This window comes from Lissotriton vulgaris, chromosome 3_1 (genome assembly GCF_964263255.1).
Source record: "Lissotriton vulgaris chromosome 3_1, aLisVul1.2, whole genome shotgun sequence".
Lineage (NCBI taxonomy): Eukaryota > Metazoa > Chordata > Amphibia > Caudata > Salamandridae > Lissotriton > Lissotriton vulgaris.
Window position 1 is genome coordinate 568,342,289 of NC_141689.1, and position 288,358 is coordinate 568,630,646.

At 46.0% G+C, this 288,358-nt stretch overlaps 1 protein-coding gene across 1 annotated transcript; it reads right to left on the reverse strand.

The window, feature by feature from the left end:
• Positions 1-86,223: 86,223 nt before the first annotated feature.
• TMEM167A (transmembrane protein 167A) lies at positions 86,224-227,813 on the reverse strand. Its single transcript, XM_086962993.1, has 4 exons — positions 227,683-227,813; positions 165,144-165,253; positions 106,866-106,900; positions 86,224-86,651 (listed from the first exon to the last, which is right to left on the reverse strand). The coding sequence occupies exons 1-4, from the start codon at positions 227,683-227,685 to the stop codon at positions 86,581-86,583; spliced, it is 219 nt and encodes a 72-aa protein (XP_086819119.1). The 5' UTR covers positions 227,686-227,813; the 3' UTR covers positions 86,224-86,580.
• Between the last annotated feature and the right edge of the window lie 60,545 nt (positions 227,814-288,358).

Consider the following 288,358-nt stretch of genomic DNA (forward strand, 5'->3'; position numbering starts at 1 on the left):
GGAGAGGTCAGATCTGAGTCCACCAGTACTGGTGCAGTTGCTGATTTTTGACAGTTATTAAGGATGTGCTTGCTCACAATCATGCACATTACTTCTATGAAGCCAGCCTCCCAGAGCCTTAATAGCACTATATACAACATCTACCCAGTCTTAAGTGTTTGCCTTTTGTGTGTCCCTAAACTTAACCCTGTATTGCTCAGTGGTTAACCCAAACCCACTTATGATGGCACTCTTCCAGACTTTGTTATTGTCTGCATCTTCTTACTTCACAGTTGAGTTTATCTCTATCTTTGTTAGCAAAGGAGAGCCACAGAATAGCTGCCCACTTGTCCTGAGGAACCTTCTGAACTACACAGGCCCTCTCTAAAGCAGAAATCCACTTATGAATGTCATCACCTGCTGGTAAGGAGGGACAATCCTGCTCAAGTTCCTAGTGTCAAAGGAGGGTTCCCTAACTCTAGGTTCACTAGTGCTGCCACCATGGGATGATTCTAATACCAAATTCTTCTAAGCCCTCTGGACTTCTAGGGTTTCCTTATCTAGGGCCAAATGTTCTTTCTTGATTCTGAGCTTTGCTCTCTCATAGTTGAACAGGTGGTATTCCATTTCTAAAGAATAATCTCTCTTGCTAGAGATGGAGGTCTCTATTGCAGTGGCAGAGGAGGGACCTCCCCTGAGCACTTTGTACCCCCCAGGAGGAACAAAGGGGGTCCTACCTCAAGGGCATCCCTCTGTGTCACTAGATATATTCCATGGGGACTAGAGTTCTCCAGTAAGGGGTCTTCAGACTCCTCTTGGACATGCTCAGAAGCAGAGTCATTGGTGTTGGACACCCCGGGTCATCTTCTGAAGCATCACCACCCATATCCAAGTTATCCTGCCCATCTGATCTTTTTCTTTGCAGCAATAACTATTCTCCAAAGATTACTTCACTGTTAATATGCAACTCTCCAAATGTCACTTGTAAATAAACATCATAGTCGTGAGCAAGGTCTCCGCGCTTTCAATTAAATGCTCAATATTTTAGCTCGAATAATCCTAGCACAAGGCATATTTGCTTGTTTTGAGCATTTTATAGTTTTTGTGAGCCTCCCATATAACAAAGTTTTTGTACTTTACTGCATTCCATGCACTACTCATGTGTGCACTGCTAAACAAGGGGTTTCCAAAAGGGATCCAACTGACTTCAGTACTCAGACACACAGAATCCTATACCATGCTATTAAACCTGCCAGCCTTGTGTGGTCTTCCCCCAAACATTTTGCCTGCTTAACTTCTCTTTTTACTGATTCTTTTCGTTGGCCTTAGGACTCTGAGCACTTTACCGCAGCTGACCATTGCTAAAATGCGAGTGCTTCTCCCCCAAACATGGTAACATTGGTGTATACACAACTAGCATGTTTAATTTACTTACAAGTATCTTATTACAGTGGTATACCATATACCCAGGGCCTGTAAATTAAATGCTACATGTGGGTCTGCAGCACTGACTGTGCCACCCACACAGGTAGCCCTTTAACCATGTCTCATGCCTGCCAATGCAGAGCAGCCTGTGTGTGCAATTTTACTGCCATGTCGACTTGGTATTCAAAACCCCTTGCCAAGCCTTAAACGTCTCTTTTATTACACATAAGTCACCCTTAAGGTAGGCCCTAGGTAGCCCATAGACCAGGGTGATATGTTACTAAAAGGTAGGGCATGTACATTTAAGTTTTGCATGTCCTTGTAGTGAAAAACACCTACATTTGTTTTTCACTTCTGTGAAGCCTACTCCTCTCATAGATGAACATTGGGAATTCCTCTGTATACTCTTTTGAGCTGTAATTCCTATTTAGAAAAGAGAAGCTGTGTCATGTTTTGCATCTTTGGAATGGCAATGATAAATCCTCTTTACCGGTAAGATTGGATTTCATATTACTACTTGACATATGCCACTTTTACAAAGTGGACATTTCTCTGCTCTTACAGCTCTGTGTGCTTTTATCCTGTCTCCGATACACTCCAATATTACTCCAGTTGCATTTTGAGGTTTAGGAATGTTGCAAAGAGAATTCAGTTTATTCTTCCTTTTTCTTCCCACCTTTGTTTGCTTGGTGCATGAAGATGTACGTTTCAAAAACATGTTTTTTCACATTTGGTCTATAACGCATATTAGCAAGCCCATTATCGCCGTTTTAGCGGCAGTTTCCTGTAGCTAAACTGCGATAATTTTAACGAGCTTCCTTGCTAATATGCCCCTATGTGATTATATTTGTTTAACGTAGTGTACGGTTCTCAGACAATGGTCGATTTGTATCGGGTCACTGGAAACTCCAAAAGGTTGTCCTTGTCCCCCCCAGAAATTGAGTGTCTCCTACGCCCCTGGGCGTCTGTCCCCTGGAGGTGGTGCGGGGGCCGGAACAAGCCGGCGCTGTTGCGCCTCTTGCTTCAATTGGCACGTGGAGTGAGGCGGACTACATTGACTGGCGGGAATGACATCGCAATTTTGTGGATTCTGGCCTGCGGCGCCCCGGAGGAAACCAGCTCTGATTAGCGACCACCGACCGGGGATTGCAGGCGACAACAGGAGCACTTGGGCAGCCAAGGTACAGGGGTTGGGGAGCACCGGCCTCAATAATCGGGGCGTGCCTTGCCAGGCTGTGACCTGCCTGACCGCCATCTTAGGCCTCCATAGCTTGAATAACTCACAGGGCCTGGCTGGATTTGCTTATTCGCCAGCAGAGGTGCCCCCCGGTCAGCGGGACCCCCACACCCCATGAGCTGCCCTGGTTGGAGGAGATAATCAGCAGGCTGGGAGGGTTCTACAAGTGACCCACTACACTTGAGCTTGGTTCGCCCCCATCTCCTGACTCTCATCGCCCACCTGCACTAGTCCGTGTGGGCCCCGACACACAATCTATCCGCCCTGGTGAGGCCTTTCTAACTGTGGTTCGGTTCTGGGGCACCCCTGCTGATGCTATCATGGACATCGGGTACTACACAGTGGGACGCTGGGACATTGCTGGACTGCGCCTCAGCTGGGGCGTGGCATTGGATGTTTTTGTCCTAAATGGATCCCCCAAACACGGCTGCATCCTTGGGACACCCCCGCTGGCCCTGCTGAGGATCCGGGCCTCTACGCAGCAGGGCACGGGACGCCACCAGTCTGGGGCCGGACCGGAGACGAGGTATCAATCAATCAATCATAGGCATTTATATAGCGCACTACATAGTGGGGGAGTGCTGCTACTGCTCGAATAGCCAGGTCTTGAGCTTCTTCCTGAAGGAGAGGTGGTCTTGGGTCAGGCGCAGGTCGGTCGGTAGGGATTTCCAGGTCTTGGCGGCCAGGTAGGAGAAGGATCTTCCTCCTGTTGTCATTCTTCGGATGCGGGGGACGGCGGCGAGGGCGTGGCTGGCTGATCGGAGATGTCGTTTGGGAGCGTAGAAGTTGATGCGGTTGTTGAGGTAGCTGGGGCCTTGATCGTGTAGGGCTTTGTGTGCGTGGGTGAGGAGGCGGAAGGTGATTCTTTTGTTGACGGGAAGCCAATGCAGGTCTCTCAGATGTCCGGAGATGTGGCTATGTCGTGGGATGTCGAGGATGAGTCTGGCTGAGGCGTTCTGGATCCGCTGGAGTCTCTTCTGGAGCTTGGCGGTGGTTCCGGCGTAGAGGGCGTTGCCGTAGTCCAGTCGGCTGGTGACGAGGGCCTGGGTGACCGTCTTCCTGGTCTCGGTGGGGATCCACCGGAAGATCTTCCGTAGCATGCGCAGGATGTTGAAGCATGACGAGGAGACGGCGTTGACTTGTCTGGTCATGGTGAGGGAGGAGTCCAAGATGAAGACCAGGTTGCGTGCGTGGTCTGTCGGTTTGGGTGCGCTGCCCAGGGCGGGGGGCCACCAGGAGTCGTCCCAGGCGGAGGGTGAAGAGCCCAGGATGAGGACCTCCGTCTTGTCTGAGTTCAGTTTCAGGCGGCTGGTCGTCATCCACTCGGCTACGTCTTTCATTCCTTCGTGAAGGTTGGCTCTGGCGGCGGTGGGGTCGTTGGTCAGGGAGAGGATCAGCTGGGTGTCGTCAGCGTAGGAGATGATGTTCAGGTTGTGTTGGCGTGCGATGGCCGCGAGGGGGCTCATGTAGACGTTGAAGAGGGTGGGGCTCAGCGAGGATCCTTGAGGGACGCCGCAGATGACTTCGGTGGCCTCTGACTTGTACAGTGGTAGGCGGACTCTCTGTGTTCTTCCGTTGAGGAAGGAGATGATCCAATCCAGTGCCTTCTCCTGGATTCCGACGTTGCTGAGGCGTTGCACTAGGGTGCGGTGGCAGACAGTGTCGAATGCCGCGGAGAGGTCTAGTGTGGAAAATAAATACGAACTTGGTGAACATTATCGGCGCCATCTTGCCCCTTTCCAAGCCCATTCGTGCGCGTAAGCGGCAGCCATTTTGAGCACCATGGCCTCCCTGCCCCTCGCTGATAGCCAGCGCGTCTCTCTCTCTCTCTTAACCTCGCCAGCATTCCCCCGCACGCTGACAACCCCCGCTCTCTCATGCCTTGGGTCATAAACCCCTCTTCAGTGCAGCTTCACCACGGAATCCCATCCTGTTCCCAGCGCGACACCTCCCCTCATTCCTTTCATGGCCTCAAACCCTTCTGATGCAAACCCCCTTTTCCTGTGTCCCCGTTTGTCTTCCCTGTTCCCAGGCTGCCACCTGGCTCTGCGGATACTGTTTATTACCCCGTACAGTAGGAAGCTTCCCCTCCCCATCAAAAGACCCCCGAATCGATCAAAGCCCCCACCCCATGAGATCCGACCAACCCCATGCATTCCGTGAATCGGCGGAATGCCCTGCTGTGCGGCAACCATCACCTGTTGTGACCGGGGTGGGGAATCCAACTGTAAATGTATGTGGGAACGGGTCTGAAGGGGAGATTCCGAGGATGTTCTTTCAAGTACTAAAGTATTGCGAGAATGTGTTATGTGCAATAAAGGTCATAAACCCTAGTATAAGAGGCCAGGCCTCAGAGATGTGGTTAGAGCACCTCGTGACGATACTTGCTGTCTGAATTGATGTGTTCTCCTCCGGAGAGAATAAAATCCTCGTTTCCTGCCTTCCAGTCTCCAGCGCCTGCTTCTTCATTGATTAATATTGGTGGGTCATAGAGGCGATACCGCCGGGCAACATAAAAGGGTCTTTGGTTACCGGTTGTCTTTGGAACCCTTTTTAACAATTGGCGTCCCAAACGTGGGGCCCATCAGCGGCTCGTGGATCCAGTGGGAGAGGTCCCGACGACAGAGTGAACGACTGCAACGATCGGAAGGTACCCTGTCCGATAGACCCTCGTCTGACAGCCGATCATCCGAACTTCACTGGTTCCGAACAGACCTCTCTCGAGTGATCTGCGGTCCTGACTGGGAACCATCAGGAAGTGCCACGAGAAGTACGAAGAGAAGAGGACGATCGGGCGCTGGATTCGGAAGACGAGAAACTGTCCATGCGGTCCGGGTAAGGTCGTGTAAACACGACGAATTGCGAAAGTGATAGATAATTGTTGAGAAAATACTAGTATTACTTTTTGTTAATTTATTGGAGATTCACTGTCTACAAACGGAGAAACAACAGGCTCTCCCTTTATAAACAGCGAAGGATAGGTACGCACCCATCGGACCCATCTTTCTCCCCCATTGATTAACTGTTATAGACTGTTTTCTGGAGATTCTCTGTCTGCAAACAGGGAAAAATAGGTCCCCTCTTTGCAGATAGTGAAAGGGTAGGTGACGCGAACCTTTGCGAGCCTACTTATTCTCCCCATTGACCATATTGATTTTTTATTTTTGACCTAAACATTGATTAACTGTTATAGATTGTTTTCTGGAGATTCTCTGTCTGCAAACAGGGAAAAATAGGTCCCCTCTTTACAGATAGTGAAAGGGTAGGTGACGCGAACCTTTGCGAGCCTACTTATTCTCCCCATTGACCATATTGATTTTTTATTTTTGACCTAACATTGATTGCTCAGAATTGGTTCATGAGGTATTCACTACGTGCAAACAACGTAGAATAGAAATATTCTGTCTAGTCTTTGCGCGCAGTGATAAGATAGGTAGTGCTGACTATTATCCCATTGCGATCCGTCATGCCTGTCTTCTCCCCACTGGTTAGTAGCCTGTTTTACCCGGACCGCTTATTAGAGATGAACCATCCGGCTCCGCTGGAAGGCACCCCTAATAAGGACATGTTCATGAAGCATGGATTAATCGCTATAGCCTACAGTGAACTATGGCATAAATATACGAAAAAGGATCGAGAAAGTCAGTGGCCACTGAGAGGATCCTTTGATCTTGACAAAATAGAAACGGTAGAAATAGCCCTTCGTAGGAATGAAACAACACCTATTATGCTCGATAGTCTCGGTATGTGGCGCAAAGAAGCTGCCCGACGAAGGGAAGGCGACGAATTTAGAAAAGGTGAAGGGACACGACGGACAACCCTCCAAACGTCTAGTAGGCAAAGGGAAGGGCCAGCGATGGCACAGTCCCGAGGAGTAGACATGAAAAGCGAACGGTGTAAAGGGATGTGCCGACAAGCCAACCCCGGAACACAACGACCCGAAGGTAATCCCCCGGCACTATGCACAGGACGAACAGATGTAAAACAAAACCAATGTGCTTTCTGTAAATGTCTTGGACACTGGAAAGCCCAATGTCCGACTTTGCAGAGCATAGGTAAGAATGGAGGGTCGACAGAAAGGACAGGCCGACAGAAAGGAAAAAGGCGTGAGATAAAAACCAATCAGACTAGTATGGACAGGACAGATAGGACCACCACGTTTGATTATGCTCGGTGGCACAGATTTCGCCAGACCAATTTTAACGACATGTTAGAGTTCTGGGACTGATTGCTCTCTGTTGCTCCCCCACTCTGAAAAACAAACACAACTGCAGGTCAGTGTAAACAACCCCCCCGTTAGAGAAAAGACTCAAGGAAGCCAAGCGTCTATTATATAACTTAGGATTTAATTACGGTAAAACACACAACCAACAGTAAATAGAATAACTAGTAGAACTCTCTAAAGAAAACAAACTTTACTAATAGAAAAAAAAAATACAAAACATATTATGCTCACTCCGGAAGTCTTCCAATGTAACAGTTCGATGGTCCCGCCCATCCGAAACACATAGCACGTGTGGGGCGGGGCCTGCCAGCAACCATGGGCCAAAAAGAGATCGCTGGCGAGAAGGTACTGGAGACTCCACACAGCAGGCAATGAAATGGTCTTCCCATACTGCCCTTCCAGGGATGGCGTCCCCCGGACCGCGAGTAGGGAGGGGGCGGATGAAAATGACCCCCTCCCTTGTATCTCCTGGTCCGGCCATCACGAATTCCTCCATCGAACGGATGCAGGGTGGGCAGGGAGGAAGAGGCGACGCGGACGAGCCTCTTCCACCTCCACAGGTAGGAGGCTTCCCTGCCCTGGCCCGACGCCGATGTCCTCCAGCCGGGCGACGGCCATATTTCCGCAACACAGGACACACAATGCCCGACTGGTATATTTTCTCAGTACAGGACATACAAGACCCGGCTGGTATACTTGCGTAGTACAGGACATACAATGTCCGACGGGCATATTTACGGAGCACCGGATGTACAGTGGTCCCCCAAGAGTCGGAATCAGGGGTGTAGGGTGGTCATCATGTGCGCCCCTGATTCAAAGGGACGGCGTAGGATGCGCCGGGAGAGGAAGGCGGCACGGGCGAGCCTCCCTCACCTCCCCAGATGAAGGCTCCACTGCTGCACCCTGGGGCCCCGAACCAAAATGTCCTGCTCCAGCAACATGATGCTCCGTCTTTCGCCATCACAAGAAGTTTCTTCCTCTCCTGATAGATACAACGAAGGGCGGTTGTTGCAGGATCTCAAAATGGCGTCTGGGCCCTCGAAAGGCGGGTCTAGGCCGCTGGAGTAACTTTGTCCGAAATTGCAACTCGGGCACTTGCCCACCTGGGCGCAAGCCCCCACCATCGACAAACATCCCCTCGACTTTGAAGATTCTACCAAAGTCCCAAGAGCCCTCGGCCCCTTCAGGCTTCCGGTGAGGAACAGTTGCATTGATCTCAAATGAAATAACCACGGCACAGCAACAAGATGGCGGTGCTCTCGTGTCTGCATCAGCTTCCGTCTGAACCACCCAGGAACATTACGGGCTAACGAACTCGAGCAAGTTCCGGCTGAACATCAACATGACCCGGTAAGAGAGACTCTACCCCCTCCCTCTCTTGATTGACGGTCCACACCACCAGCCCCTCTGTTAGCACAGTTTTCTTTTGAACTGCCGAAAGGGACTCTGGTCCAACCGCCAATTGTCGGGGATATTTTGCCCCTGATGCTACTTCCGGACTAAACCGGCCTCGCCCAAAATGGCGCTGGTATCAATGGAAACTAACGGATGCCTCGTGGTGTTCCTTAGCTAATGAAACTTGATGTACTAAGATATATATATATATACGAACCATTGCGCACTCGATGTTAAAGGGAGGAGGGTTCACTTGGCGAACATTTAAGAAGGGTTCCGTAAAATGTTGATTTCAATGAACAATTTATTTTTGATATTTGTTGTAACTGATACATAACGTCGCTCATGATGCACACCCGCGGTTTACATCTAGGAAATGTGATTACGATGAGCTTGACTGTGTTTCCATTTATGAACTGAAATGCCCCTGATTCCTTCGTCACGCAATGAAATGTTTTTGGTTACTTGCAAATAATTAATTAGACCTTTTTACATGTTCTTGTGCTACAAAATAACCCCCTACTGTATGTGCTTCCATCGACGACATGTCAGACCAAAATATGAATTGCGCTCTCACATTTTACGTACTGAATAATTCTACAAATAAAGGTCTTAAAAAGCTATGGATAGGCATCGCATACTTTTGTAAATGCGGGTATCGGTGGGAGGGTTTTTCTGTGCGCAACTGTTCTGCTCTTTTTTTAAGGTTATCCGAGAAATGGTTGTTCGGCCCTGGGTTGATGGTCGAATCAAAGGTATGATACGCTGCCTCCAAGATATGCACTAAGCTCAGGAACTGACGTATGAAGAAGGACCTCGACTTCTGAGAATGGGTAAAGTAAAACGGTGTGATCGATAAAATGTTATAAAGATATGGTGGTCGAAGGTACTAAGGTACAGGGTTGAACGAAGAACTGATATGTCTTAGAACCTCACAGCTTTGGGAATGATTTAAGGATCCCGAAGGCCGGATACATCTACAAAACCGGGTACCTCACGCTAGGCACCTCTGATTCCTCTTTTTAAGCGTTTTCACTACACACGATCCTTAATGCCATCCTCGAACCTCCCCATGAACCACCTATCACATTGCCTGCCCCCATGACTTTAGGAAACCAAAACCCTAAGGGATTATATCCCGAAGAGATAAGTACGAGTATGTGGTAAGTAAAGGACTTTTGTGCCCATACATTTGATGTGTTCGAATGATGTCCCCCTACCTCCCCTTTTTTCCCCCTTTTTCCCTCTGCAGGTTACATTAGAATCCCGATTAGAGTATCATAAGGGATCTGGAACCACGTCACGCCCGATGCATGAAAACGGACTACCGCTGCAAGACGACACAAAAAGGACGCCCTACCCAATGCACGACCTTTTTGTACTAGATCTAATGCTTTTCTGTCCCAAAACTGCATGCTTTTTTTACATCCTAACACAGACCCGAAACGTCTAACGTTGGGTAACGCACTGAATAGCCCAAACAATACACGGTCATTCTCTATGTCCCATGTGTACTGTTTTGCCTATTCTCTCTCTCTCTCTCTCTTTCTCTCTTTCTCTCTTTCTCTCTTTCTCTCTCTCTCTCTCTCTCACTCTTTCACCCCTCCACACTTTCCCTCTTCCTAGCGACTGGCACCTAATTGGCGAACCTGGTGCACCTCCTGATTGGCCCCAAATACCACAAGTATTTGCACAAATTTGTCCTAAATAAAATTGTATCGGTACCACGTTACTACCTCTCCTTTTCTACTAAAATATGGATGAAATTTAAATTGGCCGATAGGAAAGGGACAGGTAAGACGACTAAGGTTCCCTAAATTTGACCCACTCTCAGGGAACTATTTGTCAGTGGCTTCTATGATAAAATGTGTCTGTGGTAATGCGACCATCCCCATTGAAAATTGTCTCCGTACCCCAAGCTGTAAGAAATGATCGAGACACCCCCATCTACCCAAAATGCCCCCAGTTTGGTATCAGCTGCCCTGAACGAGAACTTGAAAAACGCCCCTTGCTCCGATTCGCTGTGCTCCTAATCGTTTTTCATAAGATCCCACCTTCCCCGAGGATAAGTTTAATAATTATCGCAAACCACCCCCCGAGTTTTTGTAGTAACCAGGTTGCGAGGATTTATATAGAAAGTTAGAAAGATGTATGCAAAGTTAAAAATTAGATCGAAAACCGAAAGACCCTGTTGCTGTAAGCCTTGCTGAAAATAAGATGTTTTGATGTAATGAAGACTTGTTTAGCCTATGTTCATCCCTCAGAAGGATGCCTATCAGACTATGGTGAATAGCACGTTGCACTTTTTGTAAAATACAAGGCCCTGAAGACCAGCCTAGCCTTGCAAGACTCGTACTAGGGAAATGGGTCTCTGCCAGAAGAACTGACATCTACTATAATAGACATATGACAAATGAACGTTATAATCATCAAAGCGTCAAAGAATTAGCCAACAAAAGGAAGTTGTAAGGAATCCAGCAAATCCATCATCAATTGTTTATACGTAAGCCGCAAAAATCTCAAATGTAGCGAGTGCTTACCCCAGTTGCTTGGTGTTGGGAGAGAAAATAGATTTATGTAATTACCTTTTTCTGCAAAATCTCTAAAGACTGTCTTTTCAACACTCATTTAAGGGTATCACTGTCGGAGGGGAAAGAGACCGGATGTGGGAGCACGCGGCCTGACTGCGGATTGTGGAACATCAGCGACGGAGGCCGAGGCGAGACCACAGCAGTAAGGAGTCGCAGGACGGGGCACTGTTTCAAACAAAGCTAAGGAAAGGGCTGACCTGAAGCCCCTGCTCTATGATCAACGTGTGCCAAAAAGTCCCCGCTCTCTGAACATGGTTACGGACCCGCCTGTCGCAAACCCTCCGTCCCCCCTGATCTGTTCCCGACTTGGCCTTGCTCCATCCCCTCCTCCTCCGACCTACCATAAGGACTGTTCACACCCGCACCTTTCCACCCGAACTCCCAAGTTCCTCCAAATCCTACTGAGCTACCCAGAGAAGAGTACTCCCTGCGTCAGAAGGGAGGGAGCTACGACTAAGTAGACCACGAACTATGTTAAATCCCAGAACGGTGACCTACGACTCCACCAAGGGTCGCCCCCGAAGAAAAGATAAACAAAGTCTGTGGTTCTGCCCGCTACCAAGCACCCTGAAGATGATGGAAGCAACAGGAAATGCCCACCACAGAGACTCAAGAAACGAACAGATCTCACAATTCTGGAACAATTGCACTTTCCATTGCAAAATCTATGCTCTGCATTACGGAGGAAGATGCACCTGCTCCAAAACCGTAACGCATTTCTCCTACGAGGTCTGACGAAAACCAAACAGAATGCACCCCTACCCGCAGACCCCCAACGACTCAATCCACATGAACATTTCTGTTGATAGGTAATCCAGGTGCTCAACAGTGCCGACAGAAGACGACAAAGGACAACGAGAACTCTGATATATATATTTTTTACTGTATCTCATTTCTCTCCCAACCACCATTGAACTGACTATGCACCCGCCGTATACAAAAAGGACTTACTTATATGATAACTTACCAGTTCTTATTCTATGATCTGTACCCAACGCCCTCGCTACATAATTCTAGTCTGATATCGCATTACGATGACTTTTTCTGCAACCAACTTAACGATGAACCCGCCTACTAAATGATGAGATTTTTTAATATGATGTTTATAATGTGATGTTTATGTACAGTTCTTTCGCCTAAGTCTCCTCTCCCTTACTTATGATCGCTGCATATAGGTATAGATAGGAAATAGGCCAGCAAGATGTCTTGGAAATGTTAAAGGGAGGACTGTGGAAAATAAATACGAACTTGGTGAACATTATCGGCGCCATCTTGCCCCTTTCCAAGCCCATTCGTGCGCGTAAGCGGCAGCCATTTTGAGCACCATGGCCTCCCTGCCCCTCGCTGATAGCCAGCGCGTCTCTCTCTCTCTCTTAACCTCGCCAGCATTCCCCCGTACGCTGACAACCCCCGCTCTCTCATGCCTTGGGTCATAAACCCCTCTTCAGTGCAGCTTCACCACGGAATCCCATCCTGTTCCCAGCGCGACACCTCCCCTCATTCCTTTCATGGCCTCAAACCCTTCTGATGCAAACCCCCTTTTCCTGTGTCCCCGTTTGTCTTCCCTGTTCCCAGGCTGCCACCTGGCTCTGCGGATACTGTTTATTACCCCGTACAGTAGGAAGCTTCCCCTCCCCATCAAAAGACCCCCGAATCGATCAAAGCCCCCACCCCATGAGATCCGACCAACCCCATGCATTCCGTGAATCGGCGGAATGCCCTGCTGTGCGGCAACCATCACCTGTTGTGACCGGGGTGGGGAATCCAACTGTAAATGTATGTGGGAACGGGTCTGAAGGGGAGATTCCGAGGATGTTCTTTCAAGTACTAAAGTATTGCGAGAATGTGTTATGTGCAATAAAGGTCATAAACCCTAGTATAAGAGGCCAGGCCTCAGAGATGTGGTTAGAGCACCTCGTGACGATACTTGCTGTCTGAATTGATGTGTTCTCCTCCGGAGAGAATAAAATCCTCGTTTCCTGCCTTCCAGTCTCCAGCGCCTGCTTCTTCATTGATTAATATTGGTGGGTCATAGAGGCGATACCGCCGGGCAACATAAAAGGGTCTTTGGTTACCGGTTGTCTTTGGAACCCTTTTTAACACTAGGAGGATGAGGGCCGCTGTTTCTCCGTTGTCCATCAGGGCTCGGATGTAATCGGTAGCAGCGATGAGTGCGGTCTCGGTGCTGTGGTTGGCTCGGAAGTCCGACTGTGAGGGGTCGAGGGATCCATTCGTCTCGAGGAAGGCGGCCAGCTGCTTGTTGACTGACTTCTCGATGACTTTGGCTGGGCACGGGAGGAGCGAGATGGGGCAGTAATTCTTGAGTTCGGTGGGGTCCGCTGTAGGTTTCTTGAGTAGAGCGCTGAGTTCGGCGTGCTTCCAGCTCTCCGGGAAGGTGGCGGCGTCGAAGGAGGTGTTGATGATGTCCCGCAGGTGGGGTGCGATGACAGCGTCGGCCTTGTTGAAGACGTGGTGAGGGCAGGGGTCGGTTGGAGATCCGGAGTGGATGGAGTTCATCATGCGGACGGTGTCTTCCGTGCTGATCGTAGTCCAGGCGCGGAGGGTGGTGGTGGGGGGCGGTGGTTCGGTCGTGGCGGGCGTCGGTTGAGTGCTTAAGCTGTTGTGTATGTCCGCGATCTTGTTGTGGAAGTAGGAGGCGAGGGAGTTGCAGAGGTCTTGCGATGGGGTGATGTCGTTGTTTCCGGCGTTGGGGTTGGAGAGCTCTTTGACGATGTTGAAGAGTTCCTTGCAGTTGTGTGCGTTGTTGTCCAGCCGGTCCTTGAATGCAGTTTTCTTAGTGCTGGATGAGAAGATGGCGTCGAGTGTGTGTCCGGCGAGGTGGGTGGGGGTGGACACCAGCTGCTTGAGTCCGAGGTTGGCGAGGTTGTCGAGCAGGGTGATGGTGTTGCGGTCGTTGTTGTTCTCCAGGTGGAAGTTGAGGTCCCCCAGGAGGATGTAGTCAGCGGAGGGGAGGGCATGCGGGCTGACGAAGTCGGCGATGTCCTCGCTGAATTGTGTGCGTGGTCCCGGGGGTCGGTAGATCAGGGTGCCTCTGAGGGTGGTCTTCGGGTCGGTACGGATCTGGAAGTGTAGGTGTTCGGCGGTTATCAGGGTGTCGTCGATGTTGGTCGTGATGTGGATGGTGTCCCTGTGGATGATGGCGATGCCTCCTCCCATCTGGTTGGCGGAGCGGTCCCTCCGGGTGATCTTGTAGCCCTCTGGGATGGCGATGGCGATGTCGGGCGCTGAGGAGTCGTTCATCCAGGTTTCCGTGAGGAAGGCGACGTCAGGAGATGTGGTGTCGAGGAGGTTCCAAAGTTCGACGGCGTGCCTGTGGACGGAGCGGGTGTTGAGCAGGATGCACTTGAGGTGGTTGCTGCTGGTGTTCGGCTTGGCGGTTGCAGGTGTGGGGCAGGTCCGGATGCAGGTGAACTTGCAGGCGTGGCAGCTGAAGGGTCCGTGGGTGCGCCTCGGGGTGGCACGGTAGCATCCAGGGATCCCGCCGGTGTTGAGAGCGATGAGTTCGGTGGCGTTGTAGGAGAGTCGGGTCGTCATCCGTCGGTGGGGGCCAGGGGTCCTGGCGCTGGGCGCGGTCCAGTCACGGACGGGCGCAGACGGGCTTACCTTTGGCGCGCCTTCGGCGCACAGTCGGCGCGCCCGCTGCGCGTGACCGCTGCGCGTTCGCACGGTCGCCATATATGGCGAAGTGCGAGGGAGGGCGGAGCAGCTGGGAGGCGGGAGCGGGGAGGTTACAGAAGAAAAAGGGGCGTAGTTAGCGGCGGTGGCGGGAAGCGGGCAGGGAGGACAACGAGAGACAGGGGGACCGGCGAACAACGAATACAGTACAAATTAACAAAGTAAAGACCACAATTGCACACAGAGATACTCAGCAGTCAGGGGGCACACAACAGGAGAGCAAGGTACAGGAGCACAGCGCTATCACGTAGGAGACCACGCCGCTCGGTGGCAGGAGGCGAGGTCACACGGCGGCAGCAGGGGCAGCGAGGAGGCACATGCAGCAGCTGGTGGCCGTGCGGCGCGGGGGTGTCCTAGATTAGGTCACACTCACCTGCGTCGCACGGTCGCCATATATGGCCAAGTGCGAGGGACGGCGGAGCAGCTGGGAGGCGGGAGCGGGGAGGTTACAGAAGAAAAAGGGGCGTGGTTAGCGGCGGTGGCGGGAAGCGGGCAGGGAGGACAACGAGAGACAGGGGGACCGGCGAACAACGAATACAGTACAAATTAACAAAGTAAAGACCACAATTGAACACAGAGATACTCAGCAGTCAGGGGGCACACAACAGGAGAGCAAGGTACAGGAGCACAGCGCTATCACGTAGGAGACCACGCCGCTCAGTGGCAGGGGGCGTGGTCACACGGCGGCAGCAGGGGCAGCGAGGAGGCACACGCAGCAGCTGGTGGCCGTGCGGCGCGGGGGTGTCCTAGATTAGGTCACACTCACCTGCGTCGCACGGTCGCCATATATGGCCAAGTGCGAGGGAGGGCGGAGCAGCTGGGAGGCGGGAGCGGGGAGGTTACAGAAGAAAAAGGGGTGTGGTTAGCGGTGGTGGCGGGAAGCGGGCAGGGAGGACAAAGAGAGACAGGGGGACCGGCGAACAACGAATACAGTACAAATTAACAAAGTAAAGACCACAATTGCACACAGAGATACTCAGCAGTCAGGGGGCACACAACAGGAGAGCAAGGTACAGGAGCACAGCGCTATCACGTGGGAGACCACGCCGCTCGGTGGCAGGGGGCGTGGTCACACGGCGGCAGCAGGGGCAGCGAGGAGGCACACGCAGCAGCTGGTGGCCGTGCGGCGCGGGGGTGTCCTAGATTAGGTACTGGTCACATGGGGTCCTGATGAGCTTGGAGGGGTGCCTAGTGGATTTTGTTCTCCCTAAACAGCTCACACACGGCGCTGGGTTGCTCCTTATCACACTGACAACCTGGATTGTCTAGGAAAGAATGGTGGTAGTGTTTCTCTAATAAAAGAGAAAACGTCCGCACATGATGTTAGTACATATCTCAACAGGAATATTCTACGTGAAGTATAATGTACACTGTTAAATCAGAGTCATCAAAAGAGGTGCTCGTATGGCCTGGTGTACACCCACCACCTGGGGTGTCATATAGCACAAAGTGCCAATATTCAAGGAAAGAGAAACAGGTCAATACAGCACTCTCAAAGTCTATTGTGTTGATTCTATTAGTATAGAATGTCCTGAGCTCGTATCGTGGATCAATCAATCAAAAAAGCCAAAATATATATTTTGGATTAGTTCCCACTCAATGATATACTGGATTCAAGATAGCCTGGCTGATGAGGGTTATGAACCCGAAACCGGTCCCAGGATGCTTCTTTCCGGTCCAAGGAAGACATGGCTTTGCAGTTCTGGCTAGACTGTTCCCATGAGGCACGGTCTCACACTGATTTGCATATGGCCATGTCTGCACCGGGGTGGTGGAGTGAGCTAAAGAATGGTGATGGATTAAACGCAGATCAGTTGACTGGGGGTGAGTGTTTGATTTGCTCAAACGCTCTGCCCATCATCCCCTTTGGTATCACCTTCATGCACAAACGCAAATCTGAAATCAGTTCTCTTCGATCAGAGGTCCAGGCCTGTATCAAAGAACTCCGGAGAGACGTGATGGAGCTAGGAGGGAGAGTAGACGACCTTGAAAAGACACTTGATGCCCTTTCGGAGGATCAGGAACACCTCGAGGAATAGCACATTGAGTTGCAGATCAAGCAGGAGGACCTAGAAAATAAGGGACGTCGAAACAACCTGTGCTTGCTAGGAGTTACGCTTGGGGCAGAAGGCTCTGACATTATGACTTTTGTGGCAGATCTGTTTCAGGACATCAGGGGAGACTAGGATGCATCTCCAACAGCCTTGGACCGTGCAATTCTAGTGTCTGGCCCACCTGGACGGCCGGGCCACATGCCTGAAATCTTGGCCCGGTCCATTTTTTTACAGAGAAGGAGGCCATCCTCTAAGCAGCTCGAGACAAACCAGTGCTCACCTTCAAGGGCACCCCATCCAACTGTTTCAGGACCCTGCTCCCATGACCCTCCGCCGCCGCAGGGATTTCCGGCCTATAACAGATGAGCTCCAGGAACTGGGTATCCGCTACCAATGGGGACACCCTTTTGCATTCATCTTCTAGTGGGAATCCAAGAGCTGGGTGCTACGGTCCTTCCGAGAAGCTGCCCAACTACTCCAGATCCCCGACACGCCACCCACGAGCCCCTCGCACATACCTCCCAGGGACCACGAACCGGCGAAACCCCAATTGACCATGGTACATAGCGCCAGACGACCTTCCTCCAGGGGAGCCTACACTTCATCCCAAGAGAACCAAGACATTATACAGCATATCCGCTCCTTGGAGGGTGGTCATTCGCACCCAGGATCTCAACCATCTGACAAATAGTTGGACGCTACATCCGCTGACTGTCTGGTTGCTTTTCTCTACTCCCTGAGTAGGTTCCTTGCGGAAATGGGATCAACGCTCCACTCCCTCATGGACACTCTATGGACATCGCTACCCTGTGCCTGAATCGCATTCTGGCGGCCCTGGACCCTGCTCCTGGAGGGCGATATCGATCTCTGAAGGCCCGCCTCTGCTTCTATTCCTTGGAGAGTGACATCTCCGTGATTGCCTGTGCCTGGCCTGTCTCCAGACTGGAATAGACTTTGTTGGGAATGTTAGCCATTGTTTTGCTTGAAATGTTATGCTATCTTGTTCTTCTCTTTCTCTCACCCCTCAGAATATGGGGGTCTCTCTTTGGACAGGTTGCCCTTCTTCCATCCAGCACTCTACAGCGAACACTATAGCCTTGGGGCTCTCTAGACCTCCTTTGGGGGTAGAAGAACTGCCCTACATTCCACTCCAGCCCTTCTGCCTGGGTTAGCACGCGCTTCTGACCAAGATCCACCGAGATCATGACCTCCGTACCCTGAGTGAAACTTCTTTCCATCAATGTGAAGGGTCTCAACTCCCCAAATAAGCGTTGCCAGATATGGCGATATTTTCTATTGCAAAGTCCGGATATCATGTTTCTGCAAGAAACCCACCTCCTAAGAGATGACGTCTCTTGCATGATGCATCCTGGATACCTTCTTCAATTTTGGGCCTCTGCGACCACCAGGTCGTCGGGAGTAGCAGTCCTCTGTTGGGCGGGTCTCCACCAGGGGGATTCCAGAATAGTTCATAGCAAAGATGGCAAATTTCTCAAAGTAATGGTCAAGATTGGGCACCGCACTCTCACCTTATGCAACACTTACGCACTGAACCAGGCTCAAGACTCATTCTTGCAGGGGGTGCTGCTAGAGCACATAACACACAATGACTCCGATCTCATTCTGGGGGGCGATTTTGATTTGGTAAGGGAGGCGGGACTCGACCGCAGCGAGGGCTCATTCCACTAGACGGGGCCATGTCAGCGGCCTTAAAGAGACAGCTAACTACACTAGGTATTATAGATATCTGGCGCTACCATTCCCAGGACATACGCAATTAATCCTATTACTCCCATGTCCACCGCTCCTATTCACACACAGACTACCTCTTCTTCTCACACTCCCTCTTCAAGGATACCCTCTCTGCATCTATGCCTGATATCTCAGTCTCTGAACACGCTCATGTGGAACTCTTTATTCACGAACGTTTTTCTCGCCCCAAACGTCCCGCCCGGTGGCGTTTCTCCCCTCATATACTCAGAGACCCCATGGACATGTTGGAACTTAGAACCGCCATCACGTTCTTCTTTGAGACCAATGACCTCCCGGAGACCCCACTCCCTGTACTCTGGGACACATTGAAGGCTACGATTCGCTGCAGCATCACGTCCATCGCTATTGCTCAGGAAGCTCGCTTGTTTGAAGACAAACTTTCACGTGACAAAGGCACTGGAGAGGTTAGACAAGGAGTGTCCTTTGGTGAATTATAAGAGGTGCCTAGCCATGCTCCAAGGCCAGCTCGGGGTGCATTGAAACCAACAAGGCCGAACATGCCCTTCTCGCCCTGCGACAGTGGTACTATGATGGGGAGACAAGGTGGGCACAATCCTGGCATGCCGCCTTCGAACGTGGGCAGCCAAAGCACACATTGCTAAACTTAAACTAGGAGACAGGACTTGGGCCTCTACCGAGGCTGCCAAGGTCCAAGCATTCCAGAATCATTACTCCTCTATGCCCAGGAGTCGCCTGACCCGGACCAGGTATTGGCCATCTTGGAGGCCTGTGAGTGGTCCCCGATTACCAAGTATCATTCTCAACTGCTAGAGGAGCCTATCACTCCAAAAGAGCTCGTCGGCACTCTAAAGGATCTCCCTCTATGAAAAACCCGGGCCCAGACGGATTGCCTGTCTTGTTCTACCACGCCTTTTTACTGCAGCTTCAATCTCATATACTTCGCCTCTTTAATTATTTTTCAGATGAAATAGGACCCTCCATGGATATGTGTAGAAAAAGGTAGGGCTAGGACCTTTCTCAAGATTTGCCCGGCGCTAACCGCCCTTGTACCATTCAAGTTTACCAAGCAATGAGGCAGGCGCCGGAGACCAGAAGGCAGGAAACAGAAGTTTATTCCGACGGAGCAGAACACATCAGATCAGACAACAAGGTATCGTCTCGAGGTGCTCTAACAGCCACTCAGAGGCCTGGCCTCTTATACACTGGTTTATGGCATGTGACCTTCTTTTAATACAATCACAACTTTGTAAGGCATGGGAAAAGACATCCCCGTAATCCTCGTGTTAATCCCACCCCCATATACATTCACAATGGAGGTCCTCAACCTGCTGATAAGAGAGAGGGTCATCACGCAGCTGAGTGTTCCGTCGGGTCTTAGGGTGTGTGCGCCTGATCATGTCACAGGGGGTGGGGAGGCCTGGATCAATAGAGGGTCCTTTGAAGGAGAGCGACCTCATACAATAAGGGCAGTAAATGGTATCTCTCGGCTTAGGCAATGGCCTCGGACCCGTGCGGACAGTCGGACACGGGGCGAGGGGCCATCAATGGAGTGGTATTCATGCCGCATGAACAATCCAGCGCAGAGGGGAGGTTTATCAACAGAGGGGCATTCATGGGAGGAGAGGAGGTGTTGGTCAGGCGCTGGCGTGACTCCCAAGGACAGGGTCATGCAGAAGGGTCATGCTCATAAAGAGGAGGGAGGGGGAGCCAGGGTGCGCGGAGGATGCTTGCTGGGTCACAGGGGCGCGCTGGTGATCGATCGTGGGCAGGGAGACCATGATATCTAAGATGGCTGCCGTGCACGTAATACATAGGTGACCCACAATGGCTGCCGTGCGCGTAGTGCATAGGTGACAAGCTGGCGCAGATGATGTTCAGATCGCAAACTAAAATTCCACAGTCCTCCCTTTTAACATGTCTCGCCAACTTGTCAGTTCGGATTTATCCCCATAAGACCACGTATCTCTACCTCATAGAGGGGGCTCATGTGCTCATTTCGGAAGTCCAAAGTCTTTGGGCACATGTAGCCAGAAAGAAGGCCGAACAATGGTGGCAGACATTGGATACCTAAACAACACCCACATAATATTACAATAGGTATCAGCACGAAGGAAAACAACTTCCAACCCCAATTTTTCAAAGTGTCCCAAAACCAGCTCCCAAGCGACCATCCTTCCTGTTCTTGGTGAACCTCTGAGGTCAGTCTGTGGAGGTGTTCAATGGCTTTGTAGACTGAAGGCGAGTTGTCAGGCACGTAGGTGCAGCAGCTGGATCCGATGATGCGGCATGCTCCTCCTCGGTCGGCCAGGACCACGTCTAAGACAAGACGATTTTGGAGGGTCACGAGGCGGACCGCCTGAAGCTCCGCAGTGTTGTTGGCGAGGATGCCAGCCGTGATGTTGATCGTTGTTTCTACTGCCTGGGTCAGGTGTCGGATAGCACGGCTGTTTGCCATTGGGCCCCACAGAGGAACAAGTCCCTTTGCTGCATCCAGGAACTGTGCTCCAGCGGAGTCGGCTTGCCCAAGGTCGTCTGCACGCCTCTGCCGGTGGTGGTTGGCAGGGGCTACATATGTGGGTGGAAGAACGAAGGCAATATAACAGGTGCCCTTCCAGCCTTTCGGGAGCCAGGTGTAAGCCTTGGTGCCACACACAAAGTACATGTTCGGAGAAGCAACAAAGGAAGGGGGGTCAGCTGAGTCCAATGTTCTGGTGATTCGGCAGGCGCTGTGACCCACCAGCTGCGTTCCATGGCCTTCGAGACACACGAGACCTGTGACATTGATAACGGACAGGGCCACAGTTAGAGTGGCAGTAGATTGCTTTTGCAGATGAGTGAAGGTGGTTCTGGCTGGATTGTGGAGCACCTGTACTTCGACTCGTTCTTTGGCCGGAATGTCTTTGATGAAGGTGGCGCCTGCGAGCGCAGGACACAGGGCAGCTGGGGTCTTTCCTGTTTTGTTCAGCCAAAACCCAGAGTAGAAGTGTGACACTGTCCGGCTGGAGGTGGCGTTGTCCCTGTGGCTCTCTTGCATGAGGATCAACCAGGCGAGGCAAAAGCCGTGAACTGAGAAGGGTGAAGGGATGAAGGGGATGGAGTGTCCAGTGGCATGCGGGAGCAACCCACAGATCCAACAGTTCGTAGCATTTGCAGCAAGGTTATGTTGGTGCAACAGTTGCACGAAGGAATTGTTCCAGAATTCCCTGCGCCTTTCTCGGAGCTGAGGCGACAGAGAGATTAGGTGATGCTCTTTCAAAGGTGTTGGCTGTGCAGTAGGTAGCAATGTTTCATGAGCCGGTGTGCTCTCTTCCAGAATCCAGAAGGAGGTCATGAGAAGGAGGCAGAAGAGGAAGACAATGAAGAGTGCAATTGTCTTCGGTTTGTGCAGGTTGTCAGTCTTTGGATTTCTATACTGGGTATTTCCCGTTGCTTCCATCATCTTCTTATCTGGCGCTTCCATCATCTTCTTATTTGGCGCTTCCATCACCTTCAAGGGGCTCGGTAGTGGGCAGAACCACAGACCTTGTTTAGCCTCTCTCCCGGCAACCCTTGATTGTGTGTGGGTCACCGTTCTGAGATTTTAACTTAGTCCGTGGCCTACTTAGCCGAGACTCCCTCCTTTCGACGCAGGAAATACCCTTCTCTGGATGGCACAGTAGGATCAGAGAATTTTGCAAGTTCGAGTGCCCCAGTATCTGAATAACAGTCCAATATCGGTCGGTCTTTGTTCAGGAGCTCTTCTTGGGTGCTGACGTTTTCTGTTGTGGCCAGGTTTTCAGGGACCTTCCGACAATGATGCGCGTGCAGCCAGTGCTTCTTCCCCTCCACTCGGAGTGCCGTTCGGGTGGTGATCAGCACTTGCCAGGGGCCCGTCCACCGAGGTTCCAGACTCTTGGTTCGCTGGAAATTTCGTATCAATACGAAATTTCCCGGTTGGATGTCGTGACCGGGGCCCCTGGAAGCATCGGGGATGGCCTGCTGCACCTGTTGATGAATGACAGACAACGTTTTAGTCAACTTGCACAAATAATCAGATAGTAGGACGTCTGGGACGTCATGAATGGAGGTCGGTTTGGGAGCAGTCCAGAGATTCATAGGCCGCCCAAACACGACCTCGTAGGGGGTCAAATGGTGCTTGGTGGGAGTGGAGCGCATTGATAACAAAGCCAGTGGGAGGGCATCCGGCCAGTTAAGTCCAGTGGTGGCCACGATTTTTGACAATTTCAGCTTCAGTGTGGCATTATGGCGCTCCACTAGACCGGCGGATTGGGGGTGGAAGACCGCATGGAATCGTTGCTTCACCCCCAACCCTTTCAGGATTAGCTGGATAACCTCAGCTATGAAGTGAGGGCCATTGTCGCTCCATAAAATTCGGCAAAGGCCATAGCGAGGGAAGAATTCCTTCAGTAGTACTTTGGCAGTAGTCATGGCAGTGTTGTCACGGGTTGGATAGGCTTCTACCCATTTGCTGAAGGCACATACGATGACTAGTACATACTTCAGGTTTTGGCATCTCTCTAGTTGGATGTAATCCATCTGAAGGACCTCAAAGGGGTGATTGGGGGTCCCGAACCCTCCCCGGGGCACTACAGTCCCTTTCCCGGGGTTGTGTTGCAGGCAGATAAGGCACTGCTGAACTAGGCGTCTGGCTGAGTCAGGGATTTTGTCGTTATGCCAGACTTTGGAAATGAGTTCGATCATGGGTGCAGATCCTATGTGTGCGGGGGAGTGGGCCATGGTCAGTATGGGAATCAGATATGAGTCGGGCAGCATCCATTTGCTTGCATCCTTCGTTCGCCAACAACCTTCCTCATCCTTCAAACCCACCCCTGCCCACTTAGTCAGCTCGTGAGGGGTGCTGGCCGATTGTATGTCTCTGATCATTGTCCTTGTGTCACTCCATGTTTCTGCTTGTGACCTGGTCACGTACATGCGTGTCACCGTCCTGTTCTCGGCTGTGGTTCGTGCAGTAATGTCGGCCAATGCATTCCCTTGTCCAACTAAGTCTGTCACCCTTTTGTGTGCCTGACATTTTATCACCGCTAATCGTTTGGGGAGGAGAACTGCTTCAATCAGGGCGGAGACTAAATCTCCGTGGAGGATCGGGGTGCCGTGGGACGTCAGGAATCCCCTCTCCCTCCACAGGAGCCCAAAATGGTGGACCACTCCGAAGGCATACTGGCTGTCCGTATATACGTTCGTGGTGGTCCCTGCGGCTATGATGCATGCTCGAGTGAGGGCTATCAGCTCTGCTGCTTGGGCAGATCGTTGTGTGATGCAGGCTGTCTCAACTACTGTTCGGGCTGTCGTTACTGCATAGGCAGCTGAAGTGGTGCCATCTGGGAGTTTGATGCAAGAGCCGTCTACCCATAGCTCTCCATCGGGGTCAGGGAAAGCAGTGTCTCGGAGGTCAATCCTACTCCTAGTTTGTTCGTCCGTGAGGGTCACACAGTCGTGGATGGGAGGAATGTCAGGGTCATTTTCAGGCAGGGGTAACAATGTGGCAGGATTCAAAGTCGTGCATCTTTTTAGGGTGATGTGGGGTGCAAGTAGCGTCAGTTCATACCCTGTCAGTCGTGCGCTAGTCAGGTGCTGGGTCTTTGTCTGATTCAAGAGGGTGTCGACTGCATGGGGTACTAGCACTGTGAGGGAGTTGGAAAGTACAATTCCCTCGCTCTGACGGATAGAGACAGCAGCGGCGGCTACTGCTCGAAGGCAGGCAGGCAAAGCTCTGGCTACAGGATCAAGAGTGGCGGAGAAGTAGGCACAAGGGCGCTGCTTAGGACCAATTGATTGAGTTAGGACAGACAATGCGCATCCCTCCCTTTCGTGGGTGAAGAGGGAGAAGGGTTTGGAGTAATCCGGCGTTCCGAGGACGGGCGCTGAGCAGAGTGCATCCCGTAATTCCTTAAAGGAGGCTTGACACTCAGCGGTCCAAGGAAACGGGGAGGGGGCATCCTTGGTCAGTAGGGCAAGTAATGGTTTCACAATGAGGCTGTAATTAGGCAACCACTGTCTGCAAAAAGATGTCAGGCCAACCAAAGAGCGGACCTGCTTTTGTGTTTTCGGGATGGGGGTATCTAGGATGGTTTGGATTCGGTCGGGTGTAAGTTTTCTCCCTTCTTTGGACAGAAGATGGCCTAGGTAAGTCACCTGTGGCTGGCAGAACTGTAACTTCTTTTTGGAGACTTTATGGCCATTTTCTGCAAGAAAGTGTAGGAGTTGAACGGTGGCTGTCGTTGCAAGCGGGGTGGTGTCAGCCGCCAAAAGGATATCATCGACATATTGGATCAACACCACTCCCTCTGGTAGCTGGAAGGCATCCAGCTGTCTTTTGAGGGCCTGGCTGTAAATGCTGGGACTTTCAGTGTACCCCTGGGGAGCTCTACAGAATCGGTACGAACGGGATTTTAAAGTGAAGCCGAAGAGATAACGGCTGTCTGGATGGATGGGGATAGAGAAAAACGCGTTCTTAAGGTCGATAACAGTGAAGGTGGTGGCAGTGGACGGGATGAGGGTCAGAATGGTGGTGATATCAGAGACCACAGGATATTGGGGTACAACCACTTTGTTAATCTCTCGCAAGTCGATGATGAAGCGGTACGCTTTCTCATCTCCTTCACCTTGCTTCTTAACAATAGGTAGGATTGGGCTGTTGCAGACGTTGCTAACCACTTCTTCAACCACTCCTGCGTCTACCAGAGACTGAATGATCGCTACCAGTGCCTTCTCACCCTCTGGCGATATCCGATACTGCGGGAGTTTCGGGAGCATAGCGTCCTGTCGTACAGTTATGTGAATAGGGTCAATCATCATCCGCCCCACATCAGAGTCATTTTTGGCCCACAGGTACGAAGGTAGGGTGTCAAGCAGGGATAGGTCAGCATCAGTTATAGAGCACATGTGTCGTGGGGGACGGGATCTGGGCATGTCTGGGTTGTCGTACAGGATGACTCGTATTCCATCTGGGGAACACCTAATGGTAGCTCGAAAATGCTTCAGTAAGTCAATGCCCATAATGGCGTCAGGGGAGTTGGAGGAGAGGAGAAATGTCGCGTCAGTAGTGTTGTTTTCTAGGTCGAAGGTAATAGGTACGGACAGGGGGTTAGTGGAGGGCGTCCCATCGAAACCTATCGACGTTATGTGTGAGCCAGACAAGGGTGCCCTTGGAATCAGTCGTTTTGATAACACACTGCGTGTCGCCCCAGTGTCTACCAAGAATGGAGACTCTGTACCCAAGACCTTAGCGGTGACATAAGGACCTTGCTGGTCAACACAGAGCTCGACTGGATCCCTCCCTTGCCCCTGGCAGTCCTATGCAAAGTCGGGGGCATGTTCACCTTCGGATAGCTGATATTGGTTCTGTCGGGGACGGTCAAATGTGTTCAGTCTTCCTGATCTGTCATTATTGGTGTCGTTGGGGTTCCCTCGTCCCTGTATTCTATTCCTCGGACCACCCGCCACATCCCTGGAATCCCTACTTCTATTCATCTCTAGCAGAACCGGACACTGGGATTTCCAATGGCCGATCCCTTTGCAGAAGGCGCATTGGTCATTGCTAATGTCTCTCCGTCCAGTGTGGGATGTTGGGGTGTGATCTTTAGGAGGTAGATCTCTGGGGGTGGTTGATTGGTAGTTCCCCCTTTGGTGTTCCCGTCCTAGCGCTATACCCTGTATCTGGGCTATCATTACCCTTTCCTTCAAATCTTTCTTCTTTTTCTCGGACGCCCTATCATTCTCATTCCTTTGGTGCTCGTAATACTGAGCCATCTGAAGGATGGCTGCGGGTTTGGAGGCTCCCCAACTACTCTCACTCGTCTGCAGTTTTTGGGAGACTTCTTGTGTTAGTCCCTTTACATAATTTTGCACAAACAGGTGTTGTCCGGTTGCGGTGGTCATGTCTTGGCCACTGTAGTCGGAGAACACTGTCTCGAATCGGGAGAAGTATTCTGACACATCCTCCTGGGGTTTCTGTCGACAGGCCGTGACTATCGACCAGTCTACTTTTCTTTCCGGGACCAGGGTTTTTAACTTCTGAACCAGTTTGTCTGGGAGTTCCAGTATGTCCTTCACTGGTTTACTCCCTGGCTCTCGCTGTCTATCGAGTTTACTGAGTTGGTCCCAGGTATGTCCAAACAGATCCGTGTGGTCGACTTTCCGGATTTGCTTCCACACATCAGCTGGCAGGCATAACCCAAAGAACAAGTCAATATCTGCTAAAGTCATTATTGTCGAACCCAAAGCTGTGCCTAATTCAGTATAAAATGCCGTCGGGTTCTTTCTTAAGTCGGGCAAGGTTTGCTTGAAGGTTAGGATGTCTTGTCGGTCCCATGGTTGGTAAACCCAATTGTACACAACCCTTCCCTTTGCATGTTCATTATTAATATCATCGCTCGTTCCCTGGCCCCGTGGCGGGATCCAGTAAGGAGCTGCTTCTCTGATAGGCATCATAGTATTGGCTACCTCTGCCGAGGTTGTTTCAGGGGGCGTAACCTTTGTTTCTGGTTTCTGTTCGGCGAGGTGGCGGAAGACCTCGAGCATTTGCATGAAGAGCTCCGTCGCCTCACGTTCAGTCCCATCTCCGACATCAATCTTCCTATACAGTGCTGTTAGTCTAGCGGGACCCTTACTCTGATACCTATCTTCATACGCGTTCAGGGTGTGGAAGCTGAATCGCAAAATGAAATGCCGTCTGTGGCTGTCGGCATGTGAATTATACACGCTCATTGTGTATTCTTCGCTCTCCCTTCGTTTTACCAATGTCTTTGCTATTTTGTCGATCCCATCCCGCTCATCTTTGCTTAACCTATTTAACCTGGCTGATGATTGTTTGCTAGCCTCGGGGTCGCCTAATGAAGTTGTTAATGCGGCTGGTGCGGAGGCCGTGAGGGCCGGTGCACTAGCACTAGGGTCACTTTCACTCACACTCGGGGCTTGCAGGTTTTGTTGGCTGGGAGCATATGGAGGGGGCATGTAGATGATTGGGGGACCTAGCAATAACTCATCGTTTGCCCGTTGTTTGGAGGGTAGTTCAGGGTAGAGCGCAGAGGGGGTCCTAACAGGACATTGGCCTGTTGACCCCGATTCTTGGTTTTGTGTAGCTTCGTTTCTTTCTTTTATTTCCTCTTCTAGTTGCTTTGCGGCTAGGTGGGCTGCCTTTCGTAATTCTTTCCCTACTTTTGCTTCTTCTCTTTTCTTTCGTTGTTCCGTTTCTTTGCGCCACATGCCGATACTGTCGAGCATGGTGGGCGTGGTCTTATTTTTCTGGAGCGCTATTTCTAATGTTTTTATTTTATTTTCACTAAAGGAACCTATCAGTGGCCACTGACTTTCAGGGTTCTTTTTCGTGTATTTATGCCATAGTCTAGTGTAAGCTATAGCGACTAGTCCATACTTAGTGAACATGTCCTTATTAGGGGTGCCCTCCAGTGGAGCTGGATGGTTCATCTCTAATAAGCGGTCCGGGCTAAACAGGCTACCAACCAGTGGGGAGAAGATAGGCATGACGGTTTACACCGGGGACAAAAGTCTGCACTACCTATCTTATCACAGCGGGCAAAGACTAGGCAGAATATTTCTATTCTCCGTTGTTTGGCGGCGGTGAATACCTCGAACGAACCAATACCGAATAATCGGCCAATCAAACAATTCAGTGGGGAGAATAAGTGGGCACGAAAAGTTATCGCTACCCACTCTTTCTCTACCTGCAAAGAGAGACCTTGTTCTTCCCTGTTTGCAGACAAAGAATCTCCAGACAATAATCCACGAACGACAGTTCGGGAAACAGTGGGGGAGGAAGATAGGTACGACGGATTACAATGGGGACAAAAGTCTGCGTTACCTATCCTTCACTGTTTGCAAAGAGAGAGCCTGTTTGTTTTTCCCCGTTTGCAGACAGCGAATCTCCAGAGGTTTCAACAAAGCGTAATACTAGTATTATCCAAACAAAAACAATTTTCCTCAATTCGTCGTGTTTACACGACCTTACCCGGACCGCATGGACGGTTTCCTGTCCTCTGAATCCAGCGCCCGATCGTCCTCTCTCCTTCGTGATGTTCGCGGCACTCCTGATGGTTCCCAGTCAGGACCGTAGATCACTCGAGAGAGGTCTGTTCAGAACTAGTGAAGGTCGGATGATCGGCTGTCAGACGAGGGTCTATCGGACATGAGCTCTTCCCGATCGTTGCAGTCGTTCACTCTGTCATCGGGACCTCTCCCACTGGATCCACGTGTCGCTGATGGGCCCCACGCTTTGGGACGCCAATTTGTAGAAAAAGGTAGGGCTAGGACCTTTCTCAAGATTTGCCCGGCGCTAACCGCCCTTGTACCATTCAAGTTTACCAAGCAATGAGGCAGGCGCCGGAGACCAGAAGGCAGGAAACAGAAGTTTATTCCGACGGAGCAGAACACATCAGATCAGACAACAAGGTATCGTCTCGAGGTGCTCTAACAGCCACTCAGAGGCCTGGCCTCTTATACACTGGTTTATGGCATGTGACCTTCTTTTAATACAATCACAACTTTGTAAGGCATGGGAAAAGACATCCCCGTAATCCTCGTGTTAATCCCACCCCCATATACATTCACAATGGAGGTCCTCAACCTGCTGATAAGAGAGAGGGTCATCACGCAGCTGAGTGTTCCGTCGGGTCTTAGGGTGTGTGCGCCTGATCATGTCACAGGGGGTGGGGAGGCCTGGATCAATAGAGGGTCCTTTGAAGGAGAGCGACCTCATACAATAAGGGCAGTAAATGGTATCTCTCGGCTTAGGCAATGGCCTCGGACCCGTGCGGACAGTCGGACACGGGGCGAGGGGCCATCAATGGAGTGGTATTCATGCCGCATGAACAATCCAGCGCAGAGGGGAGGTTTATCAACAGAGGGGCATTCATGGGAGGAGAGGAGGTGTTGGTCAGGCGCTGGCGTGACTCCCAAGGACAGGGTCATGCAGAAGGGTCATGCTCATAAAGAGGAGGGAGGGGGAGCCAGGGTGCGCGGAGGATGCTTGCTGGGTCACAGGGGCGCGCTGGTGATCGATCGTGGGCAGGGAGACCATGATATCTAAGATGGCTGCCGTGCACGTAATACATAGGTGACCCACAATGGCTGCCGTGCGCGTAGTGCATAGGTGACAAGCTGGCGCAGATGATGTTCAGATCGCAAACTAAAATTCCACATATGGGTATGGCCGAAATTGCCCCAACTCCCAAGCCGGGGAAAGACCTTACGCTCTGTTCCTCCTTTCACCCCATCACACTCCTAAACATAGATATCAAAATGTACACGAAAAATGTAGCTTAAAGTCTCAGCACGCACCTCCCAGGCCTGATTGAGCCAGATCAAGTGGGCTTTATTCACCAACTCCAAGGGGCAGACAACGTACGGCGCATTGCACACTTAGTTGGGAAGACACACCATTGGAAGATACCCTCCTGCTCGTTATTGCTCGATGCTGAGAAAGCATTTGACCGAGTAGACTGGGTATTTCTCCGAGCCGTCTTGCAGAAAATAGGCTTAGGTCCGCAGATGATTACTCGAATTATGGCCCCTTACATCTCCCAGCTTGCCCCCGATGCGGGTCAACGGCCAGCTCGCACAACCCATCTCCATTCTCAGGGGCATCTGTCAGGGGTGGCCCTTATCCCCTCTTTTAATTGCTCTCGTAGTGGAGCCACTGGCCATCATGATCCTCCAATCTCCTGACATTCATGGCATCAAACTTGGGGGCCTGGAACACAAAATAGCCCTGTTTGCGGACGACCTCCTTCTCACACTGTCAAGCCCAAGTTCCTTTCTGCCTGCCTTGCACAAGTTGCTCCAATTGTTTGAACGGGTCTCGGGGCTTAAAATTAACCTATCAATATCGTGGCCTCTCAATCTCACGATCCCTGCGGACGAGATTGCCGAACTACAATCTCTCGTTCCCTATCAATGGGCATCTCGCTCCATTCGATACCTGGGGCTCAATCTAACCCCTAATCTGACTCCATGATCCCAGGCCAATTGGCAGGAGTGTAAAACGGCCGTAATAGCTGACTTAAGAGCGTGGAAGTCCCTACCACTGCCCTGGCTGGGGTGCTTGAACACAGTTAAAATGTCAATCCTTCTAAAGATACTCTACCTTTTCCAGACACTGCCCACACCCATCCCGGAATATCATATTCAAGGCCTTCAGCGTGAGCTAATCGCGTTTATATGGGGAGGGAATAGGCCGGGTTTCTCTAATAAAATTCTCATGCTCCGTGACAGGGGAGGGTTGGCCTGCCCCAACCTGTTGGAATATTATTGGGCATCGCACCTCCGCTTTATCTCGGAGTGGATGGCGTGGGAGAGTGAGAAAGTATGGTTTCACATTGACAGGGCAGTAACCTGCCACCCCATCTGGGACCTCGCATGGCTCTCTTATGATGCACGCTCTCGAAGCGCTAATATTGCGGTCCTTACTAAGACTGTGCTCGAGATATGAGACACATTGGCAACACACAAAGGCCATACATCCTTACCATCTCCCCACACTCCTATCACCCGTTACTCTCACTTCCCGCCGGCCCTCCACCCGCCTTATTTCTCAGAGTGGGCGGAAGGGGGATGTAGGAGACAATTCAGGATCGCTTTGCGGGGGATACTCTCAAACCTTTTGAACAATGCAAGTGGGATTTCTAGTTATCGGAGGAGGCGCAGTTTCAGTATATTCAACTTCAACACTGGGTACAGGCGTCTCTTCTGACACAAGCAGCCACTCGACCTTTCACCTTGTTTGAACAACTGGTACGTGCATTCGATAACTCTAGGGTACTAATATCTCGTACATATCAAGTTCTCCAACATTCACAACAAACCACTCCATACCCCTATCAGCTGCGGTAGCAGTCAGTCCCCGACACGGATATCGTGCTCACCCAATGGGAACACCTCTGGCGTGACATCCCGATGGTCTTCCGTAGCATACCCCAACAGGAATCCGCCTATAAGGTAATAGCACAATGGTACTATACCCCTCAAAAGTTACATAAAATGTTCCCCACCTCTTTGCCTTTATGTTGGCATGGCACTAGCGCCCCGCGGGATTTCATACACATTTGGTGGATGTGCCCACTCTTGACCATCTATTGGAAGGAAGTTCTCAGCCATATTTGACTTGTATTAGGCTACCAGCTACCTGAAAACCCGCCTACGATTGTCTTAGGCCTCCGGCAGGTGAACCTGTGTGCCATGACCCGCCACAATCGGCACCTCAGCCTTCACATGATTGGAGCTACTAAACAAACCATTGCTCCTTATTGGAAAAAAGCTGTAACGCCTCCGATTAACGTGTGGTTCACCCGCCTGTGGCATACAGTGGCAATGGAGCTACTTACAACACGCTTGCAACTCCAGGACACAAAATGTACTAAACCATGGAAACCACTGGTGGACAATTTAGGCTGACTGGAACATGATCAACTGCAACCACCAAGGTTGCAGGCCCTACACCTCTTTAAGGATGCAGTATGCCCCCCAGACCCAGATAGTTTCTAGAAACCCACAAATGGACCAATTCGAACTGCACCCGCAGATGGCCTTACACTCCAGAGCCCGAGACCCCGTCAGTCCTGTCGCCATAGTTGGCCTTGATGCTTTCTCACATGCCATTAGAGACAACCTGCGGCTCTAGCTGCGGTAGCGCCTGCACCCTTTTGAATCACCTTCCTCGTCCCCTCATACCTCTCTCTCTCTTTTCCTTCCTTTCTGCTCATTCTTTTCTTACTTCATTGTTTTTATTATAGATATACTGTTCTCAGCTGCAATTGGGATGCTCACATACAGATCCGAAATGTGTGCCTCTAGGACTGAGTCTCGATGGGTTGGAACCCAGTCTCGTGCACTGGTGGCTTGGTAAAACTCTCACGAACATTGAAACTTTAGGCTGTCCACACGAGAGGTCTGACCGTGAGGTAATGTTCTTCTCTACAATCACTATGTGTTGCTACACGAACTGCTCCTGATACTACTTTTGTTGAACTGTGCAGATGACAGCAATGGGTACTGTATAATGGTCACAGATTTCAGATTGGACTTAAATGGTATAACACTGTGAAACGTGCTTAATTGTAGTAATGAGAACTGCATTATGGAATTCTCTTAAATGTTGATAAAAACAAGGTTTTAAAAAAAGAAAGGAAAACTCAAACGTCTACGTGAGAAAAAAACAGGGCTTGATGTTTCCAAATAAATAGGAGCATGGATAACCCAAAAATGTTATCATGGCATCAAATGTTAGGTGCAATTCTCTAATAGAAATGAAAGTAACTTATCAATGAAGGCATGGAAAGAGAAAAAAAGGAAACGACCCGTGAGACTGGCCGCCATGTTGGCGCTAACTATTCAGTCAGCAAATATCTGACTAAGAATGAATAGGAATCAAGAAAGGGAAATAAATGGATTTACAGATTCATGTATGCGTAACACATTTCTTGGTCAGAGAAGGAGAACGCCATAGAAAGAACAAAAATTATGATCCGATAAATACAGCTGGCCTCATATTTATGAGACACAACAAAAATGCAAAAACTGTAAATACAGATGTCCTCAAAGGGATGGCTTATATCAAAAGGTTCTTTTCATCCAAGGCATTGGGTTGTTGCTGCCAATGTCATGATCCACCTAGTTGCACTCCTGTTTAATAGTACTTGGATGTCCTCCCTTCTGGGAGTCTAAAAGTAATTTTAACAAGATCAATCACTCGCCATTTGAGATGCCTCTGGGTTGGACATATTGGTGAAGTCCCTCTAGGAGACAATTTAATGTGATCAATCTCTTGCCACTTAAGAGACATCTCTGAGTGGGACATATTTGTGAAGTGAGCAACCAAAGGGGCATTCACAGCTTGTCATTTGATCTGTCTTTCGTGTTGTACGACTCTGTCTTTTATTTTCTTTGTTGTTTGTCCTATAAAACGTTGCATGGACATTTGATGGCATAAACTACATTGTTTGAATTACAGTTTGTGAACTCGATGAGCATGTGTGATGTTGTTGTGTTCAAATGTTTTTGTGCCTAAACTGGGTCAAAAGTTTGATTACATAGAGATCAATTACCATTAACTTACTAAGGGCATGAAAATCCTTTGATTCCTTCCCTCAAACACACTCATTCCAATCATGCAACACATCATGAATCCATTTTTCTAGCTGACCACCATCTTTTCTCTCGCTTTCTTTGAATTTTTGAAGGAACTAAGCCGGTTGCAACCCCAACCGCCTTATTAAAGCATGCTTCATTTGCTCATAGATCCATCACAGGCACCCATCTAATGAATGTGTTCATTTTGTGGGCAAACAACTCATTAACATGGTTGATTTAGACATATCTTTCAAAGCCTGTACTCTACAAGCAATGTCAAAAAACATTCCAAATTACCCTCGCCTTCCACATACACAGGATGTTTTGAAACTTTGGCAGGTACTCCTTTTGAGGTGGATGTGGAATAGCCTTTCCAAGATGTAGCTGTCTCTGCCATCATCCTGAGCTTTAACTTCTTTAGGGTTATAACCCCTCTCTCCAGTCTCTCTAACCACTTTTCGTTGTGTTCCTGGTGCACGAATCTTAACTTCTCCTTCTCAGACTCCATGGCCCTCTTCTCATACTCAGTCTAAGCTTTCTGAAAAGCCCAATGCAAGTTCAGGTACTCAGACAAACTTAAGGCACTAAAGGAAATGACTTTGGGAGTCGTTGATAGTGGTATCCTTAAAAACGGGGAAGGGGCAGTGGTATTTCTCAGGGAAACCATGGAATCCCAATTTGGAGATACAAGTGGGAGGTGTCTGGGGAAATACCTGTCCTAAGGGGATAAGACAGCTTGACACTAAAGCACTCCCTTGCTAGATTCCTAACATGGTACTTTCCCCAGAGTCTAACACAGTTTCTTCCCTACTGCTCGGTTTCTTTAACTAGTCCTTACCAAAACTTACAAGGATTTCCTTGTCCTTCTTTCTTTGAGTCCTTCACTCTTTCTTCAAACACAAATCCCTTAAATACTCCCAGTGCAGGGTATCCACTCCCACCAAATGTGTATCTGCATTTATACAGTGCAGGTAAAGTTGTGTTTATTATTCTTTTCAAGATATTTAAAACTGGAACTTGTAGTTCATAAATCACTTTCCAGCAATTGTAAGATCCCATTGTAAGGGGCACAGGGCAGACAGGACTACTAGGCCCCAACTGTGGTAGTTGAAGTAGTTTTTCACTGATGTCCTGGGGCCGTCCTGCTATGGCTCTGTACAACCCTTTCGACACTTGATTTGCAGGGTAGTGAGCATTCAAAGGCTTTTAATGAAGGTTGTGTGGGGGACAAGAGCTAACAACTCGATAGTCAACCAGCAGACACAATAATGTGTTGTCCAACCCAGTTATAATCTTTTAGTTAAAAAAAAGTACTTTAGTCTCACAGCAAAGAAAAATACTAGGCAATTCAATTGGAATTGCAATGCAAGGGGTGTTATCCCAGTTATGATGTTCAGTAAGGTGCTACACCCCCTCCTGGTTGCCTCTCCCCATTCTAAGATATCTCTAATGTCTACTGAGCCCTAGAAGATAGGAGCTTGGGTGTTAACTAGATACAGGGGCAGATCACTTCTATTTACCCCACTGGTTAGATGAACAACTAAATTCAACAGTTCTCACCTCAGTTCACTCAGGCAAAAAGTCTCCAGTCCATGTACCAGATTCCTCTGCACTCTTCAAGTCCCTTGTTGGTTTGCAGGCTACGCTCATTTCACCTGCTTGTTAATTATTGCACAGCTAGAGAGCAAGTGGTTTGGTGTGTGCAGCCTGTGTCCCTCTCTTAACATCAGAAGCTTCCTACTGCGGGAGCCTCAGCGGCTGCTGTATTTGGAATAGGAATGCTTCAAAGAGTCAGAGTGGCATGTCCTGTGCAGCAACATGAGGTCTTTGGCTGTTCTCTGAGCTGAGTGCAGACAGGTACCCAAAAAATGTAGTTGCAGCCTCTGTGCTTATTCATCAGCAGTGATGTGTCAGGATTCTGGTTTCACAGGCAGTCGGGCTCTCAGAACAGGGGTCTGTTTGCTATGCATGCGACTCTCCTGTTTCTACAGTACAGTAGTGCACTTCAAATTTCTCGCAGTCTTTAAAACGTTAAGGCGCCATATAAAAACATAAAAGAGATAAAACCCATTTGGATCTGTAACCCAGAACCCCTTATTTTGTGAGGATTATACCTTCAGTCTATTGACTTATTCCTACTGAGGGCACAAAGGAACCACTTACTGTCTCATAAGCTAAACTGCATTATTATTGAGAATTTGGATTATACATTTTCAAAAGTACAAGCTACTTACCTTTGGCAACATATTTTCTGCAGGATACTCCACCGAACCAAAGATTTGCCACCTTTTGAATTTTCCCAGGTGCCAGATAGGATCTGTAAAACTCTGCAACAGTTTCCGTAGGCTGGCAGCTGCCTTCTTTGGCCTCTGTCCCCACCTTTACACATAACGAAAATGAGAATCATAAAAGTGTCACCCATGTCCACACTTCCTCATTGATAATTCCCTCGCTTGCATATGCAGAGCAACTCACAATATAGACCGCATACGATATCTAGCATGGGACATTATTACCTATGAAAGGCCTCTGGTCAGAATGAGGAGGAGGGCGGGAGGGGGTGAATCTGCGGTCATAGTATCCACCATAAAGGGCATTACAAAAATTAAGTAATTTATTCTTCTGATGAATACTTCAAACTGCAGATTCCTTACATTCTGAATTGATACAAAGGTGATAGGTCTGATGATTAAACTTCATACCAGGAAGTCCTACAGGACCATGTGGGCCTGAGAATCAATACAGTAATGGCTGGTTAAGGTATGGACAGATGCCAGCATAGCAGCTTGGCATATTCCAATACAAGAACAACCCTTGCTAGACCTATAGTGCCTACAGTGTTCGCCCTGGTCAAATGAGTCAAAAGGCCTTCAAGAGACTTTTTTCTTGACCAAAGCTTAGCACATTCTGATACAAAGGATACTCAACCTTAAGAAGATCTGTTTCTGGACTACTTTCCCTTTCTTAATGGCGAATCCAACAAAAAGATAATCATCCACTCAATTGTCTTAGTCCTGTCAATTAAGTATTTAGGACCTATTTGGTATCCAGCCAGAAAGTGATGGCAGAGTGCCCCATATGAAAAAGTGTCATCATTCTCTTTAGAAAGGATGCAAGGGTACAAAAAACCATCTTGTTGTGGAAAAAGGCAATAAATGTGAGCTGAACAGATTACACCTGCAGCTTGATGGCACAATGGCATTAAGACAAACAGCCATGGTAGTCACAAATCTCATGCTATAACAGTGTATATGCCCAAAGGAAGCACACATCAGAAAGATAATTAATATTTCACTGCATCATAATTTATGGAGCAGAGGAAAACACACCAGAATGCTTTAAGTAAATAATCACAATGGGTCACCTAAATAAAGAAGAATGATCATGTAAATGTTGAAAGGCTAAAAGGCCAACAGATAACCATTAACAGTGCCCAAAACAAGGCCTTGCTGGGCAAAAGATAAAACAAACACAAGAACATCAGTTTTCCTCCCATTTACACTAAGGGCCGGTATAGATGGACTTTGTGTGTGCGAACAACCAAAATAACGTGTACTACCTCCGACAGAAGATCAGAGACCTTAGATGACCCTGCTTAATCTCCACGCATGGAGGAGGCATAGGTTGTTGAGATTTTTATGGAGAACTGTTCCCTGCTGCTGGGGGCACAGACACGCCTGAAAAGGCAGTTGAAGTGGAGGGCATAAGTTCTTGATGAACATGCCAGAGCACCAGACTCTCCAAGTCCAGTCCAGTGCTCTGAGGATGAATTATCCCTCGTCCCTCCTTACCTTCTGTAGTACCTGAATCAAAGCGGGAATGCATGCAGAAGACTGGTGCCTCAAAGGGAGAAAAGATCATGGCCCATATCACAAACGTCTTCAGAATCCATACACAGGCCAGATAGAGTCTATCCAATGGTTTTGATGGAACTGTGCTGCTTTTACTACATATATTAACCCAGAAAATCTGAGCTTAAACCGTGCAAATGAAAAATATGAATAGGCAGCCACCATTCTGTGTTTCCTAGTTTGATATGCAGGCAGTGCAATTTTAGCAAAACAGGTGCTTAGACCCACTATGAGCCTGTGCACTCATGTCAGATGTGTTCATAATAAAGCCCCAGGATCACCTCGCTCAGCTTTCATTCCAAATGCCCCCATAACTCCATGTCAAAATATAGTGCGGAAACGAGGCTTGACACTTGGCATCACCCAGAAACAGTAAATACGATGCTACTTCGTGAAAAGTAGAGTTTGCAGACTTCTCCCCTATGACTAAGTATAGTAGGAATAAGCCCAGATTAGACAGTATTAATACACTTGTGGGAGCAGGGAACACCAAAAATTGTATACCCCAAAATATTACCATAACAGTACGCCCAAGAATTTATGAATTGGAGACTGCGTTAAACCTCAATTTTTTGTGGCAATATATCCCCGAAAAAAGGCGCCTTACAGCATGTCAAAATACAGTAAGTTAAGTAAGGACAGACTCAATGATTGTGTTCTAGATCAGGAATAGAAATGTTAAAGATTTATTGCATAAAATTAAATGGTTTCGTGCAGAAATCGAAAATACAAAGGCATAAAGTAATTGCTATAAAGGTTCTCAGTATATAGATCAATACAAATTAATGTGCAAATAAGGAAACATTTCAATTATCAAATGAGCAGCAGAATCAGTAAGAAATCAGTCAGCATTCCTAGTAGCATCCAAGAGTCTTTTGTCTGACCCCCCAAATCAAGGCTTTATACACAGCTTTCTTACACAGGAAATCCTTAATTCTGCTAAATCCTAATAGTGTAAGTAAAATAATTACATTCTCAGCAAATCAGAACACTATTCTATGAAACTTATATTGCTTTAGCATCTAAGCACTATCCCACTACATGAATATTGATTCTGTCCACTCTATTTTAAAGTCATCTGGAGAATGCAGGACAAACTGTTTACATGAACAACATCAAACTATTATGAATAAATATTGTACAGTGAACTAGCGCAAGGGTCTTGGGAAATGCAACATTTATGTAACCATTGGAAACTTTTCTATGAGAACAGCAAGAGCAACGCAATAAAAATATACTTGACTCTACTTGAGTGTGTGCTGCAGAAAAGATAAACAGTGAACAAATAAGAGGAAGCATCCAGTTTGAACAAGATAGCGTTGAGTCCTAAATTTAGGTCTGGTTAACATAGGCCAGAAACACAAAGTGTAAAATGACATCTAAAATGTATTCCAATCCAATAGCATCATAATCAGTGTGTACGTGTAAATTCGAAAGTGAATCCTCTTCTGCATGTTCTTAAAAATGCACCAAAATATGAAATGCACAAAAGTTGAACTCATTTATTAGCACCGTTCTATCTTAATGTATCGAGGCATAGTACATGACAGTGTGAACTGTCTTGCAGTAAGCGATCACCTTGTAATATGTGCAGTGGAGAGGTGTGGTGCAGCGGCCAGGGCAGCTGACTTCGGAACGTAGGGCCCACGGTTCGATCCCCGGCTACAGTGACAGCTCAAGCCAGCTCAGCACATGTGACTATGGGCAATAGCTCACCTAATTTCCACGACGGCCCCCAGCGCCTTGAAACCCGTAAGGGTGAGTAGTTCGCACTTTACAAATACAGATTTCTTTTTTGAAGGCGAAAATCTTCATTCAGCAGAACTTTTCCATTTGCCCGAATAAAAGAGCAACAGGAAAGTGCGTTAAATGCCCGTTGTTAAACTTATCTGCTACAAGCAAATCTTAATGTGGTTCAGATATATCTTCATCCCTTAATATTCTTGACATGGATAGGAACTAGACTGCTGGGAGAGGAATTGAGTACTAAGAAATTAGACAGGATAATAATCACAGATTTTTACAGTTTTGGAAAACAAAATTACTAAAAAAAACTCCAACAGAATTCACAACAAATAGAAACTAAAACAGGAAGCCTAATCATGATCCGGAAGATGGCATCTGGTAAACTCTTCTATTCTGAAATTCAGAAAGTCTTTAGGGAGCCAGCCACCTCCACATCCTGAGCACCTCCAGACAGATGATACAGGACACCATGCCTCTCTGCTTGTTGAGGTACCACATGCCGCTTGTGTTATCCATCAGCATCTAGAGAACATGTCCTTGATGGATGGCAGACATACTATGAGGCTCAAATGAACGACATGTACCTGCTGCAGATTGAGGTAGTGGGACTGCTCCACTGGAGACTAGAGGACCTGATCTCCACTTCTTCCAGGTGACTGCTCCAGCCCAGAGATGCCACTTATGCCACTAGTGTGAGCACTGTTGTCGATAAGGACAATGGCCAGTCAAGCGTCAAGTTGGTATCCCCCATCCACCACTGTTTTGTCTTTAAGAGCATGCCTTCCGAATGGAATGCCCAGACGTAAAGGCACAGCTTGCCTGTGCCAACACGTAAAAGGCACAAGTAGAATGGATGAGGCTAGGAGGACAAGAAGCCTCACAATCATCTGGGATGGAACCAAAGCTCATGCTTAAAAACACTTGGATCAAAGCCACTATTTCCAGAATGGTCTTCCAAAAGGAATCCTCTTCACGGGCAAAAGTTATAGATTTGTTATTGCATTGAGAATTCCAGGTTGAAGTGCAATGCAGCTATTTTCTGCAGGTGTTCTGAGATTATTTTGTGTTTAGATATCAGCCAATGAGGTATGGGTATACATACATCCTTGACCTCTGAAGATGGGCCATGACCACAGACATGACTTTTTGAACACCAGGTGAGCCGAGATAAGGTAGAGTGACAGGAAGTTGATTGGAAATGTTGTAACCCCACCACAAAACAAAGGTATCACCTGTGGAACTGGAAGCGTGGCATGTGAAGGTACACATTTCGCAATTCCAAGGACACCTCCTACATTTCAGGTTCTAACAATTGCAGGTTCTGGCCAAGCATCAACAGCTTGAACTTTCCTCTTGGGGAAGGCATCAGAAACCTGATGTCTAAGATTAGCTTCAAGGCTTCCTCCTTCTTAGGGACCAGGAAATAGCTTTCTTTGCCTCAGGCTTGACCTCAAGCGTGTTCTTGGCAAGCAGCATCAGAACTTCTCTGGAGGGAATATCGGCATGGTATGCAAATATCTGACTAAATAAACGGTGGTCGTCCGGGAGGGGTCAACATAAAAAGGAAAGGCATAAGCAGACTGACTCGCTTGAAGTAATCACTCACCAGCTGGGTAAATAAAAACAAATTCTGCCACCTGCTTGTGCCAGATGTCAGATGGAGGGGGAAGTTAAATGGCTTAGTGGTCGTTGCGGCAGGCAAGGAGGAAGAGGACTGATGCATCTGCTGGTGGGCAGCCTCTCTGTCACCTCCTCTCCTTTTGAAGCAACACAAAGTTCATTGGTTGTTGGACATAATGCAGTTGCTATCTCTGGTGGTAGATGCGGCTCCTTAAGTAACCCTAAAATATCAAATACTGCTGGTGGAACTGACAAGCAGGGGAAAATAGGGCCACGGGACAAGCCATAGTTCTATAATCATTAAAACATTCCAGGTTCACATCTGCTTTTTCACCAAAGATTCAGTCACCATCGAAAGACTTGGACATCACCTGGTAGTGCATCAATCTGTGGTGCCATATAACGATGCTGGTGCACATGACTTCAGAAACATATCTGTAGCATTTAAATCAGCTCTCAGGATATATATATATAATTAGCTACATCTTGACATTATGGACTGTTTGGGCAAAGGTGTTCCAAGGTCTTAAGGGAGGCCAGGCAAGAACTATCTAATCATATCCCATAAGGCAGGAGTGTAGTGGCCCTAGAGACAAACCGTGTTCAAGGGCCAGAGAGAAAGACTGGCAGACAAACACCCTTGCCCAAGGGATCATTCTTCATTGACTATCTGGTAAAACAGTGAGGAAAGCATTAGGCTTCAGCATGCTTGTTGAGGTTTACATGGTAAGGCTCTCAGGAGTCAGATGTTGCGTTAGGAAGGAAATGTTCTGTGGTGTAAGTCTGTGAATCTGGAAAGTTAAAGGAGGGCACGACAAAGGTTTGAAATGGGTGGCCATGGGGACTCCATTGGAGCTTTGTTAAATGCTAATAATGTTTCTTATGTTGATGGCCCAGACAGTAGAATTTTAGTCAACAGGATTACTTTAGTCTCCAATAAGGGCAACTGCAACTCCAAGAAGTACGTGGCCCTGTGCATGACCACAGCAAAAAGGCCCTTTCCTCTGTAGGGGCCACAAGTCGATGTCTGACGAGGTATCAACGTTACTGGCATTTTGAGCTTCAAGTTATAAGCCAGCAGCAATGTAATTATGAGGAGTACAATATTTGAATCCTCTGGGGTACAGAGGCCTCACAACACCAGGGGTGGAAGACCCTCATTGACAGAATCAGAACTGGAAATGTGAAATCTCAAATAGATCATGAAAGGGTTTTCATTGACAAATACAATAGATAGGGATTTTGCAGTGCAAAGCCTCTTCCTTGCAATACATCATTTGAAGAGGTTTTAGATTATGAACTCTCTGATAAATGTAATAGGAAGGTTTTTTTATTGTGAACTTACACAAATGCAATAGCAAGAGGTTTTACATTGTGAACCCACTGTCAAATACAATAAAAATGGGACATTACAATGTGAACATCCTGAAAAACACCACATGTAGGGGGCTTTACATTGTTAACTAGTAAACAAATACAATAAGAAATAGCCCTCATCGTGGTTACTGACGACAACCGAGTCATACTGGACTGAGGAGAGACTGCGGCTCTCATCCTCCTAGACCTCTCGGCAGCCTTCGATATGGTCTCCCACCACATACTCATAACAAGGCTACACAACATAAGCATAAAAGGAGCCGCTCTCAGATGGAGTGCCTCTTTCCTCATTGGAAGAACACAAAATGTCCACCTTTTCCCATTCTCCTCCAAACCCAAGGAAATCATTTGTGGAGTACCCCAAGGATCCTCGCTCAGCCCTGCCCTCTTCAACCCTTATTTGACACCTGTGGCCTGCTTTGCCAAACCCTATGGACTCAACATCATATCCTATACCAGCGAAACACAACTCATCCTATCTCTCTTCGAAGACACCATGAACACCAAGACCAGCTTCCACAACTGCATGACTGATGTCGCCAAATGGATAAAGGACAACAGCCTGAAGCTCAACACAGATAATACATAGGTACTGATTTCCAGAAACAAAAGCTACCCATGAGATGCATACTGGTAGCCCTCAGAACTCTGACCTACTCCTACCACCACTGACCACATTAGGAACCTAGGCATCATTCGGGGCAACATGCTAACCATGAGGGCCCAGGTCAACTCTGTCTCCTCCTCCTTCTTCATCCTCTGCATGCTTTGTAAGACATTCAAATGGCTACCCCAAAGCTCAAGATGCATAATCACCCATGCCCTCATCTCCAACCGACTGGACTGCAGCAACGCTCAAGACACAGGATTCATTGTTCACCTCCTTAGACGACTACAGACCATACAGATGCCGCAGCCAGACTCGTCCTGCATCTCTCGAGACAAACCGACATCATCCCCTATCTCAGGGATCTCCGCTGGCTCACTGTACAGAAAAGATGCCATTTCAAGCTCTAGACCCATGCATACAAGGCCCTACACAACTGTGGCACCACCTACTTGAACCACCGCCTGAACTTCCATCAGTCCACTAGACAACACCGCACCATGTCCCTTTCTCTAACCCTCACACCCCCATCCGACATAGCAGATATGGAGGTCGAGCCTTCTCCTTCCTAGAAGTGAAGAAAGGGAACAAGCTACACGTTAATCTATGGACCTCCCGATCTCTTCCAGAGAGTCCCTGGAGACCTGGCTATTCAGCTAATCAGCAGGACCTTGCCAGGGCCTGGATACCCACACAGGTGATAAGTAGCGCTCTATAAATCTACTGATTGATTGAATAAGAAGGGGGTTAGTCCAAAGTCTTTCTAGGTCTGGCAACAGTAAACATTTGATGCTAGATAGATTGACTTAAGTTCATGTCAATAAATAATTTGGATCTCCTTAAAATGTTTGATTGTTCCACTAGACAAAGACCACCTGGTCATTTCTATCTTTATGTTACAGTACAATAGGCTAATTTTACTTTTAAATAAGTCGAAAAAGGGAGCAGGTCTCTCCGTTTATATTGTGAATGACTTGACAAAGCCTGTAGTCAACTTTTTTATTGCAAAAAGCATCATGATTTCCGATTGGCTCCTACAGAATCATTGCTGTATTTATGATTAGAAATTCTGGTGCACAAACTGTCACATGTTACCCCACAGATGATGGAAGTAGGTTACAATTACCGGGTTATTTTCCTCCTATTTCTTTATGGGGTAAGTGATTTGCAACCGAGTTGATGTGCAGGGTGCTTAAAGGAAGTGCTCCAATTTTTTATGCCACTGGAAACCTTGTAAACATTGAGAATTTTATTTATAGTATTTAGTTGCATGTATGTAAAATAACTTTTCCTGTTTAAAGGAAAAGCACTGGCTGGACATGAGTGATACTATTGTGCATTGCTGTATTCTAAATGTCTAGTCTATAGCACATCCCTGCAGAAGCTTAATACTGCCCTTGGACCTCCTGAAATCATTTCTCAAATACAGTAAGAAGGGGGTTTTCACTGTGAACCTATTGATAAATGCAATAGGAAGGGGTGTTCCCTTTTTAGGTCTGGACACAGTAAATGATTGGTGTCTTCAGACAGATCTTTATGTTCATGCCAATGTAAACTTTGGATCTAGCTAAAATGTTTGACGGGTCTCTACTGAATACCACATGGCCATGTTTATGTTAAAGCCAATAAGTTTACTTTATGATTTTTAAATGTGTGGACAAAGGCAGTAGGTATCCAGTATAGATTGTTAATGACTTGAGATAGCCATAGGCCTCAGCTTGGTAATTGTGGAAGGATTACAGCCTGTTGGTAAACAGACTGCCATCTGCTACCTCAGAGACAACGGGAACTCTCTACATGAACCAGGTTAGTTGACCCCTGTGATATTCCTTGGTGTTATAATGTGTACCATACAATTGTGCAAGGCCCCTTTTGGAATCAACTGGGGCCCAGTAATTACCGGCCACCCTGGGCTATCCCAAACAGGGTTTCACAGATACAATAGGAATGGGGTTTGCAATGGGAACTCTGATAAATACAATAAGAAGGGATTTTACATTGTGAACTTATTGACAAAAAGATGAATGGTAAACTCTGACAAATACAATAGGAATGAGTTTTGCATTGTGAGTACTCTGATAAATGCAATATGAATTACTTGTACACTGTGAGCTCTATGACAAATAACATAGGAAGTGGCTACATAATGTGAATTCTCTGACAAGTGCAACAGGAACGGGTTTTATATTGGTAACTCTGACAAATATAATAAAAAAAATGTCTAATACCAGTACACCTGAGATAAAAGAATGTCCATTTGAGGGCAGGATGAGCAGTGTCCATAGGTGGGTGAAGCACATAAAAACTAGACCTATTGGCATTGTCAATGGTTGAAAGTTGGAGTAGAGCTCTGAAAACATACAGAAGGGCACAGAAAAGAAAGATCTGAGGTCAGCACGTAGGGTGGAGCCTTTATGCCACCTGTCGGCATGTGGGAGCTACTACAGTTTGTGCAACCAGTCTGGCATCTGGAGAGATACAAAAGGTGAGCAATCTGTGGTTAGAAGTATAAATCAGAAATTATTATATAGATCTCAGCATTCATCTGTCTATTAGTTGCATTTCGAAGGGGACTTGAATTAATGGAGGTTTTAATCAAGACAATGATCCTTAGTGCTTGTCTAACGTTGTGTACTTTGTAACAGCACAATGCATATCACATTTCATTTTGGTCATTATGGTTCAGTATATCAGTATATTTAAATGTAGTTCCCTGGTAACTATGCATTTTTACAGACTAATGAAGCTATTTAACATTGATTTCTGTAACCGGGGTTTCTTTTCTTTTTTCTTGTTGGATCTAACCTAGTCTTCCGTCTGTTAGTTTTGTTGTTCAATGTTATGTCACATATTAAGAATGTGATTCCTTCTGTATTGTGGATACCTGTAAAGTTTCCCTGCGGGTATGTTATGTTGTCGTAATGGCTCTATTCAGGAGTCGTGTAGCCTCTCTCTCTCAGTTTCTCTACTAAGCCTCATGCATCAGGGAAACTTTCAGGAACAGTTTGTGTTATCCGTATAAACTGTCCAAATTGCCCTCAAACTCGTTTAAGGGAGCAACAAGTTTGCCACTACAGATAGGGATCACCAATATGCCAATCAGATTTGATCTTGCCCCTAGAAACATACAACTGTAAGAATTCCCAGGCCACAGACCCTCTGAATGGTTTAGGACAGTGAGTAAAAAGAGATGGGTAGAAAGCGGTGCAGAGTAATTGCTAGTAGCTCAGATGAATCAAATAATTTCACGTATCACTTTTTCAAAAACTTAGTGTCAAAAGCGATAAAGATGTGGGTTCAGAGGAAAACAAAAATAAGCAATGGGTTGAATGCATCAGCCACTGGTAATTAAACCGGCACTATCCTAGTACATTTTCTTTCCTTACTATGCCACCTCAGGCAGGAAGCAGACTTAATCAAATCAACCTTTGATTCTGCTCCAATAGGAACAGTAAGAGCAACATAATTTGGCTCTTTGGAGCGTTGTTGGCAGCTGTGAGGGTGGATGTTGGGGTGAGGAGCGGACTGTGCGGTTCCTGGCCGCTTTTAACAGTTTATTTTGCCTGTATTTTTTTTAAACATAAAATATTAAAAGCTCATTTACCTGTTGTATTTTTGAGGCACAGGGGTGACTAGCTCTCCTCCCTCTGGCTAGTTCCCGCTTGCTCTCCCCGATTTGCGGGCCCGTCCGTGCAAGCAGACCCTCCATGTTGGGAGTAGCGGAGTTGCGGTCTAGCTTCTCTCGTGCTCCTCGGCTCCGCTGAGTTAAATTCTGACGCTGGCGCGAGCGCGCAGCGTTATTGGCAGCTGTAAGGCTGGATGTTTGGGTGAGGAGCCGACTGTGCGGTTCCTGGCCACTTTTAACAATTTATTTCGCCTGTATTTTTTAAACATAAAATATGAAAAGCTCATTTACCTGTTGTATTTTTGAGGCACAGAGGGTGACTAGCTCTATTCCCTCTGGTTAGTTGCCGGCGTGCCAAAGCAAGCCCGTCTGCGCCCGTCCGCACCAAGGATGCGCCCAGTGCCAGCCATGCTGCCCCTTCCGGGTTGTCCCTGGGCCTAGGCAATGGGAGCAGTCCAAGACGCTACTCCAGTGAAGAATTGCATTACATTGAAGAGCAGGGTAGTATTAAGGGGGCTCACTGGTTCGCTGACTCTGCCTTTCCTCTAACAGACTTTCTGGTTAGTGGTCTTCTTGCTTGTGGGCTCCTTAATGTGAGATCATTGCCTAAGCACAGTGTGGAGATACAGCTGTTGCATGAATCTCATGAGCTTGATGCCTTGTTCATGACGGAAACTTGGACTCAGCCTGACTGTGAGGTCGACTCTGGCAGGGCCTGTCCGCCCGGCTACAAAAGAAAACCAGCCACAAAATCAAACGGAATGGTAGGGGTGGCGGGGTTGGTGTGATCTTTAAAAGACACGCTGGATCTGGTCGCCTTTGATATTAATGCAGACGCAGGATGTGAATTATTTGGGTTTGCCATTAAGAATGCACATGGTCATCTCTTAACTGGGATTATTTGTTATAGACCCCCTGGCATTTTCACTGCACTCCAACAGCAGCTGTTACTGGAAACGTTTATTAATATGGTCACCACTCACCGTAAATTGGTGATCCTGGGAGATTTTAATCTTTGGTTGAACGGTTTCCTTGATTTAGTTTTTTTTAATGTTCTTCATTCGTGCGAAGGCCTTGGCTTTTCAGCTGGTGTCTAAGGCCACCCATATAGGCGGCCACCTGCTGGACTTAATCTTCTCTGAGGCCAATCTTCTTACTATTGGGGAAATTTTACCTATGGATTGGACTGGTCATTTTTTTTTTATAATTGTTTGTGTGAACTCTACTACTTACAATACTAGGGCACTTGGCCCTATGAGGGAGTATGTCAGTAGGGACTGGAAGACTCTTGTATGGAAAAAACGCTTGGTTCCTTTGTTCCAGGCTGAAGAGTGTTTCTCACCTGACATGCAGATAGAGGAGAACTATGCTTCTCTCTGCTCTAAGACAACTTCGGTCTTAGACTCTTTCGCCCCTTTAAGAATTCATAGGAGCAGGGGAAGACCTTTGGCCCCCTGGTTTACAGAGAGTCATAAGAACCTGAAATCAGAATGTAAACATGCTGAGAGGAGGTGGAGACGAGGTTACCTGGACAAGGACAGGCATATTTGGAAATCCAAGATTGTGGGCTATAAAAGGGAAATTCACAGGGTTAAGGCGGAATACTTTTCTAAGGTGATTCCTAATGCCCCTAACAGCTCCAGAAGTATCTTTAACATCCTGAACAGCCTTACCAGTCCTGACTGCTCTAAGAACGAGATACCCCCCTCTCAAGAACTCTGTGAGAACCTGGCTATGTTCTTTCAAGATAAAATCAAAACCATTATTGATGACTTGGGGGGGTGGGGGTGGAGCAGCAACAGACTGGGGCTAAATCCTTCGGGGTTAGTGGCAGTGGGGACACTCTGGAGAAGGGCTTGGTGGATCTCGGCGCCACCTTTGAACAGGTGGGAGCTAAGTTTCTCTCGGAGTTTGTGCCTTTGACTCTAGAGGACTTTACTAGGCTAGCACTTGGTATTCCGCCCGGGTCTCCGCTTGATCTGATCCCTCTAAAAATCTGGAAAGAGTTTGAGTTAAAGTTATTTCCCACGCTCCGAATGGTCTGTAACCAGTCTCTCTTCACCGGAGTGGTTCCACCTCAATGGAAACAAGCATTGGTCACTCCTCTGCTAAAAAAGTCCTCTCTCTATCCTGAGTGCTTGAAGAACTTTAGGCCCATCTCTCTTCTGCCCTTTCCTGCCAAAATTGTAGAACGAGTGGTTGCTAGTACTCCCTCCAAGTACTTGGAACAGCATAAACTCTGGGGGGGAAGTCCAGTTTGGTCTCCAGCCAGCCCATGGCACCGAGACGGCCTTGGTGAGCGTGTTGGATGAGCTGCGATGGCGGGCAGACAGGGGTCAGGCAGCTGTGCTGATCCTGCTTAACCTGTCTGCCACCTTCGACACGGTTAACCATGGGACCTTGCTGAGAAGGCTGAGAGAGGTGGGGTTTCCGGGCTGTGCTTTTAGGTGGTTCCAGTCTTTTCTTCTGGACAGACAGCAAGCTGTGTCCCTGCCTTCTTACCAATCCGCCTTTACTAACATCTAGCATGGCGTTCCACAGGGCTCGGCAATCAGCCCTATTTTATTCAACATCTATATGAAACCCCTGATTGCGGTCATTACATCACATAACATTGACATAGTTAATTATGCGGATGATACACAGTTGATCCTCCCCCTTGAGGGAGATCAATTGACTTCTTTGTAAGTGTTTCACAACTGCCTGCAAGACACGGCGCACTGGATACTCTGCAATTTAATGCAGGTAAAACAGGAGAGCTTTTTTTGCCCAAGGGACAGGGTCCGGTCTGTGCTGCCTAGCCATTTCTGGCCTACTGACTCCTCCTCTTCGGTTCAGTCAGTGAATACAGTCCGTAACCTGGGCGTTATGTTTAATAGCAAACTTACTTTGGAAGCTCAGGTTTCGGAAACAGTGGCAGGCTGCCTTGCCATTATTAGACTGCTTAGGAAAATTCTCTCTTTGCTGCCTCTCCCAGCCCGGGCAGTAGTGGTGCGTAGCACCGTGCTCAGTAGAATAAATTACTGTAACGCTCTGTTGCTTGAGTCCCCGAAATATCTTTTTGACAGACTTCCAAGAATCCAGTCGGCCGCGGCCAAGTTATCCCTTGGGTGGCCTAGATGGTCATCCTCCTCTATGGATTTGGCTCAGTTTCACTGGCTCCCATTGAGACAGAGAGTCCACTTTAAGTCTCTCCAAGTCTCTGTCTGGTGTTTAAAGCCCTTCATGGGCTGGGCCCCGTTCCTTTGCAGAGAAAGTTTGCGTGGTACGTGCCTGTGCGAAACCTTCGGTCCTTATCGGCCAGACTGGTGAGGATACCTAGGTTTAAGAAAGTAAAGGCAGGGGTTAAATCTTTTGGGGGTGCTGCAGCTAAACTGTGGAATGTACTGCCGTCGGAGCTTAGGCACGCCACTGACCTACCTTTCAGAAGGAGATTAAAAACCTGGTTGTTTCCTATGATTTAGTTGTTTAGTCACGGTTCTTCTTTCTGTCTGAGTGCCAGGATGCCTGCTAGATGACAGTGCGCTCTATAAGTCAATAAATAAATAAAATAAATACACTTACACGTCACAGATCAATAATGATGGTGTGCAGTTAGCACTCTGAATACACCTTGTGGTCTAATAATATTAATAAAATGGAGTTTCAAATGTATTTCTGAAATGTTCTTTTAGTATAATAGAACATTGCGCCTGTTTACTAATGTTTATGATTTCTAACAAAAATGTAGTTCTCATTCATAGTTACTCAAATAATTTAAAATGTAACAGTTAAGTTTACATTTATGTAATCATGATTATGTGCATTTATAACTGTTTTGCTAACTTAGCCCGACAAAAGGCCTTAAGCTTTTTGGATTTCAATGTCTAACAGTTAAACCTGGGAAGTGCTTGTCTGTATGTTTCTTTCCTCTGCAGGGGCAGAACTAAGCCTTCATTAGTTAGAGAAAGGCATTGTTTCTTGTAGCGATAGTAAGGTACTGGAGGAAACTTTTGGCAAGAAGAATTTGTTGGAAAAAATTAAATTGAACTGCATACTTTGCTGTCCAAGGGGTATAGGACTTCATACTAATGATGAGGAGATTGCATTCAAAATGGCTCTACATCTGGCTGCTACGATGTTCCCAGTGATGATGGCTGAAGAGCTACCATGGATCTCAGAGATAATGTGAGGGTGGAAGTTTGGTATTTTTCAGGAAAAGACATTGGACTCATTAAAGGAGTTGAGCCTGCCCATATATAAGTGAAGCAAAATAGTGAGTACCCAAGAACACCGCAATATAATCTGCCCCCCAAAACAATCGCTGGTATCCCTCCAGTGATTGAGAACATTATGGGCCTGCAGAAGCCAAGCGGTAAGTACCACATTGTGCAGGACCTGCAAAAGATCAATAGTAATGCAGTTCCTTGTTGTCACACAGTACCGAATTCAGCTGTGATTTTATTTCAAATTCCATGTGCGGCTGAATGGTTCACTGTCATTGATCCTGTCCGTATCGTTGCATGAGGACAGTCAGTTCCTCTTTGTTTTTCGGTTCAGCAGTTGTGTTTTGGCAACATGTTCCTCAAAGGTACACAGAGAGTCTGTGCATCTTCAACCATATCTTGAAAAAGAGTCTGGAGTCTCCGATCATGCCCTGCAATTCGGTATTGGCACAGTACATTGAAGACCTACTGATTGTGTCAAACTCTTGAGAAGCTTCTTGCAAAAGTGACACTATTGCCCTGTTGTATTGAATTTAACTTTATTGTACAGTTAATAAAAACCATTACAAAAACCGACAGAAATAAAAAGTTAAGAACATTTTTGAGACAAGAGCTTCATTTTTGATAATAGTAAAAATTGGATTAAAATTTGTTAAAAAAAAAAAAAAGAAAAGGAAGTGTTTGTCTGCCACTGGGAACTTCTGCGTTTCCTCGGAGAAGGTTCCTTTTGTCAGTCCTTGCCTCCTTTCCCGTTCAAGGGCCTATTTGAGGTCCGCATTCCTTATGGAAGTAAGCCCATCCTTTTCCCTGTGTGCTCGTAACTTCTAGTGATCCGCAGTTGTTTAGTTTCGTTAGCCGGTTATGACTCTATGCAGTCTTAATGTTTTGTTTCTAGGAGTATGGAGGGGCCACTGTCTTTGTCCGTTTGTTCTTTCCTTGTATTAATTCTGGTTTCTACGGCTTTGAAGTATTTTACCAGTCGGCAGGCCAATTGGACATCATCGCCCGAGAAGCCCTGTTGAACCATTTGGCTGAGAATGGACATAAAGTGTCTCTGAATAAGTTACATTATTGTTTGACAGAAGTGCTCTATCTGGGACATTACATTGTGGGAGGTGCATGCAAGGTGTCACAAGAATGGATCTCGGTGATCATGCAGATAAATCCGCTAACGACAGAGACGGAGGTCAGGATATTTTTGGGAATGGTGGGTTACTGTTGCAAGTGGATACCAACTTTTCCTTAGTGGCTAAACATTTACAGAGGCTGACACACTATGATGCATCTGAACCGGTGTGCTGGGACAATAACTGTTTAGTTGCATTCCTAGAGTTGAGAGAAAGCCTCTGCAGTGCCCCGGCACTAGGCATGGGCGGAAAATCCGTTCCGCTCGCGGATTTTGCGGATTTTCGGGAAATCCGCAATCCGCGAGATTTGCGAATTTCCTGAAAAATCCGCAAATCCGCGAGCAGCGGATTTTGCTCGCACTGCTCGCACTGTTCGCGTGAGTTCGCGCCCCGCGAATAAGTGCGAAATTGCAGAAATACGATTTTAGCAAAACTGAAAGTAACTACTTACCAGGTTCAAAAGTTCAGGCTCATCATTAGTAGCCATTTCCTGTAGTGCTTCCTGAGGGGCCCCTCCAGAGTTCAGTTGCCAGTTGCAACTATTATGTGACCCTGCTCTGAACCTCAGAATAGTTACACATATGCCACAAAGGTCCTGAATTACAGCTAAGGGAGACAAGCAGGAGCCAGGCTGGAAGTTAAAATCCATTAATCAGCCCCTAATTCATTATTGTCAGTTGGGGCAGGGCAGGTGTTGTAACTAATTTTGCAACAATGAAAGCACTTAGCAAGTGCAAAAGATCACTAATCAGGGCGCACTAAGGAAGCAGGTGCCAGCTAAAAAAATATTCTGTGACACATTAATCAGCCCCAAATTAATTCAGGTCACTTGAGGCAGGGAAGGTGTGCTTTGCTTTGCCAAAAATAATGTACACTGGACAACCAGAGGGTGTGGTGATGAAACAGAGGGTGGCATGGGTGGGCCAGAGGGTGGCATGAGTAGTCAGAGAGTGGCAGTGGTGACAGAGAGTGGCAGTGATGAAGAAGAGTGTCCCAAACAGGTTGGACACGTAGAAACAACAAGTTCGCAAAACTTGCGACCCGACAGGTAAGTTCGCAAATTGCGAAATTGTAAAAACCCTCGCGAACTGGCAGAAACACGGGCGAACACAAAAAAAAAAAAAATCCGCAAATTCGCGGGAATTCGCGGATTTTGCGGATTGCGAGTTTGCAAATCCGCAAATTCGCGGATTGCCAATCCGCAAAATCCGCTCATGCTTACCCGGCACTAGGAGTGTCTGATTATAATAAAGCGCTTTCGCTTTTCTGCAGTGGGAGGGAGGGCTCCACGGTCTCAGTAGTAATGCAAATTCACGGAAATACCCATAAGTCTGTCACCTACTTCTCAGTTTGATCCAGTAACCTCAGCATTGTTTGAATGTCTCAAATCTGTGGCAGCCATAGGTATCAGTATCGAGAGGTGCAAAAGCATTGTGATGGGTTCTCCACAACTGCTTACGTTCCCCATTCTGTTGAAATTCTGTTGACCAGAACCCATACACAACACATTACCAAAAGCTGCCTCACTAAATACGAACAGGTTATTTTTGCAGCTGAAAATGTAACATTAAGGCGTTGTGCTATATTAAATCCTGCTACTGCGTTACCCCTTCCTGATTGGGAAGTAGAAAATGGTGAAGTAGAACATGAGTGTCTCGAGGTTACTGAACTGTGCACCAAGCCAAGACCAGAAATACAAGAGGAGCCACTACCTGAATCTGACTATGCATTGTTTGTGAATGGCTCATGCTTACACGAGCAAGAGGGGACCCTGAGAGCTGCTTATGCAATTTAACTGTTTTGGGAGTAGAGAAAGCAGTATTCTCTGCTCAGGTGGCTGAATTAACTGCCCTGACCAGAGCATGCTGTGTTTCAGACTAGCTGAAGGTAACTATTTTCAAAGATAATCAGTATGGCTTTGGCGTCATGCATGATTTTGGACAGTTATGGTCTTAAAGGGGGTTCATGACCTCATCAGGTTCTCTCATTCACAATGGAGAGCAAGTATAAAAGCTTCTGGTAGAATTGCAAATACTGCCTCCATTTGCAGGTGCAAAATGTTCCACAAGGGAGACAATTATGTGACTGTTGGCAACAGATATGCAGATGACATCACAAAGGATTGTGCTCATAATGCTTGTACTTTCAATGGAGAGTACACGAATGAGGGAGCAGATAAAACCAATTACAACCTTTTGCTAACAATTGCTGATACCTGGGAGGAAGTTCAAAAGTAGGAAGAAGTTACTGAGACAGAACAGCACAGTTGGGTCAAGTTAGGTTGTGTGAAGAGGGATGATGGCATTTGGATTTCAGGAGTTGGAAGACCTGTGTTGGCCAACAGCTTGTTGCCCATATGGATAGGCATTCTCATGGACCAATGCATGCTGGTAGGACACCATGGTTCATTTGTTTCATCAGATGTAGTTCATTCCAGAGTTCAGGTTGATAGTGATGCTCTGGGCCACAAGTGTGTTGTTTGTTAACAGATGAATGTAGGGAAGAGAACTGTAGTTACATCGCACCATATAGATAGGTCAGTAAGTCGCTTTAATAGGATGTAGCTAGACTTCATTTAGATACCTGGGTGCAACAGACTGAGATACGACTTGGTGGTTGGGTGCATTTTTTTTCAATGATGGTTTGAAGCCTACCCCACTAGGAGAAATAACAGTCTTTATGTAGCTAAGCTGTTGTTGAGGACTCGTTGCAAAGGGAGCAGAGGCCTCTGGAATTGTGGAGTAGATCAATGGCATTTTTCAAGCTGTAGGGAACCAGTCAGAACCGGACGCTGCACTTGATCGGTCTGAGAGGGGGTCTTGAGGCGACAGGTGGAGGTGAAACAGGAGAAATCTGTCCAGAGGTGGTAAATGAGACAGATTTAGTCCCCAACAAAGGACATAGGGCCATATGTAGGTAACTTGGAAATACCGATTCCTAAATACCGAATTTTACCGAATCGGTGTTTAGAAATCGGTATTTCCGATGTATGTAAAAAAATAAAATAAAAAAAAACGGTAAATTTGACTAAATTGGTAAAAATCGGTAAATATTTACCGATTCCACAATACCGATCAGTATATCCGAATCGGTAAATACCAAATTGGTAAATATTACCGAATTGGAAATTCAGAACAACAGCAATTGCAGAATCAGCCAATCCTGGGCATCCACCACCCCTCCCAACCAGGAAGTGGCCACACCCAGGCAGGTACACACAATCAGAACCTTCTGGAGAGGCTGGGAGTGCAGAGGAGAGCAACAGAGCCACTGCCTGAACTGTTCCAGGAAACCTTGCACAATGGCTAGCCAGGACACAGAAAGAGAAGGAGGTGAAAGGAAGAGGAAACTGAAATTCAGCCAAAAGGAACTACAGGTCCTTGTGGAGGAGGTAGTAAAACAGCATACAAAGTTGTTTGGAAAGCAGTCCCTGCCAGTGGCTGAATCGGAAAAACGAAAAATCTGGCTTGGAATCCAGTCACAGGTGAATGCCATAGGAGTGACCCGCCGGGACATTGAAGTGCTCAAGAAACGGTGGTATGATATCAGGAGCATCATCAAAAAGAAGTTGGCTGATCTAAAAAACAAGCCAGCCAGACAGGAGGAGGAGGAACAGGGCACCTGCCCTGACTGAACTTGAGCAGCTTGTGGAGTCCACGACAGAGCCAGAAAGTGTCTGTGGAATCGGGAATGCAGAAGGTTCTGCCAGAGCTGCTACCAAACAAGGTAAGAAGCATGCACAGCATTGTGCACCCCCCCTTCCCCTATCCCAAATCCCCTATTGGGCTGTGTGAATCCAACTCCAGTACAGGTTCGTATTAAGACCAGCAATGCATTATGGGAGATGTAGTCAGTGAAACCCCTATCATGACAGTAATCGCACTGAACAACAAGGCATGTGACACACATCAGCGATAAGCAGGCAGAGGACAATGAGATAGTGTGGCAGCAGGAACACTGAGCTAATGTACAATTTCTGTCCACAGGCGAGACATCGCGCAGGACTGCTCTGGACAATGAAGAAAAGGCACCCCGGAAGGACAGAACTGAGAAGGCCAGCACAAGTGCAGGGCACACTACACCACCACAGCCAGCCTCGCCACCACAGCCAGCCTCGCAACTACTGCCAGCCTTGCCACTACTGCCAACCTCGTCACTACTGCTAGCCTCACCAGCAGCAACACGACCTGCAGTGGCAGTGCTGTTACCACACTGCAGGAGTTTGAGTCGTCCTCAGAAGAAACGAGGGGGGGGGGGGGGAACACATCAACTGTGCCACTGGATGGCAGTAAAGCTGGTTTGCTGTCCTCCTCTGAGGGAGCACACACAGGTGCCAGACGCTGCCGCAGGGCTCGGGAAAGCAGTCCACCTCTACAGGGTGAGGGTCATGGTGTCTTTGCAGGGATGGAGGCCAACATGGTGAAGGTGCAGCGCCGGCAAGGCAATTCAGTCGGTACAGCGACAAATGAAGCCCCTCAATAACAACATGGTTAACATTGAGAAGGGCATTAGGTCAATGGCTGCGGGCATGCGGGACAAGTCCCAGTCTGTGATGCTGCTGTGCAGCAAAATGGATGAGGACAGGGTAACACGGCGCAGGGAGAGGCAGAAAATGGAATACCATACGAGGGCAGTGAACCGCCTAGCAACTGCCACTTCTCTGCTCTGCAGGCGCTCCGTGGCCATGCAGGAGGGGCTGGCGCACTGCAGCACTGATGTCTCTAGGGGGCTGGAAAAGGTAACCACTGCACTTGAAGTGCTGCTGACGACTCAGTCTGCCACTATTGGTGCTGTGGAATTTGAGGACAGCCAGGACACAACCAGTCAGAGCAGCATTCCCCCCCCTGTAACGGAGGAGCAGCAGACGGCATGGGCTGGCACTGGTCGCACAGCCAGTGATGACCGTCAGCTGATGGCATCCAGCAATGTTTTGCGTAGCCGCAGACGCTGATGCAGCCCACACTATCAGAACTAATTTGGGTGAAGTAACCCATGACTTCCTTTTATTGATGTCCCAAATTGGACTGCCAAGTTTGTCAGTTTGTGTTGTGGAGTAGTGCCCAGATATTAAAACTACGTCATTACATACAAGAACTGGCTGGGTATCCTTACTTAACCCTTTCGATGCTCATGACGAGCTCAGCTCGTCATGATGCACAGTTGAGCTGTGCTGATGACGAGCTGAGCTCGTCATGACACCAGCAAAATGGCAATTTCCAGCACAGGAGGGGGAAAACGCCTAGCAGCCAAGGTGTTAATTAAAAATAGTTGCGTGTGATCTCTGCCCGTCTCGGTCTCCCATCTGTTGCTGGCGCCACTCCTGCTGCGTTGGGCTCTGGCTGTGCAAATTCATCATCGTTGTCCTCAAAATCAGTTAATTCCACTTCTGTACCTTTCTTTGTGGCAAGGTTGTGCAGCATAGCACAAGTTGCAATGATTTTGTAGCAGATGATGGGTGTGTACTGACGTGCGCCTTCGCTTTTGTGGAGGCAGCGGAACCTGCTTTTCAATAGTCCAAATGTGCGCTCCACAATGTTGTGTGTTGATTTGTGTGCCACATTGAATCGTCTCTCACTTGAGTTTGATGAGTTTAGGTAGGGAGTGAGGATAAATGACCGCACTGCATATGCACTATCGGCTAGGTGAGAAAGAGTGCCATTAGTTACATACACCGAAACACATTCATCTGCAGTAACTAGAAGGGTGTGTCACAGTGAGGTATCCTTCTCCAAATTCTCCCGCAGCCAGGCGTGTGTGGATCCCACTGTTCTGGAAGATGTATGAGTTGTGGGTGCTCCCAGGAAATTTGGCCACTATGTCAGTGATTATGTTGGCAGCATCGCAGATTACCTGCACATTTATGGAGTGGGTGGACTTTCTGTTAATGTAGATATACTCATTGGCTGCAGGTGGGCAGATTGGAAGGTGTGTGCCATCAATACACCCTATGACACGCGGGAACTGTGCCATCTGGTAAAAGTCTGCCTTGGTTTTCAGCAGTTCCGCCTGTGTGTTTGGGAAGCTAATGTAGTGATGCATTCTCTACATCATGGCATCCAGGAACTTTATGAAGAAACGGGACAGGCAACTCTGAGACACCCCGCCTACCGCAGCTATCACCCCCTGGTAACTGCCAGATGCATGTAGATGTAGGCTACAGAGCACCTGCACATGTGGTGGTATGGCGTACGCCCTTGGTGGTGGGTGCTCAAGGAGTGGCTGCAGGTCCCTTATCAAGTCTAGGATGGTGTGGGGGTGTAGCCTGTACCTTTCATGGATCTCAGCCTCAGTGTGATGCAGTCTATAAATGCACTCCTCCCGTCTCCAGATCCTCACTCCTGCTGCCTGTAGCTGTAGCCACCTTGCAATCACATAGAAAGCCGCCATAGTGATCACACTGTTGCATTTTGGGATTACTTACATACACTGTAGCTGATTACCACCTGCCTCAGTCAGTGTTAATTACCAACTCCTAAATACCGAATTTCATGAAATTCGGTATTCCCGATTTTTCCTACACCTCTTTTCTCGTTTTTACCGTTTCTTATTTACCGAGTCGGTAAATAAGGAATCGGTGTTTCCGATTCAGTAATTTTGAATTCGATAATGATGAATCGGTATTTAATGATTCATAATTACCGAATCCTTACCTACATCTCAATTGCCTAAATACTGGTTGGTGACGGTGAAATTTACTGAATTTCACCCTTACAGACCGGTATTGGCCCACCTATATATGGCCCATAGTGCTATAGAACTACGACTGGCAGGCTAGAGAATGTTGGCAGAGAAAGCAAGAAAGAGGGAGACTGAATCTGCGGACGGAACATGAACGTCCAACTATTCCCGAAAATGCCTGAAGAATCTGACCTAAGTGGTGATGAGGATGAAGGGTCTGCTTTGAGGAGATCAAAAAGATCAAAGTGCCTTATCGGAGGTACTCTTCTCCTGAGTGGACATATATTGCTACAAAGGACTGAGAGTGAGGAGTCTGGAAGTTCATATGTAACAGTGAACATCCAGTTGAAACTTCTGGAACTTAACCTACACTTTCACCTTAAATTTAAACTTCCTTTGTGGATAAGATTAAGTGCTTTGAGGCATTTTATCCTGGATGTAGCTGAATTTCTCTTTCTGAATTAGAGGGAATTCCTGGTGCTAGTTGATGAATTGTAATAGCTCATACTGGAACTTGTTATTACTGAACTTGGGCATTATATTTTGAGAGACACTGAATGTACTTTGTGATAATAGATAAAAGATTACTTAGGCCCGAGTGAAAGAAGAAATATAGGGTTGCTACAGGAAGAACACGGAGTAGGGCTAGTAAAGTCCAACGAAGATTTGTATAAAAAGTTGTTCTATTTCTTGTGAAGCACAAGTTACTACTTGTGTAACGATATATCTGTAAGAGACATTAGTTAGTGATAGATTCCTTACCTTAGAATATCCCCAGGCGTCAGACTGGATCCGGAAAGTTTTGCGTAGCAGTACCCTTGCGCGTCGGTAGGCGTAGTCTGCGGCTCCGCGTCCGTCGTGGGCGCCGTGATGACGTCGTCGGAGTACTTAGACGCCGCCTCCGCGTGCTGACGTCAGTTCTTAGCCACAGCTTTTCCGCGCCAGAAGCGCAGAGCCATGACAAAAACCGACACTGGTGCCAAGAAACTAGGGCCCTGAAAGGGGATGACCTTAACCCTAGATATCGGTTCGCTGAACGGGGAGGATGGGTGGGTCGGTAAGGAATCTATCACTAACTAATGTCTCTTACAGATATATCGTTACACAAGTAGTAACTTGTGCATCTGAAAGAGACACGTTAGTGATAGATTCCTTACCTTAGAATAGATACCCCAGCAATACCATCCCCGTGGTGGTGGGTCTGCGAACCAATATTCACACCAGAAAGTCCTGGAGAACGGAACGGCCGAAGTAGCCATCCCTCCGGACTTGACTGTCCAGGCAGTAGTGCCTCGCAAACGTGTGCAACGAAGCCCACGTAGCAGCCTGGCAAATGTCCTGCAAGGGCACACCTCGGCCCAAGGCAGTTGTAGTGGCCGTGGCTCGAGTGGAATGAGCCCACAGCCCAACAGGTGGTTCCTTCTTTGCCAAGGAGTAACACGCCTGGATGCACATGATAATCCATCGAGAAATGGTCCTCTTGTGCACCGCTTTCCCTTTCTTAGCGCCCGCGTACCCAACAAAGAGTTGATCATCCACCCGGAACTGGCGTGTGTGATCCAGATAGAACGAGAGCGCACGTTTTGGGTCCAGACGGTGGAGCCTCTCCTCTCTCGAGGGGTGCGGAGGCGGAAAGAAGGTGGGCAATGTGATGGACTGCCCCATGTGGAGGGCCGTGACCACCTTAGGCAAGAAGGAGGGCCTAGTCCTCAAAACAACCTTGTCCGGATGGACTGAAAGGAAAGGAGGCTTACATGAGAGGGCCTGGAGCTCACTCACTCTCCTGGCAGAGGTGATGGCTACCAGGAAGGCAGTCTTCAAAGAAAGAAGGCGAAGTGAACAGTTATGAAGTGGCTCAAAGGGAGCGCACATCAGAAATGTTAGAACCAGGTTCAAGTCCCACTGAGGCATCACGAAAGGAACAGGAGGAAAGGTATGAGTGATGCCTTTCAGAAATCTGTTTACTATAGGTGACTTGAACAAAGAAGGTTGGTCAGGCAGCCTCAGAAAGGCTGAAAGAGCCGAAAGATAGCCCTTGATAGTGCCCAGAGCAGAGCCCTGCTGGGCAAGAGAAAGAAGGAAGAGAAGAATCTCAGAGAGAGGGGCATTGAGAGGATCCACAGCCTTTGCTGTGCACCATGCCACAAATCTGTTCCACCTGCAGGCGTATACCGTTTTTGTGGAGGGACGCCTGGCTGCCAGAATGATGTTGCAAACTTCAGGAGGCAAGTCAAATGGCTCCAACTGTCGCAGCTCAATCTCCATGCATGGAGGTGGAGACTGGACAGGTTCGGGTGGAGGACCGTCCCCTGCTGCTGCGACAGAAGGTCCTCCTGAAGAGGCAGACGAACCGGGGGATCGACTGACATACTGAGTAGCTCGGGATACCAGTACCTTCGTGCCCAGTCCGGAGCCACAAGGATGACTTGTGCCCGGTCGCGCTTGAACTTCTTCAGCACTCTGGGCAGAAGAGGTATAGGCGGAAAGGCATACAACAGACCGCAGCTCCACTCGCAACGAAAAGCGTCTCCGAGCGAGTGCCGCCTTGGAAATTCCAACGCGCAGAACTGATGACATTGCGCGTTCTCTTCGGTGGCGAATAGATCTAACCAAGGCTCTCCCCAACGCAGAAAGAGGCCTTGCGCCACGTCCGAGTTCAGACGCCATTCGTGATCCATCGAGCACCGACGGCTGAGTTCGTCCGCCCTGGCGTTCAGAGAACCTGCCAGGTGTTGAACCACCAGAGTCACGCCCTGATGTTCCAGCCATTGCCAGAGGCGCAGAGCCTCCTGGCATAGGGTCCACGACCCCACACCGCCCTGTTTGTTGCAGTACCACATGGCGGTGGTGTTGTCCGTGAACACCTGCACTGCACTCCCTCGGACAGACGGGAGGAATGCTTTCAGTGCCAGACGAATCGCCCGCAGCTCCAACAGATTGATATGGAGACCAGAGACCAGAGACCGCCGGAGACCAGAGTCCTCTGATCTCCGCCTCTCCCAAGTGGCCACCCCAGCCCTGGAGGGACGCGTCCGTCACAACTACGTGCTCCGGTTGGGGGAGGGAGAGGGATCTGCCGCTGACCCAATCGCGGTCCGTGAGCCACCACTTCAGCTGTCTCGCAGTGCCCTCCGAGATCAGGACATGGTCGGACAGGTTGCCCCGGTGCTGGGCCCACTGAAACTTCAGGTCCCACTGCAGAGCCCGCATCCGCCACCGCGCGTGATGCACCAGAAGGATGCAGGAGGCCATCAGCCCCAGAAGCCGCAGCGTCAACCTGACCGAAACCTAGGATAACGGCCCGAAGATCGGAATCAGGGCCTGTATATCCCGAACCCGCTGTTCGGGCGGATAAACCCGAAACTGCGCCGAGTCGAGAACTGCTCCGATGAAAAGGAGCTTCTGAGAGGGGCACAGGTGTGACTTCGGCACATTGATGGAAAATCCCAGCCGGTGCAGGAGATCCGCCGTAGTCTGGAGGTGGTTGACGACTGCCTGGGGCGAGCCCGCCTTCAACAACCAGTCGTCTAGGTAGGGGAAGACTGAAACCCCTAACCTGCGCAGGTGAGCTGCGACCACCGCCATCACCTTCGTGAACACCCGTGGGGCGCTGGTAAGGCCGAAGGGGAGCACGGTAAACTGAAAGTGCTCGAGGCCTACCGTGAACCGCAGGTAACGCCGGTGGGCCGGCAGGACGGGGATGTGGAAATACGCATCCTGCAAGTCCAACGCTACCATTCAGTCTCCTGGGTCTAGGGCAGCCAAGACCTGAGCCAGTGTCAGCATTTTGAACTTCTCCTTCCGGAGGAAGCTGTTGACGTTCCTCAGATCCAAGATAGGGCGTAGGCCCCCTTTGCCCTTCTTGGGTACCAGGAAGTAGTGGGAGTAGCAACCACAACCTACTTCTGGCCCAGGAACGCGCTCGAAGGCCCCCTTGGCCAAGAGGGCCGAAACTTCCTCCTGCAGGAGCCGCAAATGATCCCCCGATACGCGGTGGTGTTGCGGTGGCATGGCTTGAGGGGTCGTCTCGAAGGGGAGGGAGTAGCCCCTTCGGACGATCTGCAGCACCCACCTGTCCGAAGTGACTGTGCACCAGTGAGAGTGGTGATGGCGAACCCTGCCCCCCACTGGCGTCACATGGGCCGAAAAGCACGGACTAGGAGGGTTTAGAGGCGGATGCTGCGGCGGCAGGTGTGGACTGGCTCCGCTTGCCTCCCCGACCGCCTCCACGGCGGTTTCCACGGCCGCCGCCGCGCTGGATGACATTTTGCGGCGAGTGGCTGGCGGCACGCGTGGGGACGCCCCTTCCTTGGCCACGAAAGGAGCGAAAGGCACCCACTTGCTGGCGCGGGGCAGAGAGGCCCAAGGACTTGGCCGTAGCCCTGGAGTCCTTAAAGCGCTCAAGCGCGTGGTCTGCCTTGTCGCCAAAGAGGCGACGGCCATCGAACGGCATGTCCATGAGGGTATTCTGGACATCAGCCGAGAAGTTGGCGGATCTGAGCCAGGCGTGGCGTCGAATCGCCACCGTCGTAGCCATCGCTCTGCCCAGCGAGTCAGTTGTATCCAGTCCGCACCTGATCGAATACTTCGCTGCGTCCCGGCCCTCCACTAGGGCTTGGCCGAGTTTGGCCCGTACCTCCAACGGACACTCTGGCAGCAAGTCTGCCACCGTTTCCCATATAGAATGGGTGTAATGGCCCAAGAGGCATGCGGTGTTGGAAGACCGCAGTCCCAAGCTAAGGGACAAGAACACCTTTTTGCCATAGGCCTCGTACCTCTTGGATTCCCGATCGGGGGGAGCCGTCGGGAAGGCGGTCTGGGAGTTAGAGGCCTGGATAACCAGACTCTCAGGGTGGGGTGGGTGGACAGGAAACATGGGTCGTCCGGGGCTAGGCGGTGGCGTCTGGCCACGTTCCTATCTACAGGCGAACCTGTAGCGGGCCTGGACCAAGTGCCCAAAAGAACGTCCGACAAGGCCTCATTAAACGGCAGCATAGGCTCCATGGAGCATGACTGCGGCTTAAGGACCTCAGTGAGGAGGTTAGTCCTCACGGCCGCGACGGGGAGCTCAAGGCCCAACGCCTTAGCAGCCCTCATCAACACCACACTATATGTCGCGCCCTCCTCCGAAGCCACGGAAGGAGGAGAGACGAATCCAGGGTCTGGAGAGGTGTCCAGGCCACTGGCCTCCCCAAGGTCTCCTGTCCAGTCCATGTTAGACTGACATTCCCTTGTCAGAGGGTCCTCAGACCCCTCCCAATCCTCCTCTTCCCCCATCTCCTGAGACTCAGGGTCGTAAGTGAATGAGGATGGATCATAGGGATGGAATTCCCCGACCGGCGTCGATATCGGCGCAGACAGGCTCCGTCCCGACGCCGGAACCCATAGAGAGGAGGCATTGGGGACCGGAGGGGACACCACACGGACCGACCCCGGGGGGGTCGTAAGGTCCACCGGGGACGGTCCAGCGCCCGACGAGGGCCGAACGGCACCCTGCGGCGTCGGGCCCGAAGGCACGGACGACGCCGGGACCGCTGAACCCTGCGGCGCCGAGCCCGAGGGCAGCGGCGGCGTCGGGATCGTGGAGCCCTGCGGCGCCGGCGCGAAGACGCCGGCGGCGTCGAGGCCGAAGCACCCGATAGCGTCGGGGTCGCAGCCCCCGACCCACTAGGGCCCCCAGATGGGTTCGCTGGGCCCGAAGGCGCCGCGGAACCCGTCGGAGAAGAAAGGGACCTCATGGCCATGAGGAAGCGCTCGATCTCCTCCGGCGTCACGTTCAGCCCAGGGACCGGGGGGTATGGAGCCGAACGCGGCGCCCGCGACTCCTGAGGAGCCGCGTGGGCGGTGTCACCCGAACCCCCGGCCGCATCGCGCGAGCGTCGGGGGGAGTCGGAAGAGCGATGATGTCTCTTCGACTTCTTATGCTTCTTACCGGACGACTTGGACCCGGAGGAGTGGCACCGACTCCCGGAGCTGTGACGGCTCCGCCCCCGCGACCTGTCCCTCGACCTCCCGTGGGACCGGGACCGGATCTCGAGTCGCCTGCGGGACCGCTCCCGCCTGGCATTCCTCGAGAGGGCCCGACAGTCGGAGCAGGCCTTGTCGTCATGGTCGACACCCAAACACGTCAGGCACAGGCGGTGCGGATCCGTAATCGACATGAGGCGTTCGCACTCGTCGCAGTGCTTGAAGCCGGGCATCCCTAACGGCACCGTCGGAGTCGTGAAGACTTCGAAATAGATCAAAAGATCCAAAAAGTTAGTCAAAAAATGACTAGGGAACTGCTTTTTCCAAATCTGCGATGGCTGGCGCGGAAAAAAGAACTGACGTCAGCACGCGGAGGCGGCGTCTAAGTACTCCGACGACGTCATCACGGCGCCCACGACGCCGACGACGGACGCGGAGCCGCAGACGACGCCTACCGACGCGCAAGGGTACTGCTACGCAAAACTTTCCGGATCCAGTCTGACGCCTGGGGATATTCTAAGGTAAGGAATCTATCACTAACGTGTCTCTTTCAGATCTGTGGTTTTGCACTATGCACAGGTGGAGACAGACAGAGTAGATTCTGCTGCTGCTATTCTTCACCCAGTGGTCTGACTTAAGTGACGTTATGGAAACTAACCTTTATTCTTGCAGACATAGGTACATACAAAGAGATACCTTATTAGTTGTAGTATCAGTATTAATTGCATTGCTCGTAGGATTATATTCCTCTACAGCAAGTGTAGTAAATGAGAAGTCTAAGGCTAAATCTAAATCATCACATGTAGCTGATAAACATATATTCATTAGAGGATTAAGATTCACATACATATTTATCTAGAGGAGATTACACACTGAATGCATATACAAGGATACTCTATGGGTATGTTGATACTATGGATGCAAGCGACTGCTATCTCTGTATGCAGTTCCCTGCGTCAGTGGCATTAGGCATACCTTACCAGCATAGACCTTTAACATATAGTGTTTCTTGTAGGCTCCTATTGAGTCTTTACTATAGACAGGGTCAATCCCAATATCATTTGAATTATGATTTAGTCTTTCAGAATGTCCTATGTTACATTTTTTTAATAAACATGCCTATTATCAAATAAGTGACATGGTCCGATGATACTTTGTCCCTACCAAAACATTAGACACTGCTTATGCCCATAGGCATAATTTAACTTGCTTATTGACTGATGGTGAGAAGAAATCCTCAGATTTAGTGGAAGATAGGTTCTGAATAGTATTAGCTAATGTCACTGGATTAACAAGGATGCCTAAATGGTCACAAGAAGAAATGAATCATCTGACAGTACAGGAGCACTGACCTTAGACTGGCAAAATACAGGGAAATTGTGCATAAAGAATGACAAGAATTAATTAGATACTTTATTTGTAGGACAGAGTGAATGTGATCATACATTAGAAGCTAGAGCATGATGGGAATTATATCTAGATGGCGAGGATCCTGTAATTCCTAGAGTTTACTTTTTTGTGGAAAGAATTTTTACTTTAAATTGCCCAAGAAATGGGTTGGCACATTTAGGTTTAGTTTTCCCCAAATATTCAATGTAGAGAATTTTGATCATCCTGTATGAGAACAGAAGAATAGACCCAAACGAGGAGCTAGGGCTGGAGAGATCGTGGGTGAAATTTTTGGTGCAATAATCTTCAATGTAGTAGTAATACTGAATGACATTACGATTAGAAAATTGTCCACTATAGTTGACAAACTGCCTAGTAGTACGGCAGGAGCTTTGTTGCTTGTAGTTACTGAAATGGTTGCTATTAGGTCTGTGGTTTTGTAAAATAGATTTGGGCTAGACATTTTTGTAGCAAAAGAGGGCAGAGTCTGCCAAATGTTGAAAGTTCAGCAGTGGTGCACTTACATTCCTGATAATAGACTATTAAGAATATTACTGACTTACAGAAAGGTTTGAGTAGATTGAGTAGGTTTGAGTAGATTGACGGAGACAGGGGCGTGGGAAGCCATTGGAAATTTGGGAAGTGAAGTAATGTGTTCTATCTTGAAAACTCATGTGATTATTGCTCTTTGTGAAACACCCGATTGGCCTGCTCGTACGCTGTCCCTAATCGAAGTCCCTCTTTGCCCCAGTAGCTAACATTGGGCCCCTGCACTCCGTGCCAGGCCGCCCCGGTGCATCTGCTGGTGCCACTAGAGTGCCCAATTAGACCTTGGACCTAACCCCCAAAACTCCCACTCTTACATCCTGTACTTGCCTGAGAACCTGCTAACACTTTTTCTCCCTTGGAACAGTCGTAGTTGTTTCTTTTAAGGTATACAGAAGGATAAAAGCAAAGAAAGGAGTGGAAACAAAAAGAGCGGACATGGAACTAAAAGATCAAATCAATTACTATGATGACATGAAGTGTCTACAAGAACTTAGATGTAAGGCAATGAGATTTTGATCAGTTCATCTAATAAACATCTAGAGATCAGTGTGGTGGTTTGATTTGCCATCAGAGTGGGATTGGAGCAGCATAATTTGTCTCTACCCCTAACACGTCACAGATTTATAATGGTGTGCTGTTAGCACTATGAATACACAGTGTGGTCTAATAATATTAATAAAACTATGGAGTTTAAAATGTATTTCTGAAATGTTCCATAGTAGAATAATCAAATATAAAATGTGTGCTTACTAATGTTTGTGATTTCTCATAAAAATGTAGTTCTCATTCATAGTTACTTGAATGTTTTAAAATGTAGCACTTAGTTAAGCTGACACTTATGTAATCAAGATTACTTATATAAAGTGTATTCATACTGTCGTCCTTAGAGTTTCATGAGCTGCAGACCTCTTTGCCATTCCTCTCACTGTTTGGCTTTGTGCTATACATTATTTAGACTTGAAGCACTTGTACTGAAGAATTCAAAATGTTGATACCTTTTGCACATGTTACTTACAGGTGTACCGATAGATCTGTAAGGGACATTAGTTAGTGATAGATTCCTTACCTTAAAATATCCCCAGGCATCAGACTGGATCCCGAAAGTTATTCGTCAGCAGTACCCCTACACGTATGAAGGTGGCATTGTGCAACTCTGCGTCCGTCGCTGGCATCGTAGGCGCCGAGATGATGTCATGGAGACTACTTAGGCGCCACCCACGCGCGCTGACGTCAGTTCTGTAGACTACTTTCTGCGCCAGGAACGCAGAGCCATGCAAGAAACTGACCACTGGTGCCATGAAACTAGGTCCCTGAAAGGGAGGACCATAACCCTAGAAATCAGTTTGCAGAACGGGAAGGATGGGTGGGGTGAAAAGGAATCTATCACTAACTAATGTCTCTTACAGATATATCGTTACACAAGTAAGTAACTTGTGCATCTGAAAGAGACATGTTAGTGATAGATACCTTACCTTAGGATAGATACTCTAGCAATACCAACCCCGGTGGTGCGTCTGAGAACAGAGAACACACCAGAAAGTCACGGAGAACAGAACGGCCAAAGAAGCCGTTTCTTCAGACTTGACTGTCAAGGCAATAATGTTTGGTAAACGTGTGCAGCGAGGCCTACGTAGCTGCTTGACAGATGTCCTGCAAGGGAATGCCGCGTTCTAAGGCAGTAGTGGCTGCTGTTGTCCAGGTAGAATGGGCATGCAGCCCCACAGGAGGCTCCTTCTTAGCCAACGAGTAACAGGCTTTGATGCACAGAAGGACCCACTGAGAGATGGTCCGTTTGTGCACGGCCTGAACTTTTTTGGCACCCACGTAGCCAACAAAAAGTTGGTCATCCACCCGGGACTGTTGTGTGCGTTTCAGATAGAGAGCGCACATTTTGGGTCCAGACGGTGGAGCCTCTTTTCCTCTTTTGAAGGATGCAGAGCCGGAAAGAAGGTGGGCAAAGTGATGGCCAGCCTGATGTGGAAGGGCGTGACAACCTTTGGCAAGAAAAAAGGACGAATCCTTAAAATTACCTTCTCCGGTTGAACAGAGAGAAAAGGAGGTTTAGAAGAAAGAGCCTGGGGCTCACTCACTCTTCTGGCAGAGGTGATAGCTACCAGGAAAGCCGTCTTTAGAGTGAGAGTAAGGGACAGTTATGAAGGGGCTCAAAGGAAGCGCACATCAGAAAGGTCAAGACAAGATTTAAATCCCATTGAGGCATTATGAAAGGCACAGCAGGAAACGTGTGTTTCCTTTCAGGAAGCGATTAACAACCGGGGACGTAAAAAGAGAAGGCTGATCTGGAAGCCGTGGAAAGGCAGAAATAGCCGAGAGATAACCCTTGATAGCGCCCAGAGCAGAGCCCTGCTGGGCCAAAGAGAGAAGGAACAGAAGAACCTCGGAAAGAGCGGCCGAAAGGGGATCCACAGTCTTTGGTATGCACCTCGCCACAAATTTGTTTCACCGGCAGGCGTATACTGTCTTAGTGGAGGGACGCCTGGCTGCCAGAATAATATCACAGACTTCGGAAGGAAGGTGGAAAGTTGTCAACTGTCGCCGGTCAATCCCCACACATGGAGGTGGAGGACCATCCCCTGCTGCTGCGACAGAAGATCCTCTCGATGAGGCAGTCGGATCGGGGGGATCGATCACCATGCTGAGTAGCTCGGGATACCAGTATCTTCGTGCCCAATCCGGAGCCACAAGAAGGACATGGGCCTGGTCGCACCGGATCTTCTTCAGCAATCTGGGCAGACATGATATAGGCGTAAAGGTGTACAACAGACCGCAGCTCCACTCGTGACGAAAGGCGTTGCCGAGCGAGCGCCGCCTTGGAAATTCCAACGCGCAGAACTGATGACTTAGATCTATTCACCACCGAAGAGAATGCGCAAACCAAGGCTCTCCCCACTGCAGAAAGAGACCTTGCGCCACGTCCGAGATCAGATGCCATTCTTGATATATCATGCACCGGCGGCCGAGTTCATCCGCTCACGTGTTCAAAGAATCGTCCAGGTGTTGAAATGCCTTGATGTTCCAGCCATGTCCAAGGGCGGAAAGCCTCCTGACAAAGGGTTTACGAGCCCACCCACCCTGTTTGTTGCAGTACCACATGGCAATGGTGTTGTCCATCAACACCTGCACTACACTTCCCCGGACAGAGGGAAGGAATGCTTTTAGTGCAAGTCGGATCGCCCGAAGCTCCAGAAGGTTGGGACTCCACTGGAGACCAGAGGCCTCTGATCTTCGCCTCTTCCATGTGGCCGCCCCAACACAGGAGGGATGCATCTGTCACCACTGTGTGCTCCGGTTGGGGGAGGTAGAGGGATCGGCCATTGACCCAATCGCAATTCGTGACCCACCACTGCAATTGTTGTGAAATGCCCTCCCAGATCTAGACGTGATCAGACAGGTTGCCCTGATGCTGTGCCCACTGGAACTTCAGGTCCCACTGCAGAGCCCGCATATGCCATCTGGCATGTTGCACTAGCAGGATGCCAGAGGCCATTAGGCCCAGAGCCGGAGGGTCATCCAGACTGAAAACCTGGATAGAGGCTGAAAGATCAGAATCATATTCTGAATATCCCGGACTCGCTGCTCGGGAGGATAAACCCGAAACTGCGTCAAATCCAGAATCGCTCGATGAAGGAGAGGTTCTGAGAGGGACTCAGGTGCGACTTCTGCACATTGATAGAGAACCCCAGCAAATGCAGGAGGTCGGCCATAGTCTGGAGGTGGGAGACGACTGCCTGGGGCGAACTGGCCATTAACAACCATTCGATGAGATAGGGGAAGACTGGAACCCCTGATCTACGCAGATGAGCTGCGACCACCGCCATTACTTTCGTGAACACCCGAGGATCACTGGTAAGGCCGAAGGGGAGCACGGCAAACAAAGTGCTCTTGGCAACCGCCACCGCCATCACTTTCGTGAACACCCGAGGGGCACTGGTAAGGCCGAAGGGAAGCACGGCAAACAAAGTGCTCTTGGCCTACCGTAAACCGCAGGTATCGCTGGTGGGCTGGCAGGACGGGGATATGAAAATATGCGTCCTGCAAGTCCAACTCTACCATCCAGTCTCCAGGGTCGAGAACAGCCAAGACCTGAGCTAGAGTCAACATCCTGAACTTCTCCTTCTGGCCCAGGAACGCGCTCGATGGCCCCCTTGGCCAAGAGGGCCATGACTTCCTTCAGGAGAAGCACAAAATGGTCCCCCGACATGCGGTGGTACTGAGGTGGCATGGCTGGAGGGGCAGTCTCGAAGGGGAGGGAGTAGCCCCTTAGGACAATTTGAGCACCCACCTGTCTGAGGTAATGGAACGCCAGTGGAGAAGGTGATGGCAAATCCTGCCTCCCACCGGCATGGGGTTCGCCCCAAAGCTTGGCCTAGGAAGGCTTTGAGGCGGATGCTGCGGGAGTGGAGGTGGACCCCTGTCCCGCCCCAGCGGAAACCACATCCGTGGCCGCACTGAGGTTGGTTCTGCGCAGGCTTGTGGCTGAACGATTGTGTCAGGCGCCACTTCCGTGGCCACGAAAGGAACGAAAAGCAGACGTGGCCGGGCGAATGGTGGAGAGACCTAAGGACTTCGTTGAAGCTCGGGAGTCCTTAAAACGCTCCAGCGCACTATCTGCCTTATCGCCAAACAAGCGAGTGCCATCACAGGGAATGTCCAAAAGAGAACTTTGTACATCCCCAGAAAAACTAGTGGACCGCAATTAGGCGTGGCGACTGAGGGCCACTGTCGTGGAAATCGCCCTACCCAGTGAGTTTGCGTTGTCCAGTCCACACCTGATGGCGAACTTTGCTGCATCTTTCCCCTCATACTTATATAAATAGGGGGGTTTTGTCCTACGGGTCCTGGCTGGACAATAACATTAGTAAAGAGAAAAAGAGAGGTGCCAGGGCTCGAAATTGAAACACCAAAACTTGTTTATTCAGCTGGTGTAAACCTTCCTTTCAACGATTCAGGAGGCTGTGTATTTATCATTTGTTACCGTATTCAAAATATGCTCAATCTTATACAATTTTCAGAGTGAGAAAACATTCCTTAAGCTGTGGAAACAGTTTAAACACATTTTTACATCCATTACAATACTTTCATTATAATCAAAAACAAAACAAAGCAGAAAAGATTCTTCATCAATGTTTACATTCAAAACTTTTTGGTACATAAAATAAAGAACTGCGAATCATGTACACCTAGGTTCATTCGGGTACATTTGATTGTGAATACATTGCCCTATTTGATTTATGCGTCTCTTTTAGACAGCCAGATAGCCGACGCGTTTCCAAACCCTTCTCTCTAATCAATGGGGTTCTTCATCAGGGCTGGGCTGTGTACCTGGTTTCGCATTATTCTTAGGCGGTGCTTTTCTGAGCGGGGCATCGAGTAAAACTTAAATTTTTCACCATTGGCGTGGTAATCCGCCCAGAAGATTAACAAACGGAGTGAGATTCACGCGGCGTGCAGACCCCAATTTGCGGCGTCTAAAGACACTAATCAGGAAACTTGAATTATCGTCGAGCGGTAATAGCGCAACCAGGCAGAAACATAGCAACGCTTGGGTCTTCCACCGCTATGCGCACAAACAAACAAGCACCGCGGAACGCGCAGCTAAATTCTTAAACATGGTGATAATGACGTAGTGAAGGACCACACGAACAGACATAAAAGTATTGTAATGGATGTAAAAATGTGTTTAAACTGTTTCCACAGCTTAAGGAATGTTTTCTCACTCTGAAAATTGTATAAGATTGAGCATATTTTGAATACGGTAACAAATGATAAATACACAGCCTCCTGAATCGTTGAAAGGAAGGTTTACACCAGCTGAATAAACAAGTTTTGGTGTTTCAATTTCGAGCCCTGGCACCTCTCTTTTTCTCTTTACTAGCATCTTTCCCCTCAGCAACAGCTTAGGAAAGCACTGTCCGAGCCTCCTCCCGACAGTGAGGCATCACCTGCGCAACCGTGTCCCGGAGAGCGTGGATGACCAGGCTCTCCGGGGTTGGGTGGGTAGACAGAAAAGCAGGGTCACCCTGGTCCAGGTTATGGCGCCTGGCTACCTTCCTATCCATGGGAACCCCTCTGGCTGGTCTAGACCAGGTACCCATCAAGACATCATTTAAGGCCTCATTAAACGGCAGCAGGGTCTCCAAAATTTGCCGCCAGCTGAAGCACTTCAGTGAGGAGATTAGTCTTGAGGGTCACTGTAGGCAAGTCGAGGTCAAGGGCCTCATCTGCTCTACGGAGCACCACAGTGTATGTAGCCCCCTCTATGGAAAAGCAGCCCCCTTTGAGACCCCCAAAACTGCTTGGCTTGTCACCTTTAATTCACCACAGACTATGAAAATAACGAGGCAGGCGCTGGGAACTGAAAGACAAGAACAAGGTTTATTTCTCCAGAGGGGAGCACGTCTACTGGAGACACCGGGATGTCTCTAAGGGAGGTGTTCCAACTTCAATGGGCCACTTTTGTACAGTGTTTCTACAATACAATCTTTATGAGCGGTGTCATGTAAACTTAGTACCCCTCGCCCCGGACAAGATGCCATACATTCCGGACAAGTTGGTTCGTACCCTCCCAATCATAAACAGTCAGACGTATGATGCTTATCGGGCAGCTGGCCTTTGCCTCAGGGTCGAGAACATGCGAGGTTGGTCAGGTTTTAACGTTTTTTACTGTTGATAGGGAAACCAGTTCTATTGTCCATCGGGAGGTGCATTCTTCGGGGTGCAATAAACCAGGTTAGTGCGGGACCTTTTGGCATCTACAATCTTTGGTTATCTGCACAGGGATGGGGAGGAACAAGAAGGGCCGAGCTTTGTGGTGGCAATAGAATGTTCCTTTGAAGCCGAGGACATGTCCGCTAGATTATGGCCCTTAGCACACATAACAAGTCGGTCAGAGGTTCATACAGATACTTGTGGGAGTGCAGGTGAAACAGAGGTGAACAACAGAGCACAAAATGGTTGTGGTCGATCAAAATGGCTGCGGCCTATGTGTGCGTAGAAAAGGATCATCGAGCAAGATGGCGCAGGTAATGTTCACGATTATCGGCCCAGGTTTCACACCTTCTCCATAGCCACAGCAGGAGGAGAAAGAAAACTAGGGTCAGAGGAAGGAGAGGTCAAAGCCACCGGCATCCTCTAGCTCTTCTGTCCATTCCTGTTTCGACCCGCACTGCCATGCGAGAGGGTCCTCAGATCCCCTCCCTGTCGTCCCCTTCCTCCACTGCCTGTGGAACAGGCTGAGGAGGTGATAGAGGGACCAGGGAATACAAATGGTCAACTGGCGCCGGAAATAGCGCTGGATGGCGTCCGTCCGGCTCCGTGTCCCAATTAGGTTCCCAACTAGGGGCAAAAGGGTCCGGAAACCGGGGCAAAGTTGGTGGTGGAACGAACAGAACCTTCTGCTGCCCGGGATTGGAGCCGCGGGCGGCACCGGGGCCAGAGCCACCAGAGGTCCCTGAGACGCCGGGGCCGGAGCCGGAGCCGCTAGCAGCAAGGGAGGACCCTCAACCGGGACCGCGGGGCCCGAAGGTGCACCGGCAGGAGCCCGAGGCCTGAACAGGTGGTCCATGGCTGCAAGAAAATCTTGCACCTGGGCAGGAGTCGCTGATGGACCTGGATAGGTCCGGTAGGCTGCGGAACTTTCAGGCTCCAAAGGAGCCAGGGGGGGATCCCTGGTCCCCTCGTCCGTGCCCGCAGACCGACGTGGGGACTACAGAGAGCAGAAACGTTTCTTCTACTTCTTATGTCATCTCTTACCCGATTACAAGTGGGAAGACTTCGACCCCTGGACCTCGAATGGAGCGGAGACAACTACCGGACCTCTAGCAGCTTACAGGACCGCTCCCGTAAGTACTTCGGAGCCATGGCCAGACATTCGGAACGTGACTGGGAGTCATGGTTGCGCTCCAGACAGTAGAGACAGACGCCATGGGGGTCAGCCACCGACATCGTGTGGCGACAGGCCGCGCAGGAATTAAACCCAGGCATCCCTACATGGCAGCAGGAGTAAAACTCTCAAAAGGAGAAGACAAAAAGTCTCAAAAAGGATAGTCAAAAATTGACTAGGGTACGTGCTCTAACAGGATCTGTGCTTGCGGACACGGAAAAGGAAAGAACTGACGTCAGCGCGCATGGGTGGCACCTAAGTAGTCTCCGTGACGTCATCTTGGCGCCTACGACACCAGCGACGCACAAGGAGCCGCACGACGCAACCTTCCGACACGCAGGGGTACTACTGACGAAAAACTTTCCAGATCCAGTCTGACGCCTGGGGATGTTCTAAGGTAAGGAATCTATAACTAAGGTGTCTCTTTCAGATTCTTGCTTCCTTTAAATTAATTAAGTTTTCCCCAAATTTATAATAGAGTAGGATAAGACAGAATTCTTATATTTACTAATAATTAGACAGGAGGACCGAATTCTGCAAATCAGTCTTCAGATCCTTTTTCTTATCTTTAGCATAGCGGCTACTGAGTTTATCGTGTGCTACTTACTGCTTAGACTGAATTTCATTAAGAGATTCGGATTTATTCTGGTTAGCTTATATTTTTATAATATGCTCTTGAGACTCATTTATATTACCTTGTTTCTGGGTCTGTAATAAACTCTTTAACTTTATACAGTAGTCCTGGGCTTATTGTGTGACTAATTGGTTACACTGTTATTGTGCTTAAAATGTATGCTAACTCCCTCTTACCTCTCATGCAACTATACAAGGTTCACCAAAAAGTAGATTTATAGAAGGGCTCAGAGCTAACTCACAGTCCAGCCTCAAGTGCAAGGCAATGCCTCCACTCAACAGGAAGACAAGCAACCACTGATCTGTTTCAGCCTAGTTGGCCTGGCCAGTGAGGTACAGCTTGAGTTCCATGGCACAGAGTGAATGGGACCAAAGACTGGGCCCATCAGTCACACAGGGCATCGAAAAAAAGGAAACATTTTGGAGTATACCGGTCTAAACTGGCATTGTGGGTGACAAACGAACTGTAATGCATCACAGTCGCTAGCCGTTGATATTAATTCAAGCCGATGATATTAATTCAAGCATATATTATATCATTTTAGTGATCTTTGCAGAGTGTGTTCAATACTGGCTATGCCAGATGACTCATATAGCGCCTCACAAACAGGCAAAGGGAAAATAGTCCTAGGTTGTTTTTGCTATATTAAGAGAGGATGTGGCCTCACGGGAGGCACTGATCTCATTGGAGCAGAATCAATGCTGATTTGCATTCAATTGGTAAAGGTTGGTCCCTATTTGGCATGTCAGTGAGCAAGAAACTATGGACTGGAATGAAGCACCCATTAATTACTTACCAGGGCAGCATAATTCTTATGTTTCATACGGGTACCCCGTTATAGTAACCATATGTTTCACCTCTATTTCCCCTGCCATTACACTACATAATAGTTCTTGGTATTGACCTTTTACCTAGTTACGGTACTGCTTAAATGACGTGGGGTTTTCTCCTAAAACTAGAATCATTCATTATGCAGGAGGATTCTTGGAATCTAACCAGGACTACCATCTCCTGCACAATAACTATGTATATGGGTCATTCCCTCCATCATCCTAGTCCGAAATGACACAGCAAAGTAGATCCCCTGAGGGTACCACTTAGGGTATATAAACACCATATCTTTGCTGAGGCAAATAGAGGAGAAAAAGGACTTCCATGTTAACACACTGTTCCAGCACGCAAACACACGAGCTCGCAGTGGTCCAACATCCTCTCGGAGTGTCAATCTATAGACGACGGGGTCCCCCAGTCTCTCACTTCAGGTAATGGAGTTTGCTTCTGCATAGGGGGATTTTTGGCTCCACACCTACATACATGCTAGGTACACGTAGGCACATCTGGTTGGGGTTGCATCGTAGGAGTACACATTATTTCTATCATGTATTTATATACCTGCCTGTATTCATTGTTTTAGCACTATGGTAGAAATCTACCATCTTTTTGCTCTGGTGGTGCTTATAATAATTTATATCTAATTCTGTCTTATGGTTGTTTCAGTACACCTATTTTAAACTAGAATGACACTGGTTCAATAAATGCTTATTGAAAATGTCCCCACTGTTTTTTCTGTGTATCTTCCTGAAACAAAGTGAGCACGAGTGACGCAGCGAAAAATAATGTACTGTTTCCACGTCCCAGATGGGACAGAGTTGTAATGTTCGATAGTTGCCTAGAACTATTCTCTCCTTGATAAGAAGAGTAGACAGTGGTACTGTGAGCTAGCTGGCATACAGGCGAACATACTCGGTGGGGGTGTCTGGAATCAGTCTGGATACCAATCCCATAGTCTATGTTTCTAAACATGCAGATCTTATATAGGTTTATAGGAACTACACGACAAATAGTTTGCTTTGAGGGGAGGTGGATATGGATTACTGGCTTTAATGGAAGACAGTAATAGGTGGAATCGGCCTCACACACTGATCATGATGTTCTACTGTCACAACACCCTTTTGTCACAGTCACCCATCCAGAAAAGCGGAAGAATTATGCATGTTGAGAAGCAGGACAGAGCAGTGCATATTAGGCAAGGGAATATATAGTGGCTCCATGAAAAAAATATTTAAGAGTGGGATCAGTTAAAGTGTTACATTTTGGATCGGTCATGCTGTAGGATGAACTTTTGGCCTGAAGGACAACACCTTTGGTGGTTGTAAACTCTACGATTTTACATTCTAGAAATGTAGTGCCATCTTGTAAAAGGGCTTTTGCAGCCCTTACTAAACTGCGACTAAAAGGGGGCAAAAAGGGCGTTTTGCCCTATTTGTGATTTTGAAAAGGATGTTTTAATGGTATGTGACCACAATTGCAGTTGCAAACTACTCATCAGATACTGACGCATCAAAGGGATTGGTATCTGATTCGCAAAGGGGAAGCTGTCCACAGGCCCCCGCGACCACTATGAATGAACAATTATTGATTTACCTAAGAGTTCCTAAGTCGCACTGCAATTCTCAGCACACTGCATTTACCACTGTTGCCTATCCTAAAATTATGGGGTTCTGAATATAAGGAGGGAAAGGGTAAATAATCGATACTGAGGTCTGACAGCACATGGACAAAGGGCTATTAGCTCCAGTTTTCCTAAATTTACTCAGCAGAAGTAAATAATCACGTCATTGTCTTGCTAATTCTGGCAACTCCTGTGCCCTTAACAGTAAGCTATTTAGCTGGAGACAGACCTCTCAATCTGTTTAAGGGCCCTGCTACTTGATAATCCATCAATATCAAGTGCACCATCTGAACCAGGAATATAAGAGAGTGATAGTTGGAGTGTGAAGTGCCTGTACACATACTACGTAATTAGAATACAAATACATATGCAGTGATGTACAACACCTGACCCGAGGTATGGGGATTGATGCAATGTTGTTATATACTAGTCATTCTACCATGTCTAATTCTTCTTGTTCAAGCTTATTCTCTGGAGTGGTTTATAAACAAATGCCCACTAACACTTGCTCTTGACACATTTCTTGATATACCAACCAAGAAACATGGCTCTTGAATGATTCCTTAATACATTGTCATTTATTGGTTTAAACCACAACTACCGGGGGATGTGGCCAAGATGGCGAGGTGAGCGGACGCACTCTCCGTGAGCTCCTCCGACCTCGGAGCCCAAGACCGTGAAAAAGCTGCCGATCTCCCCCTGTTTGGCGCTGGGGCGACGGTGGATGAGGGGGGACCAGAATCCGCACTTCTGCTGACCCCCGGAGCTGCGTTTGGACTGCCTTTTTGAGTTTATAGGAGTAGGGACGCCGAGGGTCGGCCATCTTAGCGGCCTACTTGGCGGCTGTCCAGAGCGCTGCAGCGCTCTCTCCCCGGTGGGGCAGCGGTGGAACGCCTTTCTGGCCCGGAAGCGGTGAGTGACGGCTGTTGGTGTGGCCCCAAGTGGAACACAGGAGTGTGCTGGTGCCCTGAGCGGAGCGGGGACCGTCCGTAAGAGAGGACGGAGGCGGAGTCCCGGCAAGCTGACTTAACTAAGGGAGACCGGGGACGCGGCCTAGTCCAAGAATTCCTCCGACCGTTTCTGAAGCTTGGACCTCGGGGCGACGTCGGAGGCCGAGGTTGGATGGTAGCCGAACCACACTGAACATTGGGGCTCAAGTTAGGACTGCAAGCTGAAGACGGCTGGGAGGTGGCCGACAGAGCCCACGTTAGGCAGGCAGCGGAGGAGCGGAAGCGCAGGCCTGAGACCGCAGCCTGAGCGCCGAACACGCGCGGCCCCATAAAGTCTGAACTGCCAAGGCGGGCCGAGCAGGGGAGAGGCCCGGGAGTTCTGGGGTCGTAGGAGGAGGCTGGTGACCGTAGTGGCGGCCTGCGTCATACGGACGGCCCGCCATATTTGACCGGGGAGCAGAGCTGGCGGTGTTCTGTTGTGAGGAGAAGACGCCCGAGCGAACCCGGGAGTAACATCAGGACTGTGGTCTGGCGACAGGACACTCCTGACAAGGGGTCAACGGGCGGGAGCCCGAAAGCGCGCAACGGTCTCTGTGAAAGATCAGAAATTGTGAACCTCAACTCAATGGAGTAGCGGAGGAGAAGCACAGCGGGGGTACCGGAGCCTGGTGAGTGGACAGGACACTTTTACACTGTTACACTCTCCTTCGAGTCGCGGCGCTCCCGCAAGCCCGGTGCCTCACAGGGCGTGGACGGTGTGGTTTGCCTGATCCCGGCGCCCTACAGCCGAACCCTTGGGACGCGCTCCCGACTCCCGGGCCGGGAAGAGGAGCTCGGTGAGACGAGGAGGAGGGATACCGCAGCTCTACCCCCTACGGGACGGGCCGGATTAGCTTTTCCTGGGCAGCCCCAAGTGTGCACTTGTGGATGTGACATGGCCGGCAACAGAGGAAACAAGAAGGGAGATTGAACTCTGCAGGACATGCTAACGAGGGGCCCAGCGAGGCAGGATAGGGGGCAACAATCATCGAGCCCCGCGAGCAGCTCCCAGGGGGCAGTGGGAAGCGAGCCCCCAGTGACCAGATCTTTCCTGGAATCTCTCATTAGCTCGCTCAGGGATGATTTCCAAGCACTGAAACAGGAGGTGGCCGGAGAAGTGCGGGAGGTGCGCAGAGAGGTCGATGGATTGGGCGAGAGAGTGGCCACGGTAGAGGCGGCGGGACATACCAGGGACGTGGAGATAACGCAACTACAGCAGGAGGTCCTGCGCCTGCAAGACCAGCAGCTTGACCTCCAAGCACACAATGAGGATCTTGAAAACCGTTCTCGCCGGAACAATATTAGGGTCCGCGGCGTTCCATCCGGAGAAGAGGGTGAGGACGCGACGGGTTACCTGCAGGACCTCTTCAGAGAGATTTTGGGCGAGCCGACAGACTTTGTCATTAGGATAGACAGAGCACACAGGGTGGGACCGCCACGCCGGGCCTCAGCGCCCCCGCCAGATGTCTTGGCCTTCCTGCCGGACTATCCTTTGAAGGAGCAGATTCTCCGTGAGGCTCGACGACAGCAGTCTCTAAGCTTCAGGGGACACCGGATCGCCCTTTTCCAAGATCTCTCGGTGATCACGCTTCAGAAGCGCAAAACTTTCAAAATTGCCACAGACTTCCTGAGGGACCACGACACGCAATATTCCTGGGGCCACCCTTTCCGGCTCATCTTCAGGTGGAATGGAACATTCCACCAGCTCCGCTCCTTGCAGGATGTTTGTAGCGTCTTGGGGATCACCGCGACAGACGATGCAGTGCCTACTCCCCGCAGACGTCGGACCACCAAGGATGGTTGGCAATCGGTGCCCCGGAGACGCCCTTCTGCGTCCACAGCGCGACCGGACTCGCCCACGATCAGAGCGGACATGGCTGAGCCGATCCAGGAGGTGGACAGGTCCACTGCGACCGGCGAAGTCGCTCTGACAGCTTGAGTGAACTTCGGGGGGAGATCGATGAAGCACCACTGACATAGCAAGTATGAGGATCCGGGGGAGGGGGGGGGCGGAGGGTGAGTGGGTTGTGGCCGGACGTCCACTTGAATACTTTTCCACAGACTTGTCCGTTCGGGATCGGACTGGGACAATTGGTCTTCGGGCCCGACTGGAGGAAGGGGGGGAAACAGAGGGGAACAGTAGGGGTGGGGTTGGTTGTGGCTTGCAAAGGGGGGGTGGTGGGAGGCGGTTGGGGAGTTTTGGGCGGGGTTTGGGGGTCTGGTCAGGGAGTTGGGGGCAGTTTGAGGGTAGGGGAGGGGGGCTCCATCCAGTGTTCTTGGTGTGTACATGCTACCCCGGAGGGGGATCCCGTACTCATCGGGCCACGGCTATGCCATCTACTGCTGTTGCTCATTTGCTCTGTCCACTTTGGTTTGATTACTTATGGGGACCCTTAAAGTGGTGACTCTGAACGTTAAGGGGCTCAATAATCCGGTTAAAAGAAAAGCTATCTTGTCTCTACTAGAGGGTACGCAGGTGGACGTCTGTTTCCTGCAGGAGACCCATTTGCTGGCGCAGGACTGCCATAGGATGCGCTCACGCAAGTTCCCCACACAGTTTTTCTCATCGAACAACTCTAAAACAGCGGGGGTGGCAATCTTGGTGTCTGGGTCCTTCAGAGGGGAGGTTCTCCACAAACTCGCAGAACAGAAAGGGAGGCTTTTGGCGTACAGGTTCAAACTGGGGTCACTGACGCTCACTATAGGGACAGTATATAGCCCGAATGACCATCAGGAGCGCTTCCTTCACTCTGCACTTGTGGACATAACAGCTTCCCCGGACAGGTATATTATCATAGGGGGGGGACCTGAACATGGTGCGCGATTCCTCTATGGACAGATCAACACAACGATACCCACAGGCGGGGGAACTGTCGCACAATGGAAAGGGTCAATTAGCGGATCTTGAGCTCCATGACCTATGGCGCCACCTCCACCCCACAGATAGGGACTACTCCTACTATTCTCATGCACATAAAACTTACGCGAGACTGGACCATATCTTAGTCACTGGGCCAGTCCGGGACTTAGCCGCAGCATCTGAAATTGGGGTCCTCTCTCTGTCAGATCACGCACCAGTTTTGGGCGTTTTTACACTGCCGTCGACACAGGCTCCCTGCGGGGTGTGGCGACTCAGAGATACACTCTTGCATAGGAGAACGGTAGTGACACGCATAACAGAGTCGATCAAAGACTATCAGGCTCATAATGACAACGGAGAGACCTCGCTAGCTACTCAATGGGCAGCACTCAAAGCGGTCCTGAGGGGTGAATTCATTGTCGTCTCCTCAGCAGAGAATAGGGAACGGCGTCAGAAGCGTGATGAACTGACGCAAAAGGTCCGGGAACTTGAGCAGGTGCACCGCCGTACGGGGGCCCCTAGAATTTGGAAGCAGTTGAAGGCGGCGAGGAAAGTCCTGTCAGCGTTGGACATGGATAGAGCCGAATATGCTGCTCTGAGGTTGCGGCATGCGTATTACACAGGAGGGGACAGATGTGGTCGACTTCTAGCACATAAATTGAGAGAGTCTCACCAGTGTCGTCGAGTGAAAGAGATTGAGGCTGGGGACGGAGTGGTGGTTTCTGATGACGGTCAGATAGCAGAGGCCTTCCGGCGTTTCTATGCAACGCTATATACGGAAGATCTCCTTGGGGAGGGAAACGCGGAGGAGTATCTAGACACGATCACCCTCCCATATTTGGCGCCGATACAAACAGAGTACTTAGAGAGAGAAATCAGGATTGAAGAGGTGATTACAGCCATCTCCAGACTTAAGCATGGCAAGGCTCCGGGCCCTGACGGGTACTCCGCACTCTTTTATAAGACGTTTAGTGACGTACTGGCGCCCATTCTGACCAGACTCTTTAATTCCTTCGCCACCTCGGGAGCCATTCCGCCCGATCTTCTACAGGCGACGGTGTCCGTTATCCCTAAGCCTGGAAAGGATAGGACCAGATGCAGTTCCTATCGGCCGATCTCTCTCCTCAATGTTGACCTAAAATTATATACAGGGATCCTGGCGGCAAGGCTGGCACTCCACCTGCCGGGATTAGTAGAATCAGATCAAGCGGGCTTTATACCGGGGAGGCAAACGGTGGATAACACCAAGCGGTTAATCCACATTTTGGAGAAAGCCTCCAGAATCCCCGGAGAGCGAATGTTACTATCTGTCGACGTTGAGAAAGCGTTTGACCGGGTGCATTGGCCCTACCTGGAGAGAGTGTTGGAGAGAATGGGAATTGGAGAAAAGTTCCGCACTATGGTATTTAACTGCTATAGGTTTCCAACTGCGGCGGTGCGGGTGAACGGTTGTAGCTCCCAGGGATTTGACATCGAGAGAGGGACCAGACAGGGTAGCCCACTGTCGCCACTTCTCTTTGCCTTATACATGGAACCATTCGCCCAGCGGATACGCCAAAACCCGGACGCGACAGGTGTGAAAATGGGAGGATACGTCAGCCTTTATGCGGATGACATGATTTTCTCCTTGGAACATCCTAGGAGAGCTCTCCCAGCGTGTATTAGCGAACTGGAGGCATTCTCGTCAGTGGCTGGCTTCCGCATGAACATGAGGATGTCGGTGGCCTTGGATCTTTCTCTAACGGCTGCCACTCGTTCGGAGCTGCAGGGGCTTTTCCCTATGCACTGGTCATCACACCAAGTACAGTATCTGGGTATACTGTTAGTCCCCACGTTACCGGCAACGGTTACAGCTAATTATGAGGCTCTGAGCAAAAAGATCAGGGAGGAGCTGGGTAGATGGGGCAAAGGCATAATATCTTGGCTTGGCAGAGTTGCGGCGGTCAAGATGACAATCCTCCCCCAGGTTTTGTATCTGTTTCGGGCACTGCCACTACAGCCGCCTAAGGGTTGGATCCAGCAGACTCAAGCAGATCTGGCCCGTTTCATCTGGCAAGGTCGCAAACCTCGAATTAGGAGAGTTCTCACGATGTTGGCTCCGGAGTCGGGGGGACTGGGCGTTCCGGATCTGCGCAAGTACTTTCAAGCGGCGCAATTGCGGTATCTGGTGGAGTGGAGTAGGTGGGAGTCGGACAAGTCCTGGCTCTTCCAGGACCAGGCGGTTGCAGGTCGCCCGCTACAGGAGGTGCCCTTTCTGCGTAGGGCTCACCGCCCTCCTAATCTTTATGCATCCTTTGTCACGCGGGTCCCTCTAAAAGTGTGGGATACCACTTGCAGGATCCGCGAACTCACTACATTCCCTTCCCCGTTTACGCCAATAGTGGACAACCCGGACTTTACACCGGGGATGGAACCAGGGGCCTTCACACACTGGCGCACGGCCGGTTGCAGGGCGCTCTCACAATTGTATGACACGACTGGGGTGATCCCCTTTCGGAGCCTAAAAGAGGAATTCCGGTTGTCTGAATCGGACAGGATGCGTTACTGGCAAGTGAGGCACTGGGCGTTACAACCACAGGTGCGGGAGTTAGCGGACAGGAGGATGACACCATACGAGAAGTGGCTGATAACGCGCACGTCCGACACTAAACACAGCTCTGATCTTTACAAACTGTTGCAGCCGCCACCCTTTCACTTTCACAACCCAGGCAGGGAGCGGTGGAACCGAGAACTAGGCAGGACGCTGAGCCATAAGGAATGGGACCAGATCTCGTATCGGGCTAGACATTCTGCATATCATATAGGGCTCACTGAGACGTTCACCAAAGTATCAACTTATTGGTACTATACCCCAGAAAGGTTACACGAGATGAATCATAACGTTGCGAACACCTGTTGGCGAGAATGTGGACAGATAGGCACCTTGACACATGTACTATGGGACTGTCCCCTGCTAGAATCCTACTGGAAAGAGGTGATTGATGAGATTGACACGCACTTTGGTATAGAACTCCCCTGCTTCCCAGCTTACACACTGTTAGGCCTCCCAAATGGGCTGATGTACCCCTTGAAGTCACGTAGAGGAAGACAGATAGCAATAGCATTGGGCTCAGCGGTGGAGAACATTTTAATACACTGGCGCTCGACTGTCATCCCCTCTACCGTGGGTTGGCTTCATAGATTGTGGCATGTCCTGGGTATGGAAAAACTATCACTTATGGTGGCGGGGGAAGTGGAACAATTTGAGGAACTGTGGCAACCATTCCATGCTCTACTAACCACGGAATTCAGGGAGCTCACATGTCCAAGGTATCTCAGACTGCTGAGGCTCACTCCGCCGATGGCACACATGGCTTGAGTACACACTATCTGAGTATGGGTAGCGCCGATGGGCAGCGTTGGGGGCATGATGTATAAGGAAGGACAGATGCTGGATGGGGGGGGGTGGGGACTGGGGGGGTTAGGGTGGGCGTTGGGTGGGTCATTTTGTAAAATTTGAAAGAGCACTGAGAGACTGCACCATCTTTGTTTTGTATCATAATGGTATTTGCTGATTCTTCGCTGAAGGAGGCTACGTTGCATGGAGCTAATGCACAGCGTACTCATCTGGATAACCTCCTGGGATACTGCGCAATCACTCTAGCCTGTATGTTTAATTTTCTTTCTCTGTACTCATTCAATAAAATACTTTAAACATAAACCACAACTACCCCAATTGGTTAACATCAGCTTACTAAAAGTTATTGAAATATTATCCAGGGAGTGTTTTGGGTGCTGGCTGAACCACATTTTTTTCTTGTAGGTCAATCATACCACCATAGTAACAGACCTGTAATTTGGAAAAGCACACCTGTCAGAAAGTCTCACCAATTATTGTGGGATGGGTTATTTACCTCTTCACCTTATTTCTTCCTTTTCAGCTTTAGGACCAGGAGTGACTATGACATCAACCTTTGAGAGGCATTAAAACAGCTTTTCTTGCACAGGTTTTATACTCCGGTCATCCATCCCCAATCAAGACCATATATTTGCTGTGGGAAGACATCTTGTTATAAAAAAATGCATCACAGCCTACGAGAATTCTGAGCTGCACATGCAAACGTATTTATGTACCAATGATGGAGAGATTAGTGAACAGAGACATTTATGACAGAAAATAAAGAGCAAAAGAGATCAAGAAAGCATAAAGTGTGTGTTACATTTTACCATGAAAAAATACATTAACTGTTGAGGGTGTGTGAGACAAGAGAAAGATTCATGTGAACAGAGCAAGTATTCATAGAATTCTATACGTGCAATCTAACTCGATGAAAATCCCCCTTATCAATTATAAAAGTCTATATTTTCAATATATTTTATGTGCAGACTGTTCTTATAGTTGCTCTACAGTGGTCATTGAAAGCACTCAGATGTTTGAACTTGCTTGCATAACACATCCATACTTAGGAAGAGTCTTGGCATTTCAGCACTCCACATTAACAGGCCCTACATAAAATGCCCTAAAGAGATCCATAGCAGGATCTAGCCGGCTTCTATGAAATGTAATCTATTTGTAAGCAATATATGAGCCTATTTAAACTTTTCTTGTTGCCATCCAATGTGATGCAACCTTAAGCAATATGAAAAACAAAGATGCCATGTAAATAGATCACTTCTCCCCTATTCAACACAAATTCCAAAACTGTAAATTGTCCAAGATTCTGAAAGCCCTAAGGAGTCCTACAAATGAAGAATGGTTTTGTGGATGTTCAGCAGATACTTTGGATAGTACAGGGAGAAGAAACACACAATCAGTAACTGTCTTAAAACGTAGACCAATGTCCAGAGGATTCAGATACAGCCTTAATAAGAGATGAAAGAGATATCAAATCACATTTGAAGAGTGAATTTGAACTAATCTTAGCACCAAAAGGAATATGGGTAGATATAAAGAGTACGGCTATTGAAGGGAAGGCAGTATATGTCCATTGTGAGCAACCCCCCCCCTTTCTCCACCCATTAGTATATCTACTACTGCTCCATTTATGATGCTCAAATAGTTATTTGATGGAAATTCAATTGATATAAAATCCTACATTAGACATTATGACTGATAATCTTTGTTCAAATTTTGTGAAACATGTTTAAACATTCTTATGTTAACACTTCAGTGCTGGGTCCTACACATGCACAAACATTCTTCAATTAATGACTACTAGGAAGAAAACGATTTTCTAAAGAAACAATGTTTATTTAGAAGGGCATTTATTTGTCTTCACGTTACATAGACAGCTCTTCCAACCTTTTCAGTTCAGTTGTAGAAATGTGCGTTAAAACTCAATGAACATCAAATAATGTTTCCAGAATTTGCAGCAAGATACATTGACATAAAGGATATATGCTGCACCTTTATATAGCTCGTTCTTCTTGGTCCACTAAGGTACACAAAAGACAAGAGCGGACAGTATGTCCATATCATCCTCAAAAACAAAAAAAACACAAAAGAGAGGCAGACAATTATTTTTAACTGCCTCTATACAAGTCCAAAGGTGGCGAAGAGCAGTGCAGAACGGTCACATCCCAAATATTACTGCGCAAAGAGAATACTGAAAGCCATCACTATACAGCATACAGCTACGTATGGACTCTTCCGTTCACCTGTTTGTGAAAAAAAAAACATTAGATAAAAACAACTACAAATTGGGAGGATAGTCAAAAATAAGTCACATACTAGTTAAGCAAGTACTCCTATGGGCAGTGGACATCAAGTATTGTCTGATACGCACAAGGAGAAAACAATACCAACAGCAAAATACTGGCCAATGTAATAGAAGAAATAAGAAAACGCCTTTGTTTACATATTAAGATCATTTACAGCTCATTTACCTTTAATTATGATTATTATTTAAAAGTTAGTAGTACACAACATACACCCACTAAGAGTTTATTTGCACCATTGGACATTAAAATAGACAGAAAGAAGAATATGAACTAGGAGTAACTGATTGTAATTATAATGGATACTGTTAAGTTTTTAGTGTCTGCTAGATTCTACTTAAGAAAGGTTCCACTCAAAGAAAAAGTAGACTTTGATTCAACAGTTCTGTCGTAGCCACTCGAACAGATCTTCCTCTAAGCTTTTTGTATTTATATTTAGGGATATTGTACAAAGCACAAGATTTTGAATTGAGTCTCAAGTAGGGGTCTACTTTTGAGAACTTCGTAGTTATGTAGAAAAGTCCAGTGTTGGGGAGGCAGGCCACAGGGAAGCTCTCCAAAGACTTCTTTTGGAAAATACTAGGATAATTTCTTGTTAAATTGTACTTAATTTTAGAAGGTTATAGCCCATCAGCTTCTTATGCAATTAAACGTTCCTAAAACACCCCTAGACCCTGTCTTCAGATAGCCTCCAAAACTGATGACAAGCTGTGTTCCGTAAGTATACATATAGGTTGTGACCTGGAACTCATTAAGGTTGAGAGCCATTAGTGTTAGATACATATGAAGTACGATGAGGGGCTCAGAAAAGCACTAGGGTACTCCCTAGATATGCTCTTTGGGCTCTAAATTAAAAGGAGTCAATGTGAACCACTTGGCTAAAGTTGATCAATAAAGTTGCAATCAAGGCAGGTGTGCAGTCTGTCTGCAGTTGCTATATCCTCGAGTTGCTTAGTCAGGACGATGTTATCAATGGTATCAACATCGACAGACAGATCTAATAGTACAACCCCTCTGGAATCCCCCATTTCTGGCATCATTCTCAGGTCATCAACCATTAAAGTCACCATTAGTATCAGGCCAAGCGCAGGACAAAATGCTGCTTAGGATGAGTTTAAGATGGCATTTGACTCTAGAAACTCCTGTAGCTGTTTCACAATAACATCTTACAACAGTTTCACCCAGTGGAGTACCAAGAACATAGACATTGGTTTGCAGGGCCATCTATAGCAAGAACTGTTTTTTTAAAATAGGGGACAAAACAGTGCATTTAGCCCTCTGTGGAACACTACCGGATTTATTATTTTGATACTAGTGGCACAACTTTACCACTTTTAGAATGTGGGTTAAGCGAATATCTGTTAGGAAACCCACCAGTTTGCTATGAAGCATCAACATTTCAGTTTCCTCCTTAGAAAGAGACTCAAACTCAAAACGTTTGTTTATTTTCAGTCATTGGGGAGATCAAGCTCTCTGAAGCAATAACCATTGTTGAAAAACTGGCAATTCCTTGGTTAGATCTTTAGACTGACATAGCACAGGTTTTCGCATAAAAGTGTTTCTAGCTGCAGCTCAGTGGTGACCAGTTTAGTTGGCTAAAGATGAACCTTTGTAAAGTTTCAACATGAGGTTATTGCCACAAGGCATATATCATAGCATGGCTTAGTAGAGTTAGTAATTAACAGGCAAAGAACATGAAATTAATATCTGAAAGAAGCTGGCTCTGTATATAGTATTACCACTAGGGAGTTATACCATCCTCAAAAGTAACACAGGGCTAAATGTAAAACCTAAAGTGCTCTATTAGTAGTAGTGTGGGCGAGCAGCCTTAGGCCTAACACAGAGGAGTGCAAGACATTTATTGCACAACATTGACCAATAATGGACACACGACTCAATAAGGAGATCCAGACCAATTTTAGAAAAATATACTTTGTATTTTTTTTATTTTTAAGACCAAGATCTTTGCAATAAGGTAAGTATGTTTTTACAGAAAAAGACTTTTTACTTTGAAAAATCGACACTTAAAAACTTTTCAGAACAGTTTAATGTTATCCTAAGGGGAAAACAATATCACAGTTTTACAGGTAAGTAATACACTTACAACTACAGTATTTGGCACCAAAGTTTAGCAAGGGGCATGGGCCAGGTGAACACTGAAACTGCACAACGAGCAGCATAGGGGCGGCTAGGTGCAGAGGTCAAAGTTGGAGTTCGGCCCAATGCTTTTCAATGGACACTGGGGCTGCATGGAGCCACAGTGCTTGCAGGTTAGTAGATTGGTTGCAGTGGCCAGGTTTTGGGTGAGCACAAGCAGAGAAGGGGCCATACAGCAGCACCAAACATACAACACCAGTGGCACAGGGGCAGGAGGGTGCAAAATCAGCATCTTGAGCCCAATGCTTTTCAACTGAGGGTCTTCATTTGGCAAACAGGCTGCAGGCGTTGAACCGGAGGCTGCAGGAGGGAGACCAACAATAGTAGAGGTAAGTATAGATGTAGGGGGTCGTAGGGCACTGTTGGTTAAGCTCACCAAGGTCCAGGGGCTTCGGGTGTAGGGATGCCTTTCAATATCAGGTCGTGGTGAGGGGAGCCCCATGATCCAGAATGCAGGCATCGCCGTGGAGATCAGGAGAGGCCAGCCAATGCTCGGCTCAAGGTCAAACTCGCAAGGGAGACGTCACCACACACATGAGCCACTCAGGCTCTGCCCGTGGGCGTCGGGTCCAGGGTGGGCAGGGATTGCTGTTCCAGCTGGATCCGGAGCCCTTGAAGACAGTTTTTCATGACAGGTCTGCTGTAAACCGAAGATTGGAGTCTTTTTCAAAGGCAGGAGTCCTCCCAGGGTTTTGAGAGATCGCTAACTGCAAGACAGGTCAGAGGTTCAAAGAAGCGGGAGACAGGCCGGTAGGGCTGGGGCAAAGGCTGTCATAGTCTTCAGTCTTCTCTGCAGGGATATCTTCTGTCTTCTTAGGTCATCACAGATCTAGTTTCCAGGTCTGAGGGAGCCACCTAAATACTAAATGTTGGGGCATTTTAAATGGAGGAGCAGGAAGGGCCAATGGGCAACTTACCCGAGTGACTAAACCCTCTATTATACCACCCTCTTGTGGGAGTGGGCATAGACCTAGCCCTGATTGGAGGGGTCCCTCCAACTTCAAGATGGCAGGGACTGAAAGGTGGGCTTCACCTCGCCTCCCCACCATAGGGGAGAAGTTTGTAGAGGTGGGCACACCTCTTATTCTCTCAAGTTTTCCCGCCGGTTTTCCCACCCAAAGTGGGGGTGTAAACCAGGGGCTGCAATCTGCTGCTAGCAGGAGAGGCTGGGGGTCACATTACAAAGGCCGCAAACCTTTGAAGCTTCTCCCTACGAGCACTGGCCCATCCTGGGGGAGTAGATGTAACACCTCTGCCAAAGATGTGCATTGTTTTGGGCCCCAGTGAGCAGGGCCTCAGGCTGATGAGGGTTATGAACCCGAAACCGGTCCCAGGATGCTGGTTTCCGGTCCAAGGAAGACATGGCTTGGCAGTTCGGGCTGGACTGTTTCCAGGAGGCACAGGGTCAGAGTGATTTGCATATGGCCATGTCTGAACTGGGGTGGTGGAGTGATCTAAAGAAGGATGATGGATTAAACCCAGATCAGTTGACTGGGGGTAAGTGATGTGCTCAAGCGCTCCGTCCATCATCCCCTTTGGTATCGCTTCAACTCTTTCCTAAGCTGGAGAGAAGGTGGGGTGGTTCGGATAGATACAGGGATATTGTTTGAGATCTTGGATGCACAGGGAGAAAAGACCAGCTGCCTTGTTGCTTTCTTTTTCGCACTTCTCGTCCTGCATTCTGATGTGGTTCTGGCTTGTAAAAACCCACCAGAGGAGCACTATAAGCAGGATTGCTGACCATGATAAATTTTGACATGATGCACCTGGTTTTGAAAATGATGCAGGCCGGCAAGTGAAGCACACCTAGGATCAGAAATATACACAAAATCAAGCTCAGAAGGGAAATCACCCGTCTGACTGAAGCTTCTATTGTAGCAAGAGCTATAAGTTCTTTTTCTGAAATGACTGGCACTTCTCCAGTAAAAGGAACAATCTAATTTACAAACTAGAGATGAATCAGATATCACTTCCTTTTCTGAAGGTGCTCTTAGCAGCTTTGTCCAGGTAAGGGCTGACCAGAAGCCTTGACCACAAAAAGAGCTGCTCCTCTGCTAATCACCTGTTGAATAGTTTTTGTGCAGATTTTAAACTGAAAGGAAGCACGAATTGGAAAAGGGAGTATCCCACTACAAAAAAACAATAACTGAATAAACTTGAGGTTTAGTTCAGATCTATATTCTATAGCATCCAGGAATTGGACATTATTTCTTCCCATTAGAGGAATGTATTGCACCCTCCCTCACACTGGGGTCCTTAAAGGGAGGGAGGCTCAGAGAGACAGTCTTTAGGATCTGTTCTTTTAGCAGTAGTGGGAGTTACACATGAGCTCTACCTCTCCCCTTACCTCAGCCTATGATGTATGAATGCAAAGGGTAACTCTTTCTACTTTTGCGTTTACCATGTTGGTTATGCTTTCTTACCCTAGTGCCATGAAAAATCTTTAAAGCTGGGGGCTGTCTCTGTTACAGGTCTACCGTTCGTTTTGTTGCACAGCCTCATTATCTACTTATAAATAAAAAATAAAAAAAAGATGTTCCAAAAAAGGCTAATTATTAACTGGAGGAAGCAACTGCGGTCTCATGCTAGAAACATACACTCATGAATGCCTGTGCAGCATTATACTATGCAATACTTGCTGCACTGTTAAAATAGCCGTGTGATGTCTTCGGAGTCTCAATTATTGGAAATTCCACCTCTGTTTTCCTTACTTTACCCGTTCATTCCATCTTGTCATTCTGGCCGCCATCCTATCTACTTAAAAATAACCAATGTCTGCGGCTCTAATTGTGAATGCTTGCAATATGTCATCAAATCATCTCCACCATGTTCCATGTACGAGTTTCCCTGTCTGAGGAAGCTGTGGTGCTGACTGACCAGCAATCTCTATGTGGTGCTCATTGACCAGAAATATATTTGTGATGGTAGCCACCACTAATGAATCAGCAAATGTCTACATTTTCCATTAGGCTTTTTATTTCAATGGTTGCTTTATGGTGGTCTTATAATATGGGTGAGACTTAGGGCAATGTAATTTCTCTCAATTCTTGTCATAACCAGTTTAGTGGCTGCCTAGGTCTAGAAATTAGAGCGTAGATCATGAGAACTAATGGATTCAAAGAGAAAGGATTCTTGTGGCTCCAACTGATGTAAGGGAATGCCAAATTCCTTAGTTGCTAGTGTCATCAGGTATAATGGAGACAGAGTCATCTGGAGGTGTCTTAAATTCCAGTGACTAATTCACAAATTCCTGAAGTGAAACAGATTAGTCCATCGGCTCTGAGATGTCTCATGGTGCAATGCACGATAGTAAGAGAACCTCACTTAGTGCTGATGTATTGATTTTGAGTCTTTGAAACTCACTATTCTTGTCGTTTGTCCTATTGCTGAAAGGAGCCTTGGCTTTGAAAAAGACAGCTAAACAGGAAACTGGAAGAGTGGAGGGCATAAATCAACATTGCAAGGAGTTTGACGGCCACACCCGATGTAGTAAATAAAGAGAGTTCCTCCTGGATAACATTTTGAAGAACACCTCCACCTCTCTCCCCCTCCCCCCCCCCCCCCGATAATGCCTGCTTAAGCAAAGAAAGAAGTTTCAGGAAAGAATCATATTTCCTTTCCAAAATGGCTGCAAGCCCCATTGTCAAATATTTTGGGCTTACGGACAAGTCATGAATCAGTAGCAGCTGTGCAGAAATTTGAAGTGCCCATCTTCTGCTCACAATTTCTTATCATATTGCAAACAGTATTTGCAGAATCCTGTCAAAGAGAAATAATCATTTTCTCGCAGGTATAAAAGCTACTCACACAGCCTTCTCAATAGTATTTAAAGGAACTGATATGACAGAATGGAAAAACCAAGATAGAATGATTCCTGAGGGAGAGCTCTCTTAAAAAGGGAGCAACGTTTTCCTCTGAGGTATACTGTGGTATATACTAAGTAGCTATTTTATTTTGATTTTCTAATTTCTAAAGATTATTTCAAAATATGGAAATGTGCATACTGATAGGGGTAAAACAAAAAAAAGTTTTTTTTATTGGGTCCAGCATGGCGCCGAAATTATGCGGAGGATGACTCTCCCAGGGATCTTCGATGCAGCAAATGAATCTAGCAGAGGAATGATTAGAAATGTATAACCCTTGTATAATAAACTTTGCGCAGTAGAGATCTAAACACTATTCAAACAAAAAGCAAGGCACCAAAGGGTGCACTACTTGGACACTGGTTCTCCAACTTATTTTAGGTCACTTGTGGTACAATTCAAATTAGAATATTTATAGTATAGTAGCCATCAAATTGGCAATAAACTCTGGTCTCTCATGGACCAGTGACATTCCATACCTATTTAGATTTAAAGCAAACCAAACCAGCTTATTTATTTATTTTATTTATGTAGTTTCTTATATCGCGCCAGAATCGACCCCAACGGGGTATCTCCGCGCTTTGCACGCCAGGATGGTAAAGTATGTACCTCTGTAGATAAGTTATGGGCCATTATTCTTCCAGGAACAAGGTTGTCTTGAGCATTTTCCTGAAGGATATATGGTTGGTGTTTTGCCTGAGACTAAGGGGCAGATTATTCCACAAGGTCGGCCCCACAAGGGAGAGGGCACGGCCTCCTTGCCTGGTCTTTTTAATAGCAGTTGGTTACTTGATCGGAGAAGGCGATCAGGATTATAGAACTGGAATTTTTGGGCCAGATATTTAGGGCCATCTCCAAAAAGGCATTTATGAACAGTGCAACAGATTTTGAACTTGATACGTTGCCGTATCGGTAGCCAGTGGAGTTCTCTCAATAGGGGCTTAGAGGGGGTTCTTGTGGGAGCGTTCAGAATTAGTCTTGCCGCCGTATTTTGGACCACCTGTAGCCGGTTTAGAGCATCCTCATTAGCTAGTATCAGGAGCCCATTACAATAATCCAACCGGCTTATCACCAGGGCCTGTACAAGGGTCTTTCTATACATATCAGGCAAGAGAGGGAAGACTCGTCTTAACAGGCCAATGGTGCGGAAACATGCTCCAAAAATGACATTTGCCTGTTCCTTTAAGGTTAAATTTTGATCTAGCTTCACACCCAGGTTTTTTACGGTCAGCTTTGGGCAGGGCACTGGTCCCAAGTCCAGAGGCCACCAGTCGGGAGACCAGAATATGGTGGCTTTCCCAAAAAGCATTACCTCCGTCTTCCCGACATTGCATTGGAGGCAGTTGGAGGCCATCCAATGTGACACTGCCCTCAGCAAAATTTTCCTTAACACTCGTGTTAAGAGAGTGGAAAGGGTAGAGGAGTTGAGTGTCGTCAGCATAAGACACCGGTGTGAATCCATACTTCCTCACAATCTCAGCAAGGGGGGCCACGTACACATTGAACAATGTGGGGCTTAGGCATGAGCCCTGTGGCACCCCCTTCGTGGGCACCCTTGAGGTGGAACGATAGGGGCCCAAGCTGACAGATTGTGATCGCCCGGAAAGGAAACTCTCCAGCCATGACAGAGCCTGTCCTCCAATACCCACTCCCTGCAAACGGTCCAGAAGTATTTTATGCAACACAGTATCAAAAGCGGCCGACAGGTCTAACAGCACCAGAATCATTGAGCCTCCTCTATCCTATGACATCTTGATGTTATCAGTCACGGAGAGGAGTGCTGATTCGGTGCTGTAGTTGGGCCTGAACCCAGATTGTGAGTGGTCCAGGCCCCCTGTCGCCTCTATGAAACTGGAGACATGGGTGTTAACATGTTTCTCAGCCAGTTTGCTCAGGAGGGGTAATAGAGAGATGGGACGAAGGTTAGAGAGTTCCGTCCAAGGTAAAGCTGAGTAGCTCATCAACTAGTCTTAAGAATATGTGCAGGAGCCCAACGGTTAGGGCGGTGGACTTCAAATCTAGGGAACCTGGTTTGTGTCTCGGCAACGACGCTCAACATCCTGTGATTCTGGGCAAATTACTTTATCTCCCTGTGCCTAACAAAAATGAATGTGTCCTCATGTAAAGCAACTTGTGCTGATGTAAAATGCTCTGATACCTGATTTCGGGTCAAGTTTGCGCTATATAAAACTTCGAGAAAAATAAATAAAAAATTACACCTTTCCAATAACAACCCACTGGACTTGAGAACAAAATCTGCCAAGTCCGTTACTAAGATAGAATCACTGGAAGAAACTTCCTGGAGGATTGGCATCTGGGAACTGAGTCACTAGAATGGAAGGCAGGAACATTTACCCTGGAAAGGCGGGGAGGAGGTTAGATGTCGGACTAAAAATGTATGATCCATTTCTATATATTAATCTCCTGTTAACACAAGCCCAGCATGAGTCCATAGTCTTATAGCTTAAGAAGTGATATACACTTTTAAGTAGACTAGAACCTTGACATGGGTGCGCAGAAGCTCTATAATGGCAATAGAAAGAAGTTTCTAAGCAAGGTTGTGGTGTTATGTTTTCTCAGGAGATGGTCCCTTACTTTCTTTTCATGACATATCCTAGAAATGGTAAAAATTCCAAAAGGATGGATTAGGGACGTACTTTTGTGAAAAGCTTAAGGGTAGTGATGGTCTAGAGCACTGTCTGAACTACCCTCAAATGTTTTGAACTACCTTGGTATCTTAGAGCAGAAATTTGATGGGGCAGATCAGGTAAAGGAAGGGGCCTTGGATTTGAGGACTCCCACCAAGAAAGAGATCTCTGCTTAATTCAGAGGTAAAAACTGCTGTCTTATAGTTTTGTGTATGTTAATGACTTTTTTTGCTATTCACAGACTCTACTGCAGTCTCCACAGTTAGATTTCAATTGTACAAAACCACTGAAATTCAGCAGTTATAGTTACCTAAGCTAACTATAACTTACGCCCATGCAATGCACTACTTATGACCTCACACATTACATCACTCATGACATGGTCAGTGACATCAGTCCTTCACCCCCACATCCCTTAGCCACTTCACTAACACTGCGTGATTCACAATGTCAAATGCATCCAGGAGCACGAGGACCACTGACCCCCCAACCCCCCGCTCACCACCCTGCGAATCTCTTCGGTTGCAGTGATAAGGGCTGATTCAGTGGAGTGGCAGGGCCGGAAACCATGCTGTGTGGTAGCCAGTAGATTATTGGCATCTAAATAGTCAGTCAGTACTTTGTTTACTGATTTATCCAGAAATTTTGCAGCTATCGGCAGACCAGCAATAGGGCGATAGTTTTTTAATTCGGTTGGGTCCAAGTTCGTTTTTTTGAGAATGGTTCTGATGGATACTTTTTTCCAGGCTTCTGGATAGTTGCCCGATTCCAGAACTTGGTTAAAAAGAGGTGTGAGATTGTCACATATCTTCTTGGCGGCCAGATGCATGATGGCAGGGGGGCAGGGATCAATGGGTGAGCCAGATTTTATAGAAAGGAGGAGTTTTTGTACCTCAGCGTTAGAAATTTTCTGTAAACAGGATAGTTGGCAGTGAGTTGAATGTACTGCTTGCAGTTATTCTTGTTTATCCTGAATCACCGGTGTGCTCAGAAGGTCATTATAGACCCCTTGCACCTTTTCCTGAAAAAATAGGGCCAGTTTGTTACACATAGCTTGGTCTGGTTTAAAAGCATTGTCTTGCTGCGGTTTGGCCAATAAGTTGACCGATTAAAAAAGTTCTTTAGTGGAGTTTCCCGCTTCCTTTATCTTGGTTGTGAAAAATAGATTTTTTGTGGCAGTAATTACTTCCTTGTATTATTGGATAGCTAGATTATATGTTTTTTCTCATTAATGTAGTCCTATCTCTAAAAACGCTCAGCTTTCCTACAGTTAACTTTTAGGCACTTGAGCTCAGGGCTATACCAAGGGGACGATATCTTAGATCTCTTTACGGTCACCAGTTTTTCAGGCACAACACGTTCGGCCGCTGTCAATAGCCAGTCATTGAACTGCGAGGCTGCTTCAGTGTTGTCCTTAACTTGCGGGGTAGGGAAATGGCGAGGGCCAACTCTAAGTCGTTGCCTTCAACTTTGTTCCAGCGCCAACTCTTTACCTTGGATGGCTTAGTTTATATGCGGTGATGTGGCTGCATAACCTTGAAATTAAAGTGGATAGCCTTATGATCTGTCAATGGAAGGGTTAGTGTTTTGGTCAGATTAATGTCAAGGTTGTTTGTAGAAATGCTATCCAGGGTATGTCCCGGCTGATGGGTGGGTTTAGTTAATAGTTGAGTTAGGTTAAAAGCCACTAGATTGTCCAGTAGCCTAATTGTATCAGAGTTGCTTTTTAATTCTCAATGGTAGTTAAAGTCACCCAGGATTGTAAGAAAGTGGGGGTCAGTGTAGAACTCCAGAAGCGTCAGCAGCACCTGGGAGAAAGCTGCTTTGGGCCCAGGTGGGCGGTAAATTAATAACCCTTGAATGGTCGAGAGATTGTTTAGTTTAATGCGGAAATGGAGCGCCTCTGCAGGTAGAAATGGCTTCCACCAGCACCTTTAGGTAGTCTCGATAAATGATCACTATACCCCCCCCTTTACCTTTCTCCCTATATTGCGAGATGACAGCATAGCCCGTTGGTAACGCAATGTTCCAGTCAGGGCATGATGTATTGTCTGTCCAGGTTTCAGTCACAAAGACTATATCTGGCGTGAATAGTTGAATTAGATCTTCCAGCTGGTATTTGTGCTTTACCACAGAGCGCACGTTTAGCAGAAGGCACTGCACATGCTGCTTGTGTATTGCCTTGGGATCTCTAATGGGCGTGCTTGTATTACTCTTACTCTTTCTCTTGAGAGCCCAGGCTCATCTACTCCTGACCGTTCCTCTGCGTTTTTTGTAAGCATAGATTAGTTATAGATGTCAAGATTGAGCCGAAAGGGGGATTTAGCGCAAAGGGCCTCACCTCCGTGTAGGTTTTGCAGGGATATATCATGTGACATGCAAGTACCTCTCCCCAAATCGAATAGTTGTTTCCTACTGTATGCTTGGAGCATTGAACGACCAGGGGTTCTGGCACTGGTTGCTCTCCGGGCGCCGTTGAGCGCAGACGGATTTGCCGGTGGCGCGTCCGCTGCACGTATGGGAAGTCATGTGGTATTTATGTAATTAAGCAGCTAGACTGCTGTCTGACTCCACCCCCTCCACTCCCACGGTGATGCCGCTCCTAAAAGCCCCTGCTCCCTCCACTCAAACAGGACAACCCGCAGTGGACCGGGGAGCGGGCGGTGAGAGGCTACTGGATGGAAGACAGTACTGAGGTAGAAGTGCGCAGTTGTGCAAATGTGCGGTTTAAAGTTTTTTAAAATCAAAGAACGGTGCAAAAATTACAGAATAAAATCTTAGCTTGGCGCTCCCCAGTCTAGGTTGCGCGTACTCTGCGCGTACGGGTAGTCATGTGGTATTTATGCAATTAAGCAGCAAGACTGCTGACTCTGGCTCCACCCACTCCACTCCCATGGTGAGGCCGCTTCTAAAAGTCCCTGCTCCCTCCACTCACATGGGACAACCCGCGGTGGACCGGGAAGCAGGCGGTGAGATGCTACTGTATAGAAGGCAACACCGAGGTAGAAGTGCGTAGTTATGCAAAGGTGCGTTTTAAAGTTTTTTTAAATCAAAGAACGGTGATATATATATATTATATTACACCACAATTTCTCAGGTAGAGGGAAAACGGGACGCACTCCTGTAATCGTTTTCAGCATGCGTTGTTTTTTGCCATATTTGCATCTTCTCAAGGGGAAAAGCGAGCAGATCTACGCGTTTCTGTATCCCCGATACCTTGCTCACGATCAACTGGACGCTCATTACCACGATGTTTAAATGCATTTCAAACACACAATTACATCATTTCCTGTCATGTGGTTTAAGCATCAAGGTGCATTATAGATGCTGTAGTTTTTGTTATATATAAAAACAAACTGAAACTTAATGTGACTTTATAGCACATGAAATAATAAAGTGATCAGTAATAATCATAAGGGAAGCGGTTCCATGATGATTATGTAAGGTTCCAATGATGAAAAGAGTCTCACTATCCTATTATTTTCCATCTTTTTGTCTTTTGAATACCCAATCATAACCTCCAGTGGGGCGTCATATCAAATTATTACTATCTTTTTCTGTCTCTTATTATTCTTCCTCCATTTCCCCCTCCAGTGGGGCATACTGTTTTGTATTGTTAATGTTCCTCGGTGTATTCACTCTTTATATTTCATCTCTCATTCGCTTCACTTTTTTAAATTTCTTTTATTTGTGTATTTTACCTTTTGTGACGATTTTTTCATTATGTTTCATATTTATAAATTAATATATAACTCCTCTGACTGATTAAGACCGTGTGGACTCAATGTTCACAATTTTAAGATGTGGCAGGATTCCTTCTGACGTAGAAGTTTCTCCCTGTCTCCACCACATTCTTTTTTGGGCACTGTCTCAATACCATAGAATTTTAGCAATTTCCAATCTCTTCCATGATGTTGTTCCATATGCTTGGCGATTGAGTTTGATCTGTCCTTCTGTATTGTAGCTCTCACGTGCTCCATTATTCGTTTTTTCAGTTCACTGTTGGTACTACCTACATACAATAACAGGCACGGACATTCCACCACATTCACAGTGTATTGTGTTTTACAAGTTATTAGTTGGCGTTTTGCTGTTGGCCATTTGGACTTCTTTTGTCTGTTTAGCAATTTGACAGACTTTACATCCATGACATTTCAAGAAACCTTTTGTTTTTAGCCATGTTTCCTCTTTTTTTGGGGTTTTGAAATGGCTATTAATTAAATTATCTTTTAGGTTCTTTGCTCTTCGATAGGTTATTGTTGGATGTTTTCCTACTATTTTACTCACAGTGTCATCCAGATGCAAAATTGTCCAATTTTTCTTAGGATTTGCACAATTTCTTTGATTTCCTGCGAGTAATCCGTTATTAACCTTATCCGTTCTGGGTCATCCTTCATTTCCTTACTTTGCCCAATTAGGCATTTCTCTCTCGATTTTTCATTTGTCTTTGTCCAATATTTCTCAACAGTGCCCGTGTTGTATTTCCTTCTCTTGAATCTCTTCACTGTCGCTTCGCTATGCTTCTGCCATTCCGATTCTTCACTACATGTTCTTCGAATACAAAGAAATTCCCCATATGGGATACTGGAGAGGAGTGAACATTGATGAAAGCTAGTAGCTTCTAGGGTGGCATTTGTTGCACATTGCAAATGGAGGAAGAATAATAACAATGACAGAAAAAGATAGAAAATAATTCGATATGACGCCCCACTGGAGGGTATGACTGGGTATTGAAAAGACAAAAAGATGGGAAATAATAGGATAGTGAGACTCTTCATCATTCGAACCTTACATAATCATCATGGAACTGCTTCCCTTACGATTATTAGTAGTCAAATTATTATTTCATGTGTTATAAAGTCACATTAAGTTTCAGTTTGTTATTATATATAACAAAAAATACAGCATCCATAATGCACCTTGATGCTTAAACCACATGACAGGAAATTATGTAATTGTGTGTTTGAAATGCATTTAAACATCGCGGTAATGAGCGTCCAGTTGATCGTGAGCAAGTTATCAGGGATACCGAAACGCGTATATCTGCTTGCTTTTGCCCTTGAGAAGATGCAAATATGGCAATAAACAATGCATGCTGAAAAAGATTACAGGTCTGCGTCCCGTTTTTCCTCTACCTAAGGAATTGGTGTAATAATTGAGCGGCGTGGTTCTGCCGTAGGGAGCCGCACCCTTGGTAAGCGCTGCAGTCTCCGGTGTTCTGAACTGACGTGGCGTGATATATATGTATGTATATATATATATATATATATATATATATATATATATATATATATATATATATATATCTCCTTACATTTGAATGTGAAATACTTACAGGAACATGAGTGGTAATGGACTCATGGCGAAGGCCTGTATGATTCCGTCATACATCCACATTTAGGGAGTGATTGCAAAGTCAAAAGAAAAGCTACCCTATTTGGATAGATATGGTTCTTGTTTAGAAAATTTAATTAACAGTTCCACAACCATTTAAATAAACAATGTAATCTTTCTAAGAATTCAAATATCTGTAAAACCATACGAAAGTGAATAGTGATCTACACACATTTCTCAGCATGATCCCACTAATCAGACACAATAGTTAACTTGTTTATTTATTTATTTATATTCTTATAGCGCGCCTGAATCAGCCCCGAAGGGGTATCTCCGCGCGTAGCTTCTGTATGAGTTGAAAGAACTTATTGAGGGGATGACAGTGTAGGGAGCAGAAGAAAATTAGTCTTGGGTGAATAGGTATGTTTTTAGTTTTTTCCTAAAAGAAAAAAGATTAGAGACTTGTCTCAACTGTGGTGGGAGGGAGTTCCATAGCAAGAGGCCTTTGAGAGAGGGTGCTCGGCCACCCTGTCTCGCTCTGGTGACTTTGGGTACATGCATCAACATGGTGTTGCTGGAGCGCAAAACACGTCCAGGAGAGTAGGGGACAAAAATGTCTTTTAAGTATTTGGGACCGGACCCATAAATGCACTTATGCATTATGCAGTAAAGTTTAAAGTTGACCCGTTGTCGCACTGGGAGCCAGTGAAGGTGGGAAAGGAGAGGGCGTGACGGGGTACGGGGGGGGGCATTCAAGATGAGTCTTGCTGCGGTGTTCTGCACCACCTGCAGTCTGCATAGTTGTTCATAATTGGCAGAGATGAGTAGACCATTGCAATAGTCTACCCGCCCAAGAACTAGTGCCTGTACCAGCGTTTTCCTGTGGATGTCTGGCAGGAAGGGAAAAATACGCCGTAGAAGACCAATTATTCGGAAGCATGTTCCCGTGACTTGACTGACATGATCTTTTAGAATCAGTGTTTGGTCCAGGCGTACTCCCAGATTTTTGATGGTCTGTTTGGGCGCAGGAACAGGTCCTAGCTCAAGTGGCCACCAATCCGGAGACCAGAGCAGGGTGGCCCCTCCAAACAACATGACTTCGGTTTTAGTCACATTGCATTGGAGGAAGTTCTGGGCCATCCAACCTGCCACAGCTCTCATGCCATTTTGGAAGGATTGCATGACTGCAGGTGTGATAGTTTGGAAGGGAAACAACAGCTGGGTGTCATCAGCGTAGGAGATTGGGGAGAACCCGTAAGATCTTATAATCTCCGCCAAGGGGGCCACATATACGTTGAATAACGTGGGGCTCAGGCATGAGCCCTGTGGCACACCCTTGGTGAGCTTCCTACATACAGATTTATGGGAGCCTAGTTTGACACCTTGTTGTCTGTCTGTAAGGAAGCTTTCAAGCCACGCAAGGGCGGTCCCTTTTACTCCCACTCCCTTCAAGCGGTCGAGAAGGATTTTGTGCGACACCGTGTCGAAGGCAGCGGACAAATCCAATAGCACCAGAATCACTGAGCTCCCCCTGTCAAGTGACATTCTGATGTTATCTGTCACTGACAAGAGGGCTGATTCGGTGCTATGGTTGGGCCTGAAACCAGATTGTGAGTGGTCTAGGCCGCCCGCTGCCTCGATGTAATTAGACAGGTGTGCGTTGACATGTTTCTCGGCCAACTTGCTGAAATACGGTAGGAGGGAGATGGGCCGGAGGTTGGAAAGCTCCGCCCAGGGGAGAACCGAGTTCTTACGGATGGGGTTCACCACCGCTCTTTTCCATTCAGTTGGAACATATCCCTTCTTCAGAGACTGATTAATTACATCTTGGATGTGGGGGCCTAACAAGGTGCTGAGGGAGGTTAGGGTTTTAACAGGGATGAGGTCATCCGGAGACCCGGATTTTACATGGGTCATTAATGTGAACAGCTCTTCATTGTTGATAGGAGGGAATGTAGTCAGCGTGAGGTTGGTGTTTTCAGTGGGGAGGAGAACAGTCAGAGTGTCATTATTAGTTTGAGATGCTAGAATTTTGTCATAAATGGATTCTATTTTATTTTCGAAGTATAAGGAGACTTCTTCGCATAGACTTTGTGAGAAGTCATCTGGACTTACACAAGCCGTAGGCTTGACAAATGTTTCAAGAATCCTATAAAGTTCCTTGGGAGAATTACCGGCTTCCACGAGCTGTTGGGCAGTGTTGTTTTTGCGGGCAGCTTTAATACGTTTGTAGTAGTTTGTTTGGGCTGCACGGTGTGCCTTCTTGTTATCCTCTGAGTGTGATTTTCTCCATCTCTTCTCTATCCTCCTACATTCTTGCTTCTCTTTTCTGAGAGCCTCGGTGTACCATTTTTCCTGTTTGGCCACAGGAAATTGTTTAAATGTTTTCAGAGGGGCAATTTTGTCAATGGCTACAGTGAGCGATTGCTGAAACATAGTTAGACTATGTTCTACTTCCTCAGTATCTTTAATATCGGGTTTTTCTCATACCTTTTGTAGTGCCTCCAGTGTGAGTTTGTGCCACTGTCTGCGCATAGTGGGGGGTGAGGATTTCTTATATGAGCCTTTGTTAACTTTAAAAATAGTGAATTGTAATAAAAAGTGATCAGACCAATCTAATTGGGTAGGTTCGTAACAAGATATATTGTCAAAGTTGGTATATATCAGGTCGATGCAGTGTCCACCTTCATGTGTGGGACCCTGGTTCTTTTGTGTGAGGCCAATGGTTGTCAAATCAGCAGACAAACTTTTGGTCCCCATGGATTCAGGTTGGTCAGTATGTATGTTAAAATCTCCAAGGAGACAGAAGTCCTCATTGGCCCGTATGTGTGGGCCTAATATCTCTAAAAGAGATATAGAAAAGCTGGGGCATGTAAGTGGTGGTCTGTATATAAGTGCTCCCTTGCTGGTCTTTGTTAGGGAAGGTAATTCTGTAAACCATTATTTCCATTTCTTTGCAGCATTGTTTATCTAGAATATCCAATTTGAGATAGTCTTTGTAGATTATGGCAATGCCGCCACCTGTTTTTTCAGGGCGATCTGAATGGTGGAGTTTGTATCCCATTGGTACTCCCAGGGTAATGGCAGATATTGTGTGGGGCTTTAACCAAGTTTCAGTAATGAGTTATTCCAATGCAGTAAGACTATCACAGTTTGATTTAGTATGCCTTTCGCGCCTAAGAAATGGCTAAAAAATATATTCCCGTTAAGATTTAAAGTATCCACATTGTAGTAGGATATGTATTTGCATTTAAAATCGGTCCTCTCTGCAGACTTCAGCGTTATCCCATGCTCTGTTGAGCTCAAAGTACTTCCACAGGCCCAAACAAATTTGGAGATGGGGCAATGGTACATCTAAGTTGAGACCTACGATCATTGAGCTTTGAAGTACTCTCTGAACGTTAAAAACAAGCTATGCTGCAATTGCTAAGCCAGTAAATTGAGCCTTCATCTCTTCTGCAGACCCACCTTTGAATATATGATTTGGTATGACAGGCAGTGTTGTTTCTGTTATTTTGACACACAAGATGATCACGTTTACCACATGCGTGTATCACTTATGAAAGAGCACTCAACCCTAGCTCTGTATTGGCAATCACTGAATTGCTTTTGTGATTTTGTTTACTTGATTAAAATTGTCATTTGACTGCACATAATTTCTGCATAGTTTTTTAACGAGGGACTTCTGTTCCTAGTTCTACCAATTGCTTCAGGTTCCTGACGAATCCTGGGTTTCCCTGGTAAAGTTTCCAGATGTAATCTGGGAATCCAAAACAATAGAACTTGCATCCTTTTAACATCACTATACATCAGACGTAAACCCTAAGAAAAAGCCAAAGTACTAATTTGTTTAGTTACACAGATAATTAGATCAATGGCAAGAGACCAATGGGGACATAGGAGATGCAAAGAAAAAAATGCAATCAACCTCTGAATGGGAGGTGGTTGGGCTCAGTTCTTCGGCTGCATGCAAAGGCAGAAACACAGTGAGGAGTATTGGGGGAAAGGGAGGGGTACAGTTTAGGAAGGATTTGACGATGTGAAAATATGGGTTTTGAAACCTCTCAAAGTATATCGCCAAAATAGAAATTATTAGATACAAATGGAGGTCATATGTGGAGATAATCTGTTGGCATGTGCGCGTTGTGAGTGCTTCAGGTTTAGAACGTATCCACAAATATGCTCCTTGTAGTGCACTCATTCCTTTGTTCAAGCCAACCAGTAAAAATATCAATCTCCAACATGTACTTTGCATGGTACTTGTAGCTCACCAGTTGCCCGGAAGTAAGTTGCGGGCTTGAAACCCAGACAAGTACTTCATTCAGTTGGTGTGAAGCTGAGCTACAGTCTCCACTGAGAATTGCCAAAGCAACACCTCTCTGTTGCAGTTCCTTCAAGTGGCAGCCAGCCAAACCAAGGACAGGTGCATGCACACAAATGAACAAATACATATGTGTACAGAGAGTGACTGAGAAAGCAGGGTTTGTGACACAAATAATCACCCCACGGAAAAGCCCAGCACTGTTCGACAAAGTGATAATAATGCCAGTGGAGCGGCTCTAGTGTGGAACTACAGGAGCAACCATGGACATGACAAGAGTTGTGAAGGGCAGAGAGAGCTAAGTGACGGTACACTTGCTTCAGGGCATTGAGTGTGGATTATGAAAACTTTTATATTTTAAGGCCAGTGAATGTATGAGAAAAAGTGTGATTCTTCGTAAAAGATGTGGTGCCCCACCCTCGCAGTATTCTTTCACATTTGCAACCGCTATCACATCTTGTAGACCTCTTCGCAAACTGGGGTAATCTGAGACAACATGCATTTTAAATACATAAAGGTGATCCCTTTTGATAAATTCTGGGTATTCTTGCCATAACTGTGGTCCTGCATTGCATAATGGTGATGTTCCAAATGTGCTTATCTGAGTGATCATCCCATGGTCATATGTCTGAATAGACTTACAAGCATTTTGACTAGGAGTACTGCGAGACGGATATCCAGTTGCTCGGAGCATGTGCTCTAACTCTTATGACATGGAGAAGAGCCAGTTGAACCCAACTAGCTTATTTGACCTTAAAGAAAGGGTAATTATGAGCAATATCATGCCCCTACCGTGACTACCTATAAAGTGCTAATTGCACTGAATATGCTATTCTGGCTTTTCCTATTGAAAAAGACTTATGTAGGATTAAAAGTAATTTTTTAAATCAACCTTGGAAAACCCTACAGAGCTCATTCTCTGCCCTCGTCCTTCATCAAAGCTCTCTTGAGGGAGGCTATCTCACACCTACTCACCAATGCCAACTCCTTCCTCACTCAAGCTATCTTACCCAGAAGCTCAAAAGACAGGCCACCTACTCCCACCCCTAAATAAACCTAATATTGCTCATATAAAGTCATCTATGAACTGGTCCAATTGTAAGCCTACTTGGCTTAACTGTGGCTACCTTGCATAACTTATAAACCGTCTCATAATACTGGCCATCTCTCAGAATGGTGGCTCTCACATAATGACGGTCAGGTTTGGCATTCCAGATTCTATGGTAGCTATTCATTGCATAATCCTAGCCTAAAAATTCCAATCGTTCTCACTATGTTGGCTTCCTTGTCAGTATGATGGCACCTGACGTGATCATAAAAGATAGTAACACAAGGGCATGCGAGACAGAACCTTTTCTTATGAGGTAGTTAAAAAAGTAAGCATAGCAAGAAGGAAACATATTTACATTAGGAGACAAAATTACTTTATTTTCGAAAATATATTTAAAACTGATCCCGATGTGATCATTCAAAAAAGGTTAGGGAGAGTCCGAGCTAATGTTATTTCACTGATGATACATCGCCCTTGCTAATACCGCTGTTATTTCATAGCTCAGCTGATTTGTTTCAGGTCAATGTAGCTTTTTAATGACACTGATTTTGAAACTCTGCTTGATGAGCTGGAGTGGTCGCTACTAGTAACAATGTATAGGTGTCCAATATTATCAACTTCCCAGACCTGGACACAAGTGATAATTGTTAGTAGCTCAATATGCTTTTTAATCGATCATTATAATAAAGACTGGAGTTCCTTGAACAGAAATATTCCATAAATCAACATACAAAGCAAACTAATTGTAGGGAATAGAAAACCTGATATAGAGAAACTTACCAATCCTCGCACATTTCCAGAAAATTCCCAGCACACTGTACAGGAAAGAAATAAAAGATTCTTAAATTACTTAGAAACATTTATTGGAACACCAAACCGCACTATTTAGTTCACAAACTTTCGTTAAAGTCTACCATCTAGTGCTGCCTATGTACGATAAAACATATTTCAGAATTCAAATGTCAAACCAAATCTTGACAAATATGTGCAAATCTTAATAAATCAGCTGGATATACTGGATGTTTTGATACTGCATTTTTAGAGTGAACACAAGCCAAGTGAAGAATTTGAAGAGGTAATACGTTTTAAAAGGTAAACCTTTTCATATGATATATATACACCATATCACGGTTATGCTACCTTCCCATATTGTAAACCCAACATTTTGTGGATTCGTTATTTTAAAAAGCAATGTTCTGAAGTCTAAATAATAAGTTCCAAGTAACGTAGAGTACATTTTTGACAAATATATTTCAATCAAAAGGGTTTCCTCAACATTAATTTCAACCATTTGCCTAAGTAAACACTTATAGCTCCAATTACAAGATAAATGCACGATTCATGTTGTTTTTGAGCCTGAAAGAAAAGGGCCTTCTCAATCACTGAGCAACCTAACAATTAATTCTGGTAAATGTATTCAAATGCATAAAAGAAGTGTTTTTCTATGTTTTCTTTACACTTCCATATAGTCAATAATTCAGAAATGGATAAACAGAGTAATAAATGTAATAACAGATTTAATACCAATAACCATTAAGGAGCAACTAACGTGGTGAAGTCCATCCAAAGGAATTTACGGTGGCTGGCTTTTTTGCCCATATTATTTTAGCCCTCTTACCTAGTTACACTCCATTGACCCAAATGGAGTGTAACTAGCTAAGAATGTCCTTAGGTTGAGCGTCTAGTAGCTATCAGAGATGAAACAGACCATTTTCATTCCCCTTATAGTGCGCGCCAAGTTTGCCATTTGGAAAGTCTGTCGGATATCATGAAGCTTGCTGCGAGTGCCTGCTCCTCGCATGCAATTATAAAAAAAATTATGATAACTGCCAAATCCGTGTCTGTTCACTATCTGACTACCCTTACTAAGAAGAGTTTTAACATTCTGACAAAAAAATATTCATAGTGCAGTGCCTACTGTGCACTCTTCAGACACAAATCAACTACCTGCAAGAAGCAATGGTTACAATATCAATTAACTTTTCTTAGCTTTGATCTTCTTTTTATGCTGAATTGTGAAGCTATTTTGCCAAAAAATTCTTACACTGATAACCACTACTTGGCCTTCTGGTTTCTCTCAGGAGATCTGTCTGTTCAAAGTATTTCTCATTTGAAAATCTTCAACCTTCATCCATGAATGAGAAAACCTACCTATGTATTCCTGTTGCTTTAAATATTTAGGTTTCCTTGCACATGTACATCACAAAATGGAATGATATATATCTTAATCAAATTTGGTCATTATTCTTATATTAACCTGAAGTGTTTGCCAGCCTTAACATGCATGCTAAGTTTCATGACTTCCGCAGGCCTAGAAGCAATGTTATTTTAGGTAGGTACATATTTCATTTCATGCATCTCGTCGCTAAGCATAGCGTCACTTTACATTTTGGCAAACAGAAGCATGATTTTAGGAAAACAGTGGATTCAGTAGTATTTTTATGCATCTTCAATTTAAGGTCTTGCACCATCTCTTTCTAAAGGTCCTGCCTCCAGTAACAGCTTCTGGCTCGTGTTTGTTCCATAGATAGATATGCACTGGGAATGAAGGGTACAGAATTATTCAAGCCGGCATGTATTTGAGCATTGCATGTATTTGAGCATTACATGCTCAACTGGCTTTCTGAGCAAGAACTCTGGTCGGCTCAAATGACAAGTGCCACCTTTTTATTTACTGTGCCTTTTGCTATTTTTGCAGTAAACACATTTGATATCTAGGCCTCTTAGTGCGGTCTGTTTTATATTAACAATTGGAGTATTGGTACGCTGAAAAATGACCCAGCAAAGAAATGACAGGAGAGCGCTGGATCAGACTTCACACAATGACCCCAGGCACCAGAGGAAACGGAGAAGTTTATCCAGAGGGATTGAGGTGGAGCGAGGCACAGCACTTGGTAACCTGGCAAAACAGTACAAGCATGTTGAACTAAAATTCTAGCTGTAGTCTAACTGCACTTATATATTTGTTTGCTTGCTTTGACCAGCCAGTGTTATTTTATTGTTGTCAATGTGTTGTTAAAAAGGATGTGCACCAATGTTGTCCGGGTAAGAGACGACTGGCAAAATAAATTGGTTTTGTAGATACGATTGGGAGGAGTGGATTGGGCAGAAGAATGTGCATGAGTGTGAATCCATGGTTTAGAACATGTGGTCTCAAGGAATAGTGCTGTAACAGGGAAGATAGGAAGGCGCACTAGAACTGAACACATAACCGTTAAGGATAAACATGTTTGAAAAAGAGGCCCAATAATCCAGCCATCCTGGCATCTACACGAGCCCCATCAGGTGTTCACTGAAGATACTGAAAAAAAGAGCTGAATGTATGGGGGTATTTGGACGCGAGTACCTTTCCTTCCCCCTTACAAAATACTAGTTAGCAAAAAAATAACTTGAGAAATCCTATCATAGTTCCTTCCTTACCTTTTTCCAAGGAATGAGCTGCGGTCACAAGAGCAGCAGGCCCCTTTTTAGGTCTCGCATAGGCAGCCTGCATGCGCTGTCTCTAGGAGGGCTTTTAGCCATCGGTCTTCACTTTTGAAGCACTGCACTCATGCTAGTGTCGGCATCCACCTGGCGGGAGCGATCAGCTGAGAGGCGACTTTAATTACAAACATATGGCCCCTGCTTGCTCCCGCAAGGTGGATGCCGCCACAAGTGCAGTGCTTCAAAAGTGAAGACCGCCGATCGCGATGCTTCTTGCGTGTGGCATCACTTGCTCACATATTGAGCTCATTTACAAGCTGCAGCCAGTCAGCTGCAGAAAGGCTTCTTTCTATTTTATTTCATGTGTAGCTTTGCATTCTAGTTATTTTAACAGTGGTCTCGCTACATCACTCTCCCTTTCTCTCCACATTACACCCTTTCTCCTTGGAAGCTTGCCAGTTAATTTTATTGCAACTCTTCAGCTGTGTTTCAAACACTGGAAAGAAAGAAATTCTTGATTGGGCGCCAGAGCTTCCTACACGGCTGGTTGGAAGGCTCGACCGAGCGCAGAGTTACAGCAGTGGTTCGATTCAGCATTGATGCTCACTCGACTCCTACCCTAGCAAGTTGACTGGGGTAATGCTGTTCTAATCAGTAAATGGAATAGCACAGTCTTTGTGAAGGAAAATATATATTTGTTGCAAGCTAATCCAATGCACGCTTGGATTATTTTAAAACAACCAAGAGGTAACTAGTTTTGTGGACACTTTTATTTAACCTTTGCTACTGCGCCAAAGTACAGCCAAACTATTCGGTTAATATACTGTATTATTACAATGGTTGTACTCGCAGGAGAAGTTTTTTTGTTTGCTGCAGTCAAATTCTTAAAACCTCTTCTGGTCATATATTCAAAAGTGCTACCCGGCCAGTTACTTGCTCTACCCTCTCAAATTTCCTAAAAGAGCATGGAGTGCCTCAAAGTAATATGAAGCACATTGGGTTCACCTCGAAGCCTATTGATAGCCACTGGCTGTGACCCTATTTTATAACTTCCCAGTGCTCTGGTGTTTTAGATCAGCTAATGCGGTGCTCCTGGTGCTTTAGGATTTTCCTGTAACAACGTCTTCCGACACTGAATACTAGGAAAAGTGTACACTAGGTTGAAATACCCAGCCGGGAAACAATTTTGCCACCTAGGTCACAATGCATTGCAGGCTAACCTTTGCCTAGTCCTTTTAACCACACCACTAGGAAAACACATGTTGAAACCCTTGCCCTTTGCTGTACACTGAAATAATTACGTTTCCTATTTTGTAGCTTTTCGGAAGTTTCTATATTAAAAATTCTAGAAAATGATCTTGAGTTTCCCAGAGGCTTTCCTTTGAAAAAACAATGAAGGGCTCAAGAGTGTACTACTGTTCCTTTCTATGATTAAATAACTTAAATGTATTTACAGTTGCTGTTTGCTTCAAGTTAATATCTTTCTGACTCCGGTTTTCATCCTACAAAGATTATAAACAAGCATTGGCATAGCCATTAGGTCTCGCTTTTGGGACCTTATAAGTATTTAGATATCCAGCACAATATCCTTGGTGCAACAACATCAACTGTTGCATGGCTAAACACTTATAAGGTCCCAAAGGCTAGACCTATTGGCTATGCCAATGCTTGTTTGTTAACCAAGTGTGTGAGATGGAAATTGCACTTCCTACCCATACTATGTATCACAAATACTGTCAACACGTGTGCAATTATTTCCAACAGTGGGTGCGACACACTAATAAGGAAAGATAGAATCCTTTCTTGTACATGGTACCATTGACATAGAAAATGAATAAACTTGCAGAAGAAGGTGTAGGATCCCAAGAAATAAAATATATGTAGAGTAATGGCCACTCTTCCTACAATGGCAGCAGCAGGCACATAAGTGTACGCATGACTTCAAAATCTGAGGGATGGAAAATACCCAGGAGAAACTAGATTAACAAATTAGTCACCCTACAATAGTTCTCCCCAACAGAAACGTGGTAGGAAAATCCATGCAATGTAATTAAATGAAATATACTAAGCCTTCATGGTCAGCTCTTTAAGAAAAAGACTCAAAGCAGCCAAATACTTTTACTGTGCAGGTAGCACTTACTTCAGAGATGCTATTTGCACATGCTCACCTGATAAGAAGCCTTTAATAAGACATTATTACATTTTCTGTTCTTTTGCAGGAAGCTAGAAGCTCAAGATGCCAGGAAGAATTATAGTTATGGGATTTTAGTTTAAATATATGGAGTATGTTAATATTCGTCAGCTATCGTACCATTAAGAACTGTGTCCCAAGACAAGGTAAGACCACCTTTCTGGTCAACCACACATGACACAAAAACACTGATCACATACGTTCAAAACTAAGACAACATTCTTCCAACGACACACACCACACCATGTAGTATGCTACCCGGGTGCAGCAGTGCTTCAACACCCCAGATAGGTAGAGTAAACACTACATAAATGCTACAATACTGAACAATACACATACTGAATTGTTTATGACAATGATGACGTGTACAGTAATACGGTGTCACAATAAACTGATGCACCCGAAACGCCTCTTCAATTTGGTTATTTATGGAGGAAAATAACATTTGTATTCAGGACAAGAGCCACGTCGCCTTTGGTATTACTCTGGTAGAGCAATCTTAAATAGTTTCTCTTAAAATTAATTGATGCTGGCCTCGAGTTAAGCTACTGGAGAATTAACATTTGTGAAATATCCTGCAATCTCAATATGTCTCAATTGCAATGGCAGAAAACCGGTCATATGTATTAAACATAAATACAACATGTACAAATAGCAGATGTTCCAGCGCATGCGGTAATGCAGGACACATTAGTCCATGCCTTCTAATTAACGTATGCAACTTATTTGAAATGCTGCCAGCAGATTTTGATTAATGATGGGTAACAAATACAATCAATCATTCAAGAAATAGAAGGAACCCATTTTAATCATAGCCCAATTAAAGAAATTACATGTTCGCCAACTGTGAACAACCTTGTGTTGTTTTTGGCATTCAGAGACATAAGAAAATTAAGTAATTAGCCTAGGGTGGCCACACCGGCTTCAATTTTTTCCAGGATTCTTCTTCCTTGCTCCAAAAACGTTAAGCTCTGATCAAGCAATTGGAGTCTGAAGTTAAATCTGACAATTCAATAAGAAAACAACAATAAAATAAGATTCAGAACTAATAAAAGTAATTTTTAAGCATTTGTGTTTTTGTAAATATAACGTGGGGCATTCGAGTGGATGTCGAGGCCTAAATATAAAAGTCAAGAATAAATGGGCTACGAAATAAATCAAATTTCGGCTGGTCTCCCGCACTAACAGATCTGATGCACTCTTGTAAAGGTGGATAATGACAAAGGAAGCAGCGGGAGGGAAAAGATCCCAGCTAAATTAATCACATCTGGCACTTGTGTTTCTTTCATGTGCATGAACTCCTAGGCTGCTCCTTATTTAAGAAGGAAAGACCGGCCTTAGACAACAAATATACCTGTAAACCTGGCACCGAGCATCTTTCTTCCTCCATTCTCCTACAGTGGACAATGCAAGAAGGTCAAACCTCAGCAGACCTGGTTAAAGTGCTGCAGAATCAACAAGATGACTACCTCCTCATTTTTCGATAACTTACTGACAGCTTTACTTGTCTCCCCAGCGTAATGTTTTCCAAAAGTTTTTTGTGTGGAATATTTTTTTATTTACTTTTTGGTGAACAAACAGTACTCCGTTCAAAGAGTGAGTGTGCAATATCATATGCACTAGAACAGTGCTGATACAAGAGTGTAGACAACATACAGTGCCAATAGAGAGATCAATGATTGTCTTGATAAAGATGGAATATTATTAGAACCATAGAAACGTGTCAACGCCTCTATAAACATAATCCATGGAACAAATCTACCCTGTAATAATTGATTGCATCTAGAAGTAGTTAAGGAAGTGTTCTGATTGGATAGGTCATTTTATGACAAAATGCATGGTCTGTGTGTTTCTCTCTAAACAAATGGTGTTGCTTCGGAATATATGTACTTGGGGTCTGTAATCAATGTTTACATTTCAGTAACTGGACACTTGCAATAGTATGTGTTTTAATAGTGTTCTATGGTGTTTCAACAATATTGTGATACAGATATTTTAATAAAATCTATATTAACAGTGAAAAGGCAATCGTTGCTTGTGAAATTCTATCACATGGGCTATAGATTTGTCAGGTTGTATTGGTGCATGGTTTAGATTACACATTTGTCTTGTATGCCTGAGTACGTAAGAAGTGTTGGTATATACTATTCCACCAAGGGATTTTCTTGTCTACATTGAAATAGTACCCTATTCCCCCGGTTTGGTTAAAGGGGTCTCTCTCTTCTTTTACATTCATGATACAAGAGTCACAGCGGTAATAGCATACAGTAATATGGTACACCAACATTTTGTCACACATTTGTCAGCGTCAACGGACAGGAGCAGAAGTTGCAATCCCTGGAATACATGGAATGAGAAATCCCATTCAGTAACTAAAGAAAGGGGAGGACCGGGACCACCTTCTATTTCACATAATGTTTGAAGTGGGTTGCAGTAAACCAGCGATTTGTTGATGCTGGGCAAATGTGTGTTGTAGGATCACAGAGGAATTAATTAACTACAGCAGTGCTTCAAATAGAAGGGTGGTGGGGGGATGGAGGGAGAGAAGGATGACAGGGTATCAAGTTGTGTCCCAGGAGTCAGAGGCAGCTGCCCATCCCCACCCGCATGGTGGCCAGTTGCAGTACTGGTAGTCACAAAGTAGTATCCGTGAGTTTGGCTTCAATGATGCAGAGGTATGCTCTCCAGTGGGAAGGAGTGGGTGCGATCGGGTGACCTTGGACAGTCCCATGGCAATGAGGGATCTGGGTAAATCATTGAGCCATATTTGAATGGAAGGGGCTATTTGATAGCCAGCCAGCGCTTGGCTATCACCAAAGCCAGATCCAAAAATGTATTTTGAGTCTTGCGCTTTGCTGGGCATTTAGTGATCCCTAACACAAAATGCAAGCCATTTAACTGTACCGTACTGTCCGTGGCCTCCGACTGTGTATCAGCTATTTCTGTCCAGAATGCCGCTAACCGCGGGCATGACCATACCATATGTGTGAATGTGGCCTCAGTGTTGCAACATCGAGGACAAGTGTCTTGGGAGCAGGGAAACATCCTGGAGATTCTTTGGGTTGTGAAGTACGTAAGGTGAAGATAATTCAATAGGGTGACCTTAAACCTGGCATTCACAGAAACACTTTTTGGGAATTCCAAATATTGCACCCACTGTTTATCGGTTAATGTTGTTGAGAGTTCACCATCCAGAGTTCGCCAAGTAGGCCCGAAGAACTGTGAGAGGGACAGCCCGGTCCTGGCGTATGGAATTGTAAAGCATTGTATGGTGCAGCGGGCAGCACCGTATGCAGGAAGTGTTTGGTGAGCTAGAGTCATCCAGACATCTCCACACTAGCACAGCAGTTGGGCGCAGTCCAATCGCCCAGTGTCCCAGTTCCATTACGTTATGGCCAGCGAGCCAGCGCATTTGCCATTGCGGCTGCGTAATAATATTCATGGTACGTGGCTCCCAACCTTCTCTTAGACAATGGAGCGTATACTTTCGCAAGTGAGACCTGTTACTGCTCTTAACAAATATGAGAGCAATCAGCAGTGACTCAAGGTCCCGAAATAATTTCTGAGGCAATGTTTTTAAAAAGTCCTCAATTAAAAAAATATACATATATGCATAAATTTAAGGGCTTTCAGTCCACGCCCATTCATCCACTGCTCTGTTGAAGTCTCATTTAGGTTTTGCTTCAACCCACAACAGCACAAATGACAGCGAGTCAGTCCCCTTGATCGGTTGGATGTCTTGTACTGTAAGTGATGGCATTTGGCTTGCACAGCCGCCTGAAAAGAAATGCACCTCAGGCGTGTGCCACGCCTGAGGTGTTCGAGGGGCTGGGACATTCCTTTAAAAAATATATGTTTTCAAATCTTCTTTGCGCTACTGCATATATTTGAAAAATAAAGAAAAATGGCACCCAGGCTATTTTCTTTTTTTTTCTAATGCTTGTGCATTAGTTGTAACTGATTATTAGAGGACTTTGGTAGACCCCAAAGTAGGCGATAACACAGTAAAATGCCTTACCGTGAGAATGAGAAAAGCATCTAGAAAGAAACCATACAGAATTAAACATATCAGATTTGTTTTTAAATATCGGCTAACCAGAGTGGGCAATAGCCCAGAGTCAAACTTATATACAAATTTGCTTATTATTGGGACTCAGAAGGGTTGAGTTCCTAGCTGACTTGCCCAGAAATCCTTGATCCTATGTGGGGAGTTGTGGATGAGAAGAAATGTTTTAAATTTGAATGCCGTTTATGTTTAATCAACTGTTCCACCCCAAAAATTCAGAATTTCCATGCAAATCTGTGCATTCAGTAAATACCAGTAAGTACCCCTTAGATCTGGCTTTAAATCAGTTCACAATGACTACCTGGTATTGTAATGAGGTTCCGAGAATTTACATTAGTACAAGAAAATTACAGAGATGAAAAAATGTTAGTACAATTAGAACTAGTCTGTAACTGTTGGGACGGAAAGTCCCTTTAATGGTGACGGACGTTAGTGTCTCAGCTGTGGTGATATCTATATCTTTGGTAATGACTTTTGGTCACGAGTGAACATGGATCATGCATCTGCGTTATGTTCTAGGCCTTTATTTTAGACTGCGGTCTGCTTAGACCAGGATTGGCGCCCAAAATGTTACCCTCAAAGGGTGTAAGACTACTGCCTTCACATGGAGGTAAGAAGCACAAATGTGGCGGTGAGAATATTCTGTGTTTTAGTAATCAGTAGAGCGAACAGGCCCGATTTATCTGTGTAACTAAAGGGGTGCTTCCTGGTCCACCCTAGTTAAGTTCTGATACTGTGTGCTTAACTCAACCCTTGGCCTGCATGGAGTTGTGTGCGCAGGATGTACGTTTGCCTGAGAGATGGTACAGTGCAGGAGAAAAAAATAAGCAGTTTCATGCAGGTGTGAAGCTGTACGTGTGCCTGAAACATGTACAGGAGAAATAGAGCATGCAGTGCTATGAGCGCGCGGAGATGAATGTGTGCCTGAGAGATGGTACAGTGAAGGAATAATAGAATGAGCTTCTGTTTTTGTGGGTGCAGATGTGTGTGTGCTTGCGGAAGGGACAGTACGTAAGAGATGGCTCATGATGTGTCATGAGCATGCTAGAAAGTATATGTGCCCCGGAGGAGAAGTGGGAAGATGGCCGTCACCCAGACACCATGTGCAGCAGAGAAGACACTGCAGGTATTGACCCATGGAGAGTGAGAGCAAAACCTTCAGCTCCCCCATATGGGAGTATCAGAAACCTGCCCCCAGATCCCCGGAGAAGCTTACTGCATCAGAGAAGCACAAAGAAGGGTGGCCTTTGCGACTACAGCCTCCCAGCTTCTGGGCACAGCAGAGATATTGAGGGGCGCCAGAGGACTCTGAACCTCAACTCTGAGAACTTGATCTGAGCTGACGTGCTCTAGCACTGCGACTTGAAATTCACCCAAAAGAGCTCTACAGAACGTCTGAGACTTGAACGTGTTATGAGGGACGGTTGGATGATGGATGAAGTGCCCTATGGGCCATAAGACTGTTGTGAATTAGTTGCCAAACTTACGACTTTGTGCTGCTGTGTGCCAGAGGGAGCCTTATTGCTGTTAATATTATGCTGGTCCCTAACAAGTCCACCTTGGACAACTCCAGCAGATGAAAAATAAACTATGTTCTAGCATCGTTTTATTTTTCATTTTTCCCGGCTCTGAGCCAGCTCTGAAGGGGGGGGGGGCGAGGCTTGGGAGTGGGGAGGAGGACTCCCTGGTCTGAGCAGAGCGTCTTTCCAGCCTGTTCAGGCGAATCCCCACGCTGCTCTCATACCATGAGAGCAGCAAGGGCTGCTGGGAGTAGGCCGCTTCCGGTAAGTTCTTCTTTTTTTTTTTTACAATAAATATTGTTATTACAACCCCCCCCCCCCCACTCTCTCCCCTCCTGCATTCCCTCCACCTGCCATCCCACCCTTTCTTTGTGGCGGTCGCCACAGGAGGCCTCAACAGAACATTTAGTCCAACTAGATGTTGGAGAGGCAGCCATAGTAGGTTGCTGTGGTGGACGCCTAACTCGCTTTGCTATCACAGATTTCTTTTTGACTGGACTATTAGACGAGAGCCCGGGTTACATGCCGAATTTACTTTCAGTTCAGGGTGAGTGTAGCTGTATGGAGAAGTCAGATCCTCCTGTTTGGGGGTTACAGACCGACGGGGGCTCAAACCATGGGATTGCCCTGCCTGTAGGGATACTCGTCATTCTGTGAGTTGTATCCCCGTGCCGAGTACCCCCAATGACTTATGGAGCATCCTATCTATAGAAGTGGTTTTAGCTGATGTAGGGCTGCTATCTAAAGCTTTTTTCTTACCCATCCGGTCAGCTACTGGAGAGGTAGACGATAGATGGGGAACTCGATCTGAATAAATACTCAAACAAAATCATAATACAGAAATACATATAAAGCACCCTGGAATTCAAAAATACACACAAAAAATCTAAAAGCTAGAAAGTGAGGTACAATCAACCAGAATTAGTTTTTTCAGAACTGACACACCATCATGAGACAAGTGTGTGACCCATTTAGATTGATAAACTCTGGTTGGGAAATGTCCTAATCTATACTCTATTTAGAAAGTGCATTTCATTTCGGGTTGTAGCTACTCTCAATATGGGGATTGAATACAGATATAATGCTCAAAATAGTTAATAGTTAAATGACTTTTATTGCTGCCAAAAGTGAATTGCAGATGCCCAATGGCCTCCATAACAGCTGCAGTGCTTTGAGCATGCCAGAGATGGTCCTGGCCTATATCGGTAAGTACTTTGCTTGTGAACTCCCCCCAAATGTAGCTTTCTTTGCGTTCTATAACTAATGTTTCCATGGCAGACTGGACGTACACTGTTGCCAGGTGGTTTCTAGTTAGAATGGATCCAATCAATATATGGCAGATATTTAGACCGCTATATAGGATACAGGTCGTACACCCAGCTCTGCATACAGGGGGTTGTATTGGAATCCGAGGGGACAGTTGTAACAAACTATACAGGAAATTATTTGCAGTTCCCTAATTTAATGGTAGTCCTGGATCTCAGCACCAAAGACAGCTGCTGCAACTGCTTTCTGCTTGTAAACCTTAACAAGGATGAAAGCAGGCGGCGTACTGGCATCTGTTCAGGGAGCAGAGCTCATATCCTCAAGGGGCAAGAGGCAGAGCGGGGGCCTCCCCGGTGACCAGGAGAGATGTGCCTGCAAGCTACCCTCCTCCAAATGCCTTGAACTCTCAAGTTTGGTGCACGCCTGCAGGCGGATGGCTCGAAGAGTGGGAGCCGGCGCCTGGAGAAACGACTGAAGGCGGGGCTGGCAGGACAAAGCCCTCTTAAAGCGGCAAGGCCCCCTCAGCACATGTAGTCGGCCCCACAAACATAATTTTAGCCTGAAATTGACAATGGCAGCAGCAAACAAGCATTTACAATGCAACGGTTTCGCCTTCGGAAAAGTTAGAGCTATTGGCATTGTAAATGACAAACTTTTTATTTATGTGTTGGTTTTGAAAACAGATAAATATATGGCATTGTCATTTACAATGCCAATAGCTTACTCTGTCGCAAATGCGAGACGTATTGCATTTGCACACACACACACCCACACAAGAGCCCCACACACACACAAGAGCCCCCCACACACACACGAGGCCCACACACACACCACACAAGAGCCCCCTACACAGACCACACAAGAGCCCCCCCACACACCACACAAGAGCCCCCCCACACACACACGCAAGAGCCCCCCCACACACACGCCGTGTTATGGCAGCATGTCACCGTTTGGAGAACCACGCAGTGCCCAGCCAAGTCAGTTATTGTCCCACTTCATGGAGACAATGAGCCAGGCGGTTGTCGTACTTAACAGCAGTGCAGGGTGAAAGACAGGACTGCTGGAATAATGCTATTCAGTTGCCACTCCGTTTACCGCGGTTGTGGAATTACCACAACCCATGTGCGGCATAACATGCGTATTCACAACAAAACGCTAACCGAAATGCATCGTGTTAAAACATGTACTTCGACAGCAGAAGACCAGTCTCAAAGATGGAGTATTTTTCCCAACAGCAGCTTACTACTGTATCTGGGTGTTACCACTCATCCCCACCCCTTTGAAGATAAATACTAGGCTAAAAATTGATCTCTGCTCTATTCACCTAAAGATATTGGACTAGCATCATGCAAGACAGGTTCCACGCCGCAGCAATATTTCATTGACAAGGCTTCCCTGGCCACCGAGAATAACCGACAACTAATCGGAGGATGAGGTAGTTGGAAAACGCGATCAGGAGTTTTCTGGGCGGGCTTTTACTGGCCGCAAGTGCCGTTTTGCCAACACTCTTTGAAATTGATTTTCGGTAAGAACACACTCGAGGAAAATTACAAGCAGAACAGCACCATGGTTTTACAACGCGCATTCGGGATTTCAAAGATTAAACGAATGGTACTTAAATCCTAATTGTGGGCGGGGGTCGTCAATTTTAAATTTCTTTGCGCAACGCTCCTCTTACACCGGAGTCGGGTCAATTATTTCTACCACAAGTAAACAGATAATGCCTTCAAAGCAAGTCAATAGGTCATGCTCGAAACCGTGGTATCAAATTACGGCACATATGCACTATTTAAGTCCTTGCGAAGCAATCAATAGGTTCGAAGTAACATACGCCGCCATTACACGGCTTGCTTAATCCGCCATTACAGCGACCCCGCCCGCCTGCCGCCATTACACAAACAGCGCAGAGCCGCCATTACGCTGAAACGAGACAAAGAGGGAGACTGAAATGGCGGAAGAGTCCCTTGACGGCGGCTAATGCAGCCAGTTTGTGAAAGAAACCAAGAGTATATCGCATCGTTGGTCCCACCTGCTCCACTGAAAAACGCAGTGGTATGGCGTAGGCACGCCGGTCCCAAGACTAGACACTACTGTAATACGCAGTTTTATAATGCGTCACAATTGAAGCGTAGTCAGGGAGCGGATTTCAAAGCCATGTAACGCTGAGATGTAGATGGTGGGAAAACAATCGTCATAATACCGCAAAACTAATTCTCCCTGTCAGACATTTCTGTTATTAACGTAAAAGCTTTCTGAAACGAACACTATTGTACGGCGATAATGTAATGTTAAAAAACTGTCACCAAATACAAATTAACATACATGTTTCCGAAGGCCGGAACCACCGAAGAGCTCGTACTTGGCTGCCCGCAGTTCTGTTGGAAGGTGTTTTCCTGCAGTCTCTCCGCTCCCTCCATCACCGCCAAGGCGCAGGGAATTTCAGAGCGGAACGAAGTGCAAAATAGCTATTTTACGAATTAAAAACAGAGTACCCACGAAATGAGCCACCTAGAAAGGATGGCGTGTTGGTAAAACACAAGGTATGTCGTGAGTGGGAGGAAAACGACACTAATCTCTCAAGTGCTCGACGTAACACCACATCAACCGTTAGCCAACAAAAGAATGAGCTGGATAACCTTCTAGAAGGCTCTTCTGTCAGGCATAGGGCGGGATTTTTTTCAGTTCCGTAACTCCCATTGGTGAGTTCACCAATCCACCAAACGTCTCATTATGAGTATTAGCTAGTCGATCTCCACCGATTGACCAATAGGTGTTAGCCCCAACAGCGCAGCAAAGAGCCGTGATGAGAAGGAAAACAGAGCGGCCATACTCATCTGAATACAGTGTTGTTCTTCGTTTCGATAGTTAGTCTTAAAGTCGAAAATTACAACGCCAAATTCTAAAAAGAAGTCTGCATACCGTTGTTCTCTATTTCATTTTAATATTTTAACAGCAGTAAATCAAGTTTTTAACAGCACAAAATGATGCGGCATACCCTTTTAAACTGCAAAATTGAAGCCAGACAGAAGTTGTTGTCACATGACGCTAGAGAGGCGTTAACAGTCACGTGATGGATCTCCCGAGCACCGCCCCTCATATTCTAACCGGGGCTTCCCTTCACAAAGAGAAAAGCACTTATGAAGGAAAAAAACTCGAAAACAGGACGTGCAAAAGATGTAAGAACTGTAATTTGGCACCGACTTTTCGACTGAGGAATACTAAAATTACATCCGTGGTCAACATAAAACAAGCACCTACGAGGACAGGGGGGGGGCGGGAGAGGAACGGACGGCGGGAGGGGGCGGGAGAGGACACAGGGGCGGGAGGGGGGCGGGAAAGGACACGAGAGGAACGGACGGCGGGAGGGGGCGGGAGAGGACACAGGGGGCGGGAGGGGGGCGGGAAAGGACACGAGAGGAACGGACGGCGGGAGGGAGGCGGGAAACGTGGGGACGGCGGGAGGAGGGACACAAGGCAGGACAGCAGCAAGCACGGCCCGGCCGGACCAGACTCGGGGGCGTTCCCGGCGTCGCGTGACGTCGGCAAAAGCCAAAGAATCTCGGGAACGCCCCCGTGTCTGGTCCGGCATTGATGGACAGGCCCCTCGTCCAATGGCTAGGCTCCATTTATGGAGCTAGCCAATGGGACGGGGGGCGTGTTCCATAGTGCCTTACTGTACTCAATAGATTTCTCTGGAGGAGGAGCCTAACGGCTCCGCCCCCCAGCGAAACCTAAAAAGGGTTTGATAGTGCAGATTGAAGTAAGGAGCAGCAGAACAGCTGTTCCTTCCGCCACAGCAAGGCCCAACAGCGGCGCCAACTTTGCTAAGGGTGGCCTGGTCGCAGCAGAGGGGGCCAGGGATTGGCAAGCACGCCACCCAGCAGCAACATGCTTTAAACAAGCACAACCACGCAAGGCAGCAGGTGGAAGGTGCCTGCACGATTCCCTTGCGGGAGCGAGCAGCAAGGCGCGATAATTGATAACATGTGGCGCCAGCTGCTCGCTCCCACAAGGGAATCGCCAAACGTGCATGCGTTGCCATTTAGAAGCAATGCAATGCGTACACATTTTGGCCTCATAACGGTCTCCATTGCTAAAGGTCTTTTTCCTATGCAGCGCATGCGCACTGCGTAGGCGACACCTAAAAAAAAGGGGTGACCCTTATACATAATAATTCTGCCGAGCCTGAGGACATGTTTATGTACGTCGGGTAGAGAGATTATGATAGAATACTAAGAGCCCGGTGTCGAAGAGACAGGAGCAAGCTACTAGGGAAAAGTCACCTGTTCAGAACCGTTAGTGTCGTGTGGATGGTGCAATGTATGTAAATAGGAGTATACATGACAGGACTAGACTAAAGGCCATGACTGCTTTGCCAATACTTATTTCTTGGGTAAATAGCTCCAAAAGGTCCTCAAAGTTAGCATAAACAATCATCAGAATTGGTCTGGCTGGAATAAAGAGATCATTTGTAGCAAATAGGAATAGGACACAACATTTTGGTAACCTAGACTTTCTTGCGGACCCGGTAAAACAGGTTATTTGCACTCGTAGGCTTTTTGCCTAAACAGTTTCCCTTATGACTCTGGTTACCAAGTACTAACTTCGAGCGAGGGTCTGCACTATTTTATTATGATGATTGAAGGACTCAATCTACAATAACCTCATAACTACAAGCTATTTTTGTCGAGAAAATATGAAAACGAGTCACTTAACATAGTGCGAGGAGCAAATATACCTTGTAACCTTAAAGAAGGTTAAGAGAGTGTCCTAAAATGAACAGGCTTTGAGGTAATTTGCGACTTATCATATTAGTCAGAACTCGTCTCTGTCATTCTTTAATAACGGTTTTTAAAGTAGACAAGATATCTCAGTGGATTCAGGCATCCCTTTGATTTGTGTTAGGTCATCCGCACAAATGCTGTAGGGTTTACAAGTACCCCATCTTTCCAAAAGGAAAGAAATTAGTAGCAACAAGTTGGAATTTCAAGTTTAAAATGTGGTGCAGAACTGTAGTAATTAAATATTTGATATTTAATTGAAAGCAGTACACGAAATTAGCTCTTTCACAGTTGTGACGATTTTGGTCGCTACAGGAGATGACTCAAGAGTAGCCATTTATTCAGTCTAATTGTACATGTTCAGCCATGGCGAATAAGACAAAATGAATGACTGTTGGTACTATTAAATGTGCAGATTTGTTTTCACAATTGAAGGTTAGCATGCAGATGTTACGTCTTCTACTTTAAACAAAGTATTGATCACAGAGAAACGGGACGCTCAGGTTCAAATTCCACTGAATGCAACAGGCCAGTAGTTTGTCGAGATCACGTAAATGAGACATATCACATTGGTGACACAGGTTATCATGCATTAATTGCAACTCAGCTGCTTAGCAAAGTGTTATCAAAAGGCATTCATATCGAGGTTCCATTAAAGACCATTATCACAATGACATGCTGAGTGCAGTAATTTTACAGCGCCCTGAAGGAAAATTCTAAGTTTCCAATCCATTTTCACTTACACTAAAATGGTGCACTCCAAACTGTCATGCCTGCCTATCACTCACACATCACCTCACACTTGTTAACATGCCATTCTCTGAAGACAATCAGAATCTCGGCTATTAGCACTCACTCATTCATTGCTTGTATTCTAGAAGTTTCTTTTTATAGGTTGTACCGAAATAGGCCAGCAGCACACACAATAAAAAGGTAGAAATGTGACGTTAGAGCTGAACACGTTTAAAAGATAGGGAGACACGCACCTGTGTATTTTTAATTCCATTAACAGTTTTTTTAAAGAAAAAGTTGACACAAGACGGTACACTTCATTCAATTGTTTCGACTTTTTCTGTTTAATAAAAAATAACTGAATAGAGTTAGTTTAATATGCAAAGTATATCACACACATCTCACACCTAATCAGAAACAGGTTGCTGAACAGTACTTTTACAGAAAAGCAAGTGAGAAAACGACAAACTGTTCATCAATCAAGACGGAAGTCGTAATGGTGAAAACAATTCAAACCAAGTGACTCTTGATAGAGACGTCCAGAAACAGTGATTAGGGAGTAATCTGAAGACTAGAATCCACCAGCAATTTGGATTTATACACTTTTATACAACTGTACACGAACGAGGAGAAAAATCACAGAGTGCCACACTATTCTGCTTCAAGCTATTTGTATGCACTTTCTGCTTATTTAATATGTAAGCTCACACAGATACTTAAAACACTTCGTTTTTAGAATAAAAAACATTTGCTAAATGATATATAATATATATTCACACTATAAGTATTATATAATAAATGCAACGTTTCTAAAATTGATTTCACATTAAACTTTTTAAACAAAGAAATTAAAAATCGATTTCTGGGTATTCCAAACCAGGACAAAAATGCAGCACGTTCGTCTTGCGAAGCACAATGACAGAATTGACAAGTGTCTTGTTTAATAGTTTGCAAACTTGTTTACTAAATTGTATGTCAAGAAGGGAGACTCCAATTATGCGTATACTTGCATCATTTATTTTGCCAAGCAGCCCAATACTAACACTGAAAACATTGTAGGAGCCTAAGACCACAAATCCTATGAGCCCCAGCAAAAGGGATACATGTCCACCACTGAGGAATCACGACTTCCACATAAGAACAACTTCAAGGAAAACACTCCCTCCTTATTGGCTGCTCAGCAGCAAGATAAGTACTTTTTCTAGTGGATTTTCTTGTTTGCCATTGCTTAAGTTTCAAATGTTTCTATGGCCATCGCCATGACTTTGTTTTAATAATATGTTGGCTGGCCCTTGTCCGGTAGGCAGGAGCATTTTGTTGGCCATAGGTGTGCTGTTGCTACCTTAATCCTTTTTAATTTCAGGTGGTGCGTCCCACTCGAGTCCATCTTGGACAGAAGGCATAGCAGACGAGATGGTGCCTTAATTAGCTGCCCCCGACTTGCTGCACCACGCGGATGGGCCACACAGATTACCCAGACTAGTGGCAGCGCAGTTCTGGTAGGAGTCCTTAGGGATGCTGTGTGCACAGACCTTTACATTCCAGACATCTCTTTCGTCTTCTTTTTCTGGGTATCAAACAGGTTACAGACGCCACGCTTTCGGCAGGACTCGACCTGCGATATTCAGTTCCATCCTTACAATTTAGGAAAGAACAGTATTTTTCTGCAAAACACACTCCCGGGGCTTTAAAGGAGGCAAGGGAGTGGAGCACAAACAATGCTAGGCCCCAATCCAAAATCAAGCCTGGTGAGTTTCAAGACACAGTAGCTTCTTTCTGCAGTCCCCAGGCACTATAAACAACTACGGTCTCCTGATGAAAAGGACAGAAGTTAGGAGGGAGGGCTTATGCCAGGAGGTGCTATACAATCAATTCCTCCTCCACGCTGAAAAAGAGTTCATGGATGTAGTCGACCCATAACTCCAAAGAACAATGTCTCAGATTTTGGAGCCCCTGAGCCAACAAATCTTGTGACTTGTTGGGAAGCACAGCATGAACCCACCTCTGGGGGAAGATAATGGGCCCTGGCGGCCCCTAGAGCCTCAGGTAGCTAAAAAAAAAAAATCAAGACCAAGAATCCTCATCTCCATTCAATGCCTTTAAGAAGCATGGATGCTGGAAGTTTTCCTCCATAGGAGGGCCTCAACGATGAACCAAATCCTAACAGATCAGAGGGACTGGAAAGAGGTCGCAATCGCCCCAGGCTCGAAACTCCTCCAAGGATGGTGTGGTGAAGGAACCAGCAGGCATGTTAGAGCCAGAGGTAATTTACCATCCACTCTAGGTGGAGTGGGCTCTGTCAGCGAAAGTATCCCAGTATGTGGGCCGTAGACTCAGGAGGCCCATGGATAAGGAGATAAGGGGCCACTATAAGGCAGAATGGCAAAGACTATTCCTGAAGGCCAAGGTATCCCTTACTCCCAGGGTCAATGACACGAAGGCCACGTTCATTACCAAGTTCATAAATGATCACCAGAGATGGCTCAATTGCTCCTGGAAAGCTTGCAAGAACAAGCCACTGGACATCCTGTGACCCTTGACCTAAATTTAGATATGGCTGGGGAGGCCAAAGATACTGGAAACGTAATCTCCCTGGACTTTTGGTTGGCTGCCAGCAGAGAACCATCCGTTTCCTTGGAAACGCCAAACACACACATTACACAGAGAGAAGATGATCTCTTTTGTTAAAGATCAATCTAAACCAGGGGAGGGAGTGGCTACCACCGAGGCAGGCCCGACAGCTCAAGGGGTCTTCTATGAGATCCACAGCTAGGCAAGTTCATGACCACCTTTCCTTCATTGGAAATGGACCAACATCCCATGAAGTAGGTACTCAACAAGAAGGTTGTCAGAGCCTTACTCAAAACCACATCTCCTTCAGAAAAGAACTCAAAACCTGGCTATTCGACAAATAATGAACCCCTTCCCCAAGCGCCTTGAGACCCCCTGGGTGAGTAGCGCGCTATATAAATGCTCGAACTTGAACTAGAGGTTCCAGTAGTGGGGAAGGGTGGGACTGTCACGTAGCTCATAGGGACATTGCCATCTTCACTAAGTTAGCATGAGCATGCTGCAGCCTGCCTCCTGCTTTGCCCACGTTACTACACATCTTTATTTTTTTGCAATGATTTCTATGGCTGTTTTCACATGTGAACGTATCACTTATCGCTGTGTTCACGCTCTGCATGTTCCTGGGATTTTGACTGAACATTATGTGCAAGGCTGTACAACAATGCCCCTTGTTATTTTATTCTGGCCAGCCCTTAGACCTTAGACAAAACATACTGATGTAGCTGTTGTTTCGACAATGTACCTTGGTCTTATTAGAATACACGAATAGGGAGCACACACTTGGAGAGGGGCCTTTCCAGGGAGAAGAGCGAGACAGCACCTATAATGTAGATCTACTCTCTATAGGCTAAGGTATGGGGTCTGCTAACAAAGCCCAGAGATCTTATAATATATAATAATACTTTTTCTTAGCAAGGGGAGGGAGGTTAGGCTCCATTGTCTGTTCTCCATTGTCCTTTTATGATGATATCTCACTTCATGATCTAAAGACTAGTTGTTATGCTGACTGTATCTGTACTATGCATTTTCCTGCTTGTTGTGGCACGTATACTGCAGGTTAGGGCACGCTAGGTAAAATAAATATTTTAAACTATTCCATGTCTCTGTCAGATCTTATTGTGGACAACTACAAGAGTGCAAGCAAAAGGGTGTGTTGAGGGAGATAATAGGGGATGCGTGGGTTCTGCAAAGAGTTTTGGTGTTCCAGATTTAGTTCTATGGAGCTCCAACCCAAAAGAAAAGACCTAACCCAGCTTCCTTCTCAGATACAGACGAGCGCCTCTTAAACCAAGAGATGGCTTCACTCCAGGACAAAGGGGCAATAATCCCTTTGGCTCTACAGCTGCAAGGGTTCATGAGCAATCTTTTCCTGGCTGAAAAGTACAAGGGCGTGTGTTTGGTAATAGAACTGAAAGAGTTCAAGAAGTGGCTTGCTTATTGCCATTTCAAGATTGAGGGGCTACTCCTACTTAGAGGCAGCCTTCTACCAAACGACTAGATAGTAGGGCTGGATCATAGGATAGGTACGTCACAATCCTAATTTTTCTGCCCCACAGGCGGTTCCTCCAATTCAAGGCGGAGGAGGGGTAACGAGTTGTAAGAATTTAAGTCCCTACATTTTAGGATCTCTTTTGCTCCTTGGTGCTTTACCAAGGTGATGAGGCCTAAAGTGAAAAGCTAAGATCCAGGGGCGCCAGGCCAATAATAAATCTGGACGACATCTTACTGATGAATTATAATGCAGTACACCTTTGAAACAAACTGAATGTGGCAACATCCCTACTGCAAGAGCTAGATTTTAAAAGAAAAGGAAATTCAAGTTCGGACCCTCTCAATCAGTGAAGATTTAGGGATTCATTACGTATTCCTCTCAGCAGACACTGAAAATTCCACCTAGGAAGATGGTACTTCATCAACAAGGAACTGACGTGGACTCTGAGCAAGAGAAGTCAGATTTTTGGCAGTGTTAATTCAAGAAACTTTTCCAGGGCTCCTTCTCTATTTGGCTCTGCACAGGCTGAAAAAAGCTCACCTAAGGAAAGGGCCACCCCCTTTGTAACACAGGTGTGATTAGCACTGGATGTTAGAGCAAAGATCCAGTGGTGGTTAGACCACATTGAGGCATGGAATCGCAAGGCGATATTTTGGTCTGCCCTGCAAATAGTCATGGAGTCAGATGCAAGTTTCTCGGGCTGGGACGCCTAATGTAGAGGTATTGCCACACATCGGAGCAGGAAAGAAAGTTGCATATCAACTGCTTAGAGCGGTTTGTGGGATAGTTTGAAGTGAGATGCCTCACAAGGGACAGAGTATTGTGTATTCTTCTCAAAATGGACAAACTATCAGCAGTCCGGTACATAAACAGGCTCAGAGGAACAAGATCTTGAGATCTGTGAAGCTAGTCATGGATTTTTGGCACTTCTGCCTGGACAGAAGAATATCAGTGACAGAGGATTATCTGCCAGGGACGTTCAATCTTATAGTGGATTGGAACTCTAGACAATGGAAAGATGTCAGTGTTCTGAAACTGGAGCAGGTTCTTTTTCAAACAATCATGAACTTATGGGGTCCCTACTAGGTGGTCCTTTTTGCATCAAGTGTCAAACACCAACTACCTCAGTCTTCAGTTGGAGACCGTACCCACTGGCAACAAATGCGTTAATGCAAGACTGGAGCCAAGGTTATTGATATCCGTTCCTGCCTTTTACGATGATTTTCAGGTTGACAGCACAGGTCAGGAGATAAGAGACAACATGGATCTTAATGACACTGGTTTGGAGCTCACAAGCTTGGTTTCCAGTTTTTTTTTCTGAATCTTACTTCTCCCTCTCCCAAACCCCAACATGCTAAAGGATGCTTGGGGCAATTGGCACCAGCTGGTACAGGACCAGAATCTCCGGTTGATGGTGTGGAAGACTACCGGAATTGCTAGTGCATCCCAGGCCTTTTGGAACAGGTTTTGGAGCTCATCACAAAGGCTTGGCAGAGTTCCCAATAAAGTAATATGTTTCAGCTTGGCGCAGATGGTCCCATTGGTGTGAGAGACAGAATCTGAATCCCCCGGGGGAAGATCTAGTGTGTATTCCTAATTTTAGTTGGAACTCTCTCACCACAACATGGCTTGTCGCAGATCAATAGATGTAGGGCAGTGATCTCAGCGGGACATGAGCTGTATAAGGCGATATGGAAAGGCGAGCAGCCGTAGGTCTGTAGACTTCTCAGGGGGTAACAAAATTGAAAATGTCCTCTAAGATATCTAGAAAATGTTATAGTGAAGGCCACCAGTCACGGTCAAATAAAATCTCCCAGCGCCACCAAGTACAATTACACTTGTCAAATAAAGGAGTAGCACAAACAGGATGCATACACTTAATATTGAAACAATGCTGCATCTCGAAGAAATTCCCTCCCCCTCGATTTACCACCAATCAGAAAACGGACACAAACTGCCCTGCAGCTCCAGGCCATAACTCTTGGTTATGGGCTTAGGGCAGCAAATGGCCGTACCAACTCTGATATGATGGGAGCCAATACTTTTAATAGGACATCTAATATGAGCCGAATTGATCCTACTCCACTGCAGATCTGCCCCTAGACACTCCTAGACACTCCTCCTAGACACTTCTCCGCCATCGCGGATCTCATCATATCAATGGACCTCGACCTAGCCATTCTGACCGAAACCTGGCTATCCGAATCTTCTACACCTATATTGGATATTCTAGTTCCCCCCCAACTACCACATCATTAGACTCGACAGGAACAGCAAGACGGGTGGGGGAATCGCTTGCATCTTTAGGAACAACCTCTCTGACTAAAGTCACTGGCCCCTCACTCACCTCCTGTGAACTCTTCTGCATCGAGATCACCAGCGGGGACAAACCTGTATGCTCCTTACATGTCATATACCACCCACCCGGGGACAACCTCACCTTCGCCCAACAACTCATGGACATGATTTCAACCAACTCCGGACGGCAGAACACTCAAATCTACCTGGGTGACTTCAACCTTCACTAGAACGATCAGAAAGATGCAGTGGTGAATAGTCTTAAATCTTTCCTTAATGCGCTTGATCTCACTCAAATCTGCAACAGCCCGACACATGACAAAGGCTCCATCCTCGACCTTATCATCGCGAAAGAGGACTCTACCCAACTGGGGGCAATCCAACCCTGTGACTGGTCAGACCACCACATTATCACATTCTACATAAAGGAAAAGGTTAAACTTAACCCGGTTCAACGCTCCAAACCCAAGATCTGGAAAAGGGACTTGAAGAAGCTTCACCCCAACTCCCTGCCTCCCCACAGCAGCAGCCTCCTCCTTCCCCCTACCGACGCCTCTGACGTGCAATCTCTGACCGACCTATACCTCAACTCTATGGCCTCAATAATCAATTAAGCCGCCCCATTGCAACTGAAGAGAGCCTCCACCAAGATCTCGAACCCATGGTATGACGGCAGACTCAATGAAGATAGGCGTGCCATGCGAATGGCAGAGCGCACCTGGAGATCAGATCCATCGGCACTACATCTTAGAACGCTCAAGGAAAAGAGGAACGCCTACTTCAGGAAAATCAAGCACACGAAAACAGACTTCAGCCTACAGCTCGACCAAGCAAAAAATCGACCAAGAAAACTGTTTGAACTAGTCAAAACTCAAACCAAGGAACAACCTCTACAATCTAACAGCACAACAAGCAATATACCATCCTGTGAAGACTTTTCGGCTTTCTTTAAGCAAAAAAACGATAATATAAAAAGCAAGCTCCTCAAGGATGTAAACCAATACTCCAGCCCCATTAGCAGAACTACCACTCAACCTAAAAATAACGCGGCATGGTCATCCTTCGACACCTACTCAGAAGAATCAATTAACAAACTGCTCGGGACCCTGAAACCCTCTAATCACCTCACAGACCCCTTACCTGCTAATGCTGTAAAATACTTCACCCCCCTGCTCCTTCCACTCTGGACTAAAATCATTAACAGTTCCCTACAACAAGGCCTCCTCCCCAACTCCCTCAAGGTAGGACAAGTCACGCCTATACTCAAGAAACCTACAGCTGATCCGGGCGACCTAAACAATTACCGCCCTATCACCAATATCCCCACCCTGGCCAAACTGCTGGAAAAATGCGTTCAACTCCAACTGACAAAACTCCCTCCCGAAACGAGGCTGATCTCCTCCACTGCATTTTTTAAGAAAGAAGTGAAAGCCATCCTAATGGCTAAATACACCTGAATTCTATTTTGGCCCGAGCTAAGACTTTACACCGACTCTGTATTAGCAGTCTATTTGATTATCTACATGTATTATGTATTATGTATTTTGTATTATGCCTGTATCTGACTGCAATCTTATTTTGTCACTCACGCACACACACACACACAACCGCACACACACACCCACACAACCGCACACACACACACACAACCGCACACACACACACAACCGCACACACACACAACCGCACACACACACACAACCGCACACACACACAACCGCACACACACACACACAACCGCACACACGCACGCACACACAAAACCGCCCACACAACCGCATGCCCACGCACACCACCACCACACACCCGCAGAGTAGTGAGTGCAGAGTAGTGAGTGCAGAGTAGTGAGGGCAGAGTAGTGAGGGCAGAGTAGTGAGGGCAGAGTAGTGAGGGCAGAGTAGTGAGGGCAGAGTAGTGAGGGCAGAGTAGGGAGTGCAGAGTAGTGAGGGCAGAGTAGTGAGGGCAGAGTAGTGAGGGCAGAGTGGTGAGTGCAGAGTAGTGAGGGCAGAGTGCAGAGTGCAGAGTGCAGAGTAGTGAGGGCAGAGTAGTGAGGGCAGAGTAGTGAGGGCAGAGTAGTGAGTGCAGAGTAGTGAGGGCAGAGTAGTGAGTGCAGAGTAGTGAGTGCAGAGTAGTGAGTGCAGAGTAGTGAGTGCAGAGTAGTGAGTGCAGAGTAGTGAGTGCAGAGTGCAGAGTAGTGAGTAGTGAGTAGTGAGTAGTGAGTAGTGAGTAGAGTAGTGAGTAGTGAGTAGAGTAGTGAGTAGTGAGTAGAGTAGTGAGTAGTGAGTAGAGTAGTGAGTGCAGAGTAGTGAGTAGAGTAGTGAGTAGAGTAGTGAGTAGAGTAGTGAGTAGAGTAGTGAGTAGAGTAGTGAGTAGTGAGTAGAGTAGTGAATAGTGAGTAGAGTAGTGAGTAGAGTAGTGAGTAGAGTAGTGAGTAGAGTAGTGAGTAGAGTAGTGAGTAGAGTAGTGAGTAGAGTAGTGAGTAGTGAGTGCAGAGTAGTGAGTAGAGTAGTGAGTAGTGAGTAGAGTAGTGAGTAGTGAGTAGAGTAGTGAGTAGTGAGTAGAGTAGTGAGTAGTGAGTAGAGTAGTGAGTAGAGTAGTGAGTAGAGTAGTGAGTAGAGTAGTGAGTAGAGTAGTGAGTAGAGTAGTGAGTAGTGAGTAGAGTAGTGAGTAGTGAGTAGTGAGGTGAGTAGTGAGTAGTGAGTAGAGTAGTGAGTAGAGTAGTGAGTAGTGAGTAGTGAGTAGTGAGTGCAGAGTAGTGAGTAGTGAGTAGTGAGTAGTGAGTGCAGAGTAGTGAGTGCAGAGTAGTGAGTAGAGTAGTGAGTAGTGAGTGCAGAGTAGTGAGTAGAGTAGTGAGTAGTGAGTAGAGTAGTGAGTAGAGTAGTGAGTAGTGAGTAGTGAGTGCAGAGTAGTGAGTAGAGTAGTGAGTAGAGTAGTGAGTAGTGAGTAGAGTAGTGAGTAGTGAGTAGAGTAGTGAGTAGTGAGTAGAGTAGTGAGTAGAGTAGTGAGTAGTGAGTAGAGTAGTGAGTAGAGTAGTGAGTAAGTAGAGTAGTGAGTAGTGAGTAGTGAGTGCAGAGTAGTGAGTAGTGAGTAGAGTAGTGAGTAGAGTAGTGAGTAGAGTAGTGAGTAGTGAGTAGTGAGTAGTGAGTGCAGAGTAGTGAGTAGTGAGTAGAGTAGTGAGTAGAGTAGTGAGTAGTGAGTAGAGTAGTGAGTAGAGTAGTGAGTAGCGAGTAGAGTAGTGAGTAGAGTAGTGAGTAGAGTAGTGAGTAGTGAGTAGAGTAGTGAGTAGAGTAGAGTAGTGAGTAGAGTAGTGAGTAGTGAGTAGTGAGTAGAGTAGAGTAGTGAGTAGAGTAGTGAGTAGTGAGTAGTGAGTGCAGAGTAGTGAGTAGTGACTAGAGTAGTGAGTAGAGTAGTGAGTAGTGAGTGCAGAGTAGTGAGTAGTGACTAGAGTAGTGAGTAGAGTAGTGAGTAGTGAGTGCAGAGTAGTGAGTAGTGACTAGAGTAGTGAGTAGTGAGTAGAGTAGTGAGTAGTGAGTAGAGTAGTGAGTAGTGAGTGCAGAGTAGTGAGTAGTGAGTAGAGTAGTGAGTAGAGTAGTGAGTAGTGAGTAGTGAGTAGTGAGTAGTGAGTAGAGTAGTGAGTAGTGAGTAGAGTAGTGAGTAGAGTAGTGAGTAGTGAGTAGAGTAGTGAGTAGTGAGTAGTGAGTAGAGTAGTGAGTAGTGAGTAGAGTAGTGAGTAGAGTAGTGAGTAGTGAGTAGAGTAGTGAGTAGTGAGTAGAGTAGTGAGTAGAGAGTGCAGAGTAGTGAGTAGTGAGTGCAGAGTAGTGAGTAGAGTAGAGTAGTGAGTAGTGAGTAGAGTAGTGAGTAGTGAGTCGAGTAGTGAGTAGTTAGTAGAGTAGTGAGTAGTGAGTAGAGTAGTGAGTGCAGAGTAGTGAGTGCATAGTAGTGAGTGCAGAGTAGTGAGTGCAGAGTAGTGAGTAGAGGAGTGAGTAGAGGAGTGAGTAGAGGAGTGAGTAGAGGAGTGAGTAGAGGAGTGAGTAGAGTAGTGAGTAGAGTAGTGAGTAGTGAGTGCAGAGTAGTGAGTAGAGTAGAGTAGTGAGTAGGACATCACAGGCAGCAGCTGTGCAAGCTTCTTACACTCACAAGGAGACCACAGGCAGCTGAGTTGCAAGCTTCTCCCACTCACAAGAAGGACATCACTAACAGTAGCGGTGCAAGCTTCTCACACTCACAAGAAGGACATCACAAACAGCAGCGGTGCAAGCTTCTCACACCCACAAGGAGACCACAGGCAGCTGAGGTGCAAGCTTCTCCCACTCACAAGAAGGACATCACAAGCAGCAGCAGTGCAAGCTTCTCACACTCACAAGAACGACATCACAGGCAGCAGCAGTGCAAGCTACTTACACTCACAAGGAGACGACAGGCAGCAGAGGTGCAAGCTTCTCACACTCGCAAGAACGACATCACAAGCAGCAGTGGTGCAAGCTTCCTTACACACTCACAGCAGGTACTGTGCCAAGGCAGCAGCAGCAACAGAGCAAGAGTCCCTTACAAAGAACAGGCACAGCACAGAGATGCACAATGCAATCTTCTCATACTCACAGGCAGCAGCGGTGCAAGCTTCTCACACTCACGCGAAGGACATCACAGGCAGCAGCTGTGCAAGCTTCTCACACTCACAAGGAGACCACAGGCAGCTGAGGTGCAAGCTTCTCCCACTCACAAGAAGGACATCACAAGCAGCAGCGGTGCAAGCTTCTCACACTCACAAGAACAACATCACAGGCAGCAGCAGTGCAAGCTTCTTACACTCACAAGGAGACCACAGGCAGCTGAGGTGCAAGCTTCTCCCACTCACAAGAAGGACATCACAAGCAGCAGCGGTGCAAGCTTCTCACACTCACAAGAACGACATCACAGGCAGCAGCAGTGCAAGCTTCTTACACTCACAAGGAGACCACAGGCAGCTGAGGTGCAAGCTTCTCCCACTCACAAGAAGGACATCACAAGCAGCAGCGGTGCAAGCTTCCCTCACACACTCACAGCAGGTACTGTGCCAAGGCAGCAGCAGCAACAGAGCAAGAGTCCCTTATAAAGAACAGGCACAGCACAGAGATGCACAATGCAATCTTCTCATACTCACAGGCGGCAGCTGTGCAAGCTTCTCACACTCACAAGAACGACATCACAGGCAGCAGCAGTGCAAGCTTCTTACACTCACAAGAAGGACATCACAGGCAGCAGAGGTGCAAGCTTCTTACACTCACAAGGAGACCACAGGCAGCAGAGGTGCAAGCTTCTTACACTCACAAGGAGACCACAGGCAGCAGAGGTGCAAGCTTCTCACACTCACAAGAAGGACAACACAGGCAGTAACGGTGCAATATTCTCACACTCACAAGGAGATCACTGGCAGTACACACCACATGAACACACTCCATAACACATAGCAACAATACATTGGCATTTACAATGCCATTAGCTCAAACTCAAATAAATCCGAGCCCGATTGCATTTCTAATGCTTGTTTATACAGTTAGCTTCCCACTTTACTTGCTCGAGACCTCGTCGTAAGAAGACATTAGTCAACTCACAACATTCTTGGTTTAACCAAAAATGTGAGGAAGCACGGTCATATTTGGCAGCCAAGTTTAAAGCCAAGAATCCTAATAATATAAGATCCGTGAGAAGAGTATACAAGAAGACTCAGGGGGATGCTAAAAAGGAGTGTGTGGAGGATCGCTGGTCACAGATCAATGTCGCTTGCAAACAGAAGGATCAAAGACAATTTTGGCTACTTGTAACAAGGGGCGATTGCTGAAAGACCTAGAACACCCATGAACAATATCACATGGGGCTACATGGTTTGAAAATTTTCCGGTATTTATTCTGGATTAGGTGTGACCATCACTGGAGGCTGTTCCCTAGAATTAACCAATATGCAGCAAATTGTTATTTTTTTTTTTTACTGTAGCTGATATCACAGAAAGTATTAACTCTATACTTAAAAACAAAGCATCAGGTCAAGATGGAATACCTGGAGACGTCTTTCTAGCCGATATTCCCAAATGGCCTAATTCTATGTGATTACTAGCCAATGCCATCGCTGCCGGGGCCCCTATACCTCCTTTTAGGCAAGGAGCGGAGGTCATTCTGGTCTACAAGAAGGGGGACCAATCTCTGCCCTCAAATTACAGGCCGATAAGCTTAATAGATGGGGCGCAGAAAGTTTTCTCCTGTGCCCTGCTTATTAAAATCACTGATTGGATGAAAGAGAACAATATATTATCTCCCTTCCAAGCAGGGTTCAGGAAAACAATTAGTACTATCGACCAAGTCTTCTGCTTCACCCATTTGGCCTGGAAGCAGGGCAGTCTTTACACTGCTTTTATTGATTTGAAGTCAGCTTTTGATCTTATCCCACGGGCAACACTTTGGAACGTCCTACAAGATCCAGGGCTCCCACATAACATTCTGGCACTTCTAATACGACTCCACGATGGAAGTTATGCTAAAGTACGATGGGGAGATCAAATGCAACTGACCGACTCAATAAGGGTTGTAAGAGGGGTGAGGAAGGGCTACTTTCTAGCTCCCACCTTATTTTCGCTTTTTATAAATGGGGTGGTGAAACCGCTATCGGAAGTCCACACAGATGCTCCCTCATTGGGGAGTGTCAAAATAACTACTTTGCTGTTTGCGGATGATACACTATTAGTCTCTAAAACCCTGAGTGGTGTTCAACTGCTGTTAGATCGCTTCATGTCTTTGTGAGATGAGAGGTTTAAAAATCAACACCTCAAAAACAAAACTGCTGCTAATGAATCCCCATAAATCTTTCAAAGGGAAATTTACATTGGGGGGGGGAATTTAATTGGAAATGGTGGATTCCATTGTATATCTTGGTGTAACTCTCAATTTTAGAACTTAGGACATAACAAACTAGACTGATTGCAGCCCCGCTTCAGATATATGACCAGAAGGTGGTTGGCTCAGCCCTTTACGAGGCTGAAATCTGGGGATTTGATCATCCCGAGGGCCTACTTCTTACTGAAAATATATTCTTAAGATCACTCTGCTCCCTCCCCCAGAGTACCCGACTCACTCCTTTAAGGTTAGATTTGGGTAGAACTACAATAGTGGATAAAGCGAGGCTTCGCCCGCTTCTCTTTGGGCTCCGCATTAAAAAAACACCTTAGCGTCTCCACTACGCGATTGCTACTGAAGAGGTTTACAAGCGGGATCGTTTCAGAAAGATTGGCTGGTTTTGTAACATCAAATACTCGCTTTTTAAGTCTCACCTAAGCAGCGCGCATGCACGGCGTAGGAAGGAGACCTCCAGCAATCGATTCGCCTTTTCAGCCAAAAACGTGCACGCGTTGCATTGCCTTTAATGGCAACGCCTGCACATTTTGCGATTCTTTTGCAGAGCGAGCTTAAACAGATGGTTCCTGCTCGCTCCCGCAATGGAAACCGGCACAGGCCCCCTCCTCTCTCCCCTCCCCCTGCTGCCACGCGCGCTAGTTTAGGGCTTGTGCCCTACATCAAACAACCCTCCTAGGCAGCTCGTCCTGGGGAGCTTTACCCACAGCAGCCAGCGTGCTGGCACTTGGACTCTCGTTCTGTAGAAGACTAAGGCCCAGCATGCTCGGTTCTGGTCGGTAGAGACCCCAGTTTTGTCTGAGCGCCACCGTCAAAAGATTATGCCCATGGTCAGCTGATAGCTGGTTTATTCGGGGGGTGCGCCAGTTCGTGGTTTCAGATTGCTGCACTCGAAGTTCACTAGCGGGCTATGAAAGTGAAAGTGTGTGCCAGGGGGAGGTGGGTGGGGTAGACTCCGCCTGACCTGCCCTGCTGTGGCCAAAGCAGAACCACTACGCCCAGAGGAAGAGCCCACCGCATGAGCTGCGGTGGTGAGCCGGTCCAGGGCCCCATCCTTACCTCAAGACCCGACTCCATGGGAGCGGAGACCAAGCAAGACGACCTAATCCAGGTGCCAGACGACCTATTCGGACTGAAGGCAGGTGGGTGTGGGCCCCGCCTCAGCCTCTCAGTGGAGCATAGGGGGGAAGCGCCCCCTTTGCATCCTGGTACATGTAGTCTTTTTTTTAAATCCTTTATCAATCTGCCTCATGTCTGTATTTAAGAAACTTGCGATCTCGGGACTTGGCGGGGAAGTGCGTGCGTCACCTTCACCGTTTCATTGCCCCATTGTCTCCAATGTTTGTATCTTTTTGGGAACAACAGTACATTGTGTATTTTACTGTTATGTTAGGAGGGGTGGGCAGCACTTCTTGAACCGTGTTAGCTTTCGCAGGAAAGTAAAAGTAGCGTCTTCCATCAATTCTGCCATGCAGCGTGAACATTTTTCAAGGCGCGGAATAGGAGTTAAAAAAAAATAATTGCTGCATTGGTATGTAATGTACCTTTTCGACTCTAAAAAAAAAAGCCACAGAGTACCTATACCGGTGCATGAAAATGGACCTTACATCAAGACTGACTACATCTATAAAAAAACTAGTTGAGAAAGCGACCGAAGAGGGTTGGATCACAGACCATGAAGCATCTTTTCTGATCGCTCGATATCCGGTGGTTCCATACTTTAATGTATTGCCAAAAATACATACAGGGATCTCCCCTCTACCTGGGAGACCCATTATTTCAGATCTAGGCTCTCTTTTGGAACCCCTTTCTACTTTTGTGGATTTCTTTTTGAAAACCCTGGTCAAACTTATGCCAACGTATATCCAGGACACTAAAGACCTACTAAGGATTTTGCGCGATATGCCCTTCGACGAAGACCAGGACCTCCTTGTCTCATTTGACGTTGAGTCATTATACACTTGCATACCACAGAATGAAACCTTGTCTGTCATTGAAACTCTTTTGAGTGCTACCGATTGGGATTACATCACTCCCATTCACTTTATCATGTCATGTGCCACCCTGGCGATGAAAGAGAACTTTTTCAAATTTGAGAATGACTTATTTCTTCAAGTGTCCGGCACTTCTATTGGCAGTGTTTTTGGTCCTTCGCTAGCAAACCTCTATGTCCACCAGTTTGAGCAAACTGAAGTACTACTCGAGAGCAATCCGTATATCAGTCACATTGTGACGTTTAAACGTTACATAGATGACATTTTTGTGGTCTGGAGGGGGTCATCCGCGTCAGTTGATGAATTTCATGCATGGCTTAACCAACTAAATGCCTTTCTCAAATTCACGTGTGAATATTCTAAAACCAGCTTGCCTTTTTTAGATCTAAGGATATATCCACACCAAGGATATCTTCACACTGAACTTTACAAGAAACCTATGGCAAGGAAAGCCTTACTTCATTTTCAAAGCTACCATCTGCAAGCTCTATGACAGAACTTGCCCTTTGGGCAATTTTTAAGAATACGGCGTAATTGCTCAGAAACTACAGGTTTTAAAGAACATGCTAGTCTACTGTCAGCCCAACTCCGAGATCGACAGTATCCAAAGAAGTCAGTGAAAGCCACCATGAAAAGGGCCTTTAACAACCATAGAGATGCCCTACTTGAGCCCAGAGTCGCCCCGATAGCGGATACCTCTGCCCAGAGAATTACCTGTGTTAACACCTTCTGCAGCTACTCTAATGCCCTAAAGAAGAGTATCGTGAAGAACTGGAAAGTACTCAAAATTGATGGGAAGTCATTGCCACCACCACTCTTTGCCTTCAAACGCAGTAACAACTTGAAGGACCAGTTGGTGCACACTCGCCCTAGAGAGAAGAAACCCACCACTGAACTGAACCTCTGGGGTCTTCCACCAGTAAAGGGGCATTTCCCCTGTGGCAATTGTTCTGTCTGTTCCCTAACTAGCCATCAGACTGAGGTAGATATCGGCACCTCTATCCCGTGGGTACTGAACAAACACACTAATTGTAATTCTGACCATGTTATCTATCTGATAACATGTCCTTGCCACAAGAGGTATGTGGGCATGACCTCACGTAGAATCAAAGTCAGAATCTCCGAGCACAGGAGCACCATACGGTGCAAAAAGAGTGCTACTAAGCTTACGAATCATTACATAATGGCAGGACATTCTGACATTGATCTTCATTGGGTCATTTTGGAGAATTCTTAAATTCCCACCCATGTCACAGACATCCAACAATTCTTATTACGCAGGGAACAAAGATGGGTGTATAGACTGAAAAGTGACCGCTTTGGACTTAACGACGAGATACCTTGGTTATCTCTGTAGAAGCTAGTTGATTGACATTGTTGAATAGGTTCAATATGGGGATACTCGTGTTACTTTCAGGCTTGAATTAACAAGGTTCTTGGTCCCCATAGTACCTTGTACCAGGTAGGGGTTATCCCCTTGCACCCCTCATTAGATGTCTGCCCAGTTGGCATTTAGATAATGTTTTGTTGAGAACACTGAATAAACAGCCTTAGTTCTCCAGAGGCATTTGACACTAATATGGTTAGATGCTTGGCACGATGACTGCTTTTCGGCGTGGTCAATATACACTAAAGTCCAACAGTGTGATGACTTATGTGGTCGCTCATTACCTTCTCACGTTACACTCAGAGCGCACAACATCTGCCTTTTTATCTACTTCGTCAACAAAAATACGAGGACATTTGTTGTTTCACTCAACACCTCGGTGTTTTGTTTGAATATAGCTGTAATGGAGATTAGCATTACATCAATACACCCTTCTCACGGTACACTCAGAGCGCGCAACCTTTGCCTTTTATCCCCTTCGTCAACATAAATACGAGGACATTTGTTATTTCACTCAATACCTCGGTGTTTTGTTTGAATGAAGCTCTATTGGAGATTAGCATTATATTAGTATACCCAGTCAGATGTTCTGGTTTGCTCCGTGCGTGTATCAGGAACACTTTACTGGCGCACATGCGCAATCGCGTTATTTGTGTGAGCCGGGTTTCAGGCAACTGGTTGGACGCCTGCATGTAGAACCCATCGAGTTGAGAAATACACGCGAGATGGCCACCGTCGGTACCTCCGGTCATTACTCATAGACTGCCCAGGGGTACCGACGGATAGGTAAGGCCAGTGCGTGTTCTACCTTTTCTTCTGTTTAGTTGCGCTTTAACCAACACGCCACTATTTCGGGGACTGAAGGTATGTGAATGCTTGTTTTTAGGGGTCGGGTCACATCGAGCAGCGTCTCATCCCTGCGTGTGCGTGCTGTTTATAACCATTAACATCGCAGTAAACAGCACTATGTTCCTTATAGATACGGCTACTAAGGCCACATGTTTAATATGGAATGCGTTGACCAGGAGGTTGGACTTGCCATGACATCGCAAAATATGTGAACCACGGAGTTATAGCGCTAAAGACTTTTTCATCACAGGCCACTTGGTTTCACCCGATACACGTATGTTACGAGTTTGGTTGATTTTGACATCATTAACGGTCTGAATAAGAGAGTTGTAGTGCTGGAGATTTTTTCACCGGCATTACAGCTAGTAATTAGATTGGTTGAGTGTCTCTCTAATGTTTCTACACTAAGAACGATTACAGTGAGGGAGGTGTCTTAACCATTTGTACAATTAATCATCATGTGGGTTTCTAATGGAACTCTACTAGTCAGCTAGAATTCCGGGATCAGGCAGTTTGGTTTGAAAGTGCTTACTAATGGTGCCGGATGGTATCATAGAGAATTAGGTGATAGAAAAGTATGCCATGTACAGAATGATCATGGATTATACTATTTTTCTATTACAGAGCGGGGCCCCCTTCCCTGAGTAATTACCAGGTAGAGGTGAGGGTGACATCCAACTTTTGTGGGTAAGTGTACATACTTTATACACTATATAGATGGTGTTGAAATCATCTAGTGATAGTGATAGTAATAGGGAATTTCTATAGCGCACTATCACTCCGAGGAGCATCTTGGCGCTTTTATGGCTTGTGTATTCCAGGTGATGGGAGATGCAATGACCCACAGAGGCATTTTTAAACCAGGGTTTTGCAGGTTGTGCCTGTTAAGTTGTAGATCCAGGTTTTGATGGCTTTCCTGAATTTACTCACAGGAGATTTCACGAATTTGGTGCGGGGGTTTATTCCATGCTTTCGAACCTCTTACCGCTAGGGATTTCCCTCCTCTCGTAACCTGTCGGAACTTAGGAATGGTCATCAGGTTGGCCGTTGCAGATCTCAGTTGACGGCCAGGGTAATAGCGATTAAAGTTTTTGGAAAGGTATGTTGGGCCTCGTTTATGGAATGCTCTGAAGGTTATTATCAGTAATTTAAACAGGATCCGCTTTTGTATGGGGAGCCAGTGAAGAGTATCAAGTGCTGCTGATGCCGAGGTCTTTCTTGGCATTTTAAGCACTAATCTTGCTGCGGCATGTTGTACCATTTGCAACTTATGTAGGGCTGCTTTGTTAACCCCAACATAAAGACTGTTACAATAGTCCAGCCTGGATACAATTAATGCCACCGCTACCGTTTTCCTGGCTGATAGGGGGAGAAAATCAAAAAAATTTCGAAGACCCTTTATTACATTAAAACAAGAGCCTGCCACTTCACTTGTCTGTTGCTTAAAGGACAATGCCTCGTCGAATTTAATTCCTAAATTTCGGGCACTTTTTATGGTGCTCGGCGGGGCTTCCGCATTAGATGGCCAGCAGGGTCTGGGGCGAAAACAGATTGTTTTTCCCAAAAGGTAAGATTTCGGTCTTTGCGGTGTTACATCTCAAATGGTTGGTGTTCATCCACTCAAAAGTGGCTTTTAAACAGTCTCTAAGGGAACGTTCAGCAATTGCCGCGTCCTCATCTAGAATTAGGACTAGTTGAGTGTCATCGGCGTATGCTATTGAGCTTATAGCAAAGGAGGAGATGAGCTTCATTAATGGGACCATGTAGACATTAAATAGGATGGGGCTTAGACTGGAGCCCTGAGGTACCCCAGACTGGACTTCCCTTTCCTCCGAACAGTGTTGCCCTAACATGGTGATCTACTTTCTTTGTCTCAGAAAGTTAGTAAACCATTTCAACACGGTGCCCACTATGCCTGCACTTCTTAGGCGATGGATCAGAATGTCGTGGGACACCGTGTCGAAGGCTGCAGATAAATCTAATAGGATCAGGACTGCTCTTTTGCCCTGATCCAAAGCAGCTCTGGTTGTTTCCGTGGAAAAGAGGAGGGCAGATTCTGTTGAATGATGGGAACGGAAACCAGCTTGGTTTGGATGGAGAAGATTTTTGTCCTCTAGATATGCTGTAAGCTGTTTGTTGATGCATGTCTCTGTGAGTTTGCATAGTGCTGGGAGAAGTGATATAGGCCGGAGATTTGACAATACTGTTGGATCTTGAATGGCTTTTTTTTGGAGGGGTCTAACTACTGCTACCTTCCAGCATGTGGGAATATCTCCTGTTTGTAGTGAAGAATTTAATATGGAATTAATCATTGGATTAACCTCATCTTTTATAGCCTTAAGTAGTAGTGGAGGACAGGGATCAAGTGGAGAACCTGAATTAAGTCTTGAGATGGCTTGGGAGGACTCAGCTGGGCTGATCATGGCAAAGCTTTCCCATGTAATGATTCCCGGTGTTTCCTTTGGCATGCTGTATCTAATTCTTCCTGATTGACCTGTGGGAACTCTTTTGTGAAATTTGTGATTTTCTGTTCAAAATATTCAGCAATTTTATCACAGAGAGCTTGGGATGGTGGGATTTCCTGAGATAATATTTTGGGTTTTCTGAAACCGTTGACAATTTGGAATATCTCTTTTTGGTTATTATTAGTCGACTCAATCAGATTTGTATAATAATTTGTTTTAGCAAGTTTGATAGAGATATGGTAGTTCCTCCTAGCCTTTTTATAGTCTTCCCGATCATCATTCTTATAATGGCGTCGCCATTTACGTTCTAAATGTCTCACTTCTCCTAGTGTAACTTTTAGAGAGTTGGTATACCAAGGAGCGGATTTTTTCCTTTGTATCATTTTAGATTTTGTTCCTCTTGTTTTCATTCTTTCCCCAATAGTTCTCATCCAGCCCTTGTAGTGTTCGTTGTCAGTGATCACGTTCCCCGCTAGAGCTGGTTTTTCTGCCTCCACCCAGCTCATCAAGTCCAGGTGTTCTATGATTTTGCCCCAGTAGGGAGTTGAATTAGTATTACCTGAAATTGGATTAATTTCTTTTTTCTTATCGATTTTTAGGTTAAAACTAATAAACTTGTGATCTGACCATGTTTGAGTTAATGGTGGTTCTACTGTAATTGTATTTATATTAGAGCAAATGCAGTCTAATATGTGCCCAGCATTGTGAGTTGGCTCCACTGTTTGGATTGTCAAACCCAAGATGCGTAGGGTTTCTTTAAAGCATAAAACATTTGGGTCATTTGGATTATCCAAATGTAGATTAATATCTCCTAACAGAGTGAAGTTTGCAGATCGTAGGATTAGGTTAGCGAGTGCTTCCCCTAAACTTTCTAAGAACCGAGTTGCTTGTCCGGGGGGTCGATATACTAATATGCCAGAAAACGTAAAAGAATCATGGGCTTGAAGATTAAAACCCAAACATTCTGCTTCTTTTATGTCAGGTATTTCCATGGTGGAACATTTCAGGGAATCACGATGGATAATTGCTAGTCCTCCTCCCCGTTGACAGGGTCTGTCCAATCTCTTTATTAAGAAGCCCGGGGGTAGAGCTTGGACAATATCCGGGTTGGACCATTCTTTGAGCCACGTCTCAATTACCAGTAGGCAGTCAAGTTCTTTTTCTGCAATAAGGTCATGTATGTGCTGAGCATTCTTACACATAGAGCAGGCATTAATAAGGCCTCCCTTGAGAGTCCTATTGGTGTTTTTAGTTCGTAGGCAGCTTATAGGGCCTACTCACTTGTCTACCGCCAGGGTTTGGGGACAGAGTGCATAGTGTGAGTGTTCAGAGATAAAAGAAAATGCTTAGTTGGAGACGTATAGATAGTTACCGGCGCAGAGTTCCTAGCCCTGAGCCCGACCTCAGCGCGGACGGGCGCAGACGGGCAGGACTTTGGCTTGACCTCGGTGCGACTCTGGCGCCGCTGTCCGCGTCCGCTGCGTGGAGGAGTGCCCATCTCCATTTGTAGTCTACGGCGCTAGAGCGCTAGGGACTTCCTTCTTCCCTCAATATGGCCGCCACGAACCACTATTAGATCAGGGGTCAGTGTACAATGTATCCCAATGTGTGGGGAATGCAGGATTTTACTTAAAAACACGGCGCAAATCAAGTTTTAACGATTGTTTCCAAATTAAAATTACAAGGTGATGCAGGTAGCCTAACACCCGGCTTTCCGCCTCAGGTGTACCCAAGTCACAAGTCTCGCGAGTTCTCGCGTTACCTCCTTTTGTAGTCTACGGCGCTATAGCGCTAGGACTTCCTTCTTCCCTCAATATGGCCGCCACAAACCACTATTAGATCAGGGGTCAGTGTACAATGTATCCCAATGTGTGGGGAATGCAGGATTTTACTTAAAAACACGGCGCAAATCAAGTTTTAACGATTGTTTCCAAATTAAAATTACAAGGTGATGCAGGTAGCCTAACACCCGGCTTTCCGCCTCAGGTGTACACAAGTCACAAATCTAGGATTTCACGTTGACCGTGCCTCTTCGAGAGAGACGATGTGTGTGGTGAATTATGAGTGTGGTGACCAGTATTGAGTTAACATATGCATAATGTTTTGCAGGTAACCGATAATTTGTTCCATCGCTGCCAAGCTGGATAATGCCGGTGGAGTATATGAACTGTTTACTTAGAAATTTGTCACATTTTTGTTTTTTCACTTTTTGAGCAGCAGCTATATATCTTTCTAGCTAAATTGGTCCTGAGGAATGCCCAGATACTTGTAGATCCTTGTGAGGGCAGAAACATGTCGACCTATTCCATCGTCTAACTTTTGCTCTTTAATAGTTAGCATTCTGCTTTTTAACCAGGACAGGGGCATTCTGAGAATATAATTGGTATGGAGCTCCCTTAGTCATTTTTAAAACACTTTTTTGGTATTAGTTAGCGCTGCACTTGTTATTCTTTGTTTAAGAACCCTCTTCACCTGGCAGGAATTTATGCCTATGGGTTTGATGGTGTGCTCTGCGGAGTAATCAGCCATCCTCTGATTGGAAAACAACTGAGGGCTTCTCAGTCATATCTCTAGACTGAGTACCCAACGAGAGGAGGCCAGACCCAAATGATAACTCACGATATGTGAATGATGGGCTGGTATCCTAACCCTTTGACAGACTTTCTCTGTGCCTGGTCCCTTCTTGCTCATGTTTTCACCCTTGTTCATAGACCCAAGGTGTTCCGTGGTGTATATACCTATAGAATATACCAGCAGATGGCACCTCATCCAAAGGTATTTCTTTTCTCAACTCCGGAAGGATAAACATTGAATCAACACTGCTGGGATATAAGCGTGAGCTGCAGGTTGAATGCACGTGCGTCTCACCAGGCAAACTCGCCTCTGGAATGTCCAGCTGAGTTTGCAACCCAAGACCTCATAGATGGGGTTAGATTGGGTGACCTCTGTGTTACAGAGAAATATATAAGTGATCAGTGTGACCTTTCATTCAGAGCAGGATGCACTCCATGTTTTGTATGGCCAGCCCCCTCCCCTACAGCCCATGCGTTGCTAGATATATATGCACGTAGTGGATGCAGACGGAAACGGTATTGCGCAGTGGTTCTCAACCCTTTAACTTATGTGGACCCCTTCTTATTCATTATCAAACCTGGGGACCCCCACTGAACCCATATTGGAATCCAGGGACCCCAGATGAGTAACTATTGGAATCCAGGGACCCCCACAGAGTCATTACTAGAAGCACCAGTCTAAGCATTTTCGATTATGTAAACTGCAAAAAATACAAAGAACAGCATTCATTAAACTAATACACAAATTATGGAACATATTTATTTCACAGACACATTAAATTTGTATTTTTTTCATTTTAATGGCAAGGACGGAGCATTTCTCAATTAAACTATTTTCTGTTTCTTACACTTGAACTGCTCCCACGAACCAATCTAAGTATGCTACCTTGATTTTTAGTCTCTAATTTCTAATTTCTTCACATTTACACAAAGTTATAAAGTTTTCAATTTCACATTTTGCACCTTTATATATAATCTGCTAATATATTATAATCTGCTAAAATTATTTACATTTCTAAGCAGTCACAGACTGCTCTGATAATATAATATTTCATTTTCTAAGCAGTCACAGACCCGGGGTTGCTCCTCTGTTATGGCGGAGGAGCGCTCCCACTGCTCAAAGTCAGACAATAAAAACAAGTATTGGCATAGCCAATAGGTCTCGCTTTTGGGACCTTATACGTGTTTGGTTACCCAGCACAATATCTTTGGTGCAGCAACATCAACTGTTGCATGGCTAAACACTTATAAGGACCCAAAGGCGAGACATATTGGATAATGCAATGCTTGTTGAATTAGGCCTGGAAACCTTTGGCAAGACACGGATTCCAGCTTATTGCCCAGCAGAGAGCGTTATTACTGAAAATGGGTGGCAGAGATAACTGTCACATATGCAATAGGAGGTCGCCTCAAAATAGCATTTATGGAGTTTAAGGTGCTTAGTGTATATGTACCTTAGATGGATTTCATTACTGTTCCACAAGAGAGGATGCTATTTATCCAATTTAGATGTCTCTCCTTGAACTCTTTTACTGGGTCATGGGACAGGGGCTCTTCAGACGCACTTTGCCACTGTACATGTTGCTTCGAGACAGAGGAGACTATCCAGCATATTCTCTTTGCATGCCCTCTGTACAAAAACCCAAGATCTAAATGGTTAGCCCCTGCCTGTAGACAACAAGGAACCCGTAGCCATTTAGAGGCACTACGTATCCTCAGAAAAGATACAAGGCCACTAATAGTATGTACAGTGGCCAAATTCCTGGGGAGAATGTGGTTTAGCAGGAGGCATATGCTAAAAATGAATTAAGCACACCTTCAGATCAAATATTAATCTTCATTTAGTATCTAGTCTACATCCGATATTTTGTGTACATATTAATATATGATTCATGCCAAAATTACTGCGAATTTGTGCAATATAGTATTCTTGCACGTTATACATTAGCACTTTATGTACATTTACGGCTCCATATTTATTTTTTTTAAGTGTTTTTAGCTTGTCATAGTTTAACATTGTCGCAGCTGTTTTTATCAACCTGTTTCTCGTTTTTAATGGCTTGGTTTTATTATGCTTTACTTTTGTGTAAATCATGTCATCCATCTTGGCCCACAATACCTAACATGAAAATGTTTTTCTTTTCAATATAATGTATTGTACACCTATATACTTTGATGGTCGAAATGACCGAATACAGTTTGATGATGATGAAGAAACAATGCTTAAAAATTATAAAAGCTACATTACTACAATTGTCTTCACCCATGTTTTTCAAACGTGTTCAGCTTTGATTACTAATTACCTGAGACAATGTGATGCCCAAGCAAAGTTTTGGCATTTACTTAATTTAACATAAGCATCTGATTTCTGTCACTCTACAGAAATATGTGATGGAACAGTATTTGGATCAAATAAGTTTAATGCATAAATATATCAAACTATTTGAACAAAACTTTTAAATTCCATGTCAAGTTAACCTACCTCTTCCTTATGTCTTCAATAAAAAGGCTCTCCGTAAGAGACAGACAGGCCCTTTCACAGATGGCTTTCCCATGTAATTCAGTTGTTTTAATTTTCAATAGTCCTGGCCATACATCCCAATTGACAAACATTTGCATCATACACTGAGAGGACAGCTTACACATTCTGCCCATACCCCTCACCCCCAACAAATTGCAATAGAACCAAGACTACTGAAGTTGCTTTGGTTTGTGGATTATTAGTTTGCTTGCATGGAGTCAAAGAATTTAAAAAGGCAATACCAAAAAAACAGGTATTTAATTATGGAGATTTTAAAGGTGCTTACATTTCATGAAACAACCACGTCGGAGTTCTATAAAAGTAAGAAAAAGCTAGGAATCAAAATGGAGGGTCAGCGGGAGGGGGGTTAATGCAGGGAGGCATAAAGACCGGAGAAAGTACAGAGAAGCCTATCATTTGTCTATGTAAGCAGATTGAGGGCGATATGGAACTAGTTTAAACAGTGGGGAATATCCGTAAGGGAGAAAACGTGTATATGAATAAGAAGCTTTTCAGATCTTTCCTGAATTGGCAAAAGTCATCTTGCTTTCCAAATGTGAGCGGCAGATGTCAGACATTAAGTACTGGGACTTTTCTAGAAATTTCAGTTTCACTGGCATGTTTAATGAGTTGGGATGCACTGAATAATCTCCAATTCTTTACTGGATGGTATGGTGAAAATAAATGGTTGAAGGTTCTTCGGTCCACACTTTTGTGGTGCTTCATGCATAACACCTTAAATCCGATTTTTTTTGTCGGATTGCAAGTCAATGAAAATTCATCAGGATGGTGATATAGGTTTGATTTTTTTTTTTAGGTAAAGAGATATTTCTACCAGCCGGTTTTCCTAGCAGTTTCTGTAACTACAATTTTTGCAGGCCTGCCTAGACGCAGTTGCAACTGTCTAGTTGTGGTATGATCAAGATTCTAGTTACTTCAATATTATGAGATGACATGAGAAAATGTTGGAATTTCCTTAACATGGAGAAATGATAGCAGGCGCTCTTACGGAGTTAAACTGTGGTTTCCAACATTGTCTCATTGAAGACAATTACCAAGTTCTGTCTGCTGTCCTAACACTGTTGGCCAGGTATATGGTAGCAAGTTGTATATTTTTGCTTTATTATAGAAAATGAGGGCCAGTTATGTACCCTTGAGGTATAACGGATTGTCCCTCAACCACTATACGTTCCATCCTTGCTGAGGTTTTATTTTGATCACATAAATTCTCATACAGTTTGAGGTAGATTTGGGAATCATCTGCGTACAGCTGTAACTGTAGCTGTTAGGAGTAAAAAATGTGTACCGGGGGCACATCTTTATACTAAATACTAAAGGGAAGAGTGAATTTTGATACACCAATTCTGAGTTTGTGTTTCCTATCAATGATGAATAATCGGATCGATTCTAGGACAGTGCTTGGCACATCTAGCCAATCTTTTAATTTAGTGATCTATGGTGTCGGAGGCGACAGAGGGATTAAGAAGAATTAATGCTGCGAGTTGGTTGCTGTCTAAAGGCGATGGGATAGTTTATAATATATTAGTGCTGTTTCCATTCCTCTTCCTAGTCTAAAACCAGTATGATGGTCACTAGAAAGTTGTGGACTTCTAGATGAGCCTGTAATTCTCTGGTGATTTCTTTTTCCAAAATCTTACTGATCAATGGAAGAATGGAGACTAGTCTGAAATTGGGTAATGTGGTGGGGTCCGCAGATTTTTTTTTTCTAAGCAGAGAGATGATTATCGTTTGTTTCAACATAGCAAGTGCAGCTCCTTGATGTATGGCGGTAATCATTTATGTAAATTAAGGTGTTAATGTTTGGAAAAACTCTCTAATCCAATTGAAGATTGATTTGAGGATTTCATTTGAGCTGCAATTTTAGCATTTGGTTAAGGGATGTAGGCCTGAAATTGAATAGTTTGTTAATATGAGGCGGGTTCGGTTCTGGGAAGTTGGCTATTTTATGACTGATTGATATCTTGTCATTGAAGTTATAAATTTCCTCCTCGAAGAATGTGATTTCTCTGTACATTTTCAAAAGCTTACCAATAGGAGTGGAAAAAGATAAAAAGATAAAATCAGTTTGTCATGAGAAAGTCTTGGCAACGCATGTAAGGTTTTTTGAGTGTATAGGAGTCTAGAATTGCTCCAAAATAAATGTGAGCAATACAGAAAAACTGGAGACCAGAAAATCCTTCCAACGCACAGACAAAGCGAGGGGGAAGGAGAAATCAAAGCAGGAATTGGAGAAGGCAGAAATTCCACTAATCCAGAGAGTGAGCAAGCAAAATTGCGACAAACTGTCCTGAATAGACTCCCTTTACATAGCACCAAACAGGATGTGACATAATACGAAAACTGGTTCAGCCACATCTTGGACTGGGAAAAGAAAATAACACACACTATTCCATGATATAATATAGCTTCATCAGAACAGAACACTATTCTTAAAAACACGTTTGACACAGGAGTCTCTTCCAAAATGTAGATTCTAGGATCTCTCCCTGCTCGTGGCGTTTTCAGAGAATCCAGCAAGTAGAGAGGAAATCGATCCAGAATTCACACTGTGTCTTCCGAGAAACGCAGAAGGAAAGATGGCTGAGCACCACGATGATATGGCATTCCTGACTGCTCAAACATAGACTCCAAGCAACTGCAAGCAGGGCTGTCTGCAGAGCAGAAAGCTCCACTTGGACCGGCGGAAATGAATCAGTAAGGATGAAAGCCTTAGATCGTTGAACGTAGAAATTAAATTTGCCTCAGTTTATGGCTCTATGATAACCTCTCATGTACACTTTACATTCGATTTTGTCCATCTCTGATTGGAATTTCGACCAACATGCTCTTTTCAGTTCTTCTTGTTATGCTTGAACCATGAAGTTGCAGAAACTTTTTTCTGGTTTGCTGGGTCTCCAACAAACTGGGGCAAATATTTCAGGACCATTGGAGTATCCCTTTAAATGCAAATGTTTCGGAAAACGGATGGAAGGATTTACACCAAATCACGTAAAGCAGGCTTTATGAGTAAGGTTCTTAATTTCCTCCAGATTTGGTGTAATTCAGTTCAGCCATTCTTTTCTGTATCAGAGAGCAACATTTCATAGGGGAATTGACTTGGAAAATCAATGCCTTGGGATATCCTTCTTTTCTTTGCCCTCCGCCTAATGGATCATGCAAAACTTTTCAGGGAGGAGCTGAAGTAGATTAACTATTTTTTTAAGTGTTGTGCAGATTCGTCGAACTGCACCAAAGCTAGTAGCAATACAAAAAATGGTCTTCCAATGGAAACTTTAACCTGAGCATAACTACCCATTGGCGACTGCCATTGTTTATATGTGAGATAATGTATCCTCTGTCATACGTTATAAGGATATTAGAAGTCAATGAAGAGTTCCATTACCATATAGAGGAACGAGGCCAAACGCCAACTTCCTTTATGATGTCACGGAACTCTGAGGTGATTTCAATATTCATATTATTATGTCGAGGGTACTGTATTCCTTTAAATACACAGTCATGCCTTCACCTTTTCCCTAAACTACTTGAATCCTTGCTGCCCAGTTCTTTCATAAGAAAAAATAATGTTTGCAAACATGAAGAATAAAAGTAGAATCTATAGTGCAATATTAAACACATCAAAAAAAGCTTTTCAAAATTTGTTTCAGTTTCTTTTTCTAAGGAGTTGAATAGAAGTCGGATTTGTTTTTGTTTTTTCAAAAGGCCAATAGACCGAAATATGTAGAAACATGTAGAAAGAATTTAACTTCACTATTATTACCTAAGGAGTGCAAAAATAGAACATGTTGTCATAAACATCTCATTTCTGCTTGTCACTCTGCAGCTAGAAACGCAGAGCACAAGATAGAAAACCCACTGTTCCTTTTCCTTCTTTAAACTACTGCTGCTAATGATATTAATAGCACTCTGTCTTTAGTAAGTTATTGTAGTTGAGAAGCTACGCAATTCCTTCCATTGCTTTATAATGGGTGACAGGGTGGGTCACAAGTTGCCTATTATAAAGAATTAGAGAGAGGTTTTTATACAGGTGTTGCCAAATTCACATACACACACAAATACAGAATCAGGTAAACAGATTACATAATGTAAGGTAGTCTGGTCACACCGCAGAGGGTCTTAATTAACTCCATTGACAACGTGTAGAACTGTGTGAAATAGCGCAGCGGGCAGACAGGGGAGGAGCCCTCAATACCTGGTAAAACGGGCCCTATAGGGGGCGTGCCTTGGGCAAGGAAGTCGGTGTCGTGAATCTGCAGCTCCGTCCCAGGGGAACACTAACAATTTCACAGGTATTACACCCCACAACTTGATTGGAACTATCGTCTAAGGTGAAGTTTGGCTCCAATCACACTAAGAGACCTAATACATACTTCGAAACAAAATGGTGTGGCTGATCGGGCGGATCACCCAGAGGCTAGATCTGCCTGCTGACTTCAGTTTCAAAAGCGACGTTACGATTGAAGTAAGCAAGAACTCTCTTGCTCTCTCTCAATACAGCAACCTATGATGGGGTATACAATCTTAGTGCCTCACTCCCACAACCTTATCTTTTAAGCCCAGAACCACCGTCTAGCATAAATAAAGCGCTTACAAATGCACAACCCCAGAACTACCATTTAGCATAAATAAAGCGCTTATAAATGTACAAATTTGTTAATTAACCCGGAAAGGAAGCCTGACAAGCTGCACCTTCTCTTTAAGAACAAAATGTCAAACCAAATGCTAGATAACTTGCACCTTTTCTATAAGAATAAAATGTTAAACTTAATGTGTTTGTTTTAGTGGATACATTTGACATATATCCTATAAATTTAAAAGCAAACCATTACTGTGCGCCCCAACAGTGCTTCTAAAAATGAAGTTTATCCCAAATACGAACTGTGGGGCAATTAAATCAGCCTACTGAAGTAATCATAGTGAGCTCCAAAAATTAACAGGATCCTAACGGCTGCCATAAATAAAATATGCTTAATAGTACAATAGCTAGCCAGTGTGTTATACAATAATGCAGCCTATCGCACACAAAGAAAGAACCAATATTCGGTATGTAACCCCTTACAGGTCAAAAATTGAAGAAAAGACCGTGTTGCAAAGTGGTCGGAGTCTGTTTGCTGAATTAAAGGCATCAAGTAGCACTGCGAAGTTGGGACATATAATCCCACGCCACGGGTGAGTTAAATTACATTAGGTCTAAGGGTATTCACAGGAAGAAACCCCCAATAGAAACTGTGGCATAAATATATTCTCTAGCCACTGGTAATAGTTCACTGAATAGGAGCCTATTTTGGACATAGTGACAGAACCATCCTTAAACTGAGAGTAAAAGCAACAAAAAATATAGTCTCTTCCAGGTAATCTAATACCACAACTTAATTCACTTACAGGGTTCTGATATTGATTAATACGGTGGCACCCCTCCAGCAACCTCTTCAAATACAAAGGCCCTGAGGATATAAGGTAAAGAGAGGTGGGCCATTTATTTCCATTGGGTAGAATGTGAAAAGTCAATCTTGACAATCCCAAATAATACACACTTGGGACCCTATATTTCTTACAGAAAGGGAACCTGCACTGGAATTAAATACACCAGCAGCCTACAAACCGGAGTGACACCGGTCTGATCATCCTTCTTAATTTTACACAAGGAGAAAAGTAAATTTTATTTCACAGGTATGCTTTTTGATAATTTCTTCCTAAGCATCCTAGTTGGTGACCTAAATGACACCAAAGAAAAGATCCACGTGTATACCTTGTTGTATCTCAAATGCCTATGAAAAGTACCAATATGAATGGCTCTCTGAGTAAGGGAAATTACCCATTTTAGTGTGTGTTAAAACAAATGTGCCCCAAACATGTACAAGCAGTAACTATGTATTTTCAATGAGTACTAGACTTTGTGAATAAAGATGTGTATCTAATTGTAATGTTCTTTTATATAGAAACTGTTTGTCCTGAAGAAGGTGGTATCCGTATACACCGAAACGCGCCGACTACCTCAACAACTGTGAATTTCTGACTAATTTTTAACTGTGTATTTTAATGATTTTAAGTTTATATTGCAATTGTATTCGTTTTTCTTGGCACTATTATTATGTCTTGTAACATTGTTTTTACTGATTTGTAATAAACTGGATTTTTTTAGAAACTCACACACTGTTTAAGATTTGTTTGATGTTTGATTTATGTTTTATATTGTGCTCCTGGCATTAGATTGTATATCGGTAATAGATCCTTGGCATATAGAGATACAATAGGTTAATACACGAAAGGGTTTATTTTCCTGAATGTGTTGGGACTTCCGCTTGTCTTCCCACTATACTGCAATATAACCTCCTGGGGGGGCCGAGCAATATTTTCACAAACAGACCAGAGCAGACAGCCTTGTGATTGTGGCTGCGGGTCCGCAGTCGCTCTCCATTTTACTTTATTGCCATTCAATAATGTGTGCAACGGACAGCTATTGGCTAGCCTAACCGTAACTCACCTCAGGTTCTATCAGCGGTTTTGATTAGACCAATCGACCAATATTGGCTAGCAGAACTGCAACTCACTCCAAGTCACATCAGGGGGGTTTTGAATCGATGTTGCCCTAATTTTGCCCCAAAATTGCTTTTGGTCAGTATTCGTTAAATGAAATCTAGCCGCACTATGGCAGCACAACGCAGATCATTTGCCCCAGAGCAAGACTGTGTCAAGCCCACAGGGAAATACAAAGTAATCAAATAAATAAAGCACAAAATGACAAAACGGTTGCATGGTTATTTGCCTCTTGCCTTTATGAACAAACACTTAACTAATACTAGCGCCAAGATGCCCACGGGCCTTCGCTGCGCTTAACAAGTGTTTAAATAAATAAATAAATAAATAAATAAATACCTACGGATGGGTAACAAACTACAATTCGCTAATATAACAGCAATTGAGCAGCTCTGTACTTCGCCATGACAAGAGTGAGAGGGTCACCTTAACTCAACCTAATTAAGAATGTTTGCCTGCAGGGTGCCTGAGTAAACATGTGTTGGTTTATAGAAAACCCATGAGCTCTTATGAAGATAAATATAGAGAAATACGAGATTCACCATGCACGTGAAGGTGTATAATCTCTCAACTTTCTATTAACCACATATACTCCCACAGTGATTTACAGTCCTACTGATAGCTACCACCACAACTTGGTAATCTAACACAGCCTAGTGCTGCAATGTGATACATGGAGAGCTAGATTTGGAAATAAATGTCAAATGTATGTCTTCTAACTTTAAATTGTAGACTTGGGGTCACAGAGCACAAAATAACCAAGAAAAACCCCACAGCCAATCTGAAAAGAATAAAAGCAGATCCCCCCTAACCCTGACTCACCTATTAAAAACAACAAGCATTTGCAACGCAATAGGTCTCGCATTCACGCGAGTTTAAGCTATTGGCATTGAAAATGACAATGCATTTATGTATGTTTTAAAAACCAAAACTTAAAAAAGGCATTGTCATTTACAATGCCAATAGCTCAAACTTGCACAATTGCGAGACATATTGCATTGCAAATGCTTGTTTAAGACTTGTGCCCTGGGCAGGACGCATAAGGGGCTGAACCCCACTGGGCAGCATAAGAGGCCCAAATCCCAGTGACAATGCAGAGGGAGCCCACAGATGGGAAGAATCCCAGATAAGAAGCAGATAGAATGAAGCCCACCTCCGAGATAGAAAGGCAGGATAAAAACCTTACACAGAAGTAGATGGATTGAACCCCAGACAGAAAGCAGATTGGATGAAACACAGAAATCCTAGACAGGAAATAGATAGAATACTTTCCAAACTAAAGTTAACATGCCTATCTAGATTACCAAGGATACAACATTCCAGTAGCTCCGCTTCTTTTAGGCTAGATTTACATGATATATAAATATCACAAACATACCTATCAGAACACAGCCTCCTGTCTAATCACCTTTTGACAGTTAATCTTTCCTTTCGTTGACCCTGTACAATGCCCCACTACCTTTTCCCTGATTTAGTTCTAAAGACATACCACACAACCATTCATAGGTACAACTTCATAATATATGCTGGTGCTTATTACTGTGTTGCCTATCAGTGAAACTAATCACAGTGGTCAGTAAACGGAGAGCCCAGAACTTGGGCATGGCAGCCTGGATGACCTGGCGTAATCTGCGAAGCGAAGTCAAACGAGAAACGGTATAACCAGTCACACAGGAAGCAGAGAGGAGCACTGAGGAAGAAGGAGGCGATCAGTCGGGTTGAGGGTTAGCAGTAGCGCCAGAGAATTAAAGGGGGCGTGGCAAACAATTTTGCATATCGGAGTGCTTCTTACGTGACAACTGTGTCTTGATCCGTGTCTGTGATCCAGAAACTAGAATCTCTCTGCACTCCACGCCTCAAGATAATGCCCCACTGCTGTATTTCGTTCACTCCAGTTATTACAAAAGCCAGTTCACAGCACACTAACATTGTCCCACGCAGTGCGTCTCATGCTTACATCTGCAGACACTTTCTTCAGCACTCTGGAACTGCTTAATGACGTGTGTGCTACTCATTCTATTACACCTCTGCCATGTCAACCTCAAACAAACCATTATTCCCAATTTGCTAATGTTATCCCTCTCACTGACTCAGGTCAATGACTTTACCTTCTGTTATTACAGTGGTGTCCACATACTCTGTAACTATCACCGTACGCTTCAACGCCCATGTTAGTTCACAGCCACACTCCATCTGGTATACTCTGTGCTGCGCCCTGGAGTGGTGCGCGCACACAAGCTGTAAGGAATGCAGCTGCCATCAAAACCTGATCCAGAACGGTTGTATGATTTTACAACGCATTCCGTTGTAACGCATGCCTTTATCACGCATGCGTTACAACGCGAATGCAATCACCACGCATATCCTTTACCACGAAAATACCTTTTACACGCTTACTTTTACAACGATTTTCATTGTAAAAGTATGCATGTAAATGGTATTTTCAGTTCAAGTTTAATGATTTTCACCCTTAAAAAGTACTTTATTAATTTAACTCTCCGCTACACCACCCGCTCATTCCTCCTTACCTCTCCTCTCCTTGTTTTTCCGAGATGACGTTGTACGTCATTAAGAGGAAGCAGACGTTTTTTTCTGTTTCCTCTTATGACGCTGATCGCCTTCACATCTTTTTCAGAAACAGGTGCGTTTATTTCTTCTTTAACCCACGCTTTTTACCCTCCCCAAACCCCCCCTTTTTTTTTTTACTTTAGCACACATGCCTTTACTACGTATTTCATAGTAAAGGTATGCGTGGTAAAGACTTCTCGTTGTAACCACGCATGCGTTGTAATGCATGAGTGTTATCGTGTGCGTGGAAACGGCCGCGTTGTAGTGGCCATTTCCCATCCAGAATAGATGGCACCCAGCATGCTCCAGAGCCCCAGGCCATGGGAGTGCAAGTTTTGAGGAGAGGCGGGACAAGCACCCGTCTTTTGCCATTTGCGTGCTTTCAATTATTGAAAGTCACATGCAAAGGCCAATGGGATGTGTGGGAGGAGGCACACCCACACAGAGAAGTCTCTTGGAAGTCTGAAGTGATTCCAAGAGCCCTCTCCTAGAGCAACGCATGCCAGCTGCGCTCTAGGCGAGACCAAAAAATGACATAAGCGCAATAATGGGAATGATCCTCAAGAAATTGGCAGAGGTCCATGACCTGGCTTAATCCACAAAACAACCGACAGATACAATGCAGAATGAAATACACACAATCAAGATCGATATAAAACAAATTAATAATATAGTTGCCGAATCTGAAGAGAGAATCGGCAATCCAGAAAAATCCGAAGTGAAATCCAACAAAGCAGTCAAATCGCTTAACACTACAAACTTGTCTTTCACCAAAGAGTTGGCCGCACTAGAGGACAGAAACAGAAGGGGAAACATTCATATCTTTAGAATCCCTGACAGTGCAGGGGACCAAGCTGGCTTGTGTATATTGTTCATAGAAAAGTGCTCCCCCCCCCCCCAACAAAAAATATATGCAATGATACTTTCCAATACACTACAAAAATACATATCTGAACTCATACACCCATCACAAATTGGATTCTTAAAAAATAGACTATCCAATGACAATGCAGGAATACTATGCCACGCCATCAAGAAAGCCAAAACCATGCTCAGCCCCACTGTAGTCATCATGCTATAAGCAGAAAAGGCGTTTGATAAGGTAGATTTGTACTATTTAAACTCTGTCCTTACATTTTTTTATTTGGGTGAACAATTGTTTAAAATGATAATGGTGTTAGACTAAAAACCAGTAGCTAAGGTTAGAGCTGGGAGCACGAGCAAGGGACTACACAGGGACACCCACTTTCACTGTCTTCTTTCTCCTTGCTTTAGAACCATTGCTTCATAACCGGAGGGAAAATACAGGAGTATATGCAGACCACATCGTAACAGTCACAGAAGACACTTCCTCCTCCATTTTTGCCTTAATGACATCAATCACAGTACCCTCCTTGGTATTGGGCTATTCGCACAATAAAGACAAATCTGAGGTCAAACTTCTAAATAGCCATGGTTCTAAAGAAATTATAGGAAACTCTAACCTTGCATGGCAACCTAATTAAATCATATATTTAGGGATCGAATTTTCCAATAACCTCAGACACCATTAAACACAACAAACCGATCACACTCAAGAAGATTAATAAATTACTAGATAATTGGTCATCCAAATTCCTTTCGTGGGAGGGGAGAGCTGAAACTCTAAAAATTATGATCACTTCTATAGCGAAATATCTAGTTAGTATGCTCTCACTGACAATTCCTGATGACTTTCTTCCCGAAATTGGCACCATATTTAACAACTTCTTATGGCAAAATAAAAAATAAAAAAGAATCTCGCAAAAAAAAACTTAGACTACCCAAATAATTAAGGGGTATCAGAATCCGTAGCTTTAGGAACTATCAAACTACCTTCTTGTTTAAACAAGGCATTAAATAGTTCATTAACAATTCTGATTATACTCCGGCGTGGGTCAAGTTGTTAAAGTCATTACTACAAGGTAAACAGATTGTTACATATCTAAAGATGAAAATCTTTCACCCTACTCATTCTAAATACATCACAAATAATACCAAAAAAGCTGTAAGACTGGACTACTACACTACAACAAGAATTCGAAATTCCACTTTCTCCTCCCTCTGGCACAACCCGAAAATTTAAATCAACAGAAGGCCATCTCTATGGTCTGATTAGTCTAAGAAAGAAAGAAATCTGGTCAAACACTTATATGCTAAGACCGCTCTACTCCCCTTCTAAATCTTGCAAGAGCAATACCTATTAGTTGACAAAGACTTCTAGATGTTTGAATAAATTATCACCCATGTTGTTCCAGACTAAATGCATGCTCATCAATAGAACCTTCAGGACCCCCGTAAAACTGCACAAACTCAAACTATGACAAGACCCTAACTGCTGGAACTGCGGTGAACATAATGGAGACTTTGCACACATGTTCTTTTACTGTCCCATACTTCAACAGTACTGGAAGAGCATCTTTGATTTTATTAGAAATACCATGGGCATCACCCCCACTCTTCAATTTTCTTATAGAATACTCTGTCAACTATCACAGGAAACAGATAAGAATCTCATAGACAATGTTAAAACTAACCTATAAATTGATTCTCTCCAATTGGAAGAATTTAAGTGTTGTGTCCTTCCATATGTGGCGAGAATGGCTTTTGTTTCTTAGAGGAGTAGACAATGTCTCCTCACAACTCACACCCCAGCAGTCTCCCAATAGAGCAATGTGGGACTCGCTTGACGCAGCTACTCTATCATTTAAACCACCCTAGAAACACAGCTCTCACATTTTGGCTCAACACAACAATCTGTAATATTTATTCCATCTTAACTATTTCTTCACTTACTGAACGATGCACCTAATAGGGAACAAATAATTCGCTTACTCGCACTTGTTTATTTGCGTAACTGACTACTTATTGTTCTTTTCAACTGTGCGCACTAAAAACGAAATGTTCATATGTATGTAGGACCACATTTTCTTTTTCTTCGTCTTACTTTAACTTCTCTAGTACCTACCTTCATCCTCTCATCCCTGTCTTTTTTGCATCTATTCCTTTTCGAATTGTTCTCAGGACAATATTATTATACTCCGGGTTTATTGTAAAGTACAAACTGTTTCTTTGTTTAATTCACTGTATTGTGTAGATTATGAAAATAACTGATAAAAAGCATTTGAACACAAAGAAACTGGCCCTATGGTAAAAACTCCAGATCAAGCAGTACCAGACTAAGAATGCCTGCTGAACTGGAAGGGAAGAATCAAGATATAATAAACACTATAGTGCAGGGCATCTCCTCGATGCACTTCCCAGCATCCCCCCTTCAGGAATGCTATCAAGATCATTTTCTTGAGGGAAGCCTTTCTTCTATTTCTATTTAACCCATTTGTAAAGCGCACGTAGACCAAGGTTTCATGGCGCTGATCAGAGTAGGGTGTGGACGGAGACTAATTCACTTTGGTTCATTTATGTGCCTGTGTAAACAGCCAGGTCTTAAGTTGTCTTCTGAACTGAAGTAGCTCAGAGCAGGAACGGATCTCAAATGGCAACGTGTTCCAAAGTTGTGGCGCCAGGAATCTAAAGCGTCGGCCATCATATCGCTTTTTCTTAAACCTGGCGCTCACAAACAGGTTTTGATGTTTGGAACGGAGATCATGAATGGGGATGTGCCTAATTATCAGATCGTTAATGAAAATGGGGCTGTAGCAGTTCAGGGACTTAAATGTTAAACAGGCAGTTTTGAAGGTTGACCGTTGAAGCAATGGGAGCCAATGTAGTTGTTTTAGTAGGGGTTTGGCCGATTGCCATTTGGGTAGTTGGAAGATCAATCTCGCGGCCTGGTTCTGTACCAACTGGAGCCTCTTTATCGGATACAGAGGAAGACCCAGGTAGATAGAATTAGCATAGTCCAGGTGAGACAGGACGACTCCTATCACAACCTGGATCAATGCTGCCTGGGTAAGCAGATGGTGGATCTTCTGAATCTTACGTAGCTGGAAGAAACACTTCGATACCACTGAACCCACTTGGGTGTTTAGCGAAAGATCGCGATCGATGTTCACCCCTAAACTTTTTACAGCAGAGGCCGGTTTGGGCAGAGGACTAAGTTCTGTGGGCCAATAGTGGGGGCCCCAGTGCATGCAGCTATCTCCTATCAATAGCACCTCCGTTTTCCCAGGGTTTAGTTTCAACTGGTTATGGTCCATCCAGTGACGGATGAATACCATAGTTTCCTGGAAATCGGTGATGGACTTAGTGGAGTTATCAATAGTAAAAGACAGCTGCAAATCATCCGCATAGTTAAATGTGGATACTTGTCTCTGTTTTAAAGCTTTGATTAAGGGGAGGAGGTACAGGTTGAATAGATGTGGGGACAGGGAGGATCCCTGTGGGACTCCGCAGGTGGTATTCAGCCTGGGGGCAGTGAAGGTGGATAAACGAACTGCCTGCGTACGATCCTCCAAAAAGGAGGTGATCCATTTCAGGGCAGTGCCCTGAAAGCCTGCCCGTCCGACACGGTCCACCAAGATGGTATGGTCCACCGTGTCGAACACGGCAGACAGACCTAAAAGGACCAGTGCTTGGGGGATGCTTGCATCAACCTTCCTTCGGAGCTCGTCCAAGACTGGTAGAATGACTGCCACTGTAGAATGACCCGGTCGAAAGCCGGCCTGATGGGAGTCTAGATGTCCAGTGTGTTCCATGAAATCGGACATACACTTTGCCACATGTGCCTCTAATACCTTGGCTAGGTAAGGGAGCTGAGAGATCGGGCGATAGATGGAGGGTTCTGAAGTGTCGGCCCGATCTTTTTCAGCAAAGGAACCACTATTGCGTCCTTAAATGATCTGGGGACACATCCTAGAGAGATTGATGAATTGAGCAAAGACAGAGCAGGTTGAGGGGAGGAAGAAAAAACCTCCCTCAATATATATGGTGGGCAGCAGTCCCGAGGAGAGCCAGATTTTACTTTGGACAGTAAAAGAAAAAATGTTTCCTCACTAATTGAGGGGAAAATGTCCATGATAGAGTTGTTCATGATAGTGTCCTTCGGTGGCTTAGTTGATGGGGGGCATATGATACTAGCTTTAATGGCTGTAATTTTATCCAAAAAGAAAGAGTTCAATTTGTCACTTAGCTCGGGAGAGGGAGTGGGTTTAAGTGACAGTCTATCCGGGTTGGATAGCTCATCCACTATTGAAAAGATCTCTTTCGATTTGTTGGAAGAGGTAAGAATTCTCGAAGAGAAGTGTACAACCTTTGCTGCTTAAATAGCTTTATTATATTTGACCTGTTCTTGTTTATAGAGGATCCTGTCCCCTGGGTCATAGCCCCCTCTCCATTTCCTTTCTTTTTGTCGAAGTGCCAATTTCATTTCTTTCAATTCCTTGGTGAACCATTTGTGGGCTTCAGCCTTACGATTAATTCTGATTTTTTTTAAGGGAGCAGAATGGTTACTGGCTGCGATTAGCCAAGATGCGATCTGAGATTCCTGAAGATCTACATCCTGCACCGAGCAAGGAGTAGAGCTAGTTAACATATTCAAGAATTCTGCTTTATCAATAGCGCCCCAACATCTGACTGTGCCACCTTCGGCTAAGGGGGACTTAGTTCTTATAGGCAGCGTTAGTTAAAATGAGACCAAAAAGTGGTCCGACCATATACATGGTAGTACTGTTAAGGCAGAGATGATCGGGGTTTTAGTCCAAATTTGGTCCAATATATGACCTTTCTGATGAGTGGGTTTTAGAAGATATTGCGTTAAATTAAGATTCGTGAGAAGGTTAGTGAATTCAAGGGAGTGGGGGCCGCCTAGCGGATCGCCAAACCAATAATTAAAATCGCCAATTAGAAGCAGATTAGAGTATTTCGTAGCTAAATCCGCTACCTGCTCGCTCAAGGCGAGGGGAAAAAGGGGCATAGGCTGGGGGGGGGCCTATAAACAATAACAATAATTCTTGAATAAGCAACACATATTGCAATCACTTTCCCCTGGCCAACAAGGCCCCACTTCACGCATGTTGAACCACAGTCTACCCAGTGTGATTAACACAGTTCTTAAAATGCAAATCTGATAATCTGCAATCTTGGAGAGTAGAAAGTGTCCACCAGTTGCCAAATTCCGCTGACCCCATCACAGGAAAGGAACCAGAAGATGTCAAAGGGGTGCATAAACCCCCCACTTTTTTAGCTAGCAAATAACTTTGCAGCAGTTCCGTCATATAGATTAGCGATTGATTAATTCAATAAAACATCTATTGCTTTGAAAGTGTTGGATGAATATGCTCTCACATGCGTGCTACAAAACAGTGCAACGGGCAGTACCTTTGTGCAAATATTGACAAAGGCATCAAGTAAACACTCGAATAAAGAAATCCGTCTGTTTCTTTTGCTGTGAAACTCTGAAGTTTAAAATTAGGCACATTAAGCTTAATGTGGTGCCCAACATGAGGCACAAATTATCACTGTGGTGCCCAACAGTTTCATTTTATGGTCACATTTAAGAAATACAACTTTACGATAATACATTAGGACACATATTGAAATCTTAATGCACCTCTCGCAACAGCTCACTTTTGGATCGCAAAGAACTGCAATTAATCGAAATACACACGTGTCCCCGCACCACAACAATAGGGAGTAAAGAAAGCATTAGCTACCATGGGTTGGATAAGAAAGCAGTTAGGTAAATGTACCTGGAGCCTAGCGATGTACCTGCGAACTACTGTGTCCGTGCACAGACGTAACAAATACAATATGTTTGTATGTTCTGTAAACAGGAGATTCAGTGATATTCTGAAAGAAAGGGTTGCTCGGAATCATTTTCAGACTTCTGTTTACTTTTCATCAGACAGGCGCAAATAGTCTATACATGGGCGATGCAGATTTGTAACTCGCATATTGTTGGGAGTGTAGGCTTAGCATGCGTTGGCTGCCCACCTAACTACTTACCCAGTTTTGTTTTTGTCCAGTAAGCTAGGCGCCATGGCTCGGAGATAGGCACAGGTACATATCAGCAGAAGGATTACCGTCAGCAGACTCTGGAAATTAAATATGGCAGACTAGAAAAAGAAAAGAAAAATAATTTGAAACGGTTAATACAAATGTATATCTTACTCACTCATTAGTCAATCAACTTGATGGCTATGACTCCAGAGTGTACTTACTTTATAACCTGCAGAACAAAACGCAGCCCTCAGTTCTGTAAGAACAAATTCTAAACCACAAGACCAGTTTGCTAGATGATGTAGCCGCAGAACCGACTATTCAACTTTATAGAAAAGAACACGTTCAAACTCGCTGCTGAAGCTACATTTAAACAGTTATTCTATGTAATAATTTGTTTCTTTTTGAAGTATAAGCTTGGTGCTCCTAAAAAGGTGCAATGAAACAACATTTGTTTGCCATTGCAACTTGCTCTAAATGTATCCAAACATCCTAAGTGACCTGGGAAACATCAGTAAAATCGTCCTCTTGTCACTCAACGTGTCACAAAAATTGTGCTACGGATAGATTTATAAAAATATATTTTTACTACTAATATGCACTGAAAATATTTAAAGAGCCCAAGCGAGATGGTGGTCGTTCGGCGGATGCATTTTAAGTTTGAGAATCAGATGGCCTCAGTCCACATAACATCACTTCACCTTCTTCAATTTCACCTTTTCTCTCTTACCACCCCCAGCCAACCCTGCGGGTATACTATCCAAGGTCGCCCACACACTTAGAGGGATCGGGTGAAAGCAGCCTTGAACGACTTGTAGGCACCCAGGAAATACAATCATTTCAGCAGGACTACCTTCCTGCGTCAACACCGGCAAAGACTTGCAAGATCCAGGGTACTTCTGCAAGTTTCTGATTACCTTGTGCGTGTTCAGAACATGCCACACCTGTCTACCTTATGAGTGAGATTCATTCTGAAACATCTGAAACAATCTACCCCACAATCAAACGGCAATGATAACAGACCTCAGTCCATTACATGTTTGTGAACTATTCAGTAATGCTATATTTGCATTGCTGCTCCATCATACATTATTCTCTGTTGTGCATCATTGGGGAATTGCTACCTAAGCTTAAATCCAAGCCACTCAAATAACACAAAGCACTTTTACCAATCAAATCAGTTACTTAGCTACGGTGATGCTCTTTCTGGTCAGCACTCTGTCTAACTGTACAGTCTGCATCTTCTGTACCTTCCCAGGGACTAGACTGGATCTGAAACTCAGTGACAAAAGTGGATCTGCGTATAGGAGACTGGAATCCAACCAAACATATCTCCTGGGAACTCTGGAAACGGAACCTCTAGAGTGCAGAAGACTGGGCACTGACTGTTTTGGGAATTTGCAATAGGCGTACTAAGGGTGCGCCCCACTGGGAAATGATATTCTGCGTCACCTCGTGCAAACAAAATCTGTAATTGGCACAATGGCGGCTGCTGAGTTTGTCTGCCGAGATGTTGATGGATCCTGCAGATTCAATTGCAGGGGTTGAATGGTAATAAGACACCAGAAAGATGCAAAATGACAAAAGCCCAAGTCTCAGAACTATCAAGGCAGAAACAGCAGCTTTGCCAGAAACATCAGGATCATAGTCTGAATAACCCAGACTCGTTGCTGAGGCAGACAGGCCTTAAAAGTGAACGGCCCTGATAAAGGGAATCGTCTACACAGGCCTGTGATGGGATTTGGGTTTGGTGATGGAGCACCCCATGTAATATAGTTGCCTGGTGGTGCCTGTAGGTGGTCTCAGACTCTCTAAGGCAAACTCACCTTCAGCAGCTAGTCACTAGCACTACAGAAACATGTATATCCCTGACTAGTGAAGATGTGCCACAAAAACTGACACCACCTTCATTAAGACCTAAGGGGAGGATGTAAGGCAGAAGGGCAGAAAAGCGAATTGGAAGAGGACTGAACCACAACAAAATGGAGGTATTTCTTACAGGAGTGAAGGCGCAGTAGTAGTCCTGGGACACCATCAAGTTCCCGGGAGTGCATTCCAGCAGGACCTGAACGAGTGTAATCATTCTGAATAAAGCATTTGGAGGTGCACCAGGTGTTGAAGTCCAATCAAGCGTGTTGTATCCTTGCATCGGGGCCTTGAGGTTGACGCTTCCTCTATACAAGTTACTTTTACAGCTGGACATGCATGAGTCTTGAAGCTGGCCTGCCCTCCATCGCTGTCGGCCTGAAATTTGGATTTACCCCGGTCTAGTGTGACAAGTTGTCCCTGGTAGTAGCTTTAGGACTCTACGCACTCCATTTTGATTTAATCTTCACAAATTCAGAACTCCGGTTCTACTAATTGGATTTTTGTCGTTTTGGTCTTGTTTTTCTAAAAAAAAAAATATATATATATTTTTCTAACTCTATGTGGAGTATTTTTGTGGTGGTTTCATTCTGTTACTGTGTGTTGCACAAATACTTTACACATTGACTCTTTAGATAAGCCGGACTGCTCCATGCCAAGCAACCAGAGGATGAGCACAGGCTATCTTTTGGTGTTTATCTAGCTTACCCTGGCTAGAGTACTTGTTCCTGCTTGGACAGGCAACACACATCTACCAACCAGAACCCACTTTCTTACACGAGGTGTCCTGTGAAGGGTGCAACACATGTAAGTTAACACGTGTGTCTCCAGTGGGGCTTATGCTTACCTGTGGCAGGGTACATTACACGAGAGCCCGTGTGTGTTTGTGGTCTGTATGCGTGCAAGGATGTATTGTGTAGTTGTGAAGGGCACCATTCACGGAAGTCTCTATGGTTTCATTTTGGGACGCCCAGGGGTTGCTGGAGGAGCTTGTGGAGGTAGAGGTGCCCCAAGACCAGGTTGTGGATTGCTGTATTCTTGAGATCTGGCTGCAACATACACCGAAGGATGAGAAGGCTCTTCAGTACACTTCAAAAGGGCTCTTTGCATCTGAAAGAGGTCCCTGCTCTAAAGAGCCTGAACACATCTGAGGAAGAACATGGGGCTAATAAAAAAATCATACAGAGTGCAACTGGGGCCTTAGTAATTTATTTATAAACAAATATCAGGGAAGCTACATTCATGTGTGATCCACGAGAGGAGCGGGCATTTCAAAGTGGTTAATCCCTAGAACATGAACTTTAAAGACAGACATAAAATCACATTGCGTCTGAAAGAGGATTAAAAAGAGGGGAGCTTGAGACTTCCAAACTGTCTAACTAAATCTGCATGTGGAGAAGCTCAACACATGTACTTCCTGTTGTGACCAGGGCTGGAGTCGGAGGGTCTGCCAGTCTGCTGGGTGAGGGTGCATCACTCAAGAGACTCAAGATCACTTGCCATGGAACCTAAGACACCAGCTTCTGCCTGGGACTGTGAGAAGGAGATCACATGGCGGGACCATAGTCCAGTGGAGATCCTGCCGACTGGATTCTGGTAAGCGGAGTGTGTGAATCTGGTCTGTCGAAAAGAGCGCACTTACTGGGTTGACTAACCCGTATGTCAGGTGGGAGCCGCTGAGAAGACTGGACCGCAGCATCGATCAGGCCCTTCCACCCATGTGCACTGTAGTGATCCTTGGATGCCAGGTGGGGTCCACAGTTATGAATTAGCACCACCACTCTGGAGCAGACCCTTTACAAGAGAATGGCCATGACCTTCTGCAGTGCTTTGGCTCAAAGAGGGCCGTTGCTTTATTTTTGCTGCTTGCGACCCCGTATGCCAGGTGGGGGAAGCAGTGAAGACTGAGGGCCATCACCGTACTGCATCACTGATAAGGAAAAGGGCAGTCGCCCTATGCAGTGCTGTGACCTGAAGGGGTGGTTGCCTTGTATGCGCTGTTATAATCCCCATATGGTATGAGAGCAACGATTCAACTACCCAAATCAAGCATCACCCAAAGTCCTGCTACTGGACTTAGAGAGGCTTACCATGTGACCATAAGAGTATCGTGAATGCTTGCCTTTTCGATCACAGTGTTCAGATTTCGACTCACCGCAAGGCCAACGACACACGCTGGGAGACTCCAAACCGCCATTAAAGCAAGGATGGGTAAGACAGAATACCATGCAGCTGGACCTCTGGGAGGGAACATCATCTGACCGTCTGTGGTGCAGGGACGCTTTGAATTTTATCAAGCCATAGGGAACATCTAAGGCTTGGACTTGCTACAGGGGCCTAGCTTGGATGTCACCTCATGTAACTGAGGAATAACAACTCTCATTAGTCAGGAAGGTGGGAATGGAGAAGCTGACCAGTGTAATACCAGTGGTACAACTTTAAAAAGGCTGTTTATTATTTGTGATGGGCAGTATTATACTTTGTGTTCATAAATAAATACTACTTTTATATAAAATAAAGTATCTGAATGGACAATCATTTATTGGGGTTGCTGGATTTATTTTGAGTTGTGAGCCTGTGTTTACCCTATACAGACATCCTCCTGGCGAGCCCTAAGACTGCTCAACCCGCACTGCAATCGAGTCAAGTGCTGAAGCTGTACTTGCCCATTTGCTCAGAACTGGACTCAAGACGTAAGGAGTAAAAGGCCTTAACCACCACTGTTGGACCCAGTAGCTCCTTCTTGCCCGTGAGCCTCTGAGTGGGGTTTCTGACTCTTGATCAGCAGGATATAAAATAGGAGTTTCCGGGGCTAGCTCCCATGAGAAGGCAATAAAGCTTACATTAAAGGAGGTACTACTGGGCTTCCAACGCATTACAAACCAGAGGCAATTGAACTATTGTTGTTATTTTTGCTACAGCTATATATCCATTTAAGATCTTCATAAACATAAAGCAAACTAATGATAAGTCCTGATTTAAAAGACCATGCAGAACTCGGTATATATAAGGATATGAATACAGTACAAACCTAGCTTTATTGCAATGATGGGTTGTATTATAGAAAGGATGGGGCCTTGATTGTACACAAGACAATTAGAGCATTTTGAAGCGCAACAGAAAACACCGCACTGCTCAAAGAAGCATCTGCTCTGGGTCACTTGGACTTCAGATCAAGAGTGCTTATACCAAAGCATGAATGTTTCAACAACATGGATGAGATGGAGAGTGAATACGCCCAATATGCTTATGAACACTTGGAAGAACCTGATGGCTGTGGCTGCAACCTATAATCATGGGCTTACAAACCATATCTTACAGTGTCCATCAACTGCTCCATGTCTGCAAAGTGTTAGCAAATCAGACTCGCAGGTATCAAATGGAATATCATTTTCAGCTAATAGCTCATTGGCTGAGAAAACGTTTAAGACACAAACTCAAAATTGGGCAGAGGTTCAGATTAGTTTAGCGGGAAAATCCAATGTTCTCAAACATGTACCTTTTCTCAAAAATGTTCTCCAAAATATACCTGTTCTGAGTTTCCCCCAATAGTTTGGAATAGTTTGGATTTTGGTGCTTAAAATAATCATGTTCCAGTTGCAGCGCTTTTCCCCGGTGAAGGTATGGCCGGGTTGACCTGCGGACATTTTACAATGAGGATCGGACTTTATGACACTTTTACCAACACGTACTATCATGCCATAATGTTCCATCGTCTTGTTCACGAGCAAAACTATTTGCAACGTCAGGGTCACCCTTTGTGGATGCTCTGCAGTTGTAAACCAAGACATCTATAGTTGTAAGTCAGGTTTAAACTTGCAAATGGCTTTGCCAATCATACCTGAGAAATAAAAAGGCAATCATTACGTTGACTGGTGGTGTTCAGAAAATCTGGTAAGAAATATGCTGGTTAGAGGGCATCAAGAAGCGCCTCTACATTCCTCTTGAAACCTCTTGTCCTTAACAAAAAGAGAACTTGTCACTGAGCCTTCTCTGGTGCTGCCCCAAAGATATGGAACTCTGCCACCTGAAGTACGCAGCCTCTCCTCGACGACGGCGTTCAAATTGGAATCCAAAAGATTCCTAATGTGCAAAATATTACCGTAAGAGGAGGAGGCACACCCAATTAGTCTGACTTTGTTCTTTTCACCATGGTACCTCCAGCTACAATGGATCATCTCAACTGGTTTTTGTTTTCACGTGTACACCGGTTTACTGTATTATATATATATATATATATATATATATATATATATATATATATATATATATATATATTTTGTAATTCCGACCAGTATGCAGGGGATTACATCTTCCGTCCAGATTGTATGGTGGTTTGCAGGCTTGGATTTGGGCACGAATAAAAGACACTGAAGAAACTGCACTTACGTGGTGGTCTCGCTCCTTTCGTTGTTCTGCGGCAAGCAGATGATGTAACGACGACTTTTGGAAATATATATATATATATATATATATTTTTTTTTTTGTTTTGTTTTTTTGCTGCTGTTTCCCAATTGGTGTTTATACTACCCCCTTGTTCTTTCTTTCTGCCTATTGTAAAGCGCTCGGATATCCTTCGGGATCTTGTTCGCGCTATATAAAATTTTTATAAATAAAAATAAATAAAATAAAAAGGGGCTAATTTAAATAAATAAATAAAATAAAAAGGAGCTAATTAGGATGTCGGTCGGAAAGCCTTTCCGACAGACATCCCTAGTTTGACTTCAAACCCCGTATTACAATCATGGCGGTCGGAATTCAAACTGGTCGGTAAATCCGTCTGACTTCAGACGGGCTCCTGGAGCCTGTTGGCCAGTCGGAAGGGCCACATAATCTCGTGAGGAAGGTGTTTCCGCCTTCGGGATTATGATGGCACTTTCCGAGAGCAAATGTTTGTCGGCCTTTCCGACATGGATTTGCTTTCGGAAAGTGCTTTTGGGGGCCCCTCGCAGGGGGGCACTAGTAGGGCCCACTTCCCACAGGCCCTCCGGTTGGGGCTGTGAACCCCTGCACTGTTAGGTGCCTGCAACACGGTGCAGGAAATTACACAGACTCCCATTTCTCTACGGGAGCTTGTGCTATGGCCGGTTTACGGTTGCAGCACAAGCTCCAATAAAAAAATGGGAGTATGCGACAGCCGAACAGAGGTGTGTGATAAAGTATGCAGAATTTGTAATTCCGACCAGTATGCAGGGGATTACATCTTCCGTCCAGATTGTAATCAGGGTCCAAAGGTGTAATAGACATACCTTACAAAGTCATAAGTGATTATTGATAGTGCTTCCTTTGTTATTCATATTTTAAATTCATTATGACATTTATCTGATTTGGGAATCACCATCCAGAAATGTCGGTAGGCATTTTATCACTTTATAGTATAATACGAGTATGCGCTCCTCACTGATAGATGTTCCGGTATAACACCTATTTTTATTGGCCCAATACATAAGATCATCTGATGCAGATATGTGACCTTGATTAAAAGAAAAGTGTGTGGCTATGGTGGTTGCACACATTTTGAAGGGTTTACAATAAAACTGATATCTACTGTCACTTTATGTTCATTGAACTCGACGAATTCCGGGGGCGTCAGTTTTTCCCAGGTGCAATAAATACCTTTATTAGGCACTTGTAATTAGGCCCTGAAAGTAGATTCAATATCTTTACATTGTGTTGTGCTTTGTCATATTCAACAATGTACTTCATATTTTAGACATGTGAATTTATATCTCCCACCTTAATGTAAATAACTCAGATTATATACATTCTCAATATCTACAGAAATAAGAACAGCCCTTCATCATTTTTAAGTCTGTTAGCATGCAAGGTCGAAAACAAACTAACAATCTGGACCTTTCCTTGTTTTTATTTCAGTTTCCGATTATATCTGCAAGATGTTCATTAGGTTTGAGTAACCCAGGAAATCGCAGCATTCTGTCATCACTATTTTGCAGTTCTTTCAAATGAACTGCCACTGGGTACCTTTCATCACGGCGTCTAATGCCTCACATATGCACCACAATTTCCAGCGACTCGTACTTCCTGGGTAAAGAAAGCCACATGGGTACTGTAATAAGCGTGTTAATAAATGAGCTGGTCTGCATCTTATTGCTATTACAACATGTAATCTCTTTAAGCAGCTGCACTCATGAAATATTAAATTATAAACTAGCCGGAATCAGAAATCCGATCTGGATAAGCAGATGCTATAGGTGCAAGCACATTGGTCTAACAGGCTTATAGGGGGGTTGGAGGGTTGGGGGGTTGGTGGGGGGGGGGGGGAATACTAACCTCTGACAGGGATTTTATATCGGGGAAGGCCTGATACGCAATAGAAGTGAAATGTACACATTTTACAAAATACTAGTCTTTCTGAGCAAGAACATTTCTATAAGTTCGTTTTTATTTATAGAAGAGAAAGATAGCTCAAATGGGCTGCACTACAACGGGTTTTCAACAAATAACATATCAATACCGTTTATAGCTCATCGTGACAATATGACAATATGACAATAAATTTGTTACACTTGGGTAATGAGTCTTGGACCCTAAGAATAAACGTAAAAATAGACAATATTGGGCAATGTTATTTTATAGCCCACAATTTGATGTTTGAAAGATATAGGCAAAGAGTAAATAGAAAGTCGGAGAAAAAAAGGAAAAGGCAGAAAGAGGCAAGTAGGGTAAAGGGGCTGGAAAGGGGGTGGGATGTAATGGGGTGAGGAGTAATCAAGAGGAGTGTGTCCTTGTGGAGGAGAAAAAGGGACATGCGTTTGGGTATATCCAAGGGGGTTTAGACACAGGTATAGTTTTTGAGGTTTAGAGTGGCTACCATCAAAGCTGTTGTGAATAATCTGCGCTTCTTATAAAATATTCCCAAGCACATCAAATATGATAGAAGATGTTCTTCGAATTATTCTCGAGAGGATGGTTTAAATGCCAATTTTTATGAATAGGTCCAAAAGAGGATGGTCTTGTATACTGAGATGGTTCGGAGACCTAGAATGTTATCGTTGTAGTCGAACATTACTTTGGAATGGAAGATATTGTTAATAGTTTGGCTGATCTGGTACACAGGGGTTGGATATGTTTACATTTGAAGAGCCTACGTTTCATGTCTGCTGTGGATTTTGAGTACCACCTTGAGTGTTTACCTGGGGTTCTGAAACATTGGTGCAGCGTCCGGAATTTGCATTGGTAAAATAATGGTGAATTTTTACTTTGTAAGGTGAGTCTCCATATATTAGTCCATTCAGAGTGAGGTAGCGTGTTTTTCTTGGAACACAAGACTTTCAGGATTTGGGGAATTTAGGTATAGCTTTTGCTGTTACACGTGTGTAGGTGCCTGTATATTTGTGCTCATATGTGTTCCTCAGAGGATATTTTCAAAAAGACATTGATAGTATCCAGTTTGTGCGGAGTATCTAGTTTCCTTAAGGCGGCCTTGAGGTTCAAATATTTGTAGAAGTCAGGGTCTGTTAGACTGAATTTTTCTTGTAACGTGGCGAAGAATAATAGATTCTTTAGTGAACTACGGTCTTTAAAGTACTGTACACCTTTCTCTACCCAGTCATTCAGAGGATAGCTTTCTCATATAACTTAATATTTGCTTGAAGGCACATTGAAGTTATCTATGAGCCTCGAATTTTATTTTCAAATTTCTTGTCCAGAGGTCTCAGGCAGGCATTGTGTCACTTAATATATTACTTGAGGAAGAAACCTTAAGTTTGTTTCTGGCAAGTGCGGGGTTTTATTGGTTCATCCCTTTTCCTAACCATTGGGATTAGGCAGACTTATTAGTTTCCAACCATTGCTTTACCAAGAAGGCAGTTTGGTAGTTCTAGAAATTGGGGAGCTCGAGTCAGAGTTTGTTTGTTTTTAATTTAGTCATAATTCTAGCTTTTTTGTTTTTCCAGTTAAACTATGCCAGCAATTTGGCTAGAGACTTGCAAATGTTTGTTGAGCGGTACACTGGGAACATGCTAGAGATGAAGTTAACTTCATCTGTTTTGTTTGCCATTTGAGCCCCGAGTGGTCAATTACCATTAAGTGACATATGTTATTTAAAGGGAATACTTCTATTATCGAATGAATGAGCGAGTAGCCAGACGCAGCTGTGTTGTGAAGATCTCGGAGATGGAAAGCTATGCATCCATGGCAAAGGGTATTGTCAGTGTAAGGATACAGATTTTTGTGTAGTAGAGGGAAATGATGTTTAATGTACCTTTAATTTCTCCTGTATGATTGAAGAGTGAGAATAGGTTTCCAAATACGGTAGTAAAGTGTTTTGAGTGGATTTTGAGAAAGATGCAGGGAAGCCGTCTGGGCCTAGAGCTTTTCCTCACTTTAGTGATTAGTTTGCTTGGACTATTTAAGTTCTTTGAACTTCTTTGGTATGATCAAGAGATTCTCAGCATAGGGAGTACTAATTTACTATGGTATTTATGGCATTCGTCTGCACTGGCTAGCCTGTCATAGTTATAGAGTTTTGCAAAGAATGTGTGAAAGTATCTAAAATATGTGTAGCTTTTGTATGGGTTGTGACACACTGATCTTTGATAGCAGTAATGTGCTTTTTGCTACTTTTAGCTTTGATGTTCTTGGCTAAGAGCTTCCCAGCTGTGCTGGGAATCATGGTATTTCTAGCGTTAGCTTCACTTACCCATTTGTGTGCTCCCTCACTAATTGTTTCATCAAATTAGTATTTGAGGGTCTTATGTTTGAGTAGGATAGAAGTGTCTCTGAAGTGTGTTAGTCCTTTTTCTAGTTCTTTAATTTCTGTTTCCAGGGAGTCGAGTTTAGCATTCATCGGCTAGTTTTTGTGGCCATTATGCCAATCGCAATGCCTCTTATGGTGGCTTTTATTGCATCCCATGAAAGCTTTGGAGAGTGGGAAGGTGAGTTGTTTTCTCTATAGAAATATTCAATAGTAGAAATAACTGATCATCTTTTTTTTTTTCATTCTCCAGATTTTATCTGCATTTTTGGTGATATCTATCTAAGGAGATACAGATGTGATCAGAAATGAAAATTGATTAGATGTTAGGGTTATACGCTTTGGTCATCAATTACGTTTTAGTTAATAAGTAGTCTATTCTAGTTAGTGCATTGTGAATTCAGCGTCAGTGGGATTGTGAAAGCAGCATGGCTCATAAAGTTGTGTGTTTTGTGTAATTGTTTCATCAGTCTAGAATATTTGGTCAGTAGATACAAGATGAGCTTCTATCAAGAATTACGTCCGTGTAAAATGATCACCTAGCCTGTGAGCTCCGTCGCGCCTAACCACAAAATCGGCTCAACCTACTACCACAGAGACTTTAAAGATTGATGGTTATGCCGACATGTGTGCCTCCGAGGATATGTTCATCGTGCTGCCAGCTGCATAGAAGTACTTCTTTGGATCTGAGCTCTCAAGGTGATCTCGTTCCACGTGGGCTGCCGCAGGTGCCTGCCTGACCTTACAATAGCCGTCATGAGGACACCACATTAATTGAAGGGATACCTCATTTGCATGGACCTTTCCACTATGACCCAAACTCAGCACAAGTGATCTCAATACCTGCTGCACACCACTTGCATGGTAGGTGCTTTAGACCAACGTTGTTATGCTCATCTGATGAGCAACACAGGGTACCTATAGAACTTGCCTGACCCTAAGAGGGCCCCTGATTATATATATATCCAGCCACCCTTACCAACCGCCCTGACCCAGACTCAAGGGAAGCAAGGGTTAATTTAAGGAGCCTAAACCGGTGCAAAAAAGGTCTAAGCAGGAGCCCTTCATTCCAGACTGCCCTATCAAATTGAAGGCTGACAACAACCCAGCATTAGACGTAATGATTCAAATGCTTGATATGCTGCACATCGTTGCAAAATCTACTAAGACCATCACGGAAACCATGCAGATTGACCTCTCATCTAAAAAACAAGAAATGCAATCGCTAGGATGCAGGGTCACCGAAGCAGAACTGTGTTTAAATCTCCTGAAAAACAGCAAGCATAGCTCTGCAAAGACATTAACAACCACTACTGCGAGGCTGACCCAGTTGAAGAGTAACATCATGGAGTTAGAAGATAGAAATAGAAACGGTAACCTGCAAATGTTTTGGGCTCCTAGAAGGAGAGGATGGACAAGCTCCTTTCTGTGCAGCATTCATAGCACAATGGATCCTTCAAGTGTTAAGAATAAACTTCACAAAGGACAATGAAATATCAAGTGCTTACAGAGTGCCCACCTACATCCCCAAAACCAGTGACACTCCAAGAGCCCATATTTTCAGACCCCTTTGATACTTGCACACAAGGCAATCCTCACACAGATAAAGGATATGCAAGGGATTAAACAGCAAGGCTCCTACATTGGGGTCGCCCAAGAATATTCTAAAGACCCTGTCAAAAAAAGGAAAGAGTTCCTGTCCCTGAGTTAACTTTTTAAGAATATGAATACTTATTTGCTTGCATGGTTCAGGGGTGTGGAAATTTTTTAATAATCTACTTGTCCATGGGACAAAATGCAACATAAATCTACATGTCCTGTAAGACAATCAACTTGTCCCACCTATTCCCAAATCAATTACGTGGGATGGCACAGAACCATTAATGGATTTTTGTTTTAATAAAACTGACCAGTGATTTATCAATGATTTGCAAAAATGTTGGAAGGATCTGGAATAGCTGACTTTAGGTATGGTATTTTGGATATACTGGTCCAAAAATAAGCTGCAGCTTATTTGCACATCGATCCATGTTGGTTGTATGTGGAAATACCTACTGCAGAAACATCATGCTGCCAAATCTTGAGAACCAAAATATAGAGTCTGGAGTTAAGAATAGTAAATCTTTACTTACCAATTACCTTCTCAAAATTTTGGCCCTCAATATTTTGTATATAATATTCTGGTAGCACAATATTCTGAAGTCAAAATTAAGGTAGAGTACCTCAGGGTTGCAGTAAAAAAGAAATAGATGAGAAATTCTGTGCAGTTGAGGAGGTGATGTCTGTCATGAGACGTCTGGCCTGCTTCCAGCCTAATTGGTTCTTCCCCTTTCATCTAGCCCAAACTGACACACTCACTGCACATACACACAACCCAACTACAATGACACACCCTCCCGGGACAAACAAGCACACCCACTGCACACTCCAACACCATTGCATTGACACATAGCTAAGCTATAGATGCATAGACTTATAAATCACTTAATGGACAAACGCACAAAGACATGCAGGACCACACCCCTAGAGACTTTCCCCCGTGCAGACATAAACACACCCACAATAGATAGACGCAAGCGCTCTCTATAAACAAGCTGTACCTGACCGGAACGGTTTGCATAACATGTGCCTAATTTGGCACTGACTGGAGCAGAAATACTGCCCGCACAGATACCACAGATTTCCAAAAAGGCTGGAAGAAGCCACTAATCTTCTAAGGTAGGACATTCTACAAATGTATAAAAAATACAAATGTATGTTGCAGAAGGGGAAGAGTTTGTAGGAAGTTTAGGATTAGGAGGCAAGGATGTCCAGCATAGGTCCATGAGGGCAGGTCAGAATAGAATCCATGGCCAGACTTTCAAAATGACCACTTACTATTCAAATTCATTCTAATGAGATCAAGTTAGTATCTGTTTATTTTATGTGATAATCCTGAAAATCTAGAATGCGTTTGGCTGTCCTTGGCACACGTTGCACACCCCCAGTCTCTTTGGCTGTTTAAGGCTCTTGTTTGCCAATACTTGCTTCAACTTCGGTTCACAAATAGCACAGCTTTTCAGTTTGTTGGGCTCAGAGTGCAGATGTGCACTTGTAAAAGATACACCTACATTTTCTTATGAATTAATATTTTCTGAGGTGTGAGAAGAGGGTGTTTCAGTGTTGGAATCCCCTGGGACGTTTGTGCACACGCACAAAATAATGCATTTGGGAGTTTTCACAAATCTTGCCACAGCCTATTCGCATCATGGACATGGGCAAATACTTGCTCATATAAAATTTTGGGGTGGAAGTGGGAAGAAAACACCACCTAATTTGGTGGGATTGTAGGGAAAGGTCTCACTGCTTGCTTTGTAGTTCCTTTTCCAAAGAGCATGGAGAAAATGGAGACGAAAGTACGTGTTGACTAAAAAAGTATGTTGTTTTCACTCTAATGCGTAATAGATCAATAAATGTTTCAATCAATAATTCCCTTGTAGAGTGCAGCTATGTGTTTTGTTTGTGCTTAGAAATGGCAGGAGTGCAGGTTGAAGCACTATATAAAAGATTACTGCTTCTTTTTAAAAAGGTATTCTTTCAGACCATTGAGGATCCATACTATTCAGATCTGAAAAGAATATCCTGCCCGGACCCGTATGATGGCAAAGTATTTTTGAGAATTATATTGACCATATTCCTACATTGGTTAATTGTAGATTATATTAATTCCTAATATTAGGCATTGGTTCCTCAGACAGACAGCCTCACGTTCTTTACTTGTTTTGTTTTCAAAACATGCCCTGTAGGCTAGGTCGTCTGTTTCAGGTGTTTCGCTGCAGTTTTAATTTCTCAAAAGGGTTAATTTCTGATATGCATTTCTTTACGTCTTTGTTATTTATTACTCAATAAAATGTCACTTGAGGTGGCCAACTGTTAAAAAGGGGTTCCAAAGACAACCGGTAACCAAAGACCCTTTTATGTTGCCCGGCGGTATCGCCTCTATGACCCACCAATATTAATCAATGAAGAAGCAGGCGCTGGAGACTGGAAGGCAGGAAACGAGGATTTTATTCTCTCCGGAGGAGAACACATCAATTCAGACAGCAAGTATCGTCACGAGGTGCTCTAACCACATCTCTGAGGCCTGGCCTCTTATACTAGGGTTTATGACCTTTATTGCACATAACACATTCTCGCAATACTTTAGTACTTGAAAGAACATCCTCGGAATCTCCCCTTCAGACCCGTTCCCACATACATTTACAGTTGGATTCCCCACCCCGGTCACAACAGGTGATGGTTGTCGCACAGCAGGGCATTCCGCCGATTCACGGAATGCATGGGGTTGGTCGGATCTCATGGGGTGGGGGCTTTGATCGATTCGGGGGTCTTTTGATGGGGAGGGGAAGCTTCCTACTGTACGGGGTAATAAACAGTATCCGCAGAGCCAGGTGGCGGCCTGGGAACAGGGAAGACAAACGGGGACACAGGAAAAGGGGGTTTGCATCAAAAGGGTTTGAGGCCATGAAAGGAATGAGGGGAGGTGTCGCGCTGGGAACAGGATGGGATTCCGTGGTGAAGCTGCGCTGAAGAGGGGTTTATGACCCAAGGCATGAGAGAGCGGGGGTTGTCAGCGTGCGGGGGAATGCTTGCGAGGTTAAGAGAGAGAGAGAGAGACGCGCTGGCTATCGGCGAGGGGCAGGGAGGCCGGGGTGCTCAAAATGGCTGCCGCTTACGCGCACGAATGGGCTTGGAAAAGGGGCAAGATGGCGCCGATAATGTTCACCAAGTTTGTATTTATTTTCCACAGTCCTCCCTTTAACATTTCCAAGACATCTTGCTGGCCTATTTCCTATCTACACCTATATGCAGTGATCATAAGTAAGGGAGAGGGGACTTAGGCGAAAGAACTGTACATAAACATCACATTATAAACATCATATTGAAAAATCTCATCATTTAGTAGGCGGGTTCATCGTTAAGTTGGTTGCAGAAAAAGTCATCGTAATGCAATATCAGACTAGAATTATGTAGCGAGGGCGTTGGGTACAGATCATAGAATAAGAACTGGTAAGTTATCATATAAGTAAGTCCTTTTTGTATACGGCGGGTGCATAGTCAGTCCAATGGTGGTTGGGAGAGAAATGAGATACAGTAAAAAATATATATATCAGAGTTCTCGTTGTCCTTTGTCGTCTTCTGTCGGCACTGTTGAGCACCTGGATTACCTATCAACAGAAATGTTCATGTGGATTGAGTCGTTGGGGGTCTGCGGGTAGGGGTGCATTCTGTTTGGTTTTCGTCAGACCTCGTAGGAGGAATGCGTTACGGTTTTGGAGCAGGTGCATCTTCTTCCGCAATGCAGAGCATAGATTTGCAATGGAAAATGCAATTGTTCCAGAATTGTGAGATCTGTTCGTTTCTTGAGTCTCTGTGGCGGGCATTTCCTGTTGCTTCCATCATCTTCAAGGTGCTTGGTAGCGGGCAGAACCACAGACTTTGTTTATCTTTTCTTCGGGGGCGACCCTTGGTGGAGTTCTAGGTCACCGTTCTGGGATTTAACATAGTTCGTGGTCTACTTAGTCGGAGCTCCCTCCCTTCTGACGCAGGGAGTACTCTTCTCTGGGTAGCTCAGTAGGATTTGGAGGAACTTGGGAGTTCGGGTGGAAAGGTGCGGGTGTGAACAGTCCTTATGGTAGGTCGGAGGAGGAGGGGATGGAGCAAGGCCAAGTCGGGAACAGATCAGGGGGACGGAGGGTTTGCGACAAGCGGGTCCGTAACCATGTTCAGAGAGCGGGGACTTTTTGGCACATGTTGATCATAGAGCAGGGGCTTCAGGTCAGCCCTTTCCTTAGCTTTGTTTGAAACAGTGCCCCGTCCTGCGACTCCTTACTGCTGTGGTCTCGCCTCGGCCTCCGTCGCTGATGTTCCACAATCCGCAGTCAGGCCGCGTGCTCCCACATCCGGTCTCTTTCCCCTCCGACAGTGATACCCTTAAATGAGTGTTGAAAAGACAGTCTTTAGAGATTTTGCAGAAAAAGGTAATTACATAAATCTATTTTCTCTCCCAACACCAAGCAACGGGGGTAAGCACTCGCTACATTTGAGATTTTTGCGGCTAACGTATAAACAATTGATGATGGATTTGCTGGATTCCTTACAACTTCCTTTTGTTGGCTAATTCTTTGACGCTTTGATGATTATTACGTTCATTTGTCATATGTCTATTATAGTAGATGTCAGTTCTTCTGGCAGAGACCCATTTCCCTAGTACGAGTCTTGCAAGGCTAGGCTGGTCTTCAGGGCCTTGTATTTTACAAAAAGTGCAACGTGCTATTCACCATAGTCTGATAGGCATCCTTCTGAGGGATGAACATAGGCTAAACAAGTCTTCATTACATCAAAACATCTTATTTTCAGCAAGGCTTACAGCAACAAGGTCTTTCGATTTTCGATCTAATTTTTAACTTTGCATACATCTTTCTAACTTTCTATATAAATCCTCGCAACCTGGTTACTACAAAAAACTCGGGGGGTGGTTTGCGATAATTATTAAACTTATCCTCGGGGAAGGTGGGATCTTATGAAAAACGATTAGGAACACAGCGAATCGGAGCAAGGGGCGTTTTTCAAGTTCTCGTTCAGGGCAGCTGATACCAAACTGGGGGCATTTTGGGTAGATGGGGGTGTCTCGATCATTTCTTACAGCTTGGGGTACGGAGACAATTTTCAATGGGGATGGTCGCATTACCACAGACACATTTTATCATAGAAGCCACTGACAAATAGTTCCCTGAGAGTGGGTCAATTTTAGGGAACCTTAGTCGTCTTACCTGTCCCTTTCCTATTGGTCAATTTAAATTTCATCCATATTTTAGTAGAAAAGGAGAGGTAGTAACGTGGTACCGATACAATTTTATTTAGGACAAATTTGTGCAAATACTTGTGGTATTTGGGGCCAATCAGGGGGTGCACCAGTTTCGTCAATTAGGTGCCAGTCGTTAGGAAGAGGGAAAGTGTGGAGGGGTGGAAGAGTGAGTGAGAGAGAGAGAGAGAGAGAGAGAGAGAGAGAGAGAGAGAGAGAGAGTAAGAGTGAGAGAGAGAGAGAGAGAGAGAGAGAGAGAGAGAGACAGACAATAGGCCAAACAGTACACGTGTGACATGGGGAATGACCGTGTATTGTTTGGGCTATTCAGTGCGTTACCTAACGTTTAGACGTTTCGGGTCTGTGTTAGGATGTAGAAAGCATGCAGTTTTAGGACAGAAGAGCATTAGATCAGGTAAAAAGGTCGTGCATTGGGTAGAGCGTCCTTGTTGTGCCGTTTTGCAGCGCTAGTCCGTCTTCATGCATCGGGCGTGACGTGGTTCCAGGTCTCTTATGATACTCTAATCGGGATTCTAATGTAACCTGCAGAGGGAAAAAGGGGGAAAAAAGGGGAGGTAGGGGGACAACATTCGAACACATCAAATGTATGGGCACGAAAGTCCTTTACTTACCACATACTCGTACTTATCTCTTCGGGGTATAATCCCTTAGGGTTTTGGTTTCCTAAAGTCATGGGGGCGGGCAACGTGATAGGTGGATCATGGGGAGGTTCAAGGATGGCATTAAGGATCGTGTGTAGGGAAAACGCTAAAAAGAGGAATCAGAGGTGCCTAGCGTGAGGTACCCGGTTTTGTAGATGTATCCGGCCATCAGGATCCCTAAATCATTCCCAAAGCTGTGATGTTCTAAGGCATATCAGTTCTTCGTTCAACCCTGTACCTTAGTACCTTCGACCACCATATCTTTATAACATTTTATCAATCACACCGTTTTACTTTACCCATTCTCAGAAGTCGAGGCCCTTCTTCATACGTCAGTTCCTGAGCTTAGTCGCATATCTTGGAGGCAGCGTATCATACCTTTGATTCGACCATCAACCCAGGGCCGAACAACCATTTCTCGGATAACCTTAAAAAAGAGCAGAATAGTTGCGCACAGAAAAACCCTCCCACCGATACCCGCATTTACAAAAGTATGCGATGCCTATCCATAGCTTTTTAAGACCTTTATTTGTAGAGTTATTCAGTACGTAAAATGTGAGAGCGCAATTCATATTTTGGCCTGACATGTCATCGATGGAAGCACATACAGTAGGGGGTTATTTTGTAGCACAAGAACATGTAAAAAAGGTCTAATTAATTATTTGCAAGTAACCAAAAACATTTCATTGCGTGACGAAGGAATCAGGGGCATTTCAGTTCATAAATGGAAACACGGTCAAGCTCATCGTAATCACATTTCCCAGATGTAAACCGCGGGTGTGCATCATAAGCGACGTTATGTATCAGTTACAACAAATATCAAAAATAAATTGTTCATTGAAATCAACATTTTATGGAACCCTTCTTAAATGTTCGCCAAGTGAACCCTCCTCCCTTTAACATCGAGTGCTCAATGGTTCGTATATATATCTTAGTACATCAAGTTTCTTTAGCTAAGGAATACCACGAGGCATCCGTTAGTTTCCATTGATACCAGCGCCATTTTGGGCGAGGCCGGTTTAGTCCGGAAGTAGTATCAGGGGCAAAATATCCCCGACAATTGGCGGTTGGACCAGAGTCCCTTTCGGCAGTTCAAAAGAAAACTGTGCTAACAGAGGGGCTGGTGGTGTGGACCGTCAATCAAGAGAGGGAGGGGGTAAAGTCTCTCTTACCGGGTCACGTTGATGTTCAGCCGGAACTTGCTCGAGTTCGTTAGCCCATAATGTTCCTGGGTGGTTCAGACGGAAGCTGATGCAGACACGAGAGCACCGCCATCTTGTTGCTGTGCCGTGGTTATTTCATTTGAGATCAATGCAACTGTTCCTCACCGGAAGCCTGAAGGGGCCGAGGGCTCTTGGGACTTTGGTAGAATCTTCAAAGTCGAGGGGATGTTTGTCGATGGTGGGGGCTTGCGCCCAGGTGGGCAAGTGCCCGAGTTGCAATTTCGGACAAAGTTACTCCAGCGGCCTAGACCCGCTTTTCGAGGGCCCAGACGCCATTTTGAGACCCTGTGGCAGCCACCTTTGCCGTATCCATCAGGAGTGGAAGAAACTTCTTGTGATGGCGAAAGACAGAGCATCATGCTGCTGGAGCAGGACATTTTGGTTCGGGGCGCCAGGGTGCAGCAGTGGAGCCTTCGTCTGGGGAGGTGAGAAAGGCTCGTCCGTGCCGCCTTCCTCTCCCGGCGCATCCTACGCCGTCCCTTGGAATCAGGGGCGCACATGATGACCACCCTACACCCCTGATTCCGACTCTTGGGGGACCACTGTACATCCGGTGCTCCGTAAATATGCCCGTCGGACATTGTGTGTCCTGTACTATGCAAGTATACCAGCCGGGTCTTGCATGTCCTGTGCTGAGAAAGTATACCAGTCGGGCATTATGTGTCCTGTGCAGCGTAGGTATATGGCCGTTGCCCGGCTGGAGGACATCGGCGCCGGACCAGGGCAGGGAAGCCTCCTACCTGTGGAGGTGGAAGAGGCTCGTCCGCGTCGCCTCTTCCTCCCTGCCCACCCTGCATCCGTTCGATGGAGAAATTCGTGATGGCCGGACCAGGAGATACAAGGGAGGGGGTCATTTTCATCCGCCCCCTCCCTACTCGCGGTCCGTGGGACGCCATCCCTGGAAGGGTAGTATGGGAAGACCATTTCATTGCCTGCTGTGTGGAGTCTCCAGTACCTTCTCGCCAGCGATCTCTTTTTGGCCCATGGTTGCTGGCAGGCCCCGCCCCACACGTGCTATGTGTTTCGGATGGGCGGGACCATCGAACTGTTACATTGGAAGACTTTCGGAGTGAGCATAATATGTTTTGTATTTTTCTTATTAGTAAAGTTTGTTTTAGAGAGAGAGTTCTACTAGTTATTCTATTTACTGTTGGTTGTGTGTTTTACCGTAATTAAATCCTAAGTTATATAATAGACGCTTGGCTTTCTTGAGTCTTTTCTCTAACGGGGGGTTGTTTACACTGACCTGCAGTTGTGTTTGTTTTTCAGAGTAGGGGAGCAATAGAGAGCAATCAGTCCCAAAACTCTAACATGTCGTTAAAATTGGTCTGACGAAATCTGTGCCATCGAGCATAATCGAACGGGGTGGTTCTATCTGTCCTGTCCGTACTAGTCTGATTGGTTTTTATTTCGTGCCCTTTCCTTATCTGTCGGCCCGTCCTTTCTGTCGACCCTCCATTCCTACCTATGCTCTGTAAAGTCGGACATTGGGCTTTCCAGTGCCCGAGACATTTACAGAAAGCACATTGGTTTTGTTTTAAATCTGTCCGTCCTGTGCGTAATGTCGGGGGATTACCTTCGGGTCGTTGTGTTCCGGGGTTGGCTTGTCGGCACATCCCTTTACACCGTTCGCTTTTCATGTCTACTCCTCGGGACTGTGCCATCGCTGGCCCTTCCCTTTGCCTACTAGACGTTTGGAGGGTTGTCCGTCGTGTCCCTTCACCTTTTCTAAATTCGTCGCCTTCCCTTCGTCGTGCAGCTTCTTTGCGCCACATACCGAGACTATCGAGCATAATAGGTGTTGTTTCATTCCTACGAAGGGCTATTTCTACCGTTTCTATTTTGTCAAGATCAAAGGATCCTCTCAGTGGCCACTGTCTTTCTCGATCCTTTTTCGTATATTTATGCCACAGCTCACTATAGGCTATAGCAATTAATCCATGCTTCATGAACATGTCCTTATTAGGGGTGCCTTCCAGCGGAGCCGGATGGTTCATCTCTAATAAGCGGTCCGGGTTAAACAGGCTACTAACCAGTGGGGAGAAGACAGGCATGACAGATCACAATGGGATAATAGTCAGCACTACCTATCTTATCACTGCGCGCAAAGACTAGACAGAATATTTCTATTCTACGTTGTTTGCACGTAGTGAATACCTCATGAACCAATCTTGAGCAATCAATCAACGTTAGGCCAAAAATAAAAAATCAATATGGTCAATGGGAAGAATAAGTAGGCTCGCAAAGGTTCGCGTCACCTACCCTTTCACTATCTGCAAAGAGGGGACCTATTTTTCCCTGTTTGCAGACAGAGAATCTCCAGAAAACAATCTATAACAGTTAATCAATGGGGGGGGGAAGGGGCAATTGTTCAGTGGGGGAGAAAGATAGGTCCGACGGGTGCGTACCTATCCTTCGCTGTTTATAAAGGGAGAGCCTGTTGTTTCTCCGTTTGTAGACAGTGAATCTCCAATAAATTAACAAAAAGTAATACTAGTATTTTCTCAACAATTATCAAATCACTTTCAATTATCTATCACTTTCGCAATTCGTCGTGTTTACACGACCTTACCCGGACCGCATGGACAGTTTCTCGTCTTCCGAATCCAGCGCCCGATCGTCCTCTTCTCTTCGTACTTCTCGTGGCACTCCTGATGGTTCCCAGTCAGGACCGCAGATCACTCGAGAGAGGTCTGTTCGGAACCAGTGAAGTTCGGATGATCGGCTGTCAGACGAGGGTCTATCGGACAGGGTACCTTCCGATCGTTGCAGTCGTTCACTCTGTCGTCAGGACCTCTCCCACTGGATCCACGAGTCGCTGATGGGCCCCACGTTTGGGACGCCAATTGTTAAAAAGGGGTTCCAAAGACAACCGGTAACCAAAGACCCTTTTATGTTGCCCAGCGGTATCGCCTCTATGACCCACCAATATTAATCAATGAAGAAGCAGGCGCTGGAGACTGGAAGGCAGGAAACGAGGATTTTATTCTCTCCGGAGGAGAACACATCAATTCAGACAGCAAGTATCGTCACGAGGTGCTCTAACCACATCTCTGAGGCCTGGCCTCTTATACTAGGGTTTATGACCTTTATTGCACATAACACATTCTCGCAATACTTTAGTACTTGAAAGAACATCCTCGGAATCTCCCCTTCAGACCCGTTCCCACATACATTTACAGTTGGATTCCCCACCCCGGTCACAACAGGTGATGGTTGTCGCACAGCAGGGCATTCCGCCGATTCACGGAATGCATGGGGTTGGTCGGATCTCATGGGGTGGGGGCTTTGATCGATTCGGGGGTCTTTTGATGGGGAGGGGAAGCTTCCTACTGTACGGGGTAATAAACAGTATCCGCAGAGCCAGGTGGCGGCCTGGGAACAGGGAAGACAAACGGGGACACAGGAAAAGGGGGTTTGCATCAAAAGGGTTTGAGGCCATGAAAGGAATGAGGGGAGGTGTCGCGCTGGGAACAGGATGGGATTCCGTGGTGAAGCTGCGCTGAAGAGGGGTTTATGACCCAAGGCATGAGAGAGCGGGGGTTGTCAGCGTGCGGGGGAATGCTTGCGAGGTTAAGAGAGAGAGAGAGAGACGCGCTGGCTATCGGCGAGGGGCAGGGAGGCCGGGGTGCTCAAAATGGCTGCCGATTACGCGCACGAATGGGCTTGGAAAAGGGGCAAGATGGCGCCGATAATGTTCACCAAGTTTGTATTTATTTTCCACACAACATTTGGCAGCAGAATGTCACTCGTTTTAAGTACACTGCAACCACGGAAATGTCACCCATAAGCAATGAAAAATCGGCAGCTATGAGTATCACATCTCACAAAAGGCCTTCAAAATGCTGGGCTAAGTGTGTAGCTAAAAGAGCAAAAAGCATAACTCTTACATTTTACACATATGTCAACGTTAAATAAAAATACCCTGAAATGCCTAAGCACACTGACAACTTGTCAGCGTCTCTCCCAAACAAAAGATCACCTTTCAGACGCTGAACAACAAGGTCTGTGCCCTCCAAGCAGCAAATCAGGGTCTCTTGGTCCGGAACCTGATGCACCATCCGATCCAACTCCACTGCTCTCTTTAGCACAGCTACAGTCGACTACTCCAACCCCTGCAGAGCCCCCATAGTCAGGAGAATCTGAGCCAAATGGTACTCCGCACGCCAGATGAGACAGTCCTTTCCGGTGCTACCTGTAGTGCGGTTAGCACTCTAGCAGACGCACGCACGCATCCACGCATCCGCAGGCCAGGCGTGGCCTGCGGGGTCCAATAAAAGAAGGACGCGCGCTCGGGCACGTCACTTCCGAATGAGACGAGTGTGTGGTTTACTGGCTGACGCTCCGCGCTTCCACCCCTGCGCACGTGGCCATGCTGGTCGCTTAGGCCTACCCACACACCCTCACCACATTGGCGACGAGTGGGGGATACTGACCCTCGCTCCCTTGATCGGGTGGCACCATCGGCACCAACCCGCGGTGCCGACCGCGAGGACACCAACGTACCCTCATTCCGGTGGGTCCGCCCCAGTGACCCGAGACTGCCTGACGAGGCACACGTAACACCGCGGCTCGTCGACCCGCCAATATTCGGGGACCGCCGCCATGGCGGACGAGGTAGCGGCACCGGTCATCAACATCCCATTCCAGCACGCTGCCGCTGGAGTGCTGCCACCCTTCAGCGAAGCGAGTGACCCATCTACAGCATCACCCCGGTGGAAGGTGTGGCTAGAGAGACTTGAAAATTACTTCGTCGTCACCAGAGAAACGGACGACGCGGTGAAACGATCACTGCTTCTTCACTACGCGGGGGACGAAGTCTTCCGACTCTTCAAACACCTACCCAATTCAGCGGGGGTAACCACGTAGGCTGCTGCGGTCACCGCCCTGAACAACCACTTTGACCCTCAACTGAATGTAGACTTTGAAGTCTTTAAGCTGGGACAAGCCCGCCAACGAGAAGGCGAATCCATGGACCAGTTCCACACTCGGGTCCGGGAACTGGCCAGCTCCACGGACGAAGACCAGCCCAAGGCCATCAGGCGCCAACTGATACAAGGGTGTCGGGACAAAACGCTGAGGGGCCACATCCTAAGAAAGCCCGGGATCTCGCTCGAGGACATCCTTGTCCTGGCCAGAGCCCATGAACTGTCAGATGCCAGGGCCACGGCCATGGAGCAAGCACTGCATAAGATTCCCGCCAAACCGGAAACGACCAGGAGTGAGCGGGCTGACGCAGTACGGGCACGACCACGTGGCTCAGGAAGGAAAGGAGCCCGGCGAGACGCACCACAGGGCCGGTGCGGATATTGTGGACACGAACCCCATGCGGCCAGAGATTGTCCTGCCCAAGGCCAAGTCTGCGGGAACTGCGGAATCCCAAATCATTTTGCAGCGGTTTGCCGCCGGAGGAACAAACCCCCAAACTTGCAGAAATCATGGACAACTACCAAAGCGGTCCGCCAGCTATCCGTAGCAGAATCACCTCCGGGGAGGGCAGACAAATTCCTACCAACGTCGCAGGCTGAATCAGACTCTGAGGACGAGGAGGAGGCGTATGTAGTCTCTTTCGCCAGGGAACTAAAGATCAGACGACGGCCGCAACCGACATGTGTGATCCACGTTGGTGAGAGCGAAGTGAAGGCCGTCATTGACACAGGAGCCACCGTCAATGTCATGAGCCTACAAGAATTCAACAAGCTGCGCCCTCGCCCGGAAGTCTTAAACTCCAAGACCAAGATATTTGCGTATGGCGCCAACACCCCACTCCCCCTGAAAGGGAAAATAGTCACACCCATACGGGCTGACGAAGTGGAAATAACCGCAACCATCCACATCATTGATCGAGAGGCTGACACTCTAATAAGCAGCCACACGGCGGAGGACCTGAAGCTCATTGCCTTTGCCAACCACATACGGAACCAACAGGTAGAAGAACTTCTGGAACGCTTCCCTGAGCTGTTCAAAGGTCTCGGGTGCATCAAATGCGCACCGATCAAACTACATATCGACAAAACCGTCACCCCCACCGCCCTCCGCCATCGGAGAATCCCCTTCCACCTGCGGCCACTGGTGGAGAAGGAACTGGTGAAACTCGAGAAATTGGGGGTCATCGAAAAGGTAACCGGGCCCACCCCGTGGGTGTCGCCCATGGTCATCGTCGAAAAACCCAAGCAGCCGGGCGAGGTCCGGCTATGCATAGATATGAGACTGCCGAATGCGGCAATCAAGCGGGAGAGACATCTGACCCCGACGATGGATGACATCATAGCCGATGTGAATGGCTCGAAGTGGTTTTCCAAGATCGACCTCAATGCGGGATACCATCAATTACCATTCGCCGAAGAGTGCCGCTTCATAACCACGTTCAGCACCCACCTGGGCCTCCGGAGGTACAAGCGCCTCAACTTCGGAATATCCTCGGCCGCTGAGGTGTTTCAGAACACCATCAGGGAGCTGCTCTCGGGACTGCCAGGAGTCATCAATGTGAGCGACGATATCCTCATACATTCGGCCACGGCCTCCGAACACTACAAGCACTTGAGGGATGTGCTGAAGAGACTCAGTGCACATGGAGCGACACTCCACAAGGAGAAATGCCAATTCTTTCGGCCCTCGATCGAGTTCTTTGGCTATGTGTTCAACCAGGAGGGAGTCCAGATTGACCCGCAGAAGTCGAAGTCCATCAAGGATGCCCCAGCACCCCAATCGCCCACGGAAGTGAGGAGTTTCCTCGGAATGGCCACGTATTGCGGCCGTTTCATCCCAGGCCTGGCCACCCGCAGCGAGCCTCTCCGAGCGCTGACGAAGGCAGACGCCGCCTGGACCTGGGGCCCCAAAGAACAGGATGCTTTCCGGAGCATAAAAGAAGCACTTCTAGAGAACGCCACCCTCTCATACTTCGATCCAACCAAGCGGACCGAGGTAGTCTTGGATGCCAGCCCCGTGGGACTTGGGGCAGTCCTGACACAAGAACATGAACCAGGGAAATGGACAGCCTTAGCATTCGCGAGCAAAGCCCTAACTCCCACCGAGGCCAGATACGCCCAGATAGAACGCGAAGCGCTGGCCATCAAATGGGCCTGTGGACACTTTCACCTTTACTTACACGGACAGTCGTTTGTCATGGTCACAGATCATCAACCCTTGGTGCCACTCTTCAAGGGCACTGCCCCTCATCCACCGCCGCGAATCGAAAGATGGGTGATCCAGCTCCAAACCTATGACATGGAGGTCATCTACAGACCCGGAGCCAAAAACCCAGCCGACTACTTGTCACGGCACCCACTACCCCGAGAACCGGCAGCCACTGATGAGGAGTGTGACGGCTATGTTCATTGGGTGGCTCTCACATCCTGCCCCCAGTGTATGACTCTAGATGAAATCAAGGAGGCAGCAACAGAAGACCTCCCCTATATGCGGTCACTGCAGGCGGTGCAAGAAGGATCCTGGACGGATTACCTCCGGCCCCCCACGAGTTGGTCGGCGGCGGACAAGTCAGCCCTCACCAAGTATTGGCAGATCCGCCATGAGCTCAGCGCCACGGAGGAGGGCATACTCCTAAGAGGGACGCGGCTCGTGATACCAAGGCGACTCAGACATCGGGCCACCACACTTGCCCACGGGGGTCACCAAGGGGTCACCAAGATGAAGGCGCGCATGCGCGAAAAGGTGTGGTTCCCCGCACTAGAAAGCACCGTGGACGAGTATGTCAAGAACTGCATGTCCTGCCAGTTAACCAGCGACCCGGAACGGCCAGTCCCCATCATCACGGAGGAAGCCTGCACAACTCCATGGGAAAAGGTCAGTGTGGATTTTGGAAGCTTCCCCGGTGAGGGACATACTCTGGTAGTCATAGATTCTTATTCCAAATACCCCCTCGTGGAGAAAATACCATCCACGGCTTTCACCCACGTGGGGCCAGCACTTGAAAAGATGTTCTCTCTATTTGGCCTGCCCGGTGAACTCAAAAGCGACAACGGCCCGACCTTCCAGGGAGCGGAGTTTGCCACTTTCATGACGACGCGAGGCATTACCCATCGGCGCATCACTCCCCAGTGGCCACAAGCCAACGGGGAGGTGGAGAGATTTATGCGAACACTTAACAAAATGTTCAGGATCGCAGTGGTCGAAGAGGCCGACCCCGAACAGAGACTGCACGAATTCCTGAGAGAATACCGTGGAACGCCCCATTGCACCACGCTGAGAAGCCCGTGGTCGTTAATGTTTCAAGGCCAACGTAGGGATTTCCTCCCCATGCCGCCGGGGCCAAGGCTGGAAGTTGAGGAACCGAATGAGATGCAGGAGCTCGCACAAAGACGTCGGCGCAGGAACAACATGCGTACGAGCCACCGCCGCAGGGCCACCCCAAGGCAACTACACCGAGGGGACCGGGTTGTTATCAAGAATCGACGACCTGGAGGAAAGTTTCGGACCTTCTATGAACCAGGGCCGTGGACGGTCACCAACCTGAAGGGCACAATGGTCACCGCCAACAAGGAGGGAGAAGAAGTGTCGAGGAACTCGTCGTGGTTTAAAATAATCACTCCCGCCGGCAATGCAAGCGCCGAAGCCCAGGAGGACATCCCCGAAACACCTGGAGCAACAGCACCAGAAACGGCGAGTAGCTCGTCAGCAGACGATGAGGGCCCCACACCGGAGCCTGCAGCACCAACACACTCCATCCCTGTCCGGAGCCAGGCCCACCATGGGGATCGAGGCTCGGGCTGCACGCCCCGTTACAGTCTGAGGCCCAACCCTCGCCCCAACCAGAAACTCAATGACTACGTCTGTCACCTAAGTTCCTGAACTCAGCAACCGGGGAGCACGCAAGTACCACTTCATCATTGTGGATTCTTTTCATGAACAGTTTATTGAACCTTTTGAAATTGTTGAGAGTTGGATAGAGATGTAGTGCGGTTAGCACTCTAGCAGACGCACGCACGCATCCACGCATCCGCAGGCCAGGCGTGGCCTGCGGGGTCCAATAAAAGAAGGACGCGCGCTCGGGCACGTCACTTCCGAATGAGACGAGTGTGTGGTTTACTGGCTGACGCTCCGCGCTTCCACCCCTGCGCACGTGGCCATGCTGGTCGCTTAGGCCTACCCACACACCCTCACCACACTACCCATGCAGGAATGCTTCCTGGCGCACCAGCAAATAAATAAGGCTTGTAAATGCAAACTCGCTATGATCCTGCATGAGCTATCTCCACCACACTTTCGATTTCTTTGAACAGCCGCACCACAGGAGCAAGTGAAAACGGACAACAAAACAGACGGAAGAAAGGGGCAGATTTTATATTGCGTTCTTATTATCATCTAAAGAAAGAAAACATGACTTTACTATGGAGTTACTTCGTGTGCTGTTGTGGCAATTAGTGAGGGAAAATAATATATACTGGCAGAGTCTACGCCCGCTCTCAAAGACCCCGCTCCTTGCTCATCCCGGTTTCATTCTCTTTATGCCGCCTCTATCTCCTACTTCATAAGCTTGCGGAGCAAAAGTGTCCAGTTTTCAGCACTAGCCACACAGGCATTAGCTGCTAGTAAAACACAAAAACGTGCTTTTAAAATCGTAGCCTGCAAGGAAAATAAATTGTGCATTCATTCTGTATTTGGCATGCTGTGTCGTCACAAATACTATGGCATTAGCAGTGCTTTAAATGGGCTGGTACTCACAGGTACTGAGTACCGGCACTTCTCATTTTTAGCGAGCTGAGTACCGGCACTTCTTCACTGCCAAGGAGAGTACCGGTACGCAAGAAATGTTCGCCCATTGCTGCTTATAGTGCTGCTGAGCTCGAGGCAGTTAGAGCGGAGCAGATGTATAGGGCACTCTGACATCCAAAGCGCCTCTCTAGCCCGCCCCTTAGCAGAGCCACCCTGAACCATTCATCAGCGGCTCATTTGCATTATGCACAGGATGTGGGATGTTCGGGTGTTGGAGAATATTCCGCATCCAGGCCCTGCTCTGTCAAGCTCATTTGCACAGTCGCTGGCACTGCGAAGTAACTAAGGAATAATCGAAGGGAGCCTTGTGTGTATTTGTCTGCTTATGTGTTCGTGTTTGCCTGATATTGTGTAGGTTTGTCAGAGAATTTAGATCATAGAGGAAGAGAATCGGGACACAAAGTTTATTTGAAAAGAAGTGTGTGGAATGCTCGTTTCTGTGGGTATGTGTGTGCACTCTACAATATCTAAGGATTTCACTAAGTCAAGCAAGTAGGGAGAGTATGCCATTAGGAGGCTGCAAATTTTACAACAACAAGGAACCATTAACATTTCGTGTTTACCATTCATTTCATGTAATGAGTTAACATGTTTTGTTTAGATTAATATATTTCTCACGTGTTTTGGTATGTCCTGCAAGTGGTGTCAGAGACGCAACTAGCGCCATATTTTTAGGGGAGAGGGGTGGGGGCTAATAAAATATTGGGGGGGGGGGTTGTCGTCTTCCAGCAATAGGCAGAGTAGAGCTCCAGGTGTTCTAAGAAGGGGTGAAAAACAACAAAGCCTCGTTAGCAAGTAAATGGTCTTTTAAAGACCAGTGAAGTACTCGGTGCGGCTGTGATAAGACAGACGCCAGAGAAGCCCCGTCTACAGCAGCTCAAAACTGTCTGTGTGTAGCTGTCTCAGCCCGGGCTGACACGCAGGGGGGTGAGGAGGAGGAGGTGTGTGTGTGTGTGTGTGTGGGGGGGGGGGGGTCTGAAGCCCTTTGAGCCCAGTGGTCATAGCGAGTCTGAGTGGTGTAGAACTCATTAATAATGATTTATGCCAGCATCTTGTTGGGTCTGCGACCACTGATAATTAGCCTGAAAGTGATAATAGTACTATGGATGGCTTGGCTCTACTCATAGTTTACGAGCTCCTTCCATTATGATTTAGGGCTTGTTCCAAACCAGTCTTCACACCACCCTTTATTAGCATATGTACCTGTTAATCTGTACATATTCTAAGTTTGAGACTACTATCGAGGGCAGTTCAAGGGTAAAATAAATACTCAATAGAAGTGTCTTTGTATCAGCCTCTAACCCCGCCCACTAACCACACCCCTAACTCATTTTAATGAGTACCTGCACTTATATTTTCCCATTTAAAGCACTGGGCATTAGTAAACTAAGCGAGAGAGGCTTGTAGAGCTCTCATAGGCAGACCATTGTTTTGTGCCCACAAGAGCTATGCATGCGTGCAGAAGCCACAACCAGTAGCGAAGAGAAGTTGCATCTGAGAGAACACTACCGGCCACTCACCGAGCCGATAGCTGTAGGGGCGGGGCCAAGTAGGGACGTCTCCATTTCCTTTGATTTAATGTCTAGTTGTCCGTGGGACAAAATAGACATTAAATCTTCTTGCCCCTGACAGAAATCAGCTTGTCTCGGGCGTCGGGCGATATGAATTCCCCTCCCCTGATGATTAAATAAACCTTTGGATCAATAAAACAGTAATATTACACCGACATATAAAATAGTTGCGCAGAACGATGTACAATGGATCAAATTTAGGTATCATTTCACATAGATAAAAAAGGATTCTGAAGTACAAAGTAGTGACAGATCAATAGTGCAGTGATCCAAGCACCCACAAAACATTGACATAATAGAATGGGGTAAATTACTTGTATGAAGGGGGGGGCGTGGCTAAGGCAGCCAACATGGCGGACGCGGATTAACAGAGCTCCGTCCCGCCATTTCAGCTATCCGCTAATATATCCTTCCTCCCCCGCACCCGAGAGTATCCCAACATTGCGTGGTGCAGCGGAGGGGAAATCGACAGACTCGGAGCGAGTTTGAGTCCAATTGCGGGCTCGGAGGGTGCCACATCACCTCCGCGGAAAAGCGGCCTACCGCAGAGAGAGAGCCCGGGACCTCGAGTTTGGAGGCGCCCAGAGAGGAGCGGCGGCGTCTTCATCAGCGCGGCCCCTGCGGCGCCGCTGGATCAGTCTCGCCGCGGTGGATCCGGGTGAGAGCCGCGCTGCGGAGACTGAATATCGAGCGCCGGACTGGTTAGAGGCGGAGACAGCGACCTAGAGGGACGACCGAGGACCAGAGGCGCCTTAGACACAGCGGCGGCCACCCCCGGGCTTCGGAGACTGCTGGGAACGGTGACCGGAGCGGATACCCCGGCGGTCGCGTTGGACCTAGGCAAACAAGTGAGCCTCTCCTTGCGGTGGGGCGCGGCGGGGGCGCCCAGGGCCGAGCCACTGCGACTGATTCACTGCCGGCATTTGGAGCACTATAGGAGCTGTGTCGGCGCTGTGTGCTCAGAGTGTCATTCTGTGATCTGGTGACGAACTCCATGACGTCGACTCATCGGCTTTGGGTGTCCAACGTTGGGCCTAGATATACAGTAGCTGAGGCCCCCTGGCAGACAGCGCAAACTCGAGAACAGTGGTGAGCCAACGGGGAAGATACCAGGGGCAGGCATTGGGAGTCGTGGTTTGTGGTTGGGGCCTGGAGTGCGGGCCGACGGGTAATCTACGCCTAGTGATCAGGCGAGGTGAAGCTGGTAGGCCCCGGAGAACAATATCTGAAGGCAAAGGGCCCCAGGCGGCGAGAAATCAGAGACACAGGAAGAATCCCGCCGACAATCAAACATGACCAGAGGCGGGAGCGGTGGCGGAGCCTCAAAACAGGGGACCATTGACAAATTCATTGGCCCAAGTGGGAACTCCGGGGCCTCGGGAAGCCATCAGGCCCAAGGTCCGGATAATGCGGCTCTCCTAGCTGCGATCACCCAATCCAGGGACACATTGGACGCCAAAATAGGGGCCGTGGGGGCGGATGTTACACTGCTGCGTCAGGACCTGCAGAATGCGGTGGCCCGTATCGCAGACGCAGAAGCCCGGATCACCGGAGTGGAAGATATGGTGACCTTAAAGAAAAAAGTGGCCAATATGGAGGCCATGTAGAAGGGCCTGGCGCTCCAAGCCGAAGATGCCGAAGGACGGGCTCGGCGCAATAACCTACGATTTGTTGGCTTTCCGGAAGACTGCGAAAAGGGTAACATGGAGGCGTTTCTCACAGAATGGTTGGAGGGCTGGCTCCCACCGGAGTCCCTCTCCCGCTGCTTTGTCATTGAACGGGCCCATAGAGCGCTAACTCAGAAACAGCCGGTTGGCGAGCGCCCACGGCCAGTGATAGTCAGACTTCTTAATTATCATGATCGAGACACGATACTGAAACAAGCCCGATTGAAGGAGCCCCTCATGTACGACAATCAACGGATCATGATATTCCCAGATTATACAAAACTGGTGCAGCAGCAGCGGCAGTCCTTAGCAGAGGCCAAAGCCCGCCTGCGAAACCTTAAAATTCAATATGCTCTACTTTACCCTGCTCGCCTGCGGGTGGTCTTTCAGCCACGTAATTAAATTCTTTAATTCTCCCGAAGAAGTATTTGCCTGGACTGATGAAACAGTACAAGTTATACCACATACCCCGCCGGCCAGAGACTCGGATTCATCCTCCTCGACTGTGCCGCCGCGGACCCCCAGACATTCACGAAGCAGAAGCAACTGGAGGTCTCGCTCATCGAAACACTCTCCGGCTAAAGGAGGAAACACAGGAGAGGCTGCATCACCGGACGCTCCGAAGGTGGATCCGTGAGGGGTGAAGGAACCCAGATTACCCCCTCAGTGCTGCGTCATACACCACAGCTTTGGCAAGTGACAGACATTGATGGCCTGGCTGGAGATGAGGTATGCCTTCGGGGCACCACTACTGTGTGACAGACTATAAACTCACAGACACGGGATGCTGGTTGGGTGGGGAGGGATGGACTAGAAGGCGGACACATGCCTCAAGTTAGGGGAGGTTTGATCTTTTAGGGGATCAATTGGGGTGTTCTTGGGGCTGTTGGTGGGGCTCCGTTGGGATAGACGATCTCGGATCTCCCGTTGGGGGCTGGAGACGTTGTATTCCGCGACAGGTACTTCAATGTTGCTGAGGTATGGGGTGGGGGGAGGTCGGGGGATTGAGGACAAGTTGGGGAAATGTTTGTTGAGTGGGGAGGACTTGGGGCGAGGGGGGGGCGAAGAGGGGGGACTGAAGACTAGAGGATGGGGGAGGGGTGAGTTGTTTTGCACATGGTTGTCTTGAATGATGCTGTTGGTGCATCCTGGCCCGGAATGCCCGCTGCTACATGCGCTGCTGCGTTTACGCCTCAATGGCGGTTGACAACATTGAGCAGAGGCCCACTGGGGCCTTAATGAAAGTGATGAGCTGGAATGTGAGGGGCATGCGCGATAAGATTAAGAGGGGTGCAGTGTTAAGGCTGGTGAAGAGAGAAAAGGTGGATGTACTCCTACTACAAGAAACACACTTGCTAGGTAACAAAGCGCTGGGTCTGCAGAGATATGGCTAGGATCAGGTCTATCATGCGGGATTTGTGAGGGGTTCTCAGGGAGTAGCGATTTTGATGCACCGTAGATTGTCCTACACTCACACGAGGCAGTGGATCGACCCACAGGGTAGATAGGTTTTTATACAAGGAACGATAGGCACTGAGACTCTGATCATTGGAAGTGTCTATGCCCCGCCCCCGCTCCAATGGGCACGGATAGAGAAATTGTTTGCTGTATGGGCTGAAATTCCAGAGGGACTGGCAGTAATTGGAGGGGACTGGAATGATGTCATGCACTGCCGACTCGATAGGTTCCGGCCTGGGGGCGATCCCATTGCAGATACTCCCACTAAACTGAGTGATATGGTGCAGGGCATAGGCTGGGTGGACACATGGCGATCCCTCCACACACACGAACGAGAATAATCCTATGTTTCGGTGGTCCACCACTCGTTCTCGAGACTGGACTACGTATTTGTCCCTACTGCTGTGGAAGGGAGAGTTGCCTCGGCGTCCATCCTACCGCGGGGTCTCTCGGACCACTCTCCGGTCGTGATAGAAGTTATCTAGACAAGAAGAGACAGCCATTTCGGTGGCGCCTCTCTGCCTGGAACTTGCAGCGGGAGGCCTACCAGCAGCAAATGGGGGCGGCTATTGCTCACTACTGGGAAGAAAACTTGGGCACAGTGGCAGACGTGAGAACGTCTTGGGAAGCCCTGAAACCCACACTGCGTGGAGTTGACATAGCCTTGTGTGCAGCAGCGCGCCGAAAGCGGAGATAGCAAAGGCAGCAGCGACAATAGAACGATTGGAGACTCAATGCGGGGCCGCAGGTCATCAGGAGGAAGTGGGGCAGCTGCTTTTGGCACAGCAATCGTACGCATCACTACTACTAGATGAGGCTCGGCAGGTCTGGTTGGCTACCAGAAATAGAATATACCAATGGGGCGACAAATCCAGTACAATGTTTCACCGGCTCTGCCAGAGCACGTTTCAAGCGCATGAGCAGCCAGGCCTTAAAGATGACACCGGGGCCTCCATTTCCGATCCGAAGGAGTTGGTGCATAGCTTTGCTCGCTACCTCGCGGCCCAATATGCTCCGCAGGACTCCCTCCCGGCACTGGACATAGACAAATTTGTGGCTGATCTTCCACCTCTCGCACTCCCAGACGACGTGCAGGAATGGCTTGAGACCCCATTATCGGCGGAGGAACTAGGTACAGCCCTGGGGGAGCTTAACACCGGCAAAGCCCCCGGGCCAAATGGGTTCCCAAGCGAGTTTTTCAAACGATACCAGCTCCAGCTGGGGCCTCACTATAGGGCTGCCTTAGAAGCGTCGAGAAAGGATGGCCTCCTGCCAGCAGACTGGAGGCATGCAGAAATTGTAGTGTTCTGCAAACCTGAACGGCCCCCGGACCGCCACGAGTCCTATCGGCCGATTTCTCTTTTAAACATTGAGGCCAAAATCTTGGCCAAGGCCCTTGCAAATCGACTACTTCCGTATATCACAGACCTGGTCCACCCGGACCAGGCCGGCTTTATGCCCTAAAGAGCGACGAGGCACAATATTAGATACGCACACGTGGCAATAGAGGCGATGGTTAAGACAGGAGATCAAGCGGCGCTACTACTGGCAGATATCGACAAGGCCTTTGACTCCCTGAGCTGGACCTACCTATTCGCGCTTCTTCCGCAGTTAAACCTAGGGCCGCACTTTATGTTGTATATTCGGCTGCTGTACACCGACCTGACAGCCACAGTGAGAGTGGCGGGGAGACATCGACAACCTTCCCAATAGGGCGGGGTACCAGACAAGGGTGCCCCCTCTCGCCGTACCTGTTCACCCTGGCTACGGAGCCATTAGCTGCATGGGTCCGGATAGATGCGCAGATGCGGGGCTTCGAATGGGAAATGGGACCTTCGGATAGGATCGCATTATATGCGGATGATGTTCTGTTTTTCCTTACGGATGTGAACCGATCCGGGCCACGAGTCCTTGAGATTATGAGAATCTTTGGGGAAGTTTCGGGGCTGTATCTGAATTTACGGAAGTCCACGCTTTGGATGCTGGGCGATCGTTCCGGATTGGGGCATGGGCGTCGGTGCTGCAGCTGGCGGCCTCAGATACCTAGGGGTGTTTTTGACGGTCTCGCCGGCTATTGCTTGGGAACGTAATATCGTTCCAGTGTGGGACAAAGTACAACAGGAGATGAAATGCTGGTCCCGAATGCCACTCAATATTTACGGCAGGTCAGCTATATTTAAGATGGTTGCCCTCCCCCGCATGTTATACCAGCTGCAGAACCACCCGTACCCGATCCAATCGCTATGGTTCAAACAGGTTAATTCCACTCTAGGTCAATTTTTATGGGCCGGGGGAGCGTCGAGAGTGGCCTTGCGTACTTGTTTTTTGTCTACTTATTGTGGGGGATTAGCGACATTGGATATGTTGTCCTACTATCAAGCGGCACACCTCGTGGTATTAAATGACTGGTGGTATGGTGACAGGGGGGACCCGGCCTACGCCCTTGAGCGGTATTTGATGGACCCGAACACACTGCACACTATCTTGTACTCGACACGGTTGAAAAAGGGGCTGCCAAGAGCAACGCAGGTGGTTTTTCAACTCTGGCGACAAGCATTGCGTCGCATGGGATGGTGGGGGAAGCTGACGAGGGAGACCCCACTCTGGCACAATGGGCAGCTGCCGGCGCTGGCATCGTTGCAGGGCTTCAGAGGCTGGGACTCAATAGGAATTTCTGCACTGGGGTATGTCATGAAGGGCAAAACGCTGAAATCTTTTCAGGAACTCAGCACACAGTTCTTTAGATATCTACAGTTCAGGCATGCCCTCACACCCATGGACTAGATACCTTACCAGAATTCAGCCCGATACAAGCGAAGGTGTTCATGGGAGACCTGGGGGAGAAGAAAATATCCCGTATATACCAGACACTAGTTACACATTGCTCTTCTGATCTGCAGCCTCTATGGGATCGATGGGTGAGTGATGTGGGGGAACTGGAGGAGGAGGACTGGCGTGAAGCCCTTGAATCCCCCAGGGGGGCGGCTATTGCCGTGCACCTACGCCTAATACAGTTTAAGTACTTACACTGTACATACTATACCAGAGAGATTGTGGAAGGCTGGCCTGATTGAGTCTCCAATATGCTTGAGATGCAGTCGTGAGATAGGTGACCTCATGCACACAGTATGGGGCTGTAGTGGTCTGGTGAGATTTTGGGCTGGAGTATGGAACTGTCAGTCAGAGGTGCTGGGATGGGACCTCCCCCGTACTCCAAAATTGGGACTACTGCAAGTCCTGGAAGGGGTGGGAGGTAACATTTACAAAAGACATTTGCTCCTGCTGGGCCTTACGGTGGCGAAAAGAGATATTGCTCAGGCCTGGAAAGACCCCAGGGCTCCCACGGTGGTTGGATGGAAAGGAGGACTTGACATTTGCATGGGATTGGAACGACCAGTATTCGAAGCTAGAGTCTGTCCCCAAAAACACTACAAAATATGGAAAAGGTGGGCGGACTACAGGGGCCTGTGGCTTGAGTCCCCAGCACCAGCAGGGGACGTGGAGGAGCGGTTATGATGGGCATATGGAGGCAATGACGTATTCACTGTTTTGTATATAACTATTCTAGATGGAATCAGAGAGACGTTGTGCATAGGGGAGGGGGGAATTGGAGTGGTTGGGGAAAGGGGTGGGGGGTTGGAGGGAAGCTTATTTTATTGACAAATGCATCGCTGATTTTGATGTACTGTACTTGCTACAGCCTCTCCGGGGTGCGGAGTGCTGAGTCTTACATGCAATTTCTTAATAAAAAGAGTTGTTAAAAAAAAACATTACTTGTATGAAAAATAGCTTTTTCAGAGTTAACGAAGAGTGGATTAAGGAGGAGACATGGCACTTAAGGTGACATTTGTGTAACATAATTAGTTGTTGAGCTAGTTCCCGAGTATTCCCTGTTTTGAGCCTTATTTATATGGGTGTGCAGCCATTTCTTCCTTGTCCTTATATATCACGGTTATGTGCTTCTTTTAGTTTCTTTTCAACATTAATGAGAAATCTCACGAAACGGCAGCTCAACTGTAAGTCCAGTGGGGAAATACAGGGCAATACCATCTGCCTGCATGATCCAATTCATCTTTGGTTGAAGAGTGGGTGTCACATTACTTTTCTCTCTGCCAATAATTCCTTACAAGTGCATACCAAGAACAAAATGTCTTCTTTCCCCTTTCCACACAGTTGCAATCAAGTTGCATTTCCAAGGAAGTAGGTGTAGGCGTGATGGTAGTATTCCTAGTTAATATTTCAGGAATGTATTATTTAATAAGAAAATCCTCTATTAATGTAGGGTTGAGGTACAGCTTTGTCGTAGCTTTGCAGCACATGCCAGCCATGGGCTCTACCCACCACTGCTGCCTTGTCCTGGATCAGTGAGATGAGTTTAATGATTTTGACTACCACCTTTATGAAGCTGCAGTGGGTTGCAAATGTTGCCAGGAGATCTTGTAGAACCCATGGAGTATGGATTCATTGTAATGTAATGTAATGTATAGGCATTTATATAGCACACTACTTACCCGGAGGGTCCCAAGGCGCTTCAACCGCTGCAAAACCCTTCCTGGCTTCCCTGAGAGATGGTCCCTTAATGGGTATCTCCAGGGTGAGACCAGGCATCCCCGGCGGTCTGGTGGGGCCGTTAGTGAAGATGAGGCAAGCTAATGCCCAGAGTTGCCGAGTGTGATCGCTGATCAGAGTGGGCACCGAGGCGAGAGAATTATCGAGTCCGCTGACCCTGGTCCAGAAACCTGCCGCGCCGGGAATCGAACCCTGGTCCCGGGCCGTCCTCTGCTCTCGGGTCTGCCGCCTCTAACCAGTGAGCCACACTACTTCACTGAGATAGTCTTGGGCGGGCAAACAGCTTCTGGTTATCAGCTCCAGCCATAAGTGTGAATTTAGTGTATTTGGTAAGGTGTTCTTTGGTAAGGTGTTCTTAATGTTTGCCAACAGTTAATATATGCACCTCTCCTGGCCAGGGATTGTTTCTGAAGCCAGAACACCGGCCTTATGTAAGATGGAGAGGTGCATCTAGTGAGGCCAAAGATCATTTTGGGGGCCCTACACACAATCTTGTCCAGCGTTGATGCATCCCTTCCACATAGCGGCTCACTACCGAAAGTTATTGTACTGCTCAATTTGGCTGGAATTACTCTGAGCATTTGAATTAGGTTAGGGGCGCCCACTTTTCTTTTTAGATTTCCCTAATACCAAGGCAAGGGCAATGCCATTTCTCTTCAGGGCATCATTCTGCGGTTTGAATTATGCCTTTTTATCAATGTGGATTCCCAAGTATTTATATTCAAAGACTCTAAGCATTGAGAGGCGATGCACCAGCTTGATACTTTTCTTTTCACTCTGTTCACAGACATTGCTTTTGTTTTATAGAAGTTGATTTTTAAGCCATATTCTATCAAATAGGCATAAGTGCGTGCAAGAAGGTGTTAAAGACAGCCAGGAGCGGCTTATTAGCACCAGGTAATCTGCATAGAGGAGACTGGAGAGTGCTAGTCTGCCCAGCAGTCCAATTTAATCATTAGGTCGGCAAGAAAGAGGTTAAATAATGTTGGGGCGAAGACGCACCCGTTTCAGGCCTTAAGCGATTGGTATATATCTTGAGAGATGCTTCTCCATCCCTAACCTGACCTGCACTCAGGTGTCTGTGTGGAGCAGCAGCTTCCATTCGGCTATTTACGTCCATAAATTTGCTCTCAACGATATGGTCAAATGTGGCCCGTAAGTCGATAAAGCAAAAATATAGGGGTGACTTTGCTACTTTGGCCCAGTCTATTAGCAAGAACAGGATCATTATGTTAATTGTAGTCCCCACACGTTTGCTGAAACTGTAATGACTTAACAGGATGATGTGGTTGACCGAGGCCCAAGACATTAACTCCTCTAAAATGGTGCCTCGCTGTCGATCAGCGCCACAAGCCAAAGGTTTTTTGCGCTGCTCTTGTCTCCGTGTGTATGAATAGTTGAGTTTATGGACCTGCTCCATGAGGCTGGAATTGCGGCATCCTCTGAAATGTGCTGGAATAAAGGCTCTAGTTGCTTTGAGCAGTAACCGACGTCCTGCTTGAGAAGTGCTGGTGGGATTCCATTGGTGCTCTCTTGCCTTCATTATCTGTCTCTTTATTGACTTTATAGTTACTATAACGGCACACACAGTCAGATCCTGGGGGGGACCATTGACCGTAGGTTGGCCTTTCCTCTTCCATCTTTGATGTTCTGTTAAAAAGGAACAGGTGAGATATCCTCTGGCTTGCTCACATGGATTTTCCCCTCCTCGAGAAGATTAAAGTGCTCATGCAGGAACTTTGCCCACGTTTCTTCAGTCAGGAAAGAGATGATTCCTTTGTGGGTGGGGTGTTGTAACCGGTATCAATCTCTGAGCAGTTTTAACAATTCAACTCTCCTTCATAGGACTAGAACGACTGAAGACAATCCAGAACAGAAAGATTACCATTTTTGAGGTTTCGAAGGACTCCGACTCTTTCATTGCCTACATTCAGGACCTGAAGATGAGCTCCTAACATTACATCAGAAAGTTCTACCACTTCCTTATGCTGTTAACCACTACTAATCAACAATAACCAGAGTTCATTCTAAAACTATCTCATTAATCTCTTTAACAATCTTTAGCCAGAAGGGTGACCAGTAAGTCCGACCTATCCAATGTTTGATTTTATACCTGACCCAAGTTGATATACTCAGTCGCACAATCTCTACTCTGCCACCAACACCCTTATATCTCAGTTTACTAGACATTTCTACAGGTTAACTAACACAGCCTGCACACCTCCAGTTCTGCATGGCAATCAAACTTATATATAACTACAGGTTACTTATCAACTTCCAGTTCAGCATGGCAATCAAACTTATATATAACTACAGGTTACTTATCATCAACTTCCTAACAACGCACATCCCAAAACCTTAGATCTGCCTCACTACAGTTTCACTAGTGTTTTTCTACGCACGTTTTGCGTGTATAGTAAACTTTTGTTCTTAATTTGCATAATGCTTTATAACCAGTATAATCTCAGATGTTTCATAGTTATTCTGGTTATCACCTTTGTACACTTCCATAAATGCTCACTCTTTGATGAGCAACCCATCACCTTCATTATACAAGCACCCTTGACCTTCTTTATCCCTTTAACATCTCACTTTGAGGACAGCAAAACCCCTTAAAGTAAATCACTCGACTAGTGGTACATACAAGTTACACCTTGGGTAAAGCCAAACTCCTTTATATTCTATTTACAGACTCCTCTAAGGGCTCAGCACTTGGTCCTAGGCTCCACCACTCACCGCCCATCCTCCGATTAGGCTTTCATATGTATTCCCTCAGGGTACCCAGACACATGTTCATTCTACCAATGCAAATTCTATGCCATCTTCTCTTCACCCTCAGCGCGCTCTCTACCTCTCGCTCTCCCCTTCTCTATCCTATACTCTCCATCGTTACTACCTCATGCCCCTGTTCCCATATCTCCACTCCTCTGCACCACCCCACCCCCACCCCTCCATCCTTCCCCACCGCTTCACCCAACACCCTTCAGCAATCTACTTGGGACACTTCTTACATGACTCAAACCTCAATTTCATGAGTAACAAAGATTCTTTCCCTTAACGTTAAGGGACTAAACCATCCAACAAAAATAAAACAAATGTTAGACTGCACCCATAAGCTCAAGGGAGACCTCATACTCCTACAAGAAACAAAAGTCATTTCGAAAGAAGCTTTTCTTTTGAAGAAAGCTTGGATTGGTGACCTATCCGAAGCCCAAGCCACCAAACAAGAAAAATGGCCGAATCACCCTTATTTCCAACTCCTCTGGTCTCACAAAAGAAACTCCAGAAAGATAGTACTGACATTATGGTTGTGAACATTTATGCCCCCAATAGAGTTAGTCCGACTTTTTGGACACACCTCAGCAAATATTTTCTCTGTTGCCCCTTCACTACAGAATCATTGTGAGTGGAGACTTTAACCTCCTAAATCTTTGCAAAACTTACAAACAGAAAGCCGTTTGGCGACTATTCAACCCCACGGGTAAGGACAACTGATTTTCTCCCACCCTCATAACTCCATTTCTTGTATTGACTATAGCTAAGTTGATATATTGCACGTCCCAGGCACCTTCACCCCGATCATCGAACACATCCTTGTTTCCGATCACGTCTGCATTTCCCGGTTATACGACATCACATGCACAACACCAAAATCCAAATCATGGAGAATGAATTACCACCTCACTGAAGACCCTAGTTTTAGAGACATATTGGCAAAGTGATTGACCAATACATAGAATTCAACAGGACCTCAGGCCCGGACCTCCAATTGTGTGAGATGCTCTCAAAACCACATGATTAACCTAATGTCAAGGGAAAATAAGCAAGACAACTGTGCCCGCGATCAACTTGAACACCAAATAAAATCAATAGAAAAAGACCTTAAGCTCTCAAGAGATACATCATAACTAAAACATATGAATACAATAAGATTTTAAGTAACAAAGACCATTTAATGGTCCAAAGATATCAAGGTATCAAACTCTGAGGATAAGACATGGCAGGACGAACACTCCCATCCTATCTAAAACAACACTACCATAGACCATCACTAATGATCTTGGCACACCCTCCACTACGGAGAAAGACATTTTATCCACCTTTGAAAACTTCTATTGCACCCTTCGTTCAAAAGCAATAACACTCCCTGTGAAACTTGTTTAGAATACCCCAAGATTAACATCACCAGGATAGATGAGAAAACCAAAACCTCATTAGAAAATCCTCTCTCTCTAAACGAAATTTTTGATGCAATTAAAAAACTCAAAGCTAGGAAGGCACCAGGTCTGGACGGCTTCCCAGCCTCCTGCCTATCAAATTGAAGATTGTCCCTGATCCCCGATACCACTCCCCCCCTCCTACAATAGAGGATATTTGGATATTGTTTCCCATTTGTCCTCCACAGGAACTATTATTGGAACCTCTGCTGAAGCAAGGAGAATAGTTATCACCAAAGAAGGGAAAGACTAAACTAACCCCCAAAGCTAAAACCTCATCTCCCGAATAAATCTTGATTGCAAACCACGCAAAAAATCCTTGCACTCAGACTGGAACCAATCCTCAATACAATTATACCACTTGTAGGAGATCTCAGTACCCCTTCCAATCCTCTACTGTTTTCCCAACTCAAAGCTAAATTCGGCCTAAACGACTAAGACTTTTATCACTTCTTAAAAATTAAAGCAATTACATCCAGACATAAACCGCCCAAACATGTTGACTTCCCATCACATTATGCTCATACACCAAAGGAGGTCGTATAGCATCCAAGCTCTACTCTCTCCTCTCCCCTCAAGCTCACACTAACCAAATCAATACAAAATAAATGGGAATCACTCCTACTCAATTCAAGGAGCACTCAGATGGAACCTTTAAACTGGCCTTCCATTTGGGTGAACCTTACCGCAAACACAATTACACCATCATTAGCTCAGAGTAGATACTGGGCTGCTTATGCGGCCCACTGGACCACTGTCAAACTGTTTAAACTTGGTCTCCAGACCTCTGACGCTTGCTGGAGCAGCGAGAGAGAACCAGGTGGCCTAAAACACATTTTACTGGATTGTACCTTCTCTAAGAAATTCTGGATGGAACTTAGCAAAGCTATCTCAGGGCTCGACAAATCTGAAAAATTGTACTAGTCCTGCAGGTCTAGTAACTTGGAAATTCCCCTCGACCCAACTGCAACCTACTTGGCCTCTGTCTCTGAAAACGGAGCAAAAGTGACAAGTTAACAAGATTTAAAGGCATCTTCATTGCTCAGTCTCTTTGTGAGCAATAAAAATGCCTTTAAATCTTGTTATCTTGTCACTTTTGCTCCGTTTTCAAAGACGGAGAACAAAAGTTAGTTTGTCTTCCTACTCGCCAGAAAGGGCGAGTAGGAACTAAAAATAGCTCGTCCTCATCCATTCTCCCTCGCAAATGCGAGCGGGCGAGTGGATTTGTGGAGCCCTGTATCTCATCCATTCTACACATAAACTGGACACCTAACCTAGCTCCCATAACCTTGGGACTCCTCCCCTGACACAAACTCTATGCTAAACAAAGATTATCAACTTTTATGGGACATCCTGGTCTCAACCAGCCTTAAAGCCATTCTCTCTGAATGGAAATACCTATCCAAACTCTCATCCCACACATGGTGGGAATGGGTACAAGTTAACAGGGGTGTGTGCGGATAACTCTCTAAACAAATACTTTAAGAGACCCTCAAGGAAAAAAAAGATAACATCGGCTCCAAATTGGACACTTTCATCTCAAACATGTCTCCAAAGTAGTTGCCATTCCCTTCCCCGTTTCTGTTTTTATTTTCCTTTCTCCTATCCTTTCACTTTTCAGTCTTTTGACCTCTTTTTTCACCTATCTTATGCTACTAGCTGGGCTATCCCATACGAGCTCTCCACTACATGTCTCTTCATTCTACTCCACATAAGCATCAGAAGAACCTGCTTCATTCATCTCACACAAACTAATATACCCAACCACTGTATTTCTATGAGACTCCCCCATCAAGTTATACACTATTGTATTCAAACGTTTCTTTAATCCCCCACCAATAATTTGTCCCCTCCTTACATGTATTCTATCTGCACTTTTCTGCTCTCATATAATCTTAATAAAAATGACTTTGAAATTAAAAAAAGAGTTTTGTCTAGAGTCCCCACCTAGGATATCTGAATCATTTGGTAAATCAGAGATAGTCTTAGAGTTACGGGTCATCTATAGTCAGGGCATAAATGTTAATGTTATACAGATTTGAACCTCCCTTACTGAGTTTGGAGATAAGCTTTCTACCATAGGCAATAGGACCCATGAGCTGGAGGAAGTAAAGGATCCCCCACCAGATAGGAGAATAAAATTAATCTTTTCGAACGAAAATAGGGGTTATTTATGCGATCCACCTTTATCTGACGGAGAAAGTGACTCTGATTAGGGGGGGGAGGGTTCGGGGACATCGAGTTGTGTACCACTGCTCACACATGTCTGATATTTTTTATCAACTTAAAGTATGTAATGACACTGTTGATTACAATGCATAATCGTATCCACCATATGTACCGTATGAATTTTCATATGCCCTGCCAATAAAAATTTTTTACAAAAAATGTCGTTGTAGATCGAGAATGTTAACTTTAGAATTAGTGGGTAGGCAGTTGAAGCCTGTACTTGCTGCTGTTGAGACCCGTTTTGTGTATGAGATCCTTATATAGGAATAAACCTATGTTTACATATTTAAAAAAAATAATAATAATAATAATCTTTTTATTGTATTACCTTTAAGGGAAACTTGAGATTGTTTTGGGCCACAAAGCACAGTGAAAGTTTTTGGAGGGCTGATTTCCAAGCGTAATTTCTCCACAAAATGAACAAATGCATCAATGAGTCTTTTAAGGCAGTTGGGAGATTTAGACAATAAAATGCATCATCAGCATATAATACGGCAGGTATGGGTTTATTCTTCATGACTGTCATTATTCGCCCATTCGTGGTTAATCCATCATCAAGACCATTAATTTATAACAAAAATCAGGACTGCCATATAACACAACTACGAGGCACACCACGCGCCAATCCTAATGGATTAGTGTTTTCCCCTTTCTCCCCATATCTTACCAAAGAAGATAAGTCATAGCGTACGGTGTGCAGAAAGTCCATCAGCACCCATTCATTTAGCCACACCAGTACACGAGATTCCACAACTTCGATCTGCTAATACTATCAAAAGCACAGGACGGGTCCATAAATGCTAAGTAGGGAACTGTTTTTGGCAACTGCATAGTTACTTATCAGCAGGTGCATATTTAGGCATTGCTCAAGCGTCGCAAGACGAGTCCTAAAGCCATACTGGACATTGAATAGGAGGTTAGTCTCAGAGGTCTACAGTACTAATCTGTCAAGGATACCTCTACTCCTAATAAGTAGAATCTAGTTAAGAAATTGGATGGTAACAGAGGGTCCTGGTAACTGCCCTTTCATAAACACTAGATCAATAGTCTCTGAGGGTAAAGACTGTTGCAATCCTCTTTTACTTGTGTAATTATTAACGTTCGTATGGAGAAATAAAAAAAAATAGCTCAATATTCTGGACCAGGTGCTTTGGTGCAAGGACTTTTACTTAAAGCGGCCATTACCTCATCCAGCTGAAAAAATATAATTAAAGGGATATTTGGCCATTCCAATCCAGCAGCCTCCCTTTCACTAGCCATTCAATCAATCAGGGGGATTGTAAGCGCGCTACTCACCTGTGAGGGTCTCAAGGCGCTGCAGTGGGGGAGAGGGGGAATTGTCGCTCCGTTCAGCAGAGCACAATAAATCATTTTAACGAGAGCTATCTATTGGTCAGGTCCAATATTTGAGCCCAAGGACTTCTTTGGAGTTTTATATAGTTTACTGTTTTTCAAATCATCGGTCTAGGTTTAAACGAGGCCACCAGCTTCTTCCAAATTTCTATTTCTGAATCACTTCTTTTCAGTGTCTTTTTACAGGCCCTTCTTCATTGTGCTATTTCATCGCTGTTCCTAGGCAACCTTTTTGAAGACTTGCGTAACCTGGTACAAGTGCTTCAACATACCCTATCAAACCAAGTAAAATTATTCCTATTTAATTTCAAATTAGCTTCAAGAATAGGGCCCATTATGTTATTCGACCAGCTTTACATAAGCCTCAGTGATGTCACATCAACTAGCATTTAAGGAGAGGTTCCGGTGCAAGAGATCCAGGTTACCTACAAGTAGCCTGTGCTACCAGATTGACATACTTCCAAACTAACCTAAGCCTGGTGTTTTTGTGTAAAGTTTAGTGCATTCTCCACCCAAAACTTTTGTTTTACCTTTTGGGGGTTGCTACAACAGTGACAAAGGAATTATGATCACTGTATGTAATAGATTGTGTAGCAGCTTCCAAAATGTAGTTGAGCAAATTACTTTATACAGAACTATTATTAACAGTGGGACTGCAGGCCCTACCTGTAAACATTGATATGTGAGAGTTAGGGACTCTACCAGCGCAACAGCATAGCGTACATCATGGGCCAGCAAACAATTATACAAAATATTACTCTTGGGGTCGCGGTTGTGTACTACGTATGCGGCATCAGTCAATAAGTAGGGATTTCTTGCTGTTAACATTGCCCGATCCGCAAACTCAGCATTAAAATCCCATGCCAGCAGCAGGCTGAGCCCTTTCTAGTACATAAGCAGCTACTGCTCATCTCATCAATAAAATCAAAAAGAATACAGAAGATGAGATTATCCCTAACGGAAAAATCATCATAAAAACTAATTATAACAAAGCTAAAATTATCTGGCAATTTTAAATGAAATACCTGCAGAAGCCCACTATTGACATTTCACTGCAATATAGAACATGGCAGTGTTATCTTGTACTATGTTGTTAGGCCAGCCCTGGCCCACCTGTAGTTGAAGGGTAGGCTATGTAACACAAACAAGGCCATCACAGTGTTCTTCGGTTGTGGCCCAAGTTTCATGCAGCATAACTAGATCACAAAGTTTAAAGTATTCTATTCAGTTTTATCAATTTAATTTGGCCACCACATTTCATTGTATTACTTTTCAATCACGGATCTTAAATGAAAAAGAGCTATGGTCGTTGTCGCAGACAACCTGTTCCATGAGATTAGGTGTATTATTATAGAGCATGGTTCAAGCCCTATCCGTCACGCATTCCCAAACAGAACTGAAAGTACAGAAAAACTATTAGCAGTGAGAATTTGGACCACTGAGATCATAGCAAAAGTTAAGTCGGGGCTGGACCAGGTTCTTGCATAAACAATTTCAGCATATATGAAAAAAACCAAGGGCAAAAGCTTTACTGGTGCCACATGTATTAGCCCTTGATAGGAGTAATGCTGAAGGCCATTAGCTATTTGAGGTTGCCTAAATTAGAAATAACACAATCATTGCTTAAACTCTTTGTCAATGGCCCTTTCTACACAATCCCATGTACCCTCAAACTATCATTATAAAAACAATGATTGGACTTTCCATTCCTGCTTAGCCAATGGGTGACCTAATTTTTAACTGATCAGTGGTTTCTACCACTTTGGGAACTAACCTTAGTACATTAGTCAAAGAAATAACATTTAGGCAGGCTGCAGAATTATAATATAAGGCAGCTCCTCATGGTGCTGCAGAGTTCCATAAACAGTATCTGCAGAATCACCAGGCCCTCCTCCATCATAATGAGATGGCAGCTGTGTTATGTAACAATCAGCAGTTTTACCCGTAGACTTCACAGCTCTACTTCTGCTGGTTGGTTGCTATAGCCCATAGGGAGACAGAAAAGGGAGCTGTAGTAATTGAGACAGGTGGATAACCGCAGCAACTGTTGGACCTACCCCTAATTTGCCAAATGATCCTCAATACTACCCAAGCGGTCATACAGAGGACAAAGTCTTTTGTTTCAAAAGGAAGTTAAAATTAACACAAATTGACTCTGCAAAATCAGTCAAATTTCCAGTAACCTTTTTTATGCTATGCTGCTGGCCCAAAACGGATGAGGGTGAGGTGAGAGATATATTCGATGCATAAGGAGGAAGGGTGCACAAATCCCTTACTTTGAATTGCTGCCACTACAATGAACTTGTGTCTCCATAAAAATTGTACTTTGCGGTGTTAGGGCAGGAGGCAACTGGGGTGTCTTTGTGAAAGGCATCTTTCTGCCAAGTTAATTAAATTTAAGACACCCCATACGACACGCTCGAAAACACCCTCTGTTGTCTACTTCATGGGCATATTATGCCGATTTCCTCCCCTCTTGCGCTTACCCAAGTTAGCCAACTCAGAAGTCGAAGACACACCACCTCTGGTTCATTCCTCCCAACCCCCCATTCCCTCCTCACCCCATACCGCCAGGCAAAGAACAAGAGAGACAGGATGGGAGATGCATGTGTAGAGCCAGTGATAGGTAGCTAGAAGAGGGACGACGAACGATAGAAGAGGCAGATCCTCCTCCCCATCAAGCGTCTTAGAGGACAGTGGAGTACTTGAGTGGCCACTATTGAGGGGCTTGTGGTAAACCACTTGGAGAGCTAAACAATAGAAACACTGAATAGAAGCAAAAGATTGCACATGAGCAATAAAAACCGATATGGTAAAAGTAAACGGGTATTAAATGCCAACAACAACAAAAGGTGCAGGATGCAATCATATGATGTCAGACATAGGTTTATGAGAGAAGGGTGAACCCAAAGCATAATAAACATTCAAACATCTATGTTACGTAAGGAATAATGTGCAGGTAAAACAGTAAATGTTTAGAGTTTGCATTTGGATATTGAAAAGGTTCCTTGCAAGAAAGTTGAGGAGAACATCAAGTGCAGAGAACAAACTGGTGTGAGCTCTGAAATAAATCTTGCAGATCTAAATAGAAGCAATCTAAAGATCTCGAAGTGAAGCATTGGAATTAGTAGCTGTAGTAGGTATTGCCGGATGAAATGACTGATCATTGTAAGATAAGTGAGATCTGTTGTGCTGCCATATGGTAGGCCATTAGTTGTCCGATTGCGATAGTCGTATCACATAGTTGGGAAGACATGGTAGACTAGTGATTATGGGCCAGATGTAGGTCACCAAATACCGGTTGGTAACGGCCGATTTCGGCCGTTACCAACCGGTATTTGGTGATTGAGATGTAGGGGGCCTTAAATTTACTGATTCAGTATATTTACAGAATCTGTAAATTTACCGATTCTGTAAATTACCGAACCGTTAAATTTACCGAATCTCAAATTTGTGATGTAGGTGGCACTGAAAACAGTGCCACCGGCCCTTAAGAATTTGTTATTTACCATGATATACTATGTCATGGTAAATAATGAATTCCTGTGTACATGCACATCTGTGCATGTACACCTGTGCCATGCAGCACACATACATGCCCTAAGGGGGCATTGATTCCTATGTGCCTCAAGGCCCATAGGAATCAATGGCAATTACAGAATCGGTAAATACAGATTCATTAATTACCGAATCATACCGGTAATTAATTCGGAAAAATTACCTACATCCCAATTGCCAGTTCTTAAATACCGAATCGTTATGATTCGGTATTTAAGAAATCGGTAATCTGGGATTACCGACATCGGGCCCTAAGAATGTTGTTGAATGCAAGCTGTATCCATCGATTAGAGTATTAGTACATGATTCCACCCTTTCGCTTGATAGTGTTGAGACAATCTCATTGGAAGGATCACGATTAGCAATCTGTAGCCTTAAGTCTGGCTCTCCCTCTGATACGTGCCCCCGGGGGCACGTATCAGAGGGAGAGCAAAAGCCTTCTGACCTTAGGGGCAGATCTCATGAATCCACTGGCCAATAGTCTCCTGAATGCATCTTTGTCATCATCCATGGTACAGCGTGCCTGGAAGCAAAATCTTGCCTCTGCTGAAGAAACCCCAATCTGACTCTGGTAAGTCATCCAACTACAGACCTTTTTTCTCTTCTTCCGCCCATCTCGAAAGGTCTGTAGAAGCATGTGAACCATCAGCTGTCCCGCTACTTGGAAAGCAATAACCTATTGCTTCCAAGTCAATCTGGTTTCTGCCCCAGTTGTAGAACGGCGATGGCACTGGTGGAGGTGGTAGACTGCATCGGGGTCACCTTAGATGTCGGGGCAGGGGTGTGCCGATTATGCTTGATCGGTCAGCAGCCTTCGACACGGTATCCCACTCCACACTCCGGGCCCGTCTCCAACCCATTGGAATAAGGGGGCTTGCATGGGACTGGGTTGCTTTGTTCCTAGAGGGAAGAGGCCAAGGTTTCTGGTGCCCACCTATTTCGCCTGGGTCTTCAAGTGGGAGTGCTACAGGGTTTGGCTTGGAGCCCTACTTTATTCAATATATATCTCACTCCTCTTGCGTTCTTTGCAGAGGCACTGGGAGCAAAAATAATCTCTTATGCTGATGACATCCAGTTACTTTTTTCCTGGCATAGGGATGAAATGTTCCCTGTTGAAAAAACCTGCCAGTTTCAATGGCTGACTGACCACCAGCTTAAATGTAATGCTGGAGAGACTGAGCTACTCTTTTTTGGTGTAAGAGCAGATGAGCCCTGGCAGTCCTTTTGGCCAGTGGATGCTCCTCCTCCACTATGCCACACTAGCTCTGCCAAACATCTAGACATTACATTTGATGGTAAGCTCTCTTTTCAGACTCCGGTTAAAGCTGTGGTACAGATTGTTTTGGTCTGTTACGTGTGCTCAGAGGTTCCTGCATTTTCGGTAACTGGTAGTATAGGCCTTAAGCTTCCCATTAGAAAGAGGGTATTTTTCAAGATGTTCCTCCTGGTGCACAGGTGCATCAATCTGGAACTGGGTACCTCAGAACAAGGATCTGCTTCTCCATCCAGGCGTCTGTGGTCAGCCAACCTCTTTCTGGCCTATCCCAAGGATTCGGTGGTCCATAAAAGGGAGCAGGTCCTTTTCATTCTTAGGACCTTCAACATGGAACAAACTCCCTTTGGAGTCACAGTGAATTTCAGCTACCTCCCAGTTTTGGAAGAAACTGGGAATATGGCTTGGTAAGCAGGATTAGTGATTATATCTTTCAGTCAGTAATCACCCAGGAGCAGGGACCCATTGCACTCTTTGGAGTAACAGAGTGCTATAGAAATGCCCTTTACTTTACTATTAGTGAGTAGATTGTTTGGTATTGTGTTATGTGTGTATGTGTGTAAGAAGATCCATCAGAATAGCAGTTGAAACATAAGAATTACCAGCTTCAAAGGATAGTGTGAAGATGGTACAATGATGCAGTGAAGCACACTAGATATGATCTCAAGGAGAACGAAAATTCATTAGTTCCTTACATTCGGAAGGGTCAAACTTACACTCTATAGTGGGGAGAATCACAATACATCACTGCAAAATGAACAGTACGCTCTAATTTTTGAGCGAGGTACTGGTATCGAATTAGTGATCCCTGTATGTGAGTGTAGCAGATTCTTAATGTGCGTGACCAAGTCGGTTGGTTCAACAAATACTATGCTTTTCCCATCATACAATATTTTCAATTTTGAAGGACTAGCAATGGAAAAAGTGATGCTCAGCGAAAGGGCTAGGAAGAATTCACTAAAGCTGAGAGTGTATTTGGCAAAGTCCTGTGCAATGCCAATTTTGGGACCATTCCAGACAGATGATCTTACATTCCTCATGTAGACTTGGATAATTTCAGATTATGGGTAACAGAGCAGACTGAACAGTAGGGTGATGATCTTTCAAATACATTAGCCAACTCTTGATGTGGTGTGACCACTAAATGTCAAATTGTCTGGAACCCTGAGGAGTTGAATCCAGGTACACGACCTGTGTCTTTGTTAAATTCTTTGTTTTTAGATCTTCATTTTGACTATAACGTTCGTCAATAATTGAATGACTGCATGCACTAAGCCACACCTGATAACACAATTATTTTCAACATTCCTGGAGAACGATATCTTAAACTAAATCGGGTCTCTGTGTCCTCTTCACGCACATCTGTCGGCAGCTAGGGTTTGTGAAGTCATGGTCTGTGCCTCCCTCACACAATGCCCCTCCCACACATACATCTCTCATCAGCGTCGCAGTGGATGCTCACTGTAGCACCTCTCTCCTTGCCCCCTCCTATTATTAATTCAGTATACATTAAAAATGACTGATAACTGCTCCTCAATCCCCGGCACTTCTCTTATTACAAATTAAGCACTTAGTGGAAAACCGGATTTTATATAGCCTCCCGGCCGTGCGTTGTTTGGCAAGTTCCGTGCGACAATAGATCTGTGTTTGGAGAGCCTGGGGGGACTGTATTTTGGAAACAGTTTCCTTAAGACATGGGCGCAGCCAGAGTAAAACATTCATTACTGGCTATTATCATATTGCCTGTGCATAAAAGTAGAACAAGCATAGGTTTCCACTCACTTCTAGTTGTTTCCGAGTCCGACTGGCTCCCTGAGGCCTACAGCAGTGCAGCTTTGGTTCGGTGCCTGGCACGGGCGGCTGCTGAAGACCACGGGCAGCAATTATTTAATTTTGGCCTACGCCTCTCTGCCAGGGACCGACTGGCTGCCTCACGTGCAGGTTGCGCAGCACGTGACAATACTGCCCCAACCTTACTCCATCCTATGCCTCACCCTGAGGCTGAAAACAACGCAGCTGCGTGCCGTGAAACTTTTAGCACGTACACTTACATGTCACGTGATGAAATGAGGCGCGGCGGCGGGATTTACTTTTAAATAGAACACGGCGCTATTACTTCGGAGAGTTAACATGCCGCTGCAGCGGCATGTTAACTGAACTGTTAAACTCTCAATATTATGTCCGGCCCGACTCCTGACCCGAGCACTGTGCTGAGGGGGCCCCCTGGAGCTTGGGGGGCACCCCGCACTGCTTGGGCTGCGGGGGCCTGTGTTACGCCCCTGCGTCCCCTGATGTCTCGGTTAGAGCTTGATGAAGATTAGAGTAGTGCTTACAAAAAATCTGAATATTCTCACCACTTAAAACATTTGAATTCGTTGCTGAATCCATCACCTCTAATATTTGATTGGGACTAGCTCTAGATTTTACTGACCAAGCCAAAACACAACCCACAGGCTCGCTGAACCCATTATCTCTCTGGAATGCAGTCCTCTCATTGCCTATCTTGTTGTAAAAAAAAAAAATTTTTTAAAAAGAATCACAACGTTTATGTTTTGCAAGTTTTAAAACTTACTAGGATAGGGAGAAGATACCCCAGACAAGCATTAATCTCCTTCTCTATATTTTTTCTGCATTTCCTCTATTAGTGCTCTAAGGGTCTTCGTTAAACTTGCATTAAAGGTGATGAATTGGCCACAAAAGCAGACCTTAAAGGCTTCCCAGATAGTCAACAAGGAGACTGAATTTGAATTAATCCTGAAAAAAACACATCCTGTATAAAATTGCAGATATCGCTTTTCCAATTTTCATCTAATAATAAGGAGCTATAAAAGTTCCCTTGAGTGTCTCTAACATTGCTTGTTCTAGATTCAACTTTAGGAGAAACAATAAAATGATCTGAAAAACTACTCCATATAATCTGTGAATCTAGGCTATTAAACGGAGTAAGGATTTTTTTGAAAATCAGTTTGTGATGTAGACTTAAAATGTTTAGAAAAAAAAAACATGCATTGTCTCAAGTCGAGATTTGTAATGCGCCATGGTCATACATCTATCAAAGCTGAAAATATTTAAGAGGCTCAATCTCACCTTCTATTGGGCCATAGTAATTATGTTTGGGAATATAAACATGCTACAACTCAAAGCCATCGACCCCCAGCTATCCCTCTTAATATATAACCCAATTATGGGACCTAGAAAAAAGGATAGCTACCCCCTTTACGCTAAGCTGGCAGAAAATAAACCAAAGAATGGGAAACCTCGGAGGAAATAGGTAAATTAGAAGTATTTGATTGTAAATGAGTTTCTTGCCAAAAGAAAACACTAGGGCTAAACGTCTTTAGCCAGCTAACAGTAGCCATGTACTCGTTTCTGTTCAATTCATTGATATTACAACAGATCACCTTAAAAGGCCCTACTATTCTGGTTCACGAAAAGCAACAAAAACAAGCATTGGCATAGCAAATAGGTCTCGCTTCTGGGACCTTATAAGTATTTAGTTATGCAGCACAATGTCCTTGGTGCAACAACATCAACTGTTGAATGGCTAAACACTTTTAAGTTCCCAAAGGCGAGACCTATAGGCTATGCCAATGCTTGTTCTATAAGCTACTGTGTGTGCTGGACTCAAGAGCGCAATCCTCATGAGGTGCTTCTAGGCGCTGCAGTTAGTGCAGGGACGAGCTGCATTTTAACAGATATTTTATTGAAATGATTATTTACCACAGACAGCGTTATGCTCGGCAAGATGCATTGTGCCTAGGCCATCTGGAGACTGCAGCCAAATCTGCGTGTTTCGGGGGTTGCTCATAGAATGCAGGTCAGATAAGTAGGTTTCTTGAGAAAATAACTCTTAAATGCCACATGAATACGTTTCTTGTGCAGGTTGGTTACCGACATAACAGGAATCAGTCCTCGAAGGTAACAGCATCTCTCTCTCCTGTGAGCATTACATAAAAGCTGTTAGGGCCAGTCTATGAAAGTAAAAATACGAGCCCAGCAAACTGCAATATTGCAACCCTGTTGGGTACATACAAGGCAATCCTGAGAGGTACTCTCCTGAGGCGGCTAGCGGAAGTGAAGTCTCCATGACACTGAATTTTCAGCCTCTCTATAGCGCCAACACATGATACTTCACCTTGAACGTGCTAAAAACGTAAATTCAGATAGAGAGCTTCAATGAGGTGAACCCCATGGTCATTCAGTCCTTGATCGTGCCTTGAGATCTGGGAGGGGGCAATGGATTGTTGCTGATCTAATTTGTACACTTCACACGTCCCTTCAGGCCCCATTTTCCCCTACAACTGTGCTTGCTTTGGGGTGTGGGAGTGTGTGTGTGGGTGGGGTAGTCACCGAGGCAATCAACAGTCTACTTTTATTTGCATCGCTGCCTTTGAGTAGTTTTTATTTGCATTATTTATGCAGTCGAATAAGTGATGAATAGTTTGGAGAATACTATCAGCTCAAAATGTAAACATTTTTAAGAAACTGCAAAACGTGTTAAACAAAACACATCTAAACTTCAAGTTACTTGTATGTTTGTGATAAGAAAACTGCTTATAACTGCAGACAGACTTTTTTTTTAAAAACAGACCCACACAGCGTTTCCCTTGCGGGAGCGAGCAGGGGCACCATCTGTTTGCAAGATAATTACAAACAGATGTCGCCAAAGCTCGCTCCAGCAAGGAAAATGCCAAACATGCATGTGTTGCCATTAAAATCAATGCAAAGCCTGCATGTTTTTGGGCGAAAAAGCAAATTGATTCCAAGATGTCTCCTCCTATGCATCGCATGCGCGCTGAGTAGGCGAGACCTAAAAACATTTGAAAAGAATATTGCGGTACCACCATTTTTTCTCACTAAGCCCCCCCAAGTAGCCAGCAACCACCACCCACCTTCCTCGTGACCCTGGCCCTGACCCCTGCATCTACAACCCCAAACCCACCACCACCACCACAAATCCAAGAGCCTGCAAGGCCCGCCCCTATCAGAAGGAAGCTCCCCATCCACCTCCTTCTGTATCTCTTGCCACCCACTATATGGGTGCCCTGGATTAGCACCTGGATTCTAACAACCCTCCACCACATCCCGAAACCAATTATTGGCAGTCACATCTTCTGAAAGACAGCATGTAGGCTGGATATCCATTTTGATGCTGACCGCACCAGAGAGAACAGTAAAGAGGATCCAGTGGCTCAGAAACAGACTCATCCTTATTAAAAGTGACAATTTCAGCCCTATATAGCTGCCCCCGCTTTTGGTTGCTGTGTAATGTTTGCTGAATATCTTTTGTGTTAACAGGCCCCTCTGAACCCCCAACTTCTATACCCGCTGTCCAAGAGTTGTAGTGACCATCAGCCAAAGCTTCAATGGGCGTCAAAGAAAGACTTTAAGAAGGAAAATAAATCAACAATGCTTGGTCTTGCTTGTTGGCACTTATGATGTGAGAAGAGTGGCATGGCAACGTGATGCCCAAAGATGGACAAATACTGAACTTATGACTGCTTCTGCCTATTAGCTCCAGTCCTTGCTTTCTTTACTAGACACTTCCCAAAACACAGCTACTCAAAAAAACAAATGGTCTAACTACATACATGAAGGTCTTTCGTCAAGAACTGAATATTTGCATTTATTATAGTACTGGTAGAACCTGTCTTCTGCAAAATAGTGCTAAATTCTAATAAGAAAGCCTAGTGCCCATAATGAAGGGTCTTGCACAGCTCTAAAATCATGCAGGACAGACCGGCACCAATAAGCATGTTTCAAGGGGGATGGGGAAGGGAATGGTGGCTTGCCCAACCTGAATACAGGCAATTCTGAACTCTTCCAGTGGCTCCCACTGAAGTATCATGCCATGCCCCACATCTTTATCAGCTACTATTTCACAGGACAGGAATTCTGGTTGTAATGCAGAATGTAGGGCTGACGGATTGCCTTTTACACAAAACTAACTATAAAATATGTTTAGTCTTGAGTTACATACCTCGAGCTGACATGCAGGGCCGGCTTTAGTGCTGGTGGTGCCTTGTGCAACAATGTTTGTTGACGCCCCCCAATAACCACCTCTGTTACAGATTCCTTCACTACCACCCTTTAACACTGCCCCTCAACTCTCCATTACCACTCTCTCTCAGATGCGTTCTATAGCGCTGTTGCCACTCATACTAGTGTAGGGTGTCAGAGCACTTTAGATCACACACACTACACCGAGACAATCAATCATAGGTGTGTAGATTAGATTATAGGAAATGTTACATAAAACAGGGGACTACAGGGTACAGTAATCAAACCCTACTCCTCTCCCTCCACAGGCATGATTAAGCCACCAATCTACCAGTGGGGGGCCGTCTTCAGGCTTTCAGTCGTGTTTGGAGGGTGACAGTCTCAGATGCGTGGGCTCTGGAGACACTATCTTGTAGTTAGAGGATCCTGTTTGTATCCCTTCCTTCTCCATTTTTTCAGGGTGACTTCGGTTCTGCTAAACCCTCTGAAGAGAATCAGTTTGCTGGAGGGTGCTCGTAACAAGGTTACAATTTGTGTAGTTCCCCCAGGGGAGAAAGGTCAGGGATACTACTCAATCCCGTTTTTGATTCAGAAACCATTTTGATTCAGAAACCACTTGGGCGTTCCGTACGGTGCTGGACTTGATGGGTGTAAACAAGATCATTCCATGCCGATCATTCAAAATGGTGTCCCTTCAGTCCATCGTGCCCTTGATCAAACCAGATGGCTTTCTGTGTTCAGTAGACATGCAGGATACCTACCTACACATTCCCATTTATCCAAGTTCCAGCAATTCCTCTGGTTTTCCACCAATGGGGTCCACTACCAATTCAAAGTCCTGCCCTTTGGTCTGCCATCGGCCCCTATGGTATTCACCAAGGTGTTTGATCCTTTGGTGGGTACAATTTATTCTGTAGGAATTTAGGCTTACCTGTATTTGGATGACTGGCTCATTGCTTCTCCTTCTTCCTTTAAGGCACAAGAAGATATTTAGTTTGTATGAGCAGACCTGTAGAAGGAGGGTTTCTTCTCAACTTGGAAATATCTCATCCAACTCTCTCCTAGAGGCTCCAGTTAATTGGGGCTCTTTTTCAAAACAGATTTGAGACAAGTAATGCTGTCAGAGGAGCGTAGGGTCAGGTTGATGTCTCACTTGTCCTCTGTCTTGCCCAACAAGACGTTCCCTAAAAGCACTTGGTTCCATAGTCAGGGTGCAATGGCATCGACTCGGACCATCATCCCTTGGAGTCGTTTGCATTTGTTTCCTATGGTTCACCACCTTCTTCAGCATTGGGATCCAATGTCAAAGGAGTACAATTACTAGTTTGTGACACTGGAAATGAAGAAAAATATCCAATGGTGGTTAGTGGATGAACACCTGATAAGGGGGTTTGTTCTGAGTCCTTCTCCTGTTTACATAGTAACCCGGGATGCCAGAAGGGTGAGCTGGGGTGGCATGTATCACATCAGCCTGCCCACGGGAAGTGGCTGTCAGCTCAGTCCTCCCGATCCTTCAACTGGGGGAGTTGGCAGCTGTTTGTATGGCCCTTCTCAGTTTTGCCCACGTGATCAGATCTCGGGCAATTTATATCCAGAGCAACAACCAGGTGGTTTGGTCGTTTAAGAGCAGGCAAGGATGAATGGGGTCCCAGAGTCTGGATCTCCTTGCCCGGAGGACTTGTAGTTGGATGGAGCGGGATCTTTGCCTCTATCTGCAGTTTATCTTCCGAGGAGGGAGAATGGGCCTGTGGCTCACTTAAGCTGTAATTCCCCATTATCAATATCCATAGGTCTTTGTCCTCATATCCTTCATCTGACCATGTTGAGGAGACAGGCATTTGAGAGGTTGAGACTGATTTCAAAAGGTTGTTCTGTAGTAGTTACATAAACTATTCAGCAGTCTTGGCCTCCCTCTACATTGAAGACATATGGGTGACATTGTATGAATTTTGAGAAGTGGTGCGGGTCGAAGCCTGTGCTTTCTTATGCGTGCGATCCCAATATTATCTTGGGGTTCATAAGAGATGGTTTTTTGATGGGTCTGACAGTTTCAACTATTCCCAGCAAGTGGGCTGCAAACAAGAATATTAGGGGTCCTGATGTTTTGGCCATTTCAGTTCTGGCTTCCTGCCTTTTGAGGAGTTTTATTCTCAAGCAGCCTGTGGTGCATTCTCCTGTTCCCACATGGGATCTTCCCCTGGTGTTGCATAGTCTGCAAGGTCCTCCATTTGAGTTTTCAGATTTGAAGTTTTGGTCGGCTAAGGTGGTGTTGTGGAGAGGTGTGGCTCACTGGTTAGAGGCGGCAGACCCGAGTGCAGAGAACGGCCCGGGACCAGGGTTCGATTCCCGACGCGGCAGGGTCTTGGACCAGGATCAGCGGACTGATAATTCTCGCATCGGTGCCTACTCCGACCAGGGAGCACACTCGGCAACTCTGGGCATTAGCTTGCCTCATCTCCACAACGGCCCCACACAAACGCCGGGGATGCCTGGTTTCACCTTGGAGACCCCCAGGAGGGACTATCTCACAGGGAAAGCCAGGACGGGTTCCCCAGCGGTCTATAGCGCTACGAGGCCTCCGGGTAGCAGTGCGCTTTACAAGACACAACAATTTACAACAACAATTTGTTCCTTGTTGCCATCTGCTCAGGTAAATGGATTGGGGAAATTGGTGCTTTATTGTCGTCTCCTTTTCCTCTGATCGTGTTAATTTGAGACCCAGCCCTTCTTTTCTGTCTAAGATGCCCATGTCCTTTCATTGTTCAGAGGATCATTCTTACAGTGTGTTTTCTGAATCAATCTTTGAAAGACCAAGTCCGGTACCATACCCTGGATGTCCATAGAGCTTTGTCCATTTATTTGTCTCAAACCGAGTCTTTTTGTAAAGTGGATTCATTTTTTGTCACATTTGGCTTCTCTATTAAGGGTCTTACACTCTCTTCTGCTACTTTATCCAGGTGGGTTATGTTGGCAATTACTGGGGCTTATGATTCGGTGGGACAGCTACTGCCATCTTCTGTCCATGGCAGCTCAACCAGTTGGATGTCCGCCTCCTGAGCAGCATTTTAAGGGGAGGTCTGTGATATTTGCTGCGCTGCTACTTGGGCATTGCTTTATGCCTCACTATCATTTACAGGTTGGGGGTTCATCATCTACCTCTTTTGTGGATTATGTGTTATCTGTGGTGCAGGACTTCAGAGTCTTAATTGAGTTTTTTCTTAATTAAACACCTGGTGTTGCAATTCGGTTATTGTTCAGTATTTATGTATGTTTTGTTGAACGAAAATATGTCTGCTCGGGTAGTGGCTCATGCAGTAAGTACTGGACGAGAAGGACATGCAATGAGATAATGCCTGGTTACTGACTGGTAAACGTCATTACTCAGAGTACAGGTCTTCCGCTTCTCTTAACTGACCCTGGCTGCATGCATTCACAATACTTCTACTAAAGATAAGATCTCTTCCCATGGAAAAGGTAGACAGCTTCTAACAGTATGCTGTAATGCTTGCTTTTTAGGACTTAGTTGTGCAAAGCAGATGCTTTCGCCTTAGCATGTTTGTGGCATTTCCTATTCATTCCCAGTACCTTTCTTTGCACTTTGTAGGCATTATCGGATTGTTTTTTTCAACTTAATCTAAATTCTAAATGTTGTAATAAATGCTGTAATAAATATTGCGCGTTAATATACAGGAGCTATGCTATATAAACTGGCAGCCACAGGCGCAGTTACCTTGCAGACACCAGGGTTTTGATTGGAATGGTGCAGCAGCTGCAGTAGCACCGGGAAAAAAGTTCTAAGAACTCCTCTAAACACGTAATATTGCTATATTTGACTAATAAACATGCAGTCACAATTGCAGTTACCTTGCAGTTAGAAGGGACTTGATTGTAATGGTGCAGCATGTGCAGTGACAGTGGGGTCAAAAGCTCCAGGGACATCACTAAACCGCTAATATTGCTATACTTTAATACTAAACAGGCAGTAACTAGTGCAGTTATCTTGCAGACTACGGGGTCATGACTTAAACAGGGGCCAATGCAGTGGCATTGGGCCCAAAAGTTGTCAGAAATCCTCTAAAACACCTAGTATTGCTATATTCTACTACTATACAGGCAGCCACAGTTGCAGTTATCTTTCAATTAAAAGGGGCTTGATTTGATTGGTGCAGAAGATGCAGTGGTGCCGGGGTCAAAAACTCTAGGTACTCCACTAAACAAACACAGAACATTACTACATTTTATTACTAAACAGGCTGTCAAAAATGCAGTTATCTTGCAGGTACTAGGGTCATGATTTGAATGGTGCAGTGACACCAGGGCCCAAAGCTCTAGAAACCCCTGTAAACACCAAATATACAATATTTTAGTACTAAACAGACAGTCACAAGTCCAGTTACCTTACAGGCAACAGGGTCAGGATTTGAAGGGTGCAGCATGTCCAGTGGTACCGGGCCAAAAGTTGTCATAACTCCTCTAAACCACAAATATTGCTATATTGTACTACTAAACAGGCAGTCGCAAATCCAGTTGTCTTGCAGGCATTAGGGGGAATAATTTGAATTTTGCAGCAGGTGCAGTGCCACATGGCACAAAAGATGTTAGAACTCTTCTAAACACATAACATGGCTACATCAATCAATTCTATTATTTCCCTCTTTCATTACATTGTTCAAAATTTTTCAAATACCCTCAATATACCACTAGTAACATAAGAATATATTGCCTTTTTATCATAAATAAGTCCTAAAACTTTAACAGTCTTTCTGTAATGTATGTTGTACAACTACTCAGCAAGCTACAACTTACAACAAAAAATAGCCTATTATTCACATAGGTGAAACCTGATACATTTGCCAACGCTTGTTCTTTACACACATTATCTGCTACTTAGAACTATGTGGCCCACACTATGTCAATGCATTTTATTTCCAATGAATTAATTTATGGCTGACACATTAAACAATACTTGAGAGGAATTACAGCGTTTCTGTACTTAAGAAATTTCTAGAACTAAGGTAATTTTATTGAACACATAATTTGTGACGATAAGTCCAGCACCAAAAGAATTGCAAGCTCAAACATAGTGAAACTACCGAATATACGCACGTGATCAACGATTTAATTACAAACATGTGACTTGTTTTACATATAACACTGTCGAGCTCTGCATTCCGCCAACGCTGCTTCTCCCAAACCTCGACTCCCCACCCCACCCCCTCCACTCTCCTGCAGTGCCCATTTCTCTATCAATCCAGTGCTTCCTTTCTCCTCACCGGTGCAAAACTCTATCACCTGCCATTCTCTCTCACTTCTGGGTTTCCCCGAATCCATCAACTTGCTGCATAGCATCTCTCTTTCTTGCACGGCTAACTTTCGCACATCACAATGTTACCCTAAGCAGCCCACCTTGCCCCTACAAAATAATGTGTCTTCTTCAAGCCAGTCACTAGAAACCTTCTCTCCTTTCAACAGCCCTCTGTAGGGCTCGCTCTCAAACATATCTATGTTTACAATATTCATGTTCTCCCTCAAAGTTACGCTGCTCTGTCACGGCCAACATACTGCTTCTCTATAGTTAGCACTTGCTGAATCTTTAGTTGAACTTACCATAGTGGCAACCTGTCACATCACCGGAAAGGAAATTGCTACGGTACTGACATCACGTGGCAACCACGTACACGCGAACATAATTGCGCATGCGCTGTTTCCCATTTCAGACCCGCCCTCTCCCGTTAGCAACACTTCTCATTGGACAGCAACCTCAGCTGGTTGGACATTTCCTTTTGTTTACGTCAGCTGCATATAACGACATCGAGTGAACACGTTTGACGAGCGAGAGAAGGGCGATTTTCACGGAGTTAGCAGGGAGAATGTGGGTGAGACTAGAAGGAGTAGGGAGAGAACGGAGGAGGCGTAAAATGGACGTAACGTTAGGGTAAATGCGGTTTGGATTAAGGCAATGGAGAGCAAGCGAAGAGTAAACCTTACCAGAGACTTGGCGGAACCAATGAGACAAGAGAACACCGAAAATAGCCACCGGAGCACGGCCAAACAGTCTAATCGCTGCTGTTTAGCCAGCCAATTGAAAAATAGTGATATTTCCTTGCTGTTGGCCATGCATTCTACAGTTTCTTTTATTTAGCCAATGTCTGCTTGAATAGCATTGAAAATACACTATTTACCAAGCAGCCGGCTAACTATCCTCCATTTTATTTTAAACGCTTCTGAATAAAAGCAGGAACAGTGTACCTCTTCTTTATGCGCTATGTGTCCAACACTGCATGTTGTCAAGTAACTCCACTCTATGTCAAGGTGCTGGTAAAATAGCCGACATTATGTAAAATTTCTCTAGTGGCCGTGCATATGGCAAATCAACCTCATTATGTATCTGGCCGCCATCTAAATTTAAGGAACGATGTACTATTTGATCCTAGCCGTAGCGACAGCTTCAAGTGAAGATACACCTATACAGGGAAGAAGTGAATAAGCTCTACTGCAGCAGTTCCAAGGCCACAGGATAACACAGCACACAACAAAGCTTCCTTCCAACTACAATGCAACATTCTACAGTTCTGAATTGATATCAGAAAAACATTCTGCTTCACATTACATAGTTAAGTTCCCAACTTACTTAATATTTATGTATATAGCAGTGGCTTTTCAAATTGCAGATACATCTCTGTTGGCTGGCTAAATAGCATTTTTCACCTGGCTGCTGTATGATAAGCAGACAGTATGCACAATTTGGCCACTAGTTGTGCAAATAGAGGAACTTAGAGGAAAGTATCTATTTACTCGGCTGCTGTATAAACTGTTTAAAATATGTATTATTAAGCCTAGCACAGATTTCAAAAGGCAGCTGCCACCAGAACGAACTGCAGGCAAGGACTGAATAACATCAGCACCTGTACCTTATCTAGTTTGTGATAACATTGTCTTAAATAAGATTTTCGCCCGAACAGCTCTAACTCCTATGACAGAAGATTCTAAAATTCTTCAAAGATAATGTTTTAATGTTTCAGTATAATTTGGAAGAGTGCCACTCCGTTGTACTTAGGGACGTGACACCAACTTGGGGGGGAGGTGCTATTATGGTGCTGACAATAAATGTTCCCTGATCCTTTATCTGAAGCGTTGGCTAATGGGAAACATGATTTGATTCTTTGCAAGATTAGGTGAAGCTGTTTTCTTCTGCACAGTTTTGTACTCACTCCTACTAACAAAGTCACGAGAAAGCCCCAGGCCCAAATATGGTATTAGCAAAGGACTCCATGCTATCAGAACACATCTTTTTCTGTCACAGTTTTCGTTCAATAAATCAGTGCATTCTGGAATTAGTAATTTTGGTTCAGTTCAATTAAACAAATCAGACTGAAACACCTGAACACAATAATTTATAAAAGTAAATACCTGAACTGAAAAAGTTGGATGCCATTGACGTAGGGATGTCTGATATTTAGGGTTTTTAAATAGAAACAATTGCCAAGGCCTACTGATACAAGTTAACAATGCAGCATAGTTGAAAAGCTTCTTTCCAATCTCACGTCAGAAGGAGGAAAGCTATATAAATTTAAAACAATACGGCCCATGTATGTAGCCAAATGCCAGTCGGTGTGCTTTTCAGATGCCTGCATAGCTGTGTTTGACAAGTAAATATTAAATATGACTAAATGACTGTAGTTGGTAATGACATTGTCAGAAGAGTCTCATTTCTTTAAAAAGAAGTGTTGGTGACAGTGGATGGCATGAAAAAACAAAAAGAGTCCACTCAGAATTTACAAAGTAAAGTGCTAACCTTCCAAAAAGTGACTATACCCAAGTGAACTGTATAGTTACTAGCATGGGAAAGCAATAACGTTTTTTAAACTAGCCCTCACCCTCCAAAAGGTCCCTTGGTGGCATGCTTCATCATCGCGTTCTTCCCGCCCGCTGCAGGACGGGGCGTGCTATGACCGACAAATACGTGGGAGCACTTTGGAGGGAAGTAAACTATGTGTATTGGTGTGAGAGTGGAAGGGTCAGGAGTGAGTGAGTTTAAAAAATACCTGGCTTTTTTGGGAAAACTAAACTTTAATGCTCCCTGTAGCTGTTATTAATAAAAAACGGGGAGAGAAAAAAGCTTTAATGAGCAGCTCCCTCGCTGGTCGACATGTTTCGAAGACTACCCCTAAGCTTCTTCTTCAGGACCAAATACAATGATCCCTGTTACCACTCTGACTAATGCCTATTGCTGTTAGCCTAATAGGTGTTTCAGATAAATATTACTTCTGTGCAAGACATTCGTTCGATACCTATTTGGTAATATTCTGTAATAGAGCGAATATACAAATTCTTAATTTTGACAATATGGAAGGATAGAAGCAGAATTAATTAGTAGCCTAGGTGCTCTTTTATATTCTCATTACTTATCTTCACCCTAATTTGTAGTGTAGTTCCTATTTTCCCTATAGGCCCTGCGCATTGGAATAACATAAACAGTAGTATAGACGTAGAAGTGCGGTCTTCCAGGTCTCTACTGACTATGCTAAACTTAATTGGGTTTGTACCAACTAGCTCAGAGGACACTGGAAACTTTCTTGACTGAATAGGAAGTGATCAGCTTCCCTGGTACAGACAAGAAGGGATTCAGTTTTCCAACAACCGCATAAACATGACAACTTTGCTCCTTAGAATAAGAGTCAATCTCTAGAGTCGTGTGAAACAATAGACAGCTATTTCACTCAGTCAGTTGTGCAGATTACTTTCACCAAGAAGCAGAGAATAGAGAGACTGGCGTTTTCAATAAAAGGTATTATTTATTGAACAGTCTTTCTTCTCATACAAGAGAAATGAATTGCCACAATTGCAAGACTTGTTATTATAAAAAGTGCGTACAGTAAAAGGAGGATTGCGAAATAATACTATAAAAGCATTGATATGGTTTCTTAGCCATGCAATGGTTTAAAAGGAATAAAATATATACAGTCATATATACATTTGACTAACGTACTCAACTGGTGCTTCTAACTACGCCTACCCCAGTGTACCTGACAAAAGCCTAATACTTGGAAGGGAGTAAGTAAGTAGCAGTTTAGTTAAGTTGGTTTTGCCAAGGGTTTGGTTCAATAATTCTCTCTAAGGGTTTAGTCACCACCATACCTCTGGAATAGAATGTTGGAGGGCTGGTATCTCCTTTCAGGACTCGATATTCCTGTCACCCGCAAGGGTAAGCTGGAAACGCCGGAGCTGGATTTTCTCGGCAGGAGAAAAGACAGCGTCTTTCTCAGCGCGTCAAGGAGGAGGAGGGGCAGCGTCCGCGGGCTGATCACATCTGCTGGGCTCTGCAAGGGACAGCTGTTCTGCTCCTGTACTCACCACACCATCGCATTTGCCTAAGGCAACGTTGGTAATATTTATACCTGAAAGGTGCCTTGTTTGACGTAAGTTTTTGGACATAAGACGTCAATAAAGATGTCACCGGAACTGGTCGTTCTTACAGTGCTCATTACAGTTCTATTACTAATAAAAAACAAAGCAAGCGGGGCTTTCCCAGGTTGTTGGGGGTTTTATCTTGTTGAAGAACTCGGAGTGTAATCTAGGAATCTAAGATAGTGGCTTCTGCTGTGTCATCAACTGTAAAGAGCTGCAGAGGCGAGATTCTGAAATATGGCTCTGATCGTTTTAGGCCAGAGACGAGTTTCTGAAATATAGCTCTTGATTGTTTATGCCATTATAGGGGTATGGATGGATTATAGCCGTATAGGGGCATAAGGTCACAATATTGATCGGGGTCCTAGATTAGAACACGACCCCCACTCTACGAATTTATGTCCATCAAATTACTAAAAACTAAAGCAATAAGATGCGCGTGTAACATTACCCACCCCAAAATACATATTTGCATTTGAAATGGTGTATTTGAAATACATGAAAATATAGGTACTGTACGTCTTTAAGCATAGAAATCATTCAAAAATTATAGCATATGTAAACAGTTGAACGATTTTGTGAAAAATAAAGAATACCACATGAAATATCTCTTTATACAGAAAAGAAGGGCGAGAATATTCCATCACATATAAATGCATTTGCTGTAACATGTTGCTAGAGGCTGAGGTAAAGTTATAATGTCTCTAGATGTACCAAAAAATAGAAGTTCTGTTCTTTATGAATAGTTCTACTTTAAGCAAAGGTATTTTGTGCCAGAAAAAAGGTAAATATTTTGAAAAAGTGTTCAATTCCCCCCAAAAAACTTTCATGGTGAACGGGGGAATAGAGTTCCAATGCCTTTCAGTAGTTTTTGTTGATCAAAACTGAAGGCCGAATTCAGAGTTCATGGGAACGCTGTGTGTCGGAATGTTTTTCAAAAATCATTGTTTCTGTTCAGGGGAGAACATCATATCAGACAGGCTCTCGAAGAATTGGTCTACAAAATCAGGTGACAGTTCGACCAAGTTCGATAATGCTGTAACTTGGCAGGTGTGAGAATGATTGCTATCATCGATGTTTGGATCAGCAATGCTCACAAAAGGTCGTACCTGGGTGATGTTGCTTTTATTTCTCGCTCCACTGTCGCCACTTAGTCGTAGCACAGGAGTCTCAACGAATGCCGTCATCAGGATTGGTAGCCGCTGGGGACAACACAATGCATTAGCCGTTACAGGACTTAGCAAAGTATCGATATCCATTGGTACTGCTGATGGAAGTGCAAGACAGGTGTCCAACACGCATTCTTCTCCGCATAGCATACATCGAAGCACAGGTAAGATGCAGGTCTGCCATATAGGTCTGAATGAAAGAAACCAGGTCATGTTCAGATCTCTCAGCCTGGCCAATCCAAGGACTCTAGTTATGAGGTCCCGGTAGCGTACTGCTAGGATCGTTTCTTCCATCCTTGCTGGAGTCATGTCTGTGTTTTGGCTTGCCATATCGGAGCAGGAGGGTCAAAAATAAAATGCCTGCTACAAGTCCCAAAGTTAGGGGTATGCCGCCAAAGACTGAATGGACAAAATTAGGAATAATACCTAGGATTGCTTTGAATGGTGTTAACAGTCCCGAAAAAATGGTCTTAAATACGCCTGGGATGCCTACGGCACTTGACATATTTAGAATTTGGCTAAGCATTTCTGTGAAATGCACAGGGCAATTTGTTGATAAAAGGTCATGTATCTCCGAAGCTGTCCTTGCAGCTTGGAGATCATACGTCTCTTTTGATGACGTTATGGGCACTGTTGTCTGTAAAAGCACAGACTTCATTCTGCTTAAAGTATCAATTCGTATAGAAGAGACATTCAAACGAGGCCAAATGGGAGTCTCGGAGTCTTCAGGGCCGTTTGGAAACAATGCTTGCATACAGCAAGTGACCATGGAAGTTACGCTTACGAGATATGCATGAGGCCACAACAGCTGTGATCCATTATTAGAATGTAACTCCCGTTAGAGAGTTGCTTAAAGAAAGGCTCTATCTGCGTTGCAGGTGTGACATGTTGGTGGCATGAAAGGTTGTTTGAAGTTCCTTCACAGGCCCGTGTAAATTAATACCCTGGCACAAAAGTATACCGCTTAGTGAATGTTAGCAATTTTCACCACTAAGAAATACATTTTTGTTGTTGTCACTGTAGCATGTGTGTGTATATGGTAATTTCCATGCTGACTTAATGTACCCTTTACCCAATCGTTCATACTGGCCAGTCGGTATATATTCAAGGCACTTTTTAAATTGGAAAGTTGTTATCGGAATAGTGATAATCCCATGTATTATCCATTCAATGACAGGTCTTTCTGACATTGTCAATGGTAATCTCTCAAGTTTTTCGATGCTCAGGATTGTATAGTCTGCTCCTTTCTGTGCCAAGCTGATTTGTTTATCAGTAAGGTTAAAGATGGAAAACAATGACGTTGTGTTGATTAAACGCCATGGCACATAGCCTGAACGAAAATTTTTGCAGCGTCCAGCCTAGCTGTACAATAGACCGCAATTGCGACTGGCCATGCTGTAACATTAGCAAGTCTGTATCTATTATATCGATGGCAGATGATACAATACTGTCCAGTGAATATATTCTGGAGGACAGAGTCATTAACCCATTGTCCACAACAGAAAGTGATTTTTCCAAATTAATACGATCAATTTCTCGTATTTTTCAGCTGTTTCAATTTGTGTTACTTTCCAAGCCTCGTTGTATGCCGCATAGATGCTGGCCGCTATGAAGCTTTTCTGACGCTGTTTGCGTGGTCCCATAATAAAATCGCGCAAATCAGCACCATCTTTAAGTAAAGATAAGTGTTGCTTAATTTCTGCCAGTGTGGATGTTTCTAGCCATTCAAGGCACAGCTTCCCTACACTGTATGTTGTTATTATCCCTGGATGTTGTCTTTGGGAGTATCTAGGGTCTGGTCTGGTCATTGTTAACCCCTGTGTTGTGTTCAGGAATCTATCTTGATAGTTATTTGTGTCAGTAGGCCATATTAACCACTTTTTCCAATCAGGATGTGTTCTGTTTAGATGTAAAATTTGAGATACGTCTATTACAATATCTGTGGTTACATTATCAGGTATTGGCTTTGGAATAGACGGTTTATTAAGGTCTTTAATCTTAGCTAGGCCAAGACAGGATGTTTGGTGAATTGTGTCATTTAAGAACATTATTTGTTCTGGGATCATGCAGGCTCGAAATAATGCTTCTAGGCCTTGTACCTGCCAATCTTTTGTACCCCAGATTGTTTTTGTTTCAATGTTATTTTTCCAAAAATCAAAATCAAATGTCATCATTTTTTCATAAAATGCTTCTGAATATATAAATTTAGTATTTGTCAGCATAGTTTTCAACCCTGTTTTATCCAACAGTTTATAATAAAACGTTTCTGCATTACTTATGTTAAACCCTGAGAAGTACTGGAATTTCTCATAGAATGTTTTTGAACTGCTTTTAGGTGGAGTAGCACAATGTTCCCATTGGTTATATTTAAAAACATTTCTAGGTTGTGCAGATTTATGTAAGTAATGGTCACCATAATGTGTGAAGCAGTACATCTGTTCATAATTAGACGAACCTTGTAAATAATCATGTTCTGTAAATCTTGCTGACAACACTAAATCAGACATCATATTATTTATACTTTCAAAATCCCAATAATCAGAAAATGTACTTGGTTTTACAAAGTCACTTAATAAAACCTTGAACTGGTGAGGATATTTCAGGATTTCGACCAGGCCATATACTTCATAGTCAGTCTTGTCCCATACTACCCCGCCGGGTATTGGAATGGCTGTGACATTTACTGATGACAGTCCTCTTTTCTTCACGTGGGATGATTTGTGAGGTTTTAGAACTAAGTTGATGTTCTGACTTGCTGTGTCCATTGAACTATATTTCCCTTCAATGAATTTTCCCAAACAAAGTATAATGATGAGCCAAAGCAGGAGGAAAAATACACCTAACCCAAACCAAAACTCTAACCATGGGGAAATAAGGTAAGTTTCCTTGAGTTGATGAAAGTGTTCTGTTGCTTTTTCTTTAAAAGTCTTTGTTTCTGGCGTCACTTCAGGGTCGTTTTGATCTTCAGAAAAGGTATCGAAGTTGATGAAGTAGCCAGAGGCAGTTCTGTCAATTGTTGGAATTGTTTCCTCAATTTGTCTTACGGTAGCACATTCTGATGCCACATCATTGTAGACTGGTGTTTCATGACGAACTGTTTCAATCTGTGTTTCAAGAGGCACGAGTTCCATAGCATTATTGCATAGTCCTTCTCTGTGCACTGCAGGTTTTTCAAATGTGATTAGTCTTTCAGTTTGAACCTCTTGGATTGTTGCGAATTTGGGTATTCTGTTATTTCTTCGGAGTCCACTTGGCCTACTGTTGATTATAGGCCACTTGATTGTGGTTTTACCAGGTCGATTGATACAACTCGGTTCTCCTTTTTACCAGCAAGAGGCGGTAGTACTACTGATCTTGTTCCGTTGATTGCCAAGACAGGTACAGCTTTTCTGTAAGAAGGCCCAAATTCCTTCTTCACCGCTATTTTTTCTCTGACTAGATCCCCAATCTTTGGAATCCAGACAGGTCTTGCTGGGGCTGGTGGTGCCTCTTCAGTGGTAGTTGGCTGTTGCTTTATTGTTATGTTGCTTAATGATTTTCTTGTTTCATTCAAGTCCTGTAAAACAGCCAAATGATCTTTGATGTCAAAGTCTTTATTCTTATCTTTTACCACTGAAGCCTGACTATCGAGGTCTTGAACATGCATTCTAGTTCGGAACAATAGTTCGTACGGGCTGAAACCTTTTAGAGAATTTCTTGGCAAGTTGTTTAGACTAAGTTGGACACTTATTAAATGTTTGACCCACCCATCACCTGTACCTAATACCTTCGCTGTTATAGATTGCTTTATGTCTCGGTTTTTTCTTTCCACTACACTGTTCCCCTCAGGGTGTGATGGACAAGAGTATCGCAACCCAACGCCCATGCTGGCCATGGCCTCCTTATAAGCTCGAGAGCTGAAAGCAGGACCCTGGTCAGAATGGAACATGGCAATTGCGTATGTGCCGATAAAGACTCGCAGATCTTTTATAACAGTTTTGGCGTCAGCCGAGCGCTGGGGCCACATTTTTTAAGTGAATCTAGTCTTAAACAATTAATAGGACGCGGGTTTGTATATAGACAGCATTACGCTACCTACATACCAGGCCATGGCATTACTGCGCTTGACTCGCTGCTGCGATCTCTGTCGCAGTCCGGACAGTTCTTTACATATTTATAGTGGTGCAGGCTCATCCCCGGCCACCAGTACTCTGATTGTAATTCAGTCAGAGATTCCTTCATCTGTTTGTGCCTTGGACCTTCACCCATGTGTGCGTCTGCTATTAATAACTTTCTCCTGTTCGTGTTTGGAATTACCCTATCCCCCACTCCAGAGATTCGAGCAAAAGGAACGGAGTTTGCATCAATTACCTATGCATAATTGAGTGGATAGTTCACGGGTAGTGCTACACAGTCGCCTTTTAAGGACGTCTTTACTGCCAGCATGGTTTCCCCGTCTATGTATTTTTCTGAACGCTTTTTTGTGGCTACGGAAGCCGGTTTAGTTGCTTCCGCTATGGCTGTATTAGCCAATGAATTCCCTGCAACGTGAACGCCATCCCGTTGATGACTCAGAGTGTGTATCACGTGAGTCTTTTGTAGTTCCTTCTGTAAGAGAACTACTTGTTTCCAAAGCATTTTATGCTTGATTGTGGCACCTGTGTCATCTTTGTAATCATTTTGAACCCAGCTCTGTAACTTGTTATTGTAAGAGTTGACGCAAAAATACGAATCGCACACGATTAGTGTCGGGAATTCACGTTCTGCATTTTCAAGCGCCCTCTTTAAAGATCTGATTTCAGCTCGCTGAGCCGAACATTTTTTTCAGTGATTCAGTTTTTGTTATTTTCGGTCTGAATTTACCGCAGAGCCAGCGACCTTTAACAATCGCACAGGCTGCATCGTACGATTTGTTTTCTACATTGTAGTGCTGTACAAATCTGTCTGTGTATATTATGCAGGAGTATTGTTGTAGAGGAAGAATTTCGATTGGCAGAGGATATTCTTGTTCATAAGTCAAATCATTCAGTTTTTTCATGTGCGGGGCGCAATAGTATTTCACATCTTCTGCGTCAAGAGAATTTACACACTGTATCCATTTCGGATCCAGTGACACTGTAGGCAGGTTTACTGGGCTGAATAGCGCCTCAAAGGCGGATTCCGCTGTGAAGACATTGATCCTTTTGCCATGTGCTAGTTCTCGTTCATTCGCTATTGCAGTTTCTACTGCTTTCAGAATATTTTCTGTGAGACTGAATGTTTTTTCTGCTTGTGTGTACAAGTGTGATTTGTAAGCTATTAGTACCGTTTCTCCCTCATTAGAGGTCAGGTACGTGAATCCGCATCTTCCTGGGATGACTCGGATTACAAGAATTCGTGTATTGTCACGTGTATCTAATTTTGTTTTTGCTAACATGTCTGTTTGCAGTGATCTCAAAATTTCTGTGCGTTTTTGAGTCCAGTTAATTTGTTTAAAATCAGGTTTAATTAGTTTGTAGAGAGGTTTAACCCTCTCCGCATAATTTAGAATGTAAGTTCTTCCGAAATTCAGGAAACCTAGAATCGATTGTAAGTTCTTCAGCGTTTTTGGTGCTTGGAGTACAGCGCACTTCTCTAAGAAGTTGTCCGCTAGGCTCTTCCCTTCACTTGATAATTCGTATCCTAAAAATAAGACTGTCAGATGGGCAATTCGAGACTTTTTAAAGTTGAATTTGTAACCCTCTGCAGCGAACCCAAGTATTATGGTGTTCACCCTTTTCAAGTGAGTCTCCAAGTCGTCGTCTGTTAGATAGATGTCATCGACGTAAGATAATGCCTCATCATCATATATTTGTAGTAACTCTGTTACTCTGGCTGAAAATAATCCTGGGCTGTTCTTGAATCCTTGTGGGAGCCTACAGAAATTTTTCTGAGACCCCATTACTGAGAAAGCAGTCAAGTATCTGCTTTCTGGTGCAATATTTTGACAAAAGAAACCATTAGATATGTCTAATGTCGTTTTATATTTTTTACGAACTATGGTATTCATTAGTGCAGCACTATGAGAATTTTGTACTGCAAATGTTTTGCAACATGAGTTAAGATGTCTGTAGTCCAAGACTAGACGATATGAATCGTCCGGTTTGGAGACAGGAAACAAAGGATTGTTCATTTGGGAGGTGCATGTTTCAATCACCCCCTGGTATTCAAGTTGATCTAAAATCTCCATGACTTGTTTTTTAGCTTCTTGCTTAATTGGATACTGCCTTTGTGCAGTCGGTTGACTTTTTAACTGGATTTTGTGAGGAGGAGAGTCCTCATCCCATCCTACATGATTTTTTATATAATGCTGGTGCCTGGGCTACTGCCCATTTCCTCGCATATATATATTTAGTGTGAATCGGAATGTGATTCGAGAAGGCAGGCATAATTATTTCTTCACCACGAGGGCACTCCCTGACAAACTCTGGGGGCCAATCTTTTTCAGCTAACAGGATGTCATAGCCTTTTGAGAGTTTATCCCAAAATAGACCCCTTATTTTCCTGGTCTTATCTCCCTCTATACGCAGTGTTATTTCGTATATCTTATGAAGTTCGCTAACTCTGGTGTCGGCAGTTTCTACTTGAATGTATTCATTCGTGTCCACTGTCTCCAGATGATTCATCAGGATCTTGCGAGCTATGGTGATTTCTGCTGCACTGTCTAGCATTGTCTGTGCCCACTCCCCGTTTTTCAGCTGTGTCCTCAGTATTCTCGGCATGTTCGATTACTCTAATACTGGCTACCTTCTTCTTTGGAAATTGTAACTTTTTACTTTGAGCAGGTTCCTTGTCTTTGGACTTGGTGTGCTCTCCTGGGTCTGACCGTCCTCTTCTTTCCGATTTCTGCGAAAAAGATCGAGAGGGACGTGTATCAATACTTTGATATCTATCAGGCTTCTTCAAATTATCCCTATTTCTAAGGTTATATCTTTTCTCAGAGGGCTCCCTCTGGGGAGATTGGTGTTCTCGAGTCGGAGTTCTTTCCCTCCGTCGAGGAGACCTTCCTCTGGACTGGAATTTCTTTTCCTTGGGAGTGGATTGTTTATTTCCATCCCAGTTCTTTTTAGGAGTGTTTAAATTACTTTTAATAAATAATTTTTCAGGATTTTCGAGTAGTTAGGGTTTCACTGGTTTCCCACCCAAGCTGTCTCTACCTAATTCTTCATAACATTTTTCTATAATTCTGGCAAGCTCAATTGGTTGATCTGTTATATCTGTTTCCTTCAACTTCTGGCGGATTGCCACCGATGCTGCTTTTCCTTTTATATTGGCTAGTAGTATAGCCGAGACCTGCTTGAAGTCTTTCAGTAATTTCATACCAAGAGTTAAAGCAGGTTCTGGACCGTATTCATTCTGAATCTGTTTTAGCACATCTGGTATTACCGCCATGGACGGAACACCATGAGTTTTTGTGTAAATGGAAGCAAAGACTGTACCCCAAGTGTCACAGTCCTCTACGTGTGGTGCGACCACCATTAGAAGGCAGATGGTCAGAATTCTGTGTTTCTCAATAGGGGTAGTATTTGGAAATACTGCCTCTATTTGAGTAATTTTCTGCGCTAACCAGAAAGGAATTTGTTCCCGTTTTTAATGGGTGTTTTACCAAGACATGATTGTATGTTCTGTGGTGTAATTTTATTTGTGTTCCCCTGATGAGGGGTCAGCTGTGGTACATTAACAGCTGTTTGGACTGTTGCAGTCCGCATTACATATTGGACTAATTGTCTATGTATTTTAATTAATGTTTTTAGCTGTGCTAAAAGTTCTTCTCTAGACATTTTTGCAATGTCCGGATGTGGTGTGTAGCTGGCTAGAACCGGCCACGTTGCTCCTGGTCTACCTACTGGACCGAGCCTGGTAATATGATCATTGTGTTTTAGGGCGCCTTTAAACCAGAGCAAATGCTCTTGGTATTTTAATGGGATTTCAATCTCCTCGAAAGGAGCTTACTCATCCGGTGGTTCCCCTATTTTGTAATAGTGGAACTCGTTTGTTGCAGCGTTTGCCGCTGGAAATTTTATCCATGAATATAATACCTCTGTCTGCCGATATTCGTGTGCCTCTATCACGAAGACGACTGTGCCACCTTGTGTGGTCAGTCCATTTTCTATAAGTTTTAAGGTTATAGTTTTTCTTATGTTGACCGGGATGATTATCGCACCCGGTTCATTAACACTGGCGTCCCGTTGATTTGCATCTACTGCGGCTTCAGCGGTCCCGTTGTCTAGTACTGACATTATAGAAATGAAAGTTTTTCAGAGCAGGTCTCCACGGAGACAAAGATTAGGTGCACAACATTTTGAAACACTGTATCCTTCACCGTTGAATAAACCAGAGCTTTACATAGGAATCTCTTCCTACTAAGTTCGGGCGGATTTTAACCTTTCACCCACTCCAGACGTCTATTGGAGTATTTACGGTAGAAAGGGTCTGTGTGAAAAAGCACGACTGAGTTACTCTAACGTCTTGCGTTAGTTTTATCGCCTTACCAAACGTTGGGCGCCATGTAGTGTAGTTCCTATTTTCCCTATAGGCCCTGCGCATTGGAATAACATAAACAGTAGTATAGACGTAGAAGTGCGGTCTTCCAGGTCTCTACTGACTATGCTAAACTTAATTGGGTTTGTACCAACTAGCTCAGAGGTCACTGGAAACTTTCTTGACTGGATAGGAAGTGATCAGCTTCCCTGGTACAGACAAGAAGGGATTCAGTTTTCCAACAACCGCATAAACATGACAACTTTGCTCCTTAGAATAAGAGTCAATCTCTAGAGTCGTGTGAAACAATAGACAGCTATTTCACTCAGTCAGTTGTGCAAATTACTTTCACCAAGCTGCAGAGAATAGAGAGACGGGCGTTTTCAATAAAAGGTATTATTTATTGAACAGTCGTACTTCTCATACAAGAGAAATGAATTGCCACAATTGCAAGACTTGTTATTATAAAAAGTGCGTACAGTAAAAGGAGGATTGCGAAATAATACTGTAAAAGCATTGATATGGTTTCTTAGCCATACAATGGTTTAAAAGGAATAAAATATATACATTCATATATACATTTGACTAACGTACTCAACTGGTGCTTCTAACTACGCCTACCCCAGTGTACCTGACCTAAGCCTAATACTTGGAAGGGAGTAAGTAAGTAGCAGTTTAGTTAAGTTGGTTTTGCCAAGGGTTTGGTTCAAGAATTCTCTCTAAGGGTTTAGTCAACACCATACCTCTGGAATAGAATGTTGGAGGGCTGGTATCTCCTTTCAGGACTCGATATTCCAGTCACCCGCAAGGGTAGGCTGGAAACGCCGGAGCTGGATTTTCTCGGCAGGAGAAAAGACAGCGTCTTTCTCAGCGAGTCAAGGAGGAGGAGGGGCAGCGTCCGTGGGCTGATCACATCTCCTGGGCTCTGCAAGGGACAGCTGTTCTGCTCCTGTATTCACCACACCATCGCATTTGCCTAAGGCAACGTTGGTAATATTTATACCTGAAAGGTGCCTTGTTTGACGTAAGTTTTTGGACATAAGACGTCAATAAAGATGTCACCGGAACTGGTCGTTCTTACAGTGCTCATTACAGTTCTATTACTAATAAAAACAAAGCAAGCGGGGCTTTCCCAGGTTGTTGGGGGTTTTATCTTGTTGAAGAACTCGGAGTGTAATCTAGGAATCTAAGATAGTGGCTTCTGCTGTGTCATCTACTGTAATGAGCTGCAGAGACGAGTTTCTGAAATATAGCTCTTGATCGTTTATGCCATTATAGGGGTATGGATGGATTATAGCCGTATAGGGGCATAAGGTCACAATATTGATCGGGGTCCTAGATTAGAACACGACAAATTGTGTGAGGAAAAAATTGGGATATATTTTTTCTCTGTGATATATTTTTCATTTCATGCATGATATTACGTAAATCATTTGATTCTTGTTAACCTCTGTTTAAAAAAAATGACATTCAAGACATAACAATACATATAACATTTATTTAAGCACACACACACATATTTTTATCAGTTGTGCAGAGACCATAGCCTTTAAAAGAAAAAAATACCCATTAGCCTAAAAAAATGTAAGGCAGTGAAGGTGGTTTTTCACTCCTCAATATTGATGATAGAAAATGGTAGAGAAAAGTAAATTTTTGGTTTCCTAATTAGACCCCATGAGCATCATCACGGGAGGGGAGGAGCGCTTGTAGTCAAGTACTGTTGTTTTAAATGAAAAGTATTTGATTTAGAAACTAGGTACAAAGAAATGATTATCTGTCCTGGTGTTGAGGTCAGTAGAACCCAATAGTATGATAGCCTAAACTATCGACTGTGCCGTACTTACTTCGTCAAAGCATCTCTCTCACTCATAGAACAATGCCTGCCCGTGGCTCAGGCGAACATTGAATGCTCACAGAGACCCGGTATTTGTATCCGAAGTGACAGGCAACTCTTTACAGCTGCGCGAGAGCCTTGCTTCCGGGCGCTGTTGACTACTAGAACGTAAAACTCCTCAAGATGGAACCACTTTCTGGTTGGAATATATTTCGGGAATGTTCGCGGCTGTTGTCAGAACATTATTGTACCTTCCTATTACATTTCATTAAATGAACGTAGCGGCGTATTTCTAAATAAAATAAAAATTATTTATTATAAGTGTCAGGGGTGGGGAATTCCTATCTCCCGACGCCCGAGACATCTAGATTTCTAATGAGGGCAAGAGGTTTTAATTTGTATTTTGTCCAAAGGACAAGTAGACAGTTTTATGGTAATCAGATACACAGCTGTTCAACCCTGTAGGCCACAGCCAGTTAATAAGTTGCTCTGAGCAGTTTATTGGCAGTGAAAGGGTGAATGCAAAAGCTGGGGCCTGCACTTTAATTTCCCCAGAACAGAACAACAAAATGATAAAGCAGAGCTCAAAGTTGGAGCCAGCTCGAAGCTTGTGTGGCTTCCAGGCCCTCCCCATGTCCTTTTATTTTCTTCAAGCATGAGACAAACATCGAGCTTCTGCCCAGTGTCGCCATTACTGTTCGTACTTACACTGGAACCCCTGGCGATCGCACTTCGAGCCAGGGCAGCGGAGGCGGGCATACCAGTTGGAGAAATCCATAATTTGGTCTCCATATATGCCGACGATATATTGGTGTTCCTCCGAAATCTGCATGATGATCATTCACATTTAGCGACCATCTTTGAACGATTTGAGCATATCTCTGGCCTGGCCATAAACCCGGGAAAATCCCTAGGCTTCTTTTTCCGGGAAGGGCAGCGGCCTACCCATGTACAGTTTGGTACCTATGAGATCCAGGTAGCACCGACCACATTTAAATACCTCGGCATAAACGTGTATCGAAGTCCGGAAGACCAGATCGAGGGTAATGTACGAAGGGCGATCAATGGCCTTCGAGGTAGTGTGAACTTCTGGACGTCCCTGCCCCTGTCTGTAATGGGACGGGTGGCGATCTCAAAGATGGTATTTGTATTTGTATTTGGATATTTGTAAAGCGCAACCTATCGCTCCGAAAGGAGCATCTTGGTGCTGTGCAGATGTGTCCCATAACGATGAAAAACTAGATTGCTGCCATTCCGATACTGTCTGATAAATTATAAACCCAGGTTTTAAGATGTTTCCTGAAAGCACTTTCTTTGTCAAGCATTCTGAGGCCCTTGGGCATAGTGTTCCATGCCCTCGAAGCCAGTACCGTAAGTGTTTTTCCCCCCTTAGTTTTGTACTTGTATCTGGGAATGTTAATTAGGTTGCCTCCGGAAGACCTCAGGCAACGTGGAGGGTCATAGCGTACAAAACGCTTCCTGAGGTACTTTGGGCCTATGTTATTAAGAGCTCTGAAAGAGGTCAGTAAAAGTTTGTACAAGATCCTCTTATGAAGAGGTAACCAGTGTAGGGTCTGAAGAGCGGCAGAGGCAGAAGATCTTCTTGGTAATTTCAATACCAGTCTTGCTGCCGCATGCTCTGCAGTTTCCTCAGGGTGGCTTTTCTCACTCCTGCCATCAGACCATTGCAGTAATCTAACCGTGATAGTATTAATGCTACCACGACTGACTTTCTGGAATCAATGGGCAGGAAGTCGAAAAACTTTTTGAGTGACTTGATTATGCCGAAACAGCATCCTGCTGTGTTCCTTACGTGCTGGTCAAAAGAGAGGGCTGAATCAAATAGGACTCCTACATTTCTTGCAGAATCCACTGAACTAGGCAGGGCAGGTGAATCATCAGGCCACCAGTCTTTGGGACAGAACTGATGACCTTTACCTAATGGAAGGATTTCAGTTTTGTTGGTGTTGCATCTTAAATGGTTATTACTCATCCACTGGAAAACCTCCGTCAGGCAGATCTTGAACTTCTGTTCCGCATCGGTGGAGTTTTTGTCTATCGAGACAACAAGTTGAGTGTCGTCAGCGTATGATGTAACTAGAATCCCATGAGACTCTATCACCGCTATTAAGGGGACCATATAGATGTTGAAAAGTAATGGACTTAAAATGGACCCCTGGGGAACGCCTGATGTGATCTTTTTTTCCCTGGATAGTAAAGGGCCCGAAGAGACCGTTTGGGTTCTATTTGTCAGGAAGGATTTTATCCAGGCCAAAGCCATATCTGTCACACCTATATCTCCCAACCTTTTAATCAGGATATCATGAGAGATGGTGTCGAATGCTGCTGTGAGATCTAACAAGATGAGGACAGCATTTCTACCTTCATCTTGCAAAAACTTGACAGAGTCAGTGAGCTCAATAAGGGCGGTTTCCGTTGAATGCCTAGGACGGAAACCTGACTGTTGGGAATGTAGAATATTATGCCTGTCTACGAAATCTTTCAGTTCATGATGTACTATTTGTTCAGTAATTTTTCCCAATACAGGAAGAAGTGATATTGGGCGGAGATTCGACAGATCGGTGGTAGATTTATTAAGTTTTTTCATTAGGGGCTTAACAACCGCCTTTTTCTAGTCCAGGGGGACCTCCCCTGAGCATAAAGACGTATTTACAATCGCATTAATGCTAGGATTGACAGCATCAATTAACTGGTGGAGTATAAAGGGGGGACATGAATCTGTAGGGGCTCCTGATTTGCAAGCCAGAATCACTTCTCTGGTCTGATGCAGAGAGGCCGCTTGAAAGACATTCAGGGTATGTTGGTTGTTCATTCTCTGAACTGGCTGCTCTAAGACAGAGGGAGATAAAGGTGTGGGAAAATCCCTCTGGATAAGCATAATCTTCTCCTCGAAGAAATCAGCAATTTGATTACACAAAGTTGCGGAAGGAGGGATTTCTGGCTGAAGTACTTTAGGATGAGTAAAAGATTTTACAATGGAAAAGACCTTGCTTTGCTTCTGTTGAGCCTCATAAATAGCCTTGATATAATATTGTTTCTTTGCTAATTTAATACTGGCCATATAGGCTTTCCTCTGTTGAATATAGAGGATTTTAGCTGAGTCATCGTAGGTTTTTCTCCATTTTCTTTCTTTTTGTCTACAGAGCAAGTGACTGTCTGCTAACGCCTGTGAGAACCAAGGGGCATTTGATTTCCTCCTTATGTCCTTATGGTGGTGCCCTTTAGGTGGTGCATTTTCTGTGATAATTTGATGCATCCAAGAGTGAAAGTTACGAGAGTCTTGGGACGTATCTCCCGACAATTTGGGGGCTTGTGACAATAGGGGGGCATCGAGCTTAATGTTGTCAATCACCTTCCTCCAATTTGTATCGGGGATAGGTTGCTGTCCCATCTTGGGTGTTTTAACTTGTTCAGGTCGGCAGACCATGAAAGGAACCAGACAATGATCTGTCCAGATTTGTGGAATTGGGGTAAGGGTGGTCAATGCCGAGAAATTGGAACAAACACCGTCCAATGTATGCCTACTTCCCCGGATACTGTACTACTTCGTAAACTTGCCGGTGCTACTTCCACAGCAAATTTTACCACACTAAATACAGTATTAATCAACCTCATATGGGGATCGGGAAGAAGGCAAATAAGTCTCAAGAAACTACAACTGAACACCAGACAGGGAGGCGTAGGCGTACCAGACCTACAAAGCTACTATTACGCAAGCCAACTCCAATGGCTAACACGTTGGGTGGCGGGTAGAGACCTACATGAGATAGCTTTCACAGCAGACTAACTGGCACGCGGAGACCTACACTCCCTTCTACTGCCCGCTGCCAGGATCCCCAGAGACTCCCACCCCCTATTACACGTTGCTTTGAGATGTTGGAGAAAGGCACTGACGTACACAGCAGGGACCATTCCCTACGCAGACAACATCCCCCTCCTGGGACTCCCAACGCCACAAGGGACCCTGACACAATGCAGATTACAACCCTGGATGGATGCCGGGGTGGACAGAGTGGGGGACCTGTTCGGGGACGACACTCTCTGGATCATGCCTCCTTTGCACAATCCACAGATGCCCCGCCACGAATGTACCTTCTGCATGCCTTGGTGACCCACTATATACGACGTACATGGGCTCGACAACGCACCAAGCCAGACCAACATGACTTGGTCCATCTCCTCCACCATATGGGGACGGGTGGACACCTAGTGAGATGGCTCTATGTAGGCATTAGAGAACATGCCGCTTTGCCCCTCACCACACGCAGGGAGGCTTGGGCTACGGACACAGGGGAGACCATAACGGATGGGGAATGGAAGATCATCCTAGGTCACCATAGGAGAGTGTCCAGAAACGTTAAATTCAAATTCATACAAGCCATGATTTTACATAGGGCATATCTCACCCCCCAAAGGCTCCACAGGATGTTCCCTGCCACCCCCCACAACTGCCCTAGATGTCAGGAGGATGAAGCAAGCATCCTCCACATGTTGTGGACATGCCAGAGAATACGCAATTACTGGGTGACGATCAGAAACACACTATACACTGTAACAGCCCTGCAGATCCCTGAGGGGGCACTACCCTGCCTGATAGGACACAGGAAGAGATCCAAGACCTGTAAGGCACAACTGAAATTCTTAGACTTAGCCCTCTTGTTGGCACTCAGGGTTCTCACTATGAGGTGGAAATCGCCCAGACCCCCAAATGTAGAAATATGGCGATCTGACTTGTTGAAATGGGGCAAAGTGGAAACTGCGACACTGCGTAGGGAGGAAGAGAAAGGACTAGGTAAATATCCTATAGCGCAAGAATGGGAACGAATGTTGATTGAGATGGGAGATGTAGACCTAGAAATGTCACAAGGACATACCATATGACCATACACACGATATGTAGAATGCCAGCGCGTACGGATACGAATGCAAGATGCACCGGATAACCAAGCCTAAAGACTGAAGCAATCTCTGGAAAGACTAAAAGCTAATATATCCAACATACGGAGTATGTGCAAGGAAATGGCCGGGAGACAGGGAGGGGGAGGGAAAGGGTTGAGGGACAGTTCACATACAGGCGATATTATAATTTGAATGCAAATGATAAACGATGTAATGGACCGATATCCGGAGAAATGTAAGATATGACGAAAATTATATATGAAGGATACTACGCCAAAGGTAAAGTTAAAGAAAAAGGAAAAGACTGATAGAATGCACAATGTTTGAATGTACTGTGTAATAATTGTCACAGTCACGAATAAAAAGTTTAAAAAAAAAGATATCTCAGTCCCGTAGCCTTGTACGTTTTAAAAATCAACCAGAGAATTTTGAAGTTCACCCTCTTATGTAATGTCAGCCAGTGTAGTATTTTCAAAACCGCTGTAGCCGATGATTGCCTGCCTATTTTTACAACCAGTCCGGCAGCAGCATGGTGAACAACTGAGAGTTTTTTGAAAGTGTGTTTAGAAGATCCAGCATACAGACTGTAACAGTAGTCCAGCCTGGAGGGTGTAAGTGCACAGGCCACTGTCTTTCTGGCCACCAATAGAAGAAAATGAAAACACTTTCTCAGAGATTTTTTTAAATTGAAGCGCACACTAGCAATTGCAACTGCTTGTGGATGGAAAGACCGGGAGGCATCACATTTAACTCCCAGATTTCTAAAGACCTACACAGTAGAAGGAGGGGGGTGGCTGAGTCCGGCCACCATTTGGTTAGGTCAAAAAGATTGGACTTGCCAAACGGCATGATCACTGTTTTCTCAGTAGTATATTTTAGATGATTAGCTTGCATCCACTTAATGACTGAGGTGAGACAGTTTTTGAAATTCGGCTCTGACCCGAAGGATTCTTTATCCAGCAATATATTCAGCTGTGTATCATCCACATAAGAGGTGGTGTCTATTCCGAAGAAGGTAATCCAAGAGTTTTGGGGGATATGTAGATGGTAAATAAAACTGGGCTCAACGATGAGCCTGGAGGAACCCCTCAGGATACTACTGTTTCTACGGATGAAAAAGGCCCCAGCCAGACCGTTTGTCTCTGATCTGTAGGAAACAATTTTATCCAGGAGAAAGCAGGTCCAGAAACCCAGCACTTTTTTATCTGATGGATCAGAATGTCATAGGTGATGATGTCAAATGCAGCGGATGATTCGAACAAAATGAACACTGCAAAATTCCCTGCATCCAGAGTCACTTTTAGAGTGTCAGCTGTTTTCAGCAGATCAGATTCGGTTGAGTGTTTTGGGCGAAAATCTGACTGTCATGGATGGAGTAGATTTGCATTTTCCAAAAACGCGATTATTTGGCCGTTGACCAATTATTTTGCTCACAGCAGCAATGAGATTGGATGCAAAATGGACATTATTCTTGTGTCTACTAACAGCTTTTTTTTTGTAGGGTCTAACCACTGCCAGCTTACACATCATCAGCTCCTCTGCTGTGATGGTGAATAATGAATTATTCAAAATCTCGTAATGAAAGGGTTGACTATGTTGACAATCGTATGGAGAACCGGGGGGGGGGGGAGGGGAGGTCAAGGGTTGTTTGTCAATCCCGATTTAAAGGACAGGATGGCCTGGCGAGACTGGGCTGGTGTGATTTCCTGAAAGGCTGACAAGGTTTCTGTCACTACCTTTGAGGGAACATTTGTCATCATATCATTCATCAAGGATAAATGCAAAGCATTTGGGGGAGCAGAATCTGCCTTGCCATTGCCTTAGATTTAAGAAAAGATTTAGAAATCTTAAAGATCATCTTCTGATTAGAATCTGTTTCTGCAATTTGAGTGGAAAAATATACTTTTTTTGCAGTTATAATCTGCCTATGATAGAATTTTAATTCCATTTTAAAGTGAAGCAAGTCCTCCGGGTTATTGGCCCTTCTGCCTTTTTTATTCTAGTTTCTTGCAACACATGTATTGTTCAGCTAAGGTCTGATTGAACCATGAGGCTGAAGGCTGAGCTTTGGACTTTCTCTTTAAGGAAATTACTGGTGCTAGTTTATTAGCTATGTGGATAATCCGGATGTTTAAGGACCCAACATCATCTGCTATATTTCCCACCAGACTGGGGATAGAATTCCATAGGGATATAGGGAGTCTGGAATCAGTTGCCAGCTTGCCCCACCTACTGAGGGGAACAAGGGGGACTGACCTTGCTCCAGCTTGATTATAAAAGGAATTAGCATATGGTCAGACCATGTCTGCCGAATGGGAGCTTCAACTCTCAAATTGAGGTTGTCGGAGCAGACACCATCAAGGGTGTGACATGCAGTATGTGTAGGTGCTGTGACAAGTTGATGCAACCCAATAACGCTTAGGGTATTAATAAAATTAACTACTTCAGGATCATTTGTTCACTCTAGATAGAAGTTAAAATCTTCCATAATCGTGAGGTATGCATATCGAAGCAAAAGAGGAGCTAGGGTTTCACTCAGAGAAGCAAGGAAGGTAGAACATGAGCCTGGGGGGTGGTATATTAAACCATCTGCGAAGGACTGGGAGTGGTCAATCTTAAAACAAAACCCAAAACTTTCAGCCCCCTTCATTGAGCCCAAATCAAATGTTTCACTTTGGAAGAAATCTAGGAAGAGAAGTGAAGGCAAACTTACAGGAGCGATTCATCATCCAGTGCTCACAACACACAGTGAAGCTTCTGGGGCCTAATAAAAACAAGCTGTCTTGAGGTCACCACATAAGGCAATATTTCTTCCTGCTTTCTTAGAAAGTAACTAACTGGTGAAAATGTTTCCAGTGACAGGATTTTGTTTGTGCTAGATGTGGTGAAGAGTCTCAAATGTTTGAAGGTTCTGGAAAAGAAGGTTCCCAAACTCAGTGTACAAACAGACAGGTCCCATATATTGACTAATGAGAATTTGGATAAATTGGTAAAGAATTATGTGGCCATTTAAACATCTGCCATTTTAATGATGTAGCTGATTTTCAGTCCAAATGTTCATTGTCCACAGCTCTAGCAGGTACATGAGAGGTCACATCAGTGCTACCACAAGCAGTGCGGCATTCCAACTCAGATTACTGAAGAAATTGAAATAATTTTTACCATCTTCAGACTTAAAACAAGCAGTACGATCACTGGTCTCCAGAATAGAATATGGCGCAGCGACTGTGTCAAGTCTACCCAAAGCGAGTACAGGTCCACTCAAAATTACTCTTAATGCTGCAGCAAGACTGGTAACAGGAACTAGACGCTTTGACCACATTAGCCCATCGCTAACGTATCTAGAGTGGCTTCCCCTCGTGGAAAGAACACAATTGAAAATTGCCTGCCTCACATACAAAGCACTACATTTTAACAAACCAAGTTATCTGGCAGAAAAAAAATAATCTCCGGAGGCAGCTGCTACCTAAGAAGTGTTAACTCTCTCAGGCTGGAACCAGATTCAGAAAACAAAACACTTACCCACACTCCGTCTCTGGGGCGGCGCCAAGGATCTGGAACTCCATACCACCCATGGTGCGTTCAAACCCATCGACCCACTTTTTCAAAAGAAGTGAAAAAGATCCTAATGAATATATTCCTTGCATAAACTCTCGGAGAGCCCCATCCTAGGGCGCAAAGGACGTCACAATGGCAGCAATTCCAAGTTTGGTCAGAAGCATGTCGCTTACGGGAGAACCATCGGACTGCTACCCTGGGTGCCTGTATTTGAATAGTTCAGAGCAGCAGCAAATACCCATCATAAAGATGCTAGATCAATGCAGACTAATGGCATATTAATGGACTGAGAGTCGTTTAATGTGATATCTGTTGCAACGGCCTATTGTGGCTCTTTTCTTTTGATGTACTTGTCTATACCTATAATTTGTTCATTCAACCCTATGTACAGTGCTCTGATATCATTGGGTCATGTGCACTCTTTATAAAACATTCTATATTAAAAAAAAATAGCAGGGGGAAGTCTTGCCTCTGGCTCAGAACACCGAGGTACACTTGTTTTCATATACAAAAATGTGAGGTATATTCAGAACTTTGTACCACACAATCAAAAGGGTTTTTACAGTCGGACAATAGCTAATTCGAATAATCGGCCCATTTGCGCCCACAAAAAAAGCACTTTCTAATGTACATATACCAAATTGTAATTCAGCAACTTGTTACTGAATCCCAATTTGAGTTAGTGGTTTGGCATTTGGAAGGGGCATGGTTAAGGTGTCTCTTTCAAATACCCAATTCCAGTGCTATGTATGAATTTAACACTTCTGCTTTTCTCCTCCACCAGTCTCCCGTTGTCTGTTTCCTGTTTGCTTTTGATCTCGACTCACACACGTTGTGGTTATTGTCACCTGTCTTATTTGCAAATAATCATTAGCCCCCACTTTCCCTCTCCATCTTCCTTTTTCAACTTCTAAGCTTCACACCATCCCACCTTTACTTGTAATTACATTGTATTGACATTCACAAGCTGCTTATATTCCTGAACTTTACATTCACCATGTGTTGTATTATGTAAATTACACTCCATTCCTCATGCCCTTCCAACCTGTTCTAAAATATAAAGTATGCTCTTTCACGACCATGCCCCTTTCTTAAAAATCCACCTCAGCCCCTTCCCCAAACATGCCTCTTTGACTACCCCTCTGGCCCCTAGCCTACTCAAGTACACATACTCGGCCATCCCTTCCTAGTGGATAAGGTGCAGTGGCACTGTGCTCCAAAAATCATTCAAACTATATTACTGCTTTATATCAAAATTCAAGTGGGAGCCAGGCAGCCCATTTCTTTCCTTGCACTACAGACCATAAGGAACTGGCTCTGCTACTGTGTACTTTTTTATTCTTTGCGCCTGCTTGCGCTATCACCAACAAACTATGAAGATGTTTCCTTCTGTAACAGCACCAACTCACAGTCACTGCTCTTCTATGGCCTCTCAATCAATCATGACACTTATAAAGCGCACCACATACCCGTGAGGGTCTCAAGGTGCTGGGGGAGTGCTGCTAGTGATCGAAGAGCCAGGTCTTGAGGAGTCTTCTGAAAGCCAGTAGGTCTTGGGTCTGCCATAGGTTGGCGAGGATGGTGTTACAGGTCTTGACGGCGAGGTGGGAGAAGGATCTGTCGCCGGTGGTCATTCTTCGGATGCGGGGGACTGTGGCGAGGGCATTGCTGGCGGGTGGGGTACTAGAAGCATTATCGTCTGTTGAGGTATGCTGGGCCGGTCTTGTGGAGAGCTTTGTGTGCGTCGGCGAGGAGCTTGAAGGTTATCTTCTTGTTGGCGGGGAGCCAGTGCAGGTCTCTCAGGTGTGGTGTGACGTGGCTGCGGCGGGGAATGTCGAGGGACATGCCGAGGCGTTCTGGATGTATTGCAATTGTCTCAGGAGCTTGGCCGACGTTCCTGCATAGAGGGCGTTTCCGTAATCCAGCCTGCTGGTGACGAGGGCCTGGGTGACTGTTCTTCTCGTCTTAGTGGGGATCCACTTGAAGATCCTGCGGAGCATTCAGAGGGTGTCGAAGCAGGATGAGGAGACGGCGTTGACCTGTTTAGTCACGGAGAGGGTGGAGTCGAGGATGACCCCTAGGTTGGTGGTCGGTGGGTGTCGGGGCTGTTCCTAGGGTTGTCGGCAACCAGGAGTCGTCCCAGGCTGAAGGGGTGGAGCTGAGGATGAGGACCTCCATCTTGTCCAAGACCAGCTTCAGTGGGCTGCTCCTCATTCATTCGGCGACGGCCTTCATTCCTTCGTGGAGGTTGGTTTTGGCTGTGTGAGGGTCTTTGTTGAGTGAGATGATCAGCTAGGTGTCATCGGCGTAGGAGATGATGTTGAGGTCGTGCTGTCGGGCGACGTGGGCGAGGTGTGCCATGTAGATGTTGAACAGCGCCAGGCTGAGGGCGGAGCCCTGGGGTATGCCGCAGATGATTTCGGTGGCAATGGGGCAGAGGGGGGAGGAGATGGACGCTCTGAGTACTGCCAAAGAGGAAAGATGTGGTCCAGTCCAGGGCCTTCTCTTGGATCCCGGCGTCGTGTAGGGGGGTTCGTGGTGCGCGGTGGCAGACCGCGTCGAAGGCGGCTGACAGGTCCAGGAGAATGAGGGCTGCTGTTTATCCATTGTCAAGCAGGGGCCTGATGTCATCGGTGGCGGCGAGGGCGGTTTTGGTGCTGTGGTTGCTGCGGAACCCAGACTGGGACGGGTCCAGGATGCTATTCTCCTTGAGGAAGCGGGTCAGTTGTTTGTTGACGATTTTCTCAGTGACCTTCGCAGGGAACGGGAGCAGGGAAATGGGTCAGAAGTTCTTGAGGTCCTTGGGCTCTGCCTTGGGTTTCTTGAGTAAGGCCTTGATCTCGGCGTGCTTCCAGCTTTCCGGGAAGGTTGCTATCTAGAAGGAGATCTTGATTACTTTCCGGAGAGGGGGTGCAATGGCTGTGCTGGCTTTGTTGAAGATGTGGTGAGGGCATGGGTCTGACGGTGATCCGGAGTGAATGGTGTTCATGATCTTGCTGGTGTCCTCGTCGTTGATGCTGGTCCATGAGAGCTGGCGGGTGGTGCAGGTGGTGGTCGTGGGCGATAATTATTGGGGCGGTCGTGGCATTGAAGCTATCGTGGATGTTGGCGATCTTTAGTTGGAAGAAGGTGGCCAGCGCGTTGCACAGGTATTGCAAAGGCGGAATGTCGTTGGTGTTGGAGCTGGGGTTGGAGAGTTCTTTCACGATGTTGAAGAGCTCTTTCTGTTGTGTGCGTTGTTATCCAGGCGGTCTTTGATTGAGGCCCTCTTGGCAGCTCTGATGAGTTGATGGTGTCTGCGGGTGGCATTCTTGTGGGCTGCGTAGCTGTCTGGTGCTCGTTCGCGGAGCCAGTTCTCCAGTGTTCGGCATGTTCGTTTGGAGGCCTCAAAGTCTTCGGTAAACCAGGTGACTTTCTTGTTGGTGTGGCTGTTGGAGGGTGTCTGGAGCGGAGCGAGGGTGTTGGCACAGTCGTTGTTCCATTCTCTGAGGTTGCGGGTGGCGGTGTCGGGGTCGATGAAGTCGGTGGGTGGGCTCTGGGCAAGGGTGGTGGTTAGCTGGTCTTCTGTGACCTTGCTCCAGCAGCGTCAAGGCATCTGTTGGGTGCGTTGGTGCGTGGTGGGCTTCCTGAAGGTGAAGTGGATGCAGTGGTGGTCGGTCCAGTGGGGTTCGGTGCTGTGGTTGAAGGTGACGTGGAGGCTTGCGGTGAAGATGGGGTCCAGCGTGTGGCCAGCAGTTGTCATGAGCTGTCTGAGTCCGAGGTTGTCGATCAGGGTGTTGGAGTTGGTGTCGTTGTTCTCGAGGTGGAAGTTCAGGTCCCCGAGGAGGATGTATTCCATGGAGGCGAGGGCGTGTGTGCTAATGAAGTCGCTGAACTGTGGTCGGGGTCCGGGGGGTCTGTAGATGAGGGTTGCTCGGAGGGTGGTGTGTGGTCGGTGTGAATCTGGAAGTGCATGTGTTCGGCGGTGCTGAGGTTGTCGTCGGTGTTGGTCAAGACTCTGATGGTGTTCCTGTGGACGATGGCGATTCCTCCTCCTATGCCGTTGGTGCGGTCCCTGCGGGTGATCTTGTAGCCTTCCGGGATGGCTATGGCGATGTCGGGAGCTGAGGTGGGGTTCAGCCAGGTCTCCGTCAGGAAGGTGACGTCTGTGGAGGTAGAATCGAGAAGGTCCCATAGTTCGACGGCATGTTTGCGGGTGGAGTGGGGGGTTGAGGAGTATGAATCTGTGGTAGTTGGGTCCTTCGGTTGGTGGTTTTGCGGGCCAAGTCCTGGTGAAGCTGCAGTTCCGGCAGCTGAAGGGTTCTTGGGTGCGCTTCAGGATGGCCTGGTAGCAGGTGTGTTCTCGTCCGGGTTTGAGTGCGTGAAGGGTGCGGGCATTGTAGCTGTCAGGCGTTGTGGTGTTTGCGGGGGCCAGGGTTGCTGGCGCTGGGCACGGTCCAGTCGAGGACAGGTGCAGACAGGCTTGCTTTAGGCACGCCTTTGGCGCGCCAGCGGTGCGGCCTCGCAGCGACCTCCATATAAGGGTAGGTGGGAAGGCGGAGCAGCTGGGAGGCGGGATCGGGGCGGCCTTTGGGCGAGCGAGGGGGTGGGGCCGCAGGGAAGCAGCGGCGGGAACGGAGGGCAAACCGTGGTGCTGGCAGCAAAGGGGGGTCAGAGACAAATAATAAACAATTGGCAGTAAGAAAAAACTATTCACAAATACCAGGAAGGGGCACAGAAGAAAAAGTGGGTAACAGTAACAATTACACAACAGGCATTGAATGGAGCGGAGGAGCGGCGAACTTACGGCAGCAGCGGGGGAGAGGTGCTGACACAGTGGAGCTGCTGTGCGGCTTAGGGAGCGGCCTGACGAAGCAGGGTCAAGGGTCGCCATGCCTAGTCCTCGCCCATTGGCAGCCTTTGCACTTCTAGGGGCATACTCTCCATTGGTGCAGAGGAAGCAGTGTCTACGGACTCCGGGACCAGATTACTGCTTCATTTTGCATTTTAAACAGGAGCCCAAATCCTATTTCCTTCCTTGCACTAGGGCACATTACACACTGGCTATCGCACTGCTCACTTCCATATGCGTTATAGTTGCCTCTGTTGCCAACTACAAACTTTACTGTTTCATAGCAGTGTTATTTGGCAATAGCAACAACAGCTATTTCCCGTCCTTGCCTTCCTCTATCCCCCAAATGTATCTATATATTCCTCTCTTCTCCTTGGCCTTTGCCCCTGCATTTCCATGAGCTTAACTGCCAGTGGTGCAGCAGACACAGTTACTCAGGACACTTTTCTCTCTCCCTTTTGATCTCGACCCATGCATGTTGTGTTTTTTTCCCCTGTCCTTCTTGTAAATAGCGATTAACCCCACCTGTGTCCTTCTCTAAGCCCCCACCCGGCATCTCCATCTCCTTTTTCCACTTCTAAGCTTCACACCCTGTGAAAAATAAATACAAACTTGGTGAACATTATCGGCGCCATCTTGCCCCTTTCCAGGCCCATTCATGCGCGTAAGCAGCAGCCATTTTGAGCACCATGGCCTCCCTGCCCCTCACTAATAGCCAGCGCGTCTCTCTCTCTCTTAACCTCGCAAGCATTCCCCCGCACGCTGACAACCCCCCCGCTCTCTCATGCCTTGGGTCATAAACCCCTCTCCAGCGCAGCTTCACCACGGAACCCCATCCTGTTCCCAGCGCGACACCTCCCTTCATTCCTTTCATGGCCTCAAACCCTTTTGATGCAAACCCCCTTTTCCTGTGTCCCCGTTTGTCTTCCTCGTTCCCAGGCTGCCACCTGACCCTGCGGATACTGTTTATTACCCCGTACAGTAGGAAGCTTCCCCTCCCCATCAAAAGACCCCCGAACCGATCAAAGCCCCCACCCCATGAGATCCGATCAACCCCACACATTCCGTGAATCGGCGGAATGCCCTGCTGTGCGACCACCATCACCTGTTGTGACCGGGGTGGGGAATCCAACTGTAAATGTATGTGGGAACGGGTCTGGAGGGGAGATTCCGAGGATGTTCTTTCAAGTATTAAAATATTACGAGAATGTGTTATGTGCAATAAAGGTCGTAAACTCTAGTATAAGAGGCCCGGCCTCAGAGATGTGGTTAGAGCACCTCGTGACGATACTTGCTGTCTGAATTGATGTGTTCTCCTCCGGAGAGAATAAAATCCTCGTTTCCCGCCTTCCAGTCTCCAGCGCCTGCTTCTTCATTGATTAATATTGGTGGGTCATAGAGGCGATACCGCCGGGCAACATAAAAGGGTCTTTGGTTACCGGTTGTCTTTGGAACCCTTTTTAACAATTGGCGTCCCAAACGTGGGGCCCATCAGCGACTCGTGGATCCAGTGGGAGAGGTCCTGACGACAGAGTGAACGACTGCAACGATCGGAAGGTACCCTGTCCGATAGACCCTTGTCTGACAGCCGATCATCCGAACTTCACTGGTTCCGAACAGACCTCTCTCGAGTGATCTGCGGTCCTGACTGGGAACCATCAGGAGTGCCACGAGAAGTACGAAGAGAAGAGGACGATCGGGCGCTGGATTCGGAAGACGAGAAACTGTCCATGCGGTCCGGGTAAGGTCGTGTACACACGACGAATTGCGAAAGTGATAGATAATTGAAAGAAATTGATAATTGTTGTGAAAATACTAGTATTACTCTTTGTTAATTTATTGGAGATTCACTGTCTACAAACGGAGAAACAACAGGCTCTCCCTTTATAAACAGCGAAGGATAGGTACGCACCCGTCGGACCTATTTTTCTCCCCCACTGAACAATTGCCCCTTCGCCCCATTGATTAACTGTTATAGATTGTTTTCTGGAGATTCTCTGTCTGAAAACAGGGAAGATTAGGTCCCCTCTTTACAGATAGTGAAAGGGTAGGTGACGCGAACCTTTGCGAGCCTACTTATTCTCCCCATTGACCATATTGATTTTTTATTTTTGACCTAACGTTGATCGATTGCTCAGAATTGGTTCATGAGGTATTCACTACGTACAAACAACGTAGAATAGAAATATTCTGTCTAGTCTTTGCGCGCAGTGATAAGATAGGTAGTGCTGATTATTATCCCATTGTGATCCGTCATGCCTGTCTTCTCCCCACTGGTCAGTAGCCTGTTTAACCCGGACCGCTTATTAGAGATGAACCATCCGGCTCCGCTGGAAGGCACCCCTAATAAGGACATGTTCATGAAGCATGGATTAATTGCTATAGCCTATAGTGAGCTGTGGTATAAATATACGAAAAGGGATCGAGAAAGACAGTGGCCACTGAGAGGATCCTTTGATCTCGACAAAATAGAAACAGTAGAAATAGCCCTTCGTAGGAATGAAACAACACCTATTATGCTCGATAGTCTCGGTATGTGGCGCAAAGAAGCCACGCAACGAAGGGAAAGCGACGAATTTAGAAAAGGTGAAGGGACACGACGGACAAACCTCCAAACGTCTAGTAGGCAAAGGGAAGGGCCAGCGATGGCACAGCCCCGAGGAGTAGACATGAAAAGCGAATGGTGTAAGGGGATGTGCCGACAAGCCAACCCCGGAACACAACGACCTGAAGGTAATCCCCCGACATTACGCACAGGACGGACAGATTTAAAACAAAACCAATGTGCTTTCTGTAAATATCTTGGACACTGGAAAGCCCAATGCCCGACTCTGCAAAGCATAGGTAAGAATGAAGGGGTGACAGAAAGGACGGACCGACAGAAAGGAAAAAGACGTGAGATAAAAACCAATCAGACTAGTGCAGACAGAACAGACAGGACCACCCCGTTCGATTATGCTCGGTGGCACAGATTTCGTCAGACCAATTTTAACGACATGTTAGAGTTCTGGGACTGATTGCTCTCTGTTGCTCCCCCACTCTGAAAAACAAACATAACTGCAGGTCAGTGTAAACAACCCCCCGTTAGAGAAAAGATTCAAGAAAGCCAAACGTCTATTATATAACTTAGGATTTAATTACGGTAAAACACACAACCAACAGTAAATAGAATAACTAGTAGAACTCTCTAAAAAGCAAACTTGACTAATAGGAAAAATACAAAACATGTTATGCTCACTCCGGAAGTCCTCGAAATGTAACAGTTCGATGGTCCCGCCCATCCGAGACACATAGCACGTGTGGGGCGGGGCCTGCCAGCAACCATGAGCCCAAAAAGAGATTGCTGGCGAGAAGGTACTGGAGACCCCACACAGCGGGCAATGAAATGGTCTTCCCATATTGCCCTTCCAGGGATGGCGTCCCCCGGGCCGCGAGTAGGGAGGGGGCGGATGAAAATGACCCCCTCCCTCATATCTCCTGGTCCGGCCATCACGAATTCCTCCATCGAACGGATGCAGGGTGGGCAGGGAGGAAGAGGCGACGCGGACGAGCCTCTTCCACCTCCACAGGTAGGAGGCTTCCCTGCCCTGGCCCGACGCCGATGTCCTCCAGCCGGGCGACGGCCATATACCTACGCTGCACAGGAAATATAATGTCCGGCTGGTATATTTCCGTAACACAGGACATATAATGCCCGACTGGTATACTTTCTCAGTACAGGATATACAAGACCCGGCTGGTATACTTGCGTGGTACAGGACACACAATGTCCGATGGGCATACTTCCGGAGTACCGGATGTACAGTGGTCCCCCAAGAGTCGGAATCAGGGGTGTAGGGTGGTCATCATGTGCGCCCCTGATTCCAAGAGACGGCGTAGGATGCACCGGGAGAGGAAGACGGCACGGTGAGCCTCCCTCACCTCCCCAGATGAAGGCTCCACTGCTGCACCCTGGCGCCCCGAACCAAAATGTCCTGCTCCAACCGCATGATGCTCTGTTTTTCGCCATCACAAGAAGTTTTCCTCCGCTCCTGATGGATACGGCAAAGGTTGCTGCAGGGCCTCAAAATGGCGTCTGGGCCCTTGAAAGGCGGGTCTAGGCCGCTGGAGTAACTTTGTCCGAAATTGCAACTCGGGCGCTTGTCCACCTGGGCGCAAGCCCCCACCATCGACAAACATCCCCTCGACTTTGAAGATTCTACCAAAGTCCCAAGAGCCCTCGGCCCCTTCAGGCTTCCGGTGAGGAACAGTTGCATTGATCTCAAATGAAATAACCACGGCACAGCAACAAGATGGCGGTGCCCTCGTGTCTGCATCAGCTTCCGTCTGAACCACCCAGGAACATTATGGGCTAACGAACTTGAACAAGTTCCGGCTGAACATCAACATGACCCGGTAAGAAAGACTCTACCCCCTCCCTCTCTTGATTGACGGTCCACACCACCAGCCCCTTTGTTAGCACAGTTTTCTTTTGGACTACCGAAAGGGACTCTGGTCCAACCGCCAATTGTCGGGGATATTTTGCCCCTGATGCTACTTCCGGACTAAACCGGCCTCGCCCAAAATGGCGCTGGTATCAATGGAACTTACGGGTGCCTCATGGTGTTCCTTAGCTAAATGAAACTTGATGTACTAAGATATATATGTATATATATATGAACCATTGCGCACTCAATGTTAAAGGGAGGAGGGTGCACTTGGCAAACATTTAAGAAGAGGTTCTGTAAAAATGTTGATTTCAATGAACAATTTATTTTTGATATTTGTTGTAACTGATACATAACGTCGCTCATGATGCACGCCCGCGGTTTGCATTTAGGAAATGTGATTACGATGAGCTTGACTGTGTTTCCATCTATGAACTGAAATGCCCCTGATTCCTTCGTCACGCAATGAAATGTTTTTGGTTACTTACAAATAATTAATTAGACCTTTTTACATGTTCTTGTACTACAAAATAACCCCTACTGTATGTGCTTCCATCGACGACATGTCAGGCCAAAATATGAATTGCGCTCTCACCTTTTACGTACTGAATAACTCTACAAATAAAAGTCTTAGAAGCTATGGATAGGCTCCGCGTACTTTTGTAAATACGGGTATCGGTGGGAGGGTTTTTCTGTGCGCAACTGTTCTGCTCTCTTTTTAAGGTTATCCGAGAAATGGTTGTTCGGCCCTGGGTTGATGGTCAAAACGAAGGTATGATACGCTGCTTATGAAGAAGGACCTCGACTTCAGAGAATGGGTAAAGTAAAATGGTGTGATTGACAAATTGCTATAAGGATATGGTGGTCGGAGGTACTAAGGTACAGGGTTGAACAAAGAACTGGTATGCCTTAAGAACATCACAGCTTTGGGAATGATTTTGGGACCCCGATGACCGGATACATCTACGAAACCGGGTACCTCGCGCTAGGCACCTCTGATTCCTCTTTTTAGCGTTTTTCGCTACACACGATCCTTAACGCCATCCTCGAACCTCCCCATGAACCACCTATCACATTGCCTGCCCCCATGACTTTAAGAAACCAGAACCCTAAGGGATTATATCCCGAAGAGACAAGTACGATTATGTGGTAAGTAAAGGATTTTCGTGCCCTTACATTTGATGTGTTCGAATGTTGTCCCCCTACCTCCCCTTTTTCTCCCCCTTTTTCCCTCTGCAGGTTACATTAGAAACCCGATTAGAGTATCATAAGGGATCTGGAACCACGTCACGCCCGATGCATAAAGACGGACTAGCGCTACAAAATGGCACAACAAGGACGCTCTCACGACCTTTTTACCAAATCTAACGCTTTTCTGTCCCAAAACTGCATGCTTCCCACCTCCTAACACAGACCCGAAACGTCTAACGTTGGGTAACGCACTGAATAGCCCAAACAATACACGGTCATTCTCTATGTCACACGTGTACTGTTCGGCCTATTGTCTCTCTCTCTCTCTCTCTCTCTCTCTCTCTCTTTCTCTCACTCACTCTTCCACCCCTCCACACTTTCCCTCTTCCTAGCAACTGGCACCTAATTGGCGAACCTGGTGCACCTCCTGATTGGCCCCAAATACCACAAGTATTTGTGCAAATCTGTCCTAAATAAAATTGTATTGGTACCACGTTACTACCTCTCCTTTTCTACTAAAATATGGATGAAATTTAAATTGGCCGATAGGAAAGGGACAGGTAAGACGACTAAGGTTCCCTAAATTTGACCCACTCTCAGGGAACTCTTTGTCAGTGGCTCCTATGATAAAAATGTGTCTGTGGTGATGCGACCATCCCCATTGAAAATTGTCTCCGTACCCCAAGCTGTAAGAAATGATCGAGACACCCCCATCTACCCAAAATGCCCCCAGTTTGGTATCCATCAGATCCCTCCTTCCCCGAGGATAAGTTTAATAATTATTGCAAACCACCCCTCCCGAGTTTTTGTAGTAACCAGGTTGCGAGGATTTATATAGAAAGTTAGAAGGATGTGTGCAAAGTTGAAAATTAGATTGAAAAACGAAAGAACTTGTTGCAGTAGGCATGGTTGAAAATAAGATGTTTTTATGTAATGCAGACTCGTTTAGCCTATGTTCATCCCTCAGAAGGATGCTTATCAGACTATGGTGAATAGCACGTTGCACTTTTTGTAAAATACAAGGCCCTGAAGACTAGCCTAGCCATGCAAGACTCGTACTAGAGAAATGGGTCTCTGCCAGAAGAACTGACATCTACTATAATAGACATATGACAAATGAACGTAATAATCATCAAAGCGTCAAAGAATTAGCCAACAAAAGGAAGTTGCAAGGAATCCAGCAAACCCATCATCAATTGTTTATACGTAAAGCCGCAAAAATCTCAAATGTAGCGAGTGCTTACGCTAGTCGCTTGGTGTTGGGAGAGAAAATAGATTCATGTAATTACCTTTTTCTGCAAAATCTCTAAAGACTGTCTTTTCAACACTCATTTAAGGATATCACTGTCGGAGGAGAAAGAGACCGGATGTGGGAGCACGCGGCCTGACTGCGGATTGTGGAACGTCAGCAACGGAGGCCAAGGCGAGACCACGGCAGTAAGGAGTCGCAGGACGGGGCACTGTTTCAAACAAAGCTAAGGAAAGGGCTGACCTGAAGCCCCTGCTCTATGATCAACGTGTGCCAAAAAGTCCCCGCTCTCTGAACATGGTTACGGACTCGCCTGTCGCAAACTCTCCGCCTCCCCCTGATCTGTCCCCGACCTGGCCTTGCTCCATCCCCTCCTCCTCCGACCTACCATAAGGACTGTTCACACCCGCACCTTTCCATCCGAACTCCCAAATTCCTCCAAAACCTACTGAGCTACCCAGAGAAGAGTACTCCCTGCGTCAGAAAGGGGGGGGAGCTCCGACTAAGTAGACCACGAACTGTGTTAAATCCCAGAACGGTGACCTAGAACTCCACCAAGGGTCGCCCCCGAAGAAAAGATAAACAAAGTCTGTGGTTCTGCCCGCTACCAAGCACCTTGGAGATGATGGAAGCAACAGGAAATGCCCACCACAGAGACTCAAGAAACGAACTGATCTCACAATTACCCCCAACGACTCGATCCACATGAACATTTCTGTTGATAGGTAATCCAGGTGTTCAACAGTGCCGACAGAAGACGACAAAAGGGCAACGAAGAACTCTGATATTTTTACTGTATCTCCTTTCTCTCCCAATCACCATTGGACTGACTATGCACCCACCGTATACAAAAAAGGACTTATTTATATGATAATTTACCAGTTCTTATTCTATGATCTGTACCCAACGCCCTCGCTACGTGATTCTAGTCTGATATTGCATTACGATGACTTTTTCCTGCAACCAACTTAACAATGAACCCGCCTACTGACTGATGAGATTTTTTATATGATGTTTATAATGTGATGTTTACGTACAGTTCTTTCACCCAAGTCCCCTCTCCCTTACTTATGATCACTGCATATAGGGGTAGATAGGAAATAGGCCAGCAAGATGTCTTGGAAATGTTAAAGGGAGGACTGTGAAAAATAAATACAAACTTGGTGAACATTATCGGCGCCATCTTGCCCCTTTCCAGGCCCATTCATGCGCGTAAGCAGCAGCCATTTTGAGCACCATGGCCTCCCTGCCCCTCACTAATAGCCAGCGCGTCTCTCTCTCTCTTAACCTCGCAAGCATTCCCCCGCACGCTGACAACCCCCCCGCTCTCTCATGCCTTGGGTCATAAACCCCTCTCCAGCGCAGCTTCACCACGGAACCCCATCCTGTTCCCAGCGCGACACCTCCCTTCATTCCTTTCATGGCCTCAAACCCTTTTGATGCAAACCCCCTTTTCCTGTGTCCCCGTTTGTCTTCCTCGTTCCCAGGCTGCCACCTGACCCTGCGGATACTGTTTATTACCCCGTACAGTAGGAAGCTTCCCCTCCCCATCAAAAGACCCCCGAACCGATCAAAGCCCCCACCCCATGAGATCCGATCAACCCCACACATTCCGTGAATCGGCGGAATGCCCTGCTGTGCGACCACCATCACCTGTTGTGACCGGGGTGGGGAATCCAACTGTAAATGTATGTGGGAACGGGTCTGGAGGGGAGATTCCGAGGATGTTCTTTCAAGTATTAAAATATTACGAGAATGTGTTATGTGCAATAAAGGTCGTAAACTCTAGTATAAGAGGCCCGGCCTCAGAGATGTGGTTAGAGCACCTCGTGACGATACTTGCTGTCTGAATTGATGTGTTCTCCTCCGGAGAGAATAAAATCCTCGTTTCCCGCCTTCCAGTCTCCAGCGCCTGCTTCTTCATTGATTAATATTGGTGGGTCATAGAGGCGATACCGCCGGGCAACATAAAAGGGTCTTTGGTTACCGGTTGTCTTTGGAACCCTTTTTAACAACCCTTCCTTCATGTTGTTTTAATTCTTTAGCCACTTCTACAAGCAAATACATTTGATCCACATGCTCATGCTGCTTATGTTCCTGGACTTCATTTTCACAATTTGTTGTTAAATTATATACTTTACTAATAACATTCTGTTCTTCATTCCCTTCCAACCTTTTCCAAAGTATGTTCGTAGTCTGCATTGGATCTCTTTATTATAAGCCTGCTTAGAAAAATGTGTTCTTCTCAGCCTTCCCCCTCCTAATGCCTGAAAACATGCTTCCCTATTTTGTTCTTCCTTACCTAGTTTATGCAACTACAGTTACTGGGCCATTGCTTCCCAATGTGCAGCAGATGCAGTGAGCTATGCCCAGAAAAAAACATGTGAACCAGATTGCTGCTTTGTTTCAAAATTCAAGCAGGGTCCAGGATCCCCTTTCCTTCCATGCAATACAGCCTGAGCACATTTTTTAGTTTTTGTAGGACAGCACATTCTCTGTTTCAAGGCATATTGTGGCTTGAAGCTAAATATTGCTTATCTTTGGATGGCTTTCCTGTCACTATTGTTTGCCTGCTCCTTATTTGTTTCACAGCTTCTAAATGTCGTGTTTGTCCCTCTTATGAAGCATCTCTTTGATTGGCTAGCATCTCTGCTTCCACCGCTTGCTTTTCAAGCACTACTTTTTTTAGGTCTCGCCTACGCAGCATGCATGAGCTGCAACGGAGGAGACCTTAAGTAATTGATTCAGCTTTTGGCCCAAAAAACGTGCATGCGTTGCATTGCTTTCAATGGCAACGCGTGCACGTTTAGCGATTCCCTTGCGGGAGCGAGCTTTGAAACCATCTGTTTGTAATTAGCAGATGGTTCCTGATGGTTCCTGCTCGCTCCTGCAAGGCAAACAGGCGCAGGCCCCCTCCAGTCTCCCCTCCCTCTGCTGCCTCCTCCTCTTCCAGCACGAGGCGCCCACGCTTGTTTTTACAAGTCATGTAGAGGTGAGCTCACTTTCGCTGTAGTGTCCCTGCCTACCCCATTCACTTATGAAAGCAGAATTAAACCTGCCCCGTTGACTTTCTTTGCCCCTCTCCCTTCCGTACCCCTGCATGGCTCACCCTGTGCTGTCTCCCTTGGTCATGCTTGAAGATGGGTTTCCCGGAGCCAAGCACTGAAGGAGGAAGAAGGACTCGTCATGCCAGCTTGTAACGTTCAGGAAAGGGGATGGGTTGAGTGCTGTACACTGGAGTGCAGCGCTGAAATCCCACTCCCGGAAATGCAGCTGTCCTGTACAAGGTTCCTAGGCTGCAACGTTCCTACCAGACTGAAACTGGTGGAGCCCGTTTCGAGCACTGCGTGAGCACGTGGCGGTGCGAAAGGGTGTGGAATGTGAACAGGCCTAATATTTTCATTCCTACGGTCTTGGCTATGTCTGTAGCGCTTTATTACTGACTTATCCGTTTGGAAAAACTGCAGCAAAGGCTTACTTTGCGGCTTGAGTTTACCATATGTTCATTCATTGCAACATTTCAGTCCAAATGCGAGGTTGGGCCAGAATTTCTCTATACACAGCTGGCAAGTTTTCATTTACTTCTGTGTAACATTTTCAGATTTTCAGTGTGCTTAGCTTATCTGTGACGTTTCAACGCTTTATGCGTGACACTTTAAATCATACTTTATCACTAGCAGAACAAGCATTGAAAATGCAATAGGTCTCGCCTTTGATTAAGTTAAAGCCATTTGCTTTGCTAATGGTATTGTATAGCAAAGCAAATGGCTTTAACTTAATCAAAGGCGTGACCTATTGCATTTTCAATGCTTGTTTCGTTTGTGTTAAGTGTTTTGTGCTGTCTCTCTTGTGTACTTTGTTTTCTTTTATGTTAAGTGTTTTGTACTGTCTCTCTTGTGTACTTCTCTCCCCTTGCACTCTGTAAAACAAAAATTTAATGTTAAGCTGAAAACACAACCATGTAGCCTGCTCAGCATTCATCTCTGCCTTAGTGTATCCAAATCACCCTCAGATCCACTGTTAGAGTGGGGATCGCTGCTAATGAGACTGGGATCTCTACATGTAGCAGGCGCTCCTCAGTCAGGGGCTGAGTATCTGACCACCTGGAAATCTGACAGTTTGCCCTCTACAATTTAAAGAAGTTCGAAAGTTATTTCTGCTGAAAGTGTCGAGAAGTATGTTCTGTTAGCTGACGTCAGAAACTTGTGAATCGCTTCTTAAGCATTTGTTAACAAATGTGTTCTTTTCGAATTCGCCCATTGCACCATCTTGTTCTACATTGTGCTATTCACCAGTTCTTCGCCTATGCCTGTGTTGCCCTTCTGCAAAATTGCTGTCACTGGATAGAACATGTGCATGGGCATATGTTGTAGGAATGGGTGAAATATTTTCCTTTTAAAGTATACCGTGGGAAAGAAAATCCAAAAGTGGTGAAAGCATGCTTTAATATCTCATGCCAACCGTTGCAGCATTTTTACAGTACATCTGTTCTACTGTTTTGCACGTGTATTTGCAGCGTAGCGTTTTATGGAGAGGTTTTCTTAGAAAACATACCCGTAGAGAAGATGTGACTGTAAAATGTGTGAGTCCGAGTGACAGAGATTGATAATGGTTATTTAGTTCTTCATGAAATTAGCCACATGGTAGTAGCTCGACCAGAGTGAAAGCAAGAATGTAAATGAAGCATAAGGTTATATGTCCCATCATAAGCTGCATTGTTTTCACAGATGAGGCAAACACATGTGAAGTTTAATATTTGTTTATAAAGTCTGTAATAGTTCACAGGGATTACCATTTAGCTTGACATGGAAACGGGAGAGCATACTGTGGTTACAGTGACAATAGAATAAAAACTAATGTGAAACAGTTGCATTATCCTAACCAACAAACATTGTCAAAATATGGGCATGTATTGATAAATGTATTAGTGTGGTTGGAGCTGGTAATCTCTTTCAGAATCAAGACAGGCTACATTTTAAAATGTTCATTTTTACTGAATACATTAAAATCACAATTGCATAGTGATTACGAAATTTTGATCTTGAATTATATTAATTGGTCTATATTTACAGCATTTCCATGCAAAGTTGCATTGATTTTTGAACACATAACTGATAAGAAGTGGGTTTCCTCACAGCTTTCCTTAATATGAAGTGTCTTTCAATACAGTAAGCAGGTCCACAGTTGAGGTATGCTAAACAGCTTAAAAAAAGTGCCATATGTAGGTGGCCAAATACCGGTTTGAGATGTAGGGGCCTAAAAAAGTACAGATTCGGTAAATTTACCGATTTGGTAATTTACCGAATCGGTATTTACAGAATCTGTAATTTGAGATGTAGGTGGCACTGTAAACAGTGCCACAGGGCCTTAAGGATTCTTTATTGGCCACCAACTATTATTTGGTGGTAAATAACGAATACCTGTGTATATGCAAATCTGTGCATGTACACCTGTGCCATGTGACACACATACATGCCCAAAGGGCACAGGTGACACAAGCACTGATCAGGGGTACAACAGGGTGTCAAAGTGCCACCCTGCCACCCTTGACTATTCGGTAATTTTACCGAATCGGTATTTACCGATTCAGTAATTGCCATTGATTTCTATGGGCCTCAAGGCTCGTAGGAATCAATGGCAATTACCGAATCGGTAAATACCGATTCGGTAATTTCCGATTCTTAACGATTCAGTAATTTCTACCGCATAATTACCTACATAGCATTTACCGATTTGTAAATACCGAATCAGTAAAATTCGGTATTTACGAATCGGTAAATACCATTTACCTACATGAGGCCCTAAGTTACCTGAAAATCCTGCTGTCACAAAATCCCTGGTTCAGGCATAGCATTCTTGGTATTTCAGAAACCCTAAACATTTTACAATTTAAAAAGCCACAGAAAATAAAACAATATCCACAGATACCACAGGGTTGGAAAAAGTAAAGACTGTATCCCAAAATTCGACTTTCTTTCTGGTTTGAGTCTTTCTCTTCTAGGATTACTGGTGCCAGGCTTTGGGGGACCACCGCCCCTCACAATGTGCCTGGAGCTGCGTCGCTAGCACCAGTAGTGTAACACAGGCCGCCCGCAGTCCCCACACTGCGGGGGGCCCAAACTTCAAGGGCCCCCTCAGCACAGTACTCTGACCTGAGAGCTTATGATTGGGTACCTTGTAGGGGGGGCCCGTCGAGTTTCGGTACGCCTGTGGCTCGCACTCCCAACCCCTCAAGCTGGTTTTCCCACCGTGGCAGAAGAGGCTGGTGGCCTGTCGCTTGCGGGCAGCCCCTAGAGCTCTGTCCCCACTGTCAAGGCCTGTCTGCATCGGATCATTTCTGCTAAAGCCCATTGTTTTCTGCCCGTAACAGCTCCCCACCACCTCCGGAGCCCCTGATTCAGAACTTGCTATGGCATGCCCATTCTATCATCCTGTGAGCAACTTGTGCCGTTATGTCTTCATTGATGGGCTGTACTATTATGCTAAGCCTATATGTTCTTTAAACCATTCACTGATCTACATTGTTATCATATGGCTATATGCTATTCAATGCCTGTATGCTTTCTTGCTCATTCTATAGCAACACTGCTATCTTATGCACAAATTGCTATCTAAGCCGACACGCCCTACAGGAGCTATTTCAGAGCTGCATCACCTATATCGCCTGCTTCATATATACTGTTGCCATATATCTGTGATTCTTCCACGGGGCTGCATCTACTCTATATGTAACTTGTACAACTATGACTGTTTATAGTATACTTGTTGGACAGGCCACATGAAAGGCCGCACTCCCCCGGCCCGACCAGGCCCGAGCCCGGTCACGCAGGTACCACACACCACCATTACACGCCCTCCGTCCCCTCCGGGACCCCTACTCTCGAACATGTCGACCTCGTGGGCTCGATCCACTGCCGGCCTGCGCGCCCATCCTGGGCGCCATCTTGGACACTCCACCACGAGGCCGCCTGGGCCCCGATCGACCCCAACCCTGGGCCTGGCCAGGCCTTAGACATCCCGGCACCACCATCCACCCAGGAGGTGAGCGGGCTACTTGACAAGTCAATGGGAGAAAGAGGTGTCGATGGCTCTCCCCCACCAAGTGCCGCTCGCCCATCGCCTCCCCGGACGCTGGCTCCACCCCCCTGCTGGGTGTCTGGACTCCCTCATCCCGGGCCTCCCGACCTCCAAGTGCGAGGGTCCGGACATCAAAGAACACCAGCCCTATAACTGAGGCAGCTCCAGAGCAGGAAGGCAGTTGTATCTTGGAGTCGAGAGACGCAGAGAAGAACTCATCCTTGACGGACTACTGGCGCTGCCATAGCTCTGTCTCGTGCACCATCGTCTTGCCTGCTGGCGCTGCCGCAACCTTCGTAACCTTCATATCCTTCATCGTCGTCGGGACCTGCTGGCGTGGCCGCGGACCGTTTGTAACCATCATCTTCATCGGGACCTGCTGGCTCCGCCGCGGACCGTCGTTTCCTTCGTCCATCTCGGGACCTGCTGGCTCCGCCGCGGCCCGATCATCTAGAACGCCGAGCTCGAGGATTGAGAGCTATTTCCATCTTTTTGGTAACAAGACTGTCCCGCTACCCTTTTCCCAAACCAGAGACCAGAATCGAGGGGACCCCTGAGTCCAGACCTCCTTGTACCATTCCATCGTAAACTAAAAGAATTGCCTATAAAGTCTCGTTGAACTTTAACCTTGTGTGGTGTCCGTCTGTGGGGGGGAAGTTACTTGTCTGTACGATCGCTGGAGACGGCTCTCCCCGGAGACCTCTCCCCTTATCCTCGGCCGACCCTCCCGGTCCGTCTAACATTGGTGGCCAGCGGCGCGATCCGAATCACCGCATAACCGTACAGAGAGTAGCTCACCCCACGGCGAATCACGATGTCAACTAAAGAAAGCGGATCAACGGAGAAATTCCAGATGGAGAAATTGGACGAGTACAGCCATCGTGAACTAAAGCAGTTCTGCATCGAACTAGGTATCGCTACCACCGGTCTCAGTACCAAAGACGATTTTAAGCAGGCCCTAGAATCTTGGGCAGAAACCGGGGCTGCCGGAACCCCCGATCAAAGCATCGCAGCAAAAACCACCACGGCCCCTGAAGAGCGAAGAACGGGTCTCTCGCAAGACGAGATCCAGGAACGAGAGAAAACCCGACTACACGAACTTGAAATGGCCCGGCTCAAAATGGACATTGAACTTAAATTGGCCGAACAAAAAATCAACTTAGAGCACCTGCGTCTCCGAGAAGAAAGAGAGGAGAAACAGAGACAAAGGGAGCTCGAGGAAAAAAAACTGGCATATGAGCATGAGCGGAAACTAGCTGAGATCGACCTACGCAAGAATAAAGAAGTAGGGGTGTCCGAGCAACCCCACACCCCAGGGGCAACAGAGAAAAAGGTACACATCCCCAAGGATGTCGTTCGAGAGTACTTCCGAGAGGACGACATCCAGCAATGGTTTAAGGCCTATGAAATCGCTATGACTGCACACCGGATCGATAAAAGCGATTGGGGAGCCGGTCTATGGGGGAGATTCCTCAATGAGGGCCGCGACGCCCTGCTGCAACTCCCGGACCACCAGATGACCTCCTATGACCATATGAAAGCTGCACTCCTCACCCGCTATGGCCTCACACCCGAGATGTACCGTCAGAGGTTCCGAGACTGCACCCGCATCCCGGGTACAACTTGGGTGGACTATGTAAACTACTTTAGCCGAGCCTTCGAAGGCTGGATCAAAGGAAGCAAGGTCACAACCTACGAACAACTGTTCAATCTTATGGTCTGGGAGCATCTGTCGAACAATTGCTTCATTGAACTCCGCCAGCACCTCCTCGACAGCAAGTTAACGGATCCCCGGCAGCTCGCAGCCGAAGCTGACCGGTGGGAAATCACCAGAGTAGGCCGAAATGGGTCCTACGAACAAAACCGGAACAACAATGGTCAACACCGTCCCCGAGGAGGAGGAGGAGGCCAAGGACGCGGAAGAGACAACGCTCCGGTCGCCCCCGCTACAAGCACCACCCCCCCGGCCAACCGGGGCAGCACCCCGGCGCGACCGGGATATCGAGCCAATGTTACGTGCCATCGATGCCAACTAATCGGACACTATGCAAACGACCCAAACTGCCCCCAGTACCAGAGCCCAAGACCCCGCCAAGTAGCCGCTGCTGCTCTGGGGGAGGAACAGATCTCAGAGGAACAGGAGGAATATGAACAGGAACACCAAGAATGGGAGCCAGCCGCCATGGCTCTAGCCTGCTTAGGGGGGAGAGACATGGTCCCGCGGGTCCCCCTACCCGCTAACACCCAGAAGTACAGTCAATGGGTGAGCATCAATGGACGCCGGGCCGAAGCCCTTCGTGACACTGGGGCCAGTGTAACAGCCGTCCGCTGTCACCTGGTGACCCCGGAACAATATCTACCGAACATTCTCTGCCCTGTACGTTCAGCCGATAACTCGGAAAGTCTGTGTCGGATGGCCTGCGTCCCCTTCGAATGGGGAGGGGTCTCCGGCATGTTGAAGGTAACGGTCCGAGACGATGCCCCCGTAGACTGCCTCCTGGGGAATGACCTTGAAAGCTCTCCGTGGGCAGCCGTAGAACGGAGAGAACACCTGGGGATGTTAGGCGTCCCGGACTGGGCGTGCGTCACCACCCGGTCCATGGCCGCCCGTGCCAACCCCCGCCCAGAGGAACCCGAATGGCCGGCGCCACCGCCTCCGGTCGCCCCAGCCGAAACCACCGACCGTGACGTCCCCCCAGAACCAGCTCAACCTCCAGACCTCGCTAACCTCGACCAGTGGCCTCAAGAGGGGGGGCCCACGCAAGAACAATTTCGCCAAGAACAGAAGACCTGTCCCTCCCTCGAGGGACTCCGCCAACAAGCGCTCGCCCAAAGCGCAGGGGATACCTCCGGAACGCACTGGGTCTACTGGGACAATGATCTGCTGTACAGTGAGCAAAGAATAGCGGAGCTGGGGGCTAGCCGAGTACTGGTGGTGCCCCTCCGTTTTAGAGACTTTCTGCTAAACCTGGCCCACGATGTCCCCCTGGCGGGACACCTGGGACAAGATAAAACCTATAGTCGTCTGGTGACCCACTTCTTCTGGCCCAAAATGAGGAACGATGTACACCAGCATTGCCGATCTTGCCCCACGTGCCAAGCCAGTGGAAAGAGCGGCCGCAAACTAAAAGCCCCCCTGCAACCTTTTCCCGTGGTCACCACCCCGTTCGAGAGGGTCGGGATAGACATCGTGGGGCCCCTGGACCCGCGCACCAAACAAGGCCATCGATTCATCCTGGTGCTAGTGGACCACGCCACCCGCTACCCCGAGGCTGTTCCCCTGCGAACTGTGACAGCCCCGGTAGTCGGCCGGGCTCTGATCGGGATCTTCTCCCGTGTGGGCTTCCCCCGAGAAGTCGTCAGCGACAGAGGCACGAACTTTATTTCTAAATATATGAAGTCCCTCTGGCAACAGTGCGGGGTTACCTACCGATTCACGACCCCCTATCACCCTCAAGGAAACGGACTCGTTGAGCGGTTCAACCGCACGCTCAAAGGGATGATCGGGGGGTTGGAAGAGCCCCTCCGTCGCCAGTGGGACGTGCTGCTGCCGTGCCTCCTCTTCGCCTATCGAGAGGTTCCCCAGAAGTCCCTGGGCTTCAGCCCGTTTGAACTACTGTATGGACACCCAGTGCGGGGGCCGCTCAGCCTAGTCAAGGAAGGCTGGGAGATGCCCCCTCTAAAGAACCCACCAGATGTCTTCCGATACCTCCTAACCCTCCGCAACCAGACCCGGCGGTTCAGAGAGCTGGCAAAAGCCAACCTAGAGGCCAGTCAAGAGGACATGAAAAAGTGGTATGACCGGAATGCCTCCTCCATCGAATTTGAACCTGGGCAACAGGTATGGGTGATGTCCCCCACCGAACCCTGCGCCCTGCAAGACAAGTGGACGGGGCCCTTCAAAGTAGTCGAGCGCAAGGGTCCTGCCACCTATCTCATCGACATGGAATCTCCCCGGAACCCCCTCCGGGTCCTCCACGCTAACAGACTGAAACCCCACTTCGTGCGTTCAGAACTCAGCCTCCTGATGGCCACAGACAACGGGGCTGAAGAGGACTCCGAGCCCCTCCCTGACCTCCTACGGACTCGGGAGAAAGATGGCTCCATGGATGGGGTCCGACTCTCGGAGGCCCTCACCCGAGAGCAACGCCAGGAGTGTCGAGTCCTCCTGTCACAGTTCGCCAGCCTGTTCTCCCTCGCCCCAGGTGTCACTTCCTGGTGTGTGCACGACGTGGACACGGGGGACAGCCCCCCTATCCGCCACCGGGCCTACCGCGTGCCAGATCGGGTACGGGCCTGCATCCAGGAAGAGGTAGCAAAAATGCTCACGCTCGGGGTCATCGAGCCCTCAGACAGCCCCTGGGCCAGTCCTGTCGTACTGGTCCCCAAAGCGGCCGCCCCTGGCACCACACCGGAACTCCGGTTCTGCGTCGACTACCGGGGCTTGAATGCGGTCACCAGAACAGACGCACATCCCATCCCCCGGGCAGATGAACTGATCGACCGCATGGGAGCTGCCCGCTACCTCAGTATCTTCGACCTGACGGCGGGCTACTGGCAAATCGGCCTCACACCCCGGGCCCAAGAACGTTCTGCCTTTTCCACCCCCGATGGCCATTACCATTTCAAGGTCATGCCCTTCGGCATGAAGAATGCCCCAGCAACATTTCAGCGGCTCGTCAATCAGGTCCTGGCGGGGCTCGAAGGGTTCAGCGCCGCCTACCTAGACGACATCGCTGTATACAGCCACCATTGGTCCGAGCACCTCCACCACCTCCGAGCAGTGCTACAAGCCCTTCAGCGAGCTGGCCTCATGATCAAGGCCAGCAAATGTCAAATTGGTCAAGGGTCTGTAACCTACCTCGGGCACCAGGTGGGAAGCGGCCTGGTGGCCCCTCTGCAGCTCAAAATTGCCGCCATCCAGTCCTGGCAGCCCCCCATCACCCAGACCGAAGTACGAGCCTTCCTGGGCCTCACGGGCTATTACCGAAGGTTCGTGAAAGACTATGGTACTATAGTGGGGCCCCTCACAGAACTCACGTCAAAAAATCAACCCAAGAAAGTCAACTGGACCCCTGAGTGTCAAACAGCCTTCGAACAATTGAAAGCCGCCATGTGTTCCGCCCCTGTGCTCCAGGCCCCCGACTACAGCCGGGAGTTCGTCGTCCAAACGGATGCCTCCGACCATGGCATTGGGGCAGTCTTGTCTCAAGTGAACACCGAAGGCCTTGATCAGCCAGTGGCCTTCATCAGCAGGCGACTCCTACCACGAGAACAACGCTGGAGCACCATCGAGAGGGAGGCCTTCGCCGTGGTATGGGCCCTCAAGAAACTCCGGCCCTACCTCTTTGGCACACACTTTCGGGTGCAGACCGACCACCGACCCCTGCAGTGGCTGATGCAGATGCGGGGGGAAAACCCGAAGTTACTACGTTGGTCCATCTCCCTTCAAGGGATGGACTTCACGGTTGAACACCGGCCTGGGCCAGATCACGCCAACGCGGATGGCCTGTCCCGGTTCTTCCGCCTCGACGAGGAGAGTCCCCAAGAGGATGGGTAACTCTCCCCGCCTTCAGCTGGGGGGGACGCATGTTGGACAGGCCACATGAAAGGCCGCACTCCCCCGGCCCGACCAGGCCCGAGCCCGGTCACGCAGGTACCACACACCACCATTACACGCCCTCCGTCCCCTCCGGGACCCCTACTCTCGAACATGTCGACCTCGTGGGCTCGATCCACTGCCGGCCTGCGCGCCCATCCTGGGCGCCATCTTGGACACTCCACCACGAGGCCGCCTGGGCCCCGATCGACCCCAACCCTGGGCCTGGCCAGGCCTTAGACATCCCGGCACCACCATCCACCCAGGAGGTGAGCGGGCTACTTGACAAGTCAATGGGAGAAAGAGGTGTCGATGGCTCTCCCCCACCAAGTGCCGCTCGCCCATCGCCTCCCCGGACGCTGGCTCCACCCCCCTGCTGGGTGTCTGGACTCCCTCATCCCGGGCCTCCCGACCTCCAAGTGCGAGGGTCCGGACATCAAAGAACACCAGCCCTATAACTGGGGCAGCTCCAGAGCAGGAAGGCAGTTGTATCTTGGAGTCGAGAGACGCAGAGAAGAACTCATCCTTGACGGACTACTGGCGCTGCCATAGCTCTGTCTCGTGCACCATCGTCTTGCCTGCTGGCGCTGCCGCAACCTTCGTAACCTTCATATCCTTCATCGTCGTCGGGACCTGCTGGCGTGGCCGCGGACCGTTTGTAACCATCATCTTCATCGGGACCTGCTGGCTCCGCCGCGGACCGTCGTTTCCTTCGTCCATCTCGGGACCTGCTGGCTCCGCCGCGGCCCGATCATCTAGAACGCCGAGCTCGAGGATTGAGAGCTATTTCCATCTTTTTGGTAACAAGACTGTCCCGCTACCCTTTTCCCAAACCAGAGACCAGAATCGAGGGGACCCCTGAGTCCAGACCTCCTTGTACCATTCCATCGTAAACTAAAAGAATTGCCTATAAAGTCTCGTTGAACTTTAACCTTGTGTGGTGTCCGTCTGTGGGGGGGAAGTTACTTGTCTGTACGATCGCTGGAGACAGCTCTCCCCGGAGACCTCTCCCCTTATCCTCGGCCGACCCTCCCGGTCCGTCTAACAATACTACTTTGTGTGTGGTCGATATGTATTTGTGCTTATTTTATTATATTTCACTCTTATGTAACTGGGGTAACTGTTTCTTTGCCTAGTACGTAAAGTGCTCTGACACCTTTCGGGTCTAGTTTGTGCTACTCAAAACTCTATAAATATATAAATAAAATAACATAACTAGCTCCAGGCTAAGCTCACATAACATAACTAGCTCCAGGCTAAGCTCACATAACATAACTAGCTCCAGCCGCTTCTGTTTAGTGTTCTGCCTTTTCCATTACCATTCATAATGTAATGGAAAGTGAGTCATGCACATCATAGAAACACTGGAATCCGCGTGTCCCTAGGTCAGGACATATATCGATTAGTGCTAGAGTGTAATTTATAGTCAACAGTTAGAGACAAAGGTTATCTATCAAGTCAGTGCACTGGTTTGCGGTGCAGTGTCTCCAGTTGTTGGAGATGCTGACTTTAGTTTTTCAGTAGGTTGCCTTAAAAGAAGAATTACTTACATAGTAATTAGAAAGCTACAGAACAAAGCAAGGGATTTCACTTAGAAAGTTTCTGTTCAGTAGAAGAGAAATTAAGAATTCTAAATGTCTTTTATATAAAATAGTGCGTTTGGATTGTGAAGTGGCCAGCACATGGTAATCTTCAGGTTAGGAATATTGAAAGATGAATTCCACCCACATTACCCAATCCTTTCTGTGTACATTGACTGCCAAACAGAGCTAATCGTCAAATTTAAACTCGAAAGCCTAGCATACAAAGCTTTACACTTGAATTAGCCTCTATACTTGGCTAATTTTCTCTGCAACTCAGTTGGTCAAAGAGGAATAAGAATTAAGGGGTGCCAACATTTGGAACAACATAAGGGCAATAGCAATCTTTTTCAGGAGTTGCTCCCCCAGAGTATCTAAGACCCAGCCCTTCCCCTTCTCTTCTGTCATTTGGGTGACACCTAAAAGCCACTTCTTCTGTTTACCTGAATTAAGAATGTCATGTTGTTCTGTCTGAATTCAGGAGAACTACATACAATTGATAAATAAATAATGTTCCAGATAGAAAGTAAAATAGTATGCCAAAGGTTTTGGAGGGTTCCGAAAAAATGTACCTTGTTGGCAGCCTTTGATACAATTATTCATTTCTTTTTTAGCAACTGTCTGCAACACCGAAGGCTTTGTTACGAGTGCCCTGTCTTTCTCTGCATTGCATGCCACCCCTCCTTTGGAGCTACCAGCACCAGAAGTACCACGTACTCTGGCAGGGGTGAGGAGCGGAGTTAATGATGGTCTACAAGTGTATCCTAATAACCTCAGCCATTACTCATTTACCCCTGGTTTTACTCTAAACGAGTTCACCTGCTTTCATCACTTCTTTATTATATTTTATTTAAATAGGATAGATATTAGAATGATTTAAAGAAATCAGGTTGTCCACTCTTGTAGGTTCCTGGTAAGAAGACCTGGCGAAGGCCCACCTGCACTGAGCTCCTATGTGAATGAGACCTAACATAAATGGTGTGATTATTTTCTGTTTCTGAAAGAGTATGTGAAAAGGAAGCCACTAAATGCAGGTCTTGGATCTTCGACTCATGTTAAAATAGTACCACTCTGATAGAGGATGCATTTGTTTCTTTAATGAAAAGTAATAGAACATCACGATTCTCAGTATCAGTGTAGAACTAAAAACGGGTTTTAATCTTGCTCTTGTTCCTCTTTCTATCAGAAGGCAATTCTTTTTTATGAATTAAATGGCTGGAGCATGGAAGACAATTCTTTTGTGAATTGCCTGTAAAAGTTTGTTTACACAATGAGTTGTTGTACTTCTTTACTGTTCCAGGAGTCGGCCACTCAAGACAGCCTTGACATTGGATGAATACATACTAATGCCTTGCTCAGAGATCTCAAAACTAGCAAGGATATTCTGAACACTTCAGAGAGATACTTTTTGATGTTGGCATGCAATGAGTATTTTCTTTTTCTGGCTAGCACTTCTCAGACATGAACATGATATTGCTTTAAGGTCTCTGAGAAACTCAAGATGTCATCAAAATAAACCACTTTATATACACTCAAAAGATCTCTGAAAATGTTGCTGACAAAATGTTGAAAGGCTGTCAGCCTCTACAAAGCCTAGTGCCATTACCAAGTGTTTGAAAGGGCCATATTCTGTATTGAATGCTGTTGTACATTCTTTCCCTTTTTAGTATTATCGATAGATTGTAGGTTCCTTGCAGATTAACCTTTTAAAAATCAGAGTAAGACCGACATGAGAAGAAGAGGATAACAGTTCCTGGTAGTGGCAATAAGTTTGATGGCTTCTATACACATGTGGTATTCGCCATCAGCTTTAGCTAAAGAAGAATAGACGCCAGCTGGTAAAACGGAGTGCCCAATTAACCCACCAAGTTCTCTTTCAGGCATTGGCATAATAATTCAACACATGGCGATAACTCACTGTCACAGTAATTTTGTATTTGGGGGAAGAGGGTCTGTCCATTTTTGCTAAAAATGTCCTAAAAACTCTCTGTGATGCATCGGAGTTCACTTTCAACTTCCATTGAAGGTTCTCAAGTGGGTCTTTTTCGAAACAAAACATGACAATAACTGCACCTTTTCCACGCTCCGTGCTTGAAAATAACGTTCTAAGTAGGTAGACGAGGAAAATGTAATATACAGAGCTCCCCAAATGATGAAAGATTGTGATGTTTTATCCAGTTTGTTACTAATATGATGGAAAACGTCACGATATCAATGATGTAGAAAACCTTCTGTTTCACATGGATGGGTTGAGTGTCCAGTAAAAATGGTTCCATTTCTCTGCAGACTGCACTGGAAGACAGTGGTGTACTATTGATGCATTGAATCTCACCAGGAGTCTCTTTCTTTGTGACAGGAATTTGCATTTGAGCTGAAAATTTGGAATCCATTAGGTACTCCAACGCCCCGGAGTCTAGGAAAGCCATAACTGTAATGGTACCTCCTGGAGTTTTCAACAGCACTTGTAGATAGTAATACAGCTGGTTGATAATGGACAATTCAGTTATTATAATGCACATGTCTTGTCTAGTATTCTGGAACAAATACGTTTCTCACCAGCTGGGGACAGGCCCGCTCAAAGTGCACCATCATTTCCCAATAAAGGCAAAACCCAGCCTTTCTCATCTTTTCCTGTTCCACAGCCATCAAGTATCTCCGGACTCGTCCAATCTGCATAGGTTCTACTGGGTTTGTTGGGGGTTCTGTAGATTCAGAGGAATTTGAAAACTAAATGCGCCAAGGACAATTTAGCCCTACTGTTCCTGAGGACTTCTGTTATGCTCCGATTTAAAAAAAGACCTTGGTATGATCATAGGGAGGACCTTCTGGAACCACAAGCCAAATCCAACACTTTGGAAAGAATTGTCTGTGTCACCACCTTCAGCCCACCTAGCAATGAAGTAAAAAAAGATTGTAAAATGGCACTGGGTTTTAATGGGAGATCCACTCCACGAGTAACAAGGAACCCCTGTTTTCCTATAAGGGAGGCAGGAACTTGAAAGATGCCTCAGTTAGGGCTACCCTAACACACCCACCCAGATTCACCGCGGTTGGCAACATGGGATTTCCCAGCCATTGTGCTTGTGATCGACATCACCATTATTTGGCAGATATCGGCAAACAACCCAGCCCCGAACTCAGCAATCCTCGGCTCGGTTCCCAACCCCTTCAATTCTTGGAAATTCCATGATGCCAACCGCTTTTGCATCTAGTCGAGGACCGCTAACTCCAGCGTTTCCACAGCTTGCACAGAGCAATCAAGCTCTTCCTGCGATTGCCGCCAAAGCGGCATCAAGGCAGTGTATAAATTCAGGCTTGAATTATAACCGTCCTGATGATGATCCTAGTATTGTTATAAAGAGGATCTAAACGTCTTCGAATTTTGTAAACAGTATGCACATCAAACCATTGTGTTAAAACAAGTGCAATTACTGTTTTGTTAAAAGCTTGCCCTATTATTACTATTGGCTACAAGCTACTTTTGTCTTGCCTGAAATGTATTTTGTCCAAATGTAATCGTTTTGTGTTTGTGTAGGACGCAGGACTGTGTCCCACTCTATTATTGTGCTTTTATTCGTTTTGCATTTGTTTGATTCAATAAATTGTTTATCCGGCTGGACATCCTTAATATAGCACTGATTCTTGTCTATATTTATTGTAACTATAATTTGTTTGATAAAAATTTGATACCGAAGGTCCTTATCTACTTTGCGGGTTCCCTTGTTTTGACTAAAAAAAACAGGTTTACAGGAATAGCAGTATTTCTTTACCTTTGTTAAAAAACGGTTTTGGTCAAAGAAATTTCTTTTGTTTCTTTGATTTTTCTCTTTCATAAATTTAACGCATTATTGAATATGCCAGTGCAGTTATTATCACACTCCTAAATAATTATGCCAGTGCATTTTTAATTAGAGATGGTGATCCCACTGAAATGTGCACATCAGGCTACAAATAAGCCGTACTGTCTGCATTGCGCCACTGGCCCATGATCCATTCGGGCCACTGCACGTTCCAGCCTCAGTAAGTACTAGAAGCTGGAAGGTTCTGGCATTGGCTTCTAAGACTATCTTTAGCGTTTACCCCCACCTCTTCGTTCTCTTTCAGCGTTACCGATCATTGGATGGTCAATGCCTGCTGCATGAGTTTTGCCCTCTTTTTTAATTTTAAAAACCATATTATAGAAATTTGTGTACTCATTATCCTGTCTTTATTTGCACTTTTAGATGCGTAATTCATAATCTGTTAAAACTGCCTCTCAATTCACAAGGGCATCCCAGACTGTCATTACGCTTGGTGAGCCACATGTAATACAATGCTGCCAAGTGTCGATGGACCTTTCTGAATGTTGCCTTAACTTTCCACATTGCCAGAGGGCATGCACCACAGGCACGGTTTCAATTTATTTGAAACATGGAGATTGTAGACGATCCTGTAGACCCTTTCAAGAACCGAGTACTTTCCCTGTACTCCTTTACCGTTTTTTAGACAGTTAGAAGTCAATAGATACTAGTGGCATGCCGCATGAGATAATATGTTGCCAAGCTCTAATTAACTATGTGACCAGTCGCTTTGATTTTGCCGACGGCAATAACTAACACAAATTGATTAAAGATTAACGGTTTTTAACCACTGCTTTCATTTCATTTTTTATTTAGAAGTGATATAACAACATTTGATTTAAGATTTCTGCCTATTAAATATTTAGGGAGTTGAACAATGTTCTTCACGATCCACCTCTTAAGTAAGAGGGCCCACAAGCTCCAGACAGCCTATGATGAGCTATACAACAAATGACCTGATTATGGGAACACTGTACTTGTTTAGAGTACCAGTGGCAGTCTGAAACTATCTCTGCCAGAAAACTGGCCTTGTCAGAAGGCCAGTCATGCCCAGTTCCCAATGTTCAATTTAAAAAGTTTGTCAATACACCAAATATCATCTCATCTCATGAGCAAAACCAGAGAAAGGTGTGAGAGGTCAGAAAGTACCTCACGTAAGCATCACCTAAGGAGCTGCTGGTTGGTACTCACCAGTTTGCTCATCATTGGTAACTTTCATGACCCTAAAGAAAGAAAAAAGATGGCGCCCTAGTTTTTAAGAGGTGAAGAAAAGAAACAAGCACTGGCGTTGCCAATAGGTCTCGCAGTAGGAAAGTTGGAGCTATTACAATTGCAAATAACAATGCCTTTTATTTTTGTTTTCATTTAAAAAACATAAAGGGCTTTGCCATTTACAAAACCAATAGCTCCAACTTTCCTACTGCGAGACCTATTGGCAACGCCAGTGCTTGTTTTAATCTGCCTCACAAACTTGCTGGGACAACTTTACTGTGTGCAAGCAGCGCTGTGTGCATGACAGGCACAGAGATGGCATCAGTACACCTTTACTGTATTGTATGTATGATAAGATTACCATACGACTTCGCATCATTAATAGGAACTCAATGTTTTTGTCCTGGGTTTCCCCCTTCAAATGTCTTCGAAATAGAACGTGCATCCAATATGAGCATCTTGACTACAAGTCCCAGAATTCATTGCAGAGTTAAATAAAATCCCATGACTACAACACGGTGTCCTTGATGACAGGGAGTCATCTGGTTAGTGGCCCTTTCTTCTAAAGACAGACATGTTCTTTAAACAACCCAATGTGACCTTTCTCCAAAAAAACGAGTGTTTCTCTAATTATTTGTCCAGTTGTCGGAACAGGATTTGGAATGCTCTGGTGCTGGCTGCATTAAGGGGGCAGGGAGGCAGAGTTCCCGGAGTCAGCAGGGGTGCGAATCTGTTTGTAATCTACAATGTCTGCTGCATTCGGACAGCCAATAAGCAAATGATGCAAGGGAGGAGTAAGTATTGAAGAGGCATTGTCGCCTTATTAAGGGTGAGGTTGTGTTTGTGCCGAGGGGGGGGGGGAGGGGGCTCAATGCAAAGCGGGAAGGGGTGGGTGCAAAAAAAGAGCTTCAAGGAAAACATAAAACAAGCATTAGCGAAATGAAACAAGACGGATAGGGGTGGACAAATAAAAGCGCGGAGATGCCGGTCAATTGAGCGCTATGCCAGTTGCACGCAAAAAAATAACAAGCTTGGTGCTGTGACATTAGGCAGGGTTCCCGGGTTTGGGCGAGTAGCTTTAAAGGGCCTCGAGTGTGCAACTGCACCACGCCTTTGTGTGCCGGACTTCAGCATACATGTCAAGTCTGTGTGTAGCGGAAACAGTGGCATTCATATCTGTCGCATTACAGATGTGAAAACAAAACGGTGTTGCTATAACACTAATTCTTTGCGTGATGGTAGCATCTCAAACTTTTTTCTCATCAGGATTGAGATTTATTTGACTATGCGCCGTCGGCAGTGACACCATGTTTTGATTTTGCAGTTTCTGTTGACACCATCAGTACTGTATCCCCATCGTTATTTATTTCTTCCCTCTTTCCCTCTCCCGCTGCAGTTACACGAGAACAGAGCTAATTTCATCAGCACCGGCCCCTGCGGCTGGAGTGTGTTGCGGTGTAGTGCCAACTGCCCCCGCCCCCCCCCCCCCTACCCCCGTCCTCGGGAACGCGTTTTGGCAATTGGGTGGAAAGAAATACCTTTATCCCGAAAGTAAAAATCAATTGAAAGTAATACCCCCAAGTGTACAAGCCAGCTAGCTGGGTTTGTGTTTTAAATGAGCATGTTTACAGTCTGAAGTATGCACAATTGTTGATGAGTCTGAGCCACGAGAGAAATAAAAATCCTCACTGGCTAACTATACCAAGAAGCACTGGGCGAGAAGGGAGGGGAGAATGGCAGCAGCAGATGAGCCGGATTAAAGCTGATGAAAAGGGAGGGGGAGGAGGGAGTGCGATGCGAGCAGCAGCAGGGAAGGAGGCGGAGAGGAGGCTCTGATGGAGAGCGATGTAAAGCCATGCTTTGCAGCGAAACCTAACAAGAAGAGACATGGAACTCGGCGGGCTGTGTAGGCAATCAAGCGGAAAACGAAAGCCGTGCAAAACTAGATGGGCCGGCCAGCAGTGAATAATTAGGGGAGCTGCTGGGGAACAGATGGTGAAGCAGGGGGCCGGGCAGCGGAACCCTTTGAAGTCACGGCCTGCGGCCGTGATGGCAAATGCTGCTGGCAGGGCAAGCTTGTGGGTGAAATGCAAGCTGAAGAATGAACACTTCTCGGGATTTGGGAGACTAAGGTATGGCAGTATGTGCGTCGGGGAGGGGGCCGCGCACTGGGTACAGGGAAACGGCAAATACCTGTGGGCTGTAGACAATCCAGCGACCCACATGGGGATCGAGTCCTGAATGGCAAGAAGGGAAAGGGTTCGGCAGTGCCGTTATATGCTGTTCACAATGTGACGCTCTCGCGTGCACGTTGTCTCACACATAATGCGCGGCCAAAAAAAGCAAGGAAAGACTCTGTGTGCCGAGTCAAGGTCTCAGTAACAATTGTAAAATTGGCAGTGGTTGATCCAGGATGTACTAAAGCCACGCGTACTTGTCTCACAGGATGGTATAAGGGCTCGTGAACAGAAGATGAGTATAATAGAATAATCAAAATTAATAAACGCTAAACAGTGGAATTTAGCGGAAATAAGGTGGAAAAGGAGAGTGGATTACCGTGAATCACGCATTAAACACAGAACATGTAGCAAGGAAAACTTCAATGCAGAAACTACTTCAAGGTATGGCATCAATGTGAATGTCTAAGGAAAACAAAACCGGCATTAAAAAAACACTGACTGCTTCAGAGAAATGCACCGTAGGTCACACACAGAGAGGAAAAGGAAGTTAAACTTCAATGTGAATGTCTAAGGAAAACAAAACCGGCATTAAAAAAACACTGACTGCTTCAGAGAAATGCACCGTAGGTCACACACAGAGAGGAAAAGGAAGTTAAACTTACAGGGATGTCTAAGGAAAACAGAACCGGCATTAAAAAAACAAGTCGGGTTGGGGCGGGAGAGTGAGAGAGTGGGAGGGAAGAGCTGGAAAAGCCCAGGCTCGGCAGTGCAGCATGGCTGTGATTGCGTGGAGAGAGAGGGGAGGTGCTGGTGTGGGAGGGGGAGGTGCTTTGCGTGGAGAGAGAGGGGAGGTGCTGGTGTGGGGGGGGGAGGTGCTGGTGTGGGAGGGGGAGGCTGTGATTGTGTGGAAAGAGAGGGGAGGTGCTGGTGTGGGAGGGGGGAGGTGCTGGTGTGGGAGGAGTGCTGCTAGGGCAAGGCTGTGTTTGCGGGGAGAGAGAGGGGAGGTGCTGGTGTGGGAGGAGAGAGTTGCTGGTGTGGGAGGAGTGCTGCTAGGGGAGGAGAAGCCCTGGACGTGAATGCTCGTGCATGTTTGATCACGTGATTCACATGAACTGCAAGAAAACCGCGGCTGAAAGCCCTTTGGTTTGAAGAGAAAATAGCCGACTTGAATTCTCCCCATTTCCCATTCCTGCGGAATGGTAAAGGCGAGACCTAAAAAAGAGTGAGGTGGAAAGTGGAAACAGAATGCAGTGTCGATGCCTATGTCATTCTTAACCGATCATACCAAGTGATGTGAAAGAAGAACATTGCTTCTCCATGCTAAAATGAGTTGTGACTCACTTGCAGTTATACATACTTTATTGATTGCAGTGATCACACTCAGGTTAAAAGAACGGCATGTGTTAGACCATTTCATTTAGAAAGGCCAACATGTTTCATTGGCAAATATTTTCGGCAATTTCATCAGGGCTTGGGGACCGATCTCCACCTCACTCATACTACAAGCAAAATATGTGGTTATTGACAAACAATAAAATAAATATTGTGCTAAACATTTAAACATAATAAAATTATGGTTTACTGGCAATATTGCTGAGACATTAATGCATGCGAATGTACAGGGTAATGCCATAATTACCCAGTGGTTGCTAACAGAGCTTGTACCAGCAACACAACGTTGGGGGAGCATGCACACATTTTAACCATGCAACCCCTGCAGAAAGTTGTAAGTAGCAGTCGCCGATCGTCAACTTGTGGATATATATACATCAACACTCATTTTAATTAATGTGCGCTGACAATGTCTCCAGAGGGTCACCCGTAATCACCCTATAATCCATGAGTGCCCACCTCACATCTGTAAGCATGTACTGATAGGGAATGTTCCAAACCTCGCAGCCTCGCAATACATTTGTCAAGCGATAATTATGCATCAATAACTACTGTGTACTACTACAGTCTATAGGGAAGTGCCAATTGTATTGCCACAGCGCTCCATGGTACTTAACCGTGACCGGCGGCGCCAAGCTGTTAAGTGACCATAATGGGCTGCCCCACTCCCCACATCCGCGGTACCCTACCCTTACTGCACAAATGGTCGTCTCTGCCATGGACTCATCCTGGAAGCCAAGAGTGCTTGTGCACTCCTTAATGAGTGAGAAACTGGAAGGACAGCCGGAAGCCCGCCCCCTGACCTCAGTCAACATTCACATTCAACCCGTAGTGTGAGGCAGGATGATGGTGCGAATCCTGCTCACACACGGGCGCCATCTTGGAGGGGTAGTTACAAAAGATGCCTGGATTGTAACGTTTTGATTCCTTTCTCGTTTTATCTCAAGAATTCAAGAGTTCATAAAGCCTTCTTTTTTACATGTAAAAGACTGTTGTACACATTATATATTTTACAAGAAAGTAGACACATTTGTGAGTGCCTGATGTAATATACATGCATTGAATTACCTGTACTTATCAGGAAAGAGAGAAATATGTATATCTCTATAGAGTTGATGTACCGGGCAATAACTAAGAAGTATTAGATTGACCACCACCCCGTGATACCATTATAGGTCCCAAGGTGTCCTGTGTGGTGTGCCCCCAAGCAAGTTGTCAGGATAGAAGGTGTGGTATAGTGTGTAACGTCGCACACAGTGCCTTTCCTGATCCTCTCTTTAGTGCAGTACCTGCAATGGCATAAATGCACATATGCAGTGTATCTCATAATTCTTCCATGGTCATAGTTTAGACATTCAACTCCGAGTGTAGACTAACACAGACACCAGCAGACGGGTATTGGTGTACACCCACACCCTGCCCACCATGTATTAGATCCTCAGTTATCATCTTGATGGGGTCAACATCCTGTAATTCTCAGGCATGCCCTGTATGGTACAGACATATACTCAAACAAATCTTACCATAGCCCGGCACATGCCAGTGTCTCAGGTGTGCCCAAACGGGAGGGGTTCCTGTCTGACCACCTTATTCCACTCAATGCAATCATTCAAGCCTATTTGATCCACTTTATCCATAAAAATCCAACGTGCCTCCTTCCTGATCATTATATCTTCAGCACTATGCGTGTCTCCTAATACTCTGTCCAACACCGTCCTTTTCAGATCCCTGAAATTATGTTTTTTTCTCTTGGTATTGCCAGACCAGTCGTGTAGTCAATTTGATCACACAACTGCCTTAAGGGTGCGATATGTTATTGTATCCTCATCTTCACTTTGCGGGCCGTGAGGCCAATGTAATGCAATTCACACACACAAGTAAGTCTGTAAATTACATTTGTGGTGTTACAGTTGCTGAATTTATTTTGGTGCCAGATTCTGCTGTCCGTCAACTGGACACTTTTGAATTCCTGAGTGAGATCACATACTGTACAGCTCCCAGATGGGAGGTGCCCTGTTAGTATACCTGATTCTCTTTTATGCTGGGTAGGGCGGGTGTGGACCAGGCAGTCTCTTAAGTTAGGTGCTACTCTAAACGCAAACCTTGTGGGAGGGAATTTTTGTCTGACTAGTGTCCAGCAATGTCCAGTGCTTTCTAATAATCTGCCTAATTTTGGTAGACAGGTGGTCAAAAGAAGTGACCACTGGTAGACAGGCCTCATTGTGGCTCTCATTTCTTTCAAGCAACACCTCACGAGGTGTGTTGAGCTCTCTTTTGTGTGCCCATTTGACCACCGTTGGCTAGGCTCTGTTTTCAAGCCTTTTCATCAGGTCCTCAGA

Excerpts from the sequence above, each read along its gene's own strand:
- TMEM167A (XM_086962993.1), bottom strand. Across the intron at positions 106,901-165,143 it reads CTGGACAAAAACAAAACTGG|TGTGCTGGGAATTTTCTGGA; the intron begins GTAAGTAGTTAG and ends TTTCCTGTACAG. Across the intron at positions 86,652-106,865 it reads CTGGAAATGTGCGAGGATTG|GTGAACGGAAGAGTCCATAC; the intron begins GTAAGTTTCTCT and ends TTTCACAAACAG.